Raw genomic sequence first — 257,962 nt, 5'->3', positions numbered from 1 at the left:
CTTGGTAACTCAAGGGTATTGAGTGGAACCCAAATATGCCTTCCATTTTCACACAGTCCTTACTTCCCTGCCCCTTGCCCCAACCCCAGGAGACTGACAGCCAATAAAGGAGGGCCTGGAACTATGACCCCATCAGGATCCCATTCTCTTTGACTGAAAATGGCCTATGGCTGGGGCAGCTAGGTGGTACAGTAGATAGAGCACTGGCCCTGAAGTCAGGAGGACCTGAGTTCAAATCTGGTCTCAGACCAAACACTTGACACTTACTAGCTGTGTGACCCTAGGCAAGTCACTTAACCCCAATTGCCTTAAAAAAAAAAAGAAAGAAAGAAAATGGCCTATGGCTCTGTAACCACGTAGAGTTAGCAGACAACACGTAAATGGGCCGGTATAATTGTGGGATAGAGACTATTTCTTTGGTGTAGGGGACTCCTGAATAAGGAAAGTCCCTCTTCCAGTGCAGGTTGGAACCTTCTCTGCTATTTCTAGTCTTAGAGAATTGCCTAGAACGCTGAGTGGTCAAATGACTTCCCGGGATCACTTAGCTGATATGTGTCAGAGTTGGGGCTTGTGGTCTCCCTGGGTCTGTCTCTCTGTTCCTCAGATTTCATCTAGTCTAACTCTCCCATTTTATAGAGACCCAAAGAAGAGGGAAATGACTTGCTTCCGGTCACATGGCAGATATCCTTACTAGGTTCCCAGAAAAGAAGCCTTTTGGAGGTTCTAGCCACCAGCTGAGCCTACTAGGTCCAAGTCTGTCTTACTTGGAACTAGACAGTCTGTCAACTGATATCAGCCCTCCAAAACGCCTGCCAGATCTGGTTCATGTGAGCCCAATTACTTGGGTCCTTTCCACCCCTCATATGTTACATAGTGAGAGCTGAGTGTCAGGGGTCCTAGCTTCTTAGTCTGGGCCCTGCCACTTACTGACAGTGTGCCCTTGGCCATATCCTTTGTCTTCCACGGCTCTTGATTAATCATCTCTCCAATGGAGTGGAGGTTGAAGATTGGCTGGTCGCTACTGCTCCTATCTGGTAGAAGCCTGTTTCAGCTGGGGCAGGGGTGGGTGATGGCCTCTTGCCCAGGAAAGCTTCTCATTAGGTTTCTTGGAAACCTCTGGGCTCCTGATGGCCCTTCCATGTGTATAGGCATTATGAGTAACTCCTTGGGTGGAACCCCTGTCTCCAATAGTTCCTTTGAAAAATCTTTCTTGCCCAAACAAGTGAGAAATCTACTCTCAGGGAGTAACTAAGTAGGCACCAGAGTGTCTGATTGTCTCCAGAGGCTGAGCCCGTCTCTCAGTCAGTTGGTTATTTGGGAAGGTAAGCTGAAGCAGACAGATCATTAGGGGTGTTTTGGTGGCTTGCCACCAGAGCCAGCTCATGGGTGAGAGGAATCAGAGGCTACCTGGCTAGTAGGACAGAAGAGGAGGGCTCGGGCCCGGTGCTTGGCACTCTGCTACCTCGCAGTACTTTCTCAGGCTATTCACTATGCCCACTTGGACTTTGCTTTCCTTCCTTGCCAATCCTTTTTAGCCTGTCATCTCAACACTGTCCTCTGCTTTACCATCCCTTGCTCCCTTGTCCTATTGCCACTCTTCCCTTGCCAACCCTTGGCCCTGGATTCCGCCCGCCATCTTCTTCCTCTGCTCCTTCTCACAAACTACTGAGCAGAACTGGAGGAGGCCCCAGGCTCATGTTATCCAACCTCAGTTGGGACCTTACTGCAGTAAGGCGGCCTTTTTATTCTTCCCTAACTGGTTCCCTATCTTACTCCCCCAGAAATTAATGCAAGCCTCGCCCACCCCACCCCCTCTCAGCTAAGGACCTCACCTTTTACTTCGCTCCCCTTCTCTTCATCTCAAAAGCCCATGACATATCTCCCACTCTCTCCCCTCTTCCTCCTGCCTCTGAAAACGAGGTGGCTTTTCTTGCCAAGGCCACCGTCTCTATATGTGCTCTTGATCCTATCCCCTCCTGTCTTTTCTTGCATTCTCTCCTCCTATTGAGTCTTCAACCTCTCCCTACCTACCTGTTCATTCCCGACCACCTTCAAACATGCCCAAATCATCCTCATCCTTAAATGGCCTCCACTATACCCTGCCTCCCCCTCAAGCAATTGTATCCTATCTCTCCTTCCTTTCTCAGCCAAACTCCTTGAAAAAGGCAGGCTGTACCTGCAGCCTCCCCTTCATTTCCTCTCACTCACTCAGCCCTTTGCAATCTGGCTTATGACCTCATCACTCAAAGGAACTGCTCTTTTTAAAGTTACTAATGATTTCTTTATGGCCAAATCTGGCAGTCTTCTCAGTCCTCATCCCTCTCGCCCTACCCGCTACATTTGACATTGCTGTCCCCTCCTCTCTCCTCCAGAATGCCACATAACCAGTGCTACCACCTGGGGCCAGGCCCTCGTCTTCTCTCGCTTCCTAACTGGCCTCACTGCCTCAAGTCTCTCCCCACTCCAATCCAGCCTACACACTGATGCCAAAATCATTTTCCTTAGACTCATTGCTTGCCATATGACTCCTCTACTCAACTGACTCCAGTGGCTTGCTATTACTTCTAGGAGAAAATGTACAGTTTTCTGTGTAGCTTTTAAAGCCTGCACAATCTGCCCCCAACCTATCTTTTCAGCCCCATTGGACATGACTGCCCCTCCTGCCAAACTGGTTGGTACAGCACCTCCTGCCTCTGTGCTTTCCGGCTGGCCAGCCCACATACTTGGAAGGCACTTCCTCTCTCCTGCCATGTTTGACAGGCCTTCTCTTTTTTTCAAACCCAGCTCAAGCATCGTATTCTACACGAAGCCTTCCCTGCTCCTCCCATCTGCCAACGCTCTTCCTCCCAAACTACCTTGTCTTGAACTACTTTCTACAATAGATTTGTATTTATTCACTTTCTTCTCATGATACGTATATTTACATAAGTACTTGCCATTTGTATCATTCCAATGTAACAGGAACCCATTTCCTTCTCTGTATTTGTATTGCTGAGCACATTGCTTGGTACAGAATAATTGGATTCAGGGTAGCTAGGTGGCACAGTGTGGACAGAATGCCAGACCTAGAGTCAGGAAGACTCCTCTTGCTGAGTTCAAATCTGGCCTCAGATGCTTACTAGCTGTGTGACTCTGGGCAAGTAAGTCACTTACCCTTGTTTGCCTCAGTTTCCTCATCTGTAAGATAAACTAGAGAAGGAAATGGCAAACCACTCCAGTATCTTTGCCAAGAAAACCCCAAATGGGGTCATGAAGAGTCAGACACAACTGAAAAACAACTAAACTACAAAATTGGTTTCAACCTGGTAAAGGTACTGGTTGAGAATGGCTCTGAGCAGTAACTAAGGTGATTGATATCAGGGGGCATACTCCCCCCCCACAGCAGACCTCTGCCACTTGGTGGAATGACTGTCTCTGCTCCTTTACTCAGCTCCAAGCTGATACTGTCCAGGCTCTAGCACCATTGTAACCCTTGCCTAAGACCAGCCTTTCTCATTCCCAGAACTATGCTTCTCTCCCTACTACCTTTCCCTTCCAGCCTCCTCCCAGGAGTTGCAGAGTTGGGATCCACTGAATGATCAATGGAGGGGCATGAGCTCCTTGCCTTGCCCCTCTGCCCCCTACCCTCCAACACTTTTTAAGTGAATTTGCCTTGGGTGTAAAGATTCCTAGGTATGGCTTTGCAGAGCCATGACACATGGTGGGAAAGAGAGAGAACTGATTCTCAGGAGAACTGAGGTTTAATCTCAGACCTTCTACTCATTCATGGCATGACCTTGGTCAAATCACTTCTCCCTGGGCCTCTGTTTCCACGTCTGAAAAACTGGGGCATTGGGCCTTGATGGTCCCTAAGGGGCCCTTCTAGATTGAAAAAAGAGAAAGGTCTATCTATGTTCATTTATTAGAACCCAGCTCTGCAGCCCTGATATTTCTCAGGAGTGAGAGGGAGAAAGACATCTCCCACTGAGTTGCTTTTATCGCTTTCCTCTACCTTGAAAATGATGAAAGGTTACCATGGTTTCTAAAAGGCCAGTCCTGCCTCCCCCACTCCCCGCACCCTGTTTTTTTTTTTTAACTTCCGGGTTTTAAAACAATAACTTTTGTGGAAAGGCTTTTGATTTTGAGAGGCTCAAATCCATCCTCACTCTGCTGGGGTTATAAAAATATTTCTTTCGACTTCTTATATTTGCCCAGAATAAACGTGGATCAAAGAGTTCTAGGCAGCCATAAAGCCAGGATGAAGGAAAACTTTGTCTCCCGTCTATCCTGTGGTGGCCCCTGAATAAAGGATTTTTTTTTCAGGTTTGTACAGGGCCTGTGCAGTTCTGAATCTAGAGAGAGCCCTGGCTCACTTAGCCAATATTCCCTCTAGGGAAAATGTGCAAAGTGGGAAAGAAGATATTCATATGTTTGATGTCTCCCAAACTCATCTAGAGGTGATGCTGCAGAATGGGCAGCGTATTGGGGGCCAGCAGATTTGGGTTTGAATCCCAGATCTTCTACTTTGTGGTATCAGGCCTTCACCTTGTGGTCTTCACCTCTCTCACAGTTTTATCATTTTCCTCGTTACAATGAGGGGCTTAGACAAGATGACCTCTGAGGTCCCACTGAGCTCTATCTGTATGATACCGAATGTATAGAAGGTGACTCCATGAGTCTATCCACGTAGAGTTCATACATATAAACAAGAGACTCATTCCCAGAACTATTCTCCCCAAAGCTCTTCCTGATCTTGCAGTTTCGTATACAATCATCTTTTTAATTATACTATGTTATGGAAATGCTTGTTTTATCCCATAAATTAAAAAAAAAAGACAAACAAAATGAGCTTTCCTTCCTCAGATCTGACAATGCCCAGTGCGGCTCTGGCTTATAGACAAGATCACGTACGTACATCAGGGCTGGAATGCACCTTGGAATGCATCATTTTACGTTTACTGCCTGAGCCCTTCATTTTACGGGGCGGGGGGGGGTAGGGTGAGGTGACAATGAGAACTAGAGAGAAGGGAATAGATAAGGAGAGGATCACAAGGGCAGGGGCTGTCTCTGGGTTTGAAATACCAATATTAGAGATGAGATAGCACTGGGCCTGTGATTTCAATGGCATAGGGAAATATCAGATGAGAAAACTCCCTTTACCAATGTGAGCCTCTATTTTGTAACTTAGAGTCTCAGAGAGCTTTCTGAGCCACAAAGAAGTGAGGTGACTGGGCCAGGATCACATAGCCAGTATGTGTCAGAGGGAGGATTGAACCCATGGCTTCTCAACTCCAAGGACATCTCTCTATCCACTGAGCAACAGGGCCTTTGGAATTATAGGTAAGTTATGGAAAAGACAGGATGTCTTGAATAGCACACAATCTAGTTGGAGAGATAAGACTTGGAACAACCTAGTACTTTGGAAGAGGCTCTTTGACCGAGAAAGATCATGAACTCTAGAGCTGGAAGGGACCTCAGACGTCATCTAGTTCAACCCCCTTGTTTTATAGAGGAGGAGACTGAAGCCCAGGGGAGGAAAGGGACTTGCCCAGTGTTACCCAGCTAGTGAGTGTATGAGGTAGAATTTGACTTCAGGACTTCTTGACTCCAATGCAAGTCTTCTTTCTACCCTATCACTTCAGATGCTCTCCCACTCATTTGCTTTGTTATGGTGAGCAAGTCAATTCTCTTTTTGGGGGTTCATTCTCCATTTCAATGGCTCTCTTATCTGTGACTGTCTCTGGTTCAACATTGATTACAAAAGAATAATATAAGATTATCTCTCAACAGTCCCTCGACTGTGTGGTATCCATTTCAAGCACTATAGAAATTCAGAGAGAGCAGAGCTCCCAATTTCAGGGGTGGGGGTATGAAGATAGGCATGGATTTGGTAGGATGTGGACTTGGTAGAGAGACTTGAGAAGGCCACTCCAAGTAGGGGCAACAGCCTGAGGGAAGTCATCGATCAGGACTGAGTCTGGTGGGTAAGGGGGGGGACAAAAAAAAAAGCCAGGAAAAGCTAGAATGGATGGGGAGCATATTGCTTCCCCCTCTGCATTTTAGCATATGCACATAAATGGATAGATGGGGTTTATTCCTAATCTCAGTTAAGAGGCTTCTCAGTGAGGCATGTCTTAAAACATCCTCCACAGCTCATGAGCTGCTCTTAACAGAGAGGAGAGGAGGCAGGAAGATTAAAAAAATATCATGAAATTTGGGGGTGGGGAGAGGAGGGAGGTTTTAACCATCCTCTCTCCATTTCTGAGCTTTAGAATATCACAGCAGTTGGGAAGGTAATCCCTAGTCTCTATTCTTCAGGAGGTAGAAGGCATGAAAAGTAATTTCAAAAATACATAGCTAGACTTCCATCCCTGGAAATAGCCCCATTTTCAAATAGGCAGGTAGCCATATCTGCTTGCTGAAATGTGGAGAGCCATTTAGGGCCAATGGAAGCGACCCCATATGTCAGATCTTCGTGAAGGAAGGCAATCAGTAATGCAATTAAGATCCTAGCAGCGCAAGACTAAAAGCTGAAAGACACTTTGACTCGATGTCAGGAAAAACTTCCTGACAGTTAAGTTAGTGAACAGGGCTTCCTTGGAACCTAGCAGCTTCCCAGCCACTGGAGGTCTGCAAGCAATGGCTGGACAGCGACCGTTTGTTAGGTGTGTTACAGTAGGGATTGTTTTCACGGATGAGTTGGAACAGATGGCCATTGAGACCCCTTCTAACACTCAGATTCTGTGGTTTGTGACATTTATGTAGCATTTTAAGGTTGACAAAGCACTTTCCATCCAATATCTCAACTGAGCCTCACAACCACCTTAGGAAGTCAGTACTGCTGCTATTATTATCCCCATTTTACAGATGAGGAAGCTGAGGCTCAGAGAGGTTGAGTGCCTTGCCTATGGTCACACAGACGTCTAATAGCTTAGAAATAGAGCTTCTTCTGGAGCCACGTTCCACTAAAAAGCTGTTGGACAAAAGGAATTCCTTTGACAGTGATTTAAGTACCTACCTGCTATGTGCAAGGCTAGAAGCACCGGGAGGTGGAATGGAGTTGGGCTTTTTTTTTTTTTTTGGACTGGACCCATGGTTTCATTGGTATAAAGAAATTTTAGAAGAGGAAACTTCCTTTCTCAATTCCAATTCCAATTCCAAAATTCTCAATTCCAATCTGAATTTCTCAATTCAGGTCAGCACCTTCTCTGCAACTTAAAGTCCTGGAGTATGGAGAAGTTAAATGGCTTGACCAGGGTCACATAGCCAGTATGCATCAGAAGTGAGATTAGAAGAAAGTCTCTATATCCTACAGCAGGCTCTCAAGGAGCTTCAAGCCTAGTGGATTTTCTAAGTCGACTAAGATTTGTTTCATTCAACTGTGTCTCCATAGATAACATGACTAATGAACTCTAATATTCAGCAGAGCTGGAGTGCTTTGCCTTGGGAAAATGAAGGCAAATGGACCAAATTTTCTTTTCAAAGCAACAGAGGAAATAATAGTTTAAATGAGCATAATACCCGGAGACTTTGAAGAATCAAAGCTGATGGACAGAGAAAAAAGCATGTTTCTCTTCTGTTTCTAAGAGGCGGCATGGTACAGAGGGAGACAGAGTGTGCTAGTGAAAAAAGTATTGACTCCAAAGTCAGAGGATTTAGATCCTCTGCCCCACCTGCTGTGTGGACTTGGGCTTCAGTTTCCTTATCTGTTAAATGAGGGCGTTATAAAAGATGATCTTTGAGGTCCCTGCCAACTCTGGATCAAGGATCCTAAATGTGACCCTGGACAAGGCACTTCACTCCCCTGGGCCTCAGTTTCCCCCTCTGTTAGATGATAGGATTGGACTAGATAAATCCCTGAAGTCCCTTCTGGGTACTCGAGGCCACATGTGGCCCTGTAGGTCCTCAAGTGTGGCCCTTTGACCAAGTCCAAGTTTTACAGAACAAATCCTTTTATTGAGAGGGTTTGTTCTGTGAAGCTTGGATTCAATCAAAGGGCCACACTTGAGGACCTAGAGGGCCATATGTTGCCTCGAGGCCACAGGTTCCCCTACCCCTGTGTCTAAGAGATGGTGATAGTGCAGAGGATTGAGGTACAGGCTCTGAAATTGATTAGCCCTGTGGCTATGTGTGAATGAGTGCTGTAAATAAGAGAACAGTAAAAATAGGCCTGCGTAGAAGTCAAATGGCTTGGGGTCAAGTCCTGGCTTTTGTGCACATTAACCTCGGTCCATGTCCTTTCCTCTCCCAGGGCCTCAGCTTACTCCTCTGGCTGGTAAAAGATGAGAGATCCCTTGCAACTCTATGATTTCATGACCTTCCAGGAAAATTACTCCTCCTCTCTTAGTCTCAATTAGCTCTCATGTAAAAAAAAAAGTGAGGGTTCGAACCCTTCCTTGCCTGTCTCCTAGGGATTTGGGGATAAAAGCACTTTGTAACCTTTAGGGTTCTGTAGGAATGAGGGCTACTGTTGTTATTCCTGGCCATTTCCCTGGAGGCCTTGCCTCTCAGAAGTTAAAGGATCTCAGAATCTTCAGTTTCCTTGATTCTCACAACCACTCAGGGCAGGAGGCCCTGAAAAAGGCTCTGAACGTTAGGATCGCCTTGTGGCGTGCCTGAGAAGTCGTCCCCAAGGTAGGTCAGGCTGCCCAAGGCTGAAGTGTTTGCCAGAGCTAGTTTGCTCAGTCTGATTGCTCCTAGAGGACACCTGCCTAGCGTACTGCTGGGGTCAGAAAGGTCAATGAAGTATTGGGCATCACTGAGCAGGCTGCTGGATCCAAGCCAGCAAACAATATCTTGTGCACGTAAAACTGTGGTGCATCTGTGCCTGGGAACACTGTGTGCAGTCCCGCTCCCTGCAACAGCTCAAGACATTGGAACTAAGAAAGGTCTAGAAAAGGGGAGCCAAAAGGATCTGAAGGTTTGGGGCCGGGGGTAGGGAAGTGGGGAGGCTGTTATTTTAAGAACTGATCAAAAGATTGGAGCCTGGAAAGGCAAATGCTGGGAAGGGATATGACAGAGAGGCAGCTGGGGTTGGGGGGAGGGGAAGGAGGAAGAATACAGCCTCAGAGTCAGGACACCCTGGGTTTGAGAGGCCACTCTGCTACCAGCTAGTCATGTGACCTTAAATAAGTTACTCTGCCTCTGTAGGGCTCAGTTTCCCCATCTTGTCAATGTAGTCATTGGGCTGCTTGGTTCCTAAGGTTCCTCCCAGCTTTGACTTCCTGTGTTTGGAGCATAAAGCCAGTTCTGACATTCTATGCTCTGAGTGTCAATGATTTTCCCATTTTTGTTTTTTGCTCACAGTGCAGTATTCTTTCAACTTGGAAACAAAGTAAGATTCCTGGGTAGTTGGGCCTCCAGGCCCATGACAGAGGCCTTGGGATTTCGCTGCCTTTCCTCCTTTTCTTCTTTCTTTATTTCTCAGCAGAGGAAGCAGCTTTGTACCTCTGTGCATAGAGCTGGGATTGGGATCTTCGCAATGCCAGACCAAGAAAAGAAGACATGCAATTGCAGGTTGGGGGTAGTGGCTGAAGAATGTGGGGAGGAGATTGGGGCACACCTTGTGACAAGTGAGGTGTGCCAGTGTACCCTGGCACATCTCTTGTGTTGTGAAGCAAGCAAGGCTTCTAGCAGACCATCCAGTCCCCATATATCCACTCCAGCAAAACCCAGAAATTCACACCACACCAAATAATGACCAAGAAATCCAAAGGCAATACGGGAAGTGACTTCTGCCACTCAGGAAGTATACAATAAGTCAGCCAGAAGCTGGTAGTCAATAGGAAAGGGGGCAATCAGTAAAGCCAGCATCCGTTTGGGCAAACAAGTCCACATTCTATCTCAAGCAGAGATGGGTCACAGACACAGGCAACCAGTGGAAGCCCTCTTAAGGAAATCGCCTGGTGATCAGAAAGCCTCAGGTGAGGACCTTGGGAGACTCAGGGAGTGGTAGTGATCAAAGCCTCAATCTGGGCTGGCTGAGGCTAGTTTGGGGGCTCGAACTCTGTCCTGAGGTTCTAGAGAGGGCTCTGAAGGTTCAGCATTCTGAACATCCATGATCCTGGGGTGCCTAATCCCAGGAGGTAAAAGTCAGAGCAAAAACCCAAACAAATATCATGGGGCAAGACCAAGCAGAGATATCCATTCCACCCAAAAGCACTGTAGGAGGCAGACCTTGGCACTGACACAGAGCCTCAAGTTTGGAACTAGTGGTGGCTGGGGGAAGACAACTGGCCTCCTCAGATGGGGAAGACCTTGTGAGGTTCTGAGGATGCAGAGAACTTTGAACTTCTCATCTTCCCATCTGTGCCCTAGCATCATCCTTGGACAGCAATGGCTGATGGCACTGTCTGTAGTCAGAGCTGAGGACAAATTGGATACTGTGAAGGAAGGCAGATTCAAGGTTCCACAAGGATTCCAGCAGTAAAGTTATACCTAGGGGGGACATCTTGAAGATTCCAACAGGACAATTTCTAGGAGCTGTGAGTTAGGCAGTTAGGTGCCAGAGTAGATAAAATGTTGGTTGGGCTAGGAGTCAGGAAGACCTGAGATACTTCCTAGCTATGTGATCCTGGCCAAGTCACTTAATGTTTCTCAGTCTCAGTTTCCTTATCTATAAAATGAGGATAATAATAGCACCTTCCTCACAGGGCTATTGTGAGGATCAAGAGATAACACACGTAGGATGTTTGCATACCTTAAAATGCTATATAAATACTAGTCATTATTATTACTATTACTGTTATTATTAGCTGTGGTGCCCCTTTACTACATGTGCTCTCTAAGTTTGAGCCTACTTTCCTCTGCACTCTGTATATACTAACGGTATATACGGTATATACTAGTATGTCACAGATGTTTGCCGGGGATATTTTGTACTAACTGTTCCTACCACACCGCCTGAGTGGCATATCCAATGCATAATTGTAAGGGAAAGCACACTAGTGGGGGCTCGTGAGCCACTGTGCTAGAAGGATAACTCCCAACCCTTCAGGACTACCCCTAGAACTCTCAGGTGAGAGCAGCCCCCTTCATTCTGGAGACTTGCTTTGCTAATGATATGAGAGGTTTGGGAAGTAGCTTGGGAGCTTATAGGTGCTACAGCAGGATCATGGATCTCAGTCAGTCAATAAGCTTATCAAGTGCCTACTATGTGTCAGGCACCGTGCTATTTAGAAATACAAAGAAGGCAAAAGACAGCCCCTGCTCTCAAGGACATCACGGTCTACTGAGAAAACCACATGCAAACAACTAGGTACAAATAAGGCATATACAAGATAAATTGGAGGTAATCAATAGAGGGAATTAACAGAGATCAATGGGGATTAGGAAAGGCTTCCTTTTAGCTGAGACTTGAAGAAGCTGGGGAAGCAGCCAGGAGGCAGAGATGAGGGGAGGAGAGTATTCTAGGCATGGGTGATAGCCAGGGCAAATGCCTGGAGGTGGGAGACGGAATGACCTGTTTGAGGAGCAGCAACGAGGTCAGTGTCATTGGGCTGCAGACAATGTGGGGGTGAGTAAAGTATCAGAAGACTGGAAAAGTTATGAATGCCAAAGAGAAGATTTTGCATTTGATCTTGGAAGTGAGAGGGAGCTACTGGAATTTCTTGAATTGGGGTGGTGGTGGTGACAGGGTCAGATTTGAACTTTAGGAAGAGCACTTGGACAGCTGAGTGGTAGATGGACTAGGGTAGGGAGAGACTTGAGACAGGATGACCAACCATCTCGAGCTGGAAGGGACATTATAGGTCATCTAGTCCAACCCCATTATTTTACAGATGGGGAAACAGAGGGCCAGAGACAGCTAAGATACACAAGTAGCAAAGCTGGGATAGACCAGAGCTCTAGACCTAGGGTCAGGAAGACCTGGTTACGAATGCTGCCTCAGATACTGTGCGTGACCCTGGACAAGTCACTTCACCTTGGTGGGTCTCAGTTTTCTTCTCCCTAAGACAGGGATGGCAGTACTGTATCTCTTCCTTCCCAGGTAGTATTGTGAAGAAAACACTTTGAAAACCTTAAGGCACTAGAGAAATGGAAGCTGTAAAATTCATCATCTATAACATGAGGGGCAGCCACGTGGCACTGCAGTGGATCGAGTGCTGGGCCTGGAGTTAGGAAGACCTGAGTTTGAATCCAGCCTCAGTTACCAGCTGTGTGACCCTGGGCAAGTCACTTCACCCTGTTTGCCTCAGTTTCCCCATCTGTAACATGAGCTGGAGAAGGAAATGGTAAAACCATTCCAGTGTCTTTGCCAAGGAAACCCCAAATGGAGTCACAAAGAGTCAGATACAACTGAACAACAGCAACATAATGACCTCAAAGGTCCTTTTTTTCTCTTTTTTCTTTTTGGTGAGGCAGTTGGGGTTAAGTGACTTGCCCAGGGTCACATAGCTAGTAAGTGTCAAGTGTCTACGGCCAGATTTGAACTCAAGATGCTTACATTTTTTTTTTAAGGCAATTGAGGTTAAGTGATTTGGCCAGGGTCACACAGCTAGTAAGTGTCTGAGGCTAGATTTGAAATCAAGTCCTCTTGATTCCAAGCCTCTCAAAGGTCCCTTTTAGCTAGTTCTAAGTCTATGACCCCATGAACTCAGGTCTTCTGATGCCCAACCTACTTTTCCCCCACTGTGACATGCTGTCCTGCATTCCCTTATTGCTAGCCCTCTAGGGTAATAGATTTAGTGCTTGAAGGGATGTTGTTCAATTGTTTGAGTCACATCTGACTCTCTGTGACCCCATTTGGGGTTTTCTTGATAAAGATACTGGGGTAGTTCGCCATTTCCTTCTCCAGAACATTTTACAGATGAGGAAACTAAGGCAAACAGGGTGAAATGACTTGCTCAGGGTCACACAGCCAGTATCTGAGGTCAGATCTGAACGCAGGAAGATGTCTTCCTGATTCCAAGCCACCTAGCTGCCCTGCTTGAAGAGATACTAGAGGCCATTTAGTCTCACCTCCTCACTTTACAAAGAAACTGAGACCCAGAAAGATGAAGTCACTTGTGCAATGTCACACAGGCAGCAGGTGGCAGAGATGGGAGCCTCTTGATGGGCCTCTCTGCATCTAGCTAATATGACAGGGATGGAGTCCATCTCTAGGACCATCTCCAGGGATCTAGTCCGTCTCTAGGATTTGAAGCCCTTCCAGCTTGGTTAAAGCTGACAGGGTTTTCAGAGCATTGGCAGAGTCACCTCCATACTATGATGGAGCATTGGTGGACTTTAGTGGAGGTTTGACAAATGCTCACTTTGAATAAATCCTGTTGACTGAACTCCTCAGGGATACCCTAATCCTGGGATTCGGCAAAGTGAACCCTAAGCCTATCTGATAATGTGGCTGCTGGGGGCAGGAGGAAGGGGCAGGTGCCCACCTCAGCACGATGACTATTTCCCTAAGCTAGTTGGTGATATTCACCCCATAGCTTTCCTCCTCACAGAGACATAGTACTCAACATCTCTAGGTATCTTGAGGATCTCAAATCCTTGTGATGAATTTTAGAAGAGGCTTGGGGTGAGGAAAGTGACAGCACATCTTTAGAAGACCCCCTACCCTTACCTAGTTGTTGTCAGAGAAGACATAGGATTAGGACTAGGGTAAGAACAAAAACATTGTGTGCAATGGGAACATCTCCAAAAGGGTTTTTGGTTTCATACTTCTCCCTTCTGTTCTCTCCGTTGTCACGACCCCTTCTGAAAGGGAACACTGTTCCTAGATAGGGGCCATGGTGGAACAGAGAATAAGCCTTGTGCCAGTTTTTCCTGCTTTTAGACCAATGGCCTCTGCTTGGCTTTCACCTGTGTCCCAATAAATTGTTCTTGTTTCAGTCGTGTCTGACTCTTCATGACCCCATTTGGGGTTTCTTGGCAGAGATACTAGGAGTGATTTGCCATTTTCTTCTCCAGCTCATTTGACAAATGGGGAAACTGAGGCAAACAGGGTAAAGTGACTTGGCCAAGGTAACACAGCTAGTAAGTGTCTGAGGCCAGATTTGAATTCTGGGAAATGATGAGTCTTCCCGACTCCAGGCCTGGTGCCCTATCCACTGTGCCACATAGCTACTCACATGTTCCAATAGATAGGCCCTTCCTGTCCAAGGCACCCTATCCTATTCTGCAAGCAGAGTTTGTGTCTGTTTCACAAGGGAGGGGCTTTCCAGTAAAGATCTCTAAGAGAGAGGATTGGAGGGAGCCAGGCTTCTCTCCATACCCCTCCAAAAGCATCAAAGCTACTAAAAACACTGCTAACTCATATACACAAGAAAATAAAAATAGAACAAAGTGGATAATGAGTAAAATAAAGCACACCAATAAAACAAAGAATCAACTAACATTCTGGAGGCAATACATATGGATAAAGAAATCACCAGAGATTGCTTTTATAAGCATTGCTTGAGGGAACAGGGGATGTTTAACCTGGAGAAGGGAAGACTTAGTAGGGAAATGATACCACCCTTCAAGTATGTAAAGGCCTTAATCCATTCAGCTTTGGGCCTTGCCAGGGGCAGAGTTGGCCAAATGGGAGGGTGTGAATCAATTCTCACTTTAGGCCTCTCTGTCTGGCAGGTCTCAGACCACACTCCTTCCCATCTAGTTATCTGGCAGGGCAACAGGGCCCAGCCAGCAGGCATCTTGCTGTCTACTAGGCTGCCGTGCATGACTCCCAGCTCATCCCCCACCACCCTTTTGTGCCTTTTGCTTGGGCAATCAGACATTACCATTGCTTCTGGAAGGAGCAGGATAATCTCTTGCCTTATGACTCCATTCACAGTTCTTGGGACTGCCTAGGCCAAAGCTCCCCTCCAGGGATACCACTCCTCAATATGGGTTCTCTCCTCTTAGCAGAAGGAAACCCTTTGAGGGCAAGGACTGTCTCATTTTTGACTTTGAACCCACAGAGTAGACACCTAATAAGTGCTGGTTGATTAACTGATTACTACCTGGAAGAGAGTTCAGACTTACCCTGCTTGATTCCAGGGGATACAGCTAGGGGTAGTGAGTGGAAACTTCGAAGATGCAGATTTAGGCTGGATGTAGAGGGAAAACTTTCTAAGGATGAGAGCTGTCCCCAAGTGGAAGAATGTCATGTGCCATCATGCCCTCCCCTCCCCCACCAGAGGTCTTCAAGCAAAAGCCCCGGTGCTTACTTGTCAGGGATCCTGCTGTCTGGTCTCAATTCCAAGGAACAAGAGGCTCCCCCATCTCAGGTTAAACTCATCACCTCTAATCTCTCCCCACCAGACTGCTAACTCAAGCCTTGATTGACCTCTCTTCCTTTAGGCTCCTCTCCCCACTGATTGGAGGGCTGGAGGGCAGCATGTCAAATTCCTCTCGTTGCCTTCCTTTATAGAGGGCAGACGCTGGACTTTCACTCACTCCACCCATCGCCTTCCTGCCTGGCTTCATAGCGGGTCATGTCCCTCCACCCTCTGTCCTGCCTCATTTTGTGTATTGTCTTCCTCCGTTAGATTGTAAGCTCTCTGATGGCATGGACTGTCATTCTTTTTATTAATTGTATCCCCAGAGCTTAGTACAGTATCTGGCACATAGTAGGGGCTTAATTTTATTATATTCATTATAACATTATTATATTTATAAAATTTTTATTTTATTTTATTATTAAGTTTATTGGATTGGATTAGGAAGTTTTTATTCAAATGCTCTCTAAGGGCCCTTCTAGCTCTGACAGCTTCTGACATCCCAGGAGATGGCCCACAATGAACAAATGACATCTACTAGTTGTGTAACCCTGGGAAAAACACTTAACCCTTCTAGGCCTTAATTTCTTTCTCCCTAAAATAGTAGTAGCATAGTGCACCCCCTCCATCTAGGGCAAGGAACCCTTTGGGAACCACAAGGACCTTTCAAAATGGGAACTGTCCAATCACACCAAGCCACAGTGGCCTCAGTAATGGGACAAAGGCCACCGATTATGTTTATGTGTCTGTGTTCACACAAATTCTGGCTCTTGATCAACATCTAATTATCATCGCAAGTTTGTTGCCATATTCAGGCAGCATTGGGGAACAAAAAGAATGTGTGGTTTGTACTCAGAAGCCTTGGGTTCAAATTCTGGCTCCACTGTAGCCTTGGACAAGTCACTTCCTCTTTCTGAGCCTCAGTTTCCTCAGCTATAGGACGAGGCTAATGCTGCTTGTACTGCCTACCTCCCAGAGTTATTGTGAAGCTTAAAGGAGACCCCCATACATAAAGTGTTTTGCAAACCTTAGGAGAGCTATAGCGATATCACCTGTTATTATTTTTTTCTCCTTTATGACCATGTTATAGCTTTGTGAAGTGATGGCTGACCTGTCCACCCTCGCATGGAGGCAGTAGGCCATCAATTGCATGGGCCATATGCTTTGAGGAACACCCTACCACTCTCATCAAGTTATCTTTCCCATTAACCTATCTCTATACAAGGCATTCTACCATCAGAGATGAGTTCTTTGTGTCAAGGTATTGAAGGCCTCAGTTAGCATGTAAATAAACCTAGGAGGGGAAACATATTAAGTCCTTGCTAGTAATTAATGTCTTGATATAGATTCAGTTTTGCAGCCATCACCTGGTGATCTCATTATCTGAGGATAGCTCCCTACAATATGAGAGGTACAACCCACAGAATATGGTGCTACATAGCAGAGTGAAATGGGGCTTGTGTGCAAATCACAGAGAGGTTACTCTCTGGGCTTCATTTTAGCACCTACCTCCCAGGGTTGTTGTGAGGATCCAATGAGTTAATAATTCTAAAGCCCCTTAGTGCCACAGTGCCTGGCACACAGTAGGTGCTATATAAATGTTAGCTATTAAATGTTATTTGGATGAACAGAGAAGTAGCTGTGATGCAGGTGAAAGACCACTGGATTTGGAGTCATTAGATGTTTCAGTCCCAGCTCTTCCTGTATGACCTTGGACAAGTCACTTCCCTTGTTGGGGCCTCAGGTTCTACATTTGTAAAGTAAGGGAGTTGGACTAGATCAGTAGTGTCAAACTCAAATGGGAATGGGGCTATTAATTCATGTTTAAGGATCCCTGCTGGTTTTTACAATGCAATGTTATCTATATTCTATTGAATTTTTTATTCATTTTGTTAAATATTTCCTATTTTAATCTGGTTCTGACTGCACTTGGTACTGTTGGACTAGATAACTGCTGAGGTCCCTTCTGGCTCCAGATCCATGATCCTGACCTTCCTGGGGTCTGTTTCCTCAACTCTAAAAGGAGGTTGGATGAGATGCCCTCTGGGGGTCCCTTCTAGCAGTTCCTAGATATATAATCCTATGAGTTTCTAAAGTGCTTTGCAAGCTTTAAAGTGTTATAGAAATGTGAGCTGCTGCTGCTGCTTCTAATCTCAGTGACCCAGACAGCCCTCTAAGAGATTAAGTTATAGAAGAATCGATGGCCAGCATCAGTGGAGGGAGTTTGCACACAGGAATTTCCCTATACTGATGAACTCACAGGTCTGGACCAAAAAAACCCCCCAAAACCAAACAAACAAAAAAACCAAAAAACAAACACCACCACTTAAAAAATCAGTTTGAAGGGAAAGGAAATGTTTTCAAGGAATCCATATTATTGGTCAGAAACCACTGATGCATGTAATTACTGGTTTCTTGAAGTGAATAACACAAACAACATTGGGTCTCATCTGTTACCCCGAAGATGCAGCTGAAAAAGAAATAAGTGGGAAATGTAGCCTGCCAAGAAGCTGTCTTAGAATGGCCCTTGGAAATTCTGAGCTGCGATAGAAACCAGCAGGCATTGTCTGGAAATCTTTTCTGATTTCATTTCTCCACCGTACAAAATGCCTTTCAGGTGTTAGTAACTTCAGGAGGATTGAGCAAATGTAGCCAAATCAAAAGGATACATTCTCAACATAATTTGAAATACTGGAGGGCTAGCTAAATCAAAGTATATTTGTCTCTGTGTTGTGTAAGGTATGGCATGGAGCAAATTTCGTTAAGTCAACTGACTTTTACATCCTCATTTTTAAAGATTAGGGTTAATGAAAGGGAATGGGAAGAGGTTTATGGAGGAAGCATTCCTTGATCTGTAGAGTTGGGGGATTGTTTAAAACCAGAAAAAAACCACAACCACAACCGGAATTTTGTACACTTTATTAAAAGGTCAAAAAATAAACCACGATATAGAAGTAACATATTAAAATGGGTTTTGTTATGCACATATGCACAGACAAGCACTATAGCGATATAATTTTGCAGAAAAGAAAAGAAGTCCAAGCATCCATTCTGTTGATAGCAGTTGAGGGAACATTATTGGAACAGTTAACACCTCATTCATCTGCTGACCACTGCTGTGATCCATTACAGTTCCAAAGGGCTAACAGCATCTTTACCCAAAACTAATCAATTCTTACTTGTGTTTTTTTTTTTCCTGCCTAATGTTCCTTTTACCTTATGCTTAACCAGAAGTGTCTATGGCAAATAAGCGCGTACTTTACACAGTATAGCTACTATAGATAACAAGCTCTTCAGTTAGCATTTAAAGCCAGTCAGTTTTGGAGCACACATTGTCTTCTTGTGATTTCAGCAACTGCTTCGGCACAATTAGGTGACAACGTCAATTCAAGAAGCGGCAATCATTATCAGGTGACAGCAAATAGGTGGTTTCATGTTTCATGATTTTGATAACAAGAAAACAATCAACCACAATTAAAAAAAAAAAAACCCAAACCCAAACAACAAGCAAGCCCCCAATCCCAAAAAACCCACAACCACCACAAAAGAGAATCAAATCTGAACCAGAGAAATCCTACAATCCAATTAGAATGATGGTCTTATCATCCCCTCATCTGCTAGGACACAAGAGTCATGGTAACAAAATCATTTGGCTTCTAACACTATCAAACATCTGTGTACAGTAATAAAGAACTGGGACCTTGCAATTCCTTCTGTTGTGTATTCAGAGAGAGAAAAACATTACCAAAAGTTGGCTTTCCTTTTTATTCTTTTCCTAAATTTGGCGTGTTACTTTCTATCTTGTTACAGAAGCATAAAGATCTGTATTTCTGATGAAACAGCACATGGCATAGCAGATCACAAGCAAATATTTTTAGCAGTGTTTCTTGAATGAAAAGAATGATTTTAGAGCCATGATTCACTAACAAGTACAAATAGGTATTTCTAAAATCGCCAATATCAGAGAAGGAATGAAAGTAGAAACCAAGAGTCCTGGGCTCTTTAGCACACACTAACCCACTATGAACCATGATGAGGGCACTGCATGGACTCTAACCAGAGAGCAGAGACAGAGAGAGGACACATTTTTGATTGAATTCTAGAGTTTGAAAAAAAAAAAAGAAAGATTCTTCATCTCTGTCAGCCAATGAGAGTTAGAAAATCCTCTAGCAACCTAAAACCCAGGCCAATTTCAGAAGATTTCCCCAGAGGTTGAAATGAAACCAACTAGTAAAATCTGAAGCTTTTAAGGTAAGGTGAGAGTGGAGGACAGTATTTTAGGGAAAAAAAACCCAGATGCAGTCGGTGGAGATGCAATTATATGTAGTTCTCAGGACTGAAGGGTGTCTTTTTCTCTGGACAGAGAGGAATTGTGGAGTCACAGGAAAGTGGTATTTTTAAACGGAATCAGGTGAAGTGAGTTGATGTTTGTTGGACTGGAGGAGTGAGCACAGATTGGACTAATTAGATTTAGCATGAAATGGGTTGGATTGATACGAGCATGGATTGAATTGAATTGGAATTAGCATGACTTGGGTTGAACTGAAGTTAGCTCGGACTGGATTTAACTGGACATAGCATGAACTAGATTGTACTGGAGACTATAGATTGAATGGATTGAACCAGACTGGAGTTAACTTAGATTGGACTGAGAGTCAGCATGGCTCAAAGTGAACAAAAGTCACAAAGCAACTATTCTTCATGACTTAAGGGATCTGAACTACACTGAAGCCATTCACGCAGTCACAAAGATGAACCATTCATGTAATCTACTGAAAAATGTCCACTTGTCCCCCCCAAACTATGGGATCTGATCAAAAGGTATAGGCAGTGTAAGTGAAGACAAGGTTCAAAATCTGGACAGGTAAGGTTAAATGGTGGGGCTGGAAAAATTTATGGAGGCATTCGGTCTATACCTCTTAAGGACTTAACTAGAGATCATTTTGGGGGCCTCTGTCATCAAGCTGGTCATGTTAATTATCTATCTTGCTTTCCCTTTAGAATTACAGCCATTGTGTTAATAGCCCCAGTGGTGCTCTATGGACGATGACTTTTTTTTTTTTATGACTGTTCAATCCTGTTAGTATGAGCCGTTCCTTCTAGCTGGAATGATGGAAAGGTTCTTTATCAGCATTTTTGGAGAAAAACATTTCTGGAGATTAAATATTTGGAAAGTAAGGATAATCCAGGGAAGCAGATGAAGTTTGAGTTAACTTAAAATGTCTTAACTTACTTAGCTTAACTAGTTAACTTAAAATGTGTAGGCCTTAATTTCCTTGATTTGTTATGTGGCTGATTCAAATGATTATGGTAGAGAGGTATAACAGTAAAAAAAAAAATTAATAATGAAGAATGCAACATTTCTAGCCAACTGGAACTGGTTTTTTTTGTTTTGTTCTGATAATCGTTCCTGGGATGGGCTGTTTATAGGCTGTGGCTTCTTTTTCAGGGTTTGTGGTGATCTGATACTAACACTGTCAAAGCAATTGTAAGACACACCAGCTCCAGATGACCTCCCCAAGCCCAGGGCAGGAGCTATGTCCCTTGAAGATAGAGGAAAATTGAGGCCAACAGTTGAGGTACTGAATATTAACCTCCCATCCCTACATGCCATCGTCAGCTCAGCTTACTAGGTAGAGGGGCTTCCGACAGTTGACGTAGGAGCCAGAAGAGACTTAGGGGAACCTAATTCAGTCTTTTTAACATCTCAGCCCAGCTAACCTGCCACCTAGGCCCATGGCTGTTCCTCTGCTGTCCAGTTAGGTCTAACATAGCATGGCTGGCGTGGTCCAATGAAGCCTGCTCAGAGCTGGTCCCTGCCAAGTAGGGATCATGCAAGCAGGGCTCCCTAAGAGCTGAAGGGAAGTTGTGGCTGGAGAAATGGGGTCAATGCAAAACCACCCCCCTAGACAAGTCTGGCCAAAGAGCCTTTTGAAAAGTCCTTCAATTCTTTTATCTGTATTTCCCAATTCTGTTTTGTGTGGCCAGAAGACTAAAGTCAGAGACTAAAGTCAGGGATGAGGGGTTGTCTCTAAATGATTTCATTTCCAACTGGGCGACATACAAAGCTTCCTATACACAGCTTTTCCTGACACCCTCAGTTGTCAGTTCCCCCCTGTCACTTTCTATGTATTTTGTATCAAATCTGTATTGACTCATATGTGTACAAGTTGTCCCTCTGCCCAAGTGGAACGTAAGTTCCTTGAGGGCTAGGGTGGTTCCACTTTGTCTTTGTATCTCTAGCACTGAGTACAGTGCCTGACGTGGAATGGGTGCTGAAGAAATGCTCTAATTAAACTGTGAATTGAAGACATGTATTGTATTGATGGCCATCCATGACAGAAGACTGGGGATTGGGGCTGATCTGAATGAGGGCTGTGTGTCTCCTAACGTATAGTATTCTCCACAGTTAATGGCGGCATCCAAGGGAAAGGAAAAAAGCATGATTCAGAAACCTATCAGTATCTACATAGTCCACGATTCAAAAGAGGGTTGACATATGAATGCAATTAAAATCTGTGCTAATGATTTTGCTAACGGACTAAGAACTGTTCTCCATCTTCAGTGCTGCAAGTTGAAGTTGACCTGTGAGTAATCTGCTGTGTGGTACGCTATGGCAAATGAGAATGCAGTCAAGAAGCAAAGCGAAAATGGCATGCTTTCTGATTAAGGGTTGTAGCAAAAATGTCCTTCTTTTCAAAGCCTCAGTAATAGCTATCTCTTTTACAAACTTTTTCTGTGTTATTACAGATTTTTTATATTCAAAATAAGCTCCAAGGATTTCTTTCGTGGACTATGTACATAAGTGCAAAAAAGGTGTGTCTCACACATTCATTCGCACACTAACTGAATCAGTTTAACTGCAGCATATTGGTAGCTTCAACACTGTTAAAGGGTCATTCCACAATATTTTTTTGTATGTACAGCTTTGCAAATATAAATTAACATTAACATATTCATATGTTTAATTCATTAAGCCCTGATTTTTGCCTCTAATATACTCATGAAAGTAAGTATGGAATCTCAGACAACAGAACGTTGGCAGGCAGAGCTACAGAAATGAAATCAGACTGTTGTGACTTGACACACAGCGGAGAGAAGAGAGAGACATGAAATGAAGCAGAGACCGGCGGCCGGCCGAGGCGGTGCTGTAAATAAAAGGCAGCGGGGTGGGTTGTGTCTGGAGAGTGAAAATACTGTGGAATAACCCTTTCCACACGACAATCTCTACAAGCTATAAAACCTGACTCTAAAGCCATATGTTGTAAACTTCTGGACCGAAAAGGTGACAATGGAGTCACCCATTCAGCTTTCACATGGGGCTTTGGGATTTTTCAAATATTCAATCTCATCTTTCTCTGACAGTATGGAAGGGCACCTTGGATGAACTCATACTGTTTTACTTCATTTGAAATTTACATGTGAAAAACCTTACAAATAATGTCTACGAAGGTAGCCATGTTGTAGTTTTGTTGTCAAGAACTTGAGAGAACTAGTTAAGAATGAATCCGTCATTGTAGGAGTTGTGTACAAAGCTAACTTGGTTCTGAACCTGTAAACTGGACAGACTCTTTATGAACTGTATAAGCCACAGGGGTTCACGGGTTAGAACAGAACTACATGAGGTGAGTTTGTGGAGTAACATCTTAACCTTGCTCTAATTCTCCTTCAAAATTAAATTCATCCATTGGCTAAAGAGCTCAAGAAGCAAAAATAAGGAATACATTAAAAGCTAGCAGAAAATAAAATAAAATTAATTACATGATGATGCACTAAGAACTAAGAAGCTGGTGCCTAGAAACAACATTTTGTACCTATATTTACATTTGGATTAGGTTACTGACTATATATTTTTAGAAAGTTATTACAGTCTTTAACATACAGTATATTCTAAGGCCTTTAACAGGCATATGGTAAAATCAGATCACTGTCAGACAAAAGTCCATTTGATGAGAATGGGCTTTGAGATTTTCCTCATCAATTTCACCTTGTTGTTGTTGTTGTTGTTGTTTTTTAATCTGGTTTCAATGCACGTAAAATGTACAAGAGATAAAGGGGGAAAATGAGGACTCTAGCTTCTTAATCATCCTGTGTATGATGATGTATCAAAGTCTACACTTTAGAGGAATGAATCGGGACTCTGTGACTGCCTCTGACCCGATCCAAGCCATCCCAACTGAGCTCTTGGTGGGGAAGAGCCCAGTCAAAGCTGTGCTCCCAGGGGGTACGTGGGACCCTCTCTCTTTACTTGATAAAATGTAATGTGAAACAGTGCCCAATTAAAAGAGCATTATGTTAATTGGCTGTGGAGCTGAGAATGGCTTCAAATCATAAAGATTTATGTTATTCTGCTTCTGCTGATGGCAGGAGGAGGAAGGGGGAAGGGCATTTTAGGAAGAAGCCTGGCTCTCCCCCAGCCCCCCACCAAGTGGTGAGCTGATAAGCCCAGGCTGTGGCCATTGGGAAGCCACAGCCTACACAGAGCAAGACGACACTTATGGTGAGATCTAAGTGCTTGAGCATGTTCTGAAATGGATGAAGTGGGGGAACAAAATGATTTACTGCACAATCATCAGTGACAGTGTTGAAAACCTTGTCAAGGAATGAGAAATTAAGTGTCACTGCTGATTGCGGAATCATGTGCCAATTGTAAAAGGAAATACTGTATTTGAACCTAAGAATTATCACTGTTTTCAGCATCCATTTTCCTTCAGTCCCTCTTCTTAAAATATTTTGTCTCTGTTCTGGTCGTGCAGCAGTTTTCTGAACTGAAATTACTAACAACCTTGCAAACACTCAGTCTCAGCTTTCTTTTTCCCTCTGCATGACCCATTTTACCTAAGTTTCCCTGTTTTTGCACATTTTTGCATTAGGCTGAGAAAAGTGGACCAAAACTAACTTTGGATAAATAAAAATATAGGTGCACGAAAAATGGGAAGCTTATAAAATGTCACTAAAATTATAATGTTTTAAATTTTACATACAATTCTTGTCAAATAAAGGATGAAATCTAAATCTTACACTTGTTTAGAGTCACTAATTAGCTTGGTGACTTTGTAATAGGCTTTGCTTTTGCTTAGGAAATTTAGAGTCAGACGACTTGTTTTGCTTTTCTTTTCAAACAAAGAAAATTCCAGTAAAAAAAAAATCATTGCACAAGCGAGTTTTAATGGCAGGTTATGTTATGTTTTGCTTTTTGCCAAGGTTTGTTTGGAATTTGGTGAATACTTCAAGCCTTCTTCCCTTGCACTCGCTCACAAATTAGCATGGGATTTGCTGGCAATTGGGGGAGGGGGGGGGAAACTGTCATGGCGCGCACTAAGATTACCCTACACTGGACATCCCTTACTGAACGTCTTTGCTAAAATCCTTTTCTAGCTCTTTTTCTTCAGTGCTTTAAATGTAACATGAAAACAGCTGCGATCTAGGTTTACATTCTATGCACATCAATGCCAGCTGTTGAACTTAAAGAAAATTGGAGGCTTAACGTCAAAGGGACAAGATATACAAAACTCCATTGAGCACAGACAGAATTCCAACCTCCTTTAGCGAAGAAAGCCATGGTCATTAGCAGTACATCCTTTTCTGGCTGAATGTGATCAGGTTTGCTTTTGATTGAGGCACTGGCACGCAGGTTGTGCAAAACCCATTTTGATACACAAAGAATCACTTACAGGAAATACACATCACTTTTTTTTTTTCCACTAACAATGTTAAGACCACGGGAAACAGAAATTCAGTGGTTAAAAGATGCCTGTTAGATCACTAATCTCAGGCAATACTGTTCCGGGATGTTAGGCCGGCCGACACCAGTGAAAAAAATCAAATGAGAAATGAACTGACAGTCTGGTTTGCAGCCTACTTCTTGGGCTAGAGATTAGGACCTATAAGGCTTTTTGTTCATTACAGGCCTAATCCTCTGCTTTGGGATCCTCACCCACTGGCAAAAGAAATGCTCCCTTGGGAGCATTTTTGGGGGGGATCACATCTCTGGAAGAGTGTTGTTTCTCTGAGGCATGAAAGAAAGCCAGGGTCTAGGCCCAGCTCCATTACTAACCGGGGCAAAGTCACTGTCCCCACTTGAAGCCTCAGTTTCTTCATCAGCAAAAGGGAGGGAGGAAGGGCGCTCAGCTAGATGTTTTCTGAAAGCCCTTTCCATCTCTCACATTTTTGTAGGATTCAAATATTCTCCCCACCCCTCAGCTCTCCCTTTCTTAGTCTCCTGCTGTTCCCTATGGGTCAGCAAGTCATAAAATATATATTGCCCCAATTGTATATGCCAGAAACGATGCCTGTTTTTTATCCTCCCTGACGAAAGGACAAACTGACAAGTGATTAGAAAATCATTATCTGCAAATTGATGGGAAAATGCCAAATGTTTCCTATTGGTTCTATTTCTGTAATCAAGTAAACCTTTTCCTTGGTTGTAAATTCTATGAGCATGGACAACTGAATTTATCTCAGCTCGGTGGGGTCTGATCAAAAGGGGCAGCAAAATGTCTAAGAGTCTATAGATTCCAAGTTTCCACCAAACAAACAAACACATAAACAAACAAACAAACAAACAAAAAAGGCTTGGTGAGGGCCTGGGAGACCCAGAAGTTTGAAAATATGGTCAATGGAAATCACAGGTGCTCACGACATCTCAGCTACTGTTGCTTCACGGGTGAAATGGATTGAGACAGAAACTTCCTGTGGGCAGAAGCTCACAGAAATGGCCTGTGTTTCTTCTTGGGCTCCACAGAAAGAGTTCCTCAAGTCAGCTTCTCTAATATCATTCCCTCCCCTCCCCGCTGTGGCTACTTTACGACCATTAACTCTGGAGCTGTGTCCGTTTAAGGAGAAAAGGTCACATTTGGAACCAGCTTTCACTCTCACCTATGCTGGCTTTTCCAGATTACGCCTTACTTAGGAAAAAGCTTCTGGGGCTGGATACATATCCCCACCAATATATGAACATGCTCTTCCCTCTAGGCTGCCCCTAAGTTTCACTAATTAATGTACCTTTAAACCTCCAGGGACCAATTTCTTGGCTGAAGATGTTGAAATGGCTCAGATTTGGAGATTCCCATGGGGGGAAAAGGGGGCTGGGATCCGAGATCCACCAAGAAATGGTAATGGTCCCTTTGTATGACTTTTATTTGTGATGCTGAGAAATTGGTCATGGAGGCAAAGTCTAATTTCATTTTTGTTTGAACATTTGAGGAGCCAGCCGAGGGGTTTCTGCCTGTCCATGGGGCACAGCTTCATGTAAAGGGGAAACAAGCACACGTTGACATGCCACGTTTGCATGTGCAACTGGTAAGGGACTGCATGCACAATCAAGATGTCCTCAAAAGAGAAACCTTTCAAGAAGGCTGCCCTGTAAGCCTACAGAACCAGCCCACAGATTAAAGATAGAGCAACATTCTCATGTCGTGGTTTTCAAGCCCATCATCCCTGTTTCCCACCATAACATTTTTAGTGTAAAAAATGAACCACACCAAAGAACTATATTATGTGGAAACTTAAGACGTAACATTAATGGGAAATGATATTGCGTATATTTGATACACCTTAAAACAACTCAATTAGACTATGATGTAAACAAAACCTCAAGATAACACTTTTAAAAGACGAACATTTATCCACTGATAATATACAACAGTTCAATGTGCATTCGCACGTATCGTGATGGTACTCGGAAAAAAAAAAGATTACGTGTGTTAAAGAAACATGTTACAAAAGTTGATTCTAGTTTGTCTATGTCTGTATCTTATACAAGAGCACTGTTTGCTAATCTTTTCTATAGAGCGCGCTTTTTTCAAAAATTTTTTTACATTCCCATAAATCTGGTATTTCACTTTTGGGGGGGGGCTTAAAAAATTTTTATGATATTTTTGTTTTGTTTTGTTTTTGGTTAACATGTATGCTGCAACAGGCTTACTGTAGAGATGGTAAGAGAGGAGAAATGGAAAAACGTACAGAAAGACCATGTGCAGCGTCCCAAGGAGAGGTTCTGATACTCCAGGATTTTGCTGTTCAGAATTTTCACTGGAAGAAAAAAGAGAACGAGAGATCAAAGGGTTAACCAACTGGGAAGTCAGGAGACAGGTGTCCTAGCCTTGCCTCTGCAACTAATTAGTCGTGAGTTATGAGCCAGGTGTTCCTAGGCAAGATCCTTCCCCTCTTTGGGTTTTACTTTTCTCCTCTGTACAATAAGGAGCTTGGACTAAGTGACCCCTAAGGTTCTCAGATTTCAAGCTCCTTGAGGGCAAGACATGTGGTGGGTTTCAGCTTTGGATCCTCAGCACCAAGGACAGGGCCCGATAAGAAAAGGAACTTCATGTTTTGCCATTTATTTGAAGGTCTCCTTCCAGTTCTGTGAATGTTTGGAATCTATGACAAAGTTAGCAGCATGGTCCTCAGCTCTTTAAAGGCTGTGTCTACACAATGAAAGCCATTCAGATGACCAGCCCCTGACTTCTAACATCCAGATGTTTTGTCTATATGATACTGTATTTCTAGATTTTTAGAAACATTCAAACAGTGATTAAAAAAATTTTTTTTAAAAATCTCACTGTTCTGGAGTCATGTAGCAGGATATATCGGTATCGGGATATGAGTGTAAAACCTTGGCAAATCATATAATATGAATGACAATTTTTTTCCTTTTGAAGAAATTCTCATCTCTTGGTATATACTGAGAACAAACAACATTCTGTTGAAGCATCTTGAGAACCATGACAAAAGAACTAGCTATTCTAGTGCATATTTCATTAACAATTCAAGAAGAGGCACTGGGCAGGAGTGGAAAGGGAATTGGTTGGGGAGGGATGAGAGCGTGGCTCTGGGCCCAGTTCTGCCACTAACTTACTGTGTGACCTTGTGAGAGAGGCCCTTACCCTCTCTGGGCTCATCTGACAAGTGACGGAGTTGGACCAGATGACCTCTAAGGTGCCTTCCAGCTTTACTATTGTCTATGGTTCTATGTTTGAAGCATGCAACCCACGTGAACACCTATAAGCAGATGTGAGGCAGCATGACATAGTAGAGAGAGAGCTGGACTTTAAGAGTCAAGAAGACCTGGGCTCGAGACACTCACTGGCTGGGTGATCCTGGGCAAGTCAATATGGCTCAGCTTCTTTTTTGGAAAAGGTGACAGTTGTTTGCATATTATCTCCCCCATTAAAGTGTGAGCTCCTTGAGGGAAGGGACCATTTTTGCCTTTCTTCATTCACATCCCCAGTGCTTAGCACGGCGCCTGGCACAGAACGAGTGATTAATAAGAGTTCTTGAATGATCGACTCTCTGGGCATCAGTTTCTCATCTGTCAAATAAAGTTCCTTCCTGTTCTTGGTCTATGATCTTATGACATTTGGGAAACCTTTGATAGCCAGTGGCTGCAGATAGCACTTGTTCTAGGCTTTTTTTCTGCATTCTGGACTTGAAAAAAGGGCCATGAGATCACAGGATTTTAGAGATAGAAGGGCTCTTGTCCAAATCCCTGATTTTTACAGATGAGGAGGCCAAAAGGTCAGAGGGGAAATGCTTTGTCTAAGATCACATGGATAATAGGTGACAGAGGCTCGATTTGAATCCAGGTCCTCTGACTCCAAACTCAGTACTCTCTCTATGACAGGATGGTATTGAAGGTGAAGGAGAAATATGACTTAAGAAGAAAATGATTAATGATAAAACTGCATCATTCACAGCTAGCGGGACTGGGAAGTAATTTTGATGGAGTCACACTGAAAGCAACAGCTTCTACAGTGTGGTGGGAGAAGCACATTGTTTGCAACTTCTAAGGTAATCATCTTGGTCATTCAGAATCCGGTCACAAAACCAACTTTGTTGCACTTCACACAATGCAGCAATAAAAACGTGATTTTTCAGGATTCGAGTTCCAGTTAAAAAACTTGTTAGCTTTTCCCCCAATCAAAATGGTCCTGCTGGAGATGAGAAGAGCTAAAAATCTCTTTCATTCAAAATACATTTCCAGACTTGCCAGCTCACTGGGAAACATGCAGTCCCTGGCTGGCATTACTCAACAAATTAATTGCATATTTTGTCTTCACCATTTATTTCAGCTGGGAAACTTGAGATTACTGAAAGCATGCTGGAAGTTGTAAACAAATATCTATTCATGAAGGGTTAGCAAAGAATTTAGCAAATGCAATTACCTAGACACAATATGTCACCTCTAAAAATTGTTATTGATTATAGGAATATGTAAAGAAACTTACTGTTTCTATTCGTTACGTTTACATCTGTGAAACAAACATGCTGCTACTCAGTTCATCTACTGATAACTGGGATATCTAGAGTGGTGAAAAAGAATGCAAATTAAAATCGTTCCTTGAGATCATTCTGGTTACTATCTTTACTGCTTGGGCATAGCCAACAAATAAATCAAATCCACTCAAAGCACAATTTGGGGGCAAAATTAAACATTTACTGTATTGGTTCATCTGGACAAAGCCCTGATTAGAACATGGTTTTGTCCTTAATGAATGCTCTGAACATTATAATTAAGATGCAATCCCAACAGCCATGCCAGCTAACTTTCAGTCTGGAATCATGGCGGCCATGGTAGTGAGCCACGAGCAGCCATACTCATTACAGGTTCCTCTCTTGGACCACAGCCATCCAAGGCTTGCCATTGGTAGGTGATGATTATCTCTGGGACTACTCAAAACAAAGGAGACCCCTGCAGACAACCAAGGCATTTCTAATATCCACTTCGGAGGGAATGTGCTTGGCCATCACTGAGGAATCCTCACGACAAAATCATCTTTCTGGGGGTTCAGAAAGGTCATGGTGAGATGCCACTCGGTGAAACTTCCAACACATTAACTCAAAACGCGGGGTATCACCCTACCCTGGCCTATAGAGGAGAAGCTGTGGTCAAGGTCATAACGGGAAGCAGTTCTGTATTCCTGAAAGCTATGGGATATACATTTCAGGACTGGTGTGGTGGCAACCCTCATGCTCCAATGTTGTGAGCAGCATCTCAGAAAGAGTTGCCACATTACGACATGCGCGGATTCATCTCCGCAGCAGCAGCAAAGCACGCAGGGTACTCTGGATACATGTTGAATGCAATCTCTAGAAACCCATGAAAAGTGGGACATCGATACCCTTTCACCAATCCCCAAAGAATATACTCGGCCCAGATAATACATTGTAGGCATCTAGCTGTGAACACGTCAAAGAAATCTATTGAAAGGGCCAAACCTGATTAGCTGTAGCTGTTGCAGCGAAGGGGACGCTGGTGGCAGGTGTTGTTGCTGCGGACACAGTGGTGGGCGTAGCACCGTGCATCATGGGCACTTTCAGGAGGGAACCATGGAAGCGACATACAGGAAGGTGGAGCATTTATGTAACCATGACAACATGTGGTGGATTGGGGGCGTGGCAGGTATCACAGCAACAAGCCATGTGACATCGTCATGAAGGATACACCAGGGCGCGCCATGCAATTCACAGTGCAAAGCAAGACAGCATTGAAGGGGAAAAAAATTAAAAAGAGAAAAAAGGGGAAAAGCCCATTACAATTATCATTAAGGAAAACTAAAACATTCTCAACACTTAGTACATTTATAAGCAAAACAAAGGTGTAATACACTGGGAAGAGCCAAATTTTCAAAAGTGGGTACAGGGGTTTCACCTGTAAAAATGAGGATCTGCCATCACTGACTACCCAGCATTTGGGCAAAGGGTTAATCAAGTCACATACTTCAAGGGCTTCTTAGCTTGGCTGCTGCCTGGCAAGTGGGGAGGTAGTTCTGTAGGCTGTGTGCAGACATGGGCGCGGATGGGTACAATATCTTGCTCTGCATGTGCAGAGGGCCAGTTAGGTGTGTGGGTACTTACCTAGTTTGCAGACACAAGAGAGCAGTTGGGTTGGTGGGTATGGGGTCGATGAGCAGAGGGCAGGGATTTGTGTGCATGTTTTTACAGGTGCGCCCACTATAGCCTCCTTGGAAAATTTGGCTCGAATTATGATTCATATACACAGTGGACTTTCATAGCAAATATCTGACAAAACATTGTCCTCATGGTACATGTTACAGCTACGACCCCCCCAGCTAACACGGCTACCAGCTGCAACAATATCCCTTTCAATGTGTCGTCTCTCCTGGCTATAGGAAGGTCTTCCTTTTTTTTTTTTTTTCAGGGTTTAACTCATTTGTGGAAATGACCCGGGGGTTACCTGTGACTGGCAAGAATGTGTATCTGATGATTTATCTGGGTTCCAGCTAGGAAACTCAGCAAGATGTGTGAGTCAACCATGGAAGTGAACAGTGTGGGGGTGGGGGTATCAAACTGGGCTATTTCACAAAAGCCAAATATGTGTCTCTAATAGTCATTTCTGGAAATGCTGGAGCTCTCTGTTCTACTAAGGGACCCTAAAAACATCCCCATTTGGGGATTTCACCTTAAGAATGCAGCAGTTAGGTGGACAGCAACCCCACTGAAACATGCAGATTGCATTCCAATGCAGAGCACTTAAAGTATAAAGTGTGGGGAAACTTTCTAGATGGAACAACCAAAAAGTGTAAAAGGTACAGACACACTTTACAAATACTCAGAGGTCTGGGCTTCTAATCAGGTGCACAGAACACTTTACCTAGCAGCAACAGCAATTAGGAACGCCTGGAAGAAAAGCACCACTCCCTCCCCCACCAAACACAGTAGCCGGAGGGCTCAAACCCTGCCATGGTGGCAGTTGTTACTGCTATCCTGGGTTTGTTTGCCTATGGCTCCCCTTCTGGTTTTGTAGCTATGACTTGGTCCCTTATTCCTTCATGGGCTGTCAGGCAGGCTGTTGGAAGCCAATAGGAAAACTACTTTGCCCTAACCGCTGGGCTAAGCAGCCTGTCCATATATTACTCCTGCTTTTCACGAGGGATGGAAGGTGTACTGCCCAGCTTCTGAGAATTCCCCTTAGGGCTGAGGGAGTTGGGGGAGGGAGGAAAGATCAAGGGGGCAGGAAAATACCCGTGATGACCACTGGGTCCAGGGTAGCTGCTTTTTGGGGCTGTGATTTTATTATGAGGGGGACTTGTCTATTTCTAGCCTAACAAAACACTTTTGAACTCACTGTTGAGCCCAACTGCTGTATATGGCATGCAGATCCAGCCTAAGATCAGAGTAATTGGCACGGATTCTTAAGAAAGAGCTAGATCCAGTGGGGGTGGGGTGGGTGGTGTCGGTGAGAGGGAGCTACACTGAATATAGCATTCTGCAGCATTGCTACCTTCATTATCATTTTCATTCCTGAAGACTGAACTCTGAAATCATGTGGTTATATCTGTTGGTTGTGTTCAGTTGAGCTGCCCAGCCTCAGCTATTTCATTTGTGGGTTATTATTATTATTATTTCACATTTTCAAATCGTTATTACAATGGTGACAATAACACGGCTTACTATTGTCTTTACAACAAGCTAAATGTAGGCATGCATGCATACTCCTCCCCCTGGCTCTTTCTTGGGTATTTAATCTTTGGGCAAAAGTGGCATGCTATCAATCATTTAGGGCTTGATTTTCATTCCATCAAATTGCACAGAAATGGAAGGGTACAGGAACCACTTCAGGCTTTGAACAGGCAGAGGAGACCCAGCCACACCACTCAGCCACCCAGCTCTCCCAGGCAACACTAAAACAGGCAATTTCTATTCAGATCAGGAAAAGTTTATAATTGGTGTAGAAAGAAAAACCTACCAACACTTGCAGTGGGTGCCATGCACAGTACTGACCCTTTACACCATGCAGTGAAGCGTGGAAAGATGAACAAAAAGGGATATTTCATTAGTGAGCTCTCGTGTTAGAATTGACTTTAACTAAAAAAAAAAAAAAGCAGCTATTGTCTTTGCAGCATTCAATTCAAGCACATGCAAAAAAAAAAGTATTCAGCGATACTGACAACTTTAAATTCTTTGCTTTGAGAGCAAGCACTCCCACGTGCATGTGCACGTATATACATACCTACACACATATACACACACAGTCAAAATAATTCTTGGATTCTTGGGCAGGAAATGGTTCTTGATTTTTTTTTTCTAGCTGTGAAACCTGTCTGCCACAATTCCTATTCAGCTAGTCCATTCTAAGTGCTTTGTTATTTAAAGGAAGAAGAGATGCTTTCATTTTGGTATAACGTACAGATCGTTTTCAAAATGTGAAATGGGATTTGGGGCTAGGATGATAATGTTTCTGTGACTTCACCTTCGAAAAACTTTTCTTCATTCTTTTTAGGACAGAAACAGGCTGCTAACATTTGGCTCAGAGCCCTGAAGGGGAGAGGACCCTCTCTGCTCAACACATGTTTATTTTGCTCTTAATAAAGGGGAAGGGGACCCTTTCTGAGATTTTTGCTTTGAGGCTCCAGGTTTAAGCTGTTACCAGCTCCAGTGGCTCACTTCTCAACTCTGAGGGGACGATTCTACCTCAGGACAGAAGCTGAGATAAGCCAGGCAGATTTTACGGTCCAACTTCAAAAGGGAGGAGCATCTATTTTCTGCCTGGTGATTTCCATCGTGCAGAAGTCTCTTGTACCCAGATGGCTCTGACATTCTAGGGCTCTATGAAGTATTAACCACTATCGTCCAATCTATCTTTTCCAAGGTGGAGAAGAGTTTGGGGGCTAAGGCCTGTAGCAGTTTTGGCCTAAGTAAGAGAGAGGCTCCATTTGTCCTGCTAGCCCATTTTGATTCTGGAAATGTTTCATATTATTAGAGGTCTGTAAAACGGAGTTGGATGGTCAGGTCTGAGAAGCCTGCTTTGGGTTCCTAATATTTGATAAGAAAAATAACAGGAACCATAAAATACAAAGCAAATGTGGATCTTTGGGGATATAAGTAATATCGCTATAAGCTTGGACTGTTATTTGTGGTTCAGTGGAAAGACCTCTGGAATTAGAGTCAGAAAGACCTAGATATGTAATAAGTTCCCCACTTACTTGGGCAAGTCACTTCCCATCCCAAATGGGACATTCCCATGTCCCAAAGACAAAGACCACAGAAGTAAAGTGACTTAACCAATATCACCCATCTAGTAAGTAACAGAGGTGGGATCTGATTCCAGGTGCTCCTGACTCTAAGCCTAACCCCAGATCCACTTACACCAGACGTGTCAAACTCAAAAGAAGTCTTAAAAAACTTCTGAATGCAGCCTGAGCCAGATTAAAATGGGAAATGTTTAACAAAATAAATAGAAATATAACACAACATAGATAATGTTAATTTGTGGGTTTCTAAGTCAATATGAGGCCTGCAGGGATTCCTTTCTCTTCGAGTTTGATACCAGGGCACTGTGTCACACTGCCCCTAAAGTACTTGGTAAATGTGTAGACATTCATGCATTTATGAACAATACTACCCAAGAGTCCAGAAATTAATTTGAGATTTAACCAAATGAACTATAGGGAGAGATATGATGCAAAACAATTAGAGAAAAGTCTTGACACTTTTCCAGTTTAACATAAATTGCTACTTATCAAGAATTCTGTGAAACAAATAGGATTCTTTTTGAATAGTAGAGCAAGGACACATCATAACACCCCATACTACTTTTGCTCAAAGTTCTATCAATGACATTTGTATGCAGTCTTTAGCCAAAAGCCTTTAAAAACAACAGTAGCAGTCTAAAGATCTCTCACTAATTGCAGCTTGCTGGGTTACTAAGATTGGGCCAGTTAGGGAACACAACCTTACCTGTTGGGATAAACGTTGGTTGCTGCAGCTGCATGTTAGCCAGAGCCTGTTGGTAGTGGAAAACACTTGGGTTGAAGACTGTGGTGGCACCGTTGTTCTTTTCAAGTGCTGGCCTCTTTGGTAAAGGTTGGAGGGCACCAGGTGGCAGGGCCTGTAGAAGGAAGAGATGGAAGAACATCAAGGAGGGCCGGAGAAGAGTGAAAAACAAAAACATCACTGAACAAAGCATGCACCAGCGATGCAAAGTCTGGCCTGTGAATCACCTGCAAACATACTCACTTGCAAGGCAATAATATTGACTACACTTGACACCACTTGATCTTAGCCAAAAGGACGAAGAAGCCATGAACAAGGCAAAAACAAAACAAAACAAAAAAACCAAAAACAACCAAGGGGGAGGGTTTGGCAGGAACGCAGAGCTGGTCTCAGAAAGCCAAAATACTAGAAGACACAAAGGTAGCTTTTCAATTTGACCCATAGGGCAAAGAGAAAAGGAGGGACTCCATTGGGGCAGGACCCAACCAAAGGCAGTCACAGGCAATGGGCATTTTGGAACCAATATCTCAGGGAGCAGGGCAAATGGCCGTTAAGAGAAGGGTAGCGCGAGATATGGATGGAGCTGAAAACAGAGATCCTTGCCTTGGCTGAGGTGTCTAGTTCAAAGTCAACATGCAGGCTGTGTGTGTACAAGGGAGATTAAGTCTACATAAGTGGCAAAAGATGCCAGTCTTTCAGTCTGATGTCGTCATTTCCACGAAGTCAAATACACCAAACACTGGTATGGCTGGAAGGGAACAGAGGGTTGGTAGAAACAACAGGACTTCTGGTTCCGTTCCTATATCTGCAGTGTATTTCTGTACTAATACGTAATGAAAAGACAAGATAGTGTGGGAGAGAGCCAGTCTTGAAGCCCAGTAAGACTTGGGTTCGAGTCCTGTTGACAGTGTAACTGTGGATAAAGGCCTTAACCTCTTGATTTTCTAAGGTAACAAGTTGCTGACCTGCATTGATATGAGTTGGTGGGAGTTTTCTCACCTAAATGTATGAAATCACAGGTTCCCTACCCCTCTCCTTATTCTAATATGTAAGCAAAGAGATAATACTCCTTTTTCTTTTCAGTTACCATGCATAATGATAATAACTGACATTTCTATAGCATTTTAAGGTTTGCAAAGCACTTTATATAAACATTAACTCATCCTAGACTCACAACTGTACTGCAAGGTAGGTGCTATTAGTAACTCCATTTTATAGGTAAGGAAACTGAGGCTTAGAGAGGTCAAGTGATTTACCTGGAGACACATCTAGTTAGTTCTTTTTGACTCCAAGCCCAGAGCTCTGTTCCCTATACACTATGCTCCCTTATCAACAACACATAGGTAGGAGGATGTGCACAATTTGCTACAGTAAGTTTCCAGAGGGATTTGTTTTTTTTTTTTTAAACCTGATAGTTACCTATCAGTTAAAAGTGAGGGGAAAAGGCTTAAACTAGGCATTCTGTACTCTGGAAACCATCCTAATTTGAATAGCTTCTCATTCCCCCATTCAAAAGTAATAAAGGTTGGCTCTTATGTAGTGGGAACGTTTGACTTGAGATGAAACGTACCAACCACAGTGGTTAACAGTGTCAGTTACAGGTAGCCTTTTACCTGTCTTGAGATAGTGGGGTAACAGGAGAAGAAATGTGCTTAGGGAAGTTTCATCTCTCCTCTCCTTTCTCTTTTTTCACTCTGAAGCCTGGTCCCTGGAGTGGGAAACCTTGGGGCCATCTTGGATTCTTTCCTCTCCTCCGTCCATTCGATTACCACCATTCTCTTATATTCTTCCTTAGAAATGTCTATGGAATTCATACCTATCTCAACATTTCTATGGCTACCACCCTAGGCAAAGTCCCAAATACCTCCAAAGCTTCCCAACAGGTCTTCCTGAAGCCCATATTTCTTGCCTATGCTGTCAGACTGATCTTCCTAAAACATAAGTGTAATCCTGTCCCATTGGGGCTCTAGAACCTACAGCCTGAACCTGGCCTTCAGGGCGCTCCACCAACTGGTTCCATAACAAAGTGATTGATGGCTGGTACTGTAATATTATATAATACTGGACTGGTTCAGAATGAAGGGGATGGAAGTGTTCTGGTCCCTTGTGGATTTAGTTTCTTAGAACACATTAAAATGTATTTATTATGAAAATCATTCGAGGCAGTGTGGAATAGCTGTTAGAGGATCCCCCAGCTGTGTGACCCTGGCCAAGTAATTTAACCTCTCAGTTCCTCCAGACAGCTCTCTAAGGCTTGAAGTTGTAGCACAGTTAGTTGCCAATTGTATGAGTAGTGAGAGTTCCCTACATCAAAGAAATCACATACCTGGATTTTTTAAAAAAACCCAATGACCAAAACACCAAACCATACAATTTGTCCTGTGGCCTCTAAGAATAGGAGGAAAAAGAAATACAGACTCATTAGTAAATGATTCTCTTCAAGAAAGGGTCTTGGAAAAGCAAGCAGAACTGTGAAGATTTCATGAGGGAAGGCATGTTGACTCTTCCAGTGTTTCAGAAAGGGGGATCTGACTGGTCTGCTTGGCTCTCAAGGGCTGGAGCACTCCAGCAGCAAGGGCAGAAGCTACAGTGAGGCAAGAGGGCCTCAAAATGAAGAGAAGCTTCTCAATAATGGGCATTGCCCCACAAGGGGAGGAAAGAACTAGCTCATACAGTGGGGTCTGTAATGTAATTGAATCGAGCAAATATTTTCTAAGCATTCGTTTTGTGACAGGCACATAACATAAGGGACCCAAAGACAAAGATAACTATCCTTGCCCCCAAGAAGCTTACATTCTACTGGAGGGAAATAAGCTGTAAACAGAAAAGTAACTACCAAATATGTACAAGATCAATGGGAAATGATTTCAGGAGGCACTTCAGGGTAGCCTTAAATGGAGCTAGAGATTGGAAGAGGTTGAAGTGAGAAGGGACAGCATTCCAGACATGGGGACTAGCTGTATAAAGGTAGGGTGGCAGGAGATAGAATTGAGCACATTGGGAACAATCAGTAGGCCATTTTGGCTGGTACAGAGAGTGTAGTAATATGAAAGAAGGCTGGAAGTATGAGTGAGAGCCAGACTGTGGAGGGCTCTCAGTGCCAGGATGAGGATGTTTGTATTTTATCTAGAAGCCATCCAAAATTTTTCAGCAGGGAAATGAAATGGTCAGATGTGTATTTTAGGAATATCAGTTTGGTAGCTATATATAGGGTAGACTGGAGAGACGAGAGAATGGAAGCAGGGAGATGAATTGGAAATCTACTGAAATAGTCTACATGAGAGGTGCTAAGGACCTGAACTAGGGTAGTAGCTCTGGAAGTAAAGAAAAGGGGACATACATGAGACATGTTGTGATGGCAGGATTAATAAGACTTGGCAAGTGCTTGATATGGGGGGGGGGAGAAGAGGCAGAGGGAGGAGTCAAGGATGATTCCAAGACTGTGAAGCTGGGTAAATGGAAGGATGATGTGTGCCTGACAGAAATAGGGAAGTTTGGAGGAGGGGCAGGTTTCAGGGGAAACATAAAGGGTTTCATTTTGAACAAGTTGACTTTGACATATTAATTGGACATCTAAATGGAGATAGCCCTCCAGTAGGCTGTTAGTGATATGGGATGGGATTTCCCACTGGGCTGGATATATAGATTTGGGAATCATTGGCCTAGAGATGAGAATTGAAACCATGGTGGCTGGTAAAGAGAGTAAGAGTGGCAGATAAGAGAAAGGCCTAGCTGAGAGCCTTAGGGCACATTCAGACTTAATGGTCAGTAGGGAAAAGAATGATGGTCCAGCAAAGAAGACTGAGGCAGAACAGTCAGCCAGGTAGGAGAACCAAGAGAGAACAGTATCACAGAAGGCAAGAGAGGAGAGTGTTTTTGATCTGTCCAGGTTAGTGAAAGGTGTTTAACACTGTTTAAAAAAAACTGCTGGAAAGTAGCATGAGGACTGAGATGAGGCCATTAGATTCAGCAGCTAAGAACCACTGGATTTCACAGTTGGTGACCTTGGAAGGAACAGTTTCAGTCAAGGGGTGAGACTAGAAGCCAGACTTCAACGGGCTGAAGTAGTGAGGAAAATGGAGTAACAAATATAGCATGGGAGGACTTAGAGAATTCTGATAGATCCTTCTTTTAGGATGACAGGACCATAGACCTCCAATGGGAAAGAGCCTCAGAGACCATCTGGTCCATTCTCCTCATTTCACAGAGGAGGAAACTGGGAAGAAAAGATACAGGATGCTAGCTTGAGGTGATGCCAGGCTACAGTAAAGTTTTGGGGGCTTTTTTGTTTTTGAATTTTAGTTTCAGGATGGGCATGTTTGCAGGTGGTAGGGAAGGAGCCAGTAGACAAAGGAGAGGCTGAAGATGAGTGAATAAGAAGGAATCATTGTGGGGCCAAGCTCCTGGGGGAGATGAGAGGGGATGGACACAAATACCCAAGCAGAAGAGCTGGCCTTGGGAAAGAGAAGAGCCGCCTCTTCCTCAGGATCACTGGAACTGTGTTAAGCAGATGATTGCTTGAGAGGGAATTCCTGCACCAGGTAGGAGGTTGGATTAGATACCATCCAAGTTCCCTCATAATCTTAGGCTTTTATACTTTTTAGTTTGTCATCTTATTTATGTGTGTTGCAGTCCATTTGTGATTACCCATGACTGGGGGACCAGAAATAATAATATGTAGAAGAAATCCAGAGCTATTCCCCCAACCTCATTTTTAGTATCTAGTTTCAAGCTTTTTGCATTTTGGGCAACTATTTATTAGAGCTACTCAGAAGGAATGTTTTTAGAGAATCTTCTCTTCTTTCTACTCTCCCTATTCACTCTTAGCCAGTAGTGCTGGGAACAGAGAAACGGCTAAAAGCAAGGCAGCAAGAGAGGAATCAGGGAAAGGCAGAGAGCAGGAGCGAAAAGCAAAGGGTTTGCCTAATCTCTAAACTAGATGTGATCAGCAGAGGTCCCAGTCCTGAATATTCACTTAAATTTGATGAGATTCTATTTCACAAACCATATAAACCAAGAGACCATTAGGACTGGCAGGGACATTTGAGACCATTTACCCCAATTTTACATAGGAGGAAACTGAGCTCCAGAACAGGGAAGTGACTCACCCAAGGTCACACAGAGAAATAGTGATAGAGACAGCCCAAGGACACAGACTACTGATTTCCCAGCCCTGTAATTTTGCCACTGTACCATGTGCCCTCTCCCCTTTTGGGGGCTTTCTCTTCTGTATTTTAAAGGGCTTTCTCTTCTGTATTTCCCTTTCTCTTGTCTGCAATATGGTGCAATGGATAGAGCTGGACCTGGAACCAGGAAGACCTGAATTCAAATTTGGCCTCAGAGGATTACTTGCTGTGTGACCTTGGGCAAGTCACTTAACCTCTGTTTGCCTCGGTTTCCTCAACTGTAAAATGGGGTTATTAATAACAGCTACCTCCCAGAGTTGTTGTCACTTATTAACCTGTGTGACTTTGGGCAATTGACTTCACTACTCTAGCTTTAGGACCACATAACTATTAAGATCCTTTTCAAGTTAAAATCTCTGATCCCACAAATGACAGTGAAAATCTACACTGTACAACAATACAATTGACAAGAATAATTGGACTGCACTAATTGACTCCAAAATTGGACTCCAATAATTGACAATTGGACAATAATAATTGAAGCCCACTTAAAAAGGGGTCTACTTTCTTCAACTATTTTGGAAAGTAAATTTAACACTCTTCTTTCCCCTTTGCCCATTGAAAAGGCTTCTTCCCACTCTAGTCAGAGGGCTGCAGAAAAAAATCAAAAACCCTAACGAAAGAGAGGCTTGACAGAGGTCACTTGACTTAGGAGAGAGCCAGGTCCTAGGCCCAGCATGGTCACCACTAGCCCTGAGAAAGTCACTTCAGCTCATCTGTAAGGTGGAGCAAAGATTCCCTCCACTCTTTACCCCACAGGGATTTTGTTAACTAAGTCCTCTGTAACTCTCAAGTGCTGACTGGTGTTATCCAAGTATGTGATTGATCTTATTTTCATTCCCATGCTTTTCCTGTGGCTTGGGACACTGTGAACGAGCAGCCATGGCTTCTGACCCTCTTTAGCTCAGTTTTTAACTCACACTTGGAAATACCTATAAAAACCCTACATACTGAAGGCTTCTTGTGAAAATGCCCAGCCAGTTGCAACTTCCTTGGGAGGACAGAATTCCCAGGGCATCGAGCCTGCTGTACACTCACCCTTTAGCCCTAGGAGATGCCCGTGTGACTGATATGGTGTAAGAGAGGGGAGGGAAGTGGGAGGGTCCCACTGATTTTCAGGTGGCACTGCAGGGAGGCTTTGAATCAGTGGGACAACTGTGAGCGGGGCCCAGAGCCATCCTGCCTCTCCCATATCATGTATTATTTTGGAAATGGGGAATAATAACCACACTCAGACTCTCTCCCTCCCAGGGGCTGTTATGAGGAAAGTGCTTTGGAAACTTTAAAGTATAACTAGGAGCTATTATTATTCATGTTAGAGGCAATGCAGCATAGTGGCTAAGGTGTTCCAATATCTGACACTTACTAGACACGTGAATCTGGGTAAGTCATTTAACCTCTGTGGCGGAACTGACCCAAGGGAATACTTCCTTAGTTATGGCAAGGTTTAAGATGGCGAATTCTTAACAAAAACAAAAGCTGCATATTTTCAAATGCTCCTTAACGGATCTGACGAGATGTTCCAAGTCGTTCTGGCTATTTTTCCATTTATGCATGTTAACAGTCGCGGCCATTTCATTCTGTACCTGCTCCTCTTTCAAAGCTCCCAGGTCTTTGCTCCTAAGACTGGTATAAACTGTTTAAAATCCATTATCATACTGCTAGCAGCAAGAGTAAGAAAATTCCCTGGGACTTATTTTCTAAGTCATAGGCTGCTGATTTGTAATCTGTATTTGTAGTGAAAGTTTCCAAGCTGAGGAAATCACTGACCCTTCCCTTATTTGTGAGTTATTAATGTTAATGATAACACTAATAAGATGCTTTTTGTCTGCTAGTCATTAGCATCAGCTTTAGAACAGCTCACATTTCTTAAGGTTTGCAAACGCTTTACATTTTTTATCTTATTTGACCCTCATAACGAATATGGGAGGTAAGTCCTAGATATGTTGTCCCCATTTTATAGATGAGAAAACTGAGGTTCATAGAGGGGAAATGACTTGCTGAGGGTCACATGCTTATGAAGCACCTGAGGTAGAATTTGAGCCCAGGTCTTTCTGACTCCAAGGCCAATGCTGTAGGAATGATGTCATGCTGAGAAAACTATCTGGGAGTGGAAATCAATCAACAAACATTTATTAAGCATCTACTTTGTGCCAGAATGAAATAGTTTTGACTTTTAAGGGGCTAACATTCTACATCTTTAGCAAACACTAACGTCAAGAATTTATTCAGTCTTTCTGTTATGGTCACAGAAAAAGCCTCACAGCCAGAAAACTTGGTGTGCGATTGTGAGCAAATCATGTAACCCCTCTGAATCTCAATTTCCTCATCTATAAAATGGGAGGAAATCATACTTGGACTATCCATCTCACAGGACTGTTATGGTCACATTCAGGTGTTTCAAAGGCTACTCCTATCTGAAAACAGACTGATTTTAAAAAAAAAAAGGAAAGAAAAAATCTTTCCCTCCCCCAAAACACAATCACCACCCCTATTGCACACAACACCTCACCAAACCTCTGTAATGATGAAACTGCCCTGAAATCAATCATGTGGATTTCTGACTTTGAGCTCAGTATTCACACAATTGGTGAAATGCAAACTTTCTGGGCAGAGCAGGCCGTTTTCTGGAGGTCCAAAGCATTCCCCATGAAGACGGGCAGCCCCCTTGCAGAGGACAAATGGCAAAGTCTTTCCACACAGTGACATGCAGGGCAAGAAAAGGGAGCCCCAGGTCAAAGGCTGCCTCACTGGGGTCCCTCTGGGGGTGGACAGCTGCTGGAGTCCTAATTAACAGGCAAGGAGCAGCAGAGGGCCAAGGAGTGAAGGCTGGGTGGCATGAAAACACAGCAATAAGATGGACCATGCAGCCTTGGGGGCGAGGGAGGGGGAAAACCATGAAGGCATCGTACAATATGGCTTTTCAAAGGCTAGGCATGCATTGCATGGGGCATTCACTCTGGTAAATGCCCCATGCTAACTCTGTTTGTCATTCAGCCCCTCTCAAGCAGCTTAGAAGTGAAAAGAAGTGTGGTTAGATACCAATGAGTTTTCTAAAAGTCGATTTGTAAGTTGGTACAAGGAGGTTCAATACACTTGCACAATGACACAAACATTGGTGGGTTTTTTTAAACGCTTAAAAAAATTTTTTTTTTTTAGAAGATAAAAACAACCCGCCACCTCTTTTGCTCAGGATGTCGAAGCTGCTTTAGAGGTAGGACAAACAGCAAGGGGTTTAAGGAAACTGCTTCCTGAATTTTTTTTCAGCTTTCCTGAGTTAGAAACATTTTTTTCCTGGGTTCATGGGTTTTTTTTAAATTTTATTTTAATTAATTAATTAATTTATTTTTTGTTTTCCCCCAGAGCCTCATACCGACATGCCTGAGAGGATTCCTGCTGGACAGCAGGCTTCCTTTTGCTCCCTTTTCCTCCAGGGCTAAAAAATCTCAAAAAGTTAATGAATAATGTAAACTCTTTCCCAAAGCTAGGGAATGCCGTGACACAAAATCCATAAATGTTTTAGAACAACTAGCTGATGGGCATAGAAATAGGGTTGATTAGTTGTTGGGGACCCCAGTCGCATGAATAAAACATGCGTTAGTTTTATTTGAAGATCAACTAGCACTTAGTAGTAGTTTAGTAGTTTCCAGATCAACCCAAAACAAAACAAGTCCGTTCCAAGCTGAGGTACCAGGGCCGCTAAACGAGTTTTTCCAAGCTGAGGTACCAGGGCCGCTATACGACGCAAGGAATACAATGAGTATCTTCTAGCTCCCCAAAAGGACCTGGCATCAATCTTTCCACGAAGAGAAGGCCACCTGACTTGTGCATGCCGGGAAAGGGCCCACTGCTTAAATAAACAAACAAACAAAAATCCCCATTACCCTAGAATTTCGACTGCATTCTCTTCTGTCATCCTAATAACAATCTGGCCCTTAGAGACTCCAAAGGGTAAGGAAGACTGGCTCCCTCTTCAAAATTCAGGACCGTTGGTTTAGCCCTATTGGCCTCATGAATAGAGGCAAGAAAAGTCCCCTGTAGGGTACAAGGCACTCTTGTTTGAGGCTCACCTTCAGCGGGCTTCTGTTTCTAAGAAGAGTAGATCAGGGGTGCCCATAATAGTGTTGCTTTGATGATTGCTGTTGTCACCACGGTGGGAAAGGCCTGCACTGCTGAATGGCACAGCACTGAGGCCATAGATCACGTCACTGTTACCTTTGGGACTGGGATACCTATGGCAAACCCCTCTTTCCAGCACTCACAAGAAGGAGTACTGGGAGCAGGACTAAAGGGAATGAGGTGTAGACAGCAGGCACCAGGTTGGGACTCCTGACCATTCTGTTCAATCCTTTCGATTGTTCTACATTATGGGATAATGAATGTGCTTATTACCTTCTTTAAAAAAAAGCAAAGAAAACAAATGTCCTGGGACAATGGGCCCCGCCTTACCATTGCAGCTGCAGCTGTCTGGTTAGCCTGGTGTTGAGCTGCCTTGATTTTGGCTTGCAGGTGTGCAGGGGGATGAAAGTACTTGCATTTCTCCCGAGAGCAGCGGCCTTTGATGTAATCCATGCACACGGTAACAGTGTTCTCATTTGCGTCTATCATGGCAATATCAACAGGGTGGGCATATCGACAATCATTCTCACCTCGGGTACAGTTTCCACGTTGAAATTCTCTGCAAACCTTAAAGAAAAAGCACAAGGAAGATTTGGACACATACATACATACATCTTTTAGGCCTTCTTGTGTCAAGGCAACTCTGAATAATGGGATGGGTGACACACTTCAATACAAAGTTGCAAGCGGGCAATGGCATAAAAAGAAATTACTTAAGAAGTATGGATAGACACAGACTTTCAGTTCCTGTAAAAAAGAAAAGAAAATTAACATGCCAATCTCCCCCAACACTACTTGTTGAACATGCATTGTCTTGAGGCCTGCATTTAATCTGCGGTCAGGACCAAAAGCTTGTAATGTTTGCACACAGTAGCTATTTTCCTAAGGGCTCCGATGAGTTTTTATCTCACATCAATGCACTACTGGTTTTTCACAAGAGACCTGTGAACCATGACTGCCTTCCTTGACATGGTGTCCTATTAACTTTCATTATGAGACCACAATGTGTTCTTAAGAGGTCGCCAATAAGGCCATCTTGGTAAAGAATCAACAGCCTCTTGCTTTGAAGTAATGGCTAATGACATGTAAGGCATAACAGTGTGGCTTCAATCAGGCCAAGTGCAGGTGGACATTTCATTTGGATTTCCCTTCCTAAGAGATTATGGGAGGATCTCCAGGGCATTGGCCTCATGTTGGGTCAAAGGCTTCATTTAATTTATCGCAAGGCTTAGCCGAGTGATTCTGTTTCCAAAAAGGGCTGGCCACTTGTTTAAAGAGGGTGGCATGGTTGACAAGTAGTCAAGTTCTAGTTTGAATCAGAGGGTCACTTACAGACACAGTAGAACTTTGCTGTAATGTTGGTGCCAAGAGACAGGCAACATACCCGCGTTTGAGATGGCCAATATTCCATGGAGAAAGATTCACTATCAATCACCATGTATATCAGGAAAGAAGATCTATGATAAGGCGATCTCTTATACTTCAATGGATCCAAGATCTTGGGAAGAGGGAAGCTTTCTCTGATGGGATTTTTATCATAGGAACTAAAATTTAAAACACGCTCTCAACTCCAATAGTCTGAAGGTGACTTTAGCAGTGGTCCACTGCCATGGCATTTTTTTTTTAACCTTTGTATAAGCGAATTGCAAACTACTGAGTTCTGAAAGTCGTGTGCTTTCCATAAAAGGCAACGTATCCTTTCACGTTAAGGGTTTTCTTTCTATACAAATACCTCCAGTTTATCTGTACGCATCGATTTCTGACCAGCAGTGCCTCCTGGTACTGTGACAGGCGGGTTTCCAGACATCAGCACAGGAGCATTTGGTAAAAGCTCTGCAGGAACCAAGCCCATCCCAGGAGAAACATGACTTAGATAAGGACTGAAAGCCATGGCGGGGCTAGTCGCAAGCGATGGAGTCACAGGAAATGTAGTCTGCATTTAGAGGAGAGAAAAGGAAAAAAAATGTCACATACATCTGGACTTCAATTGTCATCAATATTACATACAGAGGTACTCTTTTACCCAGGGCGAAAAACAATTTTATCATTTTTACTTTTGATTAATTCATTTTCACATTAATCCTCAGATATGGGTTGCTTTTAACACAGCAAATACCATTATTTTTAGGGGAAAAACACACTGATGATGTTTGAGGCTTAATAATCTAATTAAGAAAGCAAGCCAGGTAATTGTAACAGCCCCGCAGCAGCCAATTAACCTCCCCCCCCCTTACTGAGTTTCTTCTTTTCAAGCTGTTCTCTCTCCCTAATAGCAATGTCACCCACAGTAACACATGCCTATGTATTACCTTAAAATGTTCTGATGCTTCCCTTCCCTCAGATGCAACTAGACTGGCCCAGATCCATATCTATGATCTCTTTTGTGTCCCTCACAATGCTCAGGTACACAGTGGGCGCTTAATAGATGCTTATTGATTTGAGCACTATTTGTCAAATACCTACTATATACTGTGAACACAAAGGTAATAATGAAATAGCCCCTGCCCTCAAACAGCTTACATCCTACTGGAGGGAAACAACATGTACACAAATGAGGCTTCCATATATTCTACTAATATTTCTACACTACACTTTCTATTGGAGTTCTTAAAGGGAACTTGTGCTAGTAGTAATAATAATAATAATAACAATAGCTCCTGATCATAAGGCATTTTATGACTACAAAGTACTTTCATATCTCACGTCATCTGAGCCCACAAATATTGTTGGGTCCATTGGACACATGAGGACACTAAGGCCCAGAAAGGAAGAGTGACTTGGGCCAAGGTTGGGGAGCTAGGCAGAGGCTGAGGCAGAATGGGAAGAAAGGTCTCTGGGCCCCAAGGCCAAGGCTCCTGCCATGATTAGGTCCTGGCTCGAGGAGGTCTCAGAAATAGTCTGTGTGCAATAAGAGTTGGAGTCAGTCCAGGAGGGACTGGACAATAGTATGGTAAGGAAGACAAACTGGGATACATCCTGGATTTGGATATACAAAGAGTTGGGGCAGGATCTATGATCTTAGATTTTACAATTGCCTACAATCTACAAAGGCAATCTTATCCTCAAATAGTTTCATAAAAACATGTATATGTTTTTATATACACATACATGTATATATGTATGTGTAAAAATATTTAAATGTATGTAACACACACATACATTTTTTCTTTTTTTAAGAAGAGGTAGTATGATATGCTGATTTAGAATCAGAGGACCTGAGTGTGAAACCGTGGTTTTGCTATTTACTACTCATATGACACCTTTGTCAAGGCCTGTCTTTCTGTGCTTCAGTTTTGCCATCTGTAAAATGAGAGTGGGGGTTTGAACCAGAGGCTCTGGAAAGGTCCCTTTCTTTGGAATACCAGTGATCCTTTGAGGCCTGTGCCATGCTTATACATGAGGCTTATTCTCTAGTTGTTCTGTGTGGGTTCTTGTCTCCCTAACATAATGAAAAGTTCCTATGGGATAAGAGTGCCCTTTTTCCCTCTCCTCGATCACTGGTGGCATAAGACCCTCTGGGCTGGGCACAGAGCTTGGGCTCATTAATCAATCACTCATTGAGCCATGGAGGGAAAATAGGCAATATGCAGAGGAGGAGTGGAAAGAGTATTGGATTTTGAGCCCGAAGACCTGGTTTCAAGTTCTGGCTCTGCTACTTTGACCATCTAATAAAAGTCCCTTCTCCTATTTTAGGGCTCAGTAAGATGCCACTTTAAAAGGAAAGGTTCAGCTCAGATGATCTCTAAGGTCCCTTCAAGCCCTGACATTCTATGCTAATCCCTGAGATGTGAATAGAAATTTCCTGAGTGAATAGTAAATCCCAGTTAAATATAGAACTCTCCTGGTGGTAACAGTGCCATGAAACTGGGTGGAGCAGGGTAGGAGGCAAAGGATTCTCAATAGTTTTTGCTTGCTTTGTTGCAATGCCAAGCTTCGTTAACTCCACCCTCCAGCCTGAGAGTTCTTATCCAGTTGCCCAACAAATCCACTTCTCAAACCCAGTAAAGATGGAGGCAGTTGTCTGCCTACGCAGCGGTACTGTAATGGAAGGCCAACAGGTCCCCCAACGTCTGCCCCACCAGCCTGCCATGTTGTTACGAGCTCCCAACCCCTTTGGGGTCAGACATCAGAGGAGTGGGGTGGGGCGAGATGGGAAGGGTGTTGTCTCCCAAAGGGCCCCACACATCATTGTTGGGAGGGCCAAATGAGAGAAAGGATACAAAGGAACCCAGAATGTCTAAATTGAATTGACCCTTAGGGGTCATTTATTCCAATCCCCTCACTAAACAGAGGAGGAAACAGGCCTCTAAAGTGCCAAGGAAATGGGAGCTATGATTATTACCTGGAAGAAGATGGCCTTCTAGTTCTTTACAATGGGCACACCAGCATAGATGAGTTGATCAGATTAACTAACTAGAAACCAGTTCTCACTTAGGCAGCCCAGAGGGAGCTTAGTTTGAAAGGGATGAGATAAACAGGGAAGTTTCATTGGGTTAAGGACAAGCTAGAGAAAGGGATGGGAGCAACAAACTTAAGTGAGCAGGAGGAAGAATGGAGGTGGAGGCTCCTGATCAGTTTTGCCTACCTGCAAACCCACCTATGCAAACCTACCTATGGACTCAGGTGATGCGATTGACAACAAATCATGCCAACTCCCACACATGGAGCATTTCATACAGTGGATCTCCTTTGATGTGCTCAACACCAACCCTCGCCCCACGGGCAGTCAGTGAAGGCTTATCTTCCCTCCACTGGAGAACCAATGGGACCTGACCATGGTCTCTCAACTGGTCTAGTTAAGGTATGGAGCTAGGACTCTCCCGTATCCTACGACTTACTAAATGAGATTGATAATTCCAGGAATGAGCTGATGTGGCATGTATTTTATTTAGCAAGATAGGAATCTCTTGGAAATGGCTAATCAGGCATTCTGAAGCAATAATGCTGACATTATCAGCCTAACTACTGATGGATATCTATTCTCCCCAAACATCCAAAGTCTAAGGTGTTTCCATGGCTACTGTGAACCACACAAAGGTATGTGCTCCTACTTTCTCATGGTGAATCTTTCAATGAAGAAAGACAAATCATTTTTCTTCGCTCAGACTCTTTGTTGACTTTGCCTTGTTAGCAGAATCTTTAACTTTCTTAGTCATGTGAGTGACCAAAAGAATTATGGTTAAGGGGCCCTGGGGATGTATTTTTCTGAATGAAAGATAATTGTGAAAGACTATACTCTCCTTGGTGGTGAGCCCTCTGCCTGCTTCCCTTCGCCCTTGCCACCTGACTAGGAAAGAAACACCCGAATACAGAAGCAAGGATGTGAAATTGCTGGCAGTGTTTACTTAGAGGACTGAGTCAAACTGGGGGATGCTTTCACCATCCAGGCATAAGAGTAATGGTGAAAGTTCATGGGTAGGCCACAGACAACCAGCAGTGACCAGGGCTATAAACCAGGTATCTCAATGGGCCCAAGACTCAGTAGGTAAGGAGAACTCCTGTGAGTTATCTCCACAAGGTCCTGCTCTTCTTATTCCTGCTTCCCATTGTTGCCTATTGAAATCCTATTCATCCTGCAAGGCCCTGCCCTGGTGCCAATCCTCCATGAAGTCCTTCTCATTTGCCCTGTATCCCCCACCCCACAGTCAGAGAAGTAGCAGAGAGTGGCACAGAATTCTGAGGACTCTAGAGGCCTTTTATAGTGGAGGAGACGGCACCAGGAAGTGACTTGCCCTAAATCACACAGCTAGTAAATAGTGGATCAGGGATTCATATTCAGGTCTTGTGTGTTGTACTCGGGTTTTCTAAAAGGGCTGCTTGTGTAAGTCTTATTTCTCACATGCCTTATTTCCTCCAAATAGACTATAAACCCCCCTGAAGGCAGAGACCACAGTGGAAAGAAGAGACTTTGCTGAAGTCCTAGCTGCAACACTCCAGGCATGCCATTTCCCTGAGTCAGAAGATCTGGGTGAAAATTCAGCCTCCATTATTTATGACTTGTATGACTCTGAGTAAGTCACTTGATATCTCTCAAGCTCAGTCCCTCAGGTGTAAAAGGAAGAGATTGGTCTAAAAGTTTTCAGAGTCTTTATCCCCTCTCCCCTTCCAGCTCTAAAGCTGGTGATTATATGATCCTTAAAACTGTTTTGCCTTCCTCAAAGGACTGTGATGAAAAAAGTGTTTTTTAAAAATTTTTTTTTTTTTGGCAATTGGGGTTAAGTGACTTGCCCAGGGTCACACAGCTAGTAAGTGTCAAGTGTTTGGTCTGAGGCCAGATTTTAACTCAGGTCGTCCTGACTTCAGGGCGTGTGCTCTATCCACTTTGCCACTAGCTGCCCCCAAGAAAGTGCTTTTATAAGCACTTTTATAAGTACCTGAAAGCATGGTACAAATGTGAGCTGTTATTTATATCTATATAATTTTCTCCTTCAAACATTTAGTTCAGAGTAGTTACTTAACAAACATTCATTGAATGAATGAATGAATTAAGGACCAAGACACTGTTCATTCAATAAGTGAGTTATCCTTCTCAGTATTACCACTAGTACAGTATGACTATTTAATATTTCATTAAGATCTAGCCTATTGCACATCCATGTAATGCTGTCCATTTATAGTGCTGCGGGTGGGGTGGGGGGTCAGTATCACAGGGGAAGGTTTCTCTCATGCTGGTGGAATGTTACAAGCTAGTACACTAGGTAGCAGCTGTCCAACTGCTTTCTTTGGAGTAGAGGGCAGGAATCACGGGGCTGACCAGGTTTGCCAGACATTCCCAGTACATGAGCAGCATATAAATTAAACTTATTTCATGGGATCACAGAAGTAGAGCTGGAGGGGATTCCAGAGGCCATCTGGTCTAACCTCCTCATTTTACTAAGGCCTAGGGAAGGCAAGTGACTTGCCCACAGTCCCACAGATAACAAACATCAGAGGCAGCACTGGAGCCCAGGTCATCCGCCTCTTTTCACTGTTTTAGGCTCTATAGCTCCTCCAGAGTTCTTATTTTAAATGATCTGAACATTTCTTCGGAGACAAAACCAATTACTTGAATGACTAAATTGTGGTTCAGAAATTGGGATTCAGAGTTCTGGGCTCATTTTTCCAGTGGTAGAAATAACTTCCCTGCTCCAGCCCTGTTTACTGGGAGGCAGCAGATTTTTCCCCTTCCCAACCCTGCGGCATAGGTAGGAACTAGGAGCTTCAAATTCATTTTAAAATGGACATTTCTGGATTCTCACCACCGCCTCTGCCTCAGGGGAATTGCTGCCTTTCAATGAATTTCAGCGTTCTTGGACTTGGCCCTGGCTAACAGCCACAGTTCAAGCAGTCAGAAGGCTCACGAATCAAGCTTTAATCCTGTCTGGTACTGACATTAAAGCTCTTACTGTGTGAACTCAGGCCTAATGTGGGGCAGCTTTGTTTTAAAGGAAAAGAACCATCATTGGTTGACTCTGCACTTTACTCCTGGCCTGAACTTGCCCAGGTATTTGTAAAGGTTTCAGACCATCTCTCAAACTCAAACTCTTTCACTTGAAACGATGAGTAGACTGGGGACAGAAAGGACCGGCCATTCTTTCTCAGGATCTCCATGGGAAGAGGAGATCCAAATGACCTACGTGGGACTTCTGGGGGACAAGTAGACCCGACTGCCAGGTGGTATCTTTCCCTGAGGGTCACTGCCAGGTCAGTCTGCTTACAGTAGAGAAGTTTTCAAGGTTTAGCTAGCACTGAGAGCATATAATTCAAGCTGAAACATATCTCAAAAACTAGATAGCCCAAGCTCAGCATTTTAGAGATAAGAAAATTGAGGCCTAGAGGTTAAGTGACTTTCCTAAGGTCATACAGGCATTAAGTGAAGGAGGCCAGACTGCAATCCAAGTTCTCTGCCACCAATTCTCATATCATTTTAGTCATAGATCAAACGATAATTGATAATCGGATGTAGAATCGGAAGGTACCTCAGATGTCACATTTGTGCAACCACTTTGTTTTGTAGATGAAGAAACTTAAGGCCCAAGGTCACAGAAGTCTAAGGAGCAGAGGTGAGGTTCAAAGCCATGCCCTCTGACATCAACTCTCCTTCCCCTAGACCAAGCTCTATTCCGAGGCTGCATTAGACACCAGTATGCTTGGAAAACACAGCTGTGGGGGACATCCCTATGCCGTCCCTTCTAGAAAGGAGGCAGTGATGGTGGCTGTGGCTTACCAAACCTTCCCAAGGGAGAAACTGCTTGGAAGAATTCCACAGCCTGAAAACCACTACACTGGCTTTAAGACCTGCTATATTTACTACCATACCAGTTAGCTAAACAAACCAATTAGGGAGTGATTATTCAAATGACAAAAGGCTCATTCCCATCACAAAGGGCTCACTAAAGAAGCCCTTTAAATACTAGCTAGCTTCCAGTGATTGTCTAGCAACCACTGCACTCCTCTGCAGTGGTTGGGGTCCTGTTGAGTATGTATAGATGAAGCTCAATTTAATTCAACAAGCATTTTTGAAGGGCCTACTACGTGCCAGACATTGAGTGTGTAGTAGGTACCAGGAATACAAAGATAAAAAAATACCCTTCAGTCCCTGCCTACAAAGATCTTACACTTTACTAGAGGATAAAACATGCATTAGCAATAAATCATGATAAAATAAATTCAAAGCAATTTGGAGGAGGGATTGGGAAAGACTACTTATGTAGGTGGTAGCACCTGAGCTGTCTTGAAGGCAACAAGCTATTCTGAGAGGTGGAGGTGAGGAAGGTGGCTCAATGGGCAGAGTCTGGATGACTCGAGTTCTAATTTGGCCTCAGACACTTACCGAGGGCCCTGGGGAGGTCACTGAACCTCTGTCTACCTTAGTTTTCCCAACTGTAAAATAAAATTGGGATAATAACAGCACCCACTTCCCAGGGATGTTATGAATATCAAATGACATCATATTTGTAAAGCACTTAGAACAGTGCCTGGCACCTATCAGGTGGTTAAATTAATAAATGCTTATTCCCTTCCCCTTTAAAGGCTTGGGAGATAGTCTGTGTAAAGGTATGAAGGTGACAGAAATGTCCCATATGGCTTTAGTAATGGGAGAGATGTTAAATCAGTCTGGAAAAATTGGTTAGTCAGGTTGTGATGGGCTCTAAATGCCAACAGAGTAAGAGACAGCATTTTATCCAACAGGCAACTGGGATCCGCTGAGGCTTCTTGTCTAGGAGAGTGGCATGGTTAGATCTGTGCTTTAGAACGTATTTGGCAGTTGTATAGAAAATGGATATAAAGAAAGAAAGAAAGAAAGAAAGAAAGAAAGAAAGAAAGAAAGAAAGAAAGAAAGAAAAGAAAGAAAGAAAGAAGAAAGAAAGAAAGAAAGAAAGAAAGAAAGAAAGAAAGAAAGAAAGAAGGAAAGAAAGAAAGAAGGAAGAAGAAAGAAAGAAAGAAGAAAGAAAGAAGAAAGAAGAAAGAAGGAAAGAAAGAAAGAAAGAAAGAAAGAAGAAAGAAGGAAAAAGAAAGAAGAAAAAAGAAGGAAAGAAAGAAGGAAAGAAAGAAGGAAAGAAGAAAGAAGAAGGAAAGAAAGAAAGAAGGAAAGAAAGAAAGAAGGAAAGAAAGAAAGAAAGAAGGAAAGAAAGAAAGAAGGAAAGAAAGAAAGAAGAAAGAAGAAAGAAGGAAAAAAGAAAGAAAAGAAAGAAAGAAGGAAGAAAGAAAGAAGGAAGAGAAAGAAGGAAAGAAAGAAAGAAGGAAAGAAAGAAAGAAGGAAGGAAAGAAAGAAAGAAGGAAAGAAAGAAAGAAAGAAAGAAAGAAAGAAGGAAAGAAAGAAAGAAGGAAAGAAAGAAAGAAAGAAAGAAGGAAAGAAAGAAAGAAGGAAAGAAAGAAAGAAAGAAAGAAAGAAAGAAAGAAAGAAAGAAAGAAACCAACAAACAAACAAACAAACAAAGATTGGAAGCAGGGAGACAGATCCGGAAGCTACTGAAACAGTCTGGGGAAGAAGTGCTGAAGGCTGGAACTGAGCTGGTAGCTGTGTAAGTGAAGGGGTGCATCAGAGGACATGTCAAGGAGACCTGGCTAATGATTAGACAGTGGGGATGAGGAAGATTGACTCTTAGATTGCAAACCCCAATGACTGGATGGATGGTGGGGCCCTCAACAGATACAGGCAATTTGTGATGCCTAGGGAACATCGAGGTGGTCATGTCCAGTAGGCATTTAGTAACGTAGGAAGAGAGGAGGGCTTGACATGGAGACTTTGGAATCAACTAGATAGAGATGATGACTGAACTTGTTTAAGGGGGCTGATGAGATCACTAAAGGAGACTGAATCCTGATTAGACAGGTAGGTAGAGAACCTAGAAAATGCATTGTTATAAAAACCTAGAGAGTCAGACTAATGCCTTCTAAATCCCCTTTCTGGCTCTAAATCTTTGATCCTATCATTGTCCTCCTATATATCTGTCCTTCCCTTACCCATTAACTCATCTGAGTCTGGTGTTTTCATCCCTACTAGCTCATAGAGACATGGTGTTGCCACATCTGCTAAAACATGTAAAACTGGCCTTCTTATCTCCACGGACCCTAGAAATCTTGGAAAAGTGGGCACTGGAAGTAGGAGACAGATTCTTGGATTCTGAGTCTGACGTTCCTTCCAGTTCCAAATCCTATAATTATGTTAGCATGGAAGAAGGTACAAATTCATAATGGCCTGGAAATGGTAAAGGAGATCGGAGAAGGTGCTGCATGTTGTTGGATAGCAAGAATGGAATATGTCAGTAACCCAAAGTCAGATCAACAGGATACCTCTTTAAGACACTTGGTGGAAGTAAGGTTTTGGACCAGGACAAATGCTGTTTTTTTCCAGGAATATTAGTTCTTGAACACACAGGGAGAGGAAATTGAATGGCCTTGTTCCCAAAGAATGAAAAGGAACTGGTATAGAAAATATTTGAGTGTGACACACTATGGAATGGTCATCACTGTACAATTAGGTTCCATATTCTTATGGGAGAGGGGAAAAAAAAACCCAAACAAAAACTATCATGTGGTTACTCACTTTTCAAAAAGGGAAAGACAACAAACTGTGGGGGTTAGGTAAAAATTGGAAGAGCTCAAAAAAGGAAATAAGCCACAGGAAGCCTGGAGACCATTTATAAACATCTTATCGGAAGCCCAGGCTGAATGTGGGCTGAGGATCAAAAATAGCAGGTACCCTGGGGGTGTGGGGGTGGCGGTGGTGTGAAGATCATACATGGCAAACTGGCTAAGTCAGTAGTGACCACCACAGAGAGAAGGCACCTTTCTAAAATGAAACTGGAAAACAGAAGATACTTTGTGAGAGAATGCAAAGGCAAAGCTCTTTTGAACCCAAGGGCACTGACGTGACTACATTTTTAAAAAATTTGTTACAGCAAAAGGAGAACTACTATCAGAACCATAACATGACATATTTGCACCTGGGACAAATGATAAGACAGGTACTCTGAGTCTGGATTGGTAGGGTGGTAGGAGGTGATGTGAGTCACTGTGTGCTAGAATACAGAACCCCAGGGACACTGGCGTGAGGCTGCTATTGAAGAGTGGGAGGAAGCAGGCAGGGTGAGAAAGGATCTTAGACCAGCACACCAAAGGCCTACAAGTACTGTCCGCACCCTCTAAATTTGGTGCCTTGGGGATAGCTCTGGACACCCCACCCGAAATGTGGACCTGACTCTAATTAAAGATTCCATGGAAATGAGGGGATCATGAGAAAAAAGGTCAACTTGGAGTTGAAAAGGAAGGAAAAATGGAAGAAACTGGATTAATTCTTTTCCTTGGTCTTTCCTGAGGGAGACATTAGACAAATGAAATCCTGACAAATATATTGGATGGTCTACAACTAATGGAAAAAATTGATGTAGCAAAATCCCCAGGACTGGGACCAGATGGAACCCCACCCAAAGTTTCCAAGGAGCTCAAGATGGAAATTGTTGGCCAAAATGTGTAATGCTACAAATGGCCACCACGTTTTGGAGCTGACTTGAATTCAGAGGAGGGCCTGCGGGTGCTCCTTTGCTTAGGAGGGTTCAGAGAAATTCACGACTGAGAGAACCATAATGGGTTATGGAGGGAACACAGGAATACTTGAAATGTAACCACTGAAGGTGATATAGTAGGGGATGAGGGAACAAAGGAACACAGCATGCCACCATAATACGTTACTCAGTGTTCCTGTCAGAACAGAAAATTCTGGAATGCATGAACTTCAGTGCAGAAAGATAAGGTATTGCCTTTCATATGGGAATAGAATGCTAGTTAACCCCATCAATATGGCATGTGCTTTGAGTAATTTTGCCAACAGTGGAGATATTTCTACTTCCACTAAAGTTTTTTACCTCAATGCCTCATGGCATGGAGATGACCCTGGGTTTTTGAGGGCAATGCCAGCAAAGAATGGTCTCTGGCAGGACCTACCAAACTGAAAAGTTTTGCCAATAGCTCAGTGTCAACTGGGAAGGTCTCCAGAAATATGCCCCAGAGATCTGTACTTGGCCCTGTGCTGTTTAACATTTTTATTCATGACTTGGATAAAGGCATAGATGACACGCTTATCAAATTTGCAGATGGCACATAGCTAGGAGTAATACCTAACACATTGGATAACAGAGTTAGGAAGCAAAAAAAAAAAGATCTTGATGGATGAGAGCATTGGGTTGAATCCAAGAAGATGGAATTCACAATGGATCAATGTAAAGTCTTACACTTGGGTTCAAAAAATCAACTTCCCAAGTACAGAATGGGTGAGTTATGGTTAGACTATAGTTTGTTAGAAAAAAAAAAAGATCTGGAGATTTGAGTGGACTGCCAGCTCTATAGAAGTTAGCTGGGTGATCTGGCATCCAAAAAATAAATGTTAGTGTGATCTGGGGCTACATGAGAGTCAGTGCCTCCAGGAAAGGGAGTGACATTGATGAGTTGGAGAGTATCTAGAGGACCAACATAGCCTTGACTCCATGCCATGGAAGGATCAGCTGAAGGACCTGGGGATATTTAGCTTGAAAAACAGAAGACCCAGGGGGATTAAGATAGCTACCCTAAGTATCTGAAGGGCTGTCCTGTAGAAGAGGGATTAGGCTTGTTCTGTTTGGCCCTGTAGCCCTTAGTTGACGATGTTGGAGAGCTGCTATGGCCAAAACAATCACCATGATGAATTGTTTTGGCCATAGCAGCTCTCCAACATCGTCAACTAAGGGCTACAGGAGGTGTGATTTGTGCCAAGGGAGGACATTATCCATACTGTTGAAACCCCAGATCCTAGAAGTTCTGCTGGGGAAGAGTTGACACTAAGCCAGCCCTACTCCCTTCTGTAATTATCCCTACAACCAGCATGATCTGTTTGCCACCTTGCTGCCTGGAGTTAGGGGGTGGAATCTGTGGCCAAAGGGCAGTAAAGCTAACAAGCCCACGTGGGCATTGGAACTATGACTGAGGTTTCATTAACACTACGTTACAACCCGCCGCAAAGGAGAAGGAATGAAGTGGGCTGAGAAGATAGGAGGTTTGATTCATCACATGGGAGGGGATGGGTCAGAATGCTGAGATTTAGTTACCACCATCAAAGGAACTGGGGACTTAAAAGCTATGCATGTAAGTATAGTAGTCTCTGCTTGGCTTCCAAAGTCAAACATTTTCATTGAACTTTGGAAGAAGCTGGGTGATGATTTCACAGTGTTTATTAATACAGTTGGGGGGTGGGAAGCAAAGTGACTGCTTTGTTATTTATTTTTATTTTAAATAAAAGGAACTCCCAGCTGTGTGACATGTGCAGCCCCAGCAAAGCTACGGATCTAAGAGATCCTGTGTTTTTCTACAGGAGCACCAAGACTAGTTGGATTCGACAGTTCAAGTCAACAAACATTTCCAAAGCAGCTACTATGTGCAAGGCCTTCTGCTTGCCACTGTAGCAATGACTGGATGAGGTCATGTTTGGAGAGATAGACAGGTATCTATCTCCTGGATAGCTAGGTAGAAGGTAGAAGCCCAACCAGATAAGATAGGATCTTTTGGGAAAAGTGGCAAAACCTGTTTCCTGAAGAATATGAAATTTTGTTCAGGAAGGGCTGTTCCCAGGACAGGACATTCCACCTCCAGTTTCCATGACTTTGCACATGTTCTCCCCCAGCCTGGAATGTACTCTCTTCCTCACCTCCGCCTTGTGGAATTCTTAGCTTCCTTCAAAGCTTAGCTCAAAGTGCCACCGCCCACAAGGGTCTATCCTGAAGCCCTGTGCTGCTAGCACCTAGACCTCACAAATGAATTTATCTATATTTCATATTTAATTTTCCATGTACATCTCTTCCCCCAATAGAATGTGAGCTCCCTAAGGCCAGTGACTACTTTGTCTTTGGCTCCCCACCACCTAGCACACAGTAGGCACTTAAATACTTGTTGAATGAATAGAGAAGGGGCTATATTACAAGAGAAAGAGGTCACTGAATTTGGACTGAGAATCTAGGTTGCAGTCTTGGGTCTGCTACTTGCTAACTGTGGGATTTGAGGCAAGTCATGTGACCTCTCTGTCCTCAGTGTTCTCCTCTATAAAATGAGGGGGTTGTATGATGGCTTATAAGATCTTTTCCAGCTCTGTCATGTGCTTCAATTACTGCATAACTTCTATTGGGTGGTTTGGGTTGTCTTTGGTAAATGGAGACTTTCTAATGATAGACCCTCAGAACATTAAATCTAAAGGATCCTTAAATAATATGAATAACTGATGTTTAGATGGTAGGGTTTTTTTTTAAGTTTGCAAAATGCTCTATATATTATATCACTGGAGTCTCACAGCGGCCCTGGGAGATAGGTACTGAAGATATTCTTAGCCTTATTTCACAGAGGACGAAACTAAGGCTCGACTAGCTATATTTGTGACTTAGTCACACAGCTAGAGCTGGGTCTTTAACCCAGGTTTTCTCCTTGGCCAGCACCCTTCCCAATATTCTCTGCTATCTCTTAGAAGGCAAGCAGTACCATCCTCTCAACCTCAGACTCTGAGATTCTCAACTTTAACTAACAGCTACAATCCTCAGTCAGGAAGCTAACTATCACTGCTGTGCTTGCATTCCATAAGTAGGAGTACCAAGTACCAGAATGCTTACATGACCTAACCAGCAGCACCATGCTCAGTTATCTACTTGGGAAACAAGAGTATTAACCTTATTCAAGATTACACAGATGCTAAGTATCAGAGGTGAGATTTGAACCTAGGTCCTCTGACTCCAGACCAGTGCTCTTTCCACTGTATTACATCCCCAGCGCCTAGCACGGCTGCCTAGAACGTAACAGGAGTTTCATACAAGCTTGTAGGAATGAAGTGAATTGACCGACATAAGCTGGAGGCAGTGTGGTGCAGTGCAACAAAGCTTGGCTTGAGAAATAGGAGCTCTGGCTTCTAGTCCAATCTCTGTCTCTAGCTAGCTATGTGACCTTGAGCAAGTCACTGTCCATCTCTGGGCCTCAATTTTGTTTTCTGTAAATTGAAGGGCCTGGATCTGATCTCTCTGTTTGCTTTCTCCATGTCATGCTGTAATTGCTAGCATGAACTCCATTTAGTAGGAACCACAGAGAAAAATGTTTCCCGCTATAAGCAAATTGCAATGTATATTGTCTAGGATAAGGGTGGAGAACGATCATTTGGCCTCCAATGAAGTGATTGATAAAACAAGTCCAGCATTTTGTGTTTCTATGTCTGGTGCCATGTTTGTGTTTCATTCAGACCATAGAACGGGACAGGACCTCAGAGGTCACCTATTCAAGCCCCTCTCATTTTATAGAAGAGGAAACTGAGGTCCATAGAAGGAAAGGGACTTGCCTGAAGTCACATCTAGGTCGTCTATGGCAGAGACAGGATTTGAACTCAGATTCTTTCCGTCCAAACCTAGGGTTCTTTCTTTCTATTGTTCTATATTGCACAGAAGTCTAATACTTCTAAGATTTTCTTTAACTTATGGGGGAAAAGGGGATTAAAAAAAAATCTGAAGGCCTAAAATAGCCATATTGTTCCCAACTCTCACGCCCCACCCACTAGATTTCCGGTTTCATTGTCCCTGTAGTCCTGGAGGGCTGTGTTGCCTTCTTGGCTCATCTTGAAAAAAGCCCAAATAAACTCTGAGCCTGTTTTATAAAGAATCCATTTGGGAAAATGAGATGAAAAAAAAGAAGAAGAAAAAAAAAGAGCTAAAAAAAGGGTCCTATCCTCTGTCCTGATGACTCAGGCCCAGATGAAGTCTGTGAGGCAAATGGAGCCAGTGGGTTCTTCTTGGGTTGGGGATTCCACAAGTTGGCTTCCACACTATGGGCCGGGAAGAACACCAAGCAGGATCCTTGGGCTGGCACAGCCCAGGCTAAACCCAAATATGCTCGGTCACCAAACCTCTTCCTTAAGGCTCCAGATACTGACACTCTCCTGGGTTCAGTTTACCCATGTAGCAGAAACTGTATCTCAAAATCAACAGAACCCCAAAGGGAAACTGAAAGAATTCCCTATAAGGACAGGTCTAGGCTATGCTAGATTTCTAAATCCAAAAATCTTTTTTTTTTAATAGCCCTATAACACATCCCCAGAGGACCACGCCCGATAGTGAGAGTTCCTCCTTCCTGGCCCTCTAAATTGTGAAATCCAAGCCTACAGAAGCCTGCCTGAGTTCTCTGCAGGAGTGATCCTGCCCTCTTGGGCTCTGGAAGCTTCCATGATACTTCCCATGGTGTTTGGAACAGAATTGTACTCTTAAACCCCAAAGCTTTTGGGTGATGGGCCTGAGAAGCTGTCCCCCTCAAACCGCCAACAACACCCTCTGCCTCATTTAAGCAAGGGAAACAAAAGGCACCCGACTTGGGGGTTTATGTCAGCAACCGCCAATTCACACCAGGTAAATGCAGGGAACTGGCTTGTCTACTGCAGCAAGACATGCTACTGGAGCTGACTAGGGCTGGTATTTATCTGTTGTTCAGTCACATCGGACTGTATTTATTTTTGAGCCACTGCTCCAATTAAGCTGACATCCCCTTTATCAAGGGACTCATTTCTTGCAAATTGAATTGAACTTTGCAAAAATCTCTGTGTAGCAAGCACCTCAGGGTTTGATTGGGGATGCACAGCAACTGAAGAAATTAATCACCGATCAGTTTACCACATTATGATGGCTTCCATTAAAGCAGCAGCAAGGTGGAGAAGTCATTCTCAATGATTCCCTAGGGTCATATCAGTAATATCTTGGAACGTGGAATGTGTGTGGGCAATCCAATCTGCTGGGCTGTCAGTGACTTATTCCCTTTCAGTTCCAAGCCCCTCCCCCAATCAAAATACCCAGGGAGATGTAAGGTGGACTGGGGGAAAGCAGTCCCTGAGAGGTTGAACAGCTTCATGGATCAACAGTGTCCTCCTACCCTTATAGGACTTCATGGATTTTTACAAAATGCTTTCCCAAACACTCACTTGTTAAATCTCGGCAATAACTCTTTTGTGGGAGATAGCAGAAATGTTATGATTATGGTTGATTATGGTTATTGGTAGCTAGGTAAGGTAGAAGGAGTCCTAAATTTGGAATCAAAGCACGTGGGTTCAAATCCCAATTCTGACACTTACTATCCATGTGACTTTGTATAAGTCGCTTAACTTCTCTAGGCCTCAGTTTCCTCATCTATAAAAAATGAGACTAAATCATAGTGGCTCTATCACTCTGAAGTTTTTTAAAGTGCTTTATGCATAATATCTCATTTCATCCTCACTTTGACTTGTGAGGGAAGTTTGATTATTATCCCCATTTTATAGATGAGGAACTGGAGCTTTGGAAAGGGTAAGTGATTTGCCTAGGGTCCCATAGCTCTTAAGTTCCCAGTGATTGCAACCTTCTTTTGACCTACTAAATCAGATTTTAAACTTTTTTGTGTATGTCATGAATCCCTCTGGTTGTGATGACCCCTTTGGCTGTGATAGTGACCCCATCTCAGAATAATGGTTTTAAATGCATAAAATCAGATATATGGGATTGCAAAGGAAATCAAAGGTTAGTAAACCTGCTGAAATCTGCCCATGGACAATTTAGGTATTATGGATCCCAGGTCAAGAACTCCTGTCCTAAAGCATTTGTGGTCCCTACCATTCACTTTCTTCCATAAAGCTCACCATTTGATGCCTCATGGTGGCCTTGGGTTCTTACAGTTTGTGCCAGAGGCAAGACAGGTCTTCCTGAGTCCAAGACCAGTACTCTATCCACTCCCCCACCCCAAACTCCCTCCTAGCTCTAAATCTCTGACTCTATAATCTCCATTTTAACAGAAGAGTGGTGCCAGGCTCACAGACATGGCATGACCTAAGGTCATACAGCAGAGGCCACATATCTAGAAGAGTCAGAAGAGGAACAAAAACCCAGAGCTTCCAAACTTCCAAATCAGTACTCTGTCCACTCTATCATGGTTGCCTCACCATGGAGTCCCAGCAGGAGCTGCAGCCCCAAGGACTGAATCCTTTCTCTATTATCACTTTCACATGGGACTTTGGGGCTTTATACTTCTCTACAACACAGCCCACAAGTGGCCATCCAGTCTTTGCCTGAAGGCTGCCAGGCCAGGGGAAGCTGCCACCTCCCAAGGCAGCCCATTCCACTTTGGGACAGCTCTCTCCCGCTTAGTGAGAGTTTCCTTACAGGGAGCTGAAATCTTCTCTGTCATTTCTACGTATTGCTCCTGTTTGCCCTCCTGGGCCAAGCAGAGCAAGGCTAATCCCTTGCACTCATGACAGCCCTTTGGACCTTCTTAATAGCTCTTGTGTCCCCCCTGAGCCTTCTCTTCTCCAGGATAAACATTCTCAGTTCCTTAAAGGGATGCCATGATCTCAAGGCCAGAGCCTGCTCATTGTCCTCTGGACGCTCTCTAGCTTATCAATGCCCTTATGAAAATGAAGCACCCAGCAGTGAACACAAGGATCTCTGTTAAGCCAGAGGGAGAGGTAAGCAGGGCTATCACTTTCTGAGTCCTGGACATGATGCCTCTTTCTGGAGCTTAAGATGGGAAAAGCTTTGCTCGCTCAGAGTACAAACAAGTGAACTATTATCTACACTTACATTCTTATGAAGTTGAGTTTTTGAACCCAAGCATAATACTTAATGGGTTTTTTTCCATTTTATGAGATTAGGCACAGTTTTTCTACCCTGGCAAGATTTTTCCACATTGTGACTGTCTTTCATCGTATAAGTGTGCTTTCACTCTCTCTCTCTCTCTCTCTCTCTCTCTCTCTCTCTCTCTCTCTCTCTCTCTCTCCCCTCTCTGTCTGAACTTTGTACCATCTGTACATTTCATAAACATGCTGTATATCCATTTTTTCTAAGTCACTGATTAAAAACAAGAGAGTAAACAGCACAGAACTCAAGATAGGTGAGTAAGCACCCTCTACTTCTGGTCCTTAAAGGCTACTACTGCCTATCTGAAAAACTTTCAAGTAAGAATATTGAGGTGTGAGGGACCAAAGAAGCATTAGTCTTGGCCTCACTTTTCTTCTTCTATAAAATGAGGAGAATGACTTAAACAAACACCCAGGATAGGGGCTCACTAAAGGAAGGTCAGAGGAATGGCTGTCTCCATTTCCTCTGGAACTCACCACCATGTCTGGATCTCACTTTCTGGTGAGTTCATTGTGGAGACAATGCTGAAGTGGGTGATTATCAAATCAGGAGGAGGGCTAGAGAAACACTAATGTGCCTTCCAGCTCGAACACTCTCCAAGTTCTAAGAGGCTCCCAATTACATGGGCCTCATTCAGTTTATCCTGCCATTGGCTTAGAGGAAGCTGGGCAGCTGGAATTAGAATGAGATCCCACTGAACTAACCCAGAGACATGGGAGAAGTGTGGTTGAGGGTAGGGGAAAGCAGTTCTAAGCTCTCTCTGGAAGCTCTAACAGAACACGAAGCAGCATTATAATTTCAAGGCACAAAGACCTGGTGAGTTCTCAACAGTCTTTTTCTTAAGTCTCATGCACTTGAGAAAATTGGACAGTTATAGGACAATTATTTTTTATGGGAAGCGTCTCTGTGAACTCTCTAGCTCACTGCAATGCTGAAGTTAAGCCTTGTGAATTTCTGTAATGGGAATCTCTGGTAGGGATCTATAATACCATGAAGGTGTCAGGAAATTTGTTCTAACAGTATCTAATAGGTCTCAAGAGTCCACCTCTGGGAAGTCTGGGGCAGAAGAGCAATCATTGGGTCAAGAGTCAGCTCCAGGCTAGGTTTCAGATGGAGCTCTGCTGGTTATTAGCTAGGTGAGAGTAAGGCTAAGTCATTTAACCTTTCCGGATCTCAGGGTCTTCATTTTTAAAACGAGAGGATCAGATTAGATTCTTTCTCTCTCTCTCTCTCATTCTGACACATTGAGGATTCTGGCAAATTTTGTTCCTCATGAAATTCATAGCTTTGAGAACAGTTCTATATGTCTCCACACCCCTTCATGTGAAAACATCTGGATCAAGTGAGATCATGTGTAGAAAGTACTTTATGAACCTTAAAGTACTGTATCAATGCCAGCAGAAATTATTAAAGGTTATCTAGTTCCCAGTGATTGCAACCTTCTTTTGACCTCCTAAATCAGGTTTTAATCTTTTTGTGTGATTCATGAATCCCTCTGGTTGCTATGACCCCTTTGGCTGTGATAGTGACCCCTCTCAGAATAATGGTTTTAAATGCATAAAATCAGATATATGGGATTGCAAAGGAAATCAAAGGTTAGTGAACCTGCTGAAATCTGCCCATGGACAATTTAGGTATTATGGATCCCAGGTCAAGAACTCCTGTCCTAAAGCATTTGTGGTCCCTACCATTCACTTTCCTCCATAAAGCTCACCATTTGATGCCTCATGGTGGCCTTGAGTTCTTGCAGTTTGTGCCAGGGAACCCAAGCTATGACTGGTCCCACCAAGTGGGATGGGCTTGGTGATGAACTCTCTATCTGTTTCCCAAAGACCCACCTGGATAAGGACGGAGAGGCATACACACACACACACACACACACATACACACACATATATATATATGTATATAGTAAATTTACATATATATGTAAATGAACTCATACACAGAATATCAATCACCTATTTTTCCAGATAAGAAGGTTGCTGTTACTTCACAGGGGAAAATAAGACATTCCAGTTTCATTATGTCTGTTTTTTTTCAAACCGCTAAAAACGCTGCCACCCCAATTTCACAGGAACATTTCTATCACTTACAATTGGCTGGAGCTGAGCGCCCGGGAGCATGAATTGCATCTGCTGCGCAAACATGGCAGCCGCAGTCTTTTGCTGTATCAGGTTGTTGCGCCCGTTAATTTCCAGCTGGGTCTTTAGGTGGGGAGGAGGGTGAAGATACTTGCAGTTCTCTCGAGTGCAGCGGCCCTGAAAACAAAAAGACCAAGCTTGTAGACAGTGGCATTTTGGACCCAGGGGGCAAGTGGTTTATATGTATGAAGCTTATATACACAAAAAAAAAAATAAGAAAAATCTTAAAGCTAGAACCTCAGCTTACTAAGACCCAATAAGGATTTCCCATAGCTTTTGTAAGCTGAAAGCATAAAATGATTATTTCAATTAAGTAAAACTCAAAGGTTGAGGTTACATATGCAATTAGTCCAGATGTGTGAATCCGTAGTATGAATGTAGTATGTGTGCCAATGCACAAATATACTTTTGCATGAAAACATCAGTCATGCCCAGCACTTCAAGCCAAATCCACCAGTTTTACCTCAAAAAATCAGGTGAACTGAAGCCAAGGTATATCTGGGGGCCTTCATTCGTTGAAGGATCTGAATGCCATGAGACAGTGGACAAAGCCCTTTCCCTGAGATGCTCTGATGTGACAGGAGAATTGGTTTCAACCTTTAAGATGTTTGGTGGGTTCACAAGATCATGGAACAAGATCTGGAAAGGACTTTAGAGTCATCTAGTCCACTCCCCCTCATCTGACAGATGGAGAGGGTAGGCCCGAGGAGGGCAGTGACTTGACTTGCCCAAGTTCATATGGGTAGTAACAGAGGTGAAATTTGAACTTAGGCCCTATTACTTCAAATCCTGTTCTTTTCCCATTTTACCAAGATTTTTTATTCCAAAACTGCACTGTTCCCCCTTCCTCCCCCCCACATTGAGAGGAATTTTCCAGACAAAAGGGACTCCTACTGAAATTGACCATGTTCAGAACAGCTCCTTCTATATGGAAATATGTGCTGCAGTATAAAGGTTCCAGCACGACCATTTATCACATTTCGTAAAATCAGTATTACTGAAAAGTCACCATCTGATTTTCTGGAGGAAACTGAACCTCATTTCAAATCCATTAGGAAAGCACAGGGTAAAGCCTCTGGCAAAAGAATGTGAGGTACAGTATACTAATTGATTAGTCTGCAACATCGGTTTTCCACAACCTGTGTTTGTTCAAAGCAGGATACACCTGTACTTGCCTCCTCTAGGGCACTGGCCCATTCCTCTAGCCTTCACAGGGGTATGTTGGGCCCTGCTGGAACCTTGCAGGCCTGCCAAGCCCAGTGGGACAATTTGCAGAAATCCCACCGCTGGGGTTCAATATGAGGGATGAAGCAGGGCCGTGGGGTCGTGCTCCTCCACGTGTGTTTGCTCTCCATGGATCTTGAGATGCTTATCAAGAGAGCAATGCCAAGGTCTGTTTGGGATTGTACTGAAGAACACTACATGATCCAGGGATTTGGGTCTTCTGAGAGTATTTTGATGTTCTGATTAAAGATACATGTAAATACTGAGGCTCAACTCTGGTTCAAACTGGCTTACGAGGGTTTGTTTCAATATTTTTTTCTTCTTTTTTTTAAACTTGGGTTCCCTTTGTAGGGAAAGTATTCCTGCTTAGGTTTAGTTCTGTTTAATTCCAGTTTCTAATACTTACAAAGTCAGGGTCAATGCATGCTTTCCAAGGTCCGATGTGCTAGGTCAGGTTAGGGCTTTACACACATTTTTCCATTGGAACTTCGCAATCTTACTATCCCCAATTTACAGAGCAGGAAAGTGAGGCTCTATCCACTGCCCCAAACTGCCTTTCAGTCACTCCTAGTGAGTTGCCTAACACATATAGAAAATTAAGTAGAAGAGGAGGAAGGTCTAAATAATGAGAACTGACATTATAAAATGTTTTCCAAGTACTTTGCAAACACTGGTTTATTTGAGCTTCACAATAACCTTTAGGTAGGTGCTACGGATATTATTATCATTTCCATTTTACAGATGAGGAAAGCCAGGCTCAGAGAGAGGTTAAACCACTTGCCCAGGGTCACGGAGTTAATAAATACCAGAGGCAGGCTTTGAACTTAGGTCTTCCTGACTCTAAGACCAGAATCTTATCCATTAGGCCCTGCAGCCTACTTATTGAATAACTGGCTTAAGCTGGTAGACCTTGTGGCACAGTTAGAGCCCTGGGTTCGAGTCCTAGCTCTACTGCTAGCTACTTAGGTAGCCTGGGATAAGTCACTTTCCTTTTTCGGCCTGTTTCTTCCTCTGTAAAAAGGGGATGTTGGACTAGACAATCTTAAAGTTTGCTTCTAGTTCTACCATTTGATGGTCCTAAATCAAGTGACCACCTTGAGAGGGCTTCTGGCCAGATGCACCACAGGGGAGAGAGAGGAACAGCCCCACTCTGAGGCTCTCACCTGTCTTCTAGTACCCACACTAAACCTTTGGAGGCAAATCCTCCTTTTATCTCAGCAGCTAGATGAGAATGATCAGTTATTCTTTACAATAAAAAAAGGCATGGAACATTTGAGTAGGAAGGGGCCTGCTCCAGCTCCTTCATCTTGTGGCTGAGACAACAGGGGCCAAGAGAGGAGAGAGAGACTTACTCACTGTTAGGCAGTTGGCCTATAGCAAAGCTGGGCCCTGAACTTGGGTCTTTGCAGCACCAGCCTCTGGCTCATTTCTGGCCACCTACCTGCCTCCTGTGAAGGGCTTCTTGTGCTAACTAACCCAGCATGTGGTAGAGAAGGCTGGCTGCCAAGGCCCAAAGCTGGACCTCCAAACCAGGCCTTTATAGGACCAGCCCAGGGCCCACATCGCCTTGGAGAATGCACCTGTGCTGGGGTCTGTCCTGTTAAATCATCTCCCTTGGCATGGCATACGGTCATTATTGAAACCATTAATAACATTTCACTAAAAACAAAGTCCATCCTTCCAAGATTTTTTTTTCTAACTCTCCGCACAGTATTAAAGCAGCTGAGATTAAATATGAGATCATTTGGGCAGAACTGGTTCCATTGTTTTTATAAAACCCGAGCCCAGTTCTAAGCAGTGAGGAGAATGAAAGGGCAATCCATCGTTTTCCAAGGAGATCACTCTTTGTTCCTCCCATAACCAGTTTGGAGAGACAACTGAAGAAACTGATAAAGCCAAGGAATAACTCCTTGCTCTGACATGTGTCTGAGCAATCTGGCCAGAAGGAGCTTCTTACCCGTAGGAGCTGCCTAATTGGTCTCCTTGCTTCTGGTCTTTCCTCTTTCCAAGTCATTCTCCACAAAGCTGTCAAAATTAGCTGCCTAACCCACCTGTGCCACTCCCCAGCTCAAGAAACTTCAATGGCTCTCCACTGCCTCGAGGATAAACTACAAACTCTTTTGTTTGGCATTTAAAGTCAGTCCCAATCTAGCTCCAATTTCTCTTTCTGTACTCATTTCATTTCATATTATTCCCATTCCTACACTCTTCATTCCAACAAAACTAACTCCCTTTCTATCTCATAAACTGAACCATCAATCTCATGCCTTGGTTCCTTTGGAATGCACTCCTTCCTCACCTCTGCTCCTTGGGTTCCTCTGATAGGTCCCCTAGAGAAACTACAAACTCCATCCAGGTTCCTCCATACAAGTAGCGCTGGAGGCAAGAACCAAAGAGGCCCAGGTAGGCCTATTGTGTGCAAGGCATGGTGGGATGGGGAGGAGTTGCAGAAACAGATGAATAAGACACAGTTATCACTGTCAAAGAGCCTATGGGGTTGTAGTATGGGGAAGTAAGATGTGTATGCAAATAGCTATAATTTAAAAGTATAACTTAGAATATAAGGTTATTTTTTTTTTTAGCTATTTTGGGGACAAAGGTGGATAGAAGAGAAGACAGAACTCCTGCTAATATGGGCATATGACTAGACTAACCTTATTCACTTTTTCCTGACAGGGTAACTAGCTTGATAGATCAAACGAATTCTATAGATACAGCCTCCTTAGATTTCAGCAAAGCATTTGGGACAAAATCCTTCCCAGTATCCCTGTAGCTTAAGGTACAGGGATGTGAGCTAGACAATAGTACATTTAGGAGGATTTAAAACTGGTGGAGTGACAGGACCCTAAGAATTGTCATAAATGGCCCATTGCCAGCACTGAAGGCGGTTTGTAGTGGAGTGCCTTAGGGATCTGTTCTCTGATCTGTGCTGTTATCATTTTCACCAGTGACTTGAATGAAGGCATCATGGCATGCTGATCAAATGTATAGAAGCCAAAATCTTGGAAGGGTAACTGATGTATTGGTTGGCAATGTGAGGATCCCAAAGTACCTCAGTAGGCTATACTGGCCCAATCTGATGAGATGACACTTAATTGGGACAAATGTAGAGTTCTACCTGGGTTCAGAAAATCAACTTCTCAAATGTAGGATGAGGCATGGCTGCACAAAAGTTTCCATGAAAAAGATCTGGAGGTCTTAGTGAACCACCAGCTCAATATGAGTCAACACAGTGATGTACAAGTCAAAAAGGCAAATGAATGATATACGAGGTTGCATTATGAAAGGCCCGGGGTTGAGAATAAATGGGAGAATAAGTGCGCTACATTCTGCCCTGGTCTGGCCAGATCCTGGGTAATGGGTTCAGTTCTGAGCACCAAATTTTAGGAAAGACAGAGACAAGTTGATGCGTATCCAGAAGAGAGTGACCAGGATTGTAAGAGGGCTGGAGAGCACAGGATCATTGGATAGAAATGGGGATGGTTAGTCCAAATAGGAGAAGACTTAGAGGGGACATAATGGTGTCTTCAAGTGTTTGAGGGGCTACTGGGTAGAAGAGGCATCTGACTTGCCCTTCTTGTCCCCAGAGGGCAGACCTAGGAGCAAAGGGGTGGCTGTTTTAAAAAGGCATATTTAGGCTGGATGTAAGAAATCAGACTGTGGGCACACCAAAGATGTGTAACAGACATTAACCACCCAGGCCACAAAACTGGAAGAAATGTCAATTAGGAAAAGTCTGATCATAAAAGCTGGCAGGCAGGTCACGTGCTAAGGACCCGGGACAATAGAGAGCTACCCCAAGAACCCCACTGTTTCATGCAAAATGCCCCGAAGCCTGAAAGGCAAGGCCTAAGGCAAGTTTGGATCAATCTTCGGGATAAGATCCATGGGAGAACATAGAAAAGATGTGGCAAGGATGAAAGGCTTGGATGGGTTGCAATCCGCACCAGGGGAGGGAAGAGAATGCTGTTCCACTGAAGTCCTGAAGCAGTAACCTAACTGGAAGCCTGCTGCTAAGATTTTGGCAGATTAAGAGAAACAAACCTTGTTCAAATTCCCCAACTCTCCCCACAGCAGAACAGCATGGATGCTTGCAGATGTCAAACTTGAGTTGTTGTTTTTCTCTTCATGCCTGGCATGAGATGAAGGTATCTGGGGATCCTGGGAAAATGTGTGTGCTCAAACTACCCAAATCCACTTTGGAGTTTCAGTGCTCATTTAGGGAAAAAAAAAAGCCTGTGGACGGCTGGCTGTGGGTTTATCGCCCATGAATCTCCAACCTCCTGGAACCCTAATAAGTATGCATAATAAAGGCAAATTAAATTGGAAATACATGCAAGGCCCACAGTTGCCTGCATCATTGATGCCTCTGGAGTGTTCAGACTAATTGGAAAGTACCTCAGGATGTATAGGCAGCTATCAGTTATCTAGTAGAAAGGAGCAAAGAATGCCAGAGAGCTTTTGAAACAGAGGGGAAATCTGCACCAGCGGGCAGCTTCAGGAAACTCACAGCATGGCACAGTATGCAGTGGAGAGAATGCTGGACTTAGAGCCAGCAACATCTGGGTTCAAATCTTGCCTCTTATACTTACTAGCTGTGTGGCTGGGAGTCAGTCATCTAATGCCTTTAAGCCTCAGTTTCCCTCTCTGTAAAATGAGGATAACACTAATTATAGCACCCACTTCCCAGGGATGTTGAGGGGCCTAAATAACATCATACTTTGCTGCTACTAAGGATAGAGACAGGGACAGGGATTAGACCTGAGATTGCATTGGCTCCCAGTTGAAGAAACTCTATAGATGCAGGCTGGTACCTTCTCTGCAATTTAAAGCCTTAGAGAGTTATGATATTATGATGCTTACTCTTCAGTAAGTCACATGTGGCTGAGATGTGACTCTAGCGTCCCCATAACCCATTAAGTGGCTGGGCATTTTCTTGGGGCTGTCAAGGTTAGATCACGCCCACTGTCTATTTCTTCTGTTCCTACACCCCCAGCCCCAGAGGGCTACTGGATGCATGGAACAAGTAGCAGATTTGGCCTGCTCCTTTGAATCTCTTCCCACTGTACTCTGGCTTTCAGCCTGGCACTTGAAGCTGGTGTCACCCACCATCATTAGTCACCAGCAGCATCACAGGACATTTCTACAAGACTTCAGGTTTACAAATTCAGCTTACTGAAAGAAGCTCTTATTAACACTTACTTTATTCCAGACACTGTGATACGTGCTGGGGTTACAAAGACAAAAATGAAACGGAACACTCAAAGAGTTTACATACCAACAATCTATCCACAGATAAGTCAAGACAAAATACATAGAGAGTCATTTCTTTGGGGGGCACCACCAAACAGGCAGACCACGAAAGGTCTTTTGAAGGAGGTAAACCTTGAATGGAGCAAGGGAGGTGGGGGCAGGGGCGGAAACCTTCCTGCTCCTCCAGCTTGTTCTCCATCTTCAAACTCATTCTGGTCTCACCATCTTGATTCTATCTTCAACTGAAGCTACAGCAATCTTGCTCTAGGCTTCCCTAGTCTTTGGAGTAACAGGCACCTTAGGACCATTTCCCCAGTTTTTTTTCCCTTGGCTAGGGAAGAATGGCCTTTTAGTTTGAGTGTCTGAACCCCAAGTCTAACTACAAGCCCAACCTCAAATCCCCAAGGCTCCCCACTGTAACAGAAATTGACTCTACCTATGAAATGAAGGCCTTGTACTGGGTAATAGCTATGGTCTCCTCCAGCTCCCTCTGTGATGCTGGCTTTCCCCCCTCATTGCTCATCAATCTGCACACATGAGCCTAGGCATTTACACAGATGCCCCCAAGCCAAAGGTGATATCTTGTCTTCACTATATCCTGAAAGGTTTCACTTCACAGCACACAATCCACAATTCAAAATAATGGCAACGATAATAAAAATCATCCTCATTCATTAAAATGGGATTTAATCGTTGGCAGCCAGCCACAGAATGGCAAAATCAGTTCATAAATCTGAATGCATTAGCCAAAATAACAGGGGGAAATGGGCAGTGTATCTGACAAATTATCACAGAACCACAGAACATCGGTGCAAAAAGTGACTCTGGAGAGCAACTCATCCAACCTCCTCATTTGCAAGATGGGGAAACTGAGACCCAGAGAGGGGAAAGTCACACAGCATCAGAGATACTAAGCCCATCCTTTCCAGAGATGAGAGACTATTGGACTTCCTCTACACTCAATACTTTGTGTTCATTTACAAATCATCATTCCTATTAAGCCTCTGGTTGAAAAGCTCATGAGGGGGGCAGCTAGGTGGTACAGTGGATAGAGCACCGGCCCTGAAGTCAGGAGGAACTGAGTTCAAATCTGACCTCAAACCAAACACTTGACACTTACTAGCTGTGTGACCCTGGGCAAGTCACTTAACCCCAATTGCCTAAAAAAGCAAAAAATAAAAATAAAAATAAAAATGAAAAGCTCATGAGAATATACATTTCTTGAGTGTTTCCCAAGCACTTTCCTCACAGCAGACCTTGAAGGTCAATCTGTTGGTAGGCCTCTGTAACCTCATCTTACAGATGAGAAACCAGCCTCAGAAAAGGGGACATGACTTGTCTGCAGTCATACAACTAGAAAGGGACAGATCTGGGCATCTACACCCAAATCTTTTGACTTTAAGGTCAATGCTCTTTCTGTTATGCCAAGCTGTCTTTGAATGACAGCTTCAATAACAAAAACAAAAAACAGAAAACCCCAACAACATAAGGACGTAAAACCAAGGAGGAATTTATGTTTTTTCAGTCACATCTTGTAATTCCTATAAGGAGCAGGCTATAGTACAGGAAACAGTGCAGGGCTGTGCAACGGAAAGAGTGCTGAATCATGGCACCTGGATTCAAATCCTGCCTGTGATGTTTACTAGCTGTGGGCTAGTAAACTTGGGCAAGTCATTTCTTCATCTTGGACCTCAGTTTCCTCCTCTGTAAAATGAAGGGGCTGGACTAAATAACTTCTGATGTCTCTTTCAGCTCTAGATCTAGGATCCTGGATGTGACCTTGGGCAAGTCATTCCCTTGGGCCTCAGTTTCCTCCTCTGTAAAATGAAGGGGCTGGACTAAATAACTTCTGAGGTCTATTCCAGCTGTAGATCTAGGATCCTGGATATGATCGTGGGCAAGTCATTCCCTTCCCTTGGGCCTCAGTTTCCTCCTCTGTAAGATGAGGGGTTTGGACCAAATGGCTCTGAGGTCTCTTCCATCTCCAGAGCTATGATCCTATGACTCAATTTTCTTTCTATGTGGTGCAGTGACTACAGCACTGGCTTTGGAGCAAGAGGACATGAGTTCAAATTTGGCCTCAGACACTTATCAGCTTTGTGACCATGGGTGAATCATTTAACCCTGATTACCTCAAAAAATATAAATAAAAGAAGGAATGACAAAATGTCACATTCCTTCGCTTTTTAGATGGAGAACAGGAAAGTAAAGCTTCATCTAATAGACAGGACACAGGCATATGGATGTGGTTCAGTTTCAGATTATGGTCAGTTAAGAGAAAAATACACAGAAGAAGGGATGTAGAGAGGAGGAAAGGGAGAGAAAGAGAAGAGATCTACAGAGAAGGAAAGATACACAGCTTGAAAAAATGAGACAGACACAGAGATTGATACCCTGAGAAGCAAACTGAGAAAGACAGAGAGAGACAGAGAGAGAGAGAAGGGAGGGAGAAAGAGAGAAAGGGGGGGGAGAGAGAAAGAGAGAGTGCCAGAGATAGAGGAAGACAGAAGGAGAGGGAATCAAAGGAGGCAGGAATTGGACAGGAGGGCAGTGAGAATGAGTCAGTTTGGTGGTGGTGGGGGGGGAGAACTGCTCAGGTCACAAACTTCTGTGCTCTCATTTACTGGGATCATGGACAAAGGAAGGTATCACCTATTACCATTGTCCTTTAGGGACTAGAAAAACAGTTCCTCTCCCTTTCTTTTCAAATGTCGATGTTTATTTTAAAAATAAAGGTTTATTTTCTCATGGAATTCTGTTTGGCATACGTGAAGGGAAAGACAGGTTTGAGAAATTTGCTTTGGAAAGGTACAGGTGTTTGGACAATTTACTGGCTAGTGGCTGAAAGCACCTTGAAAATACTATGAAGGCAACTTCTACATGGTCTTATCTCTGTTTCTTGAGGAGTTAAGATTGTTTTAATCCACATTAGTCAGAAGCTATGACAAGAAGTAAGTTACATCATTCTTTGGTGCCTTTCTCTCCTCCCTTTCCCCCATAAGTCTTATTTACATTTTTCCCCCTAGTGAGGACAGCATGTAAGAGACCGTGTGTGTAAGAGAAAAAAAAAAAAAACAAAGACAAAATGCGGTGAAATAAACCTTCGGATAAAATAGGTCAACCACTGTTCCAGCTCTTCTCTGGTCCTTACCTAGCCTTCAATCTACTCTAAGCCTCATGAGGACAAAGAACTTGATTTGGCCAAACTTTGGATCTCCACCAGCAGAGACAGAACATACTGAGCCAATATGGCATTGCTGGAAAAGATTGCTATCTCTAAATTATATGTTCATATGCTAGAAGTCATTTGTTTTCCATGTTGTTTTGGCTTTATTCCTGTTGCACTGGCATTCCAAAGCCTTGGTTAGAAAACCTATGTTTTGCATGTCCCATTGGCTCACACTGGCCTAGCTGAGGCACACATAGGTGGTAGTCTTGAGTCTGGGAACCACCTGGGACATAACAGGGAAGAGCTAGAAGCATCTGTAAAGTGGGTTGGGTCAGGTTCAGAAGACATTGGTAAGGTACAGAGGACACTGCTGTTAAGGTCCAGGTTGCTGATCAAGGCAATAAATAATATGAGCCGACATTCTTCACTAGCTTCCAATTTCCTTGACTTCAATGGAATAAGGGAAAATTCCTTATTTAGTCAGTCATAGGAACAAAGGGTCATAGATTTATGTCAGAAAGGTAAATAAGAGGCTATCTAGACCAATCCTCTTAATTTACAGGTAAGGAAACTGAGGCCCAGACAAATGAAGTTGCTTGCCAATGTAGTAAGGGGCAGAGGTATGATTTGGCCCCAGATTCAGTGAATCCAGCACTGTCCTCTAGGTAAGGTGGGGCTAGAGAGATGCTTGGGAACCAGTGTGAAATCCTGAGCCTCACTCCCACCAAGGTTACGTACCTCACAACCTCTGGGAGGCCTCAGAACCACAGTGGGTCTGCAAAACATAGAAGCAAGCTCTCCTGGCCTGGAGCAAACCACCTCTCAGGGGAGCTCTGGGTTTCCCAAGATTTGCCCTCTCCTTCAGTGTGGACCAGCAGGCTCAGAGATGACCTGGAGTCCTTTCTTCTGATTCAGACAGCAAAGGGACACCATGGGCACCTATGCTGTCTACACTAAGGGGATACCCAAGGAGATGGGCTCAGTGCTTAACAGTGTTCCTCTGTCCTTCAAAGGCTGGTCCTCCTCTAGGCACTATCTCTCTGGCCTTACCTACCATGGCACTCAAGGTTGATAGAAAGTATTTTTTTTTCCTTATATACAAAAAAATTAGCAGGGGTGGGGGGAGGGAGGGAAGAGGCACTAAAGAGACTGTGGGTGAAACTGATTCGTGCCTTCCTCTATTTCCCTTCTTTTTCATTTTCCTTTACCCTTTAGAAAAATAGGTCTGGGAAATAAAATCAGTCATTTCAGCTCTGGTCTTTTGCCCCAGTTATTGAGTCAGAAAAATAGGAAAGTGATTCAAAGTAGAAACTCATTAGTGCTCCTGTGCTCAAGATTGTCTTTCGCCTCTTTCTCTACCCCCTTGCCTGGAAGGCCTCACAATCTACCACCTTTCAAGGTCTCTCAGAAAGGCCAAAAGCAATGGTGGGAGAAAATTGGAAATGAATTTTCGGAACCACATATACATTCCCAAAGCCGATGGTGGACAATGGAAAAAGTTGCAGACCACTTAAAAAAGAAGATGCCACAATCACCCACCTCCCCAGAATTCATTCCATCTCCTCAGTCTCTTTTCAGGCTTTTCAAGCAAGTGCCGGCGAGATTGAAAGAGAAAGTAGCCCAGGCGGGCCTCTAAATCCCACTTAAGTCACTGGGGTTATGGGTGTGTGGAGGCTATTGGGTATGAGACTGCCAGTGTACTTTGTTGTGGAAAATTTTAATAGACTCAAGAGCCCTGTGAAATGTATTTTTTATGATCAAGGGAGAGCTACTCCTTCTCTCCTTCAGAAGAAGAAAGGAAACCGAGGAAGCTGAAAATTCCAGCTTGTCAGTCATAAGATCTTAATACAAACAGCTGTTTGGAGAATGATTTGTCTCTTCAAAGAAATCTGATACCTTGTTGGGGGGGGCGAAAAGGGAAAAAAAACACATTTTGTCAAACATAATTACAATTGAATCAACTGTTTAAAGTCTTCATGACATTGCTCTGCTTGGCTACAAATAATCAACATTTACCTGTTAAGAAACACTGAATAAAAGTACTTAAAAGAAGTTTGATTTTTTAAAAAATGGGGTTGGGGGGGCATGGGATGGTACATTGTTCTATTAGGCCTTTTGAAAATTATGATGTGCCATACGCCAACTATTACGTTGTAATCCTTGGTTTCCTAGTGTCCGGGCATGCAGTCTGACGTATAAGCCAACCTGCACCTGCCTGGCATTCCTGGGGTAACTGGTGCCCTGGAGACATCACAGAATGGTGGGGCCATAATGCAGAGATCACTAGTGTGGGAGTCAGAATACCTTAGCTCTAGCCTTGGCTTACCACTTACTCTGTAGTTCAGTCAGAAGGAAGTAAGCTCCTTAAGAGATGATTTTATTTTTTGTATTGGTATCTGTAGTGCCTAGAACAGTGCTTGGAAAATAATGAGTGCTTAATAAATAAATTGATTGACTGTGTGACCTTGGGTGAGTCACTGAACATCTATGGACTTCATTTTGTTGTTGTTCAGTCATTTTTCAGCTGTGTCCGACTCTCTGTGACCCCATTTGGGGATTTCTGGGCAAAGTTACTGGCGCAGTTTGCCATTTCCTTCTCCTGCTCATTTTACAGATGAGGAAATGGAGGAAAACAGGGCCAAGTGACTTACCCAGGGTCACCCAGCTATTAAGTATCTGAGGTGGGATTTGAACTCAGGTCCTCCTGACTCTAGGCCTGGCACTCTATCTGCTGCAGCACCACCTAGCTGCCCATGTCTTACACATAGCAGGTGCTTAAAAAGTACCTGTTAGACTGGATTGAAATATTCAAAATTTTACTAAAATAAGCAAACAACCATAACCCCTCACTAACAGAACTTTTCATTCTTAGAATGTCTAAGTTGAAGGAGGTTTTAGAGGCTATCTAGTTCAATTCAATTTTACAAAGGAGGAAATAGAGGCCTTGTCTAAGGCCTGGAATGAGAACTTGTTTCCTGCCTTCCAGTTCAGTGGTCATTACATACAAGAATAATTGCATAGGGTTTAATGCTAATTGCAGAATTTTAGAGCTCCAAGGACCCTCACAGATCATCTAGGCCAGGGGCTCTTAACTTCTTTATGTCCTGGACCCCTTTGGCCATCTAAGGAAGCACTTTTCAGAATTACAGTTTTAAATGCATAAAATGAAATACATAGGATTACAAAGGAAATCAATTATACTGAAATATAGTTATTGAAATAATAAAAAAAAAACCCAAAACAAATTGACTGATCCCTGGTTAAGAATCCCTGGGCAGTCTATGCCCCTTGTTTTTACATGAGAGGAAGCTCAGGGAGAAACCCAGGTATTAAGTAGTAAAGCTGAGATTCTTTCCCCCATTCCTCCCTGTATCACTTCCCCCTCCCCAATATAGGTCTCTGACTCCCAATATAGGTCTCTTTCCACTAGGCACTGACTTCCTTCTCTTGTTATTCCTTTTTACACAGTTTTCTTTTTTCTCTCAGAGGAGAGAACAATAGCAGGCACGTGATGGAAGGTGTTTATGCCTGTCTATTCCCAACGAACTGCCAGAAAATCGGTAATATAGGCTGTGCCAGGGGTCAAACCTGCTTTCCTGTTGCTCCCTTCCTACATGTCAATGAAAGTCTGGTCCGATTATCCTCTGAGGGTGCTGAGAGTATCCCTTGCACCTGGTTCCTCAGCATAGACGGGAGGGATAGCAGTGCCTCAAGGCTATGGACAAACTCTCAGACCTTGATCCAATCTCAGAGACGCTGGGCTACTTTAGAGGGGGGTGGCTCGGACCTCCCCTGGTCCCATCCTACCCCAAGAGGTCTTTAGTAGCCCCAGGTTCACCTTTCTGCCTAGGTTGGCACCTGGAGCCTTTGGGAGGCCAAAGATAAACCACAGCCCCCCACCGGGCTCCTTTAACCATTAATTAACCTACTGACACCCACCTGAAGTTCCCAGAGCACTTCCTGCCCCCAGAATATTGCACCTGAGGGGAAGCTGCCCGTTCCCTCCCACCTGCTCAAGTAAGCTGCAAGGAAAATTCCACGAAGCTGGTCAGCCAATTGCTGCCCACAATGCTTTCAGGTAATAACAATGCCTGGGCACTCTTGTAAGTGTCTGCAGCCTGGGCTGCCTCCTCGTAAGAAAAGGCAAGGTCTCCCCTTTTAGGAGCGCCTCACCCAAGGGCCCCAGCATCCATATTCATTCACATTAAAAATTACTTTCCAAATGAGGAAGAATTTGACCTTGTTCCATTTACGGAACAAAGAACCTGCACTTTGAATTTTCTGAAGTGCAAACAAATCATAAAAAAGAGGAGTTGCTACTCACACTGAAACTGACCCCCCCTCCTTTTTTTTCTGTCTGAGCAAATACTTTCAATCATCCTCTAGAAAAATATTAACTCAATAACAAGTTACTCCAGAATGCACGGTCTGCCATAGTAATGGGGATGGCACTGGAGTCCAAAGCCTCTGAAATACATGCGGGGTCAGTGAATGGAGGAGGATGGAAGAAGGGGATCCTGCCTGGCAAGCTTCTTCTGCTATATCCCCGCCAAGGAGGTCATATTGGAGCAGTAACAGAAAGAACCAAACCCCCAAAGGCAGACAATTTAATTAATGATGCCTCATTGTTTTCTCCTCTAACAAACCAAGTTCAAACAATGGCTATCTCAAAAAGTGGAATGGAAACGACACTGGGCTGAGGAGTCTGGAGGCCCAAGTCTAGTCCTACTCTTTCACTTGGCCCTCTCTGAGGTCCTCAAGATCAAAGGATTAGAGATTTATTGATGGAATAATAATATTAATAATAGCTGACATTTCTATGGTGCTTTTAAGTTGGCAATGTACTTTCTGATCTCATTCAGACCTCATTACAAACCTGTGAGGTAGGTGCTATTATTAGCCCCCTTCCAGAGATGAAGAAACTGAGGTTTGGAAGAAGAAACCTTCAATATCATCTAGTCCGACTGCCTCATTTTCTAGTCAGCCCAGAGAAGATAAGTGACTTGCCCGGGGCACATAGCTAGTGTCAAAGCTGGGATCTGAACCTGGAGATTATCTGACCCAAGACCCAGTGCTCCTGTTACCTCTTAAGAGTATCACTTCTCCAGCCATCTGCAATCTCAAAGGTTGGCCTCCACACCTTTAACGGACTCTTTCCTTTTCTCTGCCTCTTCGAAGACCTGAAGGCTCAGCTCAGGGGTGACCTCTTATAGGGAGACCTTCCTGGTGTCCTCCATTTGTAAGCTCCTTGAGGGCAAGCAGGGACTGCCTTGTTTTCTACCTTTGTGGCCCCAAAGCTTAGCACAGGGCCTTGCCATAGTAAGCATTGGGTCCCTAGCAGAAAGAGTACTGTATTGGAAGTCAGGAGACCTAGGTAAAAATCTCATAAACAACATATTGTAGGATTATGTTTTTTAATCCATTCTGCTACCTGCTTCTGTTTTATGGGAGAGTTCATCCCATTCACATTCACAGTTATGATTACTGTGTCTTTCTCTCCATCCTATTCCCCACCCCTACCCCCATTTATACTTTTCTCTCTCATTTCACCCTTTCCTTCCTCATCTAGGTAAAAATCTCAGCTTTACAACTTACTATTTGTGTGATGTTGGGCAAATCACTTCTCTTCTTAGAGGTTAACAAATAAATGTTTTTTGGTTATTATTCTTGGTGTTAAAGTCTTGGTTTCCTCCTTTGTTATGTGAGGGGGTTGGAGGAGATGGTCTCTAAGGTTCTTTCTGGCTGTGACATTCAATGCTTCTAGAAAAGTTGGCAAACAAATATCGAAAACATATGGAATTGTTTTTTTAAAAAAAAAAAAACAACAAAATAAGAAATAATTTGTGCCAAATGAGATGATTTCTTTTGTCTGCAAAGAAACAAAACCCACAAGTAAGTTGGCCTAATTTTCTGATGCTATAAAAAAATAGTTGCTTTAGCTAAAAGTGCCACTATATTTAACATATGCAACGTGCTTGTGGTCCCTCTGGGGATTTGTCTGATATGATAATATGAATGAAAGGATTAATTGCTAGTTACTTTTGCTGTGATGGCTCCATGATCTCAAGGGGGTGGGCATGCCTTCTACTGCTGCTGATCACAATCTGTCACGGACGCTCTTTCTGCGTAGAGATTTTTGTCCATATCTTTCCATAATTCCTCCACCAAGGATCCAACCAATGTTATAGAAGCCGCCTTCTTCTTTCTTTCTTTCTTTTTTTTTTTTTTAGAAACCTTCTTATGGTTCTTTGGTGTGGTGCTGTGGATAGAGTACTGCCTGGAGTCAGGGAGACCTGAGTTCAAATCCATCCTCAGACACTTACTAGCTGTGTGACCTTGAGCAAGTCACTTAACCCTGTTTGTCTGTTTCCTCATCTATAAAATGAGCTGGAGAAGGAAATTGGCGAACCAACCCAGACGGAGTCACAAAGAGCCAGAAATGACTGAACAACAACAAAATGATTCTTTAAGTACTTCTTAGACTGTCCATCTGTGATATCCCTCCCTCTTGCTTCATTGACTAGCCCACCTCCTTTTCTGGTCATATGGGTCTTTCATGGCATCTTTGATGCCACTTCTCTAGTGCAAGTCACTGTGTGTGACAGGTGACATTTTCTAACCCTAACCCTAAGTGGGATGGCCAGATTGATATCTTCCAAGTGATCATGAATGGCAACATAGCATTCTAGGGCTCAATACAATCAGCCCAATTCAAGGCAGCATGGTATAGCGGCTAAGACACTCAGACTAGATGTGTAACTGAGGGCAATTAACTTAACATCTGTGCCTTAGTTTCCTCATCTGTAAAAAGATGAGGTATGACCTCAAAGGTCCATTCCAGCTCTAAGTCTATGATTCTATGATCCTCTCAATCATTCACAACCAAAAGCAACAACTAGGAAACTTTATCATCCCTAGGGAATCCCTCCTCTCTTTGGATTTGCCACGCTACTGGAAAATGTATTGGGTGGCCATATGTTCCCCTATTTTATGCCTTGCTTGATGCTGATACTGAGCAGATAGATCAACAAAGTTATCTCCATGGTCAATATCTTTGCTTTTGTTTATTTCCTATTTTTAGAGTTAACAGATTGTTGGAACAGGTTGGGTTAGAGCTAGATCAAATGCCCACAGTGTCTTCTCATCTTTATTCTTGTTTCTATTTTGGGACTGGCTTTGCCCTTCTGTACCAGTGGATGATCTGACTGCCCACCAACAGTGGATTCCAAAATGACTCCCACAGCAATAATCAGTTGTTACAGTATTTGTTACAATAATAATTTTCATTTTCTATGGTGCTGGACTGTGCTCACCATGCCCAGTGCCCTATAAGTCTCTTTCTGAAGAAAATATTCATTGATTTGCAAGTGTGAGGCATCTAGAGGAATCTTTTACTTCTTAAAAACCTCTCTCAGTTCTTAATTGCCCTGCCCATCCAAATCCTTTTCTCTGCTCACCTTCCCATAGAAGTCACCAATATTAAGGTACATATGCTTGACTTCATTTGAAGCACCGATGTCAGTTTCTACGTAGGGTCCTCTACTTCATCCTCTCCAATTGCCTCAATGATCTTCAAGGTGGCCTCATGGGCACAACATGGGTCACCAAGTATCTTATGGAACAATGTGACTTTGGGCACATGATGAAGCCAACTTGGCTGACCCTTTCACATGCTTCTCTGAGTTTGAGAAACTAAGACATCCTGAACCTTAGCATGGCGTCTCTATCTTTTCATATCATTGATAAGGGCAATGGCAAATAAGGATGCTGTTCATGTCCTTCAGCTCATTGGTCAACTGCCCATCAAGAGTGCTAACAGCTAAACTGGTGTTTGCAGAAGGTCAGAGCTCTCTGTGATTCTTAGTGGCCTGGCTCCCCTTTTCTCACCACTCTGCTATGATCAGGGTGTAAAAGTGGGAAAGGGCTACGCAAGAATTCTTAAAATCCAATTCATGGGCTGCTGTGGCCACAAAATTCATCAACCGAGTGGCCAACCTGCTTCCGAGGAATGCTGCCCACACTTAGCTAGACTCCCTCTCCTTGGACTGCAGACACAATTTCTTGTTCTGCCTGCTCTTAAAGTCTGCCCTGGGGCAATTACAGCATCAGAGATCACAGGATCATAGATTGAGAGTTTTAAGGGACCCAGGAGATCATCCAGTTTAATCCCTTCATTTTACAGGAGGAATCTAAGGTACACAGAGGTCATGTGACTAGTCTGAGGCCACACATTTAGTAAATGGTGGAGCTGGGGTCGCTTAACCTCTCAAAGCCTCAGTTTCCTCTTCTGTAAAATGAGGCTTATGATCACCGCAGCACTGACCCCAAAGGGTTCTCTGAGGTTCCGAAGAGATCAGGAATGTAAAAGGGCATCGCAGACCTTTAAGCACCATAGGAATGTCAGTAAGACCTGTCCTAGCTGGCATATAGTTGGCACAAGCTTTGAGAAGCCAGAGTCACCTGGCACCCATAATGAGGCCTCAGAGAAGGCCTTTCAAGGAGTGGCTGATCAAGTTATTACTGTCTCCTGCTCTGGCTCAAAGTTATTCAGTGAAGCCATGGTGCCAAGTTCATTGCATGCAATCAACAGTACTCAATAATGACCATGAAGAAATTGGTCCCAGTGTTAAAAGAACAAAACGTGATCACCCACAGAAGATGGTCAGATATGAGGCTTCTATTTTAAAAAGATGTAATAATTAATAGGACTTGGGGAGGTGGTCAAGAATGAATTCCTAAACTCCCAACATGGTCTCATCCTTTTAACTAGTTCATATAAGCCATGAAGGCTATAAAATACTCAAGCTACAAATGGAAGAAAAAGTATATTGCAAAGCATTAATTCTCTCTGTTCTTCTCCACCCTCCATCCGACCCCACCCCCCATCATTAAATCATGCCTATTTGCAAATGCAAAAAGAGAGAGGAGGCTGTCAATGGAACTGCCCAAGCAGGTTCAGAGAACAGAGCAGTCCAGCTCAAGTGAGATTTCTATGTATTTTGGGATTGATACAGTTGGAAGAAGCAGCTGTTCCTGGCCAAGTTATGTTCCTTGGAGTACGTACTTATGGGTCTTAAGATCGTAGATATAGGGATAGACCAGAGAGGATGTCACTTGGCCAAAGTCACAGAATTAGGATGCAAATGAAAGAGCTGGGACTGAAACCCAGGTCGTTGGAGTCCAAATCCACAACTCTTTATGTCTGTCCATTAGTGAAGACGTTAATTATGAAGAGGGGAAAGCAAAGAATCCTACCAATGGGGCATTTTCAAAATCAAGGAGGCTTCATGAAAGTTTGTTTGAAAGGTTTTTTCCCCCTAAACTTCAAAATTAATCCAAACGACAATAATACATGTCCTCCTTTCCCACCCCCTTCATATCTGCTAATTACCTATCCAATGATAGCCTAATTCATGATGCTACCTTCTCCATGGTGTTTGCCCTGATCCCTCTTCCCAATAACAACCTTCCTCCCCCCATGACTTCTCACATACTTTGTCACCTTCCAATGCATTTACAAGGTAACACTGTCCATCACAGCTAATCATGTTGGAGTCTTGCCACAGTGGAAAAAGTACTGGTATTGAGTTAGAGGATATGGGTTCAGATTCTACTTCTGATGCTGTATGACATCCAATGACCCATGTGGCCTTGGGAAACTCACTTGCCCACCCTAGGCCTCAATTACCCCCTCTGTAAAGTGTGTGTGTGGGGAGGGGGTGTTGGATAGAGGCTGAGTTTCCTTCAAGCTCTAGACCTAGGATCCTACGTAGGACCTTCGGCAAGTCCTTTTCTCTCCTTGGGCCTCAGTTTCCCCCTCTGTAAAATAAGAGGATTGGACTAGTAGCTTCTGAAGTCTCTTCCAGCTCTAAATCTAGGATTCTATAAGCCTCCAGACTATAAACTCCATGCAGGTAGGGACTAAGTCTTATTTAACTCTGTACCTTCCTCAGTACTAGTACCATGCTCAGCACACCATAGGTGTTTATTAAATATTTGTTGGATTAAACTGAATATTTGACAGAATTATACTGAGAAATGAATTAAGGCATCTGAATTCACTTTTATCAGACTTGAATAGACCTCCTCCCACAAATAATAATGATATAACATAATATAAAAATAACAATTCAATATAGCTTGCTTCCAAGCTGACCTCATTCTGCTATGTTTGTCAGAGCATACCAAGAGGTCTAAAGTACCGTGCCCAGCAGAGGAGAACGAGGACTGGCCTGGAAAGTCGAGGACCACAGTTCAAGCACAGGCTTGATGCTATTTCCTCGCCATGTGTCTCTGGAACCATAGTTTACTCATGTGCACAATAGGAATACTTTTGTTGGCCCCACCCAAGCTTGGTGGGCTGACATTCATCTAGTGCTGGGTTTCACATACATACACTTCAGCCTTGCAATAGCCGCGTGAGGAAGCTGCTGTGGTTCTTATTCTTCTCATTTTACAAATGAGGAAACCAAGAAATTTCTGAGGAAGCTGAGAAATAGTAATGCCTTGCCCGGGGAACCCGCTAAATCTTACTTAAGGTTAAAAAAGAATCAGAAAGGTACAGGTTTGAGTTCCACACTCCACTATGCCATGTTTCAGGCAAAATGACAACACAGTTAGAGGACTAGCCTTAGACCCAGGAAGATATGGGTTTGAATCCTGCCTCTGACACATATTAGCCACGTGACCTTGGGTAGGTCACTCAACCTCTAAAAGTATACGTTACCAATTGCTGACCTGCATCAGTGGGGGGAATTCCCTCTACCAGTGAGGTCACAGGTCTAGACACTCCCCCTCCCCTAAATAATTACATATCCTTTTGAGGTTCAGCTTCTCTGAAAATATATTTGCCTTCCAGAGGGGTTTGTTACTTGATTAAAAAGAAAACCATGTGAAATTAGGTGGTGGCTGGGGGCTGAGGGGTATATGGGGAGGGTGGGGTAGGAGGAATACATCACATGAGAGAACAAGCCCAAAGGCCTGGCCAAAAAGCAGGCTGGCAAAACCCAGAAGGTACAATAATGGAGACTGCTGGGCAGAGGGACTCCCAGAACGGACCAGCCTTGTACAGTTGGTAGCTATCAGGGGGCATTTAATGCATTATTATCACCAGAGAAAAGAGATCTTTTTCAAATACAGCAGTGCCATTCAGGAGCAAGGGAGCATGCTTAAGCAGGCCATGAGGATGGTGGAGTGCTGTCTGCTTTATACCATTATGTACGACAGTGAGAGCCTCAGAACGAAGGGAGAAAACAGCAGCCTCTCAACAAAAACCATACTTAGCGTCCCTCTGAAGCCCACTCCATTAAGAGAATGGACAAATGCAAACACTCGCCTTGGCCCACAAAAAGGCTCCTGGTCAGTGAGTGTTTGACAAATCTCAGCAGCATTCAGGCCTTTTTGGATAGCCCACAGTAGGTCGGGTCAATGCACAGCCCAGAGACTAGGGGCTGGGCCCTCCTAGAAGCTCTGTGGACTCAATCATAATAAACAAGCATTTCTTAAGCATCAGCTATAATATGCGCAAGGCACTGTGTGACAGAAAGAGAAAAACAAAACTAGGCCCTGCCTTCAGGGAGCTTATATTCTACCAGAGGAAAACAACATGTAAACACACAAGCACATACATGATGATTGGAGGAGAGAGCAGGGAGAGAACTAATAATGACTAAGAGGGAGGGAGGGAGGGGAGGGGAGGAATGGAAATCAAGAAAGGCTTCCCATAAGAAGGGGCACCTGAAATGAGCTTTGAAGGAAGCTAAGGATTCTAAGTGGAGGTGAGGAAGGCAGGTATGGCCTTCCAAATCAATGTTAGGATTTCATAGCATATATGTCCTAGTATAGTGGGATTCAGGAGACCCAGGTATGCATAGGTCCTTCCTCGGCCACTAGCTTGCTGTATGGGCCTTCCCCACTGGTCTGGGCCTCAGTTTCATCTTTCTGCCAAATGAAGGAGTTGGACCTCTAAGGTCCCTTCCAGCCCTGTGGCTATTGTATTGAAATAGATAAAAAATGCAAATATCTGATAGTTCCCACACAGCATAATAAATGATGCTGGCATTTACATTCTTGGGGGGAAAGGATAGTAGCCCTTTGGTCAATGACACCAGATGACTTCTGCCTTGGCCAAGCTGGCCAACCCCTCATGTCCCAAGCTTTGATGCAGCTAACTGCTCAAGTCTCCAAGGTTCATAATTACTTAACACAAAATCTCATTTGCAATACACTCATCCATTAAATGGTATCTGACCACGGACAACAGCCCTTCAGTGTCCAATCTGGAATACAATCTCAGGTGAAAAAAGTGACCTAGGCAGTATAAATATTTGAAATAGTCTATTCCACGGTACAGCATACACCCCAGTATTCTGATCACAGGCTCGATGCAGTCGATACCTGCCTGCCAGCCAGAGTGCCCACCAAGCCTCCAGGCTGACTTTCAGAGACAATCAAATTCAGGAGACATTTCTTCAACACCTACTGTGTGTGAAGGCCCTGTGTTGGGTCCTGGAAGGATATGAGCCCTTCCATCAACTTGTGCAATGCCATAATTTCAAAGGGGTAGCCATTCAGCCTCTAAACTTTGGTCAGTAATTCCTACATGTGCAGTCACGTAGGAAGGAGTTCTGTGTGCACATTTATCGAGCATGGGCATAGATGTCAAGGAGCAATTAAACTCACAGATTAGGCAGCTAGACACAAAGAATCTGAAGAGCATGCCCAGCAGGCTTTTACTGAGAGGGATAAATACAGTATCGATGCTAACAACAATAAATCAGTGCTAAATAATCTAGTATCATTAATAGTAAAAGCTAGTACAGTTCAAAGGCTGTGGGGTAGCAGGACTCCTATACATCAGCATAATGTAGAAGAAGGAGTGCTGGATTTGGAGTCAGCACAATTGGGTTCAAATCTCACATCTGTCACTACCTATGAGATCTCTTGAGCAAAGCACTTCTCTCCCTAGGCCTCAGTTTTCTCATCTGGAAAATGAATGGGGGGGCTTTAAGGTCCCTTTTAGCTCTAAATCTATGATCTTTTGATCTTCTGTTGATTAAGCAAGAATCATTATTAAGTTTAAGGTGACTAGAAAGTATGCTAGGTGGTCAGTAAGACGGCCTAGGTTCTAGTTACTGTGTGGCCTTGGGTAAGTCATTTGTCTGTGCTATCCCTTCCATGCATTTTATAACTTCTGGTCCTACTCAGATATAAGAAGTTTTGGGGAATAAGGAGAGAACAGATGTAAATATGTTTCAAAAACAGAATCATTGGAGAGAAATGTTGAATATTACTATTATTTCTTGGTTTTCTTTTAAGTACTACACTTGATTTTAAGGATAACAAATCTAGCATTCCACAGAACTGATGGCCAGTAATTCCCAGGAGATGACAAAATGAATGAAACAGTTTCTTTATCCTATGCCTGGAATAAGCAACCATATGTCGTAAGGGTGGTAACTATATGCAGTATTCAATTCTAAGTATATTTCCTTTAGCTCTCAGTTTGAATTAAACGATTGATACACTCATCACACAATTTCTTTTAGGTCCAGGGAATCTGGCCATGTCTTTTGCCCGTTACTACATTATAATCTTCCTTGAGGGCAGAGATTGAGTTTTCTATATCTTTCTACATCCCCTAGCACTTGTCTGAATAGGTAGTAAATGAATGATTAAATGGATGACTTACTGCTACTGTCTATGGAGAGGTGGGGTTATACACTTTAACCTCAGCTTTGTGAATAAGTAGAAGTTTACCAACCTGGCACAATTAATTTCCAATAATGATCATAGCAGCTCACAGGATCTAGCACTTTGAGGTTTACAAAGCAATCTGCATATATTTTCTCATTTGATTCTCAAAACAGCCCTGCTAAGTAGCTGCTTTTATTATCTTCATTTTACAGATAAGGAAGTTGAGGATCAGAGACGTTAATTAATTGACTTGTCCAGGGTCATATGGCTAGTTCTTAGTTACGTCTGAGGTGGGAATCAAAGCCAGATCTTTGTGATTTCAAGGCCAGTGCTCTAGACACTTCCTCTCCATATTAGATGAGTGATATAGCATGTGAATATATCTGCTTAGGATCTGAATTTATCCCATCAAACTCACTTTCAGATTTAGGATGGCTTGATATTTTTTTTTTGGGAAGGGTGAGAAGTAGGGCGGGGTAGCCTATAATAACCAAAACATTTAAAGAGGTTCCTATTATATGAAAAAGTATGGTCTGTAATACTCTACCTTCTAACATGCAAAAAGCTCCTAATGGTTTTCCTCTAAGGAGTGCTCCGTAATTTGTGACTTTCCCACAATTAGCTTCATATTTTATTTATGACGTGTAATGAACTGCACGTAGAAATCATGCAAGGCACTTTGCTGAGCCAGAAATCCTAGGCTTACTGTTAGAGAAAACTTTCGTAGTAGACTAAAAAACAAAGCCCTCAACTCCAGCAGTCCACTAGGACCTTAGCAATGGAATTACTCTCCTAAAATGAACAAAGCTCACTCTATAATGTCTCCTCAGTACTTTGGCACTGTTGGAAAGTTCTCTCAAGAAGTCTTCCAGGCCAAATATAGGAGCCTAAATGCAACAGTGACTATTCATTTATTCAACAAACTCTGTTCTAGGTGTTAAGGTGGCTCAGAAATATAGAAAAAACCCAGTTCCAGATCTGAGGGAGTCTAACAGGAGGAAATGACAATCACTCAATTTCTCATTTCTAAAATGAGGGAGTTAGACTAGATGACCTCTGAGGGCCCCTTCCTGACCTCTATCTCTGATCCTCTGGCACTTCATTGTGCCTTTGTGGGTACAAAAGTATTCCAGTATTTTATAAGAGCCATATCAATCTATCAATCAGCAAGCATTCGTTAAGCTCCTACTATGTGCCAGGAATTGGGCTATATACCTCTATTTGGAAAAGGTGCATTTGTTTTACAGCCCAGACCTGTGATTTCCTGGGTACAGGGGATTATTTGTGTGGAAACTCCCACCATCAATACAGATGAGTGTTTGTCTATGACTTGTGGTCTTAGGAAGGTGCCTGGGAACACAGAGGTTAAGTGACTTGCTCAGGGTCACGCATGTGGTATGCATCAGAGGCAGGATTTGAACCCAGGCCTTCCTGACTCCAAGGCCAGCCCTGTAGCCACCACTCCAAGCTGCCTAATATTTATATCTTATTCCTAAAATAAGGTTAGTTCTCTACTGTATGTTAGTTTTCCAAATGCAGCATTGACAAATTCCTTTTTATCACACGCAAAGACACTAGGAGTGGTGGAGCTTGGCTCATATTTCTCTCTCTCTCTCTCTCTCTCTCTCTCTCTCTCTCTCTCTCTCTCTCTCTCTCTCTCTCTCTCTCTCTCTCTCCTTTCTCTCTCCCTCTCTGCCAGTTTAACTGTTGACTTGCTTCTCCATTTTGTAGAGGGCAAGGTCAGCAGCCCAGCCAAGCAAACCATCCACAGATTACCATGAACTCTACTAGCATCCCTAATCCTTCTAGAAAAGAAGCAAACCCCTTTTCCTCTTCAAAATGGCTTCTGAGATAAACAAAAGAACAAAAGCCAAAGAAAGAGGCTATTTGGGAAAAGAGGGTGGGCGAGAGGTAGGAAGGGAGAAGCCAGGGGGCTTCATTAACAACGCCAAGGACAATTCTGTATAGATACGATATTGAGCTGTTGCTCATGTATCTTATGTGTTGTCCTTTTGAAAACAAGGGGGTTCAACTATACAGATCTCCAAGGTACCTTTCAGATTTAACATCTGATGATCTATGAGTCTTGAGCTCTCTCTCCTAATTCTTGCTCTGTCCATCCCCTCCCCCCCACCTCACTCAGTGTTGTTTCCACCTGGAATGGGGATAATTGGGAGATTTATTAGAGTCTTTTCTTTAGTCCTACTGGTAGATCAATAAAGTATTTAGAACAGAGATGCTTAACTTGGGGTCCACTGACATCTCAGAGAGCCCATGAACTTGGATGGGAAAAAAATGACATCTTTATTTTCACTAACCTCTAACTGAAATTTAGCATTTCCTTCAACTATTTAAAACTACGATTTTGGGAAGGGGTTCACAGGCTTCACCACACTGCTGCCAAATGGGGTCCTTGACCCAAAAAAGGTTAAGAATCTCTGGATTAGAATGTTATCCTTTTTAAGAAAATTCTGAACTTAATAGGCACCAAATAAAATGGGTATTTCCATATACATAGTAGTTGAACAGAAAACTGCAGAGCTCTCATAACAGCTTGCTTTTCTTCTAAAGTATATAAGACCAGCTCGTGGCTTCCAAAGCTGTCCAGTTTGTTTGGGTTAAGAACACCATCCTGAAGACATTACAAAGCTTTCTTTCCATTTTTTTTTCTGAGATCAACCCATTACTTACTAATGATGTTAATGATCAACACTGAAGAATACTTTCCCATGAAGAGAGACCTTCCTACAATTCCCAAGCTACCTCCTTCATGTAGCCTGCCCTCATTCCCTCAGGAGAAAAGTGCTCTCCCCTTCTTGGACCTCTCAGCCCTTTGTAAAGATTTTAGGGACTTCCTAGGTTCTGTTGGGCATGATGGGTTCTTTCTGGGCATGGAAATAACTCTACTAGATTGTCAGCTCCTTGAAGGCTGGGACCAGGTCCTACTTTTCATTATAACCCACTGAGAACATAATAAAAACTTAATAAATCTCTGTCAAAATATAGTTGTTCCAAGGCATATGGAATAAGAAGATGGGCGCTCTTAAGATATCACACCAGAATCCCAAAGAAATATTTTCCCTTTATAGAGACTTTTTTGTGGGGTGGGTTCAGACCTGTGATTTCATCTGTGTGAGGAATCTGAAGTGACTTGTCCAGAGTCACACAGTATATGTTAGAGTTGGACCCCAGGGCTTCCTGGCTCCAAGACTGCCCCTCCATCCACTATACCAGGCTGCCTGTTTATATAACTTAACAGTAAATTAGAATAGCATGGAATTAGTGGCTCCCAGCCCCTGCCCCCCTTCACCGATGAATACTCTACATTACATAGTGCTTAAATTTGCTCTAAAAACTCCTCTAAACTGTGTTTCTCTAAAGGTCACTATGTGCCCAAGAAGGGTTTTCCTCTAATAAATCCATACCTTTTCTGAGCACACACTACACCACCCACTCACATCTGAAACAAGCAACCCTTAGCCAAAACCAAACCCCGCTCCCCCCTCCGCCCCAAAGGGGGAAAAAAAAGGTCAGAGGAAGGGCTGGCTCTAAGGCGAAAAATTCTTTTCACATCAAATAAGCAAACAGCCCAATTCTGATCAGAGCTATTTCATGGTGGCTAAGCTGAAGCTGTAGAATCAACAGAGAGACAGGCCTTGGCACCATTTCGTGGCTGGCTCCTGTAGGAATGCCACTAGGAACACATGACATCTATAGTCACTCAGAAGCAATGTGGGCTTCTTTGGAAAGAGCTGTGGGCCCGGCTTCTCTTTCCACTTGGAGGTTTGCTTTCCAATCCCCGCTGCTATGAGTGGGACCTCAGACAAGCCACTTCTCTCTGGGCCTCAGAGTCCCCTCTTCATCAAATAAGGGGGCTAAATTCTAGAACATTCTAAGGTCCCTTCCAATTCTGGATCTATGACCCTATAAGTCCTGTATGGAGAACAGCCCAGCACCAGCATCCAGCACCTACAATGCTTTGGGTTTTTTCAGAATAAAGGAAACATAAATAGCCGCCTAAGGGATTCAAGGGTCTTTGGCCTTTTTCTCCCTTGTGTACCAGGCCTCCTCAGCTGCATGACATTTATTTCTGAGCAAAAGAGCCCCCTACCCCACCCCCACTTTGGTGTGTTCTTGTGCAATGCCTTGGGATCTAAATAAGGATGAGAAGATTCAGGGATAGGCTGAGAATGAGGCTGACCCTGGAAGGGGATGGGAGCCCTTTTGGTCACATGAGGATCAGGGAGAAAAATCATGAAAAGGAAGCACTGATACGTTCTCTCTCAGGGTAGGGTTTTTTTTTCCCCTTCAGCTTTCTTTAGTGGATAGCATTTGAAAAAAAACAACATTTATTTTGTTCTGTGACTTTCCCAGATTTTCAAATGCATGCTACTGTATTCTCCAGTCCTACTTCATGAGTTGAACTATATCCCTAAATCTCTCTTCCCCTCCTTCTCCTTCCCTTTCCTTTTCTTTCTTTTTGCCTCTCTTCTCTCTCTTTCCCCAAATCTTCCCCTTCTTTCCATTCTCTCTTGCCTTTCCCCCTTTCTCTCCCTCCTTTCCCTCTCTCCCTCTTCCCCCTCTCCTCCCTCATCTTTCTCTCTCCCTCTTCCCCTCTTATCTCTCCCTTTATCCTTTTTTCTCTTTCCCCTTCTCTCCATTCTTCCCCTTTCTTCCTCTTTCTTCCCTCTCCTCTGCTGTCCCTTTTTCTTTCTCTCTTTTCTCCTTTTCATCTTCCCCCTCTCCTTCATCTTCCCTTTCTTTCTCCTTTCTCTTTCTCTCCTCCTTTATTCTTCTTCTCCTTCCTTCCCCCCTTTCTCTAACCCTCCTATTCACTTTTCACTTTCCCTCTCCTCTCTTCCTCTTTCCTCCTCTCCTTTTCTATCCCTATTTCCCTTCCTCTTTCCTCCTCTCTCCTACTTTCTTCCTTTCCTTCTCTCCCTCTCTCTCCTAGCCCCTCTCTCCCCTTTTCTTTTTGCCTTTCTCTTCTCCCCCCTCTTCTCTCTTGCTTCTCCCTCTTTCCTTCTCTCTCTCTTTCCCTCTCTCCCCTTATGTTTTCCTCTCTCTCTCTCTCTCTCTCTCTCTCTCTCTCTCTCTCTCTCTCTCTCTCTCTCTCCCTCCCTCTCCCTCTTTATCTTTTCCCTTTGTCTCCCTCCTTGCCCTCTCTCTTCTCTCTTGCTTCCCCTCTTTCCTTCTCTTTCCCTTCCTGCTGCCCCTACCCCACCCTCAGTTTCTCAGGAGCAATGCCTTATTTTCTTAGACATTTCTTTAGTACAGGAGACAGGAGAGAGGCAACGATTGGGAAGTGAAGGCCCTGCCCTGCCTACGACAGTTGGAGCTCCAATGTGTCTAAAGCTGGATGGCTTGATCTGACTAGGACTTTACTCCGATGGAGTGAGGACTTGTAACTAGATCTTTTAAGAATCCAGGTCAACGTTGGAGATAGCTATTTTAGTTCTAACTTAGCTGTTAAGTTCTCCGTAGATTTATGTAAGTCACAATTGTAGTGACATGATGCCAGAAAGTAAGATTAAAAAGGATGAAAGCAACACATTTACAGTAAAAATCTCAATGATGGTAGACCTCAATTACAGGCAAACCTCAACTAATGACAATGCTTGCTGAATGGCAGTAGGTATGTGGGGTTCTGATTAATTTCATTTTCTGAATAGCTGAGAGTTGCCCAAAAAAACATTTTGGTCTCAACTTTTGTGGTTTCAGATTATTCTGAAATGCCAAAGTCCACTCTCCTGCCTTAGTGAGTAGACTCTTCTAAGTATAAACAACTTTCTATCATAACAGGAGGTTTTTCAGAGCTTTAGAGTTATTTATGTTATTCAGTACTGGTCAAGGCTGGGGAAGTATCATCAAATCATAGATGATGAAACTAGAGAATTGCTTTGGTTTCCTGCAGGTGACTTGCCCACGGTCACACATAGGATTCTAGCTCTAGCATTAGAAGGGTCTTTAGAGGCCATCTACTCTAACCCCCTCCTTTTACAGATGGGGAAACTAAGGCCCAAAGTAGAAACATGACTCGCTCAAGTTCACCCAAGTATGTAGTAGCATAGCCAGGCCTGGAACCCTAGGTCATCTGCTCTACATCCAGTGTTTTTACCAATGGGCCTGGCTAATTCCTGGAGGAGGCTTTTATAAAAGAATGGGCTGAATTTGGCTCCTAGACTATAGGACACACCCCAAAAGTGGGTTTTTGAACTAACTTTTAAATATGAGTTTGTTTTCTTTTTCCCCTGAAAAGTCGATGAGTTGGGTTCTGGTTAATTGATTTAGCTGGCTGATCTTTTTTTTTTTTTAAACAAGGGAACTTTCCTTTACCCTTCCATCCATACAACCTTAAGGCTGAAACATGTCACTTTGTATTTGGAGCACACAGCTTCTGATTAAGGTCTAAATAGATTTTTAACATATGAGACCATGTCACCTATTCAACAAGGCCCTTTTACGAAGACCTGACCTTCTACTTTGCTCGGAAAGGCCTTATTAGCACTAATCATGCTTCCAAGAATATCTTAATTTACAAGCTGGCCATCTGCTGCAAAATCTAACTTCAAATATTTTAAGGCAAAAAAAAATCATGCTTCAAGATGAAGAGATCCCATTAAATGTTTCTAAATGAAAATGTAGTGGGGCTACTCCAGAGCAAAACAAAACATGCTAAATTCACATAGAAGGTAAGCATCCAAAATGCACCATTTGGAGAGTGGCCAATAGCATTTTACTGGAGAATACTATGGGGCATAGTAAAATTGGCAAATGTGAGCAAATCCTGAGTTAAAGCATTAAATATCCCCACCCCCACCCCTTTTCCCTCTCTTTCTCCTTCTCCCAGTGTGGTCTAGCAAGTTCATAAGGATGTCAGAGATGGAAAATGTTTGGTTTGGTGTGGAGGGGAGTAAATGAGTTGAGATGGAATAGAGTTTCAACTGAGTGAATAAAACTAATATATATTTTTCCCCCTCTCTGAGCTCTACTTCCTTGTCCCTTGAATCTTTCCCCTTGTCCACAAATGAGCCCTGCCACAATTGAGGCTCTTGCGAGGCAACATGGTGGAGTGAAGAGTGGCAGGAATACTTGGCTTCCAATCCTCTCTTACTCAGGTCCTAGCTATGTACTCTAAGAAAGTTGCTTCGCTTTTCTGGGCTTAAGTTTCCTCCTTTGTAAAATGAAGGAGCTCGACTAGGGAGCCTCTGAGGTCCCTTCTACCTTTGAACCTTTGAGCCTATGATCCTAAGTCACTTCGTTTCCTCATTTGTAAAATGAGGGGGTTGGAATAGATAGCATCTGAGAAGCCTCCCAGTTCTAGGATCTGATATGTGACCTCTGTAAAACAAAGGGGTTAGATTTGAATCAGCACTTCTTAAACTGTGGGGCACAACCCCATATTTAAGAAGTGCTGAAGGGGTTGCTAGTGGAAAAGTTAACCTCTGAGGGCCTACAGCTCTGGATTCAGGACCCCTATGGATCATCTTTTTTTTTTTTTTTGGTGAGGCAATTGGGGTTAAGTCACTTGCCCAGGGTCATACAGCTAGTGTCAAATGTCTGAGGCTGGATTTGAACTCAGGTCCTACAGACTTCAAGGCCAGAGCTCTATCTACTGCGCCACCTAGCGCTCCCATGGATCATTTTTCTTACCCAGGATGCCCCCTACCTGGTCTCCCTACCTCTAGTCTTGCTCCTCAACTCCCAGTCTATCATTTAATTCAATCCCAAAAAGCGAGGCCCTGAGTTAGGGGGACACAAAAACCAAAATGAACCCCTCACTCCATTCAAGGAGCTTGCTTCCTACCTGGCTGCACATAGGAGATTCCTGAAACACATTGGAATGCATAAGTCCTAATGCCTCCATCTCTCTCCTCCTCTCCACTCCACTGGGTCGCGTCTACCAGGTGCTCTCTAAACATCTGATGGTTGAATGAACAAACTGCTCCTTTTTAAAGGAAACTCCCTCAGCAGGTCCAATGCTTCTAAAGGTTTTATAGCATTAACTGATCCTGAGGTCTTTGTTGTAAGCCTCACCCTCTAGAGTGGGGCATTATTTCTTGATGCCCACTGATGCCAAGAAGGGAAACAGAAGCAGAGTGCTTTCCATGGCTTGTCCAAAGTCATTTGAGAATCTCTCACTGGGGCTATTATTGAAAGAATTTTCTATGCTGATACCACCTGCTGGGCCATTCTGGCTTTTAAATATTTCACTGGTTACATCTGCACTCCACCCCCAAAAAGGGCATTTGTCAAGACAGCTTCTGAGACTACTTAAAGAGAAGAAAATGCTCCCAAAGTGAAATTCTTCTTCCGGGGGGCTTGGACAAAGAAGGGAGAGAGATGTGGCTTAAGAATCACTCACACTGAAAGACAGGTTGAATGATGGCTTCACAAAAGCTCTCCCTGATTCCCCATGGAAAGTGTTGCCCAGCCCCTTGAGACAGAAAACAATGTGCAGAGGACACGTATGCCCCTAGAGCTCTGATATAGGGGCAGCCTTACACTCTTCTAAACGATGGCTGAATAGTAAGTGTGCAACTCCCTAACTCCCAATAGACTGTGAGATACTTGAGGGCAGGGACTCTCTTTTGCCTCTTTTTGGTATCTCCAGTGCTTAGCATAGTGCCTGGCCCATAGTTGACACTTTACTAAATGTTTATTGATAGACTGATGGAAAGCTGAATAACAGGAACTCTGCCTGTTGGGATTGGGATTTTTTCCAATAGTTAAGATGACAGAGAATATCAAGCAGTTAGAGATGTTGGGCTAACTGAAGCTCTCTATTCACTTAACAATACCATACAGACACTCCCATCTGAAACCTAAGGTGGCCTAAGCATTTACTCCAAAGCTCTCATTTCAGGCACCACCTCCTTCATGAAGTCTTTCTTGATCCCACCCTGTTGATAGTGTGCACTTCCTCTTTAAATCACCTGGCCATGGATCTGTCTGGGTTGAATTCCCCCCTATCCCACCCCCACCCCCACCCCCCAATTCAATATAAGCCCTTTGAAGACAGTGCCTAGCTTGTTTTTTGTCTTCCTATCAATAGTGCCTAGGCCAGTAACAATAGCTAAATTTTACATAGTACTTGCAGGTTTACAAACCACTTTGCATGTGTTCTTAATGGATCCTTGTAATAGCTCTAAGAGTTAGCTGCTATTATCACCCCCCATTTCACAGGCCAAGAAACTGAGACCCAGAGATTAAGTGACTTGCTGAGGGTCATACAGTTAGTGTCAAAGGTGGGATGTGAACCCAGGGTTCCCTGATTCCAAGGCCAGCACTCAATCTACTGCACCAGGTGGCTTTTTACAGTAGGATCTTAATAAATGTTTGTTGACCTGCAGCTGAAAATGGGCCTGTAAGGACGCTGCCAAGTCAGGTGGTCATTCTGACCCCAGGCAGTCCAAGTGTGCCTGCCAGGATTTTCTCAGTCATGCCAGAAAATGCAGGCCCAGATTTAGAAAACTGAGTTCATTTTATATAGGCCTAGACTGTCAAAGCTAGACGGAGCCTTAGAAGCTATTAATTATTTAGTTAGAGCTGGGAGGTGCTTTAAAGACAATCTGCCTGCCTCATTTTACAGAGGAGGAAACAGGTCCCAAGTGGGGAGGTAGCTTGTCCAGGGTCACATAGCAGCGAGGCAGTAACGCAGTCGGCAATAGGAGCACCGTCAGCAATAGGAGCGCAGTCTCTTGATTTTGGGAACTAAAGGATCACAAAGGATCACAGATTTAGAGTTGGAAGAGACCTGAACATTCAGGCAGAAATAGACAATGTTAAAGGCAGAAGGAATCAGAGAGAGAGCAGCTTATATTAGGCCCTGATTTCCCAGGGAAGACAAGCATCCAGAGGACTCCCTCCCTTTGGTTGGTCTCCGAGAGAGGTTCCACTCAGTTTGGCCAACCCCTCACAGAATGGCAACATTTCTTCTAAAGCCCTGAAAGCTCTGAAGCTCAGTTCTGAGGCCCTTGTCTCTAATGCTATTAGTCTTCCCAGGTCACTGAGACAATGAACAAAGGCTTCCCAGATCAGAGAAAATGAAGTACTCGCAATGGAGGGAAAGACTGCTGACTTGAGGCCTACCTCCTATGTGTACTTAAGGGCAGATGAAAACAATTTGGATTGTTTAAGGTCACAGAGTAAAAGAATTTCCCTTGGTGCACTCCTTTCAAATCCACATGCGTCTTTTCGGAAAATGTAACCAGGAGGGGGCTTGTGGCCACTGTGGAGTAAGCTAGCAAACCAAAAGCATACTCCACTGAAGCAGCAAAAGGTCTTGGATTCTCCCAGGGGTCCTCTGCCTGGTCAGGACCAGGACCAGGGATGTGTCATCTGCCGCAACCTCTCCTGGTGGATAAACAAGAACAGGCTTTTGACATTTCCAAACTTATGAACTGGTTCTGGAGGAGCTGGTAAACTAGGAAGTCAAATGCTATCAGTGGGGATACATGTTGCTCTCACCTTCCCCTATTTACCACCAGAGCCAGAGGGAGCCATGTCTTCTCGATGACTTTGCAGCATGCGTCAATTGAAATGCACGACACTGCCAGAGAATGTTAGTGGATTGAGTGCCGGCCTTGGAGTCGGGAACACCTGAGTGGGAACATCTCAGGTACTTATTAGCTCTTTGACTCAGGCCAAGTCCCATAGCCTCAGTCAGCCTCAGTTCCTCATCTGTAAAATGGAGATAACAATAGTATCTCCCTCATGGGTTGTCATGACAATCAAATCAAATGTGATAACACACGTAAAGTGTTTTGTAAGCTTTAGAGTTCTATAGAAATCTCTTCATCTTGTCTCCATGCCCTAACTGGTGTTCAAACACAGTCTGAGCCATCAAAGCATCCAATGGCCATTCTTAGGATCAAATTCACTCTCCGAAAAGGAAAAGGCAACTTGTGGTATTACAATAACAAGAGGTGACGTAGTTGTTGTGGTCATAGTAGTGATGATGATGATGATGATGATGATGATGGCTCACATTTAATTTATAAAGGGGCTTTAAGATTCACATTTCCATTGATTATCTCATGGGAGTCCATGATAACTTACAAGGCTCTTTCTTCACAATGACCATGTCAGGTAGACTGTGTAAAGGTCATATTCTCCTTTTCTACATAGTGGAAATTGAAGCTTGTTGAGGGGGAAATGATTTGCCCACAATCTCAGGATCACAGATGTAGAGCTCAAAGGGACTGCAGAGGTCATTTAATCTAATTTATTCATTTTGCAGAGGAGGAAACAAGCCCAGAGGAGAGAAGGGATTTGTCTAAAGTATGACAGGTAGTAAAGAGGCTGAGGTAGGATTCAACCTTAGGTTCCTTGCCTCTAGATCAAGCATTTTTAAAAAAATACACAATGCTATCACAAGTCTATAAAGTATTCAAACTCAAACCCAGGACTTTGAAATTTTTACCCAGCAAATACTCCCTTCTTATTTCCATCTAGGATCACAGATCTGGAGCTAGAAGGGACCTCAGGAGTCATCTAGTCCACTCCTCATTTTACAAAGGAAGAAACTGAGGCCCAGAGAGGTTAAGTAACTTGCTCAAGGCCACACGGGTACTAAGTGACAGAAGCAAGATTTGAACTCAGGTTCTCTGACTGTAGCAGCTGTGTTCCTTGCACTGTATTATATTGTCACTTTAACTAAATAAGTGGACAATGATATGTAAAGCTTTTAACTCCAAAAAAGGAACAGTAGCTCTTAAGAAACAAGAGAAAAAATAGTAAGTTCACCATAAATAGTAAAACCAATATACAAATCAATTAGCTTAAATCTCAAGGCAATCTAGGAAGTCCAAGCAGTGAAAAAGATTCAGGAAACAAAGGGAAACCACATAAGAACAAATGGAATCATTTACTAGCATTTCAGAAAACATATGTCAAGAAGGACATAAAAAAGTGTAGAAAGCATTATTTGAGTCCATAATTAAATCTTGTGGTGAAATGGGGCCCTGGGGTGAGAAGTAAAGGCGAAGAAATGAGAACAGTGAAACTCTGAAGTGTGGCTCACGATATTGGATTTGAAAAAGAAAGGCAGACATCCATAAGGCATTGGAGGCTGCCCATGCCATATATGGAAGGAGAGGGAAAGCTCATTTGGAGATAATGAAGGATGGCAGAGAGGGAAGATTCCTCTGCTATACATAACCCAACAGATCAGAGATCCAGGGACATACTAGGACAAGTTGGGGAGAGAAATCTGAAAACAGTAACCATCACACAGTGATTGATCCATAAAGGAAAGGAGAATACATATACACATATATGTTTAGAATCAATAATTACCTTAATAAGGAGAGTTGATAAATATGTGAAAAATCTAGAAAGTCATTAAGACGGGAAAAGCTTACATACTGATCTGTCCTAGGTGAACAGTGGGCACTGAAGGAGAGAGGAGTTCCATCTCAGCCATTGTAGGGCTGCCACATGGCAGAAGATATGTCTGCCACCAACCCAAGCCACATTTCCCAAATCCTTTCTCACTTAAGTGAGGAAGATGAAGTTAAGTTGCTGCCTACTCTGTGGTGGGGAAAGGAGTGTTACAGTGGGTGCTCAGGCTAAGAATTTAGAACATGAAGACCATGGTCAGGTCACCAGGGCAGTTCACGAGCATAATCAACCCATGATGTACCTGAGTGATGTAATGATGCCTGCAGTGATGCATGTGAAGTGGGCTCCATTTTCCTGTAACTGAGGGCATCCCTTCTTGTTCTTCAGCTTGGCCCGGGACAGTTACTTTGCTTTGAACATGGCACGGATATAGCTAAGGTCACATGCCTACACAGGCATCTCGATTTTGAGTTAGCTCAGTTCTCTGCCCTGTGGCTACATTGGCCTCTCATATCTCTCTCTTATCTAACAACCATGCCATTGCTCACAAGAACACATGGGTGGCTTGGCACGAACCCATCTCCATCACTATAACTCAAAGACCACTTACACCATTGGGCAAGTCATCTTTGTAATGTGGAAGTCAATATATTTCAAGTTAATTCAACACCGTGATCACTTGTTATGTGCCAGGTCACTGTGCTAGGCCTAGGGGAGACAAAGACAGCAAGGAGACATTTACTACCCTCTCAGAGCTACTGGGGTCTTTGATAGTTATTTTTACATGGGAAAGTTAATGGCAAAAGTGAATTTTCATAAACACTAATAACATTTAGAAGGTTTGTAAAGAACTTTACCTTATTTGATTCTCACAACAACCTTGTGAGATAAGTGCTATGGTTATCATTGTTCCCATTTTACAGATGACAAAACTGAGGTTGATTTGCCCAGGGTCATGGCTGGGAAGATAGCTAGGAAGCTATGAATGGTACAATGAATGGATTGCTGGGCCTGGAGTCAGGAAGACCTGAGTTCAAATCTGCCTCAGACACTGACTAGTGTGACCCTGGGCAAGAGTCACTTAACCCTGGTTGCCTCAGTTTCCACATCTGTAAAATGACCTGGAGAAGGCAATGGCAAACCACTCCAGTACCTTTGCCAAGAAAACCCCAAATGGGGTCACTGAGTCAGACATGACTGTAACAACTGAACGACAACAACAACATCTAAGGTTTTCCTGATTCTAGACCCTGAATCGTGCCAATCTTCCACTGGCCTCCCTCTCGGACACCTCACTATGGCATGGAGGTGACCCTGGTTTCTGGAAGGCTATACCAGTTGAGTTCAAGCTATGCAGGTTCCTACTGACCCAAGGTGGAAAGGGGAGGGAAGAAGGGATGGTGATGGACGATGTGTCAGTTTGCTCCCTAAGCACAAGCCTAGCTGAGTGAGGAGAAACTCTTTACTTTGCCCTCTCCTTGGGCCTCAGTTCGTTTCCCCAACTGGAAAAGGAAAGGGTTGGATTAGAAAAGCTCAAAAGACCCTTCTAGTACAGAATCCTCTGATGCGATATAGCTGAATTCTCCCCCTAGTAGCTTTATGTCACATCTAGTCGCCAAAGGACTAGCTTAGTACTGGTCTCCCCATTTCACAGCTGACAAAAATGAGGCACATTAAAGAACTTAGCTCTAGCTCATGTGGGACATTAGTGGGAGTGCCTTGATTGTGGCAAGGCCAATGTTTAAGTTCTTTGGGCACTGTTGGTGGGGTTTTGTGAGCCTCTTCAATATTCTTTTTTTTTTTCCCTGGGGAAAACTTAGACTGGAAATGATATATGGTCCAAGACATTCTTCGGAAGAAACAAGCAAGTGACTTTCTTGGCTAATCAGGCCTCTCAGAGGTTCAGTTCAACACAAATTTAGGGAAGTGATGTCTTACAGTGGAAAGAGCCTCAGAATGAGAGGATCTGGCCTCATCCCCTGGCTCTGCTCCCTACTCCCTGTGTGACTTTGGGCACTAGCTTCTTTCTCTGAGCTTCAGCATTCTCTAGAATATAAAGAATTTGAACCAAGGACTGTTCCAGTTTGAAACTTGGCAATCCAAGGGCTGAATATGGAGCCAGAAGGCCTGGGTTCAAATCTTGCCACCTCTGCTTCATAGCAAAATAAGTTTTAATTTTAAGACTATGACATTAACGTAGGTGGTGGGGGTGGGGGGAGTCTGCAGGATTTGGGGGAGGAGAACTTTGAGGGCCAGGCCTTCCAAGAATTCCTTCTCTCCTGGAAGGGACTTTTCAGGTCATGTGGTCCAATTGTCTTATCTTCCTAATGCTGGGGAGTGGTAGGGGATGGGAAAATTCTGAGTTCAGCTCTTTCTCCCTCTCTTCCTTTGAAGTTCCAAAGAGGCATTCTGTCCCACCATCATGAGCAGATTTGATGCTGGTAATCACCCTGGTGACAGTACTGTTCAACCCAAGAGTATATTGAATCCACAGCTCCTTCATTTCTACTCCAATCTACTCTCTACACAGCTGGGTCAAAGGGATTTTCCTAAAGTATAGATCTGGCCATATCACTCCCCTGCTCAATAAACTTCACTAGCTCCCTAATACCTCCAGGATCACATATAAACTCCTCTGTTTAGCACTGAAAGCCCAAGCTGGCCCCAACCCATCTTTCCAACCTGATTACACACACTCTTCAATCCAGCCAAACTAGCTTTCTCACTATTCCCCATACACTACATTCCATCTTGCAGCTGCCATATCTTCACACAGGCTGCTTTCCTCATGTCTGGAATGCTTTCCTTCCTCTCCCATTTAGAATCCCTACTTTTCTTCAAGGTTTAGCTCAAATGCCACACTTTCTACATGAACACAGTGGATACAAGACTGGGCCTGGACTCAGGAACTAGTTCAAATCTAAGGACTAGTTCAAATCTAGCCTCAGACGCTTATTAGCTGTGTGACTCTGGCCAAGTCACTTAGCCTTTGTCTGCCTCAGTGTCTTCATCTGTAAAATGGGGATAATAACATCACCTGTCTTACAGAGTTGTGAAGATCAAATGAGATATATCATTTATGAAGAGCTTAGCACTGTTCCCTGCATGTAGTAGGCTCAATATAAATGCTAGTTATTATCATTATTATGCTAGTGCGCCCTGAAATCATTTTCTATATATCTCTTTGTGCACATTTCCACCAAGAGAATATAAGTTCTTTGAGGGTTGGTGCTACTTCATTTTGGCCTTTGTATCCCCATCTCCTTGAACAGAGCCTGACATATAGTAGGTGCTTAATAAATGCATATTGGTTGATCCATGAGGGAAAAGCTTGGTGTTCCAGAAAAAGCACTGATCTAGGACCTGGGATCTAGTAATTATTTGTTGAATTGAACTCACATTCTGGTCCTGTCTCTTTCACTGACTGTGTGACCTTGAGTGAGTCATATCCCTTCTCTGGGTCTCATCAGATCCTAGATTTAGAGCCAGAAGGGAGCTCAGAGGTCCTCTAGTTCAATGCCCCAATTTTTCACATGAGGAAAGTGATGCTGAAATTGGGTAGGTCACATAGGTGGTAAGTACCAGGTCCAGGATTCAAACCCAGGTCCTCTGATCTTCAACCCAAGCCTCATGCTCCTTCGTCATTTACTGCATTCTCCCTGTTGCACTCCTAGTATATGCCTTTTTGTTAAACTCTTCATGAAGACTTGGCAACACGTGGGTATCCGAACAAAGAGACTGAGGGCTGGCTAAGGTAACTCGGGGAGGGGGCTGCAAACACCCCCAAGCCTCCAGGCTCTCTCTGTGGGTTGGAGCTTCCTAGACTAGATGGTTTCGGAACAGGTCCCGGCTAGTGCTTTCTCTCTGGCTCAGGCTCAGAAGTACCATGTAGGGTATGGACACGGTTTTTCTATTTAATCATCTGACTCATTCAGCTTATTTGGGCCAGTCCCAGGACCAGTCACTGTGTGGATTTCACAGCTATTCCAATACCACACCCAGAGGCAAAAAAAAAAAGGCAACCCAAACCTGCCAACATGCTTGAGCAATGAGGCCCTGGACAAGATGAATGCTAAATATAGTATTCTTTTCAAAGTGCTATCCTTGCTAGTCCCCTGATCAGGACACTAATTATAAAAGGTGGATTGAGAGAATGGCAACAAATAACTTTGGGATGAGAATCTGATAACCTAATAACCAGGAAACCAAGAGAAGTTGTTTTTTTCAAAGTCTTATATTAAATGCTAAAGGCCAGGAGTATGACTGCCAGGAGAGTTTCATCTTGTACAGGCTGTCTCCAGCTTCCCATTGGGTCAGGTCCAAAAGCTTATATGTAATTTGGTTGTTTTGTTTGAAACTTGGAACACATTTTCCCATAGAAACAATGTTTTGCATGGTGGTTAGGTTCCCAGGCTAGCCCATGAAACCTACGTTAAGCCATTGTGTACCTGTAGTATTGTATTTGCCTAACAGCAATAGAGACCCTAACTCCCGTGGGAGGCCATGTTGCTATGGGAAAATGGGTCTGGGGTCTACTTGGGTAGCCAAAGACATGTTTTCCCTCACTGCAGCCCGGGAAGTGGATGGTGGACCCTTGCACTCCTCCCCCCCATACATTGACAAGGACTCCCTTAGATCTAAGCCATTGGTCATGGCCCAGGGCAGGGGCTCCAGGTGGTAGGGACCATTGAGGGTCTCAGGGCCTCCAGAAATCTGAGTGGCTTCAGAGCTGTCACTAATATTTTTTATAACCACAGCAAGCTTCACAAAAATGTGTCCTCCAATACAAATGAAACTGAGGCTCTGGGAGGTGGCACAATATACCTAAGATCACACAGATAGCAAGCATCAAAGATGGGAGTTGAATCCAGCTCTTCTAACTCTAGAGTCTATGCTCTTTCCACTGTCTTACACTGCCTTCCTTGAGGTCACCTTAGGTGAAGTAGCCTGGAAAGATAATAGTCCCACCTGGCCACTTCCCATTTCGCCCAATTCTTCTTGCTAAGCTAGCGTTAGGAGCAGCTAGGTAGTACAGTGGATAGAGCACCAGGACTGGAGTCAGGAAGACCTTAGTTCAAATCTACCCTCAGGCACTTACTAGCTATGTGACCCTGGCCAAGTCACTTCACCCTGTTTGCCTCTGTTTCCTCATCTGTAAAATAAGCTGGCGAAACAAATGGCAAACCACTCCAACATCTTTGCCAAGAAAACCCCAAATGGGGTCAACAAGAGTTAGACATGGCTGAAAATGACTAAAAACCAACAACAAACTAGTGCTAAGCTTGGTTGTACCTATGCTGCTGAAGTGTGGTCACCTGCCTACTTAGATGCTCCCCTTGACTGGCCTGTGTGTAATGTTTTCCCCCTTGCCAAGCTGCCTAGGTGTTCGTGTTAATCTAATTCTGTTCGCATAAAAAAAAATGGGGCCTGGTGGGCCAGGAGAGGATGCCCCTGCCCTGTTGAGGCCTTCTTAGCCCATTTAAGTCACAATGATCCCTCCCACCTCGTTCCATTCATTGCCATCAGGACTAGGCTGGGATTTTTGAAAGGGCTGTCTTGTTACATGTTTTTGACCATTATTTAACTTCTGTATATATTTCTTATCTCCAACAAGACAGACTGGGAGCTCTGTGGGGGCAGGGATTACCTCTTATAATACAGAGCCACGTATAAGAAGTGCTCAATTAGCATGCACTATACAAGGATATGGAATTCCATACTATCTCCCTGGCAGCCACGAAAATCAAGGCAGGGGATAAAAATGAGATTAGGGTCATATAGTCATAGAACAGGCAATCAATGAACAAGCATTTATTAAGCACTTACTACATGCTAGGCATTTTACTAAGCACTGGGGATATATCCTTGTCCATGGTGGAAAATACCTTGGAGGCCATTTGGCTTAACCCTTCCATTTTATAGAAGAGGAAACTGAGGCTCAGAGAGGAGCTTAAAGTCCAACACAGGATCCTAGGGCTAGAGCTGAAAGGGACTTCAGAGGCCATCTAGTCCAAGCCCTTAGTTTTATGGAGGAAGAAACTGAGGCCCAGGGATTTTGGGTCTAAAGTCACACAGGTAGTAAGTGGGGCAAAGTCTGGATTTGAACTCAGGTCCTCAGTGCTCTTTCTTTAGAAGTGAAGTTTAGTGAAGTTGTTTTGGAAGAAGACTCCAATGGATCTGCACTCTTGTCAATTTGAATGCTCCCTCCCGTGATACACGTATGGCATAACACAGGTGCATGCCCTACTTTCCCATGACTCCCCATCCTTTACTCTATATTCCAGCCTAATTGGGACTACCTGCTACCTCCCAGCATTTGGCATTTCCTCTTCCACCTCTCTGCCTTTGCATAGGCTAATCCCCCACCCCCCAGCCTGGAATACATTCCACCTAGTATCCTTGGAGATTCAGCCTATATGCCCTTTTCTATGGGAAGCCAAGGCTGGATGGCCAATTAATGGGTATATTGCAGTGGGGATTCTTTGCAGATATGCATTGCACTCCATGGCCTCAAGTTCAAGATTGGGAATGCTTTCACATACCACTAACATGCAATCCCTCAGTTCTGGGATGGCACGAGAGGAGGATTCTGCTGGGAAGGAGCTTATAGGCATAGGCATAACCATTGTTCATTTGTCAAACTGGAAAAACTGGAGTTACATATCTTTCCTGGATGACAGAGCACCAGCCCTTTTCAGGGACAGCACTATAATTGACATATGGAGATGAGGTAAGAAATGACTTTAACCAGATGCTTTCTTCTCCTTATTCTTCTGGGGACAGAGAAATGACAAAACTATATTGGCATTGAAACTCTGAGAAAGATATACAGTTCTAGAACCAATCGACTTATTGAAACTAGTTTACCTTTCACACTAGTCAACCTCAAGGATACCCAGTGTCAATACTTTGAGATGAGAACAATATTCCTAAGCAATCTTGTATCAGAACTGCATGTGGAAATCGCTCCAAGCCCACAGCATCAAGAGAAATCTCAGTGAGACAGCTGTTAGTGCACATGTTCTCATGTTTGGTACACTAGATAACATCCAGGAGGTCTGATGCAGGGACCCACAGAGAGAATCTGATCATTCCTAGGACTACAAAGTACTTATTACTAACAGGGATAGTCACGACAAGCCCAGGACATGCATGTGGTCTTCCCTCACTGGGCCTGCAGCACAGCCTAATAATCATTGTGGCTGTTCACCATTAGACCAGCAAAGATAAAAACCTCACAAATGGGCCTACATTCACAATCCTAATACCTTCTTGCCTAATGAGGCAGCAGAAGCTTATTGATATCTGGTTAATATGGATTAGGAGAGCCCAGAGTTAGCTGGGCACATTCTCAACTTCATCTGAACTCCAGCCTCACTTCACAACTGTCTAGCCCATTTATTTTGGACTTAGAAGGAGACAGTCATAGATTTAGAGGGGTCAAGGACCTTCCAGGTTGCCTAGTCCAATTCTAATCATTTTTAGAGATGAGGAAACTGAGAGGTGGGGAGATCTGTCTGAGGTCACATAGGCACTAAGTGTTTACTGGAAATCCAAGGCTCCCTCTGCTATACCCTACTGTGGAATGGTGTAGCAGTGAAGTCTAATTTCCCCAACCGCACAGGGAGGGCTTATGTGAGAGGGGCTGAGTCCTATACTACTTTGCATCTCTCGTGGTGCCTAGCTTATAGGATGTGCTCCAGAAAGTTATTAATAAGCAAAAATTGCTGGTTCGATCACAGACTTCTGAAAAGCACATTTTCCCAAATCAGTTATTGTTTGAATTCTAAGTATATTATATTTCTTATTATTTTATTATTTCAGAAAGGAATAAAAACTAGAAATGTAAAGACTGAAACATTCTGATTTTCTTTTGTTTAAACCACTTTTTGGAGGGCCGTGGGAGGGTATCTGTGATTTCATTGATTTGGGGACCTACAAGGAGGGAAATTCCTTCCACCAACATAGACTGACAGCTTGTTTTAAACTTGGCCTTAGACAGTTGCCAGAGGGTACTGAGTGGTATAGGACTTGTACATAGCCAGAAAACTAATCTATCAGAGGCAGAATTTGAACTCAGGTTTTCCTGACTCTAAGACTAAGTTACTACCCATAATGCCACACTGCTTCTCCTGCTTCCAAATGTGTGAAATTCTGCTCTTGCAAAAGACGAGTGTTCTATCAGCAGTGCCCAAATAGAAAAAAAAAATTATTGACATGTAGATAATAATCTTGGTTATAAAAGACCCAGTCATAGAAACTGATTTGATGAAAACAATGGTAATACCTGTTTAACTTGGAGTGACATTTGCTGAAAACACTGAGCCTGGATCAATGGTAAACTGTGTAATGACAAGGAATTGGCATACAATTGAGTTAAGCAATGTGCTCAGGAGAAAATTTGTGGGAGAAATGACCGCTGGCGGGCAGAATTGGCAATTCAGTCACAAGAAGCTGCAGCATGATGTCAAATGGTTCTATTTTAGTGAAAGCTGAAATTGATCTTAGGGCTGCATCAGGTTTGTTATTGATCCCTGAACATTTAGCAACTGTAGACTCATTCCTTCATTTCAAAAACATTCATTAGGCACCTACTATGTACAAAACACCTTGCCAGGTGCTGGTGTATAGAGAGCTTCATTTATCATATAGCACTCATCAAGTTGTTTTGGTTTTGTTTTTGTTTGCTTTTGGTGAGGCAATCGAGGTTAAGTACCTTGCCCAGGGTCACACAGCTAGTAAGTGTCAAGTGTCTGAGGCTGGATTTGAACTCAGGTCCTGCTGACTGCAAGGCTGGACCTCTAACCATTGTACCACCTAGCTGCCCTCATTCATCAAGTTTTGATCTTCCTGTTCTTATAATGATCTTACATTGTGAGGTAAGCACAGGACATAGGCCAGTACCCATACTGAATGTTGTAGTAATAGGCATCAGTGAGTGATAGAGTACCCAGTGCTAACGGAATCCCTACAGAAATCTATGCATGTCATGTGTGTTGTTGACTAAGAACTCATAAAAAGATTGCTTCCCATTATTTAAACATATATGGAAAGAGGAGCATGGTTTAGGTAAATTTAAAAGATGCTTCAATTATACACCTTTATATACACAAGGGAGACTGCACATGCTGTGACAACCGTTGTGATGTGTTGCTCATTAATCATGGGGCAGAGTTTAGCACAAATCATACTGAAAGATTAGTTTTACATGTCAATGCATTGGTATTTTTGCCCTGAAGTCAGTGTTGCTTTCAGGCTAATCATGAAATGGTCATGATATAGGAAATACAGAGTGGCTGAAAATACCTCATGCAGACGTGGCCCAGGAGAAATTCAAAGGACTACATTATCTGAATAATAAATTAAAGAGTTATTTGCAATTTTTTTCTAAATATATTTCATTTTAGTGCTTTCATGAAAATTATCCAAGAAACTGGAGATAATTAAGAAAATCATAAAAACAAACCAAACCATGCATGGGAGTGATTTTCAAAGTTGAAGAAAGCTCCTATTGCTTATACTCCATGTGATTGTGCATTATAACACAAACACATATTTGTAGAAGCTATTTTTAAGGGCTGGATGCAGTTGATAGCTTATTTCACTGATCAAGTGGTCCCCTAATCACTCATTTACTGTTACCTATTTACTCTCTTGATTAAACATTTACCAAGCTTTACACTGAAACAGCTGTATATATTTTATTAACTATCAACTTCTATATTCCTTTTCTTCCAGATGGTTCTTCTCTGGCATTTATTTTCCCATAATTGGGAGAAATGGCCAAAGGAGATGTTTGCAAAGTGGCAAATCAAAGAACATATATCTCCTTCTTTAACCCCAAGTGAAAGTCAAAGTGCTTTAAGAAGGAAGCTGGACATAGTGCAAGAAGCCCCACATTGGATGCTAAGTCCCTCACACAATTACAGTGACCTCAGAGTAGGAAGGGAGCTGAACAGCCATCTGCTTTGACCCCCATCCCTACCCCACCTCCCTGCCAAGAATCCCCCTGACAACCTACCAGACAAGTGGTTATCCAGCCTCTCCAATGACAAGGAAGCTAACACCTCAGTGGGCAGGCCGTTCTGCTTTGGGACAGCTTGAAGAGTTATGGCTTTCCCTGAAATCAAGCTTAAATTTGCTTTCACCAACTACTTCTGAACACCTAATGTGGTAATTCATTCTTATTAGCCCTGTCAGAAAGACGATTTAGTACCTGTAAATGTCTATGTACAACTGAACAGCCAGGACATTTCCTAAGAATTACAAAGAAAATGCCCTATTTCGTAAAGAATGCTTTCACACAAATAAGCTTACTTGAGCCTTACAACCACCCTGCAAGTTAGACAATCTCAAGAGATTATGCTCTTCTCCCTACTCTCAGCTCCTTTTTAAACACATTGGCAATCTGAGCCTTAGAAAGTTTCATTGAATTTCCCAGGGTCACCCAGCTAGTAACTTGGAAAGCCAGGACTAAAACCCAGACCTTTTGACTCCAGGTCCTGTGTTCTTTCCATCATACCATGCTGCCTCTGATCTAGAGCCATATCTCTGAATACCATGCAAAAAAATGTGTTTTTGTAATTTTTGTTGATAAGTAAATATTCCATAAATGAAGTAAACATGTTAAGTTCTGTATTTATCATGTCTGTTTTAACTAGCAGCAGTGTTCAGACATTTTCAAGGCCAAGGAAAAGTCAACTTTTTCTGATTAAAAAAAGATTTTGTTCTTGGACGGAAAATGGTTTGCCATCAGGAAATGAGAAACAAAGAAATGTGCGAAAGCAACTACTCAACGAGTCACTCATTTGATGAGATTACGTTTTTTTGGTATGTGAGCAAATAATGTCTTGATTATCCAGTACCGCTAGAACAAAATGAAAAAAAAAAAGCATGTGTGTATGTGTGTGTGTGTGTGTGTGTATGTATGTGTATATGTTTTTTGGTGGGGCAAGGATTTCTTTTGTGTGGGAAACCCCCTTCTCTGCTGCAGATTGGTGACTCTTCTGGGGCACTGTCCATGGTCACCCAGCTGGTATGTGGCAGGGGGAAGACTTGATCCCTAGCTGTCTTGACTCTAAGGCTGGTCCTCTATCTGCTAAGCCACACTTACTAATAATGCAAGCAAAACCATATGGAAGAAGCTTAGTTCTTATTAGTCAGTCAATTGGCATGCACTTATTAAGTGCCTACTATGGGCCAAGCACTGAGTTAGGTGCTGGGTTAGAAAGACAGAAATGAAGTCCCTGCCTTAAGTAAACTTCCATTGTTATGACTCCACATTAAGTCTGAAGAAACAGACATGATCTGTAAGGTTCTTTTCTAATTCATCAGTCAGAATTTAAAAGGAGAGAGAGAGAGAGAGAGAGAGAGAGAGAGAGAGAGAGAGAGAGAGAGAGAGAGAGAGAGAGAGAGAGGGAGAGGAGAGGAGAGAGAGGAGAGGAGAGGAGAGGAGAGGAGAGGAGAGGAGAGGAGAGGAGAGGAGAGGAGAGGAGAGGAGAGGAGAGGAGAGAAGAGAAGAGAAGGGAAGAGAAGGGAAGAGAAGGGGAGAGAAGGGAAGAGAAGGGGAGAGAAGGGAAGAGAAGGGGAGAGAAGGGAAGAGAAGGGGAGAGAAGGGAAGAGAAGGGGAGGGATGGAGAGGGGAAGGGAGGGGAAGGGAAGGATGGGGAGGGGAAGGGAGGGCAGGGGAGGGGAGAGAAGAGGAGGGGAGGGGAGAGGAGAGGAGGGAGGGGAGGGGAGAGGAGAGGAGAGGTGAGGAGAAAGAAGAAAGGAGAGAGAGAGAAGAAAGGAGAGAGAGAGAGAAGGAAGGAAAGAGACAGAAACACAGAAGAAGAGAAAGAAGTGAGGGAAGAGAGAGGAAGAGAAAGAAGAAAGGAGAGAGAGAAGAGAAAGAAGAGAGGGGAGAGACAGAAGAGAGAAAAGAGAGGAAGAGAAAGAAGAAACAGAGGAGAGGAGGAGGAGGAGGAGGGGAGAGAAAAAGATAGATAGAGAGAGAGAGAGAGAGAGAGAGAGAGAGGAAGAAGGGGGAGGAGAACCCATCCTCCAGCCCCAGAGACCAGGGATTCATTACCCACATTTTTGGCTTCCATGTTTTGATAATCATCCTCTCTCCTTGGTTTCAGGATCATTCAGAACAGGATGCGAAAACAGCAGTGCAATGTTTTTTCACTCTAAGCTTCTGTCCAGAAACTGTGCATTAGACCTCACTCTACCTCGTACAACATTTATGGAAGTTCAGGCTTCCTGCCCTCTGCAACGTGACTTTCCATATGAGGTGTACTTTACTCCAAAATAGGAAATGGGTCAACATGTTTAGTGGGAGTGCACATGGAATGAGGACATCTGCTAAGCAAGCCAGTCAGGAAGAATGTCCAGCGGGCCTTTATTTATGGCCATTAACAATGCATTTCACTTAATGTTTCAAAAACACACTTGGGCTTGGATTTTTTAAATGGTAACAATTTTTAAAAATACTTGAAACAAGAAGGTTCTCAGCCTATAATCTTTTTGTGTCACATAAATTACTGGTTGAAAATGGAACTACTCCCAAGCCACAGATAATCTATTATACTTCAGTAGGTTAGCATCTCTTCAAGGGTGTTTGACAATGACTACATTGACATAGGAACTTAATAGCTCTGCAATCTCCAGCAAGCCAATGTCTCTGGGCCTTGGTCTCCTTATCTGTAAAAATGTTTGTCTTGGGCTAGATGCCCTCTAGGGTCCCTTTTAGCTCTAAATCTGTGATCTTATGATCCTAAGGAAATTCACATTTGTTATTAAAAGGAACCATAGGAGAGCCATGGTCCTCCCTGGGTATCAAAGCCAATTCTATTTCAAGAAACTTCCTGATTCTTCCAGGGTCCAAAACATCTGGCAGGGTGGAGTTCCACCAGGTTGAGGGGGCCACTATAATGCTACACATACATAGTCACATCCTGTCTGACAAAAGATAGCATTCACATAGGTTCTTCCCATATCCCTTCACCCCCAAATATTCTGAATTCTAGCCAGACTGGCTTTCTTGTTATCCTTCAAACATGGCACTCCATGTCTAGCCTCTAGGCCTTTGCACAAGCTATCCCCTATGTCTGGCGCACCTTCTTTCCTTACCTCTAGCTCCCTTGATGATTCTGTTTGTGTATTAGCAGCTATTTTGCAACTTATACTCTTAGGTCAAATGACTTGCCCAGAGTTACACATCTGCCAGCAGCTAGCATACGCCAGAGACAGGATTTGAACCCGCCAGGTCTTACTGATTCTGGCTATCTATTCCAGTGTGCTGCTTTGAGGAACATAGTAGGCACTTAAGACGTATAACTGAATTCACGTCACTCTGTGTATGTGTGTGTGTGCATGTGTGTGAGAGAGAGACAGAGAGAGAGAAGAACAGGAATTCATAGCTTCTATTGCTAGCCATCCAACATTTTAGCAAGGTAGCGAGGCAAGGCATTGACATTCCCCACACACCCATGAGGCGGGCCTCACCTTAAGAGAATCAAAGCAGGCAATCACACGACCGTTCTCCACATGGCAGCTCCGCGATGGATGGGCAAACTTGCATTCTGCATCAGATCGAGAACAAGTACCTCTCTGAAACTCTCGACATACTTCTAGAGTCAGCCATTTTGTATCCCGAACCAAAGACACGTTGACGGCCATTGTCAAAACCAAGGGGGAACTCGCAACTGGACTCTTTCTCGGTTTTTGTTGTTGTTTTTATTTAAGGACAATGTCCCTGCTAATTTTAAAAAGGGTTAAAAAAGGGAATTCAAGTGAACCGTGAAGAAACCAATCTCGTTGCTTTGGTAAAATTCGAGATTTGTCAGCACTCAGGTTTTTGTTTAAGTCCAATCAGGTCTATTCGAAAGAGAATTCAATATAAAGCCAATTGCACAATGGAAATCTTAGCAGGAGAACTGAAAATCAAATTCAAGGCCAGCTCCTAAAAGTGCATTGGGAGGAGGTCCAATAGCGACTGGGGGGAGGGGGGACTGTGCCTCTGCCCCAAGTTACTTGGAAAGAACTAGCAGGCTTTCCAAGGGATTCTATGCTCTCTCCAGTTTAGATGGTTTCAATTATTCTCTGCAAAAAGCATATGTTGTTGGCAGCGCCTCGGTTTGTGGAGGGGCCTGGCCCTTGGGGAGAAAACTTTTTTTTTGTCTTCCTTATTTCTGGCTTTGAAAAAAAAAATCACGGTTGGGAAGCGTTCAAACAAGCGCAAGGATGTTGCAACTGTTTAAATTTAAAAAAGGGGGGGGGAACGAGGGAGGGAAAATGGCCGAGCGAATGATGTGTACTAGGAGGAAAAAATGGATGGATGAGTTGCCGTCAGGATATGAACTAAAAGCAACGCCAAATTTTTTTTAAAGGAAAGGAGTGGGTGGGAGTGGAGGTTCGGGAGAGGCAGCCCTAGAGAGAAATCCAAGTAGTAGAGGTTTCAGGAAAGGCACTTTTCAGTAACCTGCAGATGGAAAAAAAAGAAAAGGAAAGACAAGAAAAGGAATCAGCTGAAACAATATAATTTCCTCTTTTCCAAGTCTCACTTTTCTGAGAGAAGCAGCTCCAGCAATTTCAAACAGGAAACCTCTGGATACTGACAGTGTAGCATGGTACAGTGTGCCATGGGAGCTAAAAGGGCATTTCCCCACATGGAGCTGCGCATGGTAACAGGAAACAACCAATTAGGTTGACTGTTGCAATGGAAGTCTGGGCAGCAGCCCAATAAAAGAGATGGTTTCATATTGATCTCCTCTGGCAGACAGTCATTTTTGTGCCCACTGCACAGAAAAAAAAAGGGAGAGAGAGAAACAAAACAAAACAAAACAGTAGCCTCCCCGGGTCCCACATGGGAGTGTTGGCTAGATGTGGCCCGGGTGATTGGAAGGTGCCTACAGGCTGCCCTCTTGCCAGGCTAGGCCTGGAGTCTGACTGGGCTGTCCGGCCTGCTTTCCAACTCTAGAAAATGGGAGTTACTAAGAAAACTATGACAGAGTGTGTGTGTGTGTGTGTGTGTGTGTGTGTGTGTGTGTGTGTGTGTGTGTGTAGGCTTTTGGAAACACAACTGCCATGGGGCTGAACGCTACTGTCAGAATGCAACTCGATTGAGATATGGGGAAAATCCCCCACCAACGGAGTGTGGAGGCCTTTCTGGAATTTGTGTTGCAGACAAAGATGAACCCCTTTTTAAAAAGGCACTGGTTTCTTCCTCTGTCCATATAATCACTCCCCTGCTACAAAAGGGAAAAATGTGAGAAGTCAAAGGAGTTTCGTTTTATTACATGCATGTCTTGCTCAGTTCAGGCAGTCACACGTTAACTATTGTGCGTCCTCAACACCATTTAACCCGGTGTTAGCCGACAAGCATTTCAAGCAATCCCGAGGTGAATTAAAAGGAGATACTGATGTGTTGATGTGAGCAGAGGATCTGCCCGACTCCTCACGCCCCACCCCCCACCCCTCACATTTTCCTAAAGTAAAAACAAATGAAAAAACATTAACAAACTGTTAACTTTGCTATTCAAACAAGCATACCTATTACTGAAAACAACTTTTCTTTCAGTTAGACGTACTTTCCATAACCTTTAAAGGGAGTCTGTTTTCTATATGTGCTTTTCATTGTTGGGGACAACAGCCCTCATTTACATCACATCACTGTATCCTGAGGTATCCCACACAGTCAATGGGGCTTCACATACTGGTCCCTTTAAGCGCCCAAATTTTTCTATTATAACCACTTAGGCCTTTGATTTTTCTAAAATTTTATTATATGTGCAAATGATCTTGCCTTCTTGAACAGAGGATTCTGAACATAATTTAACCTTTTCTTGATGACTTAGGTTCCTCATTATGAATATACATCATACTGTGTGGTGAAATTGTTCTGTGTCTGCTTCTTAGTATTTCTGCCTTCCCCCTTGATGGTGAACTACCAATTTTCACTTTCTCTACTGCTCCCCACCTCCCCTATCCACTTCTAATTTGCTGTTTTTCATCTATTAGGGGATGAGATACCAGATGAATGAGCTCATTAGAATTTTATGTTAAATAAGAGTCACTAAAGCTCTGAGTGAGTGTCTAAGTAGGCTGTGTTCCAAAAGGTTGAGGTTGCCAAAAAACTAGAGCTTCAGACAAGTCAGGTGTTACTCTATAGTCCAAAAATGAAGTCTGATGGGCTGCTCCAAGGTTTTTGAGATCCCTTCTTAGACTCATTTTAAATACCATAAACTGAAAAAGAAGAACAGTAAATGCAGAAATCCTCCCAAAGGTGTGACTCTAACACACTTTAACTGACTTGAAAAAGGAAATGTTTCCAATCAGCAAGAGAGGACAATGGTTACATTTTTTTTTTTGCCAGAGAAGTTTGGAAATCTATGCTAAAGGTGAAGTCAGAGTAAATCCCTATGCAACAAGAACTGTATGGGCCAACCTTCTCATCAAAGTGTCCACAGGACTAGTCTGGTAAACAGAACAGTCCCAGGCAGATGCTGATCAGGCAGCTTGAGAATGAAGGATAAATCAGAAAGACGTATGTTTCAAGAGATGGAAAATTCAAAAAAGGACTCAGGCCCCTGGCAGTGAGTTGCATGTAAGCACGTATGGAAAGAAAGGGACTTCTCTGAGTTGCAATTCATCCCTATTTCCCCGTTAAAGGAATCTGACACTTTGGAACCTGGACCTAGAGCTCAAATGAAACCTGCGGAACATGTGACTCTAGAGAGATTTTGGAGAGATGTGAATTGGAGAGATTTTGGAGACAGCTTGGAGGAAGCTGACTGTAGCAACTCCAGCAAGCTGGCACAGGTCAGGGGTGGGTGGGGTTCAGGTAAAAAACCTCTCAGTAATTTCTCCCAACAAATTTCCCCATGGTGACAATGGTCCAATTTGGTGACATGGTCAGAATTGTTTTTCTTCTTTCTTTTTTTTCTTTCTTCCTTCCCTTTCTATGTCTTTCTCTTTCTTTCTCTCTCTTGCTTGCTTGTTTTCTCTATCGATATTTCTATCTTTCTTTCTCTTTTATCTTTTTCCTTCTCTATGTCTCTTTCTTTCTCTATCTTCCTCCTTCCCTTCCTTCCTTCCCTTTCCTTTCATCTAGAACTGTAGTCTCAGTGATGAAAGGAACTCCCAGTGAGTAAGTTCCTTCTACTAACGCCAGCAGCTATGCCGCCATTTACAGTCTTGGAGAGTAACTAGAACACTGAGACATGAAGTGACTTGCTCAGGGTCACACAGCCAGTATGTGTCAGAGGCCAGACTTGAACACAGGTGACTCCATAGCTGACTCTCTATTCATTGCATCTTGTTGACACTCAACCCTTGTCTTGTCGACTCTCAACCCTTGTCTTGTCTTAAAATGAACAACTTTGTTTGGAGCCAGCATTAAAGGGCTCTAGGAAATTACATAAGTTATAATGGATCTGAAATATGCCCCAGGGACTTGATTTTCCATGGAGTGTATCAGGAATACCAGACCTAGGTCCAAATTCATTTAGTGACCTTAGACAAGTCCCTCTACCCCTCTAGGTTTCAGTTTCCCCATCTATAAAGGAAGGGCTTGTTTGGTTTCACTGGTCTCTAAAGGCCTTCCCAGTTTCAACGGGCTGAACAATGAGGATCATACCCCAGCAGTGTGAGGCCTGCAGACGTCAGGCATATCTTCACCAAAGGGTACGGCAATGAGAGAAAAGGCATCCAAATGGCTATGTTTAAATCTCAATGTTTTCCCCATAAAAAAGACAACTCAAGACTCTACCTACACACACACACACACACACACACACACACACACACACTCTTTTAGTAGCTTGTTCTCTCCAGGGGGGATTACTGCTAGTTTGTTATTTGCCCTGGACAAGTAGACAAGCAACTGTCTTCCATGAAAGAACGTCATGATTTAAAATAAGAGAGAAAATGGCCTTACAATTTACCAGGCAACTACAGGTCCCTCAAACAACGCTACCAGAGGTGGGTGATGGTAGCGACGGACATTAGAATGGTCTTTTTTGGCCACTGAGTTTCTATAGCCATTCATAGTTTTCTAAACACTTTTCCAAACACTAAGTCCTCACAACCATTCTCACCTGAGCTTAGCAGCACCCCTCATTTCCTCCAAAGCGCACCCATGCTGCCACCTTCAACAAAGACCTTTCCTGATTTTTGTAATAGGTAGCAGTTTCTCCCCTTGAAATGACTTTGCATCCCTCTGTATTGAATTTTCCCTATAACTGGTATCTCTCCTTCAGTAGAATCAGGGACCATCAAAAAATTTTTTTTATCATGGTATCACCAATGCTGGGTATTTAATAATAAGTAAGTACTTAAGAATTGCTTATTGGATTTGATTGAGGCCAAGGGCTGTTTCATTTTTATCTCTAGATCCTCAGGACCTAGGAAATAAAAAAAAAAAATTAAAATCTACCATGCTTTTATTAAGCACCTACTATGTGCCAGGCACTGTTGCTAGGCACTGAGAATCTTGAGACAAAGAAAAAATAGTTCTTGCCCTAGAGAAGCTTATATTCTCTCAAGGAGATGACCTGTCCAAGTGTAAGTAAATAGCAAATTAAATACCAAGAAACTTGGAAGGGGAGCCTAGCAGTCAGGGGGATCTGGAAACAGCTCATGTAGTAGGTGATGGTTGAAGCACCATGGGGCTTTTCACAGAGCAAACAATTAGTGCTTCTTAAATTGGATTGGCTTGGACATGGACCATGGGTTGTATTTCTAGTTAGGGGTGCAAATTGATACCGCTCCCACAATTTGGTTCTTCTTTACCTGGTTCCCACTTATAATCACAAACAAGTATTTCAGATATTGGTCAAGGGTTCGAGATGGGAACTTGTGGCCTTGGGTTCATTATTAAGGAAAGGACACAGGAGTAAATTGGTTGATCAAATTCCTTTGCATTTTGTAAGCTCAAGACTGAAGTTTCTACATGTACATAGGTAAATTTGTGTAGTCTGTATTTCATAAAAGAGAGCCAATACAAACAGCATCTTCTATGTAAATTAGAGCACTAAAACCAGCCATAGTCAGGCCCTCAGCATTTTCTAGGGGTACCAGAGCTCCCCTAAAATAGGACACTCAAGATAACAAAGATGGGGAAGAACAGTTTTGCAGACAGTCAAGGAGAAGGTCATGTAAGAGGAGACATCTCACCCATATTGGTGAATACATCCTATTCTTTCCCCTCTTCTCTTCTTTCTCATACATCCTCCCCATTATCCCCCACTGAAATATTCCATCATTAAGGCTAATCTCAACCAGGTGCTTGGTGATCAACAAGGCGGAATTTGAAGAGGAACAGATGTAATATTCTACACTTAGGTACAAAATTCAATTGTGCAGGTATAAGATGGTAGAAGGTAGGCTTGCTGCTGTTCAGTTATTTCAGTTGTGTCTGACTCTTTGTGGCCCCACTTGGGGGTTTCTTGGCAAAGACACTGGAGTGGTTTGCCATTTCCTTCTCCAGCTCATTTGACAGACGAGGAAACTGAGGCAAACAGGGTAAAGTGACTTGCCCAGGGTCACACAGCTAGAAAGTGTCTCAGGCCAGATTTGAACTCAGGAAGAGGAGTCTTACTGACTCCAGGCTCAACTCTCTATCTACTGCAGTGCCACCTAGCTACCACCTAGGTATGGCTAGACAACAGTCTATGTGAAAAAAAAAAAAAACAACAACAGCAGTGTTTTGAGTGTCTTAAAGGCTCAATAAGAGCCAGAATTATGGTATGGCTGACAAAAAGGCTAATGTAGGGGCAGCTAGGTGGTACAGTGGATAGAGCACCAGCCCTGAAGTCAGGAGGACCTGAGTTCAAATCTGGCCTCAGACCAAACACTTCACACTTACTAGCTGTGTGACCCTGGGCAAGTCACTTAACCCCAACTGCTTAAGGGGGAAAAAAAGGCTAATGTAATCTGAGACCGCATTAATCAAAGTGCAGTATCCAGGAAGATTAATAAAGAGGAACTGCTTAGAGCAGGGCTTCTTAAACTTTTTCCACTTGTGACCCCTTCAGCACTTCTTAAACTGTGGGTCTCGACCATATGAGGTCAAGACCTACAGTTTAAAAAGTGCTTGAAGGGCAGCTAGGTGGCACAGTGGATAGTGCACCGGCCTTGGATTCAGGAGGACCTGAGTTCAAATCTGGCCTCAGACATATAACACTTACTAGCTGTGTGACCCTGGGCAAGTCACTTAACCCCACTGCCTTAAAAAAAAAAAGTACTTGCTTAGAGAAATAGAAATGATGAGAACCTCAGGAGCAAGTGATGACCAGACCATCTTAGAGTTCTTGATTAGATAAGAAGGGAGAAAGTTCAGGACAGTCTAGCCTGGACTCTAGGTGTTAGGAGAGTGGGCTTCAAAGAGTTCAGAGAAAGGATAGCTAGGACACTGCTAACTCCACTCACATTTTCTACGGTTGCCCCTGTGCCTGGAATGCTCTCCCTCCTCCGATCCACTTTACTGACCTCCCTGGATTCCTTTAAATCTAAAATGCTGCCTTCTACTGGAAGCCTTCTCCAACTCCTCTTAATTCTAGTGCCTTTCCTCTGTTAAGTACTTCCTATATAACCTGTACATAGCTTGCTTGGTATATATTTGTTGACATGTTGTCTCCCCATTAGATTGTAAGCTCCTTGAGGGCGGGGACTGTCTTCTGTCTATTTTTATATTGCCAATGTGCCTGGCCCATAGTTGGTGCTTAATAAATGTTTATTGATTGATATAGCTTAAAAAATATTCTACAGGGAAAATCAGGGCAAACAAAAATGATTCTAGGGAGGAAAGTCTGTCTGTCTGTCTGTCTCTGTATGTGTGTGTGCGTGTGGTGGAAGGAGTAGGGGATAGGGGACACCATATAAAATGGATTTAGATGCAACTTAGATATTTGAAAAGACATGTAAAGGAGATCCCAACAATTAGGGATAACTGAGGGAAAAGAGACTAGTATGGTCCTTAGAGAATGTCAGGAGTGATCAATCTCAGAATGACCTAAGGCTGCCAGTGGATGCTAATTTGTTTTAGATGGCATTTTTAGGTAAAGTAGGGAAAAAGAGTTGGATCAAAGAAGGGATTGGAACACCAATTGGGGTTTATGAGTTGAAAACAATAGATAATGCAGAGAACACCATAAATTCTCATTTTGCTTCTCCTTTCTCTACCAAGGTAAATAATCTTCAGACTACAAAGGATAGAACAAAACAATTTAATTGGAAGCTGCAGAGTTCTGGGGCTTCTTGCCTATGCTAGGCCTAGTCCTCTTCCCATCCCACTTTTCCCCAAATTCAGTTTGTTAAATAGAAAAAAAAACCTGGTTCCTCAGTGTAGTGGGAAAATTACTGAACTGAGAGGAAAAAGAGAAGGACAGGTTTTAGTCAAGGTCACAGCATTGATTAGCTATGTTATGTTGAGCAAGTCACTTCAACTGTGGGCCTCAGTTTCCTAATGCGCAAGATGCAGGGACAGGATTATATGATCACTCAGTTCCCTTTCTGATGAGGGAGCAGGAAAGTAACAGCTACTACCCTTTCTTCTAGGAAGCAAATAAAAATGTGAGAGAGCCCAGGTCTCTGAGTTGATGTTTATGAGGACGGCCCATTCTACTACTGGAGTGGCTCCTGATTGGCTTTCCCCACATGTTTGTTTTCCCCTGTGTTCTATGTGACCCTTGTGTATCAGGCCACTCTGGGAACTAACTGAGGTTTTAGGAGCAGAGAGCACCAAAGGGTTTGGATGGTTATGAACTGGAATCATGAGGTGAAGGACAGCTGGAGAATACCTATGTTTTAGCAGTAGTGTATCCTCTGAAGAAGATCCTGAACCCAGCAGGTTTTTTTGGTACCCAAATGGGCATCACTCAGATTTTTAGCAAAGGGTGGAAGGAAGGAAATATTTGAAGTCTAAACTCCTAAAGTAAGAAACCTCTTAGAAAATATTTTTAGGGCGAAGTCTTCCCTTCGTTTAATAAAAGCAAAAACTTCCTGAGCATGACAGCCTCACGGAATACTTGATAGATGAACATATTGTACCCACACTCTTTTCCCGTATGGGGAGTTTACTTAATTTCAGGGAGTGCTTTTCTCCTAACTCTTGAGCTTTCTCCTCTTCACAGACCTGTCATTTCCCTGCCATGAAATCCACTTAGTGTGTATCAAAGGAGCAATCCCAAAGGGGTCTGCTCACTTAGAGCATACTACATATGCTGTTCATAGGAAGCCTGGAGAACCAGTCAGAGAACTTACACCACACACACTAAGAGAATCAAACCTCCAGCAGATACTTATTTTAAGGTGAAAAACCACAAAGTCAATGTATCCATTAAAGACCAACTTCTACTTGGAGTAGGAATAAAATTTTAAATCGAAGTTGAATTTGCCACAAGTTCAAGATAGAAGCCCAGACTGACCCTGTCCTCCCCACTGACATGCTCCTGGACTAACCTTGCCAAAATCCATCCCCCTTTCCCTCTGCATTCCTTTGGCATATTTCTATACGGTCTATACTATGCCACGTGCCTTTGCTTATACAAGCCTTAGAACTATGTAATAGTTACATATACGGGGCAAGGCAAAGCATGGCACAGGAGAAAGGACACTGGGTTCAGAGTTCAAGTCATGTATTCTTGACTCACTGGGGAGTGTGTGTATGTGTGTGTGTGTGTACACACATACATATATACATATGCACACATGCAGACACATAGATGTGAACATATAGAACACGTATATGTGAGAGGTAATGTGTTGTAGCGGATAAAGGGCTGGCTCTCTGAGCTTCAAGTCTTGCCTCTGATACATACAGGTCATGTGAGCCCTGGCAAATCACTTAATCTCTACGTCCTGGGCCACTCTCTATGGCCATAGTATTTGTGAAGCTTCTGTGGTGGAGGGAGCTTCTCTACTGAGAGTTCCCTGACAACATTATAGGTCTGGACCAAGTTTATATGTGTGTCTGTATGTGCGTCTATATGTTTTTATACATGTGCATATATGAGATGTATGTGTGAATGCGTACACATACATCTCTCTCTCTCCAACTAGATAGCAAATTCCCCGAGGGCAGGAATCACGTATACTAATTGGTATCTTTCCTAGGCATCGGTACAGTGCTAGGTATATAGTAGATATGTGACAAATGCTTTTTTAGTTTAATTAAACTGAACTTAATTGAGACATTATAACCATGGTTTTGTCTGTGTGTAAGGACTGTCTTGATAAACCGGACTGTAAGCCTTGTGAGGGCGTGCCAGTCCACGTCTTATACTTCATCTGTATCCTGCTCAGTGCTTAATGTAGGATTGGTCATCTAGCAGGTATCCAATCAATATTTGGTGATTAACTCATTAACATACCCAGATGACCTAGTCTTGCTCTCTAAGTGTCTCCTCAGTTAAAGAGTAGGCTCCTGGAGGGAAGGGACACGGCCTTCTAGTACTTTGCTGCTTCCCTCACTGAGCCAGCAGCCCCAGGGCTCTACTCACAAGAAATACTGCTGACTTATAACATTTTCAAAGGCATTCCCCCACACCCCAAAGTTATCTCACATGGCCAGTTGAATGCCTGGTGTGGAAATGTAGGAGAGACATTCTGCTTGAGTTTTTCCTGCAACGTGCTTGGGTTTATAAGAAATTCGACTTAACCTCAATTCAAACCCCAAAGGTCTACAACATCATTTGAGATATTTGGGAAGCTTAAATAAGAAGGAGGGTTGTATATTTTGGAACACTGGCCTGGTACTATCCAAACTTCCAGAGGGCAGGAACTATCAGATTTAGCCTAGCACCTAGCACAGTGCCCTTGTACATAGTAGGTGCCCCATAAGTATGTACTGAATTATGTGTAGGCTACCATAAAAAATGCCATCCTTAATGCAGAGGGCAAGAAAGCTGTGTTCCAGAGATCTGGTCTTTTCCAAAAGGAAGCCCAACACATAAGGCATAAGCCATGACTACGTATGCCTGTGGCAGCTCTGATCTTGGCCCCTATTCATTTGCAGAGAAGATGAGGTAAGTGACCTCTGGAATCACCGGGGGTCTCAACCTCTTCACCCTTCTTGCAAAATCATTGCACCCACTCCTCAAGCATGTCCACACAAAGAAAGCAGGCCATCCCCTGGGCATTGGGGGCCTTGAGAAAGGATCCCACAGGCTAAGTGTTCCGAACAATTCTGAAGACATCCTAAGTCGAAGGGTGCACAAACTTAGTGGAGGGTTAAACACTCACTCCCGTACAGAGTATAACCAAAAAAGGATTTTCCATTAAGAACCCTCCAGGGGTCTGGAAGCCCCTGGATCAGTGAGGCAGGTCTGGGGCCATCTCTCACTAGAATCTTCTGAAATCTCGTCCAGCTTTCAAATTGGGCTGGTGCCTGGAATGACTGCCTAGGTGGCACAGGCAGCCTCTGGGGAAGGAGGCATTTCCCTGACAATGGACAATAGCAAGCCCTTACCAAGGTTAGGGAGGAAAGATAAGGGATTCTCAAGTGGCTTCTGTCCATTTCTTGGCCTGTGGCTCAGTCCCTGGAATGTACTTCCCTTACAGGGGCTGTGATGAGAATAGGGGTTGGGGAGGGAAGGAAAGGACTTCACGTTGGGACATGAGAAGAAACCCTTCCAGGGAATATTTTGTCCCTCATTAAAAAAAAAAAAGTTCATTCCATTGTCTTGGAGTAGTCATTTGAATCAACACCGAGCACAGCATTTACTTAACTATGTGCAAGACCCTGAACTAGGCACCGGGAGAGATGCAAAGACAAGCAAAATGCAGTCCCTGCCCACAAGAAGCTCATAGTCAGGGGCAAGCAACTTATATAGAATGAGGCAAGATAAGTGTGGGAATGAGGGAGCACAAAGGGCTAGGCCAGGGTGAGAAAGGAGGAATCATTTCTGATTGACAGAATTTATATCCATCTTTAAGACATGTAGGTAAGTCATAAATGCAGGAAATAGCATAAAGATCCTCGATAAATAAGGACTGAGGTTCTGGAGGGTTGTTTTTTTTTTTAAAGAATTTCAGCAAAATGGTGATTTTGAAGGTCACCTCTGCCTTGCTCTTCTTACACCCTGTTTCTTTGTACCCACCTCAGCTCAGCACATACCATAAAAACACTGCTGATGTCTGCTCTAGAATATCATAGAAAAACAATATCTGGGCAGGTCGTCCTTTCAATTCATATATCAACTCCCCCTACCATACCCCCCTCCCCGCTACACACAAACAAAGAAAACAGTGTTTTCTTTCTTTGCAGTTGAAGCCTTTCTGACATCTGTGTTACCTCGGTATTTCTTGTGGCCATTTATTTTGGCTGTAGAAACACATGGCACACCTGACCCACGCTGCTTTAGTTGGCAAGCTGACAACATTTTTAAAAGGCACTCAACTCTTTCAAGTCTTCCAACTTGCTTGGGTTAAGGTTGTGTTTCCATGCTCGGATTTTGGTCAGGCTGCCTTGAAGCCACACAGGAAGAACCTCAAATTGCAGCTGCCAGCCATGATTTGTTGAGGGCCCTATGGAAAACCAAGCTGCACGTTTGCTGAGATGGCAAGAATATTTTGCCTGTGCATAGCACTTTTCATTCATGGAGGCAAACGAGTTTCAAGAATGTTATTCTTTATAATATTCTGTAAGGTTGATTGGATTATGCCCATTTAAAAGTTGGGAAATCAAAGACATGCTTTGCTGCATGAAAATATCCAATGATCTGCTTGAGGTCCTGTGGCTCTTAGTACTGTAATAATTCACTGTTTCCATAACTTGAGCTGCATGAGCACTTCTCTCCCTAGTGTACATACCTACTCATCCAGGCCTTTTGATCCTGTGCAGTTCTGGTCCATGGTCTTCTATAAATGCTCCATGGAGGATCTCCTCAACGCGCGGAACGTTAGTCTATCGGAAAATCTGGATTTTTCTCAAGATTTGGTGGCTACAACTTGGAATGTGCCTTTGTTATCCTTTGCCCTTGCTGCTTGACTGGTCTACTTCCCTTTCCGTTCAGACACATTCCTGATGATGTCTTACCATGTGTAAGTCATCAAGAATACACTATACCCTCCTTACACACACCATGTCTTTTCATTACCGTTTGGGTAACCTACAATTTTGATTCTTCAGAGATTGTGGTGTTCCATGATTCACAGCCACATAACATCACCAAGAGACAAGTCAAAATACTCGAATAGCTCTGTAATGTCCTGTTTCTCTACTCTCCAACAGTGCAATCAGTCAATAAGCATTTATTAGGTGCTTAATTCTAGGACCTAACGAGCCTCTCTGTACTTCGCAGTCAAGCTGCAATCACAGTTTATCACTGGGATCATACTCAAAGCCTTTTCAGCTTAGTAGGATTTACCAGATCTTATAGTCTGCTGCCAAGGCATTTGAGAATGTGCTAGGAAAAGGAGGGTCAGTGAACATCTAGAAAAGGAAGCAATGGTTACAAAGAAGCCAGCATGGCATCATCAGGAATGGATCCTGACAGACTAACTTTACTTCCCTTCTTTCATAGTGTCAAATGATTGGTAGATCAAAGAGATGCTATATGTAGTGTTTCTGGAGATTCTGGTATACTATTTTAAAAACAAAAACCCTGGGGCAGCTAGGTGGCGCCGTGGATAGAGCACCAGCCTCGGAGACAGGAGGACCTGAGTTCAAATCTGGCCTTGGACACTGTGTGACCCTGGGCAAGTCATTTAACCCCATTGCTTAGTCAAAACAAAAACAAAGACCCATAAGTTATTCTTACTCATCGATTGAATGATGAGAGCTAGAAAATAGCACACTTAGGTAGATTCAAAACAGGTTGAATGGCATGGCCTAGAGTCTCCAATGGAGTTCCATGGAGCTCTATGCCATTCAACATTTTTGTCAGTGACTTAAAGGCATAGATAGAATACTTATCAGATCTGTAGAGGACACAAAGCTGACAGGCAGAGCTAACAGGTTAGATGACAGATCTTCCTACTCTAGATCTAGGATCCTATGTGTGACCTTGGGCAAGTCACTTCCTTTTCCTCGGCCTCAGTTTCTTCCTTTATAAAATTGGGGGTGGGGTGAGCTCTAAGCTCCCTTCAGCCTCTCCATCCCACAAGAAAGTTCCCACCTCCAGATTTCCTATTACAAGTGTTTGTAAAGCTAGTGGAAGACCACAGAAAAAAATGTTCCATAACTGAAGTCTTCAGTCTTTAACCAATCCTGACTTCATGGGCCAGGATGTTCAATAAGTTAGTGACAAAGAATACTAGTAAATTGGATATTCTTGAATACTTTGTCAGAGTGCTGGAAAAACGAACATATAAGAAAGCTTTATCTTTTGTCCCTAAGTTATCGCTGCTGGAGGCCTGCTTTCCCATTCCTGCTGTATGTATCACTGAAAGTAACATGCAAGAGAGCCTGCTTAGAGCTAATGGAATGAAATGAGCTCATATCAAAGACTCAGGATCACAGGGCTGGAAGGAGCCTTTCCAATGGCCCAGTTTATCCATCCACTTTCAGACCTGCCTGGCTTCAACCCAGTCTATGAGAATCTCTCTTCTCAAAGACCATCATGGATGCAGATTCTCTGACCTGTCCTGATAACAGAGCACAGCTTAACACAGATTTAGAGATCACTTTTCCTGTTAGGAGAATTTTGAAGATTCAAGAAAAAGATAAAAATGGGGCAGCTTTTCCAATCATGTTGTCGTAGTAAATTTTGTACAAAGAATCATGAAAGGGGCCAGAAGACCTAGGCCCAAGTTTCAGCCCTGCTACACTATTAGCTAGGTGAGCTTGAACAGGTCATTTCACTTTTCTGAGCCTTGGTTTCCTCCTCTGAAAAAATGAAGGGGATTGGCCTCCATGAGCTCTAAAGTGCTTTCTGGCTTCATGTCTTGTCACCCTATGCCTTTACTTTGAGGGTACTCATAAAGCCATTTTCCTGATATAGATGGTAACAAGTCTCTCTGCTCTCTTAGAACTTATTTCAGGGGGCAGCTAGATTGCGCAGTGGATAGAGCACCAGCCTTGGATTCAGGAGGACCTGAGTTCAAATCCGACCTCAGACACTTGACACTTACTAGCTGTATGACCCTAAGCAAGTCACTTAACCCCAATGCCTCGCAAAAAACAAAAACAAACAAAACAAAATTTAGTTCAGCAAACCTCAACTGAATGAGCACAGAAGGCTTGGCACAAGGATGAGTTTCATCATTTCCAAATGGAAGATCCCTATAAATAAGGGAAGTTATTTGAACCTCCTCACCCTTGGCATCTACCTGGTCACAAATGGGGACTAACCCTCTGGATTCGAACTCGGAGAGGAAACATGCATAGCACTGGAGTTAGAAAGCCCTAGCTTCAAATCCTACCTTATTGCTACATTTATTAGCTGAGTGACTCTGGACAAGTCTGAGGCTCTCAGCCCCAGCTTTCTCATCTGTAAAATGGGTGTTATAATAATAGTACCTGTCTCACAGTGTTACTGTGATATTGAAATGAGAGAATACATGTAAAACATTTTGCAGATCTTAAAAAGCACTATGGAAATACGAGCTACAGTTATCATCATCATCATCATCATCATCATATTAATATCACTCTGGTTTGCCTCAGTGAAGGATAAATAGCATAGGTAACCTACTCTGATGAGGGTTTTGATTTCAATAACCTTTCAGGACCAAAAGGGCTTGGAATGGGAATGACACATAAAATATCAAAGTGCTCTGAGTGGGCTCCCAGCAGAGTTAGGGAAGCCTGGGATGGCCAGGATTTTAATCTGTTGATTGCATTTGCTTTGATCTGAGGCCCTGGAAAATATTTGAGAATGCTGGTCTCCATGTCAAGAGATCAAGACGAATCAGTGTATTTTGTGTTTCAGCCATTTGCAGCCAAAGCTTGCAGGAAGGGGGTGGGGCTGAAGGTTCCTGACATTTCAACCCAATTATCCTGCTTTAATTGGTTTTTCCTAGAAACGACTTCAACTTTATTGGCATTTCTGCTCACTCTTGGGCTAGAGATATGAATCTCTTTCAAGGTGAAGCACACTTCCCTTTCTCTCAGCAGAGGTGGGGGCCTGTAGGTGCAAAATGAGGCATACATTCCCAGGCATGACCTTTGCATTGATTTGATTTCCCTCACTGGACTTTATTTCAAGGGAGGGTTCTATCAGTTAGAGGGCAAAGAGGGAGAGGAGACATCGGGAAGTGCTGGCAATGTTTGTTAAAAAGATTAATAAGATATTTTTTTAAAGAGCCTTCGTGAGGGGGCTGGCCTTATGCCTGTCTCTGGAGAAGCACTCAGTTATTTCTGTAGCCACTTCTGTGAACGTGGATAAGACACTTAAACTGTCTGGGGCTCAGTTTCCTGCTCTATGAAATGGGAGGGCTGAACTAGATGGTTCCTGAGGTCCCTTCTCTAGGATCCTGGGTGTGACCTTGGGCAAATCCCTTCCCGTCCCTGGGCCTTCGTTTAATGCTCTGTAAAATGAGGGGGTTGGACTAGATGAACTAGAAGACCTTTTTTAGTTCTAGTTCTAGGATCCAGCACCTTACTGGGGCCAAGTCCCAGTCCCTGAGAAGGTTAGCTCCTGGAAGCACGTCCATAGAACCACCATTACTATGGGCATTCTAGGGCTCAGCCTCCCTCATCCTCCAAACCAGGTTGCCCCTGGCCCCAGGAACTGGCAGAAACTAAGAGCTCAAAGAACCACTTTGCTAGGTGAGAGGTGTACTGTTGTTGTATGTATGTGGGAAGAACTTTTCTCTACAGCAAGGGAAAATTGCAGATTGTAGTTTTCCAATCTCCCAGACTCCCCCTCCTTACTACCCCATTCTCAGGCTAGTTTCCTGAACCTGGGGCTGTGATCAGACCCTTCTCTGCTCTGCCTCTCCAACAGCTGCAAGCACAAAGCTGGGGGACCCCACCCCACCCCCATACACAGAGGGAGCTATCAAACCAGGACAGAGAAGAAAGAGGGTGAGCCCTCGGCTCAGAGGTCACCGCCCTATTTGCTGGCACCTATGTGGTTGACTAGCTCATTCCCCCTTGCTTTTGTAGATGTCCTGGACTTTGGCCTTTATTTGCCTATCTTATTTGCCTTCCCTGCCTAGGCCTAAAGAACTTGCTCGGTCCTACCTGTATTAACTGACACCCCCCACACCCCAACACACATACACACACACCACCACCACCACCACCTCCAACCTATTACCTGCCTAGACCTGCCACATGCACCCTCTCTCCTGACTTGCAGCCACCCACACTTCACTGTGAATGCACCTTTCTAACAGCCTATTCTCTCTCCCACTCTTTGCCCAAGGCGGGAAAATCCAGCTCAGAATAAAATATTCTTTATTTCAATGTCAAAGCAATGGGGACACTGGGAATTTTCCTCGAGTAAGGCCTCCAAAATTAAATTTGGGAACCACAAAACCACCAACAAAACACAATTAGGACAGCCAATTTGCTACAATGAACTTCTTATAGTGAGGCACATGCCAAGCATCCCATTCTGGCTGTCCTGTAATTAATTGGCAATCCTGGGAATACACAGAAATATCAGGATTAAAATCAAAATGTACAGCAGCCATTGTTAGAAATCGGGCCGCCATACTGGTGCTGACTCTTCCTTCATTTGAAGTCCACTAAAATCACAGTAATAATTGGGTCATAGACACCAATTACAATATGCAGAGTCTCAATTTCCTTCCCAACTTCCCGGAGTTATAATACAAATGCACACAACCTCCTAGCCATGGAAGTCAAAGAGACCTGAATTAAGTCTAATTTTCGAGTTAGCATCTCTGGTGCATGCCTGGCAAATATGGCAAGAAATGCTTGACGCACTGGGTTTAAAAATCATCGATTCAAGGGACTCTGTTGGCTAGAAATGTGGTTCCCAGCTGCCATGGAAAGCACAAAGGCTTCTGGGCAGAGTTTGTACTTCCCCCACAACAGCAGGCCTCTACAACAACAACAACAACAACAACAAATGAAACTGAAACTGTGAAGCAACATTTAGGAATTTCATATGATCAAATACAGATTACAGCCATAACACTGAGTTTTATAAGGGAGGCAGGGCCTTCATATCTATCATTCTCAGTATTCACAGGGTCACAGATTTAGAGCCAGGAGAGACCTTAGGGGCTCCATATTCTTACAGAAGAGGAAACTGAGCCTCTGGGAGGTTAAGTGACTGCCCAAGATCACACAGCTAAATAAGCACTAGAGACAGGATTTGAACTTAGATCCTCTGATTCTAAATCCAGCTCTCTTTCCACTATTCTTCTATATTTTATAATCTGAGAGGCATCAGAGTGGAGTGGCTAGAGTGATGGACTTGGAGACAGAAGAACCTGGGTTCTTGCCTCGGGTGCTTACCACACATGGGCTACGTGGTCCTGGGCAAGTCACTTGATTTCTTTTGATCCTTGGCTTCCTCATCTGGAAAACTGGGAGAACAATAACCCAGGCTGTGGTGAGGCGAAATGAGATAATGAGTATGACCTTATGCAAGTCACTGACCTCCTCTGGCTTCAATTCCTCATCTATAAAAAGAGAGGGAAGGGCTACAGGGCCTCTAGAGTTCCTTTCAGCCCTAGGTCCTTCTGTGTCAAGTGTTTGGTGAGCCTTAAAGGGCTATGTACCTGCTGACTATTATCATGAATAATTCTTCTGAAATATACAGAAACTGTGCTTTCTTTGGCTGCAGTAAAGCCTTTTAATTCATGGGGGATGTTTCTACACAGAGACATGAAACTGTTGGTGGCACTGATCAGTGATGTTTGTCTCAGTTAACGATGGGCAGAGAGCCACGGGTATTGATCGGCTTTATCCAACTGCTAATCAGCTTGGCAGGAAGTCACTGGCAGGATAACTTCCCAGTTCTGCTCACTGCTTAGTCTAGGCAGAGACTAAGGGGGAGAAGGGCTAGAGGAGGGTGAGTTGAAGTTGGGTGATCTCATGTCAGTAAAAAGAAGGGGTTTGATTTGATGATATCAAAGTTCTTGTCCAGTTCCAAGTCCGTGATTGTGTATATCCCTTCCTCTTTTGCTGAGACTCTGTTTATCCATCTATAAAATAGGAGGGCTGTACTAAATTACCTCAAGATTCCTTCCTTCTCTATATGCCTCTTTTCCTCACTGGGCCTCAGTTTCCCCATCTATAAAAGAAAGGGGCTGATCAAGGTAGTTGCAAAGGTCCCTTCCTTCTCTAAATTATATGTCCCTTTTACTCTCTGGGTCTCACTTTTCTCATTTGTAAAATGAGAGATTAAAACTAAATGACTTCAAATGTCTGTCCCTTGCAGACCCATCGGCCTATAAGTTTATGTTCCTTCCCTTCCCTGGCTCTTAATTTCTCTAGGTATAAAGTGAAGGGGTTGGACTGAGTGATCTTGAAAGCCCCCTCTGGTTCTGATATTCTAGAATTCAAAGATTCTAAGCCTTCTAAGCCTTCTCCCCTCTTTGGGCTTCACTTTCTCCATATATAAAATGAGAGGATTGAACTAGGTGATCTCCAAGGCTCCTCCCTGACTCCACCTCACATTTAGATCCTGCAATTTCTACGATCAACTTTTCTCTCCAATGTCTGCCAGGTGACTAGTTTACTGGCCCCAAACCTGAAGCATGAGGCTCAGAGGAATGAACAAGATAGAATTCTCTACACAAAGACTGGAGGATAAGATCAGAGTCAAACAGCCTGAAGAAGAAAGTAGGGATCAGCAAAGAAAATGTTGGAAGAAAAGCAGCCAGGCAGCCCAAAGCACTGATAGGAGCAAAAAAAAAAATATATATGTGGAAAGCAGAAAAAGAAATGATGAGAGTAAGGCGATATCTACTTGAGAAGCCATTCCCCTAAGAAAATACTGAAAAGCAAAAAGAAGCCAGCAGTTTCCATTTTAAGGGAGAGAGGGAGGGAGTACTGAGAAGAGGGAAGGAAATTCCCAGCAGAATTAAGTGGAATTTTCTAGGACAGTTAAGGTGTTAGGTTTAGCAACTGAAAATCCTGTGAACGGAAATTAAAGGCGTGATCAGGAAACAAGGTCAATATCCTATTAGCCTATCAATATCCAAGGACATGGAGATTTCAGAGATGAGATTGGACTGACTGAAAAATATGATCTGGAGGCCCAACAGAGCAAAAAAATATATATTTGTTCTATTTAAAATGAAAATACAGTCTGTCCAAAAAGCCTGAGATAAAAGGGCTAGCAATGGCCTGAGCTTAATGCCAACTCATCCATATTGTACTTAATAAAGATCTAATTAAAGGAACCTGACCTCAGCATACAGGGCAAGTCTACACTCCCTAGGCACCTCACATGGGTAATACGGGCAGGCACATATGGGATCAAATATTCCTTCCACCAAAAACACTCATGGCTCTGACAACCAACGCATTTTCATATTAGCAGCTACTGATGTAGCAGTAAACCCAGATTACTGTAGTCATATATACTGAAGGTCACATCTTCTCCTTTCAGCACAATGTGTCTGAAGCTATGATCTCACTGGGGCAGGGACATTCTTATGAGGAAACTCCTTTCACCAATGAAGATCAGGACCTGTTCTGCGACTTAGGGACTTCAAGAGCTACCTGGGGGCTCTGAATGTTTAGGTGACCTGCCCAGAGTCACACATCCAATATTTGTTAGAGGCAAGACTTAAACACAGATCTTCCTGATACTGAGGCCAGCTCTCTATCCACTACACTATGTGTTTTAATAGTTGTTGTCGTTGAGTTATTTCAGTCATGTCTGATTCTTTGTGACCTCATGTGGAATTTTCTTGGCAGAGACACTGAAGAGGTTTGCCATTTTCTTCAACTCATTTTACAGATGAGGAAACTGAAGCAGTCAGGGTTAAGTGACTTGCCCAGGGTCACACAGTGTCTGAATGTCTGAGGCCAGATTTGAACACATGAAGAGAAGTCTTCCTGATTCCAAGCCCACTACTCTATCCACTGACCTGTTTTAATAACTGAGTATTTAATAACTGAATAACAGAGATTTACTTATCACTTTAAGTTTTGAAATGAGAGTATAATCTCATGCGACCCTCACAACAACTCCACAAGTTAACTGCTATAGCTATTATCATCCCCATTATAGAAAAGAGAAAATGGAGGCTCAGTATGGTAAAGTGATTTGCCCAGGGTGTTTGCTGAGGGATTTGTGCTAAAGTCTTCCTGTCCCCAAGTTGAATCAGGCTTTGGGGCTTACTATGGAGGGTATAAGATGGTCTAGGGTGAAAACATGGATAAGCTTGATTGCTATAACTAAAAGTGATCTTCCCCCTTCCTTCAGGTAGGTAAATGCCTCAACTGTCCCATACAGATGGCTCCTAGTCCTCTTTGTGACAGTATCTGGAGCCTCCCAAACCTCTCTTGAATATAGACATTCATGTAGCTATACTGATGTAGAAACATTAACTGGTAGAAGTCACCTAGTCCAATCCCCTTAAGTAGTAGGTGATAAAACTGAGGCCCAGAGAAGCTACTGGCATAGTAGAAAGACAACTGGATTTGGACTCAGAGGAACGGCTTCAGATCTGAACTCTGCTACTTATCACCCGTATGACCTAGAGGAGGTCACTTCCCCCATGGTGGGCTTCAGTTTTCTCACATGCAAACAGAGAGGCATAGACTAGGTGACCTCTAAGGTCCCTTCCAGTTTTAGACTAAGAAATGAATGACTTGGCTAACATCATACAGCAAGTTAGTGTCTGAGTGGTGACAAGAACCCAGGCTTCCTGAGTCCTAGCTTTCACTCCATCATGCTGCCCCTCAATCTTTCCAAATTCTCAATGATCTTCTAAATACCTATGACATCAGTATTAAAATTCTGCATTTTAAGATTTGTTTATGTTTATAACATTATTATAAAGACGTATAATGAAAAGAGCACTGGACATAGATAGAACCAGGGGCCAGTGTGGTACAGTGAAGAGCTCTGATTCCATAGTTAGAAGACCTGGGTTAGAATTCTCTCTGTGTCATTTACTACCTGTGTGACCTTGGGCAAGTGATTTCCTCCTCTAGAGCTCAGTTTCCTCATATGTAAAATGAAAGGAGAGGAATTGGATTGGATGACCTTAAGATCCCTTCTGGCTCTAGAGCTACAATCCTAAAGTCTCATCCAACTCTAAATTTATAATCCTATGACCTGAGTTCAAATTCTGCCTCTGTCACTTATTAGCTGTGTGACCTCAGGCAAATCACTTCCCCTTTTTCAGAACTAAGGTTTATCCACTGTATAAATGATGAGGTTGGACTGGATGTTCTCAAAGGTCCCTATCTAACTCTAAAGCACAAGTTCCTATAATATTTAAAACACCCCCCCCCACACACACATACACACATTATTGATTCTTTTTGTCTTTATATCATAGTCTTTTTTGGGGAAAAGACTCCCTTCCCCTGTCCTGCTCCTCCTTCCAGATTAAACCATCCCTTGTAACAAGGAAAGACAACTAAGAAAAAACACCCAATACAGCAATGACATCTGACAGGAATACACACCATTTTGCACTTATCCTAACCTTATCTATCCACCCTGAAGGGGGAGGTATGTTTTATTACCTTTTCTCCAAGATTATCACTGACTTTTCAATTCTTCAAAAATCGTTTCTTTTCCTCTTACAATGTTATAGTTCTTTTCGTTCTGCTTATTTCACTCTGTATCAGTTCATACAAATCTTCCCATATTTCTCTGAATCCTTCCTATTCCTCTTTTATTATGGCAATAATATTCCACTATATTCATATACCTTAGGTTTTTCAGCTACTTCCCAATCAATGAGCACCCACTTTGTTTCTAGTTCTTTGACATCACAAAGAGGGCTGCCATGACTGCTGGGCTAAAATGTACAGGCCAGTAGTGTTAAACTCAAACAGAAACAGGGCCACTAAACCACACATAAAGATCCTTGCAGGCTGCATACTGGCTTAGAAAACCACATATTAATATTTTCTATGTTTTATTGTATTTTTATTTTGTTAATTATTTCCTAATTTCATTTGAATCTCATCCAAGCCCCACTAGAGAGTGCTGCAGGCCATATGCTTGATACCTCTGGTATAGATAATTTATTCATTTTTTCTGCATGATTACAAACTAACATGCAGAATATAATGGACTAATTCATAGTTCCTTCAACAGTGTATTAGTGTGTCTGTATTCCCATAGCCCCTCCAACCTTTTCACTGGGAGAGGAGGTGCGTGTCATCTTTTCCAATTTTCAGGGTGTTAGGTAAATCTCTGGAGTTTAAAATTTTTTTCACTTCTCTTACAATTAGTAGTCTTAAGGACATTTTTGAAATAATCATTTATAATTTGTAAATTTTTCTTTTGAAATCTGTTCATATCCTTTAACCACTTATCTATTGGAATGGCTATTACTGTTTGCGTCAATTCCCTATGTAACCTGGATATTATTTTATTTACTGATTATTTGATATTAATATTTTCCCCACTCTATTATTTATTTTCTAATGCTGTCTTCATTGATCTTATTGTGCAAAAATGTAAATTTTCTACAACTGAAATTGTCTAGTTTCTATCTTATGAAATCCTCTATCCTTTGTTTTATTAAGAATTCTTCCCCTAGTCATAGTTGTGAAAGATACTTAAGTTCATTCTTTTCTAAATTTTAAAAAATGATGTAACCTTTTAAATTCAGGTCTCATATACATTTTGAACTCATTGTGGTATATGGTGTAAGATCTTGGTCTAACTCTAATTTCTGCCAAACTGCTGTCTAGTTTTCCAATCAGTACGTGTCAAAAATGTAGTACTTCTCTCATTAATTTGTTCTCGGGGATATCAAATTATTTTCAATTTTTTTACAATTTACAATTATTTTCAACAGCCTTTTTCTTGTTCATTTATCTAGTCTGAATTGATTTTTCTGGTTTTTAATCAGGACCAAATAATTTGGATGATTATTGCTTTTTAATAAAGTTCTAATTAATTAATAGAATTAATAAAATTCCATTCCTTCCTTCATTTATATTCTTTCTAATTATTTCTATTGATATTCTAGACCTTTTATTCCTCATGTGAGGATCCCATGAAATAATGTATGCAAAGCACTTTGCAAGTTTTAAAGTGCCATAGAAAGGTCAGCTGTTTTTGCTCAGGCAGTTGTCTGTAAGGGCTGCCTGAGTCGTGGATGTCTAGGAAGCTGTACCCTGTGCATGCTTAATGGGAAATGGTGCATTCAGTTTAACAACTTCCTGAAAGCAAGAACTGTTTCCTTTGTGTCTTTGTATCCCCAGAACTCAGTGCAGGACCTTGCACTTAGTAGGCGCTGAATAAAGTTTTGTGAATTGAACTGAATTCAATCTGGACCTGGAGGATTCCTTAATGAGGAAACTTTTATTAAGCTTTAACAAGAAAAAAAAAAAAGAAAACATCTATTCCTAAACTAGGGGATTGGGATGGGGAGATGGATTTTTTTTTCTTTAGTCTGCACAGCTAAGCTGAAAATCTGCTGAAGCTTCCCTATTTTTTTCCTGTACAAGCTGAGATCAAACTTTGCAAACTGCCCCCATTGTAAGATAATTTGCACAAAATTGTGAGTTAGTGACAACAGCAGAAGTCTAAACTGTATGATGATGCTAATTATCATTTACATTATAGTCATTCATGTAAAAAAATATTTTTTTTTCTGCCCTAGATTTCTACCAATTCTGAGACCAAATATTAAGTTAGTTGCTCTGTGGTCTTATTAAGGTCAGTAAGAACCCAGTTTGTCATCCAACTGACAGAGTATCATGGAAAAAAATCATAATAACTGGGTCATAGACCCAGATTTGCCACTACTGAATTGTGTGTGATTTGGGGAAAATCACTTTTGATTCTCTGGTTTCAGTTACCATCTCTGAAAAAAAAACATGTGGGGCTTAGATGTAATGCACTGGCTGTCTCCTGTTCCTGGAATGCACTCTTTCCTCACTCCCATTTCTTAGGATCCCTAGTTTCCTTCAAAACTTGAGTTTCAGGAGACTTTGGGGTAAGATGGCAACATGAAAGGTCATAAGGCATAGAGGAGCCCAACTCTCCAATATATACAATAGAAATGACCTAACGAAGGCACAAGATTTAATAATGATCAAGAAATACAAGGAACAACATCAGAGGAAAGAATGACATGGCCAGAAGGACTACAAAGGTATCTGGAAAAATGAAGCAGGAGATTTTTTCTAAATGGAATTACAAGTGAAACAAGAGCTCTGGAATAAAGAATAATTAGAAGGATAGTAAATAGTTTAGAACAGAAGGTGGAAACCCTTACCCAAGTAACAGGACTCAATGACTCCATGAGGCAACAAGAATAGGTGGTAAGGGGGCAGCTAGGTGGCCCAGTGGATAGAGCAGCAGCACTAAAGTCAGGAGGACCCAAGTTCAAATCCGGCCTCAGACCAAACACTTGACACTTACTAGCTGTGTGACCCTGGGCAAGTCACTTAACCCCAATTGCCTAAAAGCAAAAAAAAAAAAAAAAAGAATAGGTGGTAAGGACTGAAGCTATTTTGTTGGTATAGGGAACTCCCCAGATGAGGAAACAAGAATAATTAGAATCAAATCAAAAGAAAATGTAAGGTATATACTATCAAAAACAACTGACCTGGAAAACAGGTTGAGAAATAATTTAAGGCATTGGATTCCTGAAAATCATGACCAAAAACTTTTTTTTTAAAGCCTGGATACCATGTTTCAATAAATCCTAATTGAAAATTGCCTAGATTTACTAGAATCAGAGGGCAAAGTAAAACTAGAAAAAAATCTATCAGTCACCTCCTGAAAGAAACACAAAATGAAAACTCCCAGAAATGGCACAGCTAAAATCCAGAGCTTCTGGGTCAAAGAAAAAGTACTACAAAAGCATTCAGAAAGAAGTATTCAAGTACCAAGGATCAATGAGACTATACTGCAAATATTATAAATGAGAGAAAATCATGGAATATGATATTCCAAAAAGCAAAAGACCAAAGGCTTGCAACGAAGAATAACTTACCCTGAAACACTGAGTATGATCTTATGAGGAAGAAAAAGGAACCTTTAATGGAAAAGAAAACTTTCAAGCATTCCTGATGAAAAAACCGGAGCAGAGTAGAAATACTGAATTGCAAACACAGAAGTTAAAAGAAACCTAGAAAAGTAAAAGCATTTGTGAAACCAGAAGGGGCTTAAATAATGATAAAGTGCATTTATAGGTAAAGAACAGACAAATGACCCTTCATAATCCTAGTGTCTTCAAGGGTCACAGAAGGAATTAAATGAAACAAATGAAGGAACCGAGGTTAGTTTTGTTTTACCTTAAGAGATAAAAGAAAATGGAGAGGAAAAGGAATACACTAGGGAAGAAATGTAGAATAAGAGTGGAACTTACTATTTCTCGTAACTGGGATGCATGAAGAGTATACAAACAAGGAAAAATTGCTGGGGTGAATGGGAAATACATATATTTCACTCCTACAAGAACTGGATCAAGGAGCTTTGAACACACACATATATACACAAAAACACACAAAGAATTTGGTGTAGTGATATACTAATCCCAGGAAAGAAACAGGCAGGCATAGGTAAAGGGGAGAGGGAGATTTGAAAGGGAGGGTGGGAGTCAGAGTGGTAATAATCGTGAGCAAAATAAAGTTCAACTTCAAAGAGAGGATTATAAAGTAAGAAATAAAGTATAAAGCCAGTGTTCAGGGCTGGGGCAAAGGGAAGAAAGGAAGGGAAGTGGAAAGCATATCATTTCAATAACAGATCACTAATGTTGATCACATTCTTTCTTTTTCAGTACTCGTCTTCTTTGAGTGGTGAGCACACAGAGGAAACAGAACTGACTATATCTTTAGAAAAGTCAAATGTGATAGATCTCTGTCAATTTGTGAATGGACACAGATAGGAACATACATATTTCTGAGCTTTGCATGACACCTTTACAAAAACTGACCGTGCACTAGGCCATAAAAACCTCATAAACAAATGTAGAATGGAAGAAATATTAAACACATCATTTGCTGATCACAATTCAATAAAAATTCTGATCAATAGAAGGATTTTAAGAAAGGACTCAAACCTAAATGGAAACTAAATAACAATCCTAAGAAACTGATGGGCCAAAAGAAGAATCAAAGAATCATTAGATAATTTCATAAAAGAAAATGACAATGAGGATGTATCAAAAGTGGCTATTAGCTACAATTTTTTTCACTAAATACTTTCATCAACAAAAGAGGAAAAGAACAAATTAATGAATTGGACATGCAACTGGGGAAAAACACTAGAGAAGCCACAAATTATTATTTTTTAATCAACTAAACACAAAAATATAAAATTTCAAAAATTTAAAGCAAAAAACAATCCACTATACTGATAAATAAAACTAGGAGTTGTTTGGTTTTGTTTTTTTTTTTTGAAAAAGACATAATAACAAACTGTTAGCTTATTTTATCTTTTTTTTAAAGAGAGAATAAAATCAAGTTATCAGTATCAAAAATGAAAAAAAGAGAATTCAGAAAAAATTATGAAGTAAAGGAAATTATTAGAAAGTATTTTCCCAATTATATAACAACAAAATTGATAAATAAAATGGAATAAATGAGCATGTTAAAATACATAAAATACATAGATTCTTGAAAAATTTAAATGCCACAATCTCAGGAAAATAAATTAAACAATCCATAAATGATTTCTGAAAGGAAAAAAAATCCAGGACCAAATGGATTTGCAAATGAATTCTATCAAATATTCAAAGACTATTAATTCCAATATTACACATACTATTCACAAAATAGAGAAATAAAAGATCCTACCAAATTCCTTCTGAGACAAATATGGTCTTGATACCTAAAAGAAGGAGAGACAAAGCAGAAAAAAACTATAGACAAATATTCCTAATTAATATCAACACAAAATACAGAATAAAATATTAACAAAAAGGTTATATAGAAACATGTTAAAAAGTTGGTACAGTAGAACCTGGATTTATACCAGGAATGATGATTTAGTTCAATATTAGGAAAACAATAAGCATAATAAGCCATATTAATAACAAAACAAGAAAAAATTATATGATTATGTCAATAAAAAACTTTTGACAAAATACAATACCTCTTTCTGTTAAAAATATTAAAAATCATAGAAACAAATGGACTTTCCTTAATATGATAAACAGTATCTACTTAAAAGCAAGCATTTGCCTTACATGTAGTGTAGAAACACTATGGCCTTTCCAATAAAACAAGGATAAAGTAAATATGTTTATCATCACAGCTATTATTTTATACAGTGAAATACTAACTATTATTAACAAGATTGGAAAAAGAAATTGGGGGAATAAGCATAGACAAAAAGAAAAAAATTATCCCCTTTTCACATGATATGATAGTCTATTTACAGAGCCCCAGAGATTCGACTAAAAAATAAGTGAAACAGTCACTAACATAAACAAAGCAGCAGTACAGAAAATCAACCCATACAAATCACTTGCTTTCTATATATTATCAACGAAACCCAGCAGGAAGAGACAGAAAGAAATTCCATTAAAAATAACTACAATATGTATAAAATTTGGGGGAATCCTGCTTACCAAGGCACACATAAAAATGAATATGATTTCAAAACACTTTTTACACAAAGACAGACCTAAATAATAGGGTAATTGTTCATAGTTGAGCTATGTTAAGAATGATAAAAATGAAACCTACCTAAACTAATTTATTTATTCCTTGCTATGCCAAATTTCCAAAATGTTAGAGAGCCAAAAATAAAATAACAAAATTCCTCTGGAGGAATAAAAGTTCAAGAATCTCAAGGGAAATAACGCCAAAAAAAAAAAAGGGAGACTGAAGGGAGTCTGGGAGTACAAAGCATCAAACTACATTACAAAGCAGTACTTATCAAAACTATTTGATACTAGTTTAAAAAAATAGAAAAAATGATTAGTGGGACATATTAGAAACATAAAATCCAAAAGCAAAGCAAAATGATAGCACAGTGTTCAATATACCCAAAGTCCCCAATAACTACTAGGGTAAGGACTAACTACTGGACAAAAACCATTAGGAAAACTGGAAAGAAGTGTAGCAGAAAGTGGGCTTAGACCAACATCTCCTATCATATGCCACAATAAGCTCCAAATGGATAAATGATCTAGACATACAAATGGGAGGAATGGAGAAGGAGGTACCTTTTACAACTATGGAGAGGGAAAGAGTTCTTGACCAAACAAGTGTTAGAGAGTATAACAGGAGATAATATGGACAATTTTTATTACATAAAATTGAAAGGCTTCTGCACACAAAAACAAAACAAAAACAAACTTCCCAAAAAACCCAATGCAACTGAAATTAGAAGGGGAATTGTTAACTGGGGGGGAAATATCTGCAGTAAGTTTCTCTGATAACACATTACATACAAGCCATACAGATATCTGATTTTGAAATATAAGAACAAAAGGCATATATCTAAGGCTATGAACTGGCATTTGTCCTGCCTCAGACACTTACTATCTGTGTCATTAGAACTGTCTCAGTTTTCTTATTTGTAAAATTGAAATATATTAATAGCACCTACCTCCAGTGCTATTGTGAGGATTAAATGAGATAATATATATAGTTCTTCATATACCTTCAAGTGTTATGTAAATGTAAATTGTTATTGCTAAAAGATAAAGAGCAAGCTAACAGCAACCATATGAAAAAATGTTCTAAGTAACTAAAAATGAAAGAAGTAAAAATGAAAACTCTGAGGTTCCACCTCACACATAGCAGATAGGCAAAGATGCCAATAAAGGAAAATGACAGTTATTAGAGAGAATGTGGGAGGAAAGGGACACTAATTGGTAGAGCCATGAATCAGTCCAACCATTCTGGAAAGCAATTTGTATTTACGCTAAAAAAAAAAAGTGCATATCTCAAAGAGATAAAAGAAAGAGGGAAATGACCAATAGGTACAAAAATTATTTACTGGCAGCGCTTTTTGTTGTAGCAATTAACTGGAAACTAAGGGGGTGCCCATCAATTGGTAAATGGTTGAATGAATTATGCTACATGGATATAATAGAATATTATTATTGCCTTGTAAGGCATCACAAAAGGGATGAATTCAGGGAAGCCTGGAAAGACTAGAATGAACTGATTCAGCGAAGTGAGCAGAACCAAGAAATTATATAATTACTGAAACATAAAGAAAAACAACTTTGAGAGACTTAGGACTTGGATCAATGTAATGAACAAACCCAACTCCAAAGGACTGAGGACTAAGCATAAGATGGTGGACTGACAATAGAATGGGACCTACAGGGTCAATGAGTCCATCCTCTTTGTTCTAAGGATAAGTGCCTGGGATCTAGGGAAATTATGATTTCCTCCTCTTGACAGAAAGATGGTGGACTAGAGGTGCAAAGTAAGACATACGCTTTGGACATGGAAATGTGTAGATTTGCTTTGCTTGATTTTGCTAACCTGTTACAAGGAAGGATTGTTTTGCTTTGTTTCAGGAGGCAGTGGGGCAGAGACTAGTGAGAGCAATGTAAAAAAAAAAAAAAGGAATAAACAAGAGCATCAATGAAGCATTTAATGAAGATAAACAGAGGAGATCAGAAGGAGATTCAAAGAACAATACAGATAAGCAAGATGATTTTGGAGTAATGCTGAATTGAGTATTCATGGTTTCATAAGTAATGCTCTTTTCCTGTTCTTAGCATATGGAAATCTTTTCTTTTTTTAGTGTTCATCAAGGTCAGAATAATAAAAAAAAATTTTAATTTTATAACCTCAGTTTAAGGGCTACCTTCCTCTTTTCCGATCCCCTACTGCTGCTGCTGACTCCTCCCCACTCACCCTCAGCCCTCAATCCCCTTGTATTTATTTTGTATATATCCATTGTCTTTCCTGATAGAACAGAAGTTCCTAGAAACTCATTTCTGTCATCGTATCTCCCAGGCCCAGCTCCATGCCTGACACACAGAAAGTGCTCAACGAATGCTTACTGATTCATTGATTTATATAAGTCGGGACATTTTATAATTCTAGCTATTTTTTCAACCTTACTCATCACAAGGCAGTCATAGGTATTATGGGAGATACAAAGAAGTTTAAGAAATGCTTCCTACCCTCAAGAAACTTATAGTGTAGTTGGCCAGACCAACACAGGAGAAGATAAATACTACAAGGGAGCACATGATCAATGAGTGGTATCTTCATGGATGTGGGAATTGAATTTCATCTTCCCAAAGGTGGCAGATTATCATCCTTTGAGAATCAATGCCACTTTTGGACACAGACAAAGTTTAATTGTTGCCATCTGGTCCAATTCATATTTGACTAATAATAATGCTTGACATTTACATAGACATACATTGACATTTAAGGTTTGTAAAACACTTAACATCTGTCATCATATTTGAACCTCAGAACAACCGTTGAGGTAGGTACTAATATTAGCCCATTTTACAAATTTGGAAACTGGGGCTCAGAGTTTAAGTGACTTGGTCAGAGTTACATAGCTAGTGTTAAGGTGGTTTCCGAGCCCAAGTCTTACTGATTCCAAGGCTGGTACTTGTTCTATTATACCTCTCTACCTGAAAAGGAATCTCCTCTACAAAATGCTGCTATCTGAATACACCCTGTGATGGAGCCCTCACTACCTCACCAGCTAGCATGACATTGGATTGAATATTAAAACCTAGAGAGTGATGGTATGCCCCATATGCCCCATACACATTGGGCACACAAAAAGCAAACCTGTCAATCACAGATATCTGTCCATCTCTGGATATTAAAGAAATGGAATTTCAATGTTACCAGTTTAACAAGCCTGATCCCTGATAGGCATTCAATAGAAGTTTGTTTAAAAGAAAACATTACTTATTGAAGGGTCACACAATGTCAGAAATGAAAGGGACCCTAGGGATGATCTAGCACCAATGCTCTCCTTTGACAGATGGGGAAATTGAGTCCCAAAGAAGGGCAGCAATTTGTCCAAGGTCACAACCAGGTACATAACAGATGCTTAAAAAATGCTTGTGGTTGATAGATTGGTAGCAATATTGGTAGCAGAGACAGGCCAGTCAGAGGAAAGAATATGTGCTGGTTGCTACTTGGCATTTGAACAAAATGACCAAAGGTAAAAGGTCAAGTGGAATTGCACATTTCCTACTTTGGGGCTTTATTCCAGCCACAGCAGCCATTCCCGTGAACTCAGACTAGGAGAGTGCAAAGGTCTAGGATGAGTAAGAGTAAAGAAGCCCCCAGGGAGAGACTATATGGCTGATGTAAGAGCATCTGCTGGGACTGTACTAAAACCTATCCAGTTATTAGCACCATCAGTTAATGAGATGGCTAAAAGGGTTCTAGAGGCCAAATAAAGGGCACTGCTTCAAGGTGGTAGAAGCAAGCAGAAACTGGATCAATGGGCAATAAAAACCAAGCCTGTCCAGAGACAAAAGGAATCTTTTTTTTTTTTTTAAAGCAGAGGCCTAAAGAAATTAGAAGCCTTGAGTAAATGCAGTGGAGTTTGGCATGATCGATGACAGATACAAAAGGAAGTTTTTAAAAATTAATTTTCCTCTCTCTCTCTCTCTGTCTCTCTCTCACCTTCTCCCTCCCTCTTTCTCGATGAAAAGTAGCTCAAAAAGGCTTTCTGCTCAAGGGAGGATTTGGTGTCTCCTGGGCTCCATATTCATCCCATTGTTCTGCAATTCAAAAACTTTGCTGTTTTCACTAAGAAGCACAGCTGGGGGAGGGGAAGGAGGATGAAGTTAGAACGGAATGGCTTCCAGCAGACTTGTCTTGCATGGCCCATCACTGCGGAACCAGGGTAGTGGATGGAAGTTACAGGAAGGGATATTTTAGCTAAATATAAGGAAGAACTTTTTGCTGCCCTGTCAAGAAATGGGTTGCCCCATTAGGTTGTGAATTCCCCATCACTAGAGGTATTCCAGTAAGGCTAGGTGTCAGGAGTGCTGAAGTGGGACTTCTTGCACTGTAAGCTCCCTTAAAGGAAAAGAGTACTAGGGAAGATCAATTTCGCTTCTTTCTCCTTCTGTACTGTGTATCTAGCCCCAGGCTAAGCCATGGGGTGGCCTACAAGAGAGCATACATGGGGCATACAAGAGAAGCGTAAGATTCTGCTTTCACGGAGATTACAGTCCAGTTGAGGTGAGCCACCTACTTCAAGGTGACAGAGAAGGAATTTGGAGTTCAAAGGCCTGAGTTCCAATCTCAGCTTTGCCATTTACTTACCCATGTGACCATGGGCAAGTCATCTCTCTGGGCCTCAGTTTCCTTATAATGACCTCTGAGGTCTCTTTCAACTCAAAATCTATGATCCCTGAAACTTGGTCTCCTGCTGACAACTCTATCTTCTTTCACAGGAATGGTTAGAATTTGCTGGGAAATCATGATGGATATCTTTGTGCAAAGTGAGGGCAGGATAGTACAGTGATTGAAAGATTGACCTTGGAGTTAGGAATACCTGGGTTCAAGTCCTACCCTGAGCATTCTAATCTGAGCAAGCCTGTCACATCACTTAACCTCAAGCAACACTCTTTAAGTTGCACCACAAGCAACTCTCTGAGACTCTAAATTACAAAGAAGTTGCTCATTTGTGTCTGTGGAGGGGTTTCCCTAATGGATAACATAATATACGGGCATAGATTTTTAACTGAAAGTCTTATAAGTCAAAAGTCATCTAGTCCAAAGCGCTTCATTTTACAAATGAGGAAATAGAGGCTCAGAGAGGAGCAGAGCCAGGATTGGAATCCAGGTCTTTGGACTCTATGTCCAGTGTTCTTTCCCAATTAGCTGTCGTAGTCTGACTGGGGAAACTAGAACTTTAAACACACAGAAAACAGAATTTTCTGTCTGTTTCTCCTGTTGAAGATGAGACTTCACTGTAGTTTAGAACTCTGGGTGGGAGAAACACATGGTGGCTGAAATCAATTTTGGAGAAGGACTGTTTACATAAACTTATTTATCTTCTGATCAAGATTGATACTTACATTAGAACACTGAGCTAAAAGCCAGGAGGTCTGCCACGTACACCGAAGTTAAGTCAAATAAAAAGCCCATGACAGAATGAAAGGGCTTCCGTTTCTAACCTCTACAGAAAATTCAGAAGCAAGACCAAACTCATGAAAAATAATAATTTAATGGGCATTCTGTTAGCAGGTAAATTGAGGGCCATTTGTGTGATACCTCCCTTTTTTCCTCATTAAACTGGAACTGTACAGTATCAGCTAAAGAGCACGGTCAGAAGTGTCCTATTGCATTGGCTAGCCAACTGCACACTGAGCGTGCAAGGGGTAAGACAAGGCTACTCGCAAAAAGCGCTGATGCCAGAAAGATGCCATCCTGCAATTTGAGAGCTGGCTGGCAGCAAGAAGGCAGAATTAGCAAGGAAAATGGGAGGAAAGGAATGAAGCCAGAAAAGGGCATGGAAACACTCCATGGGAAGCCCAGGGCGAAGCATACAGTGCAATGGAGAGGGCTGGGTTTACATTCGGGGTTCAAATCCTGACCCTGTCACTTGCTAGGTGTGTGACCTTAGGAAGGTTGCTTAAAAACCTAGAGCCTCAGTTTCCTCATCTTTTAAATGAAGAGGTTGAATCTAGATGACTTCCAATCTCCCTTCTAGCTTGAAGTCCTAGGTTCCTGCTTGCTAAGAGACACCAAGACTTGGGTACTAATAGGAACTCTACCACCTTCCTTGGGCAAATCACTTTTGTCACCTATAATAACAGTAAGCTATTTATTTAGGACATAACTTTTCAATCTCATTTTTTTTCAATTTTGTTGAAATTCTTAGGATTGAAAATCACAGTTACTATGAAGTGAATCCTAAGGGCAAATAGATGGTTCAGTGGATAGAGTTCTGAGCCTAGTATCAGGAATACTCATCTTCCTAAATTCTAAATCCAGCCTCAGACACTTTACTAGCTCTGTGATCCTGAGCAAGTGACTTAACCTAGTTTGCCTCAGTTTCCTCATCTGTAAAATGAGCTGGAGAAGAACATGGCAAACCACATAAAGAGTTGGACATAGCTGAAAAATGACTGAACAACATGAGGTAAAGCCTAGGGACATTCAAAATCCAAAAAGCATCTATTAATCACTTACTATATATACTATTTGTTAAGCACTTACTATGAGATAACACACGCAAAGCACTTTGTGAATTTTAAAATGCTAGCTCAATGCTGATTACTACTACTACTACTACTACTACTACTATTGTACCATAGCATGGTAGAAGAATTCTAGGCTTGGAGTCAGGAGCACCTGTATTAAAATCCTACTTCTGACCCTTACTAGGGTCTTGGGTAAATGACTTAATCTCTATGGGTCTCATTTTTCTATTCTACATAATGAGAATAATAATAATACTTACATGTCAAGATTTTTATAAGGACCAAATGAGATAAAATATATAAAGTGGTTTGTAAATACTAAGGTGCCATACAAATGTGAACAGCCATTTTTATTATTGGTGAAAGGAAGCAACGGAGAAAGGACTGTACCTCAGGGTTCCTTTCCCCCTGGGTGTTTTCCTGGGCCATAGGCCAAAGAACAGTTGAAACAGAAGATGGGGGGATGGGAGACTGTGACATAGAGAGTCAGGTGCAGGGCTATGGATGGAGACTATTTGCAAGCCAAGGTACCTTAGGCTTAACCATATAGGTTGACATAGAGAAGCAGGTGGCAAAGCCCAGAAAACCTGATGTGGTAGAGAGTACAAAATGTGGTTCTGTTGGGGTTGGGGAACCATTATGTGACTCACTTACAGCACAGCTATATCTCTAAGGAGGCTTGCTCAGCCCAATGTAAAAATTAGCTTCCATTCCTTAAGCATACACTGGCTATCCAGCAGGGCAAGGCTGCCTGAGGAACATGCGGGGCAGCAATTTGATTCAACCAACATTTATTAAGCATTTACCATATACACAGCATTGGGCTAGGCCTGATAGAGTTACAAAGAGAAATGAGACACAGTCTCTTGCCTTTTATGGAGTTCACAGGTTAGTAGCGGATGGGAACTATACACAAATAATTATAGCATAGATATAACAGGACATGGTAAGTGCATAAGAGAAGGAATAAACATAGCTTGCCGATTTCCACATCTGTAAAATGGGGGAGAATAGATTAACCTGTGAGTTAGGTCATAGGATCATACCTCTAGAGCTATAAGGAATCTTAGAGGACATCTGGTACACCACTTACACACACACACACACACACACACACACACACACACACACACTTTACAGATGAGGTAACTGAGGCCAAGGAGATGAAGTGAATTACTCAGAATCATATACACAGTAAGAATGTGAGGATGTGCTTCCTCCTTTATAAGGCAGGGATGATTGGCTCCATTTTACAGATGGGCTGACTGAGGGTCAAAGAGGGGAAAGAACTTGCCCTAAGCTACCAGTTTGAAGGTGTTGGAGGCAAGACTCAAATCCTAACTTTTAAAGCCAGTGTCCTTTTCACTACAATAATAATTCTTTCAGCAATTAAATTTGACCCTGGATTATCCACAGGAATAAAAACACTGATACAGCCACCTCACTTTCTCCATCCATAATATGTTCTTTATGTTATGTGTGGGTTTTCTCTTCTGTTCATACATATTCTTGTGTGTTAGGCAAGGTGAGAGGGCTTACAGGTCAGGAGAACGCACTGTGATTTCTGTTCTTTCTGAGGAGCCTGGTTGACATTTGGGCAAATCAAGTCAGGAAAGCCCTTGTAAGGACACAAATCTTTAGGAGGACCTAAGGGGGAGCTCATCATTTGCTGGCACCTGTTTCGGTATGCCTCTGTGCATATAGATATAGACACATATAGTGTAAAGGAAGGCACAAGGCATTGAAGGAGAACCAGTGGAAATGGAGGAAGGTCAAGATTCCCCAAGGGATATGAAAAAGGTAAGAACACATTGGATTTGGAGAGAAAGGAGCTGGGTTCTAATTTTAGCTTGACTACTTATTCCTTAAGAGATCTTAGGTAAGTCCCTTTCCTTCTCTGAGCCTCAGTTTCCTAATCTGTAAAATGAAGGGGTTTGGAGTAGATGAACTCCAAGTTTTCTTGTAGCTCTAGATCAAGGATCCCATGATCCAAATTCTAAGGCAAAGCCTCAACCTTCTTGGACCCAGAAGGATGGTTAAAAGGGCATGCCATTGTAGTAGCTGATTGAGGGTGGCTAGGTGATGCAGTGGATAGAGCTCTGGCCTTGGAGTCAGGAGGACCTGAGTTCAAATCCAGCCTCAGACACATAATACTCACTAGCTGTGTGACCCTGGACAAGTCACTTAACACCATTGCCTCACCAACAGAGAAAAATAAAATATACTAGCTGATTGATATTACTCCTATTATTCATTTTTACAAACTCTCAGGGAATGTGCTTCCTCTTTGTAAAGAATTCTCACCTTGGCACTTGACAATTCTTTTTTGAGCTGGTTGCAGCAAGGGGGTTTGGGGACGATATTTTTGGTGAATCTCTAAATCCTATGATTAAGCCACAGCAACAAATTTCCTACTTGAACATCTTGGTTAAGGGAACTTCCCGTGATTAAAAATTAATAATGATCTTGCAAGTAAGAGCTATATTTAACCCATTTACTTATTAGTAAATATATCTAATATGTCTACATATATACTGAGTGACAGAAGACCCAAGTGTAGGGGAAAATATCATTCTCATTTACTAGATAAGGAAACTGAGGCCTGGAGAACTGAAGTGACAAAGGAGCAATGAGAAAAAAAAGCTGGGATTTGAATCTGGGTATTCTGGTTTTAAATCAATCCAGTGTGTTCTTGTCACCACTCTACAACTGACTCAAAGTCTAAGATATTTTAGGTTAGCCACAGATTTGATCACACTAATAGACTTGTTATCGAGAAAATATAAGCTCCTTAAGGAGAGGGACTGTTTTTGCCTTTCTTTGTATACTGAGCACCTAGCACAGTGCCTGGTACATTCCAGGCACTATACACTTGTTGACTGATTTATATAGCTGTATATAGCTAGAATAAGGACAATCAATCAACATTTATTAAGTGCCTACTATGTGCCAGGCACTGTGCTAAGCATTGGGGATATAAAAAGAGGCAAAAGACAGTCCCTGTCTTCAAGAAGCTTACAGTCAACATGGGGAGGCAACATGCAAGCAAATATATACAAAGCAATACATACAGGAGAAACAGGAAATAATCGACAGAGGGAAGGTACTAGGGTGTGAAAAGGGTCTTTGACATCCAGATGTAGCTAGGTGGCACAGCAGACAGACAGAGTACTGGAGTCAGGAGGACTGGAGTTCAAATCAGGGCTCAGACTGCTTACTAGCTGTGTAATCCTGGGCAAGTTACTTAACCTGTTTACCTCAGTTTCTTGTAAAATGGGGATAATAATAGCACTTACCTGACAGGGTTATCATGAGGATCAAATGAGAATATTTGTAAAGGGTTTAGCAGAGTGACTAACATACACTAGGTGCTATATAAATGCCTATTTTTTCCTCCTTGTAATTGCCATTTCCTTTTCTAGAAGTTTACTAACCATCCCTTTACTAATATGCTCTAGAATCTCACCAAGAAATCAAGTCAAGATCACTGTTTTTTCTTATTTTCAGATTTCACTCTTTTCCTTGTTTGAAAATTATCATATATGCCCTTCTCCACACTGGTAGCCCCCTTCTTATCCTGACCGTGTCTCATCAATCATATCTACTAGTTCTTCCTACCCTGCCATGTAGTTCCTCTGAGCCTGGTGATAAACTCATCAAGTGCAGCTAGGCGTTTTCATACCATGTCTCCACACATATTATTGGGTTTCTACTCCACAGACTGTTCTTGGTGAGGAAAACAGAAGCAATATCAGAATTGAGCAGATATTCCTTTTCTCCATTGTCCATTATCATCACCCCATTCACCTCAAGAATCAGTCTTATCCCTGCTTTGATCCTCTTCCTTCCCCAAATATAGCTGTGAAAACCACAACTATCCTTTGTGATGACCTTAGTTTTCTTCCATTGCTTTGGCTCACTCTAACTCACTCCCCAACCCCTTCCTTGGCAAGGTTCCCAACATTTCCATGCCAACAACCAGTTCCTCCTTTTTTGGTGAGAATCAGAACCAGACTAGGATTTCCCCTTGTTGGTTCCTGTACTGTTTGAAGGACAAAATTATCACGAAGTTATTAGCTACTCTGCTTTGGGTAGAGAAAGAGACTAACAGTAGATGTCTGGCTATTTGAAATCCCTTACTAATATATCATCCCTCTGTCTCAGGCTCACGATTTGTTTCCCAAACCCCACATCAATGTTCTCTTTCTGGCCAGGTGACTTGTATTACTCTCCATTGACAAAATTGGTTTTGTCTCCACTAATCTTCACCCAAATTCTGGCTACCTTGCTTTCTTACTACTTTATCTTCCTCCTGTCATCAATTTTCTCATATAAATATATCTTCTTTTTTATTTTTTAAAATTTTTATTTGTTTTTAGTTTTCAACATTCACTTCTATGAGATTTTTGAGTTCTAAATTTTCTCTCTCTCCCTCACAAATATCTCTTCTTAACATAAAATGTTATTCTCTATCTTCCTACTCCCATCACCCATCTTGTTTATTTTGCATAGGACATATACTTCTAGCATCATATTCTGTTCTTTGTCCCACATAGGTGCATTTTAGAGCTGGAAGGGATTTTAGAAGTCATTTAGTCCTGCTGATTCATTTCATGATATTAAGGAACTGAAGCCCAGAGAGGGGAAGTAACTAGCCTAAGGACAAATGAGTAGCAAGTAGAAGAGCTAAGATGATAGCTAATTTCTGTGGTACCTAACTTGATCGACACAGAAAAAGCAATTTTATCCCTCCCCTCTAATTTTCAATGTAAAGCTCCTTTGATTCAATTTGTAATACTCTAGGCAAATACATTCTTCCCATCCTGCATTGCATGCACTCCATCCCTGGCCAAGAACCTGTCATTCTTATATTTGATGCTGTGGTCCAGAGATCCAAATGCCATTCTAAGACAGTCTCTTTAACCAGTTGTTCATTCCTTAAATATGCCTTTTACTTCTAAATCGCTTGCTTTCTATCCACAGCAGTGACTTAAAAAAAAACACCTGTGTCCATAAGTCTTTAATGTAGAGGCTCTTATCCTGGGGTCCGTGAACTTAAAAAATCGATAATCGTTTCAATATAATTGATTTCCTTTGTAATCCAATGTATTTTATTTATTCATTTAAAAACATTATACTGAAGTCCATAGAAGGGATCCATAGGTTTCACCAGCCTGCCAAAGGAGACCATGATGCAAAAAGGTGAAGAATTTCTGCTTTGGTGGATTATAAATCCAATGTTAGTCAAAATTGTAACCTGGTATCCATAAAATTCCATCCCAGGTCTAGAGTTCAGTTTAGGTGACCACATTTGGGTAGGGACATCGGCAAATGAGAAGGGATCCATGAGAAGTTGATAAGGAACACCAGATTTAGGCTCAATATAAGGGATAACTTTCTGGCCATTATAACTACCTGAAAATGGGACAGGCTGCCTTGGTGGGCTGGCAAGTTTGCCGCCAATGGTGTGAGCAGTTAAAGGCAGGGTGGACGACTACTTGTTGAGAATGTTATGGAGGGGATTTGTTCTTCTGGTAGAGGTGGGGCTACACAATCTGTTATCTAGCTTCAAACTCTGTGATTCTATGTCTGCTGGAGTTGTCTTTCAAATAAATTAATTACATTAAGATTGATCACAATTTTGATAAGTAAGAATTGAACAATCTATGCATGTTTAGACCTTTGTAAATTCCCCAGCTTCTTTTTTTGAAGTGTTTTTTTTTGCATCTGTTCAGGAGTTATTTTTTTCTGAACACCTTCTAGCTACTGTATCCTTAGAATGCTACTTCAACACAGTTATGCAAACACTGTTTCATTAATACAAGAGATAAGGATGAGAAATGTCACCTGATGGATAATCTAGGTTTCATCATTGAGGTCAACAACTATTCATTGAGCATTTACTGTGTGTAGCACACTGAGCTAAGTGGTGGGGACACCAAGACACCTTCCCCTCCCCTCAAGGGACTTATGACCTAGTTGTGAAGCTAGTAGGTAGAGATAAAAAAGAAGTAGCAAAAGGAGATGTATTGGCTAAGTTGTCAAAGCAGAGGTTCAGAGTGGGAGTAATGAATGTGACAGCAGAGCAGAGAAATGGCGCCAAGGCCTCACAGAGGTCAGGGAGAGGCTTTGAGGTAGAACAAGAGCTTATGACAGTAAGGTCAAAGAACCAGAGGCCTGGACTGACCAGGGTTCAAATTCCAGCTAGGTCATGGACTTCCTATGTGACCTTGAGCAAGTCACTTTGATGTCTTGGGACTCTAGCTTCCTCCTCTAGGAAATGATGGAGTTGGACCACAAGACTTTTAAAGTCGGTTTTCTGGCTCTAAAACTGATGATTATCTGAATTTTTTTCCAGCCTAATGTCTCTACATAGAACTAGACCAAGTACTCCCTCAATGCCTCTGGATCTTAATTTCTCAGAGAGAAAGAGTACCTTTCTGTATATCTTCTTCACAGAAATGTGATTGAGAATTTAATCCATTTCTGACTGCCTATGATAAAAGGAAGAAGACTAAGTCAAATGAATACATTCCCCCCCATTTTGTTTTTGAAAATGTCATATAGACGTCTCACTAAGAGGAATGAGGGAGTGAGATAGTGGGGGGAATTTAGGTGATGTTAAAGCAAAAGATAACAATAAAAAGGTTTTGTTTAAAAAAAAAAAGACAACAGCATATGATTTCTTTAGGCCAGTCTATCTTCCTTAGGCTAACATCCAAATTGGTTAGCATTCCTCAAGCACCAAGTGACAGTGGAGTTTGGGTGAGAGAGGGCAGCTTGGAAGCCAGTCTCAGATAAATAACAGCCCCTGGATAATCGACAGGTAGTAACAGAGTGCTGAGTTTGCCTGAAAAGCACTTTGGCGGTAGGGTACTCCATAAATATGAGGAATTACCATTATGAAGGAATGGAAAACACTTCGACAGGCTAACTCCTCAAAATATTAGACTGCACAACAAGCTGACATTCGGAACATAATTTAAAGCTTTCCTTGCAAGCAGCCCTGTGAGGTAGAGAGTGCAAGCATTATCACAGATTACAGGATCAGAGAGTCAGGGGCTGAAAGGAATCTTAGAGGTCACCTAGTCCAAAGCTCATTTTACAGATGAAAAAACTGAGGCTCAGAGAGGTTGTTGAATGACTGGCCCAGAGGAAACTGAGGCTCAGGGCAGCGAAGTGAATTCAATTACAGTCAGAAGACAATTCTCTAAATGGAATGTGAATGCCTATAAAGCAGATGGGCCAGTCCAGATGTTTCAAAGAAAGCACAATTTACCCCCCTCAAATTCTCCCCTAAATACATATACATCATAGTTCTGTCTTGATCCAGAAAAAGCTACTCCTGAGATTGCCTGAATCCAAGCTGTAATCCTTGACATAATCAACTTTTTGGAAAATTTCATGAAATAACAGTTCAGGCTACAGTGCAATATAACAAAGCCTCCCTTTTATTCCTGATGCTTTGGGGTAGAATATTCATATTCCTGTCTCCTGCTCCCCCTGCCCAATGTTATCTGGGGAAGACCTACTCTGTGAGGAGAGCTGATTATCAATGGATATGAATGAGAAAGCAAAAGTATTGATTAACTTGACTGTTTCAGGTGGTCATGGGAAGATTCGATTGGACAAGTCTCACTTTCCCCCCTCTGCTATTCAATCTGTATTGTGTGGGTGTCAATGGAAAGAGTACTGGCCTAGGAATCAGGAGTCCTGGGGTCTGCCACCAATTGTTGTGAAATCTCAGGTGACTCACTCCCCCTATCTGAGCCTTAATTTCCTCCTCTTACAGGATCACAGCCTTAAAAGTGGAAGAGACCTCTGAGGCCATCTAGTCCACCACCCTCCCCCCTAACCTGCCCATTTCATCGATGAGGAAAACAGAGAAGTAAAGTGACTTGCCCAAGGTCACAAAGCTAGTAGATATCAGAGGCAGGTTCTGAATTCTAAGATTTCTTCTAGATCCTCTATTACAAAACTCAATACTGCAGTATTCTACCTAGAGTCAAAAGGAATGTGGGAGTCTTAATTTGAAGGAAAAAAAAATGTGACTTATGTCTCAGCACCTGGGCTCTCACAGCACCTGGGCTCTCACAGACTTGGCTCAATCTTAGGGCTTCTCAAAAATTACTCTCTTTGGCATATGCCCCTAATCAGGGCTTTCCCAAGAGCTCCCAAATTTTGCTCCTGTCTAGGTCTCCCCTATGCAAATACTCAAGCTAACATTAGATATACTAGATACAGAAGCACTTTATTTTACCCCACGAAAATACAAAGGACTCACAGGAATCCATAAACATATAAGACATATTCTTTTCCTGTGGTAAATTTCTGCCCCACCTCCATTGGGCTGAGTCCTGGTGCTACCCCATTGAGATTTCCCTGGAAGGCACTCGGGGTTGCCAGAGAGGTAACCCCTTTCCTATGAGACCAGCCCTGTCCAAATGACTCACAGTTGTAAGAGGGTAAAGTCCAGATTCTCTCTTTCACATCCTAGTTCTGTTTGCTTCTTCTCCTGCTCTGTAACTGCAATGTTGCCCGTCTTCTCTCTAGGGGGCTAGCTCCCAGAATTCTGTCTATTTGTTCTGAAGACTGAAGCCAAGTATCTCTCCTTACTCCTCTAGCAAGCACTGTCCAGAAGTATTCACTAATCTTCCACTGACCCTGACTACTACTATCCCTGGGGCCATGCGGTTCCCTCCTCTCCTGGGGTCACATGGTTCCCTTCTCTGTGAGGTTATAGGTTCTACCCCTGCCAGCACACAAATACCATCTCTGGGGCCAAGATGTTCCCGGCGGAGGGCTCTGTGGGTAAGCAGGCTCTCCCTCCCCTGAGACCCAAGTTTGTTCTCAGCTCTCTCTCCATCTGGTCCTGCTACATATCTGTCTGCTCCTTTTTATAGGCCCAAATCCCAGGCTGCTGTTCAGATCTCCACTAGCCTGACCAATAAATATACTTCCCATCAGCTATCCTCAGTGAATAAATACACAGGCCAAGGGTATTCCTCACCCATTAAGGAGAAGTGTTTATGGGGATCAGCCAATAAAAGTGTTCGGTGGGGCTGGGGGAGGGACCCATGGTACAGTAGCAAGAACACTGGCTCTGGTGTTAGAGAACCTAGGTTCAAATCTTGCCTCTGATGATTACCCCCTTTGTGACATCAAGTAAATAATTTAAATTTCCTGGGCCTCAGTTTCCTCCTCTGTAAAATGAAGAGGTTAGACTAGTTGGCCACTGAGATCCCTTCCAAATGTAGAGCAATGTTCCCATGAACCTATCAGGGAGGCTCATAACTACCAAGGAGACATAATCCAAATTCTAAGCAAAGGTAATATACACCAAGAAAAAATAATTCCAGCTCTTTGAGGACCTTGGCGACGTTGGACAAGTCATTTCCTCTCTCTGGGCCTCAGTTTCTCATTTTGTAAAATGAGCAGGTTGGACCAGATAATCTAGTTGTAGTGTCTTATAATCCTATGACCCTATTCCTAACACATGGAGTTCAGAAAGCAATTCTCCAATGTCTTAAGAAGATACTTTGCATGGCCAAAAGTTGCCTTGGCAGGCAGTCAAGGTTAGCTAGACTTCACCTGGTCCATTGCAGAAGGTCAACTACAGAAGTCACAGTGTGTATGCTTGACTTTTCCCATACATTGGGAGAGACTTCTGGAAATGTCATTAAGTTGTCCATTGGGGACAGATCACTTGCTTCCTATTTCCCCCTGCCTCCTCTAAGCATATAAGACTGTATACATTTTTGCAGACCATCTCAGATATCCAAATGGATACCCAAATACAACAGTATTGGCCTGGGAGCAGAACCCAAACTTACCCATGGAAGCTAATGTTTTTCTTTTGTGTTGTTTTATTTTAAATCAGGTGGGAGTTCTGATTCTAGACAAACCAGAAAATCTATGGTTGGAGAGGAAGTGTGATATAATGGTTAGAGTGCTGAACTTGGGGTCAGGAAATGTTGAGTTTGAATCTTTCATCAGGTATTTATTAGCTCTCATTTTACAAATAAGGCAACTGAGGCCAGAGTTGGAAGTGATTCAGACAAGGTCACAAAGGTAGCAAGTAACAGAGCTGGGATTTCAACCCTAGGTCCTCTGATTCCAAATTCAGCGGTCTTTCGACTATAAACAGAAAGGACTTAGCAAACCTTAAAAGTGCTATATAAATGTGAGGCTCTTACTATAATTGCACAGGGAAAAAAGTTTCTCAGAATAACTAGCTTGAGTTAGATGCTAGAGGAGCTATAGAATTGAATATATTCCCATCTCTGCCACCACGGTTTTTCCAGGGGCCTATCTGAAAAATGATTGATTTTGTATTTAGATGTGTCTATTTGCCCTACTTATAAATGGTATCGTGAGAACAAAACATCACAACCCTGGAGTAGGATGTGAGAAAAAGAGCCAAGGTCACCCAGACATGCAGCTAGCTGACAACCTGCACTAAAAGGAACTTTAAAGAAGAAGAAATTATATTCAGGTCAGCCATACATAAAATATATGACTTGGAGTTTCCTCCTTGGGGTAACTTTGGGTCTAATCCTGGCTACTGCTTTTGCAAACTATGTGTGACTGGCTGTAAACCTTCTGCAATCCTTCCTCCCCCTCTGAAAAAAAGAGAAATTGTATAATGAAGAGAAGTACATCATGCCAACTCAGGCCACAATTTCTAATTCTCTTATAGAAAAGCTTCACTTGGACAGAGTGGACTTCTGGTATGGAGGCATGGATTGCACACTTCCAACCGCCTCTTATCTCTCTCACTACAGTTCCAGGAACACATTGCATCTCCTTTCTAAGGACCAGCCATGGGTTGGAGAGGTTCATTCCCAGTAGATAGGCACTTGGTGATGAATTCTTGGTCATAGCAACCCATACAAGACAAAAATGCAACTCTGTCCTGTGCAGCAATCTTCCAGTTCTCTAAGGAGAATGCAGAGTATGGAAGAAAGGGCACAGAGTGCTTGGAAGCACCCAATTTATACGCTGACTTTGCTGGTGCTCCAAATTTGGAATCCTGACCCAATGACCTTGAACCATGTAAGGCTCCCAGTGGTGACCTTACAGGAGGATATGGAGAAGAATGACACAGAACAGGCAGGTAAGGGGTAGGTTGTAAGATGCTTCATTGGAGGGAATGTCCACATTGACAGGATTCCAGATTTCCTGGGGGATTTTAGTATTCTGGGGCAGAAAATAGAAATTATCTGTGTTTCCCCAACATATATGGAACGGAGACAATGTACATGAGACATTGCTTATGTAAAATTAAAATCAAGCTTTTCCAAATTGTTTTCAGAAAACATTGTCTCTAGCAACAGCCTCCCTTAATCTAAATTATTCTTGAATTTGTGCATTCTTTTCCCAGCACAAAGATTTCATTAAGCTATTTGGATTTACATTGATGGAAAATTCTTAAATTCTTATCAACAAGTGCCATTTTGCCAGTCCACTGAGAAGCAGCATCAAGGACCTGAAATGAAATGAATGGCTTTTGGTTCGGAGCTTAATGCAATTGCATCCCTGGGATAAGTTATCATTAGTTTAAACAATCAGTACCTCAAGTGGGAAAAAGGCAAAGATTTGGGGTTTTTAGCATGGATTAAAATGAGCATCATTTTCCCTTTAAAGGGGGGATTTGTATCCAGTTAAAGCAGTGGCACCTGTTTGTTGTTTGAGCAATCAAACTTTCTGTGGTTGAAGTTCAAGGATTAAGTCCAAGATTTTTTGTCAAAAGAGGAGGAAAAAGCCTGCTCATCTAGTGGTGACAGGCAGAGGGAGGGAGGTGGATGTTGAGTGAGGAAAAATGGGCCTGGAGCTAAATTTTTTTACACTCAAAGCAAGTGGTATTCATTAAGAAGTAACACAAACAATACTGGCCCTGTTCTGGCAACCAAGTGAGGAACCTAGGAGAGGTGTCAAGCAAATTAGGAGTTTTAACTTGATGAAAAAAGGCTTTGATTCCTAACCCAAACTCAGGTTATTGGGCATCATAGGATCTTAGATTTCAAACTGGTAAGGACCTTAGAGGTCACCTAGTCCAATCTCTTCATTCTACATTGAGGACCATAGAAGTTAAGTGACTTACCCAAGGTCATGCAGGCAGTAAGTGACAGAGCCAGGTTTGGAACTCAGGTTCTTATACTCCCAAGTTCAGTACTCTTTCAGCTGTACCGTATTCATAACAGCACAAAGAGTTGTCTTTAAAGCCCCGTTCCTTTTTTTTGCTGGTCTTGCTACATTCTTCCCCTCCCCCCCCAAAATTAAAAACTCCATTGTCTGCTGGCCAATGTGTCAGTGATGAGGTTCTCCTCATTTAGCTAGGCTGGGCCTCAAGCAATAGACATAAAGGTTGCAGCCAGACCAGTACTCAGTTTCTTCCACCCTGCTTTTTTTCTCATTAAGCCTGGTCCACAGATTTAATACTTCCAGTGTTACCCAGAGTACTACAGTACTTTCATGTCTATAGTACTATCAGGAAAAAAAATCTTACCTCTGATTTGGCCCAATTCCAGTCGACTTTTTAGGTTTCCACCTGTCCTTGTTCTTTGATTGTGAGCTTAATCCTTGCACAAAGAATGGGCACTTGAGCTCTGGTGCCCTGTCATGTGGTGAAGAGCTTTGGATCATACTACACAAATAGCATCTTGCATATTGACAGAGATGCTGAGCAGCACCAAGCATATAGGAGACACTCAATAAATCCTTGTCAACGGATTGACAAGTTATTCTGTGAACCTTTTTGGAACTTGGAGAAGCAAAATTAAATGCAGGGCAAAGGGAAGCTCCATTTTGGTTTCAACGACAATGTAAATGGCAAGGAAACACTTTATACTCTCTTGGGGGAAATTCTTCTATTCAAGTCAACTCAACAAACATGCATTAAGCAGCCGCTACGTGAAGGGGCATGACCAACATCAACACAATTCAATTTACCGTGTGTGTATTGAGTTCCTATGTGCTGAGTATTTTTGCTAGGCACTGGGGAAGGGAAGCAAGGGATACAGACTACTTAGGAAATAGCTCACACCCTCAACACGTTGGTGTTTTTATTCAAAAGGCAAGATTATCATATAGAAATTCAGAGAATCAAAGATAGTCTACAATAAAGGACCAGGATGAGTCAAGAGCCCTACTGCTTGGTACAGACAATATGAATCCTAGGCAGCTAGACTGGGAGGAAAGAGAGCAATGTGGTTGGGAGTTGTAGGAAATGCATTTGACAGGAGGTGATGCCTGATATGAGCCCTAATAGGGGACTAGGGACTTGAAGAGATGAAGAGAAGTCATTCTAAGCAAGAAAAATAGTAGGAGCAAATGAAATGGTAAACTTATTATTTGGGGGCGTGGCCATCACATGTGAGTGATGGTGAAGGATAGTGAAAAGAGGAACGAGCTTAGACTCAGGAAGTCCTGGGTTCAAGTCCTATCTCTGACATATTAAATCAGAGTTAAATAACTCTGAACGAATCACTTAACATTCTATTGCTTCAGGCAACTCTCTAAAACTATAAGTTATGTATGAGTTGCACTGGTGGATGGAGTTTCTCCATCGGGAGTTACCTACACCAATGAAATCACAGTTCTGGCCACAAACCAAACCAAACTCCACAACGTATGATATTGTGGACCTTTTTTTTTTTTTGAAGACTCAGTTATTTTATTACGAATCATGGTGCATGGAGATGACAAGAGAAGGTTGTATATTGGTAAGCAATGGAAAATAAAGTCCAAAAGGAGGGATGGGTTGATTATGGGCCAGGATGAAAAGCTGGTTTTTAATTTTATTGGTAACTGAGAGCTATTAGATTTCTTATTCTTTTCCTCCTCCTCTTCCTCCTCCTCCTCCACCTCTTCTCTCTTTCTCAACTTCTTTCCTTCTCTCTTTCTTTCCTTCCTTCTTTCTTCCTATCTTTAGTTCTACCTTTCTATCTTTCTGTGAATTTTTGACAACAGTCAGAGCATAGCAGGAAATGTCACCCACATTCAAGTGGAAATGTCTGGTCAGCTGCTGGAGATACCAGAGACTGTAGTTTTAGTGAGACATCCTTTTTTAATACTTTCAACTGCTAGTGCCCTGCCTCACTAAGTTAGGTTTCTTTTATACATTTTTATTTATGTACATGTTATCTCCCCTGAAAGAATGGAGGCTCTTTGAGATGAGGGACTATTTCTTTTCTGTCTTTGTATTCCCAGCACTGAGTACAGTGCATTCCACAGAGGGTTTAGTAAATGTTTGTTGATTGATTGACATTATGGTTAGCATCATTGACTAAAGTAAGAGTTAAAGCCATGAGAGGACTGGACTTCCCCCCAGGCAGAGAATGTAGAGGGAAGATTATATTTTCTCATACTTGTTTCTCTCTCCCACATTTCAAGAAGAAAAATTTAGACACATACTTTCTCCTCTCTAAATCTTCCCTTTGAAAGAGTTACAGCAATGGTGAGAAGAATCTTCTATAAATGCAATGTCCTTTGTCTTTGCTGGGGTAGAAAAAGGATTAAAATGTAGTGAGGGGTCAGGAGGGCAAGTTCGCATCTATTTTTCTAATCCTGTTCAACTATCTCTCATTCCTTCCATTTTTATCTGTCCTCCTACATCCCATGGGCTGGGTGTGCAAGTATGTTGGCTCCACAATACACCCTGACCCACATAAGGAGAAGTAAGCAGTGAGTTAGGGCTGCAGCTGCTGCCTTACCAACTCCAGAAGCAAAAGTTCTTAAGCCCCAACACCAAATATGAAAAGCATAAGAAAATCTTAAATTTAAACACAACCTATTGATCTAGTCTTTTAAATACAAATGAAGGCTTATTTAAAATTTGAGGAGGAATTGTTAAAGGGAGAGCAAACTGGTCAAAGATCAGATTAATTTTTTCTGGGTTGCTGTGTTACACTGGTTAATTGTTTTCTATTATATAAGTACCACTTGTAAAATTGGGTTCTGTCCTTGGTCCTGACACATCTAGTATTTTTAATCAATAACATTGATGGAAAGATGAAAGCATGTTTATCAGATTTGCAGGTGACAAGAAGTAAGGTGGGATAATTGAGATTTTGTGTAACAGAATCAGGTCCCCAAAAGGTGTTATAGGCGGGTTAGAATGAGTCAAAGCTAATAAGATGACACTGAATAAGAACAAATGTCAAGTCCTTTGCTTGGGTTCAAACAATCAACTAGATGACAGAAATATAGCAGTTTCCCCAAATGGCAACTAAACTAAATGACAGTTCATGTGGAAAAAACCTGGGAGTGATAGTGGGCTAAAAGTTCAATATGAATCAACAATATGGTCTGGTAGCAAACAAACGAATGTGATTTTAGACGGCATTACAAAAGGCATAGTGAATATCAGCCTCTCTCCCTCCCCACCCTCCATGGAATTTGATCTGGTCAGACCACAACTAGAATACTGTGTCCCTTGTAAGGTGAAATATCTTGAGAAGGACAATGACAGACAAGATGGGGCATGTGTGTAGAGTAAAGGCAACCAGGATGATGAAGAGCTTCAAGTTCATGACATATGAGTAGCTTAAAGAGAAAACTTGGGGAGGACATGACTATCTTCAAGAATCTGAAGGGCTATCATGAGGATGAGAACTGTTCTTTGTGGTTCCATAAGGTAGAACTAGAACCAAAGGGTAGAAGGTTGCAAGGAGAAAGATTCCAGGTCAACTTAAGGAAAAATGTCTTAAGAATCTGAGCCATCTGAAATTAGGTGGGCTATTTTGGTAAGTAGTATCTTCCCAGTCACTAAAGATATTCCGGCAAAGGCTGGACGACCACTTTCAAGGCTATGATAACAGGGCTTGATGTTTTAGGGAAGGATTGGATGAGATGCCCCCTGAAATCCCTTCCAATTCAGAGAGTCTCTGATTACTGAAGGTAGCCAGGAGTGAGCACAGATCAGCTCCAGACACTCCCATGAATTAAAATCTCTAGGGGAAAAAAACTGGCTTCGCAGGCACACAATTTGAAAATACAGAGTATACAAAACACATTTGGAAACCCAAAGAAAGTTTAGCAAATATAAAAATATTGTGTATAAATATACAATACAGACCCCTTTTTCTGCATGAGAAAAAAGGAATGAAATATTTTCTCTTGTCTGTGGACTCCCACCTGACAGATATTTAGAACAAGTTAAATGTTTGATATATTCCTGGAGCTGAAGGTGTTTCCAAATGCTGGCTCGCCTTCCACTGGAAAGCTGCAGAGGCAGGCCTGTCGCAGTGGCTGGGACTGCCAGATTAAATAAAGAAATTTCAAGGTCAGTCCCATGCCTCATGTATCCCACATGGTTTAAAAAAAAACCCTTGCACTGGCTGCTGGCACAACCCAGCAAACAAACAGACTTAAGCTTTCAACCAGAGGGGCATCAGGAAGGTGGGTACTGCTTGATGGCTTACTGTTTTACTATGTGGAAGGTGCCATGGGTAGGTGAACATATCAGATGCTTGCTCTCCAAATGCATCACTTGTTAGTCATTGAACACTTGTTGCCCTTCCAATCCACTTTCCAGGAATCCTGGGAAATCTGACTTTCTTGCCTTGCTTTTCACAAAGAGATCCCCATTGACATACCCACTATGATGTGACTGTCTATAAGCCAGGATAAGAAACCCACTTCTCTTTTATGGTGGGAACTTTCTTTTTCTTTTCTTTCTCTCTCTCTCTCTCTCTCTCTCTCTCTCTCTCTCTCTTTCTTTTTTAAAAGACTGCCTCTCACATAACCTGGTGGATGCAATCAAACAGGGCATAAACACCTGATGAAAACCTCCAGTCCTAAGTCCCCTTCCAAGATACCCATGTCATATGCAGAGTATGTTACACAGGGCCTGTATATCTCAGCCAAGCTTACTCAGAAAGGGCATTGGCCGGAGGAAACATTGGTACTGGTTTGAAGGAGCAGGAATCCGCCCCTCCCACAGGAGTGCTTGCCTATATCACCTGAACTTGTCAAGTATTCTACACTGAAAAACCCAGAAGGCTGAAAGAAGGGGGGGGAAAGAGGAAAAGAGCAGATACCCCCAAACAATGACTAATTCTGTTTGCCTAAAACACACACCCAACCACATGCTTGCTGTTGAAAATCACAGGCACTCATACTGAAACCACCCACAGTTTCTTCCATCTACTCCAGATTCTGCATGGAATAGGGGTAGTAGCATTATAGATGATGGAGGTGGATACAGATCTGCATCCATTACTGCATCTATCACTTTCCAGGCATTTGAAGTCAAATTTTTGAGTGGCTAAATGAATACACACATACACATACATATGTGTAGGTGGAGCTTGTAATCATGTAGTGAAAATATAGTCAATTTTACCTACCAAAATTCTGTACTTTTCAAATTAAAAATGTAATAATATACTTAACATTCAATTTCAGGTGATGGTATGATGCAAGAGTTGATGACACTGAAACATAACACAAGTTGATAGGTGCTCATTGTATTAATGCTTGTTGATTACGTGTCGTTTTTTCAAATTCCTAATAGAGAGGGCTCACAGAACACATTTACATTCCCAGAAATGAGTGACTGAGTCATTGCAACTGAGATTATATTTCATCTGAAGAGCAACGACTAGGGTTTGAAGTTTGAAGTGTCTACTAGGGAAAGAAACGCTGAGCTACGACTCTGCAGAGACAAGAAGCCAATGTAATTCCAAGCTCCTCAGGATCAGGCTGAGGATACAACAAAACCCCACAGGGCCACTCCCAGTCTGATTTATTTATTTTTAAATCAAAGAAATATTCATGAAATTGGCTCCAGATCCTTAGGGTACTTTTGATCTCCTGGGGATGATCCCTGTGCCCATGCACACAATGACCTGGAAGGCTACAGGGTTAGGTTTTTTTCTTTATTTTTATGACTCCAGCCTTTCTGGCCACACCTCCACCCACAAGCCTTCGGCAGCACAAGGTAATCAGTATTTCTGCTTTCACCCACTGCAGCAAAAAATGCCACTCATCACAGTTCCAATCCCCCAATTAAAACATACTTATTAAGCTCACACTTCATGCAAGGGCGTGGGGAAATTTGGTATGTGTGAAAATGTCATAATAGTCTTTATTTCTGAATTAATCCCCCTCTTCTTGCACCCATATTGTCTATATGTATTTCCATATTAAACATTTAAAAAAATGGAAATTCTCTTAACTTTTTTTCTCCTTTTAGGGGATCCAGATCTATACTTTCATTACTGTGCAGAACTCTCGGTATGGAAACTCCTCTTTATCTTTGTTCTTAATTACCTCATGAGGCCTCAAAGTGGAGTGGGTTGGGGACCAACCTTAGAGCCAGGAAGACTTGAGTGCAAGTCAGTCTCTCAAATGTATTGGCTGTGGGACTCTGCCCAAGTCATTGAAACTCTTGATGCTCCAAGCAGTTCTTGAAATTCCAGATCTATATCAATGGAGAGAATTTTCACAATGGAAATGACTTAATGATGAAATCATAAGTCCGGACTAGTCTTCCCACCCACTCCCCTGCAACTTTATCCCTAAATTAACCAATTACTTTTCAATATTTACATTGCTAGCTAAGTCCTTCTCCATTCAGCTTAATTTACCACCCTTCTGACTCCCCTAACTTTCATAATTTAGAAAACAGACTTCCTGCTTTGGCCTCTGTTCCTAGCTCACTTCATTTTCTGGTTCTCAGGCTTGAACAATATTATTTTTTCACTTATCCTCTCCTTTCATGATCTCAAAGTACTTCTGATCTTAAGTCTCATGGTACACTTAGATGAAACCTTCTCTTTGCTTTTAAGGAGGGAAACTGAGGCACAGAATGGTAAAGTCAGTACTCAAGCTTAAGTTCCCAGGCCCCACCAGTCTTCGGCTTCTATTTGCAAATTACACCCGAGACCAAACTGCCTTTCTAACACCATAAGGCAGTACTGAGGGTTGTATACAGAGTACTGTCAAACCTCATTATTCTGGACTCTACCAATTCAGTCTCTGAAACTGACCCTGAACTGCCCTTAAATTTCCTTTTGCACAAACTATAAAGAAAGGGCTTGCTATGCAATTGAATAATGTAAACAAGATTTGGGGGGCATGTTTAATCTACTCAATCAATCCATTTTTAAGAACTTTAGCATATCATTTGAAAGAAAATGGAAGTTACTCATTAAGATCACAGCTTTAAAGCTGAAAAGGGGACCTTAGAGGTCATCTAGACCAACCTTCTGCCTCATTTTACCGAGGATGAAACTGAGACCCAGAGAGGTGAAGAAACTTGTTCACTAGGTAAAAAGTGGTGGGCTCAAATTTGACCAAATGCCCTCTGACTCAAAATCCAGTCCACTGACCACTGGACCCCAATCCCTCCACAAGAGGTTGGGGAGATGGGCATTGTGGGAGTTGTGATTGGTCTGTACTTGACAGTAATCAAATTGGATTTTTTGGAAATGGTCTCTAATTCAGAATATCTGCTGAGCCTGATGAGCCCTGACTCAAGTGGTCAGAATTAGTGAGAGGTGTGGCTTATCACTGCAATGCAACAGAAAAAGTTCAGAGTTTGGAGGTGCTGCATTTTAGTTTGAATCCCAGCTCGGCTGCTGGCTCACCTGTGTGCCCTCATGTGACGAGTCATTTCAGTCTCTCTAGGTTTCAGTTTCCTCAGTGAACAAATGAGCAGGTCAGATTAGACATCCTCTAAGGTCCCTTCTAGTTTTTGGGATTAAGATCCTATGTGCGACTTTGGGCAAGTCACTTTCCTTTCCTGGAACTTAGTTGCTTTCTCTTTAAAAGGAAGGGGATTATATTAGATGGCCTTGGAGGTCCCTTTCAGTTCTAAGTCTATGAGTATATGTGGCTATGTGTATGCACACACACATGCACATGTATGTATATACACACACATATGTATGTGCACGCATACATATATGCACGTGTGCACACAATATATGTATACATACACATGTGTGTATGTATACATATATGTATCCATTATATATGTATGCATACATGTATATGTATATGTATACATACACATATATAATCAGAAGGAAAAACTAAGCGTTTTTTTTTTGAGGCAATGGGGTTAAATGACTTGCCCAGGGTCACACAGTTAGTAAGTGTCTGAGGACAGATTTGAACTCAGGTCCTCCTGACTTTAGGGCTGGTGGTCTATCCATTGTGCCATATGTAGCTGCCCTGAGCCTATATTTTTAATAATAAAACCTAAAACTGTTAGGCATAAAAATCTTTAAAATATGTTTATTGTCAATTATCAAAAAAGTTTTGCTGATAAATATATCTCTACAATTGAAATGTGTGGTTAAATTTACCATTCATTTCGTCATTCATTTATTCGCCAACCAGCTATTAACAACAGCACCAAAAGTGGACACTGGAACTTCTTAAAGACCTTTGCTGAGAGCTGGGGTAGACAGACAAACCCTGGATTACTAAATATTAAAAGAGCACAGTGACATTTGCCAAGCCCACAATGAAACCTAATATTTGGCTTCTTGTGCACGTGACAGGGCGTTCAAAACTATGAAGAAATCCAGGTCTCGAGCCTTCATTTTCAAGGTCCTAGCCAAGCATCTGTTCCCTCCCACCAAAAGGAAGAGAGGAAAGAAATTACATTTTCAAGGAAGATTAAACTATTGAGCCAAACCAACCCCAGGGGTACTCTTTTTATCAATAATCAATTGGGAGAACTTCAATCTCTGTTAACAATAGACTGGAGGGAGTTACCCATCTGCCTTTATTATGAGACTGCTAAAGATGGGTGGAATAGATGGCTTTGCCTCTATAAACATTTACCATCCCTGAAGCTGAACTTGAAAGGAAGACGAGGCTTCCTGGGTTAGGATGCCCCCTGCCCTCACCACTCATAACTTGCTCTGCATCTCTGAGAGTCAAAGTCAACCAATTGAATACTCATTAGATCAGCACCAACAGCACCTGGTCTCTCATTTACAGGCTCTCAAACTTCCAGTGCTGGGATTGGTCCATGTCCCCTCATTTTACCGTGGGGAAACTGAGCCTCAGTGAGAGGAAATGAGGTGTCTTAGGAGACCAAACTACTTAGAGGCTTGCTGAGTCCTCCTTTGGGGCTTCTTCCACTAAAGAGAGACAGCCTGAAATAACTGCTAAGGTGTCGGACTTGGAGGCAGGAGGCCCTGGGTTCAAATCCCAATTTGATGCTTAGTTATTGTGCAACTCTGGGTAAGTCACATTACCTCCCTGTGCCTCAGTTTTCTCATCTGTAAAATGGGGCTGATAATCATAGCACCCACCTCCAAGGACTGTTGTGAAGGTCAAATGAGATGATGGATGTGAATGCTTTACCACCCTTAAAGCACCATATAAATGTAAGTTATTATTAAATGTGAGCTCCAACATGGGGCTGCCTCATCACTTTTCAATCTTTTTTTTTTTTTAATGAGGCAAGAATGATGCTAAGGACAAGACTCCTTCATAGGAAGGTTTTGTTTGTAATGGTAAACTCTCCAGAACTTGAAAACAATGTCAAACATTTATTATCACTGTTAACACCTTCATAAATAATGTCCAGGTGCTGTTGGGGCTGATCCAATGAGGATTCAATTGGGTCCACTGAAGCTCCTCTGTTAAACTAACCTTGAAAATGGTATTTCCTTCCATTCCAAGGTACTCTCCCATTTTAGCAATTCCCTGTCCCGCAATCAATCAGAAAACTCCTTGCCAAACATTAACTGCCCAACCTGGAGGTCATTACTGATACTTTCAAAGCCTTTAAGATTGCATTATTGACCTCCGGGTTGGGCAGTTAATGTTTGGCGGGGTTAAGGCCTCTCCACTTTGCCTTGGGTCCGTAGGTTCCTTTCCAATGGGTCATTAAGTCAAAGGAAATGCCATCCTCTGGGTCAGTCATTATGGCATGAAATATAAACTTGGTGAATCACCATGAACTGGGATGGAAAAGAACAGAATGGAGCCCCATTCTCTTTGGGGTGGGCCAATGGGTCAGGGAAGTTTAACAGAGAGATCAGTTCTCCCAACAAGGTAATGCCACACCCATGACCATGACCATGAGCATGGAGCCTCTGCTTTGGGCTCCCCTCTCCACATGGGGATAACAAAGGCAATGAATGTAGCTTTGCTCTCTGCCCAACCCTGTTTAGAAAAGAAACAATCGATCAATGCTGGGCATTTCCTGACATTTAATGAATGTTCCTCTCCTGTCTGAATTTGGCCCGTTGGCCCTTTCAACCAGTCATTAACTGGTAGGAAATGCCCTCCTCAGCAGTTGCTTTTGTGTAAATAGAGATGCTTAGTTTCTGTGTCCCCCAGAAATGCCCGGGTGGTATCTAACACCCCAAAGCAACATGCGTCAGGGCCAAACCACGAAGAAAAGCATGCTGCCTGCTAAATTAAACTCAAACCACATGATCCAGTCTATAAAATATACAAAACCCGGGGCCCGGTGACAGATTTATTGTGGCCTTACAGAATAAAGCCAAATATCTTTATAGAGGGAAAAGGCACACACACACACACACACACACACACACACACACGCCAAAGCATAGTGCTACTTTTGACCCAAACTGTCCCCAAACAGGAAGTAAAAAGAAATTAACCAGCTGCAGCCTCCCCAAGTTATGAAGGGGACCAATGTAACCAGCATTTCCTGTCATTGCTTGTCACCACCAGTGCTTCAGGATTGCTGGGCCTGTTTGCCCTCTTTGCTTAATGACTGAAAATAGGAAGGTGGTTTCTTTGGAACTAGAGGGGTAAGGAATAAGGGGGACCATTGTCCACTCCAAGCTTGCCTATGGAAAGTGAGTATAACCTTGACAAAAGGTATTTACTTAACCTATGCTAGCGACACTTAACTAGGGCAACCCCGCTGGAAATGGTGCCCTAGAATAGCTCAGTTTGATTTGCTTCAAACAGTGGCCATGATTTCCACTCTGGAGAAGCAGTTCTACAGACCCACCCTTTCCATGAGCTTGATCAGAAACTGATAAACGCACAGCGGGCAAGAAAATATTTCTCCTGGAGAACTAGCTGGCCCAGGGCTGGGTGGGGTGGGTGGGTTGGTTGGTTGGAGGTTGGTTCATGCCCTCCTGAGTATGCTGGCTGGCTTGCAAAGAGCCCCGTAGGTCTCCTGCTTTGGTATTCTTTTTCTTTTCTCAAGTCAGCACACTGGACACACATGGATTTGGTCTTGATGCTTTCCTCTCCCACTGAGAAACTCCAAGTCTCACTTTATATCCTTCTGGCCTGTCAACTTTGAAGGCCCTAAGAAAAGCAGCTTTTGCCTGTGAGTGTCCCCCATCAGGAAGGAAAACTCATTTTTACCCTCCTGTGATAGACGGCTAAAAGTAGCTGCCCCCATGCCCGAGTAATACCCCTCCCCTGCCCCCAAGTGAAAAGGGAGGTAGAAAGGGTGTTGGAGGACTAGTCAGTCCGTCAGTCAGTCAGAAGTGCCGCCAAAATCCTAGGACTTTCTCCAGCCAGGCGGGCCCTCCCTTCGGGAGTCTGCCAATCACAGGCCGCTGCCCAGGCTGGGTGCAGGGGCTGAACAGACTTCTTATTGACACAGCTTATGTCTGCAGTGTGCAGCTCTCTGCAAGGCTTTCATCAACAGATCTGATTACAAGGGCACATTCACCCCCAATTTTATGGACCCAGAAGCCTTTGGACATAAAATGGGGGGGTCTGTAAGGTGGGGCCAGTTTTCACTGAAGATGGCCTTTCTCCACTTAGCCCTGGCTGCCTGAAAGAGATGCTTGCTGACTGACCCAAGTGGGGAGGTTTCATTTATTTGTGTCAATCACACGGGAAAACAAACCCACTGGGGGCTTCTGTTTGACTCTCTAAAAATAGCCACACTCTGAGAAGTCCGAAGCCCGGAGGCCAGTGGGTTTGCTCGGAGCCCTGAAGCGTGGGCATTGGGCCCCTGCTGTTTGCTGAAACTCCCCTTCCTGGGCTACGGAAGGAGGGATTTGGTACACGGAGTGCATCCGGCTCTGTGTTTTGTTCAAAAGTCTGTTCTGGAAAAAAAAAATAATCAAATACTCCAGACGGACTGTTGAAAATAAAAACAATCCACAAAGAGTATGTGCTTCTGCCTTCAATAGAAGGTCCCATGTAAGGGCCAAGAGTAACCTTAACATTACATGACAAATTAATTTCCTCAATTAGTAAAGCAAATAAATGCAGAATCATGCTACAGGATACAGACCCAGGCTAAAATTACCTTCTCTTCTTCTGATGTTTTATTTTATTTTGGGTCTGGGGGAAGGGAAGAAAGGAGGAATTCAGTTGAATTCAATTCTTACTAAGCACCTACTATGTGCAAGGCACTATGCTGGGCACTGGTGACGAGGCAGCAAAATAAAAGGTGAAATGAAAACTGGCTGCCTGGCTTTCTCTTTTCTTGCCCATCCTCTCATGACCAAGCCTTTTCCCCTCCTTTTTTCTTCTTTCTTCCCCTGCAAGCCTGCCTGCTTCCTCCTCAGGCCTGCCCCAGTTTGGCCAGGTTCCACTGACATAAGGAGAGGAGGTGAAGCTCTGCCCAAAGGGGTACGGTTATCTGGGCACAAAAGAGGATTGTGGTGCCTCTCGTCTGGGCCACCATTTGGACTTTGCTTTTCTGGGTGCCTTAAAAAGAGCAGTCATTCATACCAGTATCTCGGGAAATAAAAACCCATGCAAATTCGCCCTCTAAATAGGCAATCAGTGTTTCCCTGGAAAGGAGACAGGTCCCAGGGTCTTTCAATTTTCACCTGGGACAATCGCTTTTTCAACTCCATAGGAGAGAAGACTGTAGAATGTGACTTACTTGGGTGGGGGAGGCCATTATATTTGCAGGTCTGGTTCAAAAGGATCAAGAATGGATTCACCGGGATGTGTACAAGACACATGACATTCCTCCAGGTGGTACCTGGTCTGCAGTGGGGGTGGGGGAGAGGCACCAGCTGGGGTATGTCAAATGACATAAGTAAAACATTTTGTAAACCTTAGGACACTATATAAATTCTAGTTATCATCATCAATATTATTATTCCTGTCTGCAGTGTGTGTGTGTGTGTGTGTGTGTGTGTGTGTGTGTGTGTGTGAGGGGGCCATCAGCTTTGGCTCTTCTCTGTGGAATGGGGGGGGCACTAGCTGTGGTTCTTATATACAATGGGGAGGGGGGACAGGGGAGCTATTGTTGAGATTCCTGTCTGCCATGGGAGCATGGGGAAGGGCAACATTTGGAAACCTTGACTGCAGTGGGAAGGGGTGGGGGGCGTGCACCAGTTAGGGCTCCTATCTGCAGTAGGAGTAGAAGGGGTTACTTTCTGTAGTAGGAGTGGAAGGAGACACTAGATGAGGTTTGTGTCTGCAGTGGGAGTGGAGGGGGGCACCAGGTGGGGCTGCAGTAGGAGTCAAGGGGGCACTAGCCAGGTTCCTATCTTCAGTGAGAGGGGGATTACAAAATGGGATTCACATCTCCAGTGGGTGTGGGGGGCACCAACTGGGATTTATGTCTCCAGTGGGAGTGAGAAACACCAGCTAGTCTTCCTGTGAGCCGTGAGAGTAGGGAAACTAAATGGGGTTCCTGTCTTGAGTGGGTGGGTCCACCAGTTCAAGTCTGAAATGGGAGTTGAGAGAGTACTAGTTGGGCTCATGTGTAGTGGGAGTGAGGGGATTATGAAATCAGGTTCGTTGCTACAGTAGAAGTGGGGGGACAGCAGCTGGAATTTGTCTTCAGTTGGAGAGGGGGATCAGATGGCATTCCCATCTGCAGTGTGTGGGGAGAACAGATGAGTTCCCTGTCTTCAGTGAGAGTGGAAGGGGCACCAGTTGAGATTCCTCTCAGTATTGGGGGCCTGGGGGTACCAGATGAGGTTCCTCCTACAGGAAGAGATAGAGGGGCTACCAACTAAGATTCTTGTCTGCAGTAGAAGGGGGAACCAGATGGGGTTCCTGTCTGCAGGGGGGTATCAGATGGGGTCCTGCCTGTGGTGAGAGTAGGGGAATACAAGATAGGGTTCATGTCTACAGTAGGAGTGGAGGGGGCAGCAGCTGGGATTTGTATCTTTAGTGGAAATTGAAAGGAGGGTGCCAGCTATTCTTCATGTTTGCTACTGGGGGTGGGGAGAAAGGCACAAGATGGGTGGGGTTCCTATCTGAAGTGGGGAGCAGTTACAACCTAGATCCTGTCTTTAGTGGGAGTGGGGGTACAAAGGAGGTTCATATCTACAACAGGAGTGGGAGCAGCAGCTAAAACTTGTGTCTTCAGTGGGGAGGGGGCAACCAGGCTGCAGGTGGGTAATGGGGGGCACTAAATCAGGTTTCTCTCTGTAGGGAGGCACCAACTAGGGTTCCTGTCTGTAATCAGAGTTGGGGGGGATGAGAGAGAGTTTGTGTCTACAGTGGGGGGAGGGCACCAGATGAGATTTATGTCTTCAGTGGGAGTAGGAGGATCAGGTAGGCTTCCTATGTGCAGTAGGAGAAGAGGAGCACCACATGGGGTTCCTGCCTGCATTGGAAGTCAGGAAGTACAGGATGGAGTTTATGTCTACAGTAGGAGTGGGGGGGGGCATCAGTTGGGATTTGTGTTTTCAGTGGGAGTGGGCTATGTGTGCCAGATAAGAGTTCCCACACATAGTGAGAGTCAGGGGCAGATCTGAATTCACGTCTGCAGTGGGAGTGGGGGGGGTACCAGATGAGTTTTGTGTCTATAATAGGAATGGGGGGGTCATCATCAGCTGGGACGTATGTCTGCAGTGTGTGTGTGTGTGTGTGTGTGTGTGTGTGTTGGGAGAGGTAGTTAGGGTTTGTGTCTGCAGTGGGAGTGGTACCAGCTAGGGTTCATGTCTGCAGACAGAGCAGGAAGGGCACCAGTTGAGATTCTTGTCTGCAGTGGGAAGGGGGGGGCATCAGTTAGAAGTAATATCTGCAGTGGGAGTAGGAGGGGCACCAGTTGAGATGACTATCTGCAGTGGAAATATGGGGGGTACCAGTTGAAATTACTACCTGCAGTGGGAGTGGGGGAGTGGAATTCAGCCCTAGATCCCCTTGTAACTTCAGCCTACACTGCCTTTTGTGATTCAGTTTCTTTGGCCCCCTAAAATGCAGGTGATGTTCACCTACCCTATGGGTCTATGTTCCTAAAATGCACTCATTTCTGACCTCTTGGACGATGAAGAAAGTTGATGGAGGGAACTAAGCCTGCTTCAGTGATTGAATTTTGGGGGTGGGGAGTGGGGGAAGGAAATCAGCACATTTTCAATGTTCCTGTCGTCAGAGTATATCAAATAGCCTGCAGGCTCTCCCTCAAGCCAGCCTGCTCAATTTCTGATTCAACTTGTCTCAGGCAATAGCCTTCCAATGCTAGTTACTGGTAGGTTTACTTATGGGAGGCATACCACAAACTGCCTACCTAAAATCAGCAGTCTTATCTCTTGGAGTTTCTACCCATGAAACAACTTAACAGCTGATGGAAGTGGTTCCTGGCAATGGCTTAACAAGCAGAGTTAATCAACTCTACGGCTCCTTGTAATGCTCATTTAAAGAAGGAAAAAAAAATCCTGGATTCCTGATGCTACCATGAGGATTAATGAGATAAACATACTGGAAGAAAAGCAGCACATAAATATACAGGATTTTTCTAGGATTACTATTATTATTATTATTATTATTATTATTATTATTATTATTATACTACTACTACTACTACTACTGTCCTTGAGTGTGGAAGGATTCAGTATTTGACAGGTTAATTGCCTGCACTGGGAATCCAGGATCCATCACTGTGCCTCAGTTTCCTCATACCTGCCAAACATGCCTAATAGATGACAGAGAATCTTTTTTCCCCTAAGCTCCTTTGAAAAAAGGGAAAGTTGAAAGGACCAGGTAAGAATCTAGGGTCTTTTAGGGGACAGAGTCAATGCTGTCCTGTTCAGCTGGCTCAGAGTCAACCCTGACCTTTGGGAGGCTGGCCTATCTCTTTCCAATAAAAATGATTACAGGTTATTCCATGATTGTATGATTGTTCCCCATGAGTTTTTTTTTTTTAAAACCACAGTCATCAATTTAATACCAAGCAGGACTAAGTGGAAGATTTATTAGGGCTTTTTACTGGTAGGCTGGAATGACCTGAAAAGAACTTTTCTTTAGGCAAAGTCATTAACACCTGATAAAGTAATTGATACCTCACTAATCCCAAAGCTCCCAGGCTGTAGTTCACATGGGGGCATTGGAATCTCTGGACAGTATCCTAGCCATTTTAGGAAGAGGAGGAGTGCCACATCAGGCCACCTAAAAGTACACCCTGGCATATGCCTAATGGCATCCTCATTGGGCAGGTTTTTTTTTTTAACTGCGGATAAAATTACTCCCCCTCCCCCCATCAAACAGTACATTTTATTTCCTTAGAAAATAGTCACTGCCTCACTGTAGCTGAGGCACAGTTCTACTTTTTATTTTTAAATAAGCCATAGCTATATTATACTTATGAGAAGCAATGATCTCCTCAAAAAAAAAAAAACACTGACAAAAAAAAAATCTGACCTTTGTGGTCTTTTTTCTCTGCCGTAAAGAGCCATATGCTAGTAACAGTAGACTCAAAATGGGTTGGGTGAGGGAGGGTAGGTAGGAGAAGAGAGAGATAAATTCATCTGTTCAGAACTTAACAAGGTTGCTGCAGGTACCACAACACCCCAACTGAGGCAAGGCTGCATAGACTTGTGCACCCCGGCTGACATTTGATAGTTTTAACAAGCCAGAGACTACTACCTCACTCTAATTACAGGATCAAATTACATGTCGAACATGTACGGTAATTTATTCTTGCTTGATATATGCCCTAAATCCCAATGTTTCTAATCCTATCCCACCATTTCTTTCAAACCTGAAAGAAAAAAAAAACCCACCTTGTTCTGCCTTTAAATTACTGTCCTGGCAGCAAGCAAGGCTAGAATGCAAACTCAAATCTGCATCGCCATCAGACTACCTGGGAAAGATCCTACCTGGAAAAAGTAGCCACTGTCACAGCAGCACACACTGTGGCTTCGGATCACCAGAACAGTGCAGTAGCAGCCCAGCCCAACCCAGCCCAACACCATACAAACATTCAAAACCACATACCCTTCTTTCTAAGATGCTTTGATTACTTTTTCATATTGAGAAGCAGGGTGGATAACATAAGCCTACCGGTCACCAGGATGAATTACAAGTCCAGTGGAATCCAGACAATGAAGTGAAACATATACGATTTAAATGTCAAGTTCTTGTCTAAATCACGAAGGTACTTTCTGTTGGAAACCAGAGGTGTGGGGGGTGGGGGTAGGGTGGGAGAGGAAATCGGTTGCTCCCAGCTCCAGTCACCCGGTCTGCAGTAAGCCCCCCCAATCACCTACCTACTATCCCATTCTGACACCCTTTCCTCTAAAAACTGCAGTTTCCCCCTAGCCAAGCTCTAATTCCTGTATACCCTGCAGCTTATGAAAATCCTAGAGAGGACAGACATATCAGGAGAAAAAGGCACTATTTCTTAATCGCTTTGGGGATCAGCCGAACTGCTTAACACAGGCAGAAGTGAAACCGGGGACTCAGCTGCCACAAGTATTACACTCCAGCCTCCTTTTTCTTTTCTCTCCTTCAAAAGATCTTTCCAACAAACAACTTCGCATTTAACATTGCCATACAAAAGCTCACGTATTATATTTTCCTAAGTCTTCAGCCTAAGAGGACTGAACGTTATTGGGTCATGCTTTTCTCCCCCAATGTCTCATATTAGCTAGTTTTGCCAGGATGTGCTGGCTGAGCACTATTGCGGCATGTGTCAAATCTGACACCCGTGGCTGTAATTTAAGAGGTCTGATGCGCAGAGGTCTGCAATGATTCAGCAAGGAAAACCTATGAGAAGGCAGAACCTATGGAGAACTGGGATCTAAGTGTGTGCCTGGGAAAAAGGGGAGAAGTTGCTGCCTCGCCCGACTGGACCCTTTCTTAAGGAGCATCTACCTGCTGCCCACCCCCACCCCCCCGCATCATTTTGCGTCTCCTACGTGAGGAAATAAACACCTCCAGCTATTTTGCTCAATTAACAATGGCATGAGCACAACAGTACATAGTAAACACCACTTTAACTGGGCTCTGCTTCTTTGTTTCTAGGCAGACTACAGTGCGGTGGCAAAGCTGAATAAGTGCGCATGCCCTAGGAGATGTACAGAAAAATCTTTTGGCTCCCTCTCTTCACCCCTCTCACTCTCTTGGTAACTATTGTGCCATGGGAGTCTGTCAAGTAGCTTCTACTCCTTGGGGAAAGATAAGAGTGGTCAAAAATGGGAGCAGAAAAGCCAGCCCACAGGCAAAAAAGACTTCAGCGTGCCTAGGGGGGGGGGGGAGAGCGGAAAGGGTAAAAGAGAAAACTTAAAATGGGGGATGTTAATTTCTGTTTTTTTTTTAAAGTAGTTTCTTGGTTTGGATAGGTCGAATCAGAAGGGCGGCACACAGGCTAAGACCTCCAGAAGGGACCGATTTTAGCCCAAATAGAGAGCGGCTGCCCAGTGCTCATCGCCAGCATTTGTAAAGCAACCAACAGTTCCTTTCCTAAGTCTTCAGAATTGTTTCTGCAAGCCGGGTTGCGGGGTGGGGGTGGGGGTGGGGGCGGATTCAGCGCACTCACAAAAATGAGCAACCTTTTCGAAATGAAAGGAAGGGAAATGTTTTGACTGTGATTTCTGTCCTGTCGGCTGTGGAGCTATGTAATCTGCAGCGAGTCCCGGATCCACAAATTGAAGAGAAAGTTCGCCCACAAAGCAGCACTTCCCTAATAAAAGGCAGACAAGAATGAATGCCACGCAAAGGACACCAAGATGTGTCCCCTAAGACAGACGCAGGAGCCCCAAATCCACACAGTAGGTTCGCCGCCTCCCCCTCTTCCTGAGAGACGCGATCAAATAATCCACAAACCAAACTTTCACTACTCATTTGATAGAGCTGGTCTTTTCTTTCTTTCTTTTTTTTTTTTAAGTGAAGGCTCAGGAGTGGAAAAACTCCCTCCTCCCCAAAATCACTTTCTGAATATCCCTTAGAATCTAAAAGCGTCATCACTCTTTCCAGGTCTCAACAGTGTTTTGTTTGGTTTGGTTTGGTTTGGTTTTTAAGAAAAAGGAGGAAAAAAGCCTTGCCCCGTTTGCTGAGCCGGAGCGCAAAGGAAGAGCGTTGACGAGGAAGCCGCTTACAGTTTACAGCACTGCGTTTCCCCCAAAAAAAATGAGGAGGGGGAGAAAAATGTTTAAAAAAATGTTTAGTTGCGCAAATACTTTCTTACTGTAATGCCATACACTAAGCCCCCTTCCCGGCGTTTTGACAAAAAAAAGAGGGAAAAGAAAAACAAAATGTAAAGAGCCGTCAAAAAATCTCACCTCGTCAAAAGGTATATCTCTTTTGCTTGCAAAGAGGGCATGGCTATTATTAATATTAATATGATTGTTCTGATTGCTCTGACTGTTCCGGTTTTGTGGGAGCTCCCTCCGTCCCAGGGGCGGCTGGGGGGGGGCGCCTCTTCAAGAACTTTGCTCCCCAAAAGAAAAGTCCGATTGCGCCTTACCTTCCGCTGATGGTCAGGAGTAGGAGCGGCGGCTGGTTCGGCTACTATGGGGTCCAGCTCTCAGCTGCTGCAGCAGCAGCAGAAGCAGCAGCAGCAGCAGCAGCAGCACATGCCATATGTTAGCTGCAGAAGCAAAAGCAGCACTAAGCAAAGTCGCCCAAGTGCTGGGGGAGGCTTTAGCAGGGGTGCAGGACGGATGCCGCCATTTTAAAGCCCGGATTTGGAAATCATTAGATATAAGCAAATTAAAGCCCGCCCCACCTCCAGAACTTCATGACTGGGACGTACAAGCCAGCTCCAAGTATGCAGCTCTGGGGGATAAAATGTCAAGGCGAGAGCGAGCCCCGCGCCCGCCGCCGCCGCCGCCGCCGCCGCCGCCCGCGCGCCTCCGCCGCGCGCCTCCCGCGCCTCCAGGGCTCCGTCGCTGCCACCGCCGCCGCCGCGCGCCGCCGCGCCCGCCCTGGCAACAGCAGCCCCGGGCTCGCGGCCCCCCGGCTCGCGGCGGGCTCCCGGATTCCGGGGCGGGCCACTGCGCCCCGCCAGAGGCCCCCCGACTCCGCAGAGCTCGCCCCCTCCTTACTGTGCCCCCCCCCAGCCGACTTGGTTCAGTCCAGCCCGAGTGCACCTAATAGCTTCCAAGATCTATGTCGTACATGCTTGGAGCTCGGGCTGGCTGCTGCCATAGCAACCCAGGCGAAAGCCGCACTCCTCTCTAGCTAAATGCATCTATCAATACTCTAAGGTGAGTCAACAAACCAATTAACACAAACAAATGCACCGCTGCACTGCACGGGAAAGGAAAGAAAAACACACACATTCGCATAGACCCACACCCAGGGGCGCTCCCCACTACACACCAACAGGACCTGGGGGGCTCAGCACCGGTAGGGGGAGGTGGAGGCTCGGCGATCGGCGCAGCCTCGAGTCGCCAGCACAGCCCAGCCCGGCCCGGCCCGGCCCGGCCCAGCCCGGCTACGGCGGCTTTGCTTTGCCCAAACGAGCTAGGGAGTTGCGGGGGGGTGGGGTGGGAGGAGGGGGTGCACCATCCGCCGCCTTCCCGAGGCTTTCACCTTGAAGGGCCGCTGCTGATCAATTATTAAATGCAATAAAGAAATTCGCCGTCTTTAAAAGAACCTTCCTAGAGCCCGTAAAAGACCTGGGGGACGGCGACAAGGAAGGTGCGCAGCCCCAAAAGTAGGCACGCAGTCTCCTGCAGCTGCACGGCATGCCAGCCGGCAGCGCCCGCCGCCTGTCCGCCCGCCGGGCGGCTTGGGAGGGAGGGAGGTCCCAGCGCAGAGCTGCACCAGCCCTGGCACAGCTCACCTTGCTCGCAGCACCTCGCTCTGACCCTAAATTAGGCGAGTCCCAGCCCAGTTGGGGGAATTCGGGAGTCTGCCTCTTTTTTTTCTCTTGCTCTGTTTCGCTCTCGCTCTCTTTCGCTGTCTCTCTCTGCTTTCTTTTAGGATTCCAAAGCGGGGCTAAAGAATTACTCTGCCTCTCACACCTGGCATATGGACACATTTCATTCTTCCCATCGCACAATATTTCTTAACACATACACATATTCATGCAGTTTTCTTTTTCTTTGTGCACCGTTCCGGTGCGTCAAAACCAAAGCACTGAAGATCGTGTTTATTTCACTGGGGTGTGAGACTATTTTAAAATAAGCAAAAACCACACGATCTTAGCCTAGCCGGGGTTGCCCAGGCACTCGCTGAGTCTATTCCCCGAGGAATAAAGCCACTTCCTTGGTAAGCTGCAGCCTCAAAAAAAAAAATTATCAAGCTCATATTTGAACTTATTAAAAAAAAAAAGAGTTCATGCAGCAAGCTATACTTCCTAGGAAAAAAAAAGTTTCAGCACAATAACAATAACTAGCATAGAAATCTAGTGTTATAAAAGAGAGAGAGAAAAGCCAAAAACAAACCTGTCCGCGGGCTAATATTCATCTAAAATATAATCACAGTCATCTAAGAGATAGAAAAGAAGATATAGAAAACAATAGAAGAGACAAAAAATACAATTGAAAGAAAGATATGGATTAGAAAATAGATAGGAGATGAGACCACATACTCACAAGTCAGCTTACCCCCATCCTCTGCCTCTCTGTGAATACCCAAACCATTTTTCCCTCTGATAAGGGCTAGGGGGGCGGGGGCTAAGGGTGGGTGGGGGGAGAGGCTGTGCGTTGCAAAGTACTTTTGTATTAAGTGGAGCTGGAGCGGTTAGCCTCGAAATGAACTCCCCAACATTTTCAGAGAAAATAGAAAAACAAAGACGTGCAATATTATATTTTAAAAACTCACAACTTTACATCTATGCAGCTAGATGTCTTTAGACTGTTCAAAGTAATAAAGTATAAAAGAAAGCTCAGCTATCGCCTGACTGCATAAATATCAGTAATGATTAATACCAGTAAGTTGCCCTACAGGTTTTTATTATTATTATTATTATTATCATTTTTATTTTTAAAAAAATACTGTGGTCGTTGATAAGCATATATATTTAGGAATTTCGGTAGCGGTCTTGGAGAAATTGATGTATATTAACCCTTGGCTGTTTCCATGCTCTGAATTTTATTTCACCAGCCCCTTCTCTCTCTCAATTTCCACATCTGTGCAATGGAGGCGGGGGTGGGGGTGGAGGGTGGGGGTGGGGGGGGGGGGGAATCTGGGTGATCCTTTCCCCACTCCAAATACCTATGATCCTAGTACAAATCAGTCAGGCACACAAGCCTCCGAAAAACTCAAGCGGTTAAGGTTCAGAGTCCAATTCCAGAATGGCGGGTGATACTTTTCATTTGTGCTGTAGCCAGCCCGAAATAGAACCCCAAACTCATTTGAGGCAAGAAATCAATACCTGTTTGTTAGCGGAACTACACTGGTGGCGGGGTAATTACAGACGTGGGTGTAGAACTGGATAAATGCTGCCTTAAAATCACTAGGAAATCCTCTCCCCCTCCCATTTTAAAGTATTACAGAAATAATCTCTGCGAGACAATATGATAGAGCAGTATCTCTCACCTCCCCTAGATGGAGAGAAATGTAGCACAAACCACCTAGGACACAGAAGTTTCGGGCTCGTGGAAGCAAACAAAAATAAAGGAGAGGAGACTATTTGCTGCCTTCTTCTGTAACCTCACCACTGCCAGCCCTTACCCTCACCCCTATCCCCTACCCTCACCCCCACCTTGCCTAATGACCTGCAGAGTTCTCACAGTCCAATCCCTATCACATATGGGAAGTCATTTTGGCAATCCAGAAACCGCAGTCAGCTCTGAAGGAAAAAAAAAAAAGGCAAGGCTGAATTATATAACTTTATACACAAGGATCTAACAAATGAGGAACTGTTATCGCAGCAAGCCAACAAAGGACTCTTTATACTAACCCTAACTTTGGTTAGCACGGTTTTTTCCTACCTCTTTGCTGTCCACAACGGTGTGTGTGCAGCCTTCTCTGGTGGGAGTTTCATATTTATATATATATATATAATATATACATACAATATATACGTATATATGTATGTATCTACATACATGCTTATAAGCATACATATTTCTGAAGTTCATGTAAACCTGAGGCTAGTTCATTTTTATGATTAGAAATGCGATGAATGCAGACTCTCTGCATCATGAAAGCAAGGTCATGAATAGGTAATTTGCTGGCCACTCAACAGCCCGAGCTTCTAAGTTAGCCTCCTGCCTGAGGACAATAGACCGCTAACAATTTCATAATAGGCGCCAGAGAATAGGGGTCCTACTATTTTGCTGAAGGGAAGGCAGGCTGAAGTAGGATTGTGGGGGTGGGTCAACTTTCATACTTTTCTGATGAGCCAAAAGTAATAGCAGAATTGAGGGTGGGAGGGTGGGAGAGATTACTCCATTAAAAATGAAGGGTAAGCCTTCTGGACATACAAACTACTGGGTAGTTTTCAAGGACAGTAACAGTTCACTCCTTCTTTCTCCCAACACTGTAAGAAGACACAAAGGTTCTCTGGGGGGTAGTCCCAACCACGTAATTCCCTTCAGTTCTGGTAGAGTGACTAATGTAGTCTCTCCTCTCTCACTGCAATGAATTTGGGGTGCTAAGACAAATGCAGTCTTTGGTCCAATTTTCCTGTCATCTTATAATGGAGGAATACTCTGTCCTCCTTCCTTTTTGGGGGAATGGATCATAACATTTGAGCTTGAAGTTTCTTCCCCAACTTCTACCCTCACCCCCCCAAAAGCCTTTCTATCAAGTAGTCAAGGATCTGAACACAAAAAGTTTGGGAACACTGGGAGACCAGTTGATAAGTCCTGAGGCTGGGAAGATGCTTTCAAGTATGATAGGACATTTCTACTTTTCCAGTAGCAACTGGATTGTCCAAAACCACCACGAAGAAGTGTATGGCTAGAAAAGGAGACCCAATAGTCATAGAGTGACAGTGAAGAAAACCAGATCAATGGGTGAAGCTGAGACAATCTAAGCCACTGGGCATTTAGAACAATATGGGGAAACATAGACAAAGGTCTGTTAAGATGGACTGCCATGGACCAGTTGTGATCAACACTGATAGAAGAAACACCCAGGTCAGTGAGAGTATAGATCCACAAGAGCTGATAATAACATAGCTCTGTTTTGCAAAAAGCTTTGCATACATTATTGCATCTGATCTTCACAACAATCACCTGAAGTAGGTGATGTTTTATTACTACTACTACTATTACTACCACTACCACTACTACTACTGACTACTGCTACTCTGTTATTAGAGGAAGCATAGTACAGTGGAAAGATCACTAGGTCTGGAGTCAAAACACCTGGATTCAAATCCCCTATCCCATGGTTACTACCTGTATTACTTTGGGCAAGTCACTTCACCTTCCTGGGCCTCAGTTTCCTCAAGTGTAAAATAAGAAGGTTGGATTAGATGGCCTCTGAGTTCTAGATCTAGGACCTTATGTGGGACCTTGGGTAAGTCACTTTCCCTCTCTAGGTCTCAGTTTCTTCCTTTTTTAAAGTGATGAGGTTGGGCTAGATGGCCTCCAAATTCTCTTCCCTCTCTAGATCTATGATCCTGTGTTAGGCCATGGGAATATAAAGACCACCTAAATCCATTCCCCGCCCTCAAGGACTTACATTCTTCTTGACCAAGTGATGCCCTGGTGTAATTGAAAGCTTAAAGAGCTGGGGGAGGTTTCTGGAGCCTTGGGTGGAACCTTTACTGGGGATTTACCAGAAAGATATGGCAAAGAAATCACATAATGTAGGAAGGCATGGAGGAAGTGCAGTTGGCACCAGGGAAGGGAGTCTCTGCAATGATGAGCTCTCTCATCGGTGGAAGTCTGGAGTTTCAATCATAAAAATGGGAGATTGAGAATCAGATTGGAAATGTGGTAACTTCTCCTGTAGAATGTTGTTCCAATAAATATAATTAACTTTGACTGGTGCAGGAAGGAATTCTCTAAATTATGCAATGGTTTGGTAACAAAAGGAGCACTGTAGTTTACAACCAAACAAATGTGGCTGTGTGTTTCAAACTGCTGGATAGGTGAAAAGTTAAATACTCTCACATAACAGTGTGTTGTCGACTGGGGAAGATTTTGAACTCCCAGAACACTATCAAAATAGCCTCTTCCCTTGCCATTAAGAGGAGTAGCTCATACAATCAATAATCTTTCAAAGTGAAGAACATAATAGAATGAAGTACTTAGAACAGGGCCATTCTGGAGCTGGGGAACCTTCAGCCTGGGCTGAAACTGGAGATTTCTTTTCACTGGCATATGCGAATGACCCATCATGCACTATTGCTTGGACCACAGCAATTGAGTCCAAAGACAAATATATGTGCTGGCTGGGTGTGGTGGTTGTCCCCTATTGAGAAGACTCTCTGGAGCTAGGACGGGAGCAGTCAAAGAACTCTAAATAACAGTTATCCATTTGTCCCTGACAATTTCTTTCTTATTTCTGTGAGGCTTTTCTTGATTCTCCACAAAGAATCCAACCACACCTTAGGGCATACTAGACAGAGCCCCCCCCAATGGGAATCAACAGACTTGGGTTCTAATCCAGGCTCTGTCACTAACTTGATGCAGGATGTTGGCAAGTCACTGAACCCTCTCTGGGTCCAGGTTTTTTCCTCCATAAAATGAGAAGTTGGGCTAGATTAGCTCTAAAATCTCTTCTAGCTTTGACATTAAACAATTCTTTGTGTCCAGAGGGAAAAAAAATATTAAGAAGACTCAGAACAATAAAATAATGCTAGTCCCCAAAGTAATCTTGAGCCATGGTATAAGGAGGCAGCCTTCTCTCCAACAACAAGGTGAGGCAATCTGATCACTTTTGTTGAATGTCAAAGGGAGCCTCTGGCATAGATAGAAATTGCTCCATTTGTTCATTCACTCAACAAACATTATCCAAGGCCTTAAGCCTTGAGCTGAGAGTGCACAGATAAATTTGATACAGCCACAGAATCATAGCTTTAGAGCTAGAAAGGGCCTCAGAGATATTGAGTTTATCCCTCCTCATTTTACAGAGGAGGAAACTGAGGTCTGGAGAGGGGAAGTGATTTGGACTGCACCCAAGGTCACATAGGAAGTAAGTCATAGAACCTAGGTCCTCTGGCCCTAGAACCAGAGCTCTTTTTCCTGTTTTGAGAGCTTACAAGCTTGTAGGGGAAATATGGTGTGTGAACAAACAGGAGTAGCTATCATTTGAAAATAGAATATGTTGGGTACATAAACAGAGGTGCAAAGAAGTCCCCCCCCCCCAGAGTGGAGAGAGACCAGAGAGAGGATCAGAGCAAGCTTCTTAGAAGAAGAGATGTTTGAGTTGAGGTTCAAAGGATGGGGTAGGTGAGGAAGGTTGGAGATTTCTACAGAAAGAGATTTGGGGATGAAACGTGAGTTTGGTCAGTCTCCTGGCATCTCCATTGCTAGATTTCAACTGAATCTTGTCTTCCTTTAAGGCTTATTCCATCCACCTATATCAGCCTGCTCAAGTTACTTTACTTCAATGAGCCTCAGCTTCCTCATCTATAAAATGGGGATAATAATAGTCCCTATATCCCAGGGTGGTTATGCAGTTGGGCAATGTCAGTAAAGTGATCTGAAATTTTGAAAGCACTAGAGAAATATGAGCCTCACAGTCTTCCTCTCCACCCCATTCTCTGTCCTAATACTTGGAGGCTTCAATATGCATGTTGATAGCCCCTCAGACACCTTGGCCTCTTGCTTGATCAATCCCTTCCATCCTTAAGATGAGGCACATCTTACCTCTGCTTCCATTTCCCCACCTCATGGCCATGCCTTAGACCCTCCCATCATAAAACTACATCATTTTAAAATCTCAAAGTCTGAAATTCCCCTTCCTGATCATAATCTCTTATCCTGCCATCTTTGCTCCTGCCTTATTCCCCTGAAACTTTTCCTTCATCTTCAACCCAACTTCCAGTCAGTCACTTTACCCTTCCTTCCCTGTTCTCTCAGTTCTTTAGCCCTGGTCTGGCTTCACACTCTTCCGCCTCATGATCTTTACCTTCTTTAATGAGACATGTTTCTGTCCTGAAATTCTATGGCCATAAGCTCTTGCCTCATTGCCATAGGGCATCACTCATACCTGGCTAAGCCTCCCCTCTGAATTACCCTCATCGTTGACCTTTTCTGCTCCTACAACCACGATGCTGAACACCACTGTAGGAAGTAACAACTGTGCCAACTAGATATTGTTACCAATTCATGTTATCTGGGCCCACTCTGCATGAAGCAGAGGCTGCAAAGCTTTCCTGTATGGCAATGTTTTTACTCTTCCTTTCTGTATCACATTCCCCAGAGTTGATATTTCTAACCTTCTCTCTCCTCAAGCTCCCTGTGCTACCCTCTCTACCTTCCCTCCCAGAAGAGGGCCTCACTTGCTATTTTACTGAGAAAATTGAAGCCATCTATCATGAACTCCCTTTTCTTTCCTACTCTACCCCTAAAAAAGTGCTGTGCATCAGCCTCTCTTTTTCCCTCCTTTGTTCCAGTCTCTGAGGAAGACGTGACCCTTCTTGCTAAGGTTAATTCCTTTACTTCTGTCCTTGATCCCATCCCCTTCTGCCTCCTGTAGAAGCCTGGTGCTTCAATCATTCCTTGTCTCTCTCTCCCTCTCTCTTTCATCTCCAATCTCTCCCTATCTATTGGTCCCTTCCCTGCTGCCTACAGACATGCCCAAGTCTCTCTCACTCTTAAAAAATCCTTCCCTTTTTGACCCCTCCTCCTCCATTAATCTAGCATCCACTTCCCTTTTTACAACAAAAGCTCCTAGCAAAACTCATCTACACTCACTGCTTCTACTTCCCCAGCTTCCATTCACTGCCAGCCCCTTACAATCTACTTCTTAACACTGACTATACTGTGGAAATGGCTCTGTCCCAGGCTACTGATGATTTCAAATTCTAACTCTTGTGGCCTTTTCTCACTTCTCCCATTTGACCTCTCTGCAGCTTTTGACTCCATTATCGAGCATCCCTTTTCCCTTCCCCACATTTTGGACACTCTTTCCTTCCTTGGCTTACATTACAATGCCCTTATGGTTCTCTTCCCCCTACCTGACCTGTTTTTCTCTGTATCTTTTATTGGACCATCTTTCACCTTTCATCCCTAAGGCTCTGTTCTGCTTCTCTTCTCTTCTCTCCTTTCCTCGTCTCTTCTCTCCTTTCTTCATCTCTTCTCTTCTTTTCTCATCTCTTTTATTTTCTCTCTGTCTCTCTCTGTCTCTGTCTCTCTGTCTTTCTCTCTTTTTCTCTCCCTCCCTCCCTCTCTCTGATTTCATCTACTTCTATAGGTTCAGTTATCATCTCTATTCAAATTACTCCCACATCTATGCATCCAGTCCTAATCTCTCCCACATCACCAACCACCTTCTCATTAATGAGATAATTAATCTATGTAAAGTGCTATATAAATGCCAGCTATAATGATAATGATGATGATGATGGACATCTCTAGGACTCAGGACAATGAAATAAATGATTGTGTTAAAAAGAACCCACAGATTGTCCTAAACTGAATAAAGCAAGCTAATTCAGTCAGGCAATCTAGTCTCAAAAAGAACAAAGACGAAGCTCATTAGCGGCTTTTGAATATTAACTGGGGCCAGCACTCCCTAAGTTCAGAGGCAGTTAACTGAAAACCATTTCCATTCTGCCTCCTGGTGTAGTTGTTTGTGTAAGTGCTTCATGTCTCCTAACTTTTTGAAGACAAAGACTAGCTCTTATTTTTTTTGGTATATCCCCCTGGCTTATGATACTGCCTTAGACCTAGCAGCTGCTTAATAAATGTCTGATGAATGAATGAATGAATGAATGAATGAATGAATGAATGTCCCTCCTCCCCAGTGGAATGACTAGAGAGTTGGGAGAAGTGTGCTAGTCAGGGAAGCTGGAGTTAGCTTTCTATTTAGCTATGAATATGGACTACACTAACAATAACCAGGTTCCTGGAAGAGAGATGTACCCCCTACATTAACTGTCAGGGTGGTTAATAAATCCAATGAGCAACACAAGGAAAGATCTAAGAACTCCAAAGATGGATACAAGATCATTGAAAGAAGAGCATGAGAAGATGGACATGAAACTTGACAGCTTGAAATATTTGGTCGACATTCTTAAAGCAGCAGCATCTCTGAGGAATAGAATGGCCCAGATAGAGGACAAAAATGGAAAGAAGGCAGAACAAATAAGAAAATGAGATAAAAAGCAGCGCAACTAGAAGAAGACTTGAGATTCCTTCTAACTGAAACATCAGAGCAAGAAGATATTATTTGATACATTTGACATAGCAATAAGGCAAAAGAAATAAATTAATGGAATAAGCTTTGGCAAATGCAGACAAAAATATTTCCATTTGCATGTGATATGACGGTTTACTTAAAAAATCTGAAAAAAAATTTTTAAAGAATTAATTGAGATAAGCTTCAGCAAAGTAGTAAGATACAAAATGAACCCACCAAAATTATCAGTATTTCTGCAAGTTAACAAAAACCAAGAGGAAAACATAAATTCTATTTAAAATAACTACAAAATACACAAAATATCTGTGTTAACCTACCAATACAAATAAATACTACTGCAAAATAATCTGTACAGAAAAAAACCCTAAACAATAAGAGAGGTATTCAATATTCATGGCTGAGCTATGCTAAAATGACAATACTACCTGAATTAATCTACAAATTTAACACTATACCAGCCATAATCTAATTTTTATAGAATTAGACAAAATGACAGAATTCATATGGAGGAACAAAAGGTCAAAAGTGTCATGGAAAACAATGTACAAAAATAGGAAAGAAGCACACATGGCATTGCCAAGTCTCAAATTATATTACAACACAATATTTATCAAAATTAACTGGTTCTAGGAAAAGTATATCAGTACAATGAAGTAGATAAGAAACATTTAAAAGCAAGTGCATACAGCAGTCTTGTGTATAATAAATTCAAGAACACAAATTCCTCATTCATTAAAAAAAACTATTTAACAAGCCATTCAATTAAAAAAAATTGGGTTCAGACTAGCACTTTACACCATCTCTGACAATAAATTCCAAATAGATAAATTATCAAAATGTGAAAAAGCATACTGTGAAAAATTAAAGGAGAATAGAATCTTTCTTCTTTCACAATTGTGGATAAGGAAAAATTCTTTACCAGTCATAGTATACAGAATATTATAAAAGATAAAGTCGATTATTTCTACACACACACACACACACACACACACACATACAGACTGGGAAAACATCATTGCATTAAACATCTCTGCTGAAAGTCTGACATTCACTATATATAGGGAATTAGGCTAATAAGATTGAATCATTCCCCAAAAGGAAAGTTGTCAAAGTATATGAACAAAACATTTTCAAAAGAAGAAACAGCACCAATTACAATACTAAAATGTGTTAGAAATAACAAGGTATTTGAGAAATGTAAATTGAAACAGCCTTAAAATATTGCCTCATACCAAAGAAAATGGCAAAACCAAGAGAAGATGGAATAATTTGATGTTGGTAACACTCAGGAAACAATGTCATTCAAATATCTTGGTGGTGGAGCCATGAATTGGTGTGACCATTTGGGAAATCAATTTGGAATTATCCAAGAAAAGTTGCAAAATTGGTTTTACCCTTTGATATGATGGTTCTACTCCTAGGGAGAGACCCCAAGGAAGCTATTAACAACAAAAAGTGACCCATACAGATCATCAACTCATCCAAAATTTAGTCTCAGTTACCTAACTAGGGCTTTGAGAGGTTAAGCAACTTGCTCAGGGCTCCAAAGCTAGGATGCATCAGAAGCAGGACTTGAACCCAAGTCTTCCACACTCTAAGGCCAGCCATTATTTCCTTATTATGGCCATTTTACAGAGGAGAAAACTGAGACTTAGAGACATTAAATGACATGCCCAGTATCATGTAGCTAATGAGTACCTGGGGTAGAACTTGAAACCAAGTCTTCCTGGACTCAAAGTCCAATACCCTAGCAAATATGCAAAACTATATAATATACTTCATTGACTCTTTGCTTCTGTGTGGATGGGTGTGCTTAGGTTTGTCTGTTATGTCAAAACAAAATGTATCACTGTAAGAAAACTTGAAAAAAAATTCAGATATATTAAATATACTAGTAAAGGTGGTATGCACTTATGGAGGCAATATAGTACAGGAGGGAAAGTACTAGATTTATAATCAGATGGAAGACCTGGGTTGAATTCTTGGAGCTTCCACTTATTACTTGTGTAACCTTGGGCAAGTCACTTTCTTTGCCCAGGTCTCAGTTTCCTCCTCTGTAAAATGAGAGTGTTGGACTAAATGGCCTCTGAGGTCCCTGCCAGCTCTGGGGCTATGATCCCATGTGCCTATGTAAGTGGGCCACTGAAGGCTGGAATTGGAATCCCCCCCCCTTTCACTTGTGGCTGGTAAGAATTGTTGTTGGGATATCTAAGGGGCCTTGAAAGATTAAGAAGGCCAGAGGAAGAACAGAAAGGAGTGAGTTGGGCCTGTAAAAGGGGGGGAAATCGAAGAGCAGGGCTGCAAGGAAACAGTATGGAGGTGCCAAGATGGATGAGCCAGCATGCCCAGACTTGGGAGAGGCTTGAGATGAGGCCTCTGCCACAGGCCTGGAACCAAACCAATTATTTAAACAAGTGAGCAGGCAGCTACCAGTGCCAGGGCAAGGCTTTTTAATACTGAGTAAGATAAAATTTTGTTGGCTAACCTGGTACCCTAAGTTGCATTTAGTAGGCACTCAATAAATGTTTATTAAATGAATGGATGAAGAATGGTATTCCTTAAGTAACTGAAATGCCCTTACCTTATAGTTTAGTCATACTTACCCTGTGTATGTGGTGAAAGTTTAGCCAAACACCATCCCTGACGTTGTGGAGTTCACAGCGCAGTTGGGGAATAAGATACATAGCGACAAAATACTGTTACATAATTATGTGTATAAAAGAGCTGCTTATCATGTCCACATGATAACAAATGAGCTAGAAAATATAAAGTTCTTTGCAAAGTTCAAAGCACGATAGATTATTATTATTATTATTATATCTAGAGGTTTGGTTGGTAGAGACTTGTCCTCAGAGCCAGAAGGACATGAGTTCAAGTGCCGCCTCTGACATATCCTTATGGATACATTGAGTTGCAGTGGAGCTGGGTAGAAGATGAGAGGTATTGTGGTAGAGGTGGATGGGAACAAGAGACCAGGAGCCCAGAGTTGCAGTCTGTCTGTGAAAGAGAAATTTCCCCTACCAACTCCATAGTTGTTGTTGTTGGTGGTGCCTTAGAAAAGATATGAAATCAACCAGTGGTAGGGTCTAAAACTAAATGCTGTGGGATGGCACAAAATAACCCACCCCTTTCCACAAAGGCTTCCAAAAAGAATCGAGTCAAATTACCTTTTTGGTTGTTCAGTCACATCTGACTCTTTGTGACCCCATTTGGGGTTTTCTTGGCAAAGATACTGGAGTGGTTTGCCATTTCCTTCTCCAGCTCATTTTCCAGATGAGGAAACTGAGGCAGACAGGGTGAAGTGACTTGCCCAGAGTCACACAACTAGTAAGTGTCTGAGGCCAGATTTGAACTCTCTCCCTGACACAAGGTCCCAGCACTCTATCCACTGCAGCGCCACGTGGCAGCCACCACAGAATGGCAGAATTGTAAGGCACCTTAAAGACCATTTAGCCCTATTCCATATTAGAAAGGAAGAAGAAACTAGAATCATAGAATTTGAGTATTCAAACACCTTCAGCTCCTTGCTATTGCCTACTGGATAAGATACTGCCTGAAAAGGCTGTATGCAAAGCCTGCCACAATCTACTCCAATTTACCTTTCAGACTTATTTTTATATCACTGCTCTCCACATACTCTTCAGTTCCATCCAAATTAAACTACTTAACCATTGCCCCATATCAGTCCTATTCCTTGACCACCACCACCCTTCCCTGACATTAGCCTTGGTACATTTACCAGGTCCATTCCCAGTGCCTGGGGCAAATTCCGTCCCCCCTACCCCTTCCCTACCCCTACCTCAGCTGCCACCACCCTCCATGGAGTCTCCCCTTCACAAAGCTACAAGTGATCCCTCCTTCCTGTCTCTGACTTCACCTATGTGATCATCACATTTTAATTTGTATTGATTTGTGTACATTTATTATCCCAGAGATATTGTTAATTTTTATCCTCCATCTTTGTATCCTCAGAATGAAGCCCTATACATATTTGTCACTTGCTACAGACCATCTACCTTAATCCCTTCATTTGACAGGGGTGGAAACTGAGGCCCAGAGAGAAGTGACTTGCCTAAGGTCACACAGGTGGCATCAGAGGTGGGATTTGAACCCAGGTCCTCTGATTTAAAATCTAATGCTTGTTCCACTGCACCTTACTGCCCAAGTGAACCAAATCAAAATGGAAACAAGAAGGTGGAATACTGAGAGCTAGCATTTGTATGGCCCCCTGGGAAAAAAAAAAAAGAGTGAGGTAAACAAAGTCTTGGGAGCTCCCTTACATGCTGCATTGCAGACTCGCTTTTCTGCTTTCCCATCCAGAGCCATACCTAAAGTTGGGCCATGGGATGGGCAGTTTATCCAGCGTCCTCCCCTTTCAGCAGTTTAGAAGTCCCTTGTCATGTTGGGGTACGTATATTTTTCCTTCCCGCACCTAAGTAGCAGCCAGCCCTTCAGCAGTTTAGAAACCTAAGGGGTTCCAACCACATCACCTAGGGGAGTCCTACCCTCCATCGCCCTTGGCCCCAAGGGGAAAAATTGCCGGTTATGCTGTGTTTCCAGTTTTGGTGCTTGTAACCCGGCTTCAGACTCCTAATGCTTTCAGGCTGCCCCCTGTATGCCCTTTTCTTCTCCCCTCCCCCCATTCCTGCCCCCTATCCATTAAACAACCCTGGTTTGGGCTTTATCCCTCCAGGATACTGCTCTCCGCAGCCCAGTAATCTGATAAAGTAATCTGCACTGAAGTGTTAATCGGTGCTAATAGGTTAATGTGTCATCCCCTCCCAGGTAAAGTGCTCTTTTGAGGGAGGTTTTCTTAATGAGTGTATTTGGAGCTCGCCAGCCCCTGCCAATGAGTGTGTGAGTCGGTGCGTGTGTGTGTGTGTGTGTGTGTGTGTGTGTGTGTGTGTGTGTGTGGAGGGGGGGTAGCAGGGATGGAGAGATTGGGGGCAGGGTCCCTCGGCCCCTCTGCAGGCCTGGCTATAGCTTTGCTAGAACTGCTTGTGCTTTTATGATGGTCTGCAAAGTCTCGGCAATGCAGGAGCTGAGTGACACAGCTTTGGTTTGCATTGCCCTTCAAAGTGGAATCAAAGAAAGTGCTCCATTCTCTGCCCCGCCCCCCCCACCTTACTCCCTCGACCGTTGTATTGGAGAGGCATTGGCAGAACCACTCCCCTGTCCCCTCCAGAAGAAGGCAGAGTCTCCTTCCAAACATCTCCTGACCTCCAGGGCTGCTGTCCCCTGCACAATGGCAGCCAGCTATGCTGTACGCTCTATAAACAAAAATGGCTTATTGACAATTTTTAACAACATTTCCGTCCTTTCCCAATGATTACCCTCACGTACACCTCTGCCCTCAACAGTATCCTCTCTTGTAACAAAACAGCGCAGCTTAAGCAAAACAGACTGATCAAAACATTGGCCGTGTCTGACAATGCCTGCTTCGTTCTATACCTATAGTCCACCGCCTCTGTCCAGAGATGAGAGGCTTACATCACCAACAGTCCTCAGAAGTCATGATGGGTTACTGAAAAAACCAGAATCATGAAGCCTTTCAGCATTGATTCATTTCAGCATTGATTGTAGTCACTATGGACATCATTCTCCTGTTTCTACTTATCTAACTGCATTGGTTCATTCAAGTCTTCCCAAATTTCTCAGAAATTCTTCATATTTATCATTTCTTACAGAAAAATAATATTCATTCCACTCCATCCAGCTGTCACAATTTGTTCAGTAATGAATCAGCTGATGGACACTCACTTTCCTTCCAGTTCTTTGCGCGCTCTCTCTCTCTCTCTCTCTCTCTCTCTCTCTCTCTCTCTCACTCACTCATTCACTCACACACACACACACACACACACACACAGTTCTGCTACAAATATTTCTGTATATATGGAACTTTTGACCTCCTCACAGTAGTATCACTCAGTCAAAGAGTATATACAGTTTAGTGACTTTTCTAATACAATTTGAAATTATTTCCTGGAATGGCTGGACCAACTCATAACTCTACCAACAGGGTGTTAGCGTGCCTGTCTTCCCACAGTCCCTCCAGCATTTACCATTGTCATCTTTTGTCACCTTCAATAGACTGGTGGGTATAGGGTGGAAACTGAGTCATTTTAATTTTCATTGCTCCTATTATTTTATTATGCCTATCTTCCTTGAAAACTGCCTGTTCACATCCTCTGATCATTTACCTGTTAGGGAATGTATGCCACACACTCTTTAAAAACAACTAAACATTTTATTGGTGCCTTTTATCTTAATGTTATAGTCTTTTTATAAAAAGAAGTCTCTCTTTCTCCTGAGATCAAACCCTCTCTTTTAACAAAGAAAAAGAATTCGGCAAAAATACCTGATGAAGTGACTGTGTCTGACAATGTATGCAATATTCTTCCCTAGTAGTTCCTCATCTCTCTGATGTGAAGAGGGATGTGTGTTTCATTATTTGTTATATGGGACCATCATTGATTGCTTGATTACTCAGGGTTCAGCTTTGGCTTGGTGATCTTTTCATTTTCACTGCTGTATTACATATATTGTTCTTTCAGCCATTCCTTAATTGATGGACACCCATTTCATTTCCAGTTCTTTGCTACCACAAAGAATGCTGCTATCAATATTGTGGTAAGTATTGGACTTTTGCTTTGGTAATTGACTACCTTAGGATATATGCCTCATTATGGGATCACTGGGGCCAAAGGTTTGCTATTCACTTTTAATGTATTTTGAAGAGCTTACTTTTCTCTAGCACTTTATGGTTTGCAAAGTACTTTCTTCCCAAGAACCCAGTGAGTTATATAGCGTAAGACTTAATCTTCCCATTTTACAGAGGAGGAAACGGGGTCTCTGAGAAATGAAACAATTTACCCATGGTCACACAAGTAGGTTTATAGGATTTAGAACTGGAAGGAACCTTAAAGGTCATTTAGTTTGACCCTCTCATTTTACAAATGAGAAAACAAGGTCCCCACAGGCTAAGTGACTTGCCCAAGGTCATATAGGTAGTGAAGAGAAGAGTTGGGATTCAAACCTAGGTCCTCTATCTGCCACTATCTGCCATTCCAGTGCTTCTCCCAGTATAATACCCCTCCCAAGAAAAACACAATAACAGCATGCTATGGCCGTGCCCTTTTTCAACTGTGCCCCTTCCCTGCAGGTCAGAGTATGCATTGGTATGGTATCCTGGCAAAGCACCAGCCTAAGGTAACAAAGGATTGATGGCTGCATCTTTTCTGATATGGAATGCTGTAAGAGGTTGCTAAGAGGGTCCCTGATCTTAATCTGCCCCCTTGAAATTCTCTAATTCAGTTGAAAACATATTTGTTAAGTGCCTACTATGTGTGAGGTAATGAGATTCAAGGATACGAAGAGAACAATATCTATCCTTGAGGAGCTTACATTGTACTGGGGGCTCAGGATACAATCTCTATAATAAGTAAATACACGCCAATCATCCATTGGGTTTGTGACCTGAGTAAGAACAGGAGGATGCAAGATCGTTGAGGGCAGGGGCCGTTTTTATTGTTGTTTTTCTATCTACAGCACCATGTACCAGATGGAACACCATAGTAAGCCTTAAGCATTGCTTGTTGGATTGAATTAGTATGGGCATTCCTTCCAGTGACACAGATAACAACCAACTGATGTCTGCCCATCCTGAGCAACCCTCATCCACATTTCCCCATATATTTGTCTCAGGAGAGGGAGGGGAATTCACCATGTGAGTGGGCTTCCTGTTATTTTCCTATATATTGCAGGGATACCAATGGACCACGTGGGATGTCTACTAGCTGTCCCTCTCTAGTGCTATTTGCCTAACCAATCCTTTTTTTTTTCGGGGGAGGGGAAGGTTTGTACATTGCTCTGATGACGTCTTTCACACTAATTCTGCATAATTCCTCATCTGTAATGTTTGCAACCTGCTCATGTGCACCATGTGAGGGGCAGCTTGGTGCAGCACATAGAGCACTGGCCTTGGAGTTGGGAAGGCTGGATCCAAATTCATACTCTTACTAGCTGTGTGACCCTGGGCAAGTCACTTAAACTCTGTGTGCTACAGTCTCCTCAGTTGTAAAGCAGGGCTAGAAATAGCACCTCACTCACCAGGTTGTTGTGAGGATTAAATGAGATAATGCACATATAAAGCGTGTATCAGTCTTTGAATGCTATTTAAATGGTAACTCCCAGTATTATGATTTGTCTCTTTGTTGACCTTTCAGTGATCTATAATTCCAGTTCTTCAGGACCTGTTGTATGCTATGCCTCACATTTCTATAACATCACCATCATAATATGGGTGTTAAAAAGATAGGCCTTTGTGTCAGGGAGAAGATTGGGGTCATTAAAAGAACTCTGCAATTTCCCCAAACCAATCCAAATACACATAGTATGAAGAAAATTGAGGCGACAGAGTGCAAACAACCTTGTGGAGGGGGGAGCAAGAGAGGTTTCACAGGAAGGGGTGGTATCTAACAAGAGTCTTGAAGAAAGACAGGATTTCTTCATGGTGAGGGTGAGGAAAGGGGACATCCAAATATGGGGAACAACTTTCATAAAACATGGGAGGGGAAAACAGGATGCCCAGTTTGGGGAATGGCTGGTCTAGTTTGACCAGAAAACTGAATTTGTGAAAGGGAGTTATTATGAAATGTCTGAAAATGATGGGAAGAGTCAGATTATGAAGAGCTCTAAATGCCAGACTGAGGGAGCATTTTATCCTCCAGGTAGGCAATAGGGAAGAAAGATTATTAGTCTTGTTCTGTTGAGCCTCAAAGGGAGAAACTAGAAGAGTGGAAATTGTAAAGAGGTAATGTTAGACTTGATAGAGGGAAACATGTGCTAACCATTAGCACTATCCCAAAGTGAATGGGCTGCCTCACAAAAAGCAATAGGTTCCCCTTTCCTGACATTCTTCTCATGAAGATTGGATGACCACTTAATTGGGTATTTTATACAGTGGATTCTCATTCAGGTATAGGATGGCCTCTGAGGTCCCTTGCAACTTTGAAGGTTCTGTATAATTCTGTGAGGGGAATGAACATAGAAACAATGGAGTGTTTGAACAACGTCAGGATGGGTGAGAAGGAGTCCATTGCCAGCATCACGGATAGCATAAGCAAAGGCATGGAGGTGGGAAAGAAGGGAAGATGAGAACCAGGCCAGAGGGCAGTCTAGCGTGATTGGATTGTAGAGTGGACCAAGGGCAGTGACATGAGATAAGGCTAGACAGGTGAGACACAAGGGAGGCAGCTCAAGGAGAGTCCTGAAGGCCAGGATCAGAAGTTTATAGAATGATAGGCTCCTAGCTAGAATGCTCCTCAGAGGTCAGTTAGTCCAACCTCCTCATTTCACAAAGGAAACTGAGGAGCATGGAGGCAAAGTGACTTCAGGTCATAAGGTCATAGATATAAAGCTGGAAGGGACCTCAGAGGCCCTCTGGTCCAATTCCTTCATTTTACAGAGGAGGAAACTGAGGCCGAGGGAGGGAAAGGGACTTAAGGTCCATAGGTCTAGAGTTGGAAGGGAGCTCAGAAGTCGCTTATTCCAACCCTCTGATTTTACAGAGGGCCCAAGGTCACACAGGGAGTAAACATGAAAGGTGGGATTTGAAAGCAGGTCTTCCGGTCCTAGAGTTGGGGCTCTTAATTTGCTGAAGATTTTCCAGTTGAGGAACTGTCAGTAGAGTTGAATTAGGATGATTACTTGGACATTGATTACTTGGACAAAGATGGATTAGGGCCCAGACAGGCTGGAGGCAGAATGGCCAATTTAGAAGACTATTGTAGTGGTCTAAGAAACAGTAACTACAAGTAGGGCAATTGTAGTTGGTGTGGAAAGAAGGTAGCAGATGTGAGAGATATTGTCCAGGCAGAATAAATGGGACTTGGCAACTGGTGGAACAGGAGGGACTATGGGAAAGAGAATGGTCAAAGAGGACTCCAGAGTTCCTAGCCTGAGTGATGTGTAGGAAGACAGTGGTATGCTTGGAAACTGATAGGGGAAAAGTTTGGGGGGAAGGTGAAAAGCTCTGTTTTGGACATGTGGAGTTTAAGGTCCTGGTGAGGTAGCCAAATCCTCCTACAGGAGAAGTTAAGGGCCTTGAGAGATGGCTCTCCTCTCTCTGGGTTATCAGAGAGAACAAAATGTTCCTTAATGTGAAAAGAAAGAAAATAACAGAATCTGAAGAGACAGAGGGGACTCCTTATCCAGGCCAGGAAAGTGCAGAGGAGGAAGGGAAGAAGCAGAACCACTGAACATTTGCAGTCAGGTATGACATAGGAAGCTACATCTTCTGAGAAGGAAGCACTTAGATTGCCTTGTAGGGGATCCATAGGCTCTGTCAGGTGAGAAGTCATCCAGGAAGGGTTGGAGGAAGGAGATTTCCAGCTGAAGGGTACCAAGGCAGCTATTTGTAGATCCAATGATAGTACCTGAGAGGTTTTTCTGTCTTCTCAAGACCTGTCAAATCTATAATGACTGCTAATTTCTGACATTTGAGGTGAACACAGATGATACCACTGGGAGGAATCTTGGGCAAACACTTGGAGATCTTTAGAGCCCAAACTTCACAGAGGAAAAGCAGATTTGGCAAGTGAACAGTTAGTGATGAAGAGGGCGTCTGGCCAATGTGTGAACACGTTGCCTGACTATATTATTTGTTATGAGAGGGCTTTTATTTGGGAAGGGGGAAGAATACTGGGAGGTGGCGTGGATAGTAGTGATGATGTTTCCCATAAAAGAACAAAAGAAAGAAGACTGCCAACTAAACATTTTAAAATTACACAGAAGAGAACAGAAGGAAGTCCAGAAAGGAATGAAGAATAACAGGGCAGTGTTAGTACTACCATGTTAAATTTAATAAATACTTAAAGCTATGTGCATTAGAGACTCACAGCTTCATATATAATCCTCTTGTTCTTTCTTTGTGAAATCGTTCATGTTTGTTGATGTTTGTCAAGTTCATTATATTAAAAAAAGGGAAAAAGGGACTGGGTTTTGGACTTCTGGACTTTGGCTTAAAATACAAGAATGATAAGCTCCTAGTCAGGGATGGGCTGCTAAAAATGATTTGCCTGGAATTTTGAAATCTAATACAAAAGATTCAGACTCTGGAGAAAAGGGGAGGAAGAGAGCAACCTACAATTATCCTCCAATCTAGACACCACAGAGAGTAGCTACAGTGTAGGAAGAATTTATCATTGACAAAGTCTGAGAAAGGAACCAACGGTAAATCCCGTGGCCTCAGATATATGGACACAAACATGAAGAACAAAATATAATGAGCAAGGTGAACTTGAAGTCTCAATACAAAGAGAAAGATTTGATATCCAAGGAGTCACTGAAACATGATAGGATGGGACCCATGACTGGAGCATGGCTATGGAAATGTATGCCTTATTAAAAAATATAGGCAAGGCAATGGGGGAAATGTCAGAGTGGAATGGCACTGTATATTTCAGAGATAAATTCATGTGAGGAAGTCCAGGAAGGAGAAGTAGGGCGCATGTTGGGAGACAAAAGGGATAGAAACAGAAGTGATACCACCATTGGAGTGTACTATAGACCCCCTGGACAGAAAGAAGTAATAGATGAGGAGTTTGGTAAACACATCACAAGTCTAGCATGGAGGCATAGGGGACTTCAATTATCTGGACATCTGGTGAGGGTCTCCCTCTGCCAAAAGCAGAGCATAGAAGCATGATAAAGGATTGGTAGGGGATTTCAATTATCTGAATGTCAGCTGGGCATCCCTCTTTCTGCCAAAAGCAGAGCAGCTAATAATTTCCTGGCTTACCTCCATGATAATTTCATCCTTCAAAAAGTAGAAACCCATAAAGGGGAACAGCTATTGGGGATCCATTTCTCACCAACAAAGGAGCTACTTCCTGGGGTGGAAATGATGGGAACCTTAGGGAGAAGCTACCATTCCACCTTAGAATTTGATATAGTGAAGGAGCAGAAAACCAGTAACACTCGGATACATACCCTAGATTTGGGAAGAGTATAATTCAGAGGGTTCAGAGAAAATATAGGTGGGAATCCCATGGACTAAAATGCTACAAGGAAGTAAGTGTGAGGAGAGGGGAAGACCCAAGAATAAAGTCTGAATTCACAAAGAAAGAATCTAAAGTGATCAGTGTGGATGCACAGGAAGCCCACTGATCACCCTTAAGCTTGTACAGAAGATGGAAACCAAGGCAGGCAACAGAGGATGAATGCAAAAGCGTGGCATGATCCTTTACAAATTGTGTCAGACGTGCCAAAGCTCAAAATGGAGCTGGTGAAGAAGAAGGAGTTAAAAAGTATTGGGGATGACAGCATCTGGAATATCACATTTGGTGTGAAGTACACAATTATAAGAAAGAAGGAAATGGGGACTAAGCATCTATTGGGCACCCGTTATGAGCCAGGCACTATACTAAGCTCTTCCTGAATATCTCCTTTGTGATACAGGAAGGACATGGTGAAGCAACCAGGAAAACATCCCGAGGAGGGCAACTAAGAGGAGAAAGGTCACAAGATCATGCAACATGAGAACTGGTTGAAGGGACTGTGGATGTTTGGTCTAGAAAGGGGATTTATGGAGGCATGCTAACTTTGTTCAAGCTGTCATATAGAAAGAGAGTCAGTTTATTCTATTGTGACTGCAGAGACTTGGGGCAATGGGTAGAAGTTGAAAAGAGACAGATTTAGGCTTGATGAAAGCAAATTCTTCCTAGGAATCTGAGCTATCCCAAAGTATAATGGGATGTCCTGGGACATTTAGGGTTCTTTCCTCCCCTGCCCCCAACCTCTCCTTGCCATTAAAAGTCTGGGAAGTGAGAAGTTTGGGGAGTTCGTGTCAGATGTCCTCAATCTTCTCAGTACAGTAGGAAGCAAGAACATCTGCTGAGACTGAGTGGGTAAAGGCTAGAGCTGGGCACTGGAGGAGAGAGAAGAGAAGGTTTGGAATCACCACTGTGGGGTATATGACAGAGGGTCAACAAGACATGAATGAGAGGATGGCCATACAGCAATGAAGGCCCCGTTGTAGTGAGTGTGTATTGATAGTGGAGCCAGTTAGCACGCTCAGTAGTATTTGGCTGCGCTAAGGGAGGAGGCACAGAGCAAGTTTGAAGACCAGAAGTGTGGGAATGGTGGGAAGGTACAGGGGCAAAGAAGAAGGGGAACGTCCTTGAAATGGCCTATCACACTGCCAGTACTGGGGAGAAAGATTGAAGACTAGAAGCAGGCTGATGGACTGGAAGAAGAGAGAGGAGCTGGGGCACTGCTGCACACCATCATCACAGTCAGGAACAAACAGTAGGTAAATAAGTGAGTGGGGGGAGGAGAATTGAAAGATAAGAAATTTTGGGCCAAGAAATGAAACAGAGTGGAGCTCAAGGAACTGGGAGGAAAGGACGTTAAAAGGAAAAACTGAGAAACAATGAGGAAATTTGCTCAAACTGGTGAAGATATTGGCCCAAGGTCACATACTAGGAAGTTCTAGGGTCTAGAAGGAACCTCTGAGCAACTAGTCCATGACACCATCACCCTCTCCTCATTTTAGAGATGAGGAATCTGAGGCCCAGAGAGCTTAAATGATTTGTCTAAGGTCACACAGGTTGTGAGTGGCAGGGGTAGGATTTGAACTCTGTGCCTCTGACTTAAAATCCAGTACCATTTTCACTCTAGCCTATCAGTATCAACAGCAATATCCCCAGAGAGTCTAAGCTTTTCCACCCCCCTCTTCTTTTTCTAGCAAAAATACTGGCCAAAATCAGAGAAAATTGTATGAGGAAAGAAAGTAGATGTAACTCCCTAGCTCTTACCTATTGACAGCCGACAGAAATGGACCCCAGGCCTTCCCCAACTGACTTTTTCATACAGGGCCTTGGTATGTCTTTTCAAGGTTTGTTGATGCTTCTCCAAGCTTTCATCCTTCCTCAAGTACTGTAGCAGGATGCAGAGTTATCGAGAGTAAAACAATCATTTCGATGTGGCACTGTTGCTGAAAAATCCTTTCAAAAGAATTCCCTGTATTATCCCTTTCCAGGCCTACAGCGTTGACTCATAACAGAGGCAGGGTGATGGAAAATGGCCAAATGCACAGTGGAGCATTGGAGTTATGTAAAAGAGGAGAAAAATACTCTTGGTTTTTAAAAAATGCTTCCTATGTCTTAAATACGATATTTCTAAAATGAATAAAAACCATGTCTTTAAGTGTGATCTTAGGCAAATCACTTCCCTAAGGAGGCTTCCTGGTACAATAGAAAGGGGCTGCATCTGGAGTCAGAGGAACTGGGTTTGAATCGGATATTTCCTAGTGCAATGACCTGAGGCAAATCACTTTCCCTTTCTGAACTCATTTCCTCCTCTATAAAGTGGGGGAGGAGGGAGAGGTTTGAGTTAGATGATATTTAAGGTCTCTTCTCACTCTAAACCAACGATCCTTGTGTGCCTCAATTTTCATACCTTGCAAAGTGAAGAGTTGGACAAGAACCTATTCAATGTGACAAATATTTCTTGAAGTGCCCACAATGTACAAAGAAGATGAGGAACTCTATCATAATTTATCGTATTAGAGAGTTGCTTAGGGCACTGAGAGGTTAAATGACTTAGGAAGGTCACACAATTAAGTGTCAGAGGCAGGATTTGAATCTGGGTTTTCCTGACTAGGCCTCTATGGACTCCACAAGGCTGCCTCAGATGCCACATTAATAACCCTGGGTTCTCCAAGGCTAAGCCCAGGAAACTCTAGCAGGTGCTCTCATGTTGGAAAGGCTTTGAGAACGGTCCCAGTAATTGACTAGCCTAGTTAAGTACAGAGAGGCTCATCCTCAGTGGGCTGGCTCCTTGGCAATGCATTCTTTGGCCATAGCAACCCATGTGCCAAGCACTGAGGATTCCAAGACAAAACCAAAATAGACTCTGCCCTCCAGGACCTTCCATTCTCCTGTAAGCTTCCTCCCAGCTTGACCTTTTTCTCTGCTAGTTGATTCTGGAGATATCCTCGGAAAGGCAAAGGAGCAGGCTCCATTTTTTCAGGATCTGAGCTCTTCCTTCCAATTTAACTTGGCTAGTGAGTGAAATGGCTTTGCTGCTTATGAGGGAGTCCCCCATGGACATTTGTTTACATGTGCAGATCACTACACATAATTGCTGCCTCTGTTCGGGTAAGGCCCAGCTGGGATTAGAAGACGTGTTGCAAGGCTCTCCGGAGGTGTGATCACTAGCTGCTGCGAGACCTGGCGCTGCATTTCCACACACTGGCTGTTCCTGCTGGTGGAGCCATCCGACGGCTTCCTTCAAAGAACTCAGATGAAGTGAAATGGCAGTAGAAGTTGTGGGGAGGAGACCTTTAGGCTGCAAATAACTTTCACATTTGCTCCGGTTCAGGTACAGTGCTCTCCAAACCCCCACCCACGACTGGAACCTAACTCGTGATTACAATTTCAGTGTTTGCAATGGGGCAGGCCAGAAGAATGGAAATTGGTCATTTACTCAAAGAATTATATGGAAAAACAAAACGTATGCCACATGAATAGAAATGAGAGATAAAGCTGCCAGTGTCTCTCCTTTATTGAGTCAATCCAACAATCATATGTTCTTCTAATTGAAAAAATTGAGATATCTTGTTTTCACATCATCTCCGTTTCCCAATATATCCCTCCCCCAACCTTCTACCGAGAACCATTCCTTGTACCAAAGAATGATAAAGAATGGGGAAAAGCAGCTCAGCAAAACTCTCCATCATGTTGATAAAATCTGATATATGTACCTTGTTCCACATCCATACTTTCTCACCTACACAGAGCAAGGAGGGAGCTGAATTTTCTCAGCTCTTCTTTGGAGTCAAGCTTGCTCATTATGATGGCACAGCATTACGGCTTCTATGTTCATTCCTTTTACATTCTTGCAGTCATTGTGTGTCTGTTTCCATTTCACTTTATATCCATTTCTCCTTTACTCTGTATTTGTTCATACAAGTCTTCCCATACTTTTCTGAATTCTTCATATTCCTTGTTTCTTATGTGCAGTAATAATTCGTTAGATCTACACACCACAATTTCTTTAACCATTCCCCATATACTTGGTTTCTGTTTCATCGCTAGCACCCAAAAAGTGCTGCTACAACTATTTTACTGTATACATTCCTTTCTTTCTGTTATTGGCTTCCCTGGGGTATGTATATGCCTAGCAGTCAAGGGGCATTTATTAGGTCTCTGCTAAGTGGTTGACCTAGTGCTAAGTGTTGGGGATTTAAATACAAAAAGTGGCCCTCAAGGAGGTTACCATTTACCCCAGGGGTGGGGCAAAATCCAACTCATAAAACAGGTGAATAAATACAAAACATTTGCAAGGTCTTTTTTTTCTTTTTTTGGGGGGGTTGCTAAAAATTTAGGGGGTGGGGATTAGGAAAAACCTGATCAAGGAAGTGGCACCTGAGCGGAGCCTTAAAAGGAGCCTGCGGTTTCAAGAGCTAGAGGTGGAGAGGAAGAGTATTCCAAGAATATAGAGCCAAGGCATGAAGGCAGGGACAGAAAGTCCTGAAGAGAGAACAGCAAGCAGGCCAGTTGGCTTGGAAGTAACTGTTAACTGAAGGGGATGAAATAAGAAGGGAAAGGTAGGTGGTAGTCACCTTGTGGAGGGCCATAAGTGACTAGCTGAGGAGCTTGTATTTCATTCTAGAGACAACTGGGAGAAAAAGAAGGTTTTTTTTTTCTTTTTTGGCTAGGCAATGGGGCTAAGTGACTTGCCCAGGGTCACACAGCTAGTAAGTGTTATGTATCTGAGGCTGGATTTCAACTCAGGTCCTCCTGACTCCAGGGCTGGTGCTGTAGCTACCCCAAACGAATGGTTTTTTTGGTTTGTTTTTTTGAGCAGAAGAATGATCTGGCTGGCTATGTGCTTTAGGAATATTACCCAGGCAGCTGTGTGGGGTATGCGTTGGGGAGGCCAGGGGAAAGAAATAAGGCAGAGAGATAATTTAGGCAGTTGGAGCGGTAATCAGTCCAAGGGAAAGGTGATGAGGGCCTAAACTCTGTGAAAGAAGGGGATGAATGTGAGAGATGTTATGGAGGTGGAATTGATAAGACTTTGCAACTGACTGGATACAAGGGGAGGGTAAGGGTCACAGAGGATGACAACAATGACCACAACTAGAATTCATATAGCCCTTTAAAGGTGGCAAAGCACTTTACAAATATGATCTCATTTAATCCTCACAACTCTGGGAGGTAGGTACTCTTATTATCCTCATTTTATAGATGAAGAAACTGAGGCAGGCAGCAGTTAAGTGACTTGCCCAGGGTTACCATAGCTAGTGTCAGAGAAGGGATTTGAACTCTGGTCTTCCTGACTCTAGGCTCAGTACTCTAACCACCACATCACCTAGGTGTGACACTTGGGTGACTGTAATGGGAATAGTGACGCCATCAACAGAAATAAAGACATTTGGAGAAGGGATGGGTTTGGGTGAGAGATATGAGTTCCATATTGGACATAATGAATTCGAGATACGAATGGGATAGCCAGGTGATGGATTTCTTTCAGACCTTCTTTACTAGTTGCTCATGTTCATTTGGTTAAAACCAGTATTTGGTGGATAGAGCATGGGCCCTGGATTCAAGAGGATCTGAGTTCAAATCTGACCTCAGACACATAACACTTACTAGCTGTGTGACCCCAGTCAAGTCACTTAACCCCATTGCCTAGCTGGAAAAAAAAAGAAGAAAGAATGAAAGAAAAAATAAAACCAGTATTTGTACTTAAATTACACCAAAAAAGTAGGATTTCCCTTAGAGAGTGGCTCTTTACATTTCTCTGCCACACATACACGCACATACTATAGATGTATATGTTTCTAAAGGCACTGGGATACGGTGGAAAGAACACTGGCTTTGAATCCCAGCTCTGTCACTTACCACTTGTGTATTCTTGGGCCTTTCACTTAACCTTTCTGGGACTCAGTTTCCTCCTCTATAAATGATGAAGGAGGTAGACTTGAGGATCTCTAATGCTGCTTCCAGCCACATATCTATGTGTGTATATAATTGCTTGTGCTCACACTTATAGTACAGGGACTCAACCTGTGATTTCATTGGCATAGAAGGGAATGTCGATTAAGGAAGCTTTCTCTACCAATTCAGATCAGCACATGCTCTGCCACTTACAGTCTTAGGGATTTGCTTAGGGGCAGTGAGAGGTTAAGTGGCTTGTCCAGGGCCACCCAGCCAGGCTGTGTCAAAGGCAGGGCTTCCTGAATCTGAAGCCAGCTCTCTAGCCACTATATCACCCTGCTTCTCCTTTGTGTGTGCATGTATGTGTGTTAGACACATTTACACATTTTATAAAGCTTCTTCCACTTTAATGTACTGTACTGTATGTGTACTACAGGTTAAATCCAGACTTGGGATCCAAGAGCACCTTTCTGGCTTTGGCTTTCACCAGTGTACTGTAAGATTGCTCTTGGGTCAATTATCTCCAGCTTTCCTCCCACCAATTCAGGCTAGTCATTTGTTAAAAAGGCTCTGTGGCCTTGTTTCTAAAAGTGCTTAAGAACTTCTGAAAGAAAAAGGATGAGTTACTGATTAGCTTAAATATATCATTGCTCTTAACAAATGATGATAAAAAGGGGTTGTGTTTAAAAAAAAAACTGCTAGCTCCTCAGCCATCATCAAATGAAAACCCTTAGAATATTAAGGACAAATTGGATACTTGAATCAGTTCAAATGTGATGTGTAACTCACGAGGCCAGTCTGTCACCATGGTAGTAGGAAACGGAAGGAAAGAATAAGGAAGAAATAAGTATTTCTTAAGCATCTACTGTGTGCCAGGTGCTATGTTAAGGCTTTACAAATATCTCATTTAATCCTTATAACAACTCTTGAAAGGTAAGTGCTATTATTATCCCCATTTTACAGTTGAGGAAACTGAGGCAAACTTAAGTGACTTGCTCAAAGTCACACACCTAGTCAGTAACTGATCTGAGTCCAGCATTCTATCCACTACACCATGTTGCCTCTCAGGAAATACACAATTGTCTGGTTAGTGTCAAATCATAAGTCTTCATTTTGGCAACTGGACCATAAACCTGTGAAGCCCACTGGCAGAACACTCTTAAGCAGCCCTCAAATGATGCAAAATGATGCAAAATTCACTTTGCTGTCTGAGGACTGCAGCTAAGAAGAAGACGCCTAGAGGGAAATAGAAAACCTTTCCTCCACACTTCATAAAGGGTGAAGAGCAGGACTCTTCAGAATAAGAGAAGAAAGGACAGGAATGATAGCAACCAAAGTCAGAAAGCTGGGACATTAGAGGCAAGTCTAAAAATGATGGGCAGCTGGAAAAAAGAGTGTTTGCTTAGGTCTTTTGGGGGCGGCAGAGTGATAGGATAGGAGTGTCCAGGACTGTGCTCTTGTCAGGATAGGGGATTCCCAGTATGAAAATGCACTCTAGCAAGTATAAATCTTCTGTAATTTCCCATCTTAGAAAGTTGCCTGGGGCCCACAGAGAAGTTCTGAGACTTGGCCATGGTCATACAGTTAGTATGTTGGCAGAGTCAGATTTTGAACTCAGATCTTCCTGGCTCCAAGGTTGGCCCTCTCTCCACTATGCCATGCTGCCTCACTTGCTTAAGTAATTCAGTTTAAAGAGGGGGGAAAAAGTTGCCTCAGTATCTCTTAGCTAGCTGAATAAAGCTTAGACTCTGGGCGGGGTATGTCAATGTTTTCCTGTTGGCTCCAAATTACATCCTGTGCAGGTTCAAGGACAGGAAGCTGGAAGCTTCAAACGTTCTTGGGAGATGAGAATTAAGTAGCTGACAAGTGCTAGCATTTGGCATATTGTCCTTCCTGTCCCTTTTCCCCCATCGTTGTCCTTGGACCTCTTCATCCTACGCCTCTGTCTTTGGGCTCTGCTCCTCCCTGCGCCTAGCCAAGACAGAAGGAAATCAAGACATTTTTTGCAACCCTTCTGCTTTCCAGTCCATCCTCCATCTGGCCTCCAAATATTCCTAAAGCAAAGCTCTGACCTGGTCATTCCCGTGTCCAAGAAGGCCCACTGGCTTCTGAGACCGTCTCCAGGGTCAAATACAAACTCCTGTAGTTGGCATTTAAAGCCTTCCCAATCTGGCTGCAGCCTCTTTTCACAGAGTGATTTCACATTCCTTCCTCTAATTCACTGTGCATTCTAACCAAACATTTTGAACCTCTGTTCTCTCCTTGGTAAATGGAGGTGCTTGGGCTAGATGACCCCAAAGGTCACTACTACCAGATGTGATCATCTCAGTCTTAGAACTGGAGGCTAGTGATAGAAATGTAAATTCAGTTCCCTCTCTGCTTTTGTATTTATGTAGTATTTAGTTTGCAGTATTTATCCGTGTACATTCATTCTTTCCAGTCCTCCCTATCAGAACACATGCTCCATGAGGGCAAGAACTGTTTTCCTGTTGTTGTGTTTTTGTATCCTTGGCACCTAGCACTGTGATTGGCCTGTTTTCTGTTTGTTTGTTATTGTTTTGACTAGATATGTGATTTCATTTTTACAGAGCTACTGGGAGAGAATTCCCTCTACCAATCAGATCAGCATCTTCTCTGAGAGTTGCCTAGTGCACTGAGAAATTAAGTGACTTGCCCAAGGTCACACAGCCAGTATTGGTCAGAGGCAGGACTTGAACCCAGTTCTTCCTGACTCTGAGGCCAGCTCTCTGTCCAGTACACTATGCTGCTTTTTACCTGGCACATAGTAGGCAATTAAATGCTTGCTGAATTGAATGTGCATTTTCATTACTACCCTCAAAATCTAAGTCAGAGAATTTCAATAATAACAGCTACCATTTATGTACCACTATAAGGTTTGCAAAGTGCTTCGTATGTGTTATCTAATTTGACTTGGTAGGGAACTTAGAGGTCATTTAGCCCATGCCTTTAATTTTACAAAAGAGAGAACTTAGGTCTAAAATGTCTAAATGGCATGCCCATGTCACATAGCTGGTTGATAGTGAAACTAAGTTAAGAATGATAACCTCTGGTCTTTTCCAATTGCTCTATAGTAAAGATTAACCTCCTTAGCCTCAGTTTCCTCCTCTGTAAAATGAAGGGGGTTAGACTAGATGGCCGCTGAGGTCCTTTCCAACTCCAGGGTTCAGATCCTATGAGTAGGAGTTGATGTTTCCTTCTCCATTCAAATCTTCCCTCAGTGCCTCCTCTGATGTCACAAGGTGTAGAGAGGACTCTGGGTTCTCCAAGTTTACCCTGAGGGAACATAAACTCAGCAAGTTCTACAAAACTGAAAAGGTTTGGAGTGCTATGATAGATGATGTTTCTGTTGTCCTCAGGCCAGCCTAATTATGTGTTGTTGCTCAGTCATTTCTTTCATGTCCAACTCTTTCTGACCCAATTTTGTTTTTTTTTTCTTTTGGCAAAGATACTGGAGTGGTTTGCTATTTCCTTCTTCAACTCATCTTATAGATGAGGAAACTGAGGCAAACAGTGTTTAAGTGATTTGCCCAGCGTCGCACAGCTGCTAAGTGTCTGAGGCCAGACTCAGGAAGATGTCTTCCTGACTTCAGGCCCAACACTATCCACTTCAGTGCCACCTAGCAGCCCCTACTTATGTGTAGAGACACTGAAAGGTTGGACACCCGGTGATAGAGTTTGAAGTATTTTTGGGGGTGTCCTATTGACCATATCCTTATGCCAACCTTGATGGCAGAGGCCAGGAGATTAGAAGCACTGAAGGGGGTGTTAGTGGAAAATGTTTAAGAAGTCCTGGATTAGAGCATTGCAAGTTTGGAAGACAACAAGGCTTACTGATGATCTGTCTCTGGTGTGTGACATAGGACAAGTCATTTCCTTTTCCCAAGCCTCAGTCTCCTCTGTCACATGAGGGAGTTAAACAAAATAACTTCTACGACCCCTTCCAGCCTGAGAGCTAGGATCCTAAATTTCTTCCTTTCTCTGGGCCTCAGTTTCCTCCTCTGTAAATTGAGGGGGTTGGACTAGATGACTTCTGAGGTCCCTTAGCTCTGTGATCCTGTGACCCATCCTATGATTTAATCTAGCAAGACCTAGAGTTGGAGGCTAGAGTACTAATGAAGGTATGGGTCCAGTTCCTTCAAGTATTGCTATCTAGGTTACAGTAAGGATAGTTATACATATACACATAATATAAAGTCATATACATATGTGTGTATATATATATATATGTATATATATATGTATACACACACACACACACACACACACACATATATATATATATATATATATATATATATATATGTATACACACACATAGTTATAACAAGTTAATCTAATCTGCACTCATCTGTCCATCCAGCCCCACTAATGTGTTGTCTATGCTTGCTGGCCTGTCAAACCCAGGAAAAAAATTCCCTTCATCCTTTCTTTGGTACAGGGTCCACTTCTGAGGCTCTCCTCTTTTGTCTGGAGCCACCATACAATCTCATCTCCTGCTCTCAGCCGCTCTGACCTGTGACTTCCATCACTGTGAGCCCTTGTGCTCAAAGCTTCTGGTTGCCAGGGTGACAGTTAACTGGGGGTGGTACTGAAATATTATTTACACCTTTAAATTTCCTATAATGACAGGGCAAACGGCAACTTCAGTAGTCCATTTATCTAAATTGTGGGGTTTTGCTTTCCTGACATGAAAAGTAAGGGTCGGCCCACCTATATTCGGGACCTCATTATGTGGATGGCTTTTGTTTTTCCTCCCAAAAGGAAACAAAAACAACCCAGAAAGGGGAAGAGAGGGAAGGAGAGGGAGAGGGGAGAGAGAGACAGAGAGAGAGAGAGAGAGAGAGAGAGAGAGAGAGAGAGAGAGAGAGAGAGAGAGAGAGAGAGAAGAAGAGAAGAGAAGAGAGAAGAGAAGAGAAGAGAAGAGAAGAGAAGAGAAGAGAAGAGAAGAGAAGAGAAGAGAAGAGAAGAGAAGAGAAAAAGAAAGAGGAGAGAGAGAGGAAGAGAAAGAGGGAGGGGGAGAGAGAGAGATATATATAGGTAGGGAATAATGCTCCTGTGGCAGCAGAACTTAGGGTTAACCCTGAATTCGTTTCTAACCCTAAATGTGTTGGATCTGGATTCAAATTCTGTCTCTGCTATTTGCTGTTTTTGTTATTTTGGGCAAGTCACTCCTCTCTGGGCTTCAGTCTCTGTAAAATAAAGGGAGTGGCCTAGAGGACTTCTAAACTCCCTTCCAGCTCTGGAGCTATGAGCCTGTGAGTCCATGTGTGCCCTTGGGCAAGTCTCATTCCTTCTCTGGGTAGGCTCAGTTTCCCCCTCTGTAAAATGAGGGGACTAGGGAAGATGGTCTCTGAGGTCGCTTCCAGTTCTAGATTGAGGATCCTATGGGTGGCTTCTCTTCCATGGTTTTCAGGAAAGTATTCATTCCAATGGACCTAGAAAAGGCAGGCTGAGGAGTAGAGCCATAGGGAAAAAACAGAGGGATTCAAATCAGAGGGAACATAGTGGCCCACTAGGAGTAACCAGACTTCAAGAAAGTCCTTGAAGAGGGATGCAATCCAGCCTTCAGTAAGGAAGAGAAGGCTCCTGAGCTTTAAGGGGCTGGGATTTCTTCCCAGATTTTGACTCTTGACTAACCTGGTAAAAAACCTCTTGGACACACAGTCATCAATGGCTTGCACCAAAAATAAGAGAAGGCTCCCTTGAGACATAACTATCCATTGCTTACAATGGGAAAGAAAGCCTTAATTACTTAAAATTGTTCAAAGTATACAAGTACATCTCAACTAAAAAGCAAAAGGTGAATGAAATGATGTAATTGAACAAAAATCCACCTAGAATTATAGCACATGGGAGCTGGGGGGAAACTAGAGATTGGAAAGTTCAACCCTCATTTCGCAGATGAAGAAAATGAGGCTCAAAAAGGGGAAATCGATTTGCTCAAAGTCATTCAGCATTATAATAAGTGATAGAGCTGGGACTCAGACTCGGGGTTTCAGCTCTCCAATTAATCCTTATCTCATTCCACAATGCTGCCTTCTTTATGATCTTTTCTTTAAAAAAAAAAGGTATTGGTGTTCTTAAAAGCATTGCTATTACTTACATCACTGTTAATAGAACGTATGCTCCCTGAGGGCAGGAAATGTTTCTTTTTTGTGTTTATATTCTCAGTTTCCAGCACAGTGCCTGGAACAAAGTGGGTGCTTAATAAATGCTTGTTGGAAAAAAAATTTTTTAAAATGCTTGTTGAATTAATGAATTGTTTCCCAATGGCTCTCCCTGTCTACCCTCCAGAACCTCTCTTTGTAACAAAGAAATACAACTAAGCAAAAAATTAATGCATTGTTCACGATTTGTTTTTTCTGCCAGAGGTAAACTGTCTAGTGGATTCATCAGTTCCTTTGGCCCCAAAGAGTTATTCATTTAATCACCATTGATTAAACACCTATTTTGTGCAGTCCTGTGCTAGGCACTGGGAGAGTTCCTGCCTTCAGGGAGCTTATGTTCTAATGGGGGATAAGGCATGTATCTGAATAATCCTAAAACAGAAGTGCCCAGAGCAAGATACTTTAAGAGTTTAAGAGTTAAGGTGCACAGGGACAGGAAAATGCTGTATTGGAGAGGGTGCCCAAGTGTAGCGTTAGCAAAGGGGAAGAAAGGCAACATGAAGGAAGATTGTGAAGGGCCTCAAATGCCAGGCTGAGGAATTTGGACTTGGTTCAGGAGGCAAGAGAGCCACTGAAGGCTACTGAATGGTGGGGTGACCCTGGCTCCACTCTTTGCTTTAGAAAGAGGAGTCTAGGGGCAGCTAGGTGGCACAGTGGATAGAGCACCGGCCCTGAAGTCAGGAGTACCTGAGTTCAAATCTGGCCTCAGACCAAACCCTTGACACTTACTAGCTGTGTGACCCTGGGCAAGTCACTTAACTCCAACTGCCTTAAAAAAAAAAAAGAGGAGTCTGGAAATGACTGAGGATGAGCAAGAAGGGAGAGGGGAGGCTGGAGATAGGGCTGTTCCGGCATCAGCATCCAGAAGCCCACATCTGGCAGTCTCTGAGGTTCTCTCTGCCAAGAATGACAAGCGGTCACCCTGAGGCCATTTTCCAGATGTTAGTTTTTCCAAGCCAGTGCCTTTCCACCCAGGAGACACCAGGTTCCTTTGGAGGTAGAACAGCCCTGTGCCACTATGGCCATGGCCAATCCTGGTGGGGGTTTTGTGAAGCCCAGTAAAGCTCCCAGCCTCCTCTCCCTCCCCCTCCCCAAGCTCTGCAGTGTGCCCAGTGACAGAGCCTTGGCTGCATTTCAGTGAGAGAAGATGAAAGGCGCCACAGAACTGTGATTACTCCTTAGTACGATTTCTCCTGCACTCCATTATGGCTTTCTCAGCAGGCTTCTGATGCTGGAGCTTTCCATCAGGCCCTTTTATGCTACGGCCACCCAGATTTTCAAGTCCATTGGCCCCCACCTCTGCAGTGCCTTCTACATTCCTTTTTTCTTCCAGTTGAGAGGTGAGTCAGTCACTCACTGGGCGCAGAACAATTCAGATATGCCAGATTTGGACATGGCTTCCTAATTCACTGATTCCTCAATTTAGATGATAGAAGTAATCTTCTTTACTGGCCTTCCCTCCAGCACAGCACTGGCGGCTACAGGTTACAAAGTGTTGATGACCTGGCTGGTGAGACTGTTCTCTCTCTTTTTCTTTTTGGGAGGGGGAGGGCAAGAGTATGCCTACTCAAGTAGCTAATGGGGTTGAAGGGGCCTTCATTTGGATACCTTGAAGGTATCCAAAAGTACATACCTACAGGATGGTCCGGAGGGCTCTTCAAAAAGATTTTATTGATTTTTTTTGTTTTTTTTATGCAATAATCATTTCTTTATATATCCCTCTTCTCTTGTAACAGAGAAGAAAAAAAAACCACAGTTAAGTAAACTAAATTGACACAGACAGCAACAGCAGTGTAACAGTGTATGGGATATTCCCCACTCATAGTTCCCTATCTCCCCAATGGAAGGACAGAAGTAGGTTTCCTTATTCTCTCCCAAGGCCAAGATAGGGGGTTATTATTACCCACCATTAGGCTTTGGCTGATTGTCCTTTTCATTTACATGCTGCAGTTATTGTACACCTGGTTCTGTTTACTTTAATCTGCATCAATTCCTATAGATCTTTCCATATTTCTTTGAATTTTTCAAATTTGTCATTTCTTACTGGGCAAAAACATTCCGTTCTATTCATATGCCACATTTTTTTTGAGGGAGACCTTCTCTGGGCATACAAAGGGGTGGGTTGGGGCTCTTTTTTGAAAGGCTTTGGCCAAAGTAAGACTCCATTTGGATCCATAGAGACACTGGCTGCATTTTTGCCATATGTAGTCTCCTCAATTTCCCTCCCTCCAGGAGTCTGGGTACAGAGCTGGTAGGAAGAATCCTCTATTTTCTTTGTAGCTTGAACAGTGGATGGGGGGGGTGTCAGGAAAGATCTGAGTTCAAATTCCATCTTTGACACTTCCTGGACAAATCACTTGACCTCTACAAACCTCAGTTTTCCTCATTTGTCAAAAACCAGACCATTAGTTCAAATAGAATCTATTAAGGACAAATGTAAAGTTGTACACTTGGGTTCCAAAAATCTAATTTTATAAATACAAGATTCAATCTAATTCAACAAGCATTTATTGAGCACCTAGCATGTGCCAGGGACTATGCTAGGTATGGAGACATGAAGATAAAAACAGAACAGTCCTTGCCCTCAAGGAGCTTACAGTCTACTGGTGGAGGTATGTTTAGCCATCAATTTCTCTGAAAGTGATCTAGATTTTTTAGTGCATGAGAAGTTTGATATGTCAGCCGTGTGATGTGGCAGTCAAAACAGCTTATACAATTTGGATTGCACTGATCAGGGCACAGCTGCCAGGACCTGGGAGGTGACAGTTTCAACTCTAGTCAGACCGTATCTGAATTATTGCCTTCAGTGCCTTGGAAGATCAATTTAGGTAGGACGTTGATGATCTGGAAAGTGTCCAGAGGAGGGCAGTGAGTTTGATGAAGGGCCTAGAGTTCATTGCCATCTGAGTACTGCTTAGAGGGATTGGAGACATTTAATCTCTAGAAGAGAAGACTCTGGAAGAAAATGAGAGCTGTCTTCAAGTATTTGAGTGGTTTGGCCCCAGAGGACAGAGCCAGAAAGGATGAAAAGAAGTTTCCAGTAGGCCGCCTTTGGCTGGATGTAAGTAAGCAAAGCATCCTCAGGATGAGATCTATCTTTGGAGGTAGTCACCCCCTCCCTGCCACCAGAGGTCACCAAGCAAAGGCTGGGTGACCATGTGGTGGGACTGCTTGACGGGGCTTCTTTTTGAGGTTTGGGAGAGAGGCAGCACATGGCACAGCAGAGACAATAGTGGACTTGGAGTTGGGAAGAGCTGGGTTCAAATTCTGTCTCATAGACTTACTAGCTATGTGACCTTGGGCAAGTCACTCTCTGGGCCTCAGTTTCATCATCCATAAAATAGGGATCATAATAGCACCTAGCTCCTAGGATTTTTGTGTGTATCAAAAACAACAACAAGAAGATTGTTTTGAAAATAAAAACAAAGTTCATGTATTCAAAGCTCTTTACAGACCTTGAAGAGCTATTAGAAATGATAGCTATTATCAGCACCAGCAGCAACACTCCCATTTCTACTACAGTTGGGCTACATGGTCTCAGAGGTCCCTCCCAATTTTGAAATTCAATGATCATGTGAAAATGGGATGATAATACCTCTGCAGTATCTACTTCAGAGGGTTATGAGGCTCACATGTATGTGTATACAGTGCTTTACAAACCTTAAGAGTGCTATGTCAATGTTGGCTGTTATTATCACTGAACACAAGGTATGAACTCTAGTGTAGGCAGACTGGATTGGTAACAAACAAGCCAGCCCTTAGCCACCCTCAAATTGGGTAGACAGCTAGTTGGTGCAGTGGCTAGTGCAGTGGGCAGGAAGTCCTTAGTTCAAATCCAGGCTCAGATACTTGCTAACTGTGTGACCCTGGGCTTAACTTCTGTCTCCCTCATTTTCCTTATCTGTAAAGTGGGAATAATAATAACATCTACCTTCCAGGGTTGTTGTGCAGATCAAATGAGATTGTCTTTGTCAAGTGCCTAGCACACAGTAGGCACTAATAAATGCTTGTTCCCTTTCTTTCCCTCAAAGGACTGGAAGAACATGCCATGGGCTCTGAAGGTCTCCTAAAATGGAGTCCATGGGTGGTTGAAGCCTTTACAGCATTGCTGAAATCAGTTTGTAATGCCACATTGGGGGTGGGGGGGAAGGGCAATGCCACTCATTCTGATGTTGGGGCTCCAGTTTGCTCCAAAATCAGCCCCCTCTGATTGAATGGAAACATGGGAAAAATCTGAAGAGGTGGCAGAGGGAGGGTTTAAAAAAGATATGGGTGGACAAGGATGGAAACCAGTTGGGGAACTTGAAGGCTGAAAGAAGGATGGTAGAAATTACTCAAGATCCATTTGTCCTACCTTAAGCTAAGTAAGTAATGAAAGGCCAGACACTCGAGGCTCATGGAGTGGGAAACTCACACTGAGCTTAATGGCACCCAATTCCCTGAAATTGATTTAAGAACTATTTTTCTTCTTCTAGAGGGTTGCCAGCTTCAAGTCTGAGGACAAGTAAATGACCATCAGCCGACGAGCCAGATCTTACCGCAGAGGATCAGTTCACTGGAAGGGATTCTTTCCGGAAGGCCGATGCTTGATCTGGCTCAGAAACAAACAGTACCAGTAGGAAGACACAGGATTCCAACATTTTGGTGAGTGTCCAGTCTTACCATCTCCTTTCTTCTCTTTGACAAACTGTGTTTGTTCATCTTCCTGGCTTTTCCCACTATATGAAATAAATTCTCATTAAGCACTGATAACTACAAACCTTGATCAGTGCTAACAGTATTAGAGGGTGGTGGCTAGAGGGCTGGTCAGCGTTGCAGTCAAATCCTGGTTCTTAGACCAGTTGTTTGTCTGTGGGTAAGTCCCTTAACCTCCACTAGCTCCAGACAATTCTCTAAGACTCTAAGTTAGTGGAAAGAGCATTAAATGAGGAGTCAGAGGACCTAGGTTCAAGTATCAGCTCTGCCGCTTATTGCCTGTATGACCTTGGGCAACTCATTTCCCTCCCTGGGCCCCAGGCTCTTCATATGTAAAACAGGGAGATTGGATTAAATGACCACTCAGGTTCCTTCAGACTTGAAATCTATGACCCTATTATGCTCCTTCCTTCACAGCCTAGGTGAAATGGCATTTCCAAAGTCCCTTCCAGCTCCTAGAGCTTTGATCCTTATGTATGACCTTGGGTAAAATCACATAATCTCTCTGGGCTTCAGTTTCCCCATCTGTAAAATGAGGGGGTTGGACCAGGTAGCCTCCAAGGTCCCTTCCAGCTCCAAGTCTGAGATATTGTTCTCCTACATTGATGAAATCATAGTTCTAGACCAAATTTTTTTTTTTTTAGGCAATTGGGGTTAAGTGACTTGCCCAGGGTCACACAGCTAGTAAGTGTCAAGTGTTTGGTCTGAGGCCAGATTTGAACTCAGGTCCTCCTGACTTCAGAGCCAGTACTGTATCCACTGCGCCACCTAGCTGCCCCTTCTAGACCAAATTTTTTAAAAATCCATAATAGTAACTGTCATTTACTTATATAGCACTTAAAGGTTTGCAAAGCCCTCTATAGACATGATCTCATTGGAGCTTCATAAGGATCCTGAGACCCTAGGAGGTATTGTTCTGCTGCAGGTATTATTCTGCTAGTTGTACCAATGAGGAAATGGAGGCTCAAAGAGGTTGTGACTTGCTGTGGCCATACAGCTTGGAAGTAGTGGAGGTAGAATTTGAACCTGAATCTTTTGGCCTCCAGGATCAGCATGCCATGTACACCATTCCATTTACTGGAATTTTTCTGCACACGGCTTTTCTCAGAAAGAGGCAAATGACAAGAGGAGCTGAGATGAAGGATACAGTAAAATGAAACAAACCAAGACAAAGCCAGCATCCGGGGGATGTCCTGGGGTCAGCACTGACGGCTCAATTTCCTGCACTTTCAAGATCGACACTGACCAAATTGTATCAGAAGAACTGACTTTGAACACGAAGACTCTCACGCTGGCAGGGTTGCCCAAGTGGCCATGCTGGCGGGGTAGGGGGCAGACAGGGAGGATGGGAGGGGTGACAATGAAGCATTGCCCATTAGCCAGCATGGTGGCAGAGGAGTTATGCATAAGAGTGAGGGGAAGCAAGCCAGTGCCTGCCCTGGACCAGTAGGGATTGGGTCCATCCTTGCTCCTTAGCACTTCCTCATTTCTAGCTGCCTCAGTTTTGTGGGATTTTTCAATCAATCAATACAATCATTTATTAAGCACCTACTCTGAACTAGGCACAGCATATACAAAGACAATAAACAAACCATTCCCAGCCCTCAAGGAGCTTATGATTCTTTAAAAGTTTTTTAAAAATTTTTAGGCAATTGGGGTTAAGTGACTTGCCCAGGGTCACACAGCTGGTAAGTGTCAAGTGTTTGGTCTGAGGCCAGATTTGATCTCAGCCTCCTGACTTGAGGGCCAGTGCTTTATCTACTGTACCACCTATTTGCCCCTTAGCTTACACTTTTTAGGGTCCTCGGATGTGGTCTTTTGACTGAGTCCAAGTTTTAAGGAACAAATCCTTTTATTAAGGGGATTTGCTCTGTGAAGTTTGGATTCAGTCAAAGGGCCGCACTTGAGGACCTAGAGGGCCACATGTGGCCTGGAGGCCACAGGTTCCCCACTCTTGTTTTAGGGGAAGACATAGTGTCCAAACAAAAATGAATAATAGCTTAAAACCTCAGTAAGACTACTGTTGGAACACCTTGAATACACACACACACACACACACACACACACACACACACATTCACTCTATGTATATAAAACAGTGTTTTTGGTGGGGGTCACTAGCAGCTAGGGAGGGGGCATCAAGAAAGGTCTCATGGACAAAGTGGTGCTTGAACTCGTGATTCTGAAAGGTGGTGGGTGCATTTATATATAAGCGATAGCAAATTGCTTGCCATTTTAGGAAGGGGGAGTGGAGGGAGGCAGAAACATTTGGAACTTAAAAGCTTGTAAAAATGAATGCTAAAGATTGTCTTTACATATAATTGGGAAAAAAAATAAAATATTATTGCCAAAATAAAAAGCGGTGCATTCCATGCAAAGTGGACAGCCTTTACAAAGAGATGGTGATTGGAGATAGAATGCTGGATGGGATTGTAAAATGGGACAATGTATAACGTGGATAATGTATAATAAAACTACAGAAATGACTAGGTTGGAACCCTAGAGGAAGCACTTTACATCCCCAACTGGGGAGTTTGTATGTGACCCTAGAGAGCCACTGGAGTTTATTGAGTTAGGGGAGTGGCATGGTCAGGCCTGTGCTTTAGGAAAATCAGCTGAGTGAAGGATGGATTGGAGTGGGAAGAGTCTTGAGGCAGAGAGTCCAATAGAAGTCTATTGCAACAATCTAAGGGAGAAGTGATGAAGGCTTGTATTAAGGTTATTGATGTGGGAATGGAGAGAAATGAATGGATGCTAGAGATACTATAGAAGTAGAATCAACAATACTTAGTGATTGGACATGGTGTGGCGGGGGAGGGAGGAGTCAAGGATGACTCGTGCTCTAAACTTGGGTGACTGGGCGCTCTGGGGCCACCCTTACCCCACCCCTCCTTTTTCAGCTTCATTAAGTCTTTCTTGAGATGTAGCAGTTCACATTCATTGTCCCCCCTTCCTCAGTATTTTTGGGTGCGGGCCCATCATGGAGTCATGAAGGACAAGGTATAGAGGATTGGAGTTGGGGGTTGGGGAGAAGTGTAAGGGATATATTGAGGAGCATCACATTTTCTCTTTTCTTTCCAATTCTCTTTCTGAGAATGTCCAACATTTTGAGCTCCTTTGGTGAGTCATTGGAGAAGTGAGACATCAACAAGCCTGGCTTAAGTTCCATCCCTAGGCAACCTATAAATAGGATTCAGAAAGTGATCGAGGGACAGACTCAACATAATTTGCTACTGAAAAAGTCCTCTCCTGCCTTTCCTCGGCTGGAGCTAGACTATTACCATTCACATCAACCCCTCAGTGTTGCAGACCCAAATATAATAAATAATGTCTGAAAGGGTGTCATTGGGCCTGGTACCCCCCAAAGTAACCACTTTTCATGGGAGATGCACATCAGACGGGTGTTGGTGATTATGAGAAATAGTGGGCAAATTTATTTCCTAGCTCCCTTACCTCAACACATTTTTCAGGACTGTAAAATATAAATTGCACTTGGAGTCATTCTTGTTAGCAATTTCGTATGAGAATGTTAGCTTCCGAAGGCCACCTCTTATCTCTTCTAGAAACAGAATGTTCCTACAGTTGACAAATTGAGACATATGTGATGGAATACATGGCTTCAAGCAACAAACAAAGCCCTTCATTTCACATAATGCCTTGGATTGTAACTATTTCCCTTACTAGAGTCTAAAGTGAGTCACTCTGTTCATTCCCACAGCTGAAAGGAAGTATGAAGACCAAATCAAGTCAAATCAATACAGCACAGCTCTAGGCGAAGCTTCTTTCATCAGACTTTTGGAGCTGAGAAGATATTAAGAGGTCTCTTCGAGACTAATTGAGACTTTTGCCTTTCTAGTAAGTAAGTGTCAGAAAGTGGTCCTAACCCAAACCTTCAATGCTAGGATGTTGGACCTTGTAAGAGAGCTTAAAGCTCATCTAGTCCAACTCACCTCAGTTTACAGAGGAGGAGATTGAGGCCCAGAGAGCGGAAGGTACTTCAGATCATAGGCTGTTAGAGCTGAAAGGAACCTTAGACATTATCTAGTCAATCTCATTTTACAGAGGAGAAAAGTGGGCCCAGAGAGGGAAAGTGGCCTTGCTTCACCGAATGTTGGGGCTAGAAGGGACCTAAGAGATCACCTTGTCTAGTCTCATTTTTAGGAGGAAGGAACCAAACCTCAGAGAGGAAGAGACTTGTTCAAGGTGCTAGAACTAGTTAGTGATTTTCCAGCATTAGAAACCAGGTCCTCTGAGCTTTAAGCATTCCATTGTGCCATCCACGCTGCCTGAAATGGATTAGATTATAGAGAGGCCACTCTATATAAGTTATAGAAAAAGTACCCATCTATAATGGTAGAGGGAGTCTTTATACCAATGAAACCACAGGTCTGGCCCATAATTTATCATTTGATAAACCTCCAACATGGAGTTGCAGATGGATCGACAGGCCCTTTTAGGTTTGAGTTGATGGCACTGCTGTGTAGGTGCCGTTAGGTGAGGCAGATAGGGTACCAGACTTGGAATCCAGTGGACCTACGTTCAAATCTCACTTCTGACACTTACTGGCTGTATGACCATGGTCAAGTCACTCTGCCTCTCTCAGCCTCAGTTTCCTCATCTGAAAAATGGTCATAATAATAGCACCTACTTCACAAAGTTGTTGTGAGGCTCCAATGAGATGATGTAAGTAAAGTACATTGTAAAGCACCATGTAAATGTCAGCTAGTATTATTTTCAGATGAGTGAGAATGTAAAGCCAGAACCAATGTTATCCATTTATGTTCCTCTTGCTTGCTATTCATTAGCAAACCAATCTGCCCTCCTTTCACCCCCCCCATGTGTTCCCCAAGAAAAAAAATGTTGGAGCAACTGAGGGCAACAGGAGTGACAAGAGGTTGGAAGGGTTCAGCAACCTTTTGTGATTCAGCCTAGAGGAGAAGCCTGTGCAGTGGTGGAACAGCCAGCCACTGGAGGGCCACAGCCTTGTTGCTGAAAGAACAATTTCTCTCCAAGCAGGAGTTTACCTAAGTGCTCCTTCCTTGCTGATAGTTGCTTAGTTTCTTGCTCTCCAGTGGAATCTCCCTTGAATATTGTGTTGGGAGGCTGGAAGCTCACCTTCCCTACGTTGTACAAGATGGGACATCGAATGGCAGTGCAGCAGCAAAGGGGAGTCCAAGAAAGCAAAGCTCCTGCCTGCCACCAGGGCTGACCTGGGCAATAGTCAGCCAGTCTTGGCCTTCTGTGGAGATGTCCTGACAACAGCCCATTTCATCTCTTTCATCAGAAAACTGACACCTTAGCAGTTGAGTTCAATGGACTTGCAGTAGGTTATAGTCCAACAAGAATAGTGGCTCATATTTAATAGCGCTTTAAGGCTTGCAAAAGGGCTTTACATATATTATCTCATTTGAACCTCACAACACACCTGCAGACTAGGTGTTGTGATACCCATTTTACAGATGAGGATCTTCTCTAGAGCTGGAAATGAACCTTTGAGGATAACTAGTTCAAGCTTCTTTCACAGATCTGGAAAACTAGGCCAAGGGATGTTAAGGGACTTCCCAAGATCTCAAATCTGGAGTTACAAGGGATCTTAGAGATTATGTAATCCACCCCCCCCCTCACTTTTTAGGCTCAGGGAGGTTGTGACTTGGCCAAGCTCATGCAGGTGGTAAGCATCAGACTTCTAGAGGCAGTGCTCCTTCTACTGAAGGCAAGACATCTTTAAAGAGGCACGATCTGAACCAGGGTTTTCCTGACTCTGAGTTCAGTTCTCCAGCCACCACACCAAGAAGGGACGTGAGTTGCCCAAGGTCACCAAGGTACTGAATGGCAGAATTAGGGCTTAACCCCCAGTCCTTTGATGCCAAACCGAACACTTTTGCTACGGCACAACATTGCTTAGGGATCCCTTTCCCTTCAAAACCATTAGATGGTGAGTATGTTACAGCTAAAGTCAACACATTAATACTCAGCAAAGATCACAGAAATTAGTTGTTTGAGCTTATGCTGACTGTTCCTTCCTCACCCTCATAGTTTGTCCATTTAACTGATAGCAGCTGTCATCATTAGGGGCCATTAGGTCACAAAACATCAGTGTAACTGAGCCTATAATAGGATAAATTGTGTGTGTGTGTGTTTACTCTCTTCTTCCCAACACTAATTATTGGGTTGCTGCTTTAAGAAACAACAAACCAAAGAAATGTCTGCTTGATGCCAGTTAAATGAACAGACTGTTAACGACAGGCATCCTGGCACAGGTAGGTCCATTCTAGCAAGGTGCTGATCACAGCTAGAAAGACTTTGTACAACAAATATCCTTTTGAAAGGGGGAGAAGAAAGCTGAAAATCCATTCAAAATAGCAAGCTAGAGATGTGTTGCAAGGAGTACAGGGCAGGTTTCCCCCCCTTCCTCCCTTTCAAGTACTGAAGACTTATGAGAACTCACTCAGGGGCTTGTCTTTTCTTGAGAGAAAATTGGATTCCAGGACTATGAGAATCAACTGTCTCATACTAGGGAGGCCAGAACGTGTGGGATTAGGCGTAGCTGCACACTCCCTGTATGCCAGTCTCAATTGTAAATACAAGCAGAGGGAGTCAGGAATTTTTGTCTTATCTGGGCAAGGCATTTGGTACTTTGTCTCACTTGGAATGGAGCCCTTCTTTAGAAAAGCAACAAAAATGGAAATAACTTTTCTCAGTGTTTTAATTTGCACAATGAACCAGAGATAGCTTGTGTGACCTAGGTCAAGTCACTTAATTTCTTGGGGCCTCAGATTCATTACCTGTAAAATAAAGGGCTTGGAAAGAGCAGAAGGTTTGGAATCAGAGGACCTGGGTTAAAATGCTGATTTTACCACTTATCACTTGTCACTTGAGTGAACTTGAGGAAGTCCCTTGACTTCTCTGGGCCTCAGTTTATTCATCTCTAAAATGGGGGGGTTAGACTAGACTAGACCACTGAGGTCCCTTCCAACAGTAAGTCTATGATCCCGATGATTCTATGATGAAATGATCTTTGAAATCTCTTCCATCTTATGAATGTTGGGCTAAGGGAGCAAGCCAATGATCAGCCTTAGGAAGAAGACTGTAAACACAAGCAAATTAATCGTGTGCTAGGCTCAGTTACACTGCCATTTTGTGATCTGGTGGCCTCTAATGATGCCATCCTTTGCTCTCAAGTTGTAAATGATTTGATAAAATAATTAGTGAAAAGGCATGATTAGAAGTAGGTACAGAGCTGGCCTTGTAGGCAAGAAGTTGGGAAGACTTGCTTTTCCCACCTTTGATACATCCTGGCTCTGCGACCCTGAGGAAATCTTTTAATATCTTAGCACCAAGGGCAGCTCTCTAGGACTAGAAGTTGCAGAGCCAAATGCTGATCTGTATTGACAGAGAGAATTTCCCCATTGGGAGTTCTCTATACTAATGTATTCACTGGTTCAGTCCCTGTCCTTTTACCTCCAAAAGATTTTTGTGTTGTAAGGAGGAAGAGGGATTATGCTTCAACCCCAAGGAATTACCCTCGTGGTAAAACTTAAGGGGATGATGCTATGAATGCTATTTTTTTTTTTTTTGGTGAGGTATTTGGGGTTAAGTGACTTGCCCAGAGACACACAGCTAGTAAGTGTTATGTGCCTGAGGCCAGATTTGAACTCAGGTCCTCTTGACTCCAGGACCAGTGCTCTATCCACTGCGCCACCGAACTGCCCCCTATGAATGTTATTTTGAGGTAGGAGGATGCTCCCAGCTCCCTTCACAATGACCGATGTATGCACTAGGCTACTCTGCTTGTATACTGGGCAGTAGCTATTTGTAGCTTTTCTAAGAGGTAATCTATTGGTGTTGCCTTGATGGGTCCACTCTCTGTGTGGACCCACACAGTAATTCAAGCCTAGAGAAAGCCAGGCAGTCTTATATCCTAGGATCAGCCTGGCTAAATATGAAGAGGACCGTCACCAAAAGGACACCTCATAAGGACCACTGCCCAAAGTGTGGGAGCAGAGGATTTGTGTCCCTGGAAAGAAGACTCATGTCCATAACATCTTGGACCCCTGAGACTTTAAGTGGAAGATCAGATGGCCTTTTACCAGTATATTCTCTCAAAACCAACTTCGGAATTGGATCCCTGGTAAGAAAGTTTTCAGACCAACTGAATGTCTTTGAGTAGGTGATTCAGCACAATAGTAGAACCTGTTTATCATCATTTAAAATGTAATGAATGGTTTATGGCTACAAATGTGGCATGGTGGGTAAAGATTTGGCATCAGAGGAACTGGGTTCAAACCCTGGCATTGTTACTTCCTACCTGTGTGAGCTAGGGCAAATAACTTCTCTCTGGAGCCTCAGTTTCCAAATTTGAGGAGAAAACAAGCATTTATTATTAAGCACGTACTATGTGCCAGGCTCTGTGCTAAATGCTTTACAAATATTATCTCATTTGCAAGGTAGGTGCTATTATTCTTATTTTACAGATAAAGAAATTGAGACAGATAGAGGTTAAGTGACTTATCCAGGGTCACGCAGGTAGTAAGTGTCTGAAGTTAGATTTGGTCTCAGGACTTCTTGACTGCAGGTACAGTCCTTTATCCACTGTGCCTCCTAATTGCCTAAACAAGTCACTTCCTCCCCCTTGGTCTCAGTTTCCTCCTCTATAAAATGAGAGGATTGAACTACAGAGCCTCTAAGGTCCCTTCCAGCTCTAAAGCTATGATACTACATATGACCTAGGGGAAAATCATTTCACCTCCCTGGACCTCAGTTTACCCCTTTGTCAAATGAGGGGGTTAGACTAGATGGCCTCCGAGGCCTTCCAGCTCTGGGCATCTACATGTGACTTTTCCTTCCTACGGCGTCAGTTTCCTCCTCTTCAATATAGCCTCTGGGGTGCCCTTTCAACCCTAGATCTATAAGCCTAAGATCTTTAGGACACATGCCAAATACATCCAGAGTAACTTTTGGTGCTGGGAGGATGCTCACAGTTCCAGGGATCTGGAAGGCTTCATACACAAGGCATGAAGGAAATGAGGGATTCAAAAGTTTCTTCCAGCTAGAAATCTATGATTGCATGATCCTAAGTGAAAAGTGCAGTTACATGTTAGCAGTAACCAATATGTGCCAATTTTATTGCATGGGCAATTTATTTTTTCAAATCAGTTCTGTATTTGTTTTTGAAGGAAGAAGTATGTGCTAAAGAAATAATATTGTCATTCTGTTATCCATATATGAAGACAATGGTCCTGACATCCATAAGACATGAGTTTTAAGTTGTTTTTCCAGCAGTGGTGATGATTTATGATGAAACATTTAGTGCAATTTATTTTTAAACAAAAGGGTGACCTCTTTCTTGCTACTTTCAAATTTAAAAAAAAGACCCTATCATTTCCCACATATCTTTCAGTGATACCTCCATTACTATGGTCCAGAGCTGTCAGTAGAGCCATGAAAATGTATATGTGAGCTAATCCCAGGGCGCTAGATTTCGAGGAACAAGACCAGAATTGAAGTCCTGTTCTGCCAGTTACTACTTATATGGCCCTGGGAAGGTCACTTCCTCTCTGAGCTCAGTTTCCTCATCTGTAAAAACAGGGGGTTGGATTCAACTCCACACATACTTAGGAAACACTTGATATGTGCCAGACCCTCTGCTTCCTTCTGGAGGAAGAGAGAGAGAGAGAGAGAGAGAGAGAGAGAGAGAGAGAGAGAGAGAAGAGAGAGAGAGAGAGAGAGAGAGAGAGAGAGAGAGAAGAGAGAGAAGAAGAAGAAGAAGAAGAAGAAGAAGAAGAAGAAGAAGAAGAAGAAGAAGAAGAAAGAGGAGGAGGAGGAGAAGGGAGAGGAAGAAGACGACACTAGCAACTCGTGAAGATGGGGAAAGGCTTCATGAAAGGGATGGAAGGTCAGCTGAACCTTTCAAGAAATTAAGGATTCCAAGAGGTGAGGAGGAGGAGGAAGAGGAAGAGGAGGAGGGGGTTGTACATTCCAGGCGTGGAGTCACACTCTGCCTCCTTTTTGAAGGCAGAGAAGTAGGCAATGGCATATAGGTTTGGGAAGGGTAGCTAGCTGGCCATTTTGGCTGGATATGACTTACCCGTCAGCTTCTAATCCTGTAACGGCTCAAGATATCATCCTAGGTCTTTGAATCATAGAATAACAATGGTGGAAGGGTCCTTACAGCTCCTTCTTTTTGCATGTAAGAAGAGCCTGAGGAAATCAGAAAGGGGAAGTGATTGGCCCTTCTCTGTCACTTGCTAGAGGCTGCAGGATCTAGGTGATTGGCTGTTGACCTAGGACAACTCTCATGGTACAGGGAAAAAGTACTGACTCTGGAGTCAGAGGACCTGAGCTCAAATTTTGCCTCTGACACTTCCTACCTTGACCTCGGGCAAGTTATTGAACTTCTCTGAGTCGTAGTTCCTCATCTCCAAAATGAAAAGTTTGGGCTAGAATCAGGGGTTCTTAACCTTTTTTTGAGTTTTGAACCCCTTGGGAAGTCTGGTCAAACCTATGGACCCTTTCTCAAAATCATATTTTTAAATGCATAAAACAAAACACATAAGTTTACAAAGAAAAGAAATTATATTGAATTACCATAATAATAATAATAATAATAATAAGTTTATGGAATTTAGTTTAAGAACCCCTGGTAGATAGTTGCTGAAATCCTTTCCAGCTCTAAAACTAGGATCTTAGGATCATCCTAAATAACATAGCACCAAATCTCCGTTCAACAAAAAAGAGTGCCAAATTCCTGCCAATGGCCCACTCACTTTTTTTGTGTGATATTCAATACAACAAAATTCTGTTACAACAAAAGGACTTAATTTTTTTGGAGCTCATTGTAATTGGATTTGATCTAATTCCAGACCTGTGATGAGCAAGGAGGATCTATGACCTCCTTGGAGTAGATATTCTCTCCAGTCATGCAGAACGAAACTATCTTGTCCAACTCTCACCTACGTATTCCTAAAATGTCACGGGGGAAGAGGAGGTTTCTCAAGCTCTCTTAAAATAGCAAAGATACCAATGAAGCACAAGCATTGGTGAGTAACTTTGCATACAAATGACTAGAATAAAAGACCATATTACTAGGTATTAATAATATTACTTGTTGTTATTAAATAGGGGAAAGGAAGGGTTCTCTCACAAATTTAGGTTTTGCATTTTTTTATTTGTTCTTAAACATTAAAGATAAGGTGTTAAAACTTTCAAAGTGCCAGAAACCTTTCTCATCATATATGGTATGATGGAGTACAAGGTACGAGGAGCTGCAATAGATAGAGTTCTGGGCCTGGAGTCAAGAAGACATTTTCCTGAGTTGAAATCCGTCCTCAGACACTTATTAGTTTTGTGACTCTGGGCAAGTCACTTCACCCTGGTTGCCTCAGTTTCCTCATCTGTAAAATGAGCTGGAGAAGGAAATGGCAAACCACTCCAGTATCTTTGCCAAGAAAACCCCAAATGGGGTCACAAAGAGTTGGACATGACTGCAAATGACTGAATAACAACAAATACTTGGTACAGGGGGCAGTCAACATCTATTTTGCCGTAAGTCAGTTAATCCACGAGAATTTTTTTTTTAACTCAAGACAGCTAAGTTTCACATACATAGAGTGTCAGGCCTGGAGTCAGGAAGATCTGAGTTCAAATCTGGCCTTGGATTATTTACTAACTATGAAACCTTGGACAAGTCACTTAACCTTGTTTGCCTCAGTTTCCTCATCTGGAAAATGATCTGGAGAAGGAAATGGCAAACCATTCCAGTATCTCTGCCAAGAAGATCCCAGATAGGGTCACAAAGAGTCAGACACAAATGAATTCCTTCTTTTTTTTTTTTTAACTATCTGTCAGGCACTGTGCTAAATGCTGGGGATACAAAGAAAGGCAAAAACAATCCTTGCCTTAAGGGAACTAAAATTCCAATGGGAGAGAAAACAAGCAAATTAACTATAACTATAACTATAACTATAACTGTAACTATAACTATAACTGTAACTGTAACTGTAACTGTAACTATAACTATAACTATAACTATAACTATAACTATATAACTATAACTATAACTATATATACATATGTATGTATATATATGATATAGATAGACAAAGTAGATAATAAGTATTCTCAGAGGGAAGGGACTAGCGGCTGGGGGAACATGGATAAGCCAGGAACCTGGGATCTGAGTCCTGTCTTGAAGGAAGCTAGTGAGTCTAAGAACCCGAGATGATGAAGGAGAGCATTCCAGGCATAGAGGACAGCTAATGCAAAAGTACAGAGATGGGAGATGGATTGTAGTGTCGGAGAAACTGCAAATAGGCTACTATAGCTAGATTGTAGAGTATGTGGAGGGGGTAGCGTTGATGATACAAGGAACTTGGCCAGTGACACCCTCCACAAACAAATTGGATTTTCTTTGGACTGAAATGGTTCTTTGGCCTTTTGGCCCCAGGTCTCCCCCTCCCCCCTTCCCTAAGTCATGTGGTGTCTATAGTAGCCTGAACTTGCCCTATTTCCCCTCATGGCCACTCTCCAGCCTGGGAAGAGTTAAGCTTTTCTCAGCACAGCTGAAGTGGTGCCCGACTTGATTGGGATTTTGGAGTCCTAGCTCCATCAATTTCAGCTTCCTTTTGCTACATTTCTCCCAGCTGAAGAAATCAGTGCTTTGAGTAAAGCTCGGGCTGCTGGCCACAAGGGCAGAATACAAAGCACAGCAGGGGTGGTAGGGCCTGCAAATGAATCAGCTGGGGGTTGGGGCTCTGCGCATGTTATGTGGCCATAATTAATTGCCTACCAGGCTCTGCCAGGGCACTCACAGTTTTTATGCTCCCTTGCTGCGCTGTCAACACAGTTCAGTTCCAGCAAGGTTCATCCTCTCTTCAGGGAGCTCAAGGGTCACAGCAGTCTTGGACTAGACTGGTCTCACCATAAGTCTCAACATACATTTAGCCGAGGCCAATGACTCGAGTCCTCTAAAGGAGGTCGAGCACTCAGGCCCCTTGGAGGATGGCAATCAGCACCTTCTGGCTTGGCAGTTGAGGTGTGCGTGGAGGGGTGTGGGCCAGACCCTTCACAGAGGAATTCCATCCATCCCACTGGCAGCAAGGAGATCCTAGAGAGGTTAGGGAATTCTGAGATGAGGGATTGTGGGAACTCTTGCCTTCTCTGATCACTTTTTTGCTCAGAGTTATTGGGAGGTTTCATATAATTCTTATGATAGTAAGTGAGAGGTGGCATTTCTGGTTTTTCCTAATGCAGTTTGTACAATACGCAGCCTGAGAGGGCTTCCAAGCTTGGCTCACCAGCTGTTGCTTATCTGCAGTGGAGCAGAGATGTATCCATGGTGATCTTCTTGATTCAGCTTGTGTGGGAACAGGGATTCCCATAGGACTTCATGGCATGGCATTTTCCTGGCATTCGCCTGGTATAGCTTTGCATAGGGGTCACCAAGCCCCCCACTTTGGGACAGTCTTTCTGATATTGGGGTGGTGGTGGGTGGTGGGAGAATGGCTTAAATTGGAGCTTGTTAAAACACTTTGTTCTTGGAAGCGAGTGTTTTCTTCCATATGCTCATCATGTAAATGACCAGTGAACACTTCCCATGGGTCTCCTATTGATTGAACATTAGAGATGGTGATCACGGTGATCCGTGGACAGAGACAAATCAGAAATAAGAACATTTGGCAAAGTGGTGTTCTTTCCTTGAATGTCTTGGTACTTTGGTGGGGACAGGCAGGGGGTGTGTGTGTATGGGAGGGGGGCCCAAAAGGACTAGGTAGAATTCAGAGAGCATCTTTAGGTGTATGTGGATGGAGAGTAGGCCAGGAATTCAATCATCCTTATTAGTCCCCATTATACAAGTACCTAATAAGCAAGGTATCACATCTCCCACCCGCCCACCACCACCACGAGGTTACATCTCATTCATCAATTAGAGGTAGAACATTCTGTGCCTTTTCTATCATTTGATCTCACGGCTCTGTTCTTGTACATCAAAAGATAGTTTGTTTGGATGGGAATAGCTTCCTAATGTCTTCAGACCAAAGGCAAGAGAACTTTTTGTCCCTGAGTCCATCTTTTGCCCCATCATCAACTGCCCTCCCCAACTCCCCCCACCCCATTTCCCTTTTACAGACTTAACAAAGCTCTTATTGGAAGCTGGCTAGTCCTTTTCAAGGCCTTCCAGAATTTTTTAACTCCCTCTCTTTACTTGTCTACACCTTAGTCACTCCATTTGGTCAGCATTCCAGTCCAGCTGGTATCAGGCTAGATTAATTAACTAATGAATTAATTAACTCCCTAGAAGGCAGGGGGCTGTTTCATTTTTGTCTTTTTCATTCTGGTGCCTAGCCTATCAGAGGCTCTGAAATGGAAGGGATCTCAGAGGCCATCTAGTGCAATACCTTCATTTTATAGAAAAGGGAACTGAGACCCAGGGAAGGAAAGCTACTTGCCCAAGGCTATTCTGGCAATAGGAGCCAGAGCTGGAATTTGGAACCTCACCATGCAGTGGGTATTGTTACAGGCTAATAGATCTAGGACTGGAAGGGACCCTCAGAAACCATCTTGTCATGTGGTCATATCCAGTTCTAGTCCAACCCCTTCATTTTCTGATGTCCAAGAAGTTAGGTGTTTTGACCAAAGTGGCACTGATAGTGGGTGGCAGAGCCAGGATTTGAAACCAGGTCATGGAGGTTGTTATAGAGTCACAGACCTAGACCAGGAAGGGATCTTGGAAGCCAACTAGTTCAATGATCTCATTCTACAGAAGGGAAAACTGAGGCCTAAAGAGGTTAAATGACTTGGCCAAGGCGTACAAGTAGCTGACCTGTTTATTCTCCTCAAATGTCTATATTTTTTTACCCTTGGTACCCATTCATGCTGGGCTTCCAATGAGATGTGTTTAAGGAATCTCAAGGCTTCCTCTCAGGTTTTGTTTCTGAGACTGGGTCTCCCTATCTCACCTAGACTGGAAATACAGTGACAACTCATCTGCCAGGTCCCAATGCTCATACATAGGGATGCCTTAACCTGCTCCAGTCTTCTGCCCTGGGCTGCTTTGCCTCTCCTTTGGCAACCTGGTGGATTGCCCTTTCCCCTCCCCTTTCTTGGGGGCTCACCATATCAGCCTTAGACTTAGGGCCTGTAGCACCAGAGCAGTTCAGAACCCCCAAATACAAGCAGTCCACCAGCCTCAGCCTCCCTTAGTAGCAGGGATTGCCTGCATGTGCCAGTATGCCAGCTTTTTCTGGTTACTAACAGTTTCTCTCTCCTTTGACTCCAAATGCAGTGCTCTAGTAGACACTTCATAAATTCTTATAAAATCATATGAAAAAATGTTCTAAATCACTACTGATTAGAGAAATGCAAATCAAAACGACTCTGAGGTACCACATCACACCTATCAGAATGGCCAACATGACAAAACAGGACAATGATAAATGTTGGAGGAGATGTGGGAAAATTGGAACACTAATGCATTGTTGGTGGAGTTGTGAACTGATCCAACCATCCTGGAGAGCAATTTGGAACTATGCCCAAAGGGCTATAAAGATGTGCATACCCTTTGATCCAGCAATAGCACTTCTAGGGCTATATCCCAAAGAGATCAAGCAAATGGGAAAAGTACCCACATGTACAAAAATATTTATAGCAGCTCTTTCTGTGGTGGCCAAGAATTGGAAATTGAGGAGATGCCCGTCAGCTGGGGAATGGCTGAACAAGTTGTGGTATATGAGTGTAATGGAATACTATTGTGCTAGAAGAAATGATGAGCAGGCAGACTTCAGAAAAACCTGGAAAGACTTGTATGGTCTGATGCTGAGTGAAGTGAGCAGAACCAGGAGAATGTTATACACAGTAACAGCCACATTGTGCTATGACTAATGTTGATAGACTTAGCCCTTCTCAGCAATGCAAGGATCTAAGACATCTCCAAAAGTCTCATGATGGAAAATGCTATCCACATACAAAAAAGAACTATGGAGTCTGAATGCAGATTGAAGCATACTATTTGCTGTTTTTTTCTTCTGTTTTGTTTTGTTTCCTCTTTCTTGTGGTTCCTCTATTGGTTCTAATTCTTCTTTACAACATGAGTAATGTGAAAATATGCTTCATAGGAATGTATATGTAGAGCCTGTATCAGATCGCACACCATCTTGGGGAGGGAGGTGAAGAGAGAGGGGGAGAAAATTTAAAACTCAAAACCTTATGGAAGTGAATGTTGAAAACTAAAATAAATAAATTAATTAAAAAATAAATTCTTATAAGAAGATCATTAGATCTTGGAAACAATCTAGTTCAACACCTCCCCTCCCATTTCCCCTTTTCAGTCAGGAAATGGTGGCAAACAAAAGTGAAGTGCCTTGCCAGGGTCACACAGCTAGTATCTGTGGTAGGATTTGAACTCAGGTCCTCCTGACTGTTAAGTCTAACTCTATACACTGCACTATGCTGCTTCAGATGAATGTAGGTGGCTGGATGTGACAGTGTCATCTCACTATTGCTTAATCAGAGGAACTAGAGTCCCCTTCTCTCATTTCACAGCTGAGGCCCAGAGAAGGGGATTGACTTGCTCAAGGTCACATGGCTAATAAGTAAACAAGCTGGCTTCCCCTCCTCCCAGCCTATATTTTTTACTCTTGGCACCATTCACGTTGGGATTCAAAAAATATGTCTTTATGAGTTATTAAGAGTTTTCTCTTCCCTTTACCTACCCCCTAGTCTAATACCCACATTTTTTTCCAAGCTCCTCATTCCCCAAATCAAACAAGCACATAATCAGTTATTTTGGACTTTCCCTGTTGAAGCCCACTGTGCTATGATCTCCAGGAAATTATGGTTTAGCCACTGCTACTTTCTGGATCATTTCTGGTCTTCTTTACTTGGATTTCCCAATTGCCTCCTCATAGCTCCACATTTGCAGGGAAATCATTCGTTTTCCTCCTTGGCATTTACAATTTCCAGGTATTGCAATCTTCTCCTTCTCTCCCTATGTACTCCCCTAGCAGGTGCTTATGCCAGTTCTCGATATTTGTCTATTTCAGCGTTTCTGTGTAAGTCTTACGTACCCTACCACTTACTAAATCCCATCAGTGCTCTTTTCAGAATTCCTTCTATTTTTTGGTTATCTTCCTGGTATTGAAGAGACTAGACAAAGTTAATTTAGTATTCCAGCAGTGATTTCCTTAGAATTCTTGAAAAATGGTTTGTCCAGTAATATGAGGGCTTTTTGCATAAGGCCTGAAGGGAGCACCAGTTGGGACTAGCCTAGCCTTTAGGTCAACTTCACTTCAATAACTCATTGGAGACTCTAGCAGTGTCCTCTATTCTATTAGGTTGAATTGTACTAGGAATATGTTAAGTCCAACCCTTGGTTCACAAAATGTATGAACTCTGCAACAATAGGCTAAGGAGAGGCCTAGCAGGGCAATGGCTTGTGTGAAAAGGATCCGAGGGGTTTGGTGGACCACAAATATAATGGGACAGCAGTATGACAGATTGGGCACAGATACTAACGTTATCTTTAGCCTGGATAAAGAGGGACATTGTGTCTAGAACAAGAGGGTACACAGCCCCACTGTGCTCTGGAATGGACCCTGTAATATCATAATAGGAATGTCATATTCAGCCTCTGGGTGCAACATGTTAGGTAGGCCATTGATAAAGCTGGAGAGTGTCCAGAAGAGGTGATGAGGACAGATCTGGGACAGGAAGTCATGCCATAGGAGTCCCAGTTAAAGAAGGTGGTAACAATGTTAACCTAGAGAAGAAAAGACTTAAGGAGTATGTGTGTGTGTGTGTGTGTGTGTGTGTGTGTGTATGTGTGTGTGTGTATGTGTTTATGTGTGTGTGTGTGTGTGTGTGTGTGTGTGTGTGTGTGTGTATGTGTGAGCTGGGTGGAATGGCGGTAGAGGTAGGGAGGGCTGTCATGCTGAAGAACAATCTGACTTGTTTTTCCCCAGAGGGCAGAATGAAGAGAAATGGGGCTGGGGTAGAAGGCGGGTTGCTTCAAGACATGTTTCAGTTTGATGTAGGGAAAAAATTCCTAACAATCAGAACTAGCCCCAAATGGAAGAGGCTGCCTTGGGAAGTAGAAGGCTCCCTTTCACTGAAAATGTTCAAGTGGAAGCTGAAAGACCACTTGTTGAAGACGTTGCCAGGGGAATCCCTGTTCAGCTACTCCATTGGATGAGATAATTTCTAAAGTTGCTCTGAGATTCTGTAATTTTGTTCTCCTACCTGCAAGCTAACATTTCAAGGTTTTCAATAATGCCTTGGAAGAGTCCATGCAGGCATGGAGGTCGTGACCCTGGGGTCTCAGTTAAAGCCACCATTTATTAGGGGTTTCTTTGAGCCATCCACAGTACTAGAGACTGGAAGTGCAATGACAAAAAGGAAAACAGAGCGCCTGGCTTCAAGCACGTAATTTACATTCTACTTGGAATAGCTAGAGAGACAAGCCCATTCCCATCAGATCTTCACTATCCAAATAATTCATAATGGCAGAGAAGATACTTTGAGGAAGGAGAAATACCCAACTACAGGAGATGAGGGAAGGGTTCCTGAGCTAAATGTTACATGAACATACGGATAAAAAGAGGCAGCGATGAGGGAGGGAACAACTTGAACAAAGGCCTAGAATGTAGCAAGTGTGAAGGGAAGTCACACTGGAAGGAGTCACTATTAAGACATCTTCATTGGGGGGCAGCTAGATGGCTCAGTGGATAGAGCACCGGCCCTGGATTCAGGAGGACCTGAGTTCAAATCCGGCCTTAGACACATGACACTTACTAGCTGTGTGACCCTGGGCAAGTCACTTAACCCCATTGCCTAACCGCCCTCCAAAAAAACCAAAACCAAAAACAAAACAAAAAAAAGACATCTTCATTGGGAACCCCAAAAGTAATTAGTCTGGAAAGGCAGGCTGGAATCACATTGGGAAGAAATTGCAATAAAGCACTTCCTATTTTATCTGATGTAGGGAGATGAAAAAGAGAGTTCCTTATTGAGGCTGGAGGATCGTACAGGGTGGTGAGAGTCTGGATGGGAATATATGTTCCTATGAAAAGTTTTGATGTGCTCATTAACGACCTTGAGAGGACTGTGGACATTGGTATTGAAACGTGACCAGGAATCCCACTGAAGATGAGGTCATCTCCCGAAGCCTCTTTGCTGGGGGTGAATTGTTGACTTGGTCTGAATTAGGGATGAATTGGCTGACATCTAGGCTTATAAAAGAGAGGTTTTATGTCAGACTTGGGTCTTTGAGGGGAGAAGGTGGTATCTGTGAATTGGTGTGGCTTTCAAGGACCAACCAGCCATCCTGCTCTGAGCTTCAGAAATGGCAGCAGCTGGGACAGTGGGAAAATATTGACAGCTCCTAAGCCAAGTCCCCGGACTCTTACCGCCTGGCCTCAGCCTTGGAAAGCCAGCGTTGGAGCTACACTCTCAGCTACATTCCAGGTATGGCAGAGGGAAACACGCAATCTGGTTCCAAGTCCTAGCTATTCACTGCCTAGCTGTGTGACTATAGGTATGTCCTCTCTGAGTCTACATTTCCCCATTTGTAAAATAAGGGGGAATTAGAATGTGGTGGAAAGAAAATTAGATTTCAAGTCAGAGGGTCTGGGTTCAGATCCTGACTTCTTTAACTTACTACTTATAGAACCTTAGACAAGTACCTTCTCTCTGGGACTCAGTATCCTAATTTGTAACATGAAGTTGACTAGGTGATCTCAAAGGTCTCTTCTACTTCTACCTTTATGATTCGATGATCTTGAAGGTCCCTTCTGGCTTAAAAGCCTATGACCTTTAGGTGCCCAACATAACTGGGATGTGCCAAGGCTATGTGTCCGAGTGTTTGTTAAGCAGATCTCGGACAGAGTTGAATTGTGAATAGCTCGTGGTAGAAAATTCTGCCACCTTGTCATGCAGACATCTCTAGCTGTTCACTTAACTCTAGTTCTCAAAAAGGTATGCTGACACTTTGTAAGTTTATAAATAAAGGAGGACCTTAAGAAGCTAGACACCAGCTAACTCTAAAGAAAAAAAAAGAACACAGGTCCTATCCCCAAGGTGAAGATAGCCCATTAGCTGCAGCAGCCTGAGAGACAGGAATACACACACACACACACACACACACACACACATACGTATATATATGTATGTATAAATCAGGCTGCAGCTAATATGTGTATTATGTATAATATATTATGTCATATAGTTTATAATATACATGATATATAATTCCATATTTAATATATACTACATTATATTTATTAAATATATAAATATGTTTAATGTATATAAATATATAATGTATAATATTATATGCTAAATTATATATATATACAAATATATATATACACATACAGAGTTTTTGGGTGACAAATTAGTTTTTATAAAGATTCAGTGGAAACAAATGTGATCTTGTGGAATAATTTAGGAGGTTTGTGAATTGCTCAAAGCATTTCTTAGAGCATCTGAAACTCAGAAACCAGTGGGAATGGAAGCAGCCACCTGTATATTAAAAACTTGTCTGAAAGTAGCTAATTGTTCTTAGCCCTTCTACTAAAAGGGGAAAGTCGCCAAGGCAGCAAAGGAGTCTGTGACTGTTTTGTGCTCTTTTGGAAAAAGCTCAGGTGGAGTGTTTGTGTTGCTGGGAAATTGAGTAGGGGGAGCCTGGGAAAAGTGAGTGCTTTCAGTTCAAGAGCTGCCGGGTCTGAAACAATGTCCTTGCTCTTGGACTTGACAATTCTCCTTCAGAATGTCTGCCTAATAAGGTTGGCATTTATGATGCTGATGCTGAGTTTCAGAGTAAATGAAAAACCCATTACCTGTGAATGGGTTCTTGAAACATTCAGAAAAATCAGAGCCTGCAAAGTATTTGCTTTCTTTTACATGGTCATTGATATGTCTGCTACTTCTGGGAACCTATTGATGGTGGTTCTGAAGCTAATGTGAATGGCTACACTGCTTCTGGGGGGGCTCATCTTTGGGCCTTCCACAATGCCAGGTCCTGAGCTCCTTGTGATGGCTTAGCCCCTAAGTGACTCTCTCCAGCTCCAAGGGGAATGAACTTTGAGGACTCTGTCCCTGTGCAGTAAAAATAACAGACAATTTTGACCCAAAGTAGATAGAATGATGCTCTTGAGAAGGCCACAGGAGTCATTATCAGTGACTTCTCAGAGATGGGCAGCGATTCCCCAAGTTCATTGGCTGACAAGCAGAAAAGCTTCAGAAGGGACCATCTCCATTCCACTTAAAGGATAATCTATGGGATAATGCATTTGAAACACGATCAAGTCTGCCCTATCCTAAATAAAAGCCTTCCCTTGACCCTTCTTGTCCATTTAGCTATGATGTGTCCCATCTCTTTCCACCCCCTTGGGACCTAACTTCTTGAAAAAAAGATGAACGCTCCATCCCTGATATCTCTGCTTCCTCACTAACTCCCCTCTCCTCATCCTGCCCTCTGTTTTTTGCCCCCAGCACTTAATCAAAATCAAAGGCCACCAAGTGCATCCTAGTGACCTAATTCACATCTTGCTGAAGTCATCGCCCTCAACCTTTCTCTAAGAGCACATTATGGCAATGACCATCCTCACTTGGCTTCAAAGATACCCCTTTCTCCTGGTTCTCTTCATGTCTTTAACTACTTCTGTTGCCTTTACTGGCTCATCACAATTTCCTAATCCCCTAAGGAAGGGGTTTCCTAAGGATCTTCCTTTGCCCTTCTCCCCCTCCACACTCTCCACCCCAACCCCACACATATTCTGTCCCACAGCTTCAGCTACTGCATTTATGTGGATAACTCCCCAAACTTCTCAAGTTCCACTGAGAATACTGTGCCAACAACCTTCCACTCATTCAGGATCACAACCTCAGAATCACCTGTGACTCTTTCCGATCAGGAACCCTCCCCTCCACCTCCTTTCCAAGCAGTTGCTAAGTCTTGTTGGCGATACTTTCACATCCTTCTTTTCACCCATCCCCTCTTCTTCACTCATAGGCCACCACCACAAGGCATCATATCACATCTCACCTGGACTACTTCAAAAGCCTCCCAATTGGTTTCCCTGAATCTGGACTCTCCTTTCTCCACTGTATCTCCACACAGCTGCTCTGTTGATATTCCTAAAGTACAGGACCAACCATGTCACTCCTTGGATGGAGAAGCTTCAGTGGCTGTTACTTCCGGGATAAAACAGAAACCCCTGTGTTCGCCATTTAAAGCCCTACACGATCTGGCTCCACCCTGACTTTCCAGACTTCTCACATTACTGTCCCTCATGCACTCTATGTTCTATCCAAACTGTCTCCATGCCGTTCCCTGTACATGATGTTCCATTTCCTGCCTCTACGTTTTTGTACAGGCTGTCCCTCATGCCTGGAACACTCTTCCTCCTCCCTCTGCCTCTTTGAATTCCTAGCCCCCTTCATGGCTCAGCTCAGGTGCCACCTTCTGCATGAAGCTTTTTCCTGCTCTCCAACCCCTTCCCCCAGCTGTCCGTGGTCTCTTCTGTCTGCCAAGTTAAAAAAAAATGATCTACACATCTGTATATGTATGTATGTATGTGTGTTTATATCTCTATCCATCTCCTGCTTTGACCTCTCTTCTAAGCTCCAGGCTCTCATTTCTCCAAGTGCTTACGGAATGTTTCCATCTGGATATTCCATCAGCACTTCCAAGCCAACTAAAATCAAGTTCCTGCTGTTTCCCCCCAACACTGCTTGTACTTGAACTTTCACCATTTCTGTCTGTGGCACATGTTTGAAACTTTGCTGCCATCTTTGACTTTGTCCTCTCCTTTTTCTCTTGTGCACTCTGTTATCAAGTGTGGTCACTTTTACCTGTGTAACATCTCTTCTACCTGCCCTCTATTCACCATGGCATCAGCCCACTCCAGACTTTCATTACCACAGTCATCTCCTGTAAGGTTCCCCTCTAAACCATTCTTCACATACCATCACACTTGCCTTCTTTATGCATAGATGTAGTTAGGTTACTCCTTTGCTCCAAACCCTTCAATGGCTCCCAATTTCCTAATGAGAAAAGTTTAAACTTCTTATCTTAGCATTCAAGGCCTTCCATAATCTGAAATAAATAATAGCTAACATTTGCAAAGTGCTTTATACAAATGCTCTCACTTGATCCTTACTTGAATCCTGTGAAGTAGGCGCTATTATATTCCTATTTTTCAGATAAGGCAACAGTGACTATAAGTAACTTGCCCAGGAGTGTACAATAAATGTCTCAGAAAACAAGATACTTTTAAGTATTTTTTTGTTGTTGTTCAGTCTTTTCAGTCTGTGTCCCGCTCTTTATGACCTCATTTAGGGTTTTCTTGGCAGAGATCCTAGAGTGGTTTGCCATTTCCTTTTCCAGCTCATTTTCCAGATGAGGAAACTGAGGCAAACAGGGTGAACTGACTTGCCCAAGGTCACACAGCTAGTAAGTGTTTGAAGCTGGGATTTGAACTCTGGAAGATGAGTCTTCCTGACTCCAGGCCTAGGCAGGCTCTGAGTACTATGGAGCCACCTAGCTACCCACTTTTAAGTTTAATCTGCATTATTAACAGTTTTCCCATCATTTTCTTAAGTAGACAATCAGCAAATCAATAAACAAGTCTTAATTTGTTTACTGAGGTAAAAATGAGCACATTGAAACTGTAACAAAAGCTGGCTCGAGCACAGCCACACCTCTAATAAGTGTCAGAGGTGGGATTCAAAATCAGGCCTTCCTAACTCCCATTTCAGTTCTCTCCCCAACCTTCATCACCATCTTTCAGGCCTTATTCCATCCTATTGCGTTTCAAGTTCCAGGTCCCTCACCCCTTCTCCTCTTCTCTGTCTTTGTTCACATTGCTTCCCAGGCCTGGCATTCCCTTCCTTCCACTTCTATTGGCCAAATCCTTGCCCATGATCTTAAATTTAACTCCCATACCACCCCCCTCATTCAACTTTCCCAGTTTCTCCTAAGCCTTCCTTTAATTGATACCAATCAATTAATAAAAGTTTATTTGACAGTTAGTTAATAAGAATTCAGTACTACTATGTGCTGGGCACTGTGCTATGTGCTGAGGGTACAAACTCATAATTAAAATGGTTCCTGCTCTTAAGAAGCTTATATTCTACTGGAGGGATAGAACAGATACACACATAAGTAGCTAGAGAATCTATATAAAAACAAATGCTAATTTATGGAGTGGGGAGGGGCAGGGAGTTAAATCCTGGCAGAATCAGGAAAGGCCTTGAAGGGAGCTAGAGATTCCAGGAAAAGGAGTGAAGAAGAAATTCATTCAAGGCATGGGGGAAACACTTGGGCAAAGGCCCATCTTTTCAATACTAACATTTCCCAGTGTAATTTTTGGGCTGTGAAGCATGGAATTCTCCAGTGTCTAAGGAATTGGAGCTGAACATCACCCAGAGGATGATGGAGAGGTGCATGGTAGGTGTGAGTAGACTGTACCCTAGAACTAAGGAGGGACTCAAGAAGAACAGGAATAGAGAATGTTATTACAGAAATGGATGAGGAAAAAAAGATGTGCTGATAAGAGCAAGGGATAGCAAGTGAACAGCCAGAGTGCTTCACCAGCATTCTCATGATATTGGAAGAAAAGGCCCAGCATACTGGATGGGCCTTTTGTGGCAAACTTAGAGGAAGATATGGACAAAAGTAGGAGATTGGGTAGCCACGGATGGGCTGTGATCAACATTGTTGAAGGGGATATCCATATTGATGAGATCTGTGGATCCCGACCAATCTGTTGTTGTTCCCTTCTCCAACATCCAAACAGGATGAATCTAATACTCCTTTCACATTACAATCATTCAGATGCTTGCAGACAGACTATCATGTTCTCCCTAGTGCCTTCTTCCCCAGTTCCTCCAAGTGATCTTTAGAGGTCAAAGACCTGAGGCTTATCAGCATGAGGCAGTGGAAAGGACACAGGCTCTAAATTCAAAAGATCTGGGATCATATCTCCCATGTGATGCTTACTATCTGTGTGACCCTTGGAAAAATCACTTTGCCTCCCTGGACTTCCATTCCCTCCTCCATCAAATAAGGAGTTGGTACTGGATAGGTCCCTTCCAGCTCTAGATCTATGTCTCTAATCCTTCGGTGAGTTTTGGTTTTCACTCTGTCTTTCTCCATGAATATCTTTTGTTGTTCAGTAGTTTTTCAGTTGTGTACAATTCTTTGTGAATCCATTTGGGGTTTTCTTGGCAAAGATACTGGAGTAGTTTGCCATTTCTTTCTCCAGCTCATTGTACTGGTGAGGAACTGAAGCAAACAGGGTTACGTGACTTGCCCAAGGTCACACAGTTTTAAGTGTCTGAGTCCAGATTTGAACTCAGGAAGATGAGTCTTCCTGACTCCATGCCTGGCACTCTATCCACCACAGCACCACCTAGCTGCCCCAATGACTATCTACCAAGATTAAAATCAAAGATAATACAACGCAAAACTTCACTGAGTCTCCTCATCTTCCTCTCTTCTTGTCTCTCTTTGACCTGGTTGTTCTCTTTCCTCCTCTCTGTCTTCATAATTTCCCTATCTGTTCACTTGCTTCTCTGTTCTCTCCCTTCCTCTTATGTTATTTTTCCTTTCCCTTCCACTCTCTCTATCTAGCTTCCTCAACTGGCCACAATAATAGAATAGAATGTTTATTGAATATAGTCTTATCTGTGATAATGTAAATCTGCGATCATGTAATTTAAAAAGCAGATGAACAGAACGCTTGATATTTACCCCAAAATGACGGGGTGGACAGAAGCAGAACAGCCTTGATCTCTCACAAACATCCTAGCAAGGATGAAAATATAGCACTTGAATAATGCTCAAGATATTCAAGGATAAATTACACCAAGTGCATTTTGCTAGCCCAGATCTTCACAAAGAGACACCTAGAAGCCTACAGGCCCTAGGCAAGGAGTCCAGACGAAAGCCCAGCCTTGGAGTGCAACTAATGGGAAAGAAGCTTTCCAGCATAGGGACCCAGGGGCAAGCCAGGGAAGCATAGAGCCTAAAACTGTGTACTAGGGTCAGGAAGTCTAGACCTGGGTCCAGTGAAGGGTGCCTGGAGCCTGGACCTGTGTCACTCTGACCCTGTGTCACTCTGACCCTGAACTCTGAATTGGAAGCCTGTAGGGTTTAGACTGGAAAGGATTGCTCTAGTTTAGTATGCTATCTGGAGTTGCTTCTGAAGCCTTTGAAGAACATTGGATCATATTACCCAGATCCAAGACTATACATATCAGGACCAAAGAAAGTATCGCTGTTCCTTCCAGAAGTGCACAGAGCCTGGCCCTGACACAAAGTTGCAATTCAGGCAGTAAGGCTAGAAAAAGTGAGTTAACAGATGAAGACACAAATGATAAAGAAATACTATAGAACCGATAATGTGCAAGACATAAACCCAGGAGAAGGGAATAACTGCACATAATCTACAAGAAAAAACTCAGATAAAATCACAGATTTGCCACAGGCTTTGCTAGAATTCCTGGAAGATATGAAGCATGAAGTTTTTTTTAAAAAATAATATAAGTGTAATGAGAATTCCTTTTTTGTTATAATATTTTTTCCAATTATATGTAAAAATAGTTTTCAATATTCATTTGTAATAAGATTTTGAGTTCCAAATTTTTCTCCCTCCCTCCCTCCTTCTTTTCCTCCCTCCCCAAGATGGCAAGTAATCTGATACAGGTTATATATGTGCAATCATGTCAAACATATTTCCACATTAGTGATGTTGTGAAAGAAGAAACAGAACAAAAAGGAAAACCACAAAAAAACCCAAAACCAAAACCAAAAAAAAAGTGAAAATAGTATGCTTCAATCTGCATTCAGCCTCTATAGTTCTTTCTCTGATGTGGATAGCATTTTCCATCATGAGTCTTTTGGAATTGTCTTGTATCATTGTATTGCTGAGAAGAGCTAAGTCTATCATAGCTGATCATCACACAATATTGTTGTTGCTGTGTATGGTGTTCTCCTGATTCTGCTGACTTTACTTTGCATCAGTTCATGTAAGTCTTTCCAGGTGTTTCTGAAATCTGCCTGCTCATCATTTCTTATAGCACAAAACTTGTTCAGTCATTCCCCAACTGATGGTCATTCCCTCAATTTCCAATTCTTTGCCACCATGAAAAGAGCTGCTACACGTAGGTCCTTTTCCTTTTCTTATGATGTCTTCGCAATACAGATCTAGTAGTGGTATTGCTGGATCAAAGGATATTCAAAATTTGATTGCCCTTTGGGCATAGTTCCATATTAACTCTCCAGAATAGCTGGATCAGTTCTTGACTCTACCAATAATGCATGTAATGAGAATTCTTGAGGAAAATAGGAAAGACAATGAGAACTATAGAGGAAGGAGAATAAACAGCTTAGTACATGAAGTACAAAACCTTATGCAATTAACAGACTCCTTGCATGCTAGCTTGGACCTGAAAGAGGTAACTCCACGAAGCAAAACTACTAGAACAAAATTTAAAGACTGATATTTGTCCCTCTCTATGTGGTGTAGTATGGTAGACAGAGAGCTGACCTTAGAGGCAGGAAGACTTGGGTTCAAGTCCGTCTTCTGACATCTAATAGCTATGTGACCCTGTGCAAATGATTTAACTGCTCAGTGCCCTAGACAACTCTCTAAGACTATGAATTGCAGAGAAGGTGCCACCTTGCATTGGTAGAGGGATCTCATTGTATCAGTGAAATCTCAGGTCCTGTCCCTATCCCTATCTTTTAAAAATTAACATGAAAACTAATTGCCCTTTTCTTCTGTTCTCCATTAAAGTCCTAATATGAGGCTTCATCAGGAGGTGAAGCTGGGTGCTCAAAGGATCTGCCAAGGGAATGCAAGCTCTGGCAGGTTGCACTGAGTTGGAAAGAGTTTGAGGACAGGCCAAGTGATGGATGGCATGTGCACTGTCCAGGACCAGCCTAGCTAAGTGCCGAGAGAGGCTCATTGCCAGGTCGGCTGCAGACTGATGAATTTTTCGGCCCTAGCAACTTTGAAGGCTCAGTTGTGCTTAATTCTAGAGGGGTGGCAATCTACATTGGCAAAGGGAGTGTGTACCCCATGAGACCATCTATCCTTGAATCACTGAAGCATTTATGGATGGAGCCTTCCACCTCTTGCTTATGCAAGCAATCTTTGGCATTGGCAATGACAGGAGGAGGGAAGGCCCTGCATCAGACAAGGAAAGTTGCTGCTCCATTCCTTGTGGCAAGCACTGTTTCTTTATTAACTTCTACTCTCTTTTTTTCTATTCTTTTATTACTTCTATTCTCAGCTCTCCTGCTCCTGAGTGATGGAAGAAGAGCATCCTTGTAACAATTCTCTTGCCATGATAATGGAACCATGCCATTCGACACTCTTAGCAGATGAGTGTTGGTGATGCCTGGAAGGTTTGTGAAATAGAAAAAAAAGAGGAGAGAAGCAATATGGAAAAAGAGAAAAAGAGAGGACAGGCTGTCAATTCATAACTAAAATCCCTTTCTGGAAGCATCTAGGAGAGTTATTTAGCCCTCTCCATGTCCTCCAGGCTTTCTCTCTCTCCCAAATCTCCCTTCTCCCAAAAATCTTGTGTTCTATTGCTCCTAGTTCTAGAAATATGGAGCCACTATAGCATTTGTCAATGGGGGACCCTCGAGATGGAAAGTATTTGCCTTGAATGGTGAGATCACAAAGAGCTTTGTATTTAGGAAATACATAGTTGAAATGAAGAGCATCCCAAAGCAACTATTTTCATTTAGTATCACAGAATCCTAACTAACCAATCAATTACTCAACAATTTACCTATCCCACTATAAAGCTGGTCCCACAACCCAAACCAACACCTGCTTCATTTTCCCATCCTATCTAGCTGTCTATCTACCCAAACCATCTTGCCCTCTGCCTGCTTTGGCTGTCCGCTTCTCCCTACCTGGGCCAACTACCTCTGTACTAGGTGTCCATACTGGACCTCCAAAATCCATACCTCCTGCCCTTGGGGAAATTAATCTACTAATCTGTGGCACTACCATCCTGAGACCTAGGCCCAGCCATCTTGATTCCGAACTGATTGAGTGCAAACTTACTTAGCCCACACCATTTAGCTAGTGCCTGACCAGCCTAGGCTCTGCCTTCACATCTTATCCAGATAGCTGTCATCTAGCTTTGCCATCTGCCTGTTTCTGCTCATGTATCCCTATACCCTCACAACCTTCTCCGGGCATAGTGATCGAACCAATAATGCCATTGCTTCTGGAAACGTCATGTCAACTGACCTATGGGCTAACTCAACATCCCTGTAATTTCCTAGGCCAAACCACCATCCATGGCCACCACTCTCCTATGTGTATTGTCTTCCCTTCATAGACTATGAGTTCCATAAGGGCAGAGGCCATCTCATTGTTTGTATTTGAATCCCCACTCCTTAGCATGGTACCTGGGACATAGTACTTAACAAATGATTTTTCATTCATTCACTCATTAATTCAACAAGCACAGATGATTTATCATGCACCAGTCACTGTGTTAGGCACTAGGAATAAAATGCAAAGTTAAGAGAGTCCCTGTCCTCAAGGAGATTACATTCAATCAGGGGAGATAACATACACAAACAGGAGTATATACAAAATATATTAAAAATGAATACAAGGTCATTTGAGGAGGAGGTCACTGGCTGCTGGGGAGGGCAGAAAAAGCTTCATGTAGAAGGTGGCACTTAAATTGAGTTTTTCAGGAAAATGATAAACGTTGGAGAAGATGTGGGAAAATTGGAACACTAATGCATTGTTGGTGGATTTGTGAACTGATCTAACCATTTTGGAGAGTGATTTGGAACTATGCCCAAAGGGTTACAGAAATGTGCATACCCTTTGACCCAGCAATACTATTCACTTCTAGGGCTGTATCCCAAAGAGATCATAAAAATGAGAAAATATTTATAGCAGCTCTTTTTGTGGTGGCAAAGAATTGGAAATTGAGGGGATGCCCATCAATTGGGGAATGGCCGAACAAGTTGTGGCATATGAATGTAATGGAATACTATTGTGCTATAAGAAATGATGATCAGGCAGACTTCAAAAAAACCTGGAAAGACTTGTATAGTCTGATGCTGAGTGAAATGAGCAGAACCAGGAGAACATTGTACACAGTAACAGCCACATTGTGTGATGACTAACTTTGATAGACTTAGCCCTTCTCAGCAATGCAAGGATCTAAGGCATCTCCAAAAGTTTCATGATGGAAAATTCTATCCACATCCAAAGAAAGAACTTTGGAGTTCAAATGCATATTGAAGCATACTATTTGCTCTTTTTTTTCCTTCTGTTTCATTTTGTTTCCTCTTTCTTGTGGTTCCTCCTACTTCCTAACAACATGACTAATGTGAAAATATGTTTAATAAGAATGTATATGTATAGCCTATATCAGAAGGGGAAGGAGGGAGGAGGAGAAAAATTTAAAACTCAAAAGCTTATGGAAGTGATTGTTGATAACTCAAAATAAGTTAATGAAAAAAATTGAGTTTTGAAGGAGACTAGGTATTCCAAGAGGTAGAGATGAGGGGGGAGGACATTCCAGGCCAGTACAAAGGCATGGACATTGGAATCAGACTGTCATGAAGAATTGTTTTGTTTTGTTTGTTTGGGTTTTTTTGGTCTAGGCAATGGGATTAAGTGACTTGCCCAGGGTCACACAGCTAGTAAGTGTTATGTGTCAGAGGCTGGATTTGAACTCAGGTCCTCCTGAATCCAGGGCTGGTGCTCTATCCACTGTGCCACCTAACTGCCCCATGATGAATGAAGAATTGTAAAGACCAGTTTGGTTAGAGCACAGAGTGAATGAAGGGGAATAATTTATAGTAAAATTGGAAAGGTAGGTTGGGAATGGTTATAAAGGGCTATAAATGCCAAGCAGAGCAGTTTATATATGATCCTGGAGGTAATAGGGAGCCATGGGCATTTATTGAGTAAGGGAGTGATATTGTCAGATCTGTGCTCTAGAAAAATCACTTTGGCAGCTCCATGGAGGATGGATTGGAGCAGGGAGATTCTTGAGGCAGGGAAACCAACTTGGAGGCTATTTCAGTAGTACAGCAGAGAGGTGAGGAGGGCCTGAACCAGGGTCATAACTGTGTGCATGGAGCAAAGTAGATAGATGTGAGATGTGGAGTTAGAAACAATATTTGATAGGATATTCTATGATAGCTCATAATCGGATTTGGAGTTGGAAAGATGCCCAGAGGCCAGTTAATCCAGCCCCCTCATTTTACAGATTAGGAATCTGAATACCAGGTGAAGTAGATTGGCTAAGGTCTCCCAGTTAGTAAGCATCACAGCTGGGATTCACACCATGTCCTCTGACTTCAAGTTTGACCCCTTCCATTGTGCCATGAAGGGCCTTTCTTTTCTTTCTGTTGATTCCTGCTGTCTCACTTTCCTTTTGTCATCATATCATTTTATAGAGAAGCTTCCTCCAAACATTAAGTCAAGAGGCCTGGTGTACTCATAGCTCCTTGTCTTTTCTTTTCTTTTGGTTTGTAATTGTAGCAAGGTTCTATAACACTCTGTACCCGTTAATTGTTTTCATGGCCTTCACATGTTGCGAAGAAAGGTCTATGCACTGCTGACCCTGTAAGCTTAGAGGCCCAATGAAAGATCTGACAGAAAATAATGCTTGGGTCTAAACTACAGGAATGGAATGATGGGCTCGGCTCTTTGTAGATCTCATTAACAAAAGTTAATGAATCTGCAATTTAGAAAATTGCAATGATTTGGTTTTTCTCTTATTTAACATTTTATTTTTCCCCAATTACGTGTAAAAACAATTTTAACATTCTTTTTTCTTCAAATTTTGAGTTCCAAATTCCCTTCCTTCCCTCCCCACCGTTGTTGAGAAGACAAGCAATCTGACATAGATTATTCATGTGTAGTCATGCAAAACACATTTCCATGTAAGTCATTCTGTGAAAGAAAACACAGACCAAAAAAAAAAACCCCAAGAAAAATAAAGTAAAGAAAAGATATCTTTGATCTGCATTCAGGCTCTACCAGTTCTTTCTCTGGAGATGAACAGCACCTTTCATCATATGTCCTACAGAATTATGTTAGATCATTGTATTGCTGAGAATAGCTATTATTCATAGTAGGTCATCACACAATATTGCTGTTACTGTGTACAATGCTGTCCTGGTTCTGCTCATTTCACTTTGCATCAGTTCATGTAAGTCTTTCCATGTTTTTTCTGAGAACATCCTGCTCATCATTTCTTAAAGCACAATAGTATTCCATCACAATCATATACGACAATTTGTTCAGCCATTCCTCAATTGATGGGCATTACCTTGATTTTCAATTCTTTGCCACCACTAAAAGCTGCTATAAATGTTTTTGTAGACATAGGTCCTTTTCCTTTTTGTTTTTTATCTCTTTGGGATATAGATCTAGTAGTGGTATTGCTGGGTCAAAGGGTAAGTAGGTATGGTTCCATAGCCCTTTGGGCATAGTTCCAAATTGCTCTCCAGAATGGTTGGATCAGTTCACAACTCCACCAACAATGCCTTAGTGTGAGGACCTGGATTTAAATCCCACCTCTACCACTTACTATCTTTGGGACTTTGGTCATGTTCCTGGGCCTCAACATCCTCCTCTCTAAAATAAGGAGATTATGCTTTATTGCCTCTGAAGTCTCTTTCAGCACAATATCTATAATAAATGTGGGACAGGTAAGGCAGCCCAACTAAAGCAGCCAGCCTTCCTGAAAGAGAGACAGGAGGCAGCAAGTGCCAGTAAGTGGCCACCTTGACCACCATCTCCCCTCATACCCTGATGGACACAGGCCTAGACCCTGAAGCCAAGAGCCTTGGAAATAGCCATAGCTCCTGCCAGGGCTACATACAGACACAGCTACTGAAGACAAAGACAGGAAAGTTCTTAGCCCTGTCAAATGGTTCAACATCAAAAACTGATGTCATCTTATCAGTGGAAATGACATTGAAGAAGAGGTACTGCTATCTGCTTTGCTGCATGCACCCTAAGGACCATGGGACTTCCATCTGACTTGCAGCCAAAGCCTTCCCTAAATGTTATCTCCCCCATTAGAGTGTGAGTTCCTTAAGAGCAGGGCTTAAGACCGTACTTTGCATACACAGGTACCTAATAAGTGCTTCATTCATTCATTTATTCGTTCATGTTCGACCTTGGGCAAGTCCCTCCAACTCCCTGACCCTTGGTTTTCTAATCTTTAAAATGAGGGAGTTGGACTTGATGGTCTCTGAAGTTCTTCCCAGCTCTATATCTAGAATCAGTCAATCAGTATTGAGTACCTACTGTGTGCTAAGCACTGGGGATATAGCTACAAAGACTCCAACAATCTCTACTCACGAGGAGCTTATGTTCTCATGGGGAGAGGCAATAAATCCATAAACGAACAGGCACAGCAGAAATACAAAGTTACCAAAACAAATAAATACAAAGTAGTTTAATATACGGGAATCTGGAATTCATAAGGGCACTAGGATTTGGGGCAGGGAGTTGGATCAGGGGAAGTTTCATGCAGAAGATGGTCCATTTTGCAGATGAGGAGGTCAGAGAAGAGAAGGCTGGGGGCGGGGGGCTGACAACTGTTTCAGGTACTTGGAAGAGGGATCAAAACCTGGTATGCTTAGCCCCAGAGGGCAGCCCTCCAAGTAAAGCAGTGATGGTGCAAGAAACTCATTATCATGGCCCCCACCCTGAGTCTTCTATGGCCTCCTCACCTGTAAAATAGGGAGAAGGATTCATGAGGAAATGGCAAGGAGGTCATTTCTGTCTCAGGAAGGTTGGGGGTGCCCTGATCCATAGACGGTAGAATGGGCTGCTTCTGAGGCAGTGTGTTCTCTCCCTGCTGCTGGAAGTTTTCCAGGAGAGACAGGATGACTGCTTATCGAGTATTTGGTAGAAGGGAGACTTTCTCTGGTATTGATCCTTCTAACTCTGATATTCTGTGGTTCAGAGGACCAGAGAGGAGAAGTGACCTGCACAAGATCACACAGCTAATGGGGTAACTGATCTGGAATTTGAACCTCAAGGACTCCAATTAAAGAAAAACTCAACTACAGGGGAATGAACATGGAAAGGAGTCTTTCTGCAGCCTTTTCCCAAGTACCTTTAGCTTGGTGAATAAAGGAAATCTTTCGATCAACTTTTTTGATTAGCCACATAGGACACCATGAGGGAATGCAGTTCACCCCACTGGTATGTTATGAAATGTCTGAGACAAGAGTTTCAGAAAAACCTCAGTGCAGAGCCAGCATGACAGCACCTCCAATAAAATCCAGGGTCTCAAGACAGAGCACTGTTTGAGAGTCCTAAAAGCATTTTCAAATCAATCCCACATTTGACAGGTAGCCAGTGGAGATCCCTCAAAACTCAAGTGATGTCCTCCTGGAAACATTTTTAAGAGTGAGTTAAAATTCTACAGGCACCACTTTGCACTTACCTAAAGTAAATGTGGCATTTTCTAGCTGGCCCATTAAACAATGCATCACAGTACAGGCAGTCCCCAAGTTACCCCTGGGTGGTAGCCAATAGTTCTTGTATAGAAGTCAGTTGTTTGAGATTTGGAAGACATTTTCCCATAGCAACAATGATATGCATGGTGGTTAGATTATGAGGTGAACTCATTAAAACCTATTTAAGTAATAGTAAAGCCATAGTATTTAGTTTAGTTTAAGAAGCATTAGAGGAACTGGGTTCAAGGCCTGAATCTGCTACTGATTACCTATGAAACCATGGGCAGGAAACTTAACCTCTGTTGGTCTCAGTTTCCTCAATTGTAAAACAGGGGAGTTGGACTAGATGACCTGAAAGAGCCTTTGCGTCTCTAAATATGTGGTTCAATAGTATATGCAAGGGAAGAGGTAAGGATGCCATAGAGTCACAGAGACAGGAAGACCTGCGTTGAAGTCCCATCTCTGACTCATCCTGGCTATCTTACTGGGAAAGTCATTTAAACTCTCAGTGCCCAAGGTAACTCTCTGAAGTCTTCCAATTGCCCAAAGCATTGCCAATCTGCATTGGTAGATGGAATTTCCTTTCTGGGACTTCCCCATGTCAATGAAAACACATTGGATGGGAAAAAAATGTGCCAAGCACCGGGCTAGATGCGAAAGTAAAAACAACACAATCCCTGCTCTCAAGAAACTTATACCCTCCCTTGGGGGAGAGGACGACAGCAGGCATACTAACAAGTCAATGCAAAGCATACACAAGATGATATACATCAGTGTCCAAAGGGACAATTCTGGTCCATAAGCATTTTTAAGCATGTCATACATACTGAGTACTGGGCTAAGTTCTGGGGATACAGAGGCAAAAAGGAAACAGTCTTTGGCCTCAAGGAGCTGACATTCCACTGGGGGACCCTCAGACAAAAAGGTATCAAATCTATGCAAAATAAATGAGGAGTAGTATCGGGAAAGACAATAACAGCTGGATGGAATAGCCAAGCCCTCTCATAGGAGACGCCACATGAGCTGAATCTCGAAGAGAGTCAGAGTGATCTGACTAGGTAGATCAAGAAGAAACACAGTTCAGGCATGGGGAACAGCTTGTACAAAGGCATGGGAGATAAAATGCCATGCACTGGAATCAGTAAGTGAGCCAGTTTTGCTGGAGGGTAGAGTCAGGCAGGGAACAAAAACTTATTAAACTTTTCTTAAGTGCCGTGTTAGGCACTGGGGATATAGACCTCCCCTTCCAGGAACTCATCTTCTGATAGGGGAACAACATGCAAGTAATTAGGCAAGTCCAACGCATATGTGGTATAAAGAGAAGATCATTTCAAATGAAAGGGCAGGTCTGGAAAATACCCCCTGTAGAAGAGGAGTTTGGAGCCGAGTCTTGAAGGAACCTAGGGAAGCCAGGAGCTGGAGGTGAGGAGGGAGAGCATTCTTGGCATGGGGGCCAGCCAATACAAAGGCACCTAGGTGGGAGATAGATGGTTGTGTGTGAGGAACAGCAAAGTAGAACAATGTAGTTGGATAATAAGGTGCATGGAAGGGATTAAAGTCAATCTGGCAGCCAACAAGCATTTATTAAATGGCCACTATGTGCTAGGCACTGTGCTAAGGAAACAAAACCAGTTCCTGCCCTCAAGGAGCATACATTCTAATGGAGGAGGTGACATGTAAATAACTAGGAACATATAAGATACATATGGAATAGATAGAAGGGAATCTGAGAGGGGAAGGGGGAAAGGACAGGGAAAGACCCCCTGCTGAAGGTGGGATTGTAGCTGAGTCTTGGAGGAAACAAAGGAAGCCAGGAGTAGGAGGTGAGGAGAAAGAGCGTTCCAGGCATGGGATCAACCAGGGAAAATGGCCCGAGTCAGGAGATGGAGTGTCTTATGCAAGGAACACTGGGAAGGCCAATGTTGCTCAACTGTAGAATGTGGATGAGAGGGAGTATAAGACTGGAAAGGCTGGTTGAGGCCAGGTGGTGGAGGGTTTAAAATGCTAAACAAGGGAGTTTGTATTTGATCCTAGAGGTACTAGAGAGCCTCTAGTGGTATTTATGGAATAGGGGAGTAATATCTACCCTGTAGGAAAATCACTTCGGCAGCTCTACGTGGGATGGATTGGAATGAGGAGCGTGAGGCAGAGAAAAACCAGATTGCAATAGTCTAGGATGAGGTGATGGGGGCCTGTACCAGGGTGGGCATCTGTGTGAGTGTGAAAGGGACAGAGTCTATGAGAGCTGTGTGAGGAGGCTTGTTGGAGTCTGGTAAGACTATCCGGAGCCAGACCTCGAAGGGCTTTAGATGTCAAACATGGGACTTGGTATTTTATCCTAGAGACATTAGGGAGTCACTGAAGTTTCTTGAGCAGGGGAATGATGATCACTGGGAAAGGTCTCATATAGGATATAGGGCCTATCTGACTAACAAACAGTACTGTAGACTAACAATGGGTGTAGTGGTTAAAAAAGGTTGGTCAAGAAGATCTGGATTCAAATCCTGCCTCTGACACATACTAGCTGTATGTAGGCTAGATTTTGAGTCAGAGAATGTGAGTCTGACACTCAGCTCTGCAGTTTACTACTTATGTGGCACTGGACCTTATTCTACAGTTCAGAGCCTCAGTTTCCTCATCTGCAAAATCAAGGTTTTAGACTAGACAACCTCAAAGTTCCAAACCTTCTCGGCTCTCAATCTATGATCCAATGATTCTCTGTTTCGATGGAATAATGCATCTAAAGTTCCAGTCCATCAGGAACAAATTCTAGCTAACTCCCCATTTATTCCCTTTCTTTTCTTCTGCTGGTCTCAGAGACTGGCCCACCAATTCCTTTTCTATTAACCAAACTTAAGAGACTCTCTCCTATGCCCTCAGGTAACCCCCATACCTTTTGGTTTTGCACTTAGCTCCTTCAGGGAAAATTGCCCATAGGTGCTAACAGGCCAAACAGTGGATGGGAATGAGATTCATCTATATTTCAGAGGAAAACCAGACAGGCTCTCCTGGTCACCTGGGCTGAGTCTGGACTCTACCATTAAGAATAAGCCAGGGATCTGGAAGGAGTACTAGGTAGCAGTAGTAAAGAGAGGAGTTAGGGACTAGGGATACTGCCATCTGAGAGCAGCTCTGAGGCTGGGGGAGGGGGAACAAGTTTTTTGGGGGGTTACTTTCCTCTTACTGCTAGTCTTGCTACCTTATGACCTGCAAATATAGAGTTTAGGGAAGGAGGTTTCAGGCAGGGATGTGTTGGAACCAGCTCACGCCAGTCAAGAAGAGCCAGTCATTCAATTTTCCCTGTGAGCATTTGTACCTCAGTAATTTGTTCTATAAATCAGGCTTTATCTCTTGTTCTGTTGATTGTCTAGGTTTAAGAAAGTGATGGAGAAAACATTAATAATGTAGGTTGAACCTAAAAGTATGTCCTGCCTACTTTATTTTGAGGGAGAGAAGCCAGTTGTTAAACATTTATCAGCATACCACTGGTCCCAAGCAGCAGCTGGAGAAGGCTGAATGGGAAAGGAGGAGGAAAGGAAAATCTCCAGTAATTGCAACAACAAGGGAAGGGTAGTGTGTGTAGCCATCCAACGGAGACAGCTTATAGGATCCGAGATCATCTTAGAAATCAGTTCAACCCCCTCATTTTACTTCATGAGGCAACTGAGGCCTGGACAGGGAAAGTGGATATAAAATTTGAACCCAGGTCCTCTGCTTTCAAATCCATTCTTCTTTCCATTGTATAACATCGTCTCTCAAGACCTTTTGCATATGGAGTATGAGAGGCAATGGTGTAGTGGTTGAAAAGGTTGTTCTTGGACTCAAGAAGATATGGATTAAAATCTTGCCTCTGACACACACTGGCTGTGTGACCCTGAGCAAGTCACTTAACCTCTCAATATTTTAGGCAACTCTCTGAGACTTTAAGTTGCAATCTGCATGGCAGTAGAGAAGGAGTTTCTACACTGAAGAAATCTAGATGTTCTCCCTCTCCGCCCACCCACAAGTCAAGCATGCTT

The 257,962-nt window shown here is 42.9% G+C and overlaps 1 protein-coding gene across 5 annotated transcripts; it reads right to left on the bottom strand.

Moving 5' to 3' along the window:
- Positions 1–18,083: 18,083 nt before the first annotated feature.
- MBNL3 (muscleblind like splicing regulator 3) lies at positions 18,084–181,239 on the bottom strand. 5 transcript variants are annotated; one of them, XM_020969802.2, is made up of 11 exons: positions 180,878–181,239; positions 141,980–142,013; positions 114,664–115,639; positions 65,442–65,606; positions 45,951–46,151; positions 44,549–44,785; positions 34,878–35,028; positions 32,887–32,922; positions 30,396–30,490; positions 29,405–29,479; positions 18,084–27,212 (listed from the first exon to the last, which is right to left on the bottom strand). In XM_020969802.2, exons 3-10 carry the CDS (start codon positions 114,835–114,837, stop codon positions 29,423–29,425), a joined length of 1,116 nt encoding a protein of 371 aa, XP_020825461.1. In that variant the 5' UTR covers positions 114,838–115,639; positions 141,980–142,013; positions 180,878–181,239; the 3' UTR covers positions 18,084–27,212; positions 29,405–29,422. The 5 variants fall into 5 exon arrangements, 4 of the variants coding, with proteins under 4 accessions (XP_020825461.1, XP_020825462.1, XP_020825466.1 ...); XM_020969803.2 differs by lacking the exon at positions 141,980–142,013; XM_020969807.2 differs by lacking the exon at positions 32,887–32,922 and having other exon boundaries at positions 180,878–181,238.
- Between the last annotated feature and the right edge of the window lie 76,723 nt (positions 181,240–257,962).

The sequence above is a fragment of the Phascolarctos cinereus genome, unplaced genomic scaffold (assembly GCF_003287225.1).
Source record: "Phascolarctos cinereus isolate Bilbo 61053 unplaced genomic scaffold, phaCin_HiC Scaffold_8;HRSCAF=390, whole genome shotgun sequence".
NCBI classification, from domain to species: Eukaryota; Metazoa; Chordata; class Mammalia; order Diprotodontia; family Phascolarctidae; genus Phascolarctos; species Phascolarctos cinereus.
This window is presented reverse-complemented; position numbering and strand designations above follow the sequence as displayed.

Excerpts from the sequence above, each read along its gene's own strand:
- MBNL3 (XM_020969802.2), bottom strand. The coding sequence starts at position 114,837 with ATGGCCGTCAACGTGTCTTTGGTTCGGGATACAAAATGGCTGACTCTA. Across the intron at positions 65,607-114,663 it reads CCTGCTTTGATTCTCTTAAG|GGCCGCTGCACTCGAGAGAA; the intron begins GTGAGGCCCGCC and ends TTTTGTTTTCAG. Across the intron at positions 32,923-34,877 it reads ACCAACGTTTATCCCAACAG|GGTCAGTACTGTGCATGGCA; the intron begins GTAAGGTTGTGT and ends CATGGTGTAAAG.